A 288,358-nucleotide genomic window follows, 5' to 3' on the forward strand; every position below is an offset into this window, starting at 1 on the left:
ATGCATTCTTTAAAATTCACACTAGTATTTGTTTACCATAGCATACATTCTGGCGCTAGATTCACTTAACAGTATTATATTTCGTTCATATTATAACTCATAATGCACAAAATTTATATCATTTAAAGAAAAGAATTATCTAATCGTTGCCACATGTTCTATTCAAATACTATAATAAAGCTAGAATGATGTATAAAAGAAATTAAGCAAATAAAACAAAAAAGAAACAGTTTTTCACAGACGATTGAGTATTTCTCAATCAATTAATTCAGTTCTCACTTCGCGAGAAGGCAAAAATACATCAAAACTCAAAATATCTATATTAAAAATTACGAAGTAAATCTTAAACGCTTATTTCCTCGAAAAAATTTACAGAAAGGCTTATTCATGATTTAATTGGCAATAATAAATGAAGGCGTTATCTTTGTTGTTTCGAAGCTAAGTTTTTCTAGATTGGCAACAAATCCACTAGTCTGCTGTATCAAATGTAAACAATCAATGGCCGCCATATGAAAAGGGCTTAGCGGCACTTAAACATCCTTAAAATTGTTGATAATTCTAAAAATATTAATTAGAGATTCACGAAAGGCATAACAACCTTAACCGGAAGATAAAAACAACACAATTCAATCATTTTTAAAGCAAAAAATGTACAATTTACCAACATATAAGTGTAAAGAAACTGAGATCAATGAGCCGGGTAACAGAGTGGATATATATATAAATATATTTATATACGTTTGGAGCGGCCGATTGCAACCAAAATACGAGGTGCACATCTACAGATTATAGCAGTCCTATATACAAAATTTCAACATTCTGAGGCTACTCGTTTTTGAATTATGCGAGATACGTACGTACATACGTTCGTACAGACGCCACAAAAATTCTCTTCAGAATTAATTTTAAAACAGTTTTATAATTTTTTTGGAGGAAACGAGTCTTTTATTCTGCCAATAGTACCGATATCATGCAAAAACATCATTAAATTGCATTCGATAGCGGTCAAAATGGATATTTTCGTTGAAATATGCTGCCTGAAACTTTTCGCGATTACAATACTTAATTTTTACTTCATACAAGGAAGTAAGAAATGGGGGGGACAGTTCTGCATCTCTTGTTCTACCTGACCAACTGACGAAATTCAAATTGCGTTTTTCATGTGTCCAAAGCACGACTTAGGATATATATTAGATTTATATATAACATCATTCTAACATAGATATTGTGACAAAAAATCGGTCTTTATCTCAAGTGACATGCCAATTGTTTTCCATATTTCGAGTTCTACGACTCCGATTATGCCTAAATATCAAATTTTTTAAAATTTGTTGCGAAATTTAAGGAAAAATACAAAATTTTATCTTGGCGTATTTTTTTCAGTTTTTACGAATTATAACTTAATTGGCGAACTTCTTAATTTATAGCGACACATTTTCCTTTTTACTTCCTTGTACGAAGTAAAAAGGAAGTATTGTAATCGCGAAAAGTTTCAGGCAGCATATTTCAACGAAAATACCCATTTTGACAGCTATCAAATACAATTTAACGATGTTTTTGCGTGATATCTGTACGTAAGAACAGAATAAAACACTGTTTTACTCCAAAGAAATTATAAAACTGCTTTAAAATGAATTCTGAAGAGAATTTATCGTGGGTCTGTACGAACGTATGTACGTACGTACGTACGTATCTCGCATAACTAAAAAAACGAGTAGCCTAAGAACGTTGAAATTTTGTATATAGGACTGCTATAACATGTAGATGGCCTCGTATTTTGGTTGCAATCGGTCGCAACAAACGTATATAAATATATTTATATATATATCCGCTCTGCTACCCGGCTCAGTGATCTCAGTTTCTTTACTCTTATATGTTTGTAAACTGTACCTTTTTTACTTTAAAAATGTTTAAATTGTGTTGTTCTTATCTTCCGGTTAAGGTTTTTATGCATTTAGTAAATCTGTATGCAATATTTATAGAATTATCAACAATTTTAAAGTTGTTTATGAGCCGCTAAACCTAATAATTTTTTTGATGGTGGCCATTGCTTGTTTACACTTGAAACAGCAGAATAGTGGATTTGTTGCCAATCTAGAGAAACTTAGCTTTGAAACAATAAAGATAACGCCTTCATTTTTATTCCGAATTAAATCATGCTTAATCCTTTCTGGAATTTTGAGGAGGAAATAAGTGTTTAAGATTTACTTCGTAATATTTAATCTAGATATTTTGAGTTTTTATGTATTTTTGCCTTGTCGCGAAGTGAGAACTGAATTAATTGAAAGAGAAATACTAAATCGTCCGTGAAAAACCGTTTCTTTTTTTGTTTTGTTTGCTTAATTTCTTTTATACATCGTTCTAGCTTTATTATAGTATTTGAATAGAACATGTGGCAACGAGTAGATAATTCTTTAAATGATATAAATTTTGTGCATTCTGAGTTATAATATGAAGGAAATGTAATACTGTTAAGTGAACCTAGCGCCAGAGTATCGCTATGGTAAACAAATAGAGTGAATGTTAAAGAATGCATTTATTCTATTGTGGTTTATGCGCTGTCAGCGAAGTAGATTTAATTCAATCCAATGAGTTTAAATGAAATGCAAGAAAAATTGCTTGTATATTTAATATTCCGTACAAAGAAATCATGCGGTGTACACATCAGATTTTTTTTTATTGTTGTAGGCCTGCGGGGAAAAAAGTCATCGTTAACGCTTTCATATATTTATAACAATGTGCGTAAACCACGTTATTTCTTATTTGCTTGGTTAAATGTAACGTTTACATGGCCCTCTGGTTATAACTCTAAATTTTTGTAAGTGTTCCTAGAAATACATTTACTTTAATAAGATTTTAAAACTTTATAATTTATAATACAAAAATGTTTCCGAAAAATGTATGAAAAATATTTGAAAAGACAAATTTAAAAAATAAATCATAACAAATGTGCTGTATATTTGGATTAATAATGCATTTCGAATTCTGGAAGAAAGAATCAAGTAAGTGTGTTTAAAAAAAGGGATTAATAAATATATATCAAATTCAAGTAACACTGAAGAGGTAAAATTCTAAGAGCTATTTTTTTTAAGCTCTTAGAATTGGAAGAAAGAATCAAGTAAGTGTGTTTAAAAAAAGAGATTAATAAATATATATCAAATTCATGTAACACTGAAGAGGTAAAATTCTAAGAGCTATTTTTTTTAAAAAACTTCTGGTGCGAATTTTACAAACCTCGGCAGTTGGGTGTAATTTGAGTCGCAGAATCGAAATATGGAAAAATTTGGCATGTTATTTCAGAAGAAGTCATATTTTTTGTCAAAAAACGCTATATATAAGTCTAATACGTAGACTAAGTCTCGCTTTCGAGACATGAAAATCACAGTTTGAATTTTGTCAATCGGCCCAGTATAACAGGAGATATAGAAATCTGTATCTATATCAATCTTGCTTTTTAAACAAGAAGAAAGAAGATGAGGACTTTGGCGAACGCCGTTTCCTCCAATCCGTGAGGGTTAATATTGAAATTAACAACAAACGTTTTTACAAATTTTTATTAAACATATACAAACATCCATGCCTTCTCCGGGATTCGAACCCGGACCCTTCGGCACGGTAGTCAGCAACGCTAACCACTATACCGGTTGGGCGGCAGATACAGAAATGTCCCTTTCTTTCCTGTGTACATAAACATGTACTGCATTTCTTTTATAATTATACATTATTTAATTATAAATATTTGAAGTATATATAAATTACATCTAATTATAAATATGCGACGTACATTAATTTAACATAATTTGTATCTCAAGGCATTCACTGAGTATCACTTCAAGACGATGACGAAAAATTAATATAATTAATAAATTAGATAAAATTCACCCTTGGATATGATGTTGGTATCACAAAATCGTTTTGCAAATAGTGAGACTATATTTCACAATTTTTAGAAAAGTCCCTTACGAGTTACTGCTTATAATTTCCTTGAAACAGATAGAGCTTTTTTTATAAAATCGATTCTTGAATTTTGTCTATCGATTGGCTTGCTTCTTTACAGTTAATTTTAAATTAACTACAGTTAAACCTTTTATTCTACTAAAGGAGCGAAAAACAATAAATGTCCTTTTAAATTGCATCATGATATACAAACCAAATGAAACATGAAATAGGACTGGTGGAAACATGTGTAATTTAGTAAACATAAAATGCCAAGTTCTAGTCCGAATGACCTAGGTTACACCAGAAATTCTTCTTCAGTACCTAATAAATTTTTATTATGTTCCCAGAGATGTTAGACTGGGAACACACATTTCTGTCTGTTGATTTTACACTATAAATTGCAGTTCCCTTAACTTACACGTATTTCTAACGTGAATAACGAATAGAGGAAAAATTATCTAAATAATGCTTAAGGGGACTCATACACCTTAAAACCCATAAGATGTTCGAATAGGTGACTGTCGCAAGAATTGGGATAACTTATTTATTTTAAAAGCAATTACTACCAACTTTTTACAGCTGATTACATAATATAGCTGCTTTCTGAAATAGTAATCAGAAAGTTTGTGTTGCCACAAATATTTTTATAATTGAATCTGATTTGTGACAACATTTTTCGTCATGTTTCCAACTTGCGCGCACAGTTTAAAACATTCTGTTTCATAATTTAATTCCATATTTAATATATAGTTTTTATAACGACTGGAAACTACTGTGAACCTAAAATTCTAAAAATTTCATGTTCAATTTTTATTTTATTTTGAGTTGAGTTTATAAAATGTATTTTATTAAAAAAATGTGTAATGTTTTCGTCCATAAAATTTTTCAATAGTAAAATATTCATCAGATTGTTGGTTCATTTAGAAAATAGTGCCCATATAAAGAATTTCATCCAATTTCGAGTTTGTACCATTAGCCATTTTTAAAATATCATGCGCGCAAGGTGGAAACATGGCAAAATATTTCGTCACAAAGAGGATTAAATTACAAAAATATTTGTGGCAACACAAACTTTCTGGTTACTAGTTTCCAAAGCAGCTATATCATGAAGTCAGCTGTAAAAAGTTGGAAGTAATTGCTTTTAAAATAAATAAAATATCCCAATTCTTGCAATAGTCACATATTCGAAGATCATGAGGGGTTTAAGGTGTATGAGTCCCCTTAATAAAAAAATTTATGAACTGCAAGTACGAAAATTTTATTTATACTTGATGCATTCATGCAAAGGATTTTAAAATTAATCTTACTTTTGGAAGGAATGATAGTGACTTCCGGAGCCAGAAAAAAAAACCTGTATGTGTCTGAAACGTTAATCTTTTAGCTGCTAGATAAACGTACTACTTACTTATATGACTTAAGCATATACGGAATGATGCGATAATTCTTTGCATTCTCTCTCGTTTAAAGAAGGAATGAGAGAGTGATACAAGTTTACCTAATCCAAGTGGAGGTGAGTTATCGAATACCACATTTTAGTTTAGATCTTATTGTTTTGTTTTATTTAATCGTCATCAAAGATTTCTGTAAAATAAACACTGATATCTTATACGAAAAAAGTGATGATTGAATAACAATTTCTTAGATTATAGCACTGTCCGACAGGGATCGTGGTTGCCATGTTGAATACCGTACCAAAGGGTACGATTTCCAATACCAGAGAAGTTTGTAAATGTATAGTGTCTGTGCGAGATTGGGGCACTCAAAATATGCGGCGAGCTGAAAGTCTTCTCGAGAGCTTGTGCGTAGGGAGATAGTAGTAGGGTAACCTCCGACCCACACGCCTTGAGGATATTCCATCAAAAAATTGGGGGGTGCAATGAACAAAGACGTACTGTCACTTCTATGGTACTTATGGCTTTTGACAGGCCCAATCTTGCATTCCTTCACACGAGGAACTTCGTGCATTGGTTCTGATCATACTGTTCGTTACGTGAGACAACACAATATAGACAACAACAATATAAATTACAGCTGGAATTTAAAAAAAAACAGGAAATAAAGATTTATGTTGTTGTTGTTACTAATCCTCGAGTCCAGCTTCTTCTAGATGAGGTTGTAAGGATCCTAAGTTTTACTAACGTTTATTTTTATTTTAAAACTGTACTATCACTTCTTATTTTCTACTTCCGGCCAGATTCAAATGCTTTAACTTGTTTATGAAAATTGTCTTTTGCCAAGAGTTAGAGAGAGAAGGAGATTTAGGAAGCGAGCCGCTTGCCACTGCAGTCTTACGAGTTTTCACTCGGTTGCTGTTTGCCTTTAAGGTCAGAGGTTTAGCCCTCTTGATATTTGAAAACGTATTGTAATTTCAGCAGCTCGGCATACTACATACGTATCCTTTTAAATAAAGGCCAGTCTTAGTGCTAGGCATTTGTATACTAATTCAAAGTTCACTTTTAGTTAGTAGTTTTATATTTTTACGTTCAGACCACATGTGGTTGGTCCCTGTATCCCGAAGTACGGGAGTACCTGTAAAGTAATAGAGAATAAAGGGTTTAGTATACCCTTCCTGGTCTTCTATTCCACACAATCTGGAACAGAGCTATAGTAAGTTCTCTGTTCTTATTCAGGATACAGTATGTTCACGCAGCAAGTGAAGAGGCATACATCTCTTGACAAGGTCTACAAGTTTATTCGCCTTCAAAAAGTCATAAATAGCATAGAAGACTTAATCAGGTCGTCGTAGGGTAAACCCAGACACCTAAGAATATGTGACGGAGAAGTCTGATCATTGTTACATTTCGGACAAAGCGGGTGTGTTTTTGGACCTCTTTCGAAGACAAGGCTTCTTAAATGACCAATAAGAAAGCGGAAGAGGGCCGTCTGGGTTCATCTGTCACAGTTCATAATGAGGGATCCACCAAGGGATTCAACCCGTCACCAAGATTGTGTCAGAGGAACAAGTCAAGTCATTTTATCAGTATGTTTTCTGATAGAATACAGCTCAAGGTAAGTCAGATAATTGGAAGTAGCCAGAGCCTCCTCGGCACCCTTCTGTGCACCTTTCAGGACTTCTTTGGACCTTTCAGCACCTTTCAGGACGTCTGCCTCTCCATTTCTCCAAATGTTCACATGTGAGGGAATCCATTGAATGTGCACATCACAAGAGGACGAGACTTGTTTTAATTTAGTGAGAATTGAAGTTCCAATTTTGTAACCGACGTTACACCAGTCTCACAAATGTTGGATGGCACAGCGACTATCAGTCATAATTCTGATAACTTTAGGGTCTAAACATGACATTATATAGCTCAGTCCCTCATCGATAGCAAAGAGTTCACTTTTAAATCTGAGCTATAGTCAGGAATTCTTTTCTTTGCTGTCAAGGGTCACAAAGAAAATTATGCACCAATTTGTCTTCTACAATTTGCCCTTGAAATTATAAATAACATCCCAAATCGCACTACGCATATGTATATTGATGGTAGCAAAAATTACGATTCTCACGTTGGCAGTTGAGCAGTTGGCAGTACTTATTAGAGATCTCAATGTAATTGTCAAAATAAAGATTTCTAAAGAACATCATGTTTTAATTTTGCTTTAATTAAATAGCCCCTTCTCTAATATTTTTATATCAATCATTGCACATTCAAATGCTACGAAAGGACCATTTCCAGACTAATGCTCGGAAATGTTTTTCAATTTAGAATTAAACAAATCTAATGTTTTATTACTTTCTTGTACGAAATGCAGGAAGTATTGCAATCGAAAAAAAATTAGGGTATCATATTTCAACGAAAGGAATGGCGTTTTGATAGAGACTTTAAGGAACAAGTTAAGACTGTTAATGACCCTTCGGGTCTTGCTCCCGCGAACCACTTGAACCAGCGGGCTGCGGTGATGGTTGTAACGGAGTCTGATTTGAGTGAATTTTGGGTAGCCGCGATGTGAAAGAGAAAGAAAGACCGTGGGGCGCTTTGCTCTGCTGCGGGCTTCCTGAGCAAGAAGACTGTGTTTCTTTGCTCTAGTGGATTCATTCTTTTTTCTGTGGGATATTTAAAAGTTTTGTGCGAGATGTAAGGAACATTTTCCTGCGTGATGTATGGAGAAATGTGCGCGAGCTGCAAAGAGCACTTTTATTGAGAGCTGATTGTGATGTATAGAGAAAAATCTACCAAGAAAATTTAGCACAGATTTTCTCTCTTCACCTGAATCGCCGGTTAATCTCCAAGAGCCTTTTTCCGAAACATTCAGCATAAATGTTGCCTCACCGCTTCGATGATGCACGTGATTGTGCTAAAAACTGGTGTATATTCAGCTACCTGTTATTGAATTGAAAAAAGATCCTTTTGAATTGGACTATTGGTTCCCACCTAATGGACAGATAAAAGTTCCTTCTAAATTGGACTATTGGTTCCCATCGAATGGACAGATAAAATATCCTTCTAAATTGGACTATTGGTTCCCCCCTAATGGATAGTTAAAGCGATTCCTGGCTGTTTGAAGAATTATTAGACTGTAATTTCCACTCGTGATTCCTAATGATTTTTAGACGCTTCAGAAAGGGTTGTCACAGAAAGAAAAATGGGCTTGGCTCATTTCCATGTGGATTGGACACTAAAGATCCGGCTAATAAGGAAAAACTGTTTTCCATCTGTGAGTGGAATTTTTAAGTATATTTTCTCGCTCTCTCTCTTTCTTAGATTTCCCGAATGCAGAACAGTTAATGATGATTTATCTACCTGTATATTGTTATTACTTATATAAATTAAATATTACCGTTAGTAAAATTGAGATGTTATTTATAATTTCAAGTGAATGCCACTTTTAGGAGGATTAAATTTTGTTACACCTACTTAATTTGAAAAAAAAATAATGTTAATCTTAATTAATGTAAGCTGTAATTTGGTGTAGTATTATGTGTTATTTTGGCTTAGAAAAATATGTGGTAGGATTACTGACAGTTATCCATTATTTAATTATATAAAATAGTCAAGAATTTAATAAATGTGTGTTTAAAATTTAATTGTATTTGTGTATTTGTGTATTAAATGTTGTGTATATTTTTCTGTGGTCTGCCATGTCCTTCCATTTGTTTGAGCCGGAAGGCTTTTAAAAAACATGGAGTTTAATTGAATTTGGGATTATTGATTTTTCCTTGGCATAGGTTACTCACAACGCAAACCTAAAGTTAAATTGTACTACCACTATACGAATGTTTATAAGATGTCGAAATGATATATGAATATTATGAATTAGATTTTGAATGTGAATTATTTGATATTTTTTTTTTTTTTTTTGTTAATTTTGTCCGGCACCAAGTTCAAAGTTAAAAGTATTTAAAAAACAAAAATTTTCAGACTTAACACAGCGGCTGGTTCTGAATTTGGATGGTGATTAGAATTCGGATAGAGATTTGGATGGATTGGAGTTTTAAGATTACGAAAAATGATTCCTACAAATGAAGAATAGCGAGATACCGCTGGCTGAAAGGTGTGCACGGTATATGAAGGACAATAAACATATTTTAACAAATGAGTTTTGGAAAGACAAAGGAAGTGTTCCAGTTTCTGGATTAAGTTAGGAATAGCAAGAGAACACTGGCTAAAGGGTATGTTCAAAGAGTGAAGGCGAAAAAACGTACTACAGCGGAAATGGTATGGAATGAATAAGTAGCTAATGTAAGTGAAACACAGGAATTCAGAAAACACCAAAGAAGAAGACTAATAGAACTGTGCGATGTTCTCGGCGGGTGTTACTGTTTCCGAAGCCTAAAGAGGTGGTGACGGATACCATTGGATATCGAACTGTTAATCAACTTGTGTGAACAACCGTGTGGACAGTCGTGAACAATATTAAACAGTATTATGTACCCTGGTAAAAAAAAAAATGGGACAGTTCTGTGCCTCCCGTTCTACTGAGTCGAATGACGAAATCCAACTTGCGTTTTTCATGTCTGGAAAGCGCAACTTAGGATAAGTATTAGATTTATATGTAGCATTGTTCTAATATAGGTAGGTATTTTGACACGAAATCGAACTTTTCTGGAATGACATGCTAGTTCTTTCCATATTTCGATTTTACGACTCATTATGCCAAAGTTTTGTAAAAATCGCACGAGTAGTTTTTATAAAATTGACTTAGCTCCTCATTTTTAATTGAATTTGATATATATTTATTAATCTCTCTTTTTTTATTAAACTTATTAATTAATTAATAAGTTTAATAAAAAAATTCCTTCTTCCAGAATTTGAAATTTACTCTTAATCCAAATATATTTTGCACACATTTTTATGATTTACTTTTTTAATTATTATTTTAAAATATTTTTTGTAAATATTTTCGAAAACATTTTTGTTTTGTATGTGTGTGTTTTGTCCTTTTTGTTTGTTTTTGTACCTATAAAATCTGTAACATCATCTTAAAGTAGATTTATTTTTAGGCAGAACTGCAGAATATTTTGTTTAAAATTTTCTAATACATGCTTACATTTACATTTTAGCGTGCGTTGAAATTTGGCGTATTTAATATAAAAGATAAAAACGAAAATATTTACGCAGTTTGTTAAAATTATTTGAAAGAATGAACGATAGACCTTTTATCCTCTCGTGCATCAATGAAAAAAAATTAGAGTAAGGAGGCTACTATAAATTAAGAATTCCGCCAAGTGAATTATTCTTGGTGCAAACTGAAAAAAATGCGCCAAGATAAATGCTTGAATTTCTCCACAAATTTCCAAATTTTAATATGTATTTAGGCATAATGTGAGTCATAGAATCGAAATATGGAGAAAAAAAAATAGCATGTTATTTCAGAAAAAGTCTGATTCTGTGTCAAAATACCTATATTAGAGCAATTCTATATATAAATCTAATACATATCCTAAGTCACGCTTTCGAGACATGAAAAACACAGTTCGAATTTCGTCAATGGGCCCAGTAGAATGGGAGATATAGAACCGACCCCTTTTCCTTTTCTCCAGTGCACAAACAGTGACTGTGTTAAGGACAGGTTTTGCGTGTTCAATCTTACTCCATCGCTAAATTTCTTTTGTTTCGTGACAGTAAGAAGCGATGAAGTCGGCCAGTCGTATGTAAACTTCACCTTTTCATATTTGTTAAGAGAATATTTAAATCTAAATTTTATGTATTTTTGGTTTGGTAAATATTTATTGAGGAGTTTTAGAACAAAGCTTTTATTTCTACGTTCATTATGACTCTAACATGTTATTGGGAAACACAGGAAAATGCATTCTAAACAGAAAAAAAAATTGATAATTTTGTAGCTAGGATATTTTTTATTTAGGAATATATTTTTGGTCATGACAGATCTAGTTAATTAATTATAAACAGAAATATGTAAATCGAACCTCAGTTATTTCCTATTAATGTCATATTTGTACTAAAATCTCAAATGTTATTTAGATAGTACAATGAAATTTTCTAGTTCTATCAAAATTTGGTATGTGAGATTATTTCGATCCAAAGAAACTTCTACACAACAGCATGACACCGCTCTCGAATCTATTTGAACGATTTTTTTCGCGTGACATGTCTATGTAAGGACAGAATAAAGGAATCCGTTTAAGAAAGGAATTCCATTCTTCAGTCCGTTTAAGATCCGTTTAAGAAAAGGATTCTAAAATGGATTCAGAAGGGATTTTTTCTTCTCGTCTATACCTGCGTTCGTATTTATGTATATGGCATAACTCAAAAATTATTAACCATAGAAAGCTGAAATTTTACATATAGAACAGCTATATCATCTAGTTCTGCACCTTCTTTCTTATTGCAATCGGCGGCGTATATATATATATACCCATGCTCTTACCCGGTTCTGAGAGCTCTTTTTTTTATTCTTATAGGCCTGGATGCTAGTAGGCTGCGAATTTTTTGCTTTTAAAATGACTGAATTATGTTGTTCTTTTGTTCCGATTAAGATTTTTATGTTTTTAGTTAAACTATACGTAATAATTGTAGAATTATTGAAAATTTAGCGGTATTGTTAATTAAGTCAGTTGCTTCACCAAGTTCACTGTCTCTTTGCCCAGTGGGAACAAAGAGGTAACTTTAAATCTTTGTGTCAAGCAAAAATGCTTGGTTTTGCCTAGAAACTCGAATTTTAAATGCATTTTTTTTACTTCTTTAATTGTATTTGGTATTTTGGGGTTTTCCGTATTTTACAATTTTTAATGAAAATGTTTTGGGTATTTTTGCTTTGCCCTCGAAATGAACGAGAAATATATCTTTAATGAAATTCAAGGAAGTAAGTTTAATTGAAGTGCAGCAAAACAATTTATATAATAGGCCATGAAAGGAAATCATTTTATGTCCACCAAATTTATTCATTCTCCTTGCAAGATACATCTAAATAAATAATATTAAATGGATACATTTCCGAAAATTAAAACATTTTTCCTCCAAAATAAATAGGATGATTTCATGTAGAGTGTGACTACTAATTTTATTTACTTAATTACTGATCACAGTTAAAATTTCTTAGAAATGAAAGATATTTTAATGAGAAATTTTTTGAACTGTGTTGGACGCAGTGTTCCATATTTCATTTCAATTCAATTTCCTTAAATATTAATCAGTTACAAGCAATATGCTCCAAGATCGTATTTGCAAAATTATTAGGATATTTCAATTATAAATTTTAGGACCTCATTTTAAATTTTCTGATTATCGTGAATGTAATTCATTTTCTTCGCCTTTCGTGTATGTAAATTAAGAAATCTTAGATTATGTTAGTGAATATCTTCCAAAGTAATGTTGGTCGTTTTAATGAGTATTTATATCGCTTTGATTAAAGCAATGTTCGTAATTGGCAATCTAACCCGTGAGAAGTACTTATTAACATTAGAAAGAACGGATTGTCTCCTCTTGCTGAAAGGTCTAAAGCCCTCATTATGATGACTTGAATTGAAATTTAGAATGAACTATATTTAACATAATTTTGGAATAATGGTTTAATATTTTAAGTTCAGAATAATTTCTCGTTAACAAATATTAAAACATAAATCCTTTGGTTATAACATTTTTATGGTAATGGAAATTATTATGATGATTGTGATTTTTCATGAATATGCGTAATGAGATGTAAAAAGATACTTTGTAAGGATTATGTTAATTTTATTAACAGTTAAATTTTGAGTTAAACTTCTTTCCTGTCAAATGCTTAACTTCAACTTACTACTTCCGACCAGAACGTAGTTTTAGAATCACGTCTGAATGCAGAATGAGGAAGAGTGGTATTTAACCGCGTATTTATACTTGCTGAGTTAGAGAGAATCAGAAATTCTGATTAGCGCGCATCCGCCCTTTTGGCTACTCTCTCTCAAAGCTGTCATTATGCTCGGCCGCACTCAGGCTCTTGATAGCTTCACAGTCATCTCGTGTTTAAGGGGCCAGCTACGTTAAAACTTTAATAGCTTCCGCTATATCTCTTTAGTTTACTTCTTAGCCACTTAAGTTCAAGCCCAAGTGTCGGCTTTTATTGTACACTCAAAGACGGAGTTCTGTTAAATGTTATCTAAATAATAAAGCGTTATTTACCCTTCCATCTTGTCATACGAACTCAACCGATTATTCGCTTATCAGTTCTTAAGATTCTTCACGTTCAACAGTAACTTAGCATTTACAAAGTGGGGAACTATATAACTTTAAATAAAAGCACATACTTTTCACATTATTACTTACAATATGAGCTAAGAACATACTGGTAAACCAGTATAATGCGGACAAATATTTATAAATTGCATAAACTGGAAACGAGATATACCCAAAGTATATCATGCTGCCACGAATAGAAAAGATACATTCAACATTCCACTTTCATTCATCAAGTTCATATAAGTGATATATGCGCTTTAACTTACTACAGTCAATTCAAATCAAGTTTATCTCCTCCTTCCCTGCATTGATTTATACTACAGTTTTCATATAAATTTGATTTTTTAGTTTAAAAACTGTAGCATATAACAGTTCTACCGTTAATTAAGACACAATAACATGCCGAATAAATACTAATTCAGAGGTCAAACAACAAAATCAGCGTTATATTTACAAAATTTTCACAGGACTAGTTTCGATGGTTTTACCGAACCACCATCCTCAGCTGCAAAACAGAAAATGGATGGTGGTTCGATAAAACCATCAAAACTAGTCCTGTGAAAAGTGGTTTTGTTGTTTGACCTCTGAATTAGTTCTACCGTTATTGCATTTTCAATTAAGACACTGTATATGACAATTTACCTTAGATTCCTTTCTCCTGACAAACTTGCTGTACAGAGCTTGAGATGAATTAAATTCGCATGTTGGCATTGAATTCCTTCGAATATTTACAATTAAACATTCCACGTTAGGAAATGCGTTTCCCAGTGGCTTCTTTGTTCATACTCCAGTCATAGATTTCAGCCAAATCTAAAATATTATAGAACAAATGCACTGGTCACCTTTGAATTCTCCTTTTGATGAATAATTCACAGCCATTGCATCAAAGAATTTACATCTTATTTGAAACATTACGACTTTCAATATTTTCTGGGAATATTTTGGTATTATTTATAATAACAGCATTTAAAAGGTGTCCCTTAAACATTCAATAATGCTAGAAAGGCATCAAACTGAACTAGTGACACTGACGAATCGTCATTCTGAAGTTGCCGACGAGATTCGGTTTCAATATATTCTACTATTCTTCTTACTAGTTCATGTAAAGATAACTGTAATAGTTTGAATTCCTCATTTTTCTTTGCATATGGCGTTATTCCACAATTCTACGATAATATAATTAGAAGCTGAACAAATTTTAATGGACTATCGGTAGACACATTTTTCATGAGTTCTTTTGCAAATTTTTTTTATATTTTGAAGCAATAGTTATGAACACAGATAAACAATGCATAATTACTTATTTTCCCACTTTTAAAGGTTTGATATAAGCATCTCTGTTTATTTTTCATAATGCCAATAAAATTTTATCTTTAGACTGAATAGCTGAATAATATATTTTTCAGCTTTTCATAACTGAATAAAGCTTTCTAAAAGCGTATATATATTTTCCATAAAGTTAGGGAAAATTATGAATATTCCGGAACCTACATAAAGATGTACCTTTCAAAGATGTATCTGAAAACGTCAAATTGGAGTTTTTCTAGTGTTAATTATATTCACGTGACATGTAAATATAAATCTGTCGAATATTTCCAAAAAACTACTTAAAGCAAGCTGAAATTTTAGGCTTGTTTTTTTTTTCGGGGGGGGTATGTGGATCACATAAAAAAAATATGATTTTATATTCGTGAAACCTTCTCATTCCTAGTCTTAGAACTATTTTTCACAAAAATCTGTACTTTATTTTGAAAAGGATTTAACTCTTTAACAGCGAAGTCGCATGAAACGCCCATGCATTCGAACATCGGCAGGTCGCCGGAAAGCCTGCTTCCAGTGTCTACCTGATGCTTTCTTCCATCATATTAGTACATCTCTAATTCGTTTCAGGATTTGTTAAATGACATGCCAATCATTCTTGAAAGGTAGCTGTCCTAACAAAGAGAGCTACCATTCAAGAATGCTTTATTTGAAATAACTAAAAGTACCTCTCTTAAATGAAGGTACCTTTTCTTTCCTCTATTTAGCATCAACATTTAGCTATTGATGCCTGCAGTTGCGTCCTGTCTTAAGGGGTTGATTCTCAACGGCGGCGGTACCGCCCCCCAGGAGGCAGTGAAAGGATGCTGAGGAACGATGAACTTGTTCTAGAAGGCAGGGGCTAAGAGCATGTTCTAGGCTATACAGGGAGTTGAGTATGTTGTAGCATTCGAACTTAATTTAAAATCTCCCTCAAAATTTTATTAAATCGATTATCGGATTTTGACCAGTTGTTTCCATCAATAAAACGAAACTAAGCGACGGCTCTCCTCATTCAGTTCTAAGAACGGCAAGACGAATCCACAAACAACTCATCCTGTCAAACAAAATAAATATTTTTCGTTTTTCATGAACATCAGAGCCAAGTTTCTGAAGGCACCTTCCTGTCTCAGAGTTACTGGCAACGTCATAAAAAACGCGACGATGGTTTGATAGCGTTTTATAATATATCAAAATCAATTGTTAATTCGGGGAACGCTCATACAGTGGGCGAAGAGTTGATACAAAAACTACAATTTCTACTCCAAATCGTAGAAAGAGGGGACTTGCACCTTCATCTCTCTAAAAATATTGAACCAAACATTCAGAAACTGTCTCCGAACCATTAAGCACAGGCATCCTACTGATCATACTTGATTGTTTCATTGATATTATTCTTTTAGTGTCTTTTATTTGCTGTTCTTTTTAATTATTTAATTAAGAATAAAGAAGTTTTAAACATAAAACATCGCTTAAGCAATTTTTTCTGGCATTAGTCATTTGAGTTTTAACAAAAGGAATGTTAACAATAGTTTTGCCTCGAGGTAAATAAAAAACATTTGGTGAATGAGTCTATGAAAAACGTACTTAGGCTTTTTGTGTTTTATAATACAGGTACACACTTTTCCATACCTAAATTACAGGATTTTCACAATGGGGTGCGTTGAAACATTTTTCGCTCCTTCGGGGGGGGCGGCACCTTCGAAAATGTTGAGAATCACTGGCATATTGAGTGAAACCGCAGATAGATCCCCAAGAGAAAATTTATCGCTTCGCTTATTGGTAAGCTGTAGTACACTCATGTTCAAAATTATCTTTACATACCCAAAAATGATGATATTCAATGAAATATCGAATCAATGTGATCCATATTTGCAGGGAATGTGTGAAAACCAAGCCTAATTAGCATTATCCAATGAAAAGTAGTCAAACGGTTTGTGATATGCAAATCTAGGCGTTACGTCATCCAAGGGTGAATCAAGCGCTTTGCACAAACTGAATATTTGAGTGAATTTCTGCAACATAGCGTTTGATTTCAGTGTGTAGGGACTCAAAGCGGTTTGTTATGGCTTCGAAGTATCTTTTGGAAGAATCTGTAAAGTGGCGAATTATCGGCCGTTTAGAAGCAGGGCAGTCAATCATGGAAACAGCCACATGTCTGAATATTTCAAGACAGACAGTCTCTAAGCTATGGAAACAGTTTTAAAATTATGGAAGTGTTGTAAGGAGGCCTGGACAAGGTCGGAAACGAATGACAACTGCTTCTGAAGATCGGTATCTGGCATTAACTGCCTGTCGTAACAAAAAGGCTACTGCTCGCCAGTTAAGTTCAGAGCTTGCAGCCGTCACTGGAACTGTTGCATCACGGCATACAATATACAGAAGGCTTAATGAAAAAGGCCTTTATGCCAGAAAGCCAAGGGTATGTGTTTTACTGTCTCCACAGAAAAAGAGGGATCGCTTTAATTGGTGTAAAGAACATCAAAACTGGACTGAACATCAATGGTCCCATGTTCTCTTTACTGATGAGTCGCGGTTTAGTTTAACTGGTGATTCTAAACGTGTTTATATCTGGAGGGAGTCAGGAACACGAAATGATCCCTCGAACATTGTGGAACGTGACCGTTTCTGTAGTGGAGGTGTGATGGTATGGAGTGGAATAATGATCGATGGACGTACGCCCCTACACGTGTTCAGCAGTGGATCTGTGACAGGCCAGATATATCGGAATGAGATCTTAGATCCTTATGTAAGACTTTTCAGGGGTGCATATGGACCTGACTTTTTATTTATGGATGATAATGCCCGTCCACATCGAGCAAACCTCGTTGATGAATTCCTTGAAACTGAAGACATTAAGCGAATAACTTGGCCACCAAACTCTCCTGACCTTAACCCGATAGAGAACTTATGGGACTACCTTGGAAGAGCAATTGCACATATACATCCTCCTCATAGAGATGTAAATGCTCTGAAGACGGCATTGCTGGAAGAGTGGAGATTAATTCCCCAAACTGTGGTTAATAACGTTATTTCCAGCCTTAAAACACGTTGTGATATGTGTGTACAAGTCAGGGAGATCATATTCCATATTAAATTCGTAAGACTTAATTCTTTTTCTGAATCATTCCTTTTTTTCTTAACTCTCTTTGTCACACTTTATTACCATTTTTATTGTTTCATGCTACAATTTTATATCATATGAGGTGATCTTCAAATTTTTTCTTTTGTATTTATGTGTCATCATGTTATGTATGATTCCACAAAAATTCATTAAATTATAAGTCATAGTCTCTGAGAAATCCGTGAATTTATGCATGTAAACATAATTTTGGACATGAGTGTATTTTGTCGGGTGGGAAAGACATCTATTCCAACAAAATTCCATATGCATGGGCTTTTCAGAGGATTAAGATAACAGATTTTGGCCTTTGCCGATGCGAAAAAGTTAATATTCGATATTTTATATGAATATGTAAAGAAATATAAACCATAGTTAGCTTCTCTGAAATACAGTATAAAGTAAATTATAACTTATTTTAAATGCGAGGCACCAATATTTTCAAAACACATGTTAATAAAGAATAGAGATTACTCATCTCTAATAGGTACAGTGATTTTACAATTGGCCATGATATACCCTTAAAATTGTAAGATCTTCATTATGTATCGTAATAATAGAAAGTCAGGTTTTCCTTAAAATATATTTAAAATAATATGTATAATATAACTAAAATTTTTAATAAATAAACTTCACAAAATGGACAGCTTAAAGTAAATTTGACGTATAATAAATGCATATTTTTGTGTATCATCTTGATTTGCTTTTATTGCTATCTAAATATCGGCTATGCAAAAACGCTTCCAACAAAAAACCGTTAAAGGTGTAGTTCTTAAATTTGCGAAGTATAATTTAATTATAGCAACTCTAAGTTAAAACACATACTTTATTATACATATGTTAGTGTTCCAGCAGATTTTGAAATAACATATGCGAAATCATATTAAAATCTAAGGCTATAAATCTAAATCTGTAAAATTTAATAAAATCTAAATCTATAAAATATAATTAATGTAATTTAAGAATTTTTTGTTTTTTCTTTTCCATAATACACTACACGGATTAATAAAACTATATTTTCAGGGCATTTTTGATAACTCAGCTCTTAATTTCTTTATCTGTTTTAGAAATTCAAATTTTTATTTCTAAAATTAGACATTTCATGTAATTCGCATGTATTATATTCATCTAATTCTAAATATATAAATCTATTATTATGTTTTTACTTTGTAATATGATAATACTTTCTAAAACGTTTTTTAAATTATTTTCTAAAAATATTCTTCAGTTCCTCGAGTTAAAAATTTAATATCAAATAAATGCTTTGTGTTTAATTTGATTCAATTTCCACTAATTTTACTTCCTTTCACACGTACCTGCTAAAAGTACAACATAACATCAAATAGGAATCTTGTTACAGAAATATAAATAAAAGAGATGAGTAGAAGTTTAAAAAATATACTTTTAAAAACAGTTTTGTTAATTTATTCGCATTTTAAAACAGTACCAACATTCACTGAATAAGAAAGAATACAATAATTTTTTCCTGTTCATTCCCGATATTAGATTCAAACATGTTATCAACGTTAAAATGTCTAAAATATTTTAAACTAATTTAAACCCATCAAATATATTAACACATAACACCATTATTTCTAATATTAAGGGATCACCAGCCAATAAAAGAAAATTAAAAATATTAAAATGTATTACTTCTCTCAGAACTCTAGAAGACTGTAAGTGTCAAGTGCACAATCTTGGCATAATATATAAATAGTAGTTTAATCCTTGAAAGCTCGTATTGCTGAGTAAACTTATGAATTTATTTCACACCGTTGAAATATTTATCTGAATATTGTTTTGTGTCTAAATCTTTATTTTCCTTATTTGTGTTTTACAGAAAAGCTTTTGTCTTCTTGTAGATATACCGAATTATTTTGAACCTTTATTATTTTCATAACTCTCTTTCAATAAAAATAAAAGACAAAAGGTCTATTAACAGTAATAAAACATCTTCATTCCTAATTAAACATAATTTTTATTTTAGTCTCATAAATGAATAGCAATAATAGTAATCTTTAGCAATATATTTCTGAAATAAAATATTTTTGCAATAATATTAGTCTAACTGATCAAGGCAACTCAGTAGCTTCTTCTCCTTCTAATAATCAATAGTTTCAGTAATCAGTAGCTTCTTTTAATAATCAATATAACAATAAAAAATCATGGAATATTTCTTTAATATATCTTTCACTTCTAGATGCTTACATTTCAACGCCTATATAAAAATGAACAAATCACAGTCTCATTCTTTATATTCGAGTTTTAAGATCTAAAAATCCAAATAAACCAGATGTTTCAAACGAGTAAATCGATAAAAAGTTCCAAATAGAATTTATACACATTTTAGTGATTGGAAATGTTTATTTGTAGCTAATGTACACATGTAAAGTAAAAGAAACCAAAATCCAATTTATGCTGTTTAGAAATAATTACTCGTATGCCCAGATTTCATGTGAATTTAATAGTAATTATGGAGATTTCGAATCACAAACTGAAAGATAAATTTATTTACTTACGGCATTTTTTAATTAAAATAATTCTTACGTTTGCTATCCAATAAGAGCAAATCTAAAATTAAACATATGCTGTTTTCAATACTCCAAGTGTTTATGTCTGTACTTCCTTTGTTAAAATGAGAAATATCTATACAACTGTAATACACAAAAGCCACAAAGATATATATATGTATGTGTGTGTGCGAGTATATATATGCATATCCACGCATTTATGAGACGTTTATATTCATCCTACAGCCTACATACAAAATAAATCTAATTTTGCTTGCAACATTTATATATTTATGAGTAATTGTGGTCGTTGCAGGGAAGATGAAACCCAAATTGCTCATGAATGGCTGAGAAGACATGCTTAGATGACAACTGGTGTGACCTGATGGTCAAAACATCATTTAATTTTAACAAAAACAGTTGTTCAGAAATATAATTTTTCTTAAAACTGCTACAACGCTATGGGTGCTAACACGCCCACGATTTCCATATATAGTTTACATCTTAGACAATGAAGAAGAACGTGAAGCGAGAGACGTGGTTTACGTAGGCTACAACAAGCTAGCTTTATTATACGTGCTTGCTTCGCCTTGCCAGGTGCTGGCACTACAAGCCCATTGCACCCTCAGAACAGTTCCGAGGGTTCAGTTCCCTTCCCCGCGCCTTGGAGAACATTGACACCAATCGCCATACGGCACCACTGGTCATCCAAATGATACCTGCCATTCGCAGAGTTTGACACGCCAATAGGGGCCTTTCTGGGGCCTCTAGAACCACTAGTTTCATAAATGATTTACACCATTGTGGCCGAGACTGCCTAGGTACAGATCCCAGCCAGTAGTTTCGCAGAGTTCTCTATGTGTACCCCCTGGGGGATTACAGCAAGCTAGAAAATATGCTTACTCACGTCAGTTCTGTTTATAGTCAGAAAGTCATTGCGTTAATCCTGAGCAGGACTACAGATGTCGCAGTGCAAAGAGATAGCAGGGAAAGAGTGACGTAACTACCAGCAGAATAACATAGCACCAAAGCCTATCCTTTGTAGAGGGGATGCATTAATTAAAATTTATGAATTTAAAGATAGCTATCCGATTGATTCCAATTACGTTAATTTAGTTTCATATTTTATATTTTATGTTTCATATTTCATATATATATATATAAATTCTAAGTGCAAAAATAGACTTATTTTTGATGCAGGTTTTAGACTGAATACGGACGTCTCAGAAATACATAGAATAGCTATAAATTATATGTTGGTAAAGGCATTTAGCAATTAACTAATAATATAAACGTTAGAATCTAATAATATAAACGTTAGAATCTAATAATATAAACGTTAGAATCTAATAATATAAACGTTAGAATCTAATAATATAAACGTTAGAATCTAATAATATAAACGTTAGAAACTATTATAATTTAATACTGTTTCCAAACGCCAGATTTTTCTATTATGTTCAGCAGTTTTGTAATATCCAATATAAGGAATAATTTAATAATTTTTAGTTTAGTAGCAGCTTCAGGATTGGCTCTGAAATTGATTTTTTCTCTCGAATAGGATCTGTGGTGTAATAACAATAACATCCGATAAAAGCTTTTCCATGTTAATATTTTAACATATTTTAATATAATTAAAAATATATTCTGGGTTCCAAATTAATTCCTCTTATTGATATTGGTAGTCATATTTCCTTTACTTCTCAAATTGACTAAAAATGTATTGTGGAGCCCTTGATGAATGATAAGAACAGAAAGCCTTGATGAATGACAGTTTAAAATTAATACAGTTTATTCATTTTGCATTTCAAATACTTAGAACAGTATGTTCGTTAATTTTATAACTGGAGAATATAAAATATTTAACTGCAGTTTTTCTTGAGTAACAAACTTTTCTTTTAAAAATAAATTTTTTTTAAAACTGAAAGCAAATTTAAAACTAAAAATTTAAATGTTAATAAAGCTAAGAAATTTTATTGAACTTATTCCTATGACTCTTTTTATATGAATCGCTCCATTTTCATTCCAAGTGAAAATACAGGGGGGAAAACACTTTCCACTTCTCGTCTTCCTACGATCAAATTTTTATGACGTCAGTTATAGCTCCACCTCTAATACTTCGTCATCCAATCCCACCCAATCGCATTTCGCTGTTCCACAAGTGGTTCCAACTGCTAGAGCACGTGATGAGGAGATCCTATATAAATGGATAAGAGTTAAGCGATGAACTCTTCTTCACTTTCTTGACTCCGCTGCCAAGAATCTCCTTTCCGTTCCGGTCCTCCGTCTCACAATTTCAACCAGACTTCAACTTGGAAGGTAGGGAAAATATTTTCCATTAAATTTCTTATACCATTAAATTTCTTCTAGTATTAAAAAGACTCTTATCAATCATTAAAAGAAAAAAATGAGTCTCACATATTGCATGAAAATAACTGTGTGTAAAGTACGTAGCATTCGTAGAACACATTAAATTGCGCATTGATATAAGATAGTTATAGGGTAACGATTATTTCACAAATGTTCCTTTAGTTGGCCATTTTTAACGTTGTTTAAAGAATAGACGCAGTAGTCTGTCTAGCAGGAAAAGCACAGTAGTGGAATGGACGTTTAATGAAGACGCATAATTACTACACAAAATAACTTATGCATATATGTGCATATAATTTTAAATTATTAAAGTGTATATTGTTCGATTTATTAACATTTCGTAACATCATTATGCCTTTTAAAGAGACTTTGAAGTTTCCTGTAAAGCATGCTTTTTCTTTCATAGAGTTAGTGAGCAAAAATGCCAACTTTACAGGAAATGTTTATTATGAGTGCGCTGGTATTTCCACAGATACTTACCAAAAATCTCATTTTAAGTGCGAGCTCTTTTCTCATACATATATACTTAACACTATGTATCAATTTATGTAAAAAAATTATAAAACTATCTAAATGAAAGTAAGGTTTGTAGTGTAAATTAACTAATAATTATATGGCATCCTATAAAGAATTTGATATAGTTGTTTCCACATATCCGTAGCTATCTGATGATAATATGCTACTTCTTTTAATATTAAAATCAGTTTGATGTGTACGTCAATTTTCTAGAAATATACAAATTTAATCAATGACATGAATGTAAATTTAAGTACATTCAAGTTTAAATTGCTACCATTATAGATGATGTAAATTTCAAATGGTGTAAGAGTTAAAATATCACAAAATAAGGCTCTTGATAGCTCTAAGGTATATTCCTAGTTTTGTAAAATTTTATTCTAAGTAATTTAATACCTAAAAATCTCGAAATGTTTAATAATTTGTACTAAAAAATATTGGAGTAACGTTATTCAGTTTAATGTTGCGAAAAGGTGCTTTTTAAATATATATAATTATCAACATTTTAGGTTCTGTGAATCATTAAATCTATATTATTATCGCGAGGTTACATTTACGAAATACACTGTAAAATTTGTATTTCAGTAGATCTTTCTCTAAAATTACATTGCAATAATGTGTAAAGTATAATAATGTCTAATTGTAATAATGTGTGCATTTATTTGATATGAAATACATAATTTCACATTAATCTCTTCTTAAGAGTTTTATATGATATAAGCATTTTCTTCAGAGCAATGAATTTGTGGGAAAATCTCTAACCTCTTTTAAAAATATTCATAAAATTATTATTCTGCAATAGAATAACATTATGTCACATTTTATTATTATGTAAAATTTAACCGGTATCTTTTATTTTAAATGTAAATCCTTTATAATTATACAACTTAATTTTTACAAAAAATCACCTATAGAATTAAACTCTTTCTATGCCACTAATGTGGTTGCGGTGGCGCCACTTTTTCATTCATAGTAATTATTGTTTTAAAAAAAAAGAGACGACATATTTGTCGATACTCGAAATATTTGTCATATCAAAAGTCTTGAGAATGATGATTCCATAATACCCCTCATTACTTCACATAAAATAAACGAGAATATAGTATAATGTGCTAGCTAAAAGATTAGCAACCAGAGACTCAATGCTTTCTATGTAGAAATTTACGTCAAAATGATCTCAATTCATATGTAAAACTCTCAACATTACGTGGCTGATATTCATTAATCTCGATTCTAATGCGATTACGATTTCAGATACCGCTTAGTATGTTATTCTTCAGTTTCTGCTTAAATACGTTAAATAAATATATTTGTAATATATATTTTTCTCTGTTACCACTTTTAAAATAAATTTTTAATGTAAGTTTATTCCTACAGAGCATAAGGGCATAATGAAGATGATAAATATTCATGAAATACATGATAAGTATTAAAGACCAGAGCCATAAAATAATAGAAGTATATTAGATAAAATAATTATTATAATAATAGAAAAAAACATTTTACGAGATCTAACTTCTCGTACAGTAATGTATTCTTTATTAAAGTATTTTGGATATTAGATTTTTAAGATTATTAGTTAGAATAAAATATTTCTTTTCATAATTTATTTGTTGTACTTTTAATTACATCTATAACGAAATATTTCTGTTTAAGTACAAAAATTATTTCAATGACATAAGAGCCTCTATTACAGAACAAAGGAATCCAAGCCAGTTTCAACTAATAAACTTCTCTGAAAAATAATTAGATTTCATATTTAAAAATGACTCTTCAAGAGAATCATTTGTTCAATGAAACGTTTCATTATTTCCCTTTGCTCAAAATATATGTATTTTCAGTTTTCTTGCACTTTTTTAAGTCTGTATTTCAGTAAATGAGCACAAAAGAAAAATGCACGCATTCTTAAGGTATTTACAATCTGTCGCTCTTTTCTACTTTATAGAAATAATATGGTTAACTGTCTGAAAAATATAAAAGCTTCCGCAGATTTTACTTTTTCAATGTGAACTAACCTAATAAAGTATCCGTGAATAATTCCAAACAGACACTGTCTACTATCATCTAAAATTTAAAACCTTCTTCATATCGATTAGGTTCCTTTCATACCTCCAGTAGATAAGACCACAAGATACAACAGATCTTCTACACGAAAATCATAATTTATTTGTATTTTTAGTCTTCTAGTCTAATGTCTTCTAGTCTTTCCAATATGTTGAGCGGTCTCCACATTCAGTTTCTTTCTGTGAATTCATTTAAGCGATTCTCACATTTTTACACGAATCACTGGTTATTTTCGCACTCTATACGCCATAGTAACTGGTATTTCAATTCTTCAAATGAATCTTAATTATTAACAAAGCATTAATTGAAAGAACACTTATTTTGCCTTCAGTTATAGGAATTATCATATATCATATTATTCAACCTCAGAACTCAAAGACCGAAGACTCAAGACTCTTTGAGACCAAAGAATCAACATTTAAAGGCCGAAAATTAAATTTAAATTAAAAAATTAACTTAAAGGGCCAAATAAAATTTAAAATTATGAAGGCTGTTTCATAATTCCTGGAATTATGGAAGATCATAAAGAAAAAAGAAGTAATTACAGAATTTTAAGGGGTACAAAGATTAAAAAAATTTGGGTAATATTCACTTCTGAAAACTTTGCCCCATTTTCAGGCGTTTCTTGTATTTAAAAGAAAAAATAAAAAAAATCTGAAAGGTTTCAGATTTTAAATTGCATCCAAAGGGGCGTTTTTTAACGTTTTGTGTGTTGCCTTTATTTATTAAATACCATGTTCTTCGCACTTAAACAATAAGATTCAGTTCAACAGCAATATCGCATAATAATGAGCATATCCTTAGAATATCCGATACACAGTGTCGCGCGCTGGAGATAAAAATGTTTTTTCCCCGTAGAGTGTTGGCATTGCTCGCTTTTAAATCTTTGAGTTTTTTTTTATCAAATTTAGTTAAAGTTTTACAAAATATGAAATAGATAATAAAAAAATTCCATATTTGGTCTTCCATATGCCCTTATTTGGGTGGAAACGTACGTTATTCAAAATTAGGTGGCTTTAGGTACAGTTGTTTTATCACAATGCGTGAAACATACCTACATTTATGCAGATTCTTCATTATTTAATTCCTTTAAATCAAATCCTTTAACATGGCGATAATATTTGGTGGCAACAATTTGAAAAGTGATTCGGACAATAGTGAAGTAACGCAAAATGCCAAAACGAAAATAGTAGTCATTTAGGGTAAATTGTCCCTTTCGACTAAAAACTTTGTGTTGCTTCTGGATAATTGATTTTTATATAATAAAAGCATATTGTCACCATAAATCTAATTTAAAGATAATTAATACATCTATTATATGATATTAATTTTTAGAATTTATAAAATAAATTTCTTCTTGAAAGCATTTAATTCAAATGTAAACAAAATGGGAAGTTAAAAATGAACTCACACACACAAATGTTTCACACAAAAGCTATGAAATTTTTCATTTTTTTAATAAATGCCTAATTAAGCAATAAACAAGGAAAAAAAGTTGTTACAGCGTAGATGATGTGATAAATTTTAAGTGTACTATTTTTTTTACATTTCGTACATATTTTCATTTTGCAGAGCTAGAAATATTACATCTTTAATGCTGGTACAGTTTTATAAACTTTAATTGTAATGATTAAAACGTAAGATGATTTTTTCTTTGTTTGTGAAAGCTGCACATTCTAAATAATAAATCTGACTCCATTTTTTCCTATAAGTGTTAATAATATTATATAAGTGGATATGTCAAAATTTAGTGCATTACATTTAGAGAAAATTTTGAAAATTCTTGTTCCTGGAGTTTTCAGAATTTTGAATTTGAAACCTAATTTATGCCAGATCGCTATTGCCTAAACTTCGGTACCTGTGTAAATATTTTAAAAGTTAAGCGTAAATGCAATCCTAACATTACTTCGGTACAAGAGTATATAAATATATTGTTACGAATTTGGTATTTAAAAAGCTAATGTTAGTTCAATTATAAATTAAATGGTTTTATTTCTCGCGCAGTGCAGCGCGTGACGAATATTAAAAGAAAGCTAAGCCGGAAAATTGAAAATACAAGAGCGCGTGCATTAAAAAAATAAATATCTCTTTTTGATTTCGAGAAAGTACTGGAAAATTCTAGCGCGTGATTTTAAAATCTTATAAAAGGAGGAAAACATCTCAGTTTGTAGTAGTTGCTTAGTTTGTTGTTGTTTAGAAAACTGCCGTCGTTGATTATAGCGAACTCGTGGATTAGCGTTCTTTAGCTGTTTTGAATTACGTTCTATTGTACATTTAAGTAGTTAAAAGATAACTACTGTGAGATATTGTGATACTGCTTGATAATTTGAGAAAATTTAAGCATTTCTGTTGTGATAATAATAAATTTTTGTTCATTTTTCATCGGATTTGTGCATTCATTTCATAACGAACCCGTACGCACGCAACAATTTTTGGTGTCAGGAGTGGGGTTTGAATGCCAATAACAAGAGCGATGGAAGAACAATTCAGGCAAATGATGACTGCATTTGCTGCTTTCCAAGAAAAGATGGAAGGAGCCGTCAACTCCGTTAAGGAAGATATAAAAGCTGTACAAGAAAAGATGGAAGCTGGCCAAACATCTTTTAAAGAAGAAATTAAAGAGAAAATGGATGCTGGTCAAATATCCGTTAAGGAAGAAATGAAATTGGGCCAGGAATGCGTTAAGGAAGAGATGAAATCCCTTAAAGACGAGATGAAAGCAGGTCAGGACGAAATGAAAAGAGAAATTACCTGCGTAATAGAAAATAGATTTGAGGCTATGGAAGGCAGAATAGACGCGGTTGAAACTAAAGTTGGACAAATAGAAGAAAGAGTTTCTTCGGTAAAAGAACAAGTAGAAGAAAGAATTTCTTCTGTAAAAGAACATATAGAAGAGAGAGTTTCTGCCGTCGAACAACAAATTGATGATAGGGTTTCTGCTGCCGTCGCCAAAGAAATTGACAGCCTAAAGAAGTGCATAGCGACGGTAGGAAACAATTCTGAAGGTTTCAAATTTTTATCGATGCCTGCTCGTTCCGTTCTGAAACTATCTACATATGATGGGAAGACCTCCTGGCAGGTGTATAGGACACAATTTTCTATCGTTGCGGATGCGAATGGATGGGATTCCCAAGCTAAGGCCTGTCATCTCGCCGCTTCTCTGAGAGCAGACGCAGCGGATATCCTGCAGACGCTTCCCGAAAATCAAAGGCTAGATTTCGAAGCTCTATCCGGCGCTTTGGAGCTGCGCTTCGGCGAGAAATGTTTAAAAGACTACAGCAGGCTCCAATTAAAATCTCGTCAACAGAAGCTCACCGAAACGCTTCAGGAGCTCGCCACGGATGTTGAAAGGCTGTCACATCAAGCCTTTTCGGAGTGCCCGACAGAAACAAGGGAAATCCTGTCCCTGCAATATTTCATCGATGGCATCCGGGACCCTGAAATACAGAAAGCACTGCGAATGGCGGATGTTAAAGATCTGAAAAGCGCTTTAGTGTATGCCATGAAATTTGAGGCAGGCCAGCAAGCCACCCGTCGAGACCGCCATCCAGTCAGAGCTGCTCAAGTCCAGGAGCGAGGGGATCAAGTCACTGCTCGTCTAGACGATTTAACTAGACAACTGAAGGCCTTGAGACAGAATATTGGTGACAAGAAACCAACCGTAAAGTGCTGGAACTGCGGTGCTGAAGGACACATCCGACGAAACTGCAGAACACCCCAGGGCACGGATGCTAAGACCGCTCCTAACAAACAGCAGGGAAACTAATTAGTGGCCATCTCGCGGGGCGGAGGTTGCCAGATCATGAAAAGCCCCAGTTTAAAGCGCTTCAGATTTCTGCAGTGAGAGGCGGCAGTAATGGACTTTTCATAATAGGACATATTAATGGAGTTCCCTGCAATATGACGATAGATACAGGAGCCAACGTTACCATCATCCGAAAAGATTTGGCTCAACAACTGGGAAGCAAACTTATCTGGACGCCGCCCTGCGTTACCCTACAGACTGTGTCCGGTGAGAAGATCAACATCGATGGAAAAGTAAATGCTAACATCACGTTTGGAAGTGCCGCTTACCATCACACGGCATATGTAGCAGAGATCACTGATTCTTGCATACTCGGATTGGACTTTCTAAGGAAATACAATTTTTCCTTGGACTTTAAAAATATCGAATTGCATTCTACATCTGAGGACATAGCGTTATTTGGAGTCAATGATGAAGTTAAATCTGTCCATAAAATCATAGCACAAGACAATATCACAATACCGGCAAGAACAGAAATTTTACTTCCTGGATCCATAGCCGAAAACAGAAATTTCCGCTACGGCATCATAGAATATCCCAATAACTGTAATAGCCTAAAAGGAGTACTAGTAGCCTCAACACTCGTCGACCTATCCAGAACGGTTATCCCGGTGAGAGTCGCCAATGTAACTGAGAAGGGGAGAATTATTAAGAAAGGTGAAGTGGTTGCAGCATGTACTCCAGTAACCACTGTTGAAAGAAAGAGTAACATCCAAGAATCCGTGTCCTCAGAGAGAATTACATCGGAGTTATTGCAGAATGCGCAGTTAAACGATAAAGAGAGGAATGCTGCCGATCGCGTCATTAAAGATCTCCAAGTTGTTTTCTCCCGCTCGTCTTCTGACGTGGGTCGAACTAGTTTGACACAACATAGAATAGATACCGGCGATCATCCCCCGATCAAGCAACATCCAAGACGTCTACCGTTTGCTAAACAGGAAGAGGTGCGAACACTGTTAAAAGATATGGAAGAAAGCGATGTCATCGAGCCTTCAGTAAGTCCATGGGCATCTCCCATCGTCCTAGTCAGAAAGAAAGACGGCTCAACAAGATTTTGCGTCGACTATCGCCGGTTGAATGAGGTTACGAAGAAAGACAGTTACCCTCTTCCTAGAATTGACGACATTCTAGACACTCTTTCTGGCAGCAAGTGGTTCTCAACACTTGATTTAAAGAGTGGGTATTGGCAGGTAGAAATACAGCCTGAAGACCGAGAAAAGACGGCATTTACTACGGGACAAGGGCTTTGGCAATTCAAGGTGATGCCTTTTGGACTGTGTAATGCGCCGGCAACATTCGAACGTCTTATGGAAACTGTTTTGAAAGGCTTTTCCTACGAAGCCTGCCTCATATACCTGGACGACATCATCATCGTCGGAAAGAGTTTTGAAGAACATTTAGAAAATCTTAGGAAGGTGCTTCAGAAACTGAAAGAAGCCAATCTGAAGCTGAGTCCCGCTAAATGCAAATTGTTCCGAAAGGAAGTGACTTACCTGGGACATGTCATCTCTGCAGAAGGTGTGCGCACGGATCCTGAAAAGGTATCAGCCGTTAATACCTGGAAACGTCCCGAAAATGTCCATCAGCTGAGAAGCTTCCTAGGGCTTTGCACCTACTATAGGAAATTCGTGAAGGACTTTTCTTCCATTGCAAGACCCCTACACAAGCTGACAGAGAGCAATCAAAAGTTCTTGTGGACAAAAGAATGCGAGGATGCATTTAACAACTTAAAGGAGGCTTCAACATCTGCTCCAATCCTGACGTATCCTCAGCTTGACCGACCATTTATTCTCGACACCGACGCGAGTAATGAAAGTGTTGGTGCTGTTTTGTCCCAAGAAATAGACGGCCAAGAACGTGTAGTGGCGTACTGGAGCAAGTGCCTGTCTAAACCGGAGAGGAATTATTGTGTCACCAGGAAAGAGCTGCTCGCCATAGTCAAAGCTGTAGAACAGTTCCATCACTATCTATACGGCAGAAAATTCCTGCTCCGCACCGATCATGCATCATTGACCTGGCTTTCAAATTTCAAGAATCCTGAGGGTCAAATAGCCAGGTGGATACAGAGACTCCAAGAATATGACATCACTATCCGCCATCGTAAGGGATCATCACACGGAAACGCCGACGCCCTGTCTAGAAGACCTTGCCAAGAAAACTGTCGATATTGTTCCAGGGTGGAAGCGAAATACGAGCTGCTGACTCCGGTCGCAAGACAAATTACAACATCAACATCGGCTGATCGAGAACCGTGGAGTGATGATGAAGTCAGGAAAGACCAGCTGGAAGACCGCGACATTAAACATATAATTGATCTAATGGAGTCGTCAAACAGAAAACCTACCTGGCAGGACATTTCTATCTGTAGTCCTACAACCAAACAATATTGGGCACTCTGGGATTCACTTCACATTCGAAACGGCGTCTTATACCGGAAATTCGAATCGGATGATGGGAAGACGTTCCGATGGCAGATGATACTTCCAAGATCCCGCATTCCTGATGTCCTTAAAGAACTACATAACAGCCCTACGGGAGGTCACTTTGGAATAATGAAGACCTTACAGAGAGTTCGTGAGCGCTTTTACTGGAATAATGCAAAGGATGACGTGCAAAAGTGGTGCCGATCTCGCGATGCCTGTGCAGGTCGGAAAGGACCTAAGAGACGCAGCCGAGGCAAGCTGCAACGTTACAACGTAGGGGCGCCTTTTGAACGAATCGCCTTTGACATCCTGGGACCTCTGTCACGAACTGCTGATGGCAACAAATACATACTCGTTGTCGTTGATTACTTCACCAAGTGGCCTGAAGCTTATCCTATTGCTGATCAAGAGGCTGTCACAGTCGCTGAGGTAATGATACAGAACTGGATTTCCACGTTCGGAGTGCCTCTTCAGTTACATTCCGATCAGGGAAGGAATTTTACCTCGGTAGTAATCAAAGAACTATGCAAACTACTCGGCATTGACAAGACCCAAACGACGCCATTACATCCCCAGTCGGACGGCATGGTAGAGAGGTTCAATCGAACCGTCCTTAATAACCTCTCATTAGTGGTTTCCAGAAACCAGCAGGACTGGGACAAGAAATTATCGCTGTTTTTACTGGCTTACCGCAGTGCTGTCCACGAGACTACCGGCTATTCTCCATCACAGATGCTATTCGGTCGTGACCTTCGTCTGCCTTGTGATCTATTGTTTGGCCGCCCTCCAGATGCTCCTTCATCGTCTGAGGAATATATTCAAGATCTCCAGGCCCGGTTTGAAGTGATGCACAACTTTGCACGAGAGCGAGTGAACTTGGCGAAGGAGAAGATGAAGACCCGCTACGACACAAGAGCTACTGAACATCAGTTCCACGAAGGAGACAAGGTGTGGTTGTGGAATCCGACTCGATGGAAAGGACGTTGTCCGAAATTACAGTCACCTTGGGATGGCCTGTATACAGTTCTAAAAAGGCTGAATGACGTCATGGTTCGGATTCGTAAGTCTTCGAACTCTAAACCTAAAGTCGTTCATTACGACAGGTTAGCTCATTACTATGGCCATAGTACGTAATGTAAATAATTGTAAATAGTATCAGACCATGGTCCTTTTTGTTTATAAATGTGTATTTGATTTGATTTGTATTTAGTATTTGATTTGCATTTAGTATTTGATTTGTATTTAGTATTTGATTTGTATTTAGTATTTGATTTGTATTTAGTATTTGTTTTGTATTTAGTATTTGATAGCATTTGATTTGCTTTATGTATTGCATTTATTGTTCATGTTGTTTATTATTGTAATGTAATGCTTATTAATGCATTTATGCTACAGTTGTAAGTTTAGCTTCCTGTCCAGGGATTGTACTGCCCGGGACATGCAGTCCTTGGGAAGGGGGCAGTGTTACGAATTTGGTATTTAAAAAGCTAATGTTAGTTCAATTATAAATTAAATGGTTTTATTTCTCGCGCAGTGCAGCGCGTGACGAATATTAAAAGAAAGCTAAGCCGGAAAATTGAAAATACAAGAGCGCGTGCATTAAATAAATAAATATCTCTTTTTGATTTCGAGAAAGTACTGGAAAATTCTAGCGCGTGATTTTAAAATCTTATAAAAGGAGGAAAACATCTCAGTTTGTAGTAGTTGCTTAGTTTGTTGTTGTTTAGAAAACTGCCGTCGTTGATTATAGCGAACTCGTGGATTAGCGTTCTTTAGCTGTTTTGAATTACGTTCTATTGTACATTTAAGTAGTTAAAAGATAACTACTGTGAGATATTGTGATACTGCATGATAATTTGAGAAAATTTAAGCATTTCTGTTGTGATAATAATAAATTTTTGTTCATTTTTCATCGGATTTGTGCATTCATTTCATAACGAACCCGTACGCACGCAACAATATTTTTACCATGACAGCTTCTAAAAATTTTCATAAGTCTACAATATTTCAACGAAATGGAAAATATCTTTCTATATATCCAATTCAATTCATAATGTTTAGATTAAAAAGTCAATTATTATTATATGCTAGACTATGTATTATAGTGAGTATTCATAAAACATATCGAAATTTATCTTACAAGTACGTAACAATAACAGTATTTTACATAAAGCATTTAATTCCTTTTACGCAGTCAAAAATGATAAAGTATTAACAGTAATGCGTTATTTATCACTTCAAATACACAGCGCATTTATAAAGAGAGAAACTGAACAGAGCTTTATGGAAATGCTAGAAAACTTTGAAACTTTATTTTAAATTTCCGATCTTTTTCCTTTCAAAGTTGGCCGTATCATTGAAACAGAAAAAGAGAAATTAAAGTATCAAAGAACTAATTACGGATATCTTCTAATACATCTCCTGACACACGAAAGAAACAATTAGCTGCATTAGACAAGAGCTTAATGAAGTATCACGGGTTATTTAATTACATACCTTTGTTTCAAGTAACGATTCAGTTCAGAAAGTGTTCTGGAAAGTTTATGTCGGCTTTTGTTTCTGCACTTTGCAAATGTGAAGTTGAATTGCTCCTGAGCTTGCGTATAAGAAAAGTTTAAACGTGCGGAATAGCAGAAAAATTACCATGGAGTTCGCCATCTTAAGTCTCACTTTCGAATTACTTGATCGATGATTAGGCTAGAACATAGGAACACCAGATGGAAAGAATGTTTAATTCCTGAATGCGCTGAAAAAACGAAGATTAAGGAAAAGGTGGCCGATCGAAAATCTACCAATTCTACAAAAATCTGCCATCCAGCAACGAATTATTATTTATTACTTTATTTCAGATGCCAGATAATCGAAAGAAATACTTGAAAACGAGGCTTACCAGGAAAAAAAAATGTCTTCTAATGATCTCGAGCCCGCGACCTTCCGATTACTTCTCTGATATCATTACAAGTGCCAATATAAAGAATGCATTATTTCTTTCCAAGTTAAACGTTTCGCCTGAGGCAAGCCATATAGGAATATCCATTCCCTAAAGTCCTGCATCAGATTATAAAATTAAATTATTCCATCTTCCATATGATATGATTTAAACACCGACTATTTGTATTTCAGTTTACGATTTAATTAACATAACCGAAATTTCAATACTTTTTATCCCAAAGATGCAATTTGCGCAGAAAGGCTATTCATTTCGTTTTGGCATTTTGCGTTGTCCATTCTAAAACGATGTTTCTCTTTTCAAATTGTTGCCACCAAATATTAGAACTCTGAATTATATTTAAAGAAATTAAATACTGAAGAATGAACATTAATGTATGTACGTTTCTCGCACGATGAAACACCAACGGTACATAGATATATCAAATTTTGAATAACGTAGTCCTCCACTCAAACATGGGCACCTGGAAACCAGAATTTGGAGTTTAGAATTTCTTTTATTATCTATTTCATATTTTGTTAACCCTTAACGAATTTTTGATTAACAGACTTGGCGATTTCAACGTGAGCAACGGCAAAGAAACTGCACGAAAAGAAAACATTTTTATTATCAGCTCACAAGACCGCGTATTGAGAATTCTAAAGATATACTCTTTTTAAATATTTCGTGATATTACGGTTAAACTAAATTTTATGGCTTAAGTGCGAACAACATGGTAGTTAATAATAACACACAAAGCATTAAAGAAACGCCCCTTTGAGGGTAATAATAAAAACCTGAAGGCTTTCAGAATTCTTTTTTCCGTTTCAAACTGTAATTTTATATCAGTCTTCTGATTATTATCTCTATTTTTACTTAAGGATAATTTATATCAGAATTTACGTAAACAAAAAACATATCACAAAATGTCAATCAAATTTCTTAAATTAATTTTTTTCTTGTGAAATTTTAAAATTAACTTTATTGTCATAATACATATGCTACCCTTTTTCAAAGTTTTAGGTTTCCAGTCCGTTTCACGAATCTAAATGACACCCTTATTCTAAATGTAACGAGAGTTTTAATATATAGTTATGAACAAGGTTGCTGTTGCTCGCTTTGAAATCGCCAAGTCTGTTAATCAAAAATTCGTTAAGGGTTTACAAAATATGAAATAGATAATAAAACAAATTCTAAACTCCAAATTCTGGTTTCCAGGTGCCCATGTTTGAGTGGAGGACTACGTTATTCAAAATTTGATAGATCTAGGTACCGTTGGTGTTTCACAGTGCGAAAAACGTACACACATTAATGTTCATTCTTCAGTATTTAATTTCTTTAAATATAATTCAGGGTTCTAATATTTGGTGGCAACAATTACTACTATAATTAGTGAATTACTTTTTCATATATGTTATTTTGAATTTCTTTCTGTAATAAAGAATATACCTGCAGTTCAATTTCTCATAGATGGGTATTAAACATTTTGTCTAAGAAAAGATAGAGAAAGAATCTATTCTTTTACTTTAATGAGTGATGTGGCGTATTATGTATGCAAGAACGTGTTTCGTAAAGATCATTCAATTTAACTGTATTATTTAAAAACTGATTATATATTTTAACTGTGCTTAATTAGTGAATTACTTTTTCATATATGTTATTTTGAATTTCTTCCTGTAATAAAGAATATACCTGCAGTTCAATTTCTCATAGATGGGTATTAAACTTTTTGTCTAAGAAAAGATAGAGAAAGAATCTATTCTTTTACTTTAATGAGTGATGTGGCGTATTATGTATGCAAGAACGTGTTTCGTAAAGATCATTCAATTTAACTGTATTATTTAAAAACTGATTATATATTTTAACTGTGCTTAATTGAATTATAATGTCAAATAATTATTGTACATATTAATATTTAGCATTTAATGATATGCTTTAATAATTTTTAATTTTGAACACTGCATTTCTTCAAAATGCATCTAAAAATATTAATAAGTTCGCCTAGAGAAGTAATGGCATGTATTTGCGATGTTCGTATTTCATGATATTATTTAATTGATTTTATATTATTTAATTGTAAATTATGTGCTTTATCAGTACATATACGTACATCTGATCAACTTCTATTTATCAGACAGCATGAAATTTATATACAATTGCATATTCATTATAATTTACTACCTTTTCTCATGAATCTTGTCTGATTTTAGTTCGATAAATTTGAAATATTTTAATTGCATTTCATAAATATTGATCAAAACTTTATTTTTGTGCAGTGACACTAAACTTCATTTTTTTAGTTTCAAAAGTAGAGAAGAATGTTTCTCAAAAACGGAAATTTAGAATTTTTATAATATTTTATAAAAGGGTAAAGATTATCTTTTTTTTTTAACCGCGAGCGTTAAAGAGACGTTACACTTTATAATAATTAAGATGTAGTTTACTTTAAATATGTATTGTAGAAAATAATTCATAGAGGAAAATGTTGAGAAATGTATATGTTCTCGATTTTAAATGTTGAGTTATTTCAAAAGGGAAGTTTTGAAATATATCGAAGAGTACTCTTACTGCGAATTTTGAAAACTGCTTTCTATTTTACAGCCGTATAATTCTGATTTTCAAATGAAATTAGATATCAGGATCTTCTTGAAATTCCGCTTTCCACAAGAAAAAATTTGTTTAAAAATATATGAGAGAAAACAGCTAATTTAAAATTAGTATTTGTTTCGTAGAGTCATTATGTAGTTTTCGATGTTAAGAAGCTGAAACTTGTGTAATGTTCTCGTCAGGACTCGAACCTTGACCTCTCGAATATGCGCCGAGTGTGCTACCAATTACACCACTAAGCCATGCAGAAAGAAGAAAGAAAATGTGTTATGAATTTGAAATGATATGAGTATGTAATTTAAAGATAATGTGAAAATTAAATAATTGGCTCATTAGTTGCATTCTTAGAATAAATGTAATATTTATGTAGAAATTGCTGCATTTTAGTGTTACTTCGGTTTACTGCATTTTAGTGTTACTTCGGTTTCATTCGGATTAGCGCATCGGAAAATTGTTCATCCTAGTTTTATTCCTAATTGATCCAACGTTTAATGAGATATTTTCAATAAAAGCATTCATTACAGGCATATTTCGTAATAAAAGCAAAACATCTTCGTATTATGTCTAAAAGACGTGACGCACAATGTTAGATACTATAAATCTGGATTTACATTTAGGCGCAGGTACCAAATGAATAAAAAATTACTATATTCATAATTCCTCAACAAATTCAAATCATCAGAATTCCTTCTGAAGAAATAACGATGGATTTAATTATTTGCAATATTTACATTTCCATCGTGATTTAGAAAGCTGTCGATTTGTTAATGCTATTTTCCTCATGAAAGGGTTAAATTGAAATGCTTCTCTTAGAAAGGTTTCTAAAAGGCCATTCATTCAGAGACAAATATTTCTCGTGTATTTTCCAATAAAAGAATCCTTTTATCCCAGGATTTTCCTATATTTTGTGTTCTTAAGAATATTTCAAGCGAATATTAGAATTTATTTAGGCGTAACGTAAAAATTCAAAGGCAAAGGGGTTGCCTTTGAAATTCAGAACATTGGACTCCAATATAAACTTGGAGAGAGATCAAACGTTTTTAGAATAATTAAAAGACAGAATTGTATAAACAGTACAAGTCAAGAAAAAGTAAATTTTAATATTTTTTCCTGTCTTGAATGCGAGTAGACCATATAAAATTCATGTTTATTTTTATTTGACATGATTTGTTTCGCAAAAACTGACGAAGCCATTCGAAATTTTCAAATAGGAACTTTTATTTCAGTACCCCCAGACATTATTATATGTCCAGACATTATTATATGTCCTACATTATGATATGTCCTAGTCTTATTATCCTATTATATTTTTAATAGTATGCTGAAATACATTCACAAATTTCGCTTTTTCTAGTGGATCTACTATATCGGTGTTCAAAATTAAGGGAATTTTTCAGATTTTGTGGATTATCTCCAGAACGGTTGGACAGTAAGGAAATATCATATGGACATGTTTGATATACCATAATTCAATAACAAGATTCCGTTACATATCAGTCTACTCTTACATTTTAGCATATATAAGAAAAAATGGTGATGAGTATTTGATGAGAGAATAGTTCTGACTAGAAATAATTTTTAATTAGACTGAAAGTCCAAGTTATCTAACCAAATACAATATTTTGCTACGCGTAGAAAGGAAAATTTAGAATATTAATGGTAAATTAATATGTATTTGTTTTCAGCAGTATAAAGAACTACTATACTTAAAGCAGGCTTAAAGAGAAACTACTGTACTAGATGTAGCTATTAGAAAACGTGATAGTTGCACAGATTATAGATATATGGTAATTATTATTCGAAATCTTTAGCTTTTAAACTAGGTAATTGTTTATAATATGATAATTCTCCTGTCACTCCGTAATCTCATTTACTGATATATCCTGATACAAAACGTTATCAAATTTAGAATAAAAGTAGAGCAAAACAGAAGATTTCTTTTGAAGTACACAAGGATATGATCATACAGCAGACACGGCACACATGCGTGATCGACAGTAACGCTCATCGGTATAGAAAGGTCTGAACAGAAATTCCGGTATGAAGCAAAAAAAGAGGAGAATACTGTATGTATGGTCATGTATGGTGATGTCTGATAATAATATTACTCTCACAGCATGGTTTTATTCTAGAAGCCAGGCAATTTACGAGTCCTAGAGGCAGTCGGTACAACTATAGCAAAGAAATGCTTCTTTCAGGTTATAAGGTACTTCTCCCGCTTTCCTAACGTGCCTTCGTGGTGTAGTTTGTCTGCACGCTGGGCCGGTATTTCAGAAATCCGTGGTTCGATTTCCGGCGAAGACGTTGCATATTTTTCATCTCTCCGGCTTTTCCAAATTAGTTAATGTCTCTACAAGGTCTTTATAGGCTTGTGGAAGAGTACGTTGAATTGTGGTTGCCCATTTAAAAGACATTTAATATATTTTGAGGCATTCAAAGCTTTTTTTTTTAGGTTTTATGTGATTAAGATCTGGAGATCTAGTTAATAATCCTCACTTTACAGAAAAATTATCCTCCATATGAACACTGCGTTCACATATGAACCCTATGTCCCGTAACTTATAGCAATGGGCGAGAACACTCGTTCACATATGAACCCTATGTCCCGTAACTTATAGTAATGGGCGAGAACACTCGTTCACATATGAACCCTATGTGAGCAATTGTTGTCGCCCATTACTATAAGTTGCGGGACAGTTGCTACCTTGGAACGGCAAAAATTGGTCTCGTCTGTTTGTAAGAATATCTTTTGTCCGCATCTAGCTCAATTTTGTAGAGTCACATAAGCATGGTGTGGAAATCATCAAATTCGGGCTAACAATGGGTGCCGTTCTTTTCATAGACAAGTCACGGTTAATCCTAACCGATGATTATCACGATACCTTCCTTCTTCCGGAGAGAACCCAGAACCCCTTTACCTATCCTTCAACGTTGAGGAAAAGACCAGTACAGCTGCTAAAGATTGTTGAATGTAGGTAGGCATCACATACCTAACGGATGCTTTACGGTCGCACAGCAATTCATGTCTTCGGTAGAGCCTCTATGATATCTGGAAAGAATAGGTAAAAGATCTTAGAGCTCTATGTTCACCTTTACAGGAGAACAGTTAGCCCTGTTTCTCATGGATGATAATTTTTTATTGCTGGCAGCTCTCGTCAACGTAGAGCTAATAAAGTGGATTATTTTCTGGAAAGTAAGAAAACAAACGGATGGATTGGCCAGCCACTTCTCCAAACATTTGCCCTGTATAACATGCCCGGAACGTGGTTGAGAGTGCTAGCACACATCTCATTCTTCCTTCTAAAAGCCTCTACGACTTGAAAACAGCATTGCTCTAGGAGGGAAATGCAGGGTTTCATGCGGATGCCTCATTTCCAGTATGAAGTTTACTCTATGATATCTTTTTCACTGTTATATGGTAAAGTTATAAATATTAATCTCTATTCTTGTACTGTGAAATTTACGTGGCATTTTTCCTTTCTGCATGATATCAATCTATGACCATACCAAATTTCATAAAAATCTGCCCAGTGGTTTTAGAGAAATTCCATGAAATATGAAACTCCTTTAAATTTCGAATTTTCATTGAGATGCTCTGTAGTTAAACAAAGCCCTTCTGGCAGGACGTGTAATCGGCTATTCTATGCTGAGGTACGTAACATATGGCGCTAAAACTATTTTTTTTTATTAATTACAATAATAGAAAACAAACGTTTATGAAAGTTTACAGCTAGACCTATTACATAACACATGAATTATAATTTTTAGTTATATACCTATATTAACCAAGTATTTAAAAGCATTTTGGATTCTGAATTATTAAGAAAGCTTTTTCAGATTGTAAATAATTGTTTTAATACAAATAATCTAATCACTTCTGGCTAACCCTGTTCCTCTAAATTTCCTCACATTTGCTACCTAGAACAATGTGGATTCTACAATGATATAGAGAAAACAAACTCATCAGGATTCGAACTTCGGAATTTCCGACTGCTAGTTGAACGTGCTGCCAGTTACACCATGAAAGCACTCGCTTGGGAAGGCTAAAAATTCCTCACAACTGGAACTTAAATTATCAATGTTTTACAACTCACTTGTGTTTAACAATTGCGTGTAAAAGGGCATTCCCACTAGATGTTGGTTAACGTGAAGCAAAACCGACTGGCAGGCAGTATTTTTCACATATTTTGTAACCGTTCACATGATAGGAACAAAAGAGTTTGCTCTGGAGGATGCAAAAAAATTCACATACGTTATTCACACACGTTATTCACATACGTGCACAATATACGTGCCCAAAACGTGTATTGTGCACTTATGCGCACGTGCACAAAAACGTGCACAAAAATTCACATACGTGCAAATTTATTCACATACGTTATTCGATGAAGGATGTGATAACGAATCTGAGACCTGTAAGCGAAAAAAGATATGTATGTTAATTCTGTCAAGTTCTGTCAAGTAGCGCTTTAAAACCGTAAATAAATGTTTATTAAATTCTCTTTAAAATACTCTGAAACCGCGAGAGCGAGAGAAAAAAACAACCCATCTGTCAAGTGTTAAATTTTAGTAACGTACAACTTTCAAACATGCTTAGTGATTCATTTCGGAAAATGTACAAGATGCTGTAAACTGTATTACTGTTTTAAGCCTTTCTTCAGTGTGCTTAATTTTTGTTAGATATTAACCCGCGATCAAAGTATTGGTTGTCATACAAAATACTACATTTTTTGTGCAGTGCGAATATAGGTGCAGTATGAGGTTATGATATGGCATATTTAATTGTGATAAAACACTCGAGAGCTATCTGCCTAAGGAGAGAGTTGCCTCGTGGAGGACTTTCTGAGGGAAACTGGCTAGTATACACGTTACACATGGGGGGAAAATCGCTAAACAACCAGTCACAGTATGCAATAGCATTTTACAGTGGGATCATGATTTGACCTTGAATTTTAGTGGAATGTTGTTCAAATTTGCATCACTATTCATACAGAGCCTTTCTTCCTATTGAGGTGACTCAAACTGGCAAAGCAACACATGCCTCTTTTGTGATCTGCAGTAAACTTTGAGGGAATACTGGCTGAAAACAAATAGGTTAATACAATGCAAAACAATATGAATAAAACTGATAAAGGAATAAATGATTTCAGGTTAAAATTCCTGAAATACATATTCTTTTATTATCTCGAAATTTTATTCGGAAAATCACTCAGTTAGGATTTCCAGCGTTTTGAAAGTTACAAAAACAGTTTTGTAAACTTCATTTTTTTCCTGCTTATCCACATCGTTTCAGCTGTTAATGCTTTTGACGTTGTGTTTTGTTCTGGATGAGAAGAACATGGAAGAGAAAGGATGAAAAGATATTTCCTGTAAGGCAGTTCAAAGATAAAAAAATGGTTTTAGTGTGAATGCATGTTTCAAATTGAATAAAATATGAGAATAATAAAATAAGCACTTTTAATAACTGCCACATTAAAATACTTTTTCGCGTCAGGTCAGCTATGAAACCTGTTGTTATTAATTGGTGTTACGTGAAAAATATGTTGTTTGATTAAATATATCAGAGAACGTGTATGAGAAATCTTTAGTATATGTTCCTTTTATTGTTCTTATATCGTACCAATACACAGAAATTATCTAATTTTAGTATTTTAAATAATTTTCAGAAGAGTTTCTAATTATCAACTGAACATTAAATTATATTGTTAAAATGTTCATCATTTTTATAAGGTATTGTCTCCCTTCTTTCCGCATGTCTTCGCAGTGTAATGACAGTACACTCGGCGCATACTCAAAAGTTCTAGATTCATGTACCGGTAAGGGCATTGCTCATTTTGCATTTGCGTCTTCTGTTTCAAATTAACCTAATGACTCTACAATTGCGCCCTAATCCTCAGTTGCCTTTTAAAAGGGTAATAGTATATTAGGTATTTTCTCTCTCCTTTCTGTATGCCTTGTTGGTGTAACGGGTAGCACACTCGGCGCGTATTCGAAAGGTCCAAAGTTCGAATCCCGGTGATGCCACTGCACATTTTTCACCTTACTTGCTTCTCAAAAAACCCTAATGACTCTATATTTTAAAGCCTACCAGTGGCCGAAATGTAAAGTCGCTGAACACTGGTCGTTCGGTCTGAGGTACGAATCCCACGAAAGGGCTGGCTGCATGGGCGTTTTCGTGGTTTCGTGTGTAACGTGTATACGAGCCAGTTTCCCTTGGAAAGTCCTCCACGAAGGCAACCGTCTTCTTAGGCAGATAGCCCTCAAGGCTTTGCCATAATCACACGCACACACTATATTTTAAAACTAAAAGCAAAATAGTCTATGTCATTTGAATGTACAATTGGCGAATACCAGTTGTAAGTATAATAATTATTTTACATCATTCTAACTACTGCTATATTACTCTAAAATTCAAAAAGCCATTTTATGTATTTCAATCAATTATTAATTAATAATTCAGTTAATAAGTTAACCATAAGAGACAAAACGGGAGAATGCAAAACTTGAATATATAGAATCGTATGCACATACATATGTATGCATGTATAAACGACACATTTTATGTGTGGGGGTGCGACCTAAACAAAACATCCTTTCGAGATATTGGTATGAATGGTAAGTGTATACCATGCTTAGAATTCATTTCCTGAAAGTCTAATTCAATCCTAATGCAGATGAAGTCAAGCAGATCTTTCTTTCTTCGCTATCTTTATTTAACCAACAACAAGTCTAATCCGATACTGACTTGTATGCTTTATAAAATTGTTTCCAAACCTTTATAAAATTCTAATCTTTATAATAACCCTGCTTTATAAAATTGTTTCAAAAATTCAACAAATCGTTTTCAAATTTTTGTGAAATTTTCAGATGCCTTTAAACTTTTTTTATTTCTCCGGAAAATTTAATATTTATTTCGCCTTTTTAATAGAATCCGAAACATGCTCATATTTGTATAGAAGTCGCATATCTTAATCGAGCTTCGAGCCCCCTTTTTGAAGTATTCATGCTCGCACCACCGATGTGTTCGAAGGTACCATTTCGTTTGCACGGCCTTTCTCTTTCTGTTCGATCTCTCTCGCAGTTTCATTGGGCTGCCAAGCTTCTTTGATGCTTCTACCCCGCCGGCAGCCCGTCCCTCCTGCATTCCATTACCTAGTTTCAAGCAACGTTTACGTAATATCTGAAACCGTGGAATAATGAGCATTACTCTAAGTAGGCTGTTCTGTATATCCTACAGTCCATTTCACTGACTCGTGGGTTTCTGAGAAAGAGACCTTAACAGAGAAATGAGGCTCTACGAGAAAGTCCTTTCCGGCAAATTTGACTAACTAATTGAGAAAGGGATTTTAAGTGACTAATTTGGCACTACGCAAGATATTTTAGCTGACTCATTTGGCACTGCGAAGGTGACTGTAACCGACTGCCTTGTCACTGCCAAAGAGAAATCCAAAAGTATAACTAAAGTGTTAATTTGACAGATAAAAATAATCCAAACTCGCTATTTTTCAGAAGACAAAACAAAACAAATTATCGGAAATATAGTATTTAATAAGAATTACTTTATCCTTTACCGAATGGATATGAAATTTGTGTAAGAAATAAAATTTAGGAAAAATATATTGAGATACTAAGCTTTTTTTAGGAGACTTAGGATAATGTACTGCAAACTGCAATTGTCTTTTTAAGCTTTAAGCATAAATATTTATAAGAAAGATTACAAATCTACATCGGTAAATGCCACAATAAGAAAAGAAGTTTCATAAGCTTTTGTTTTAGAGCAAGAGTCATCAGTATTTATAAGCTCTTTATAACAAATTAGTTAACAAATGGACAATGGTTATGTATGTGCTAGAATGGAATTTTCGGTTCCGTGAATATGTGACATGCACCTTGTACACGCATATACGTAGTTATAAATATTGTCTTTCAATGAGGCTATACAATATTTTCTCCCTCCTTCCAGCATGGTTTCGTGGTGCAACGTTTAGCACACTCGGCGCGTATTCGAAAGGTCCACGTTCGAGTCCCGGCGAGGCCACTGAACATTCTTCACGTCTCCCACATCTCAATGTAAGGTATTTCTCCCACTTTCCTAGCGTCCTTCGTGGTGTAGTGGTTCTGCACACTGGGCCGGTATTCCAGAGGTCCGTGGTTCGATTCCCGGCGAAGGCGGTTGTTAATTTTTCTTCTTTTCTGCTTCCAATTAACCTAATGACTAGTTTGGGCTTAGTGGTGCCCAAACTAAAAGGGTTGTGGATGATGATTCTCCGCACCCAGGATTTGGCGACTAGGTTCCCTAAATCCCTAGATGTTTATTAAAAAGGAGAATATATAAGGTACTTCTCCCACTTTCCTAGCGTCCTTCGTGGTGTAGTGGTTCTGCACACTGGGCCGGTATTCCAGAAGTCCGTGGTTCGATTCCCGGCGAAGGCGGTTGCTAATTTTTCATCTCTCTGGCTTCCAAAAAATTCTACAGACTAATGACCCTCTTTACAAGGCTCCGCTGAGAAACAGGCAAAACCGATGAGAAAATATAAAAAAAAAAACTGTATTTAGATCCATGTTGAAGATTTTGAAGACATTTTTTAAGTAAATGCCTATATGGATGGAATATGGCCTATATGGCTTATACGGATGCACAATATGGATATAATCTGCCACAATGATAGATAAATATTTTCTTTCAACAATTCTCAAAACCAGCTGAAAACACACCAAACAATCGAAATAATACAAGCAATTAAAAGTTTTACTTAAATGTTTTAATTTAGGTTTTAAAATAAATGTAATTAGTATAATCATCAACTGCGGACATTATGAAAACTGAAGTATTTCTTACAACTTCCATTAAAAAGCGAAAATAAATCATAAAATATTGTTATTCTATAATGAAGGTAATACTAGACTTGCGATTTCAGATGTTTAATTATAAATTTCTGAAGACATTCCGAAACCAAAGCTCAAAGTGAAAATTTAATATATTTTATAAAATGTTCATTTGCCAGTGCTTGAAAATGTATCAAAATTGGCATCTACTGGAAAGATGCTTTTTCAATGAAAAATTATTGTTACATTGTATCGAATGTAATTTGCCGTTATGAAGAATTTGAATGAAGATATGATTAGTTAATATTATAAATATTAGAGACAACTTTATGTCGATTATATTTATTCATTACATTTTATATTTCCAAAAGAACGTTTAACTAAGATAAAGGTATTCTCTTGCTCCTTACCCCATGCCTTCGTGGTGTAATTGGAAGCATACTCGACACGTATTCGAGAGATCCAGGGTTCGAGTCCCAATGATGACTCTGCACATTTGTCATGTAGCCTGCTTTAAAAATCCCCTAATGGCTCCTACAAGTGGTTCGCGAGCTAAAAGATGGAATTGTTATCCTACCGGTGAAGTATCTGAGTCAACCTGTTAGATTAAATTGAATTGTGCAGTCTCCTACTACTCCTACTATTAAATTTAGTATTCCGTATCAATTAAGTTCTTACCGCTCTTGGTCGGTGTTTATAAGCACGTAAGTCCATGCCGTCTGTAAATTATAGTTCAATAAAATGTTCCTTTACATCCTTTCCCTGGTTATGTTCATTTTCAATCCTGTGCGAGAATAGGCAAGGTTTAACATTAAGGTACATCTAGCTGAATTTTATTACAGCGAAAAGAGCAGATCTTATAACTGATCCATCTCATATGACTCTTACATAACACAGATGGATTTGGCGAATGAGCCCCTGATTCCGTCGCCCTTTAAAAGGGGATGTGTATAAGATATTTTCTTCCTCCTTCCCGCATGCCTTCGTGGTGTAATCTGAAGCATGCTCGACGCGTATTCGAGAGATCCAGGGTTCGAGTCCCTGCGAGAGCTCTGCTCATTTTTCACGTATCTTGCTTCCAAAAACCCCTAATGGCTCTTGCAATTGGCGCCCGAACTAAAAGGTGGTAGAAGATAATTCGTCACCACCAGAATTTGGAGAGTGGGGCTCCTGATTCCCAGTCGCCTTTTAACCTTTTGAAGACGGGATGGCCATTATAGTGGCCATAGAGTTCTCTCTTTGAAAAGCCGGGGTTGTCCACTTTAGTGGCCATGTCTTATTGCCCCATTTTCAAGGCTGAAAAGTGGGGTGAAATGTCAAATTTGACATCCCTAGGGTTTTAACCACTTATCTCTTTCAAGGTCTTCCTTTTGCGACATAGATACCCCTTCTGAGAATCCATTAAACTACACACAAGAATCTTTGTAGCAAATAGGAGGTGATTTCTTAAAGGGGGAAAGAATTCGATTCAAGATTCCCCGTCCTTTGGCAGCTTTTACTGCTAAAAAAGCCCCGGCCTCAAAAGGTTAAAAGGGGGAGTGTATAAGGTATTTTCTCACTCCTTTCCCCATGCCTTCCTGGTGTAACTGGAAGCATGCTCGACGCGTATTCGAGAAGCCGAGGTTGCGAATTCTGGCAAAGGCACTGCATATTTCCATGCCTCCTGTTTCAAAAAAAAACCTAATGACTCTTAGAATTATAATAATCAGATGTTTTTACTTCTGACGCATTACTTATAATGGCTGGAAGACCGTATCAATTTTGCCGATGTTTCAGACATCATGAATACGAGCCTACATTAATGAATTATTATAAAGCAATTTATTATAATTTTGTTATTGCTTTTTAGTCACTCAGATACGAAACGGGAATTTGAGATAAATAATGTAAAGATGTGAAGACAAAAATACTCCTATTCTAAAATTAACTCTGTCCTAAACACAAATTTTCCCTTCTCACGATTTGGGCGGTGTTTAGTATTCTTGATCTTAGAAAATTAAATTCAGAAATATCATACGTTTATTATCATTTGTATGGGCGTGGTGTCGATAGACCTTAAAATGGTCTAGAAAGCGATTTTAGTAGAATTCTTTCTTTCTGCTGTAGCATTTATAAATATGATATTACCTCTTTCAACAGAGAAGTACATAGCGATTAATTTGTCTCTTTAAAGATAGCATTTTTTCGAAAGAAAAAGTAGTAAAAAATCGTTATGGAGGAAATAAACAAGAAACTAAACATTTTCTATAACATATTAGCTTAAAAAACTAAACGTTATCAAAAAATGTCGAAAATCTAAGAAAAATAAAGAAATATACATTTGTGAGAACGAAAGACAATGAAAAATCATTTGAAGATTTTAGCCTTATTTTATTAAGAACAGATTTTATTATTTACTAGAAAGCCTGGCGGTCATACGAAATGACCGCTATTATAGATATTATAAATTCTAATTAAAATGATTTGTGCAATGTCTGCTAATTTAAACTGAATTACCCAGAGCAGACGGCGAAGACACCCCTTTGCTTACTGCCCCACGGGGTTTACCCCTTCTACTTGCTTAATTGCTTAAAGTAGAGTGCAATGAAGGAAATCACTGTCGGTCCATTTCTCAAGAGCCACCGCTAGTTCAATCAATAAAAGTGATTTAAATAATGAAACGTTAATTCACATGTCAAAGATCTCCTTGTACACAACATTTCTTGTGTAGATCTTTCCATCATTTTTAAGCTCGCCTTACAGAGGACCATCCATTATTTTTAATTTTACATCCGTTCTTTCACAAACTCTTGAACAGTCAACATAAAGTTGACCGTCTCCAAATGCAGGCTCAGGTAAAAAAATGCCAACACGCTTAAGCGTTTGGACCTGAGGCTTATGGATGGTCATAGAAAAGGCAAGTTTTACAGGAAATTGTCTACGTCTCAACTGAAACAGCAATCCTGTGCCGTGGCAACTTTACCTGATTGGCTAGTACAGTTACGCAAGCAACCAATAAACGATCGGCGACAAACAGACACTTAAGCAGCATATATATAGGGGTGAAGTAACATCATCTCCTCCGAAACGGCTGGCTCCTGGGCCTAGCGAAGAGCACCGTTGGATTGCGCAGGTCCGTGGCACGCCATTTTGACCATCCGCGTCTTGTCGGGACTTTAATTAGCCGAGATATTAATTAAAAACTAATTTTACCCTACGTTTTTCCTACATTTTCCACTTTCTTTGTTGGATTTTTTCTATTAGAGGGATTTGGCTACGTGCCAAATTCTTTTTTCTCGAATGGGACGGCGCCGAGTTGAAATTCGAGACGCATAACCTCGGATTCCAAAAAATTCTCCTAATCCATTGATATCGTTCTCATCTTCGTACGACTTTAATCGGCCTAGATATTAATTAAAAACTGCGGAAACGTCAATTTCCACGCTCATTTTTCCGATTGGCAACAATAAACTATCGGTGACACACACTTTAGCCGCTTATATATATATAAAGATAATGAAACTCTATAAATATTCGCATTTCTTACCAGGCATCTTACCCATCTTTCTTGAAAGCGTTGTCTTGCATTTTATAATCTCAAAATATACATTCAATGATTATTTCCCTAGATTTTATTTGAAAACGTGAATATTATCTCCTAATACCCACAACTTCACTAATAAAAATCATTTTCTTTCAAGAAAATTAATAGCTAGTAAAATTCATGCTCTGGTCATAAAATTAAGTACTTCACGGATAACATGTAATGATTTTATTTTCCATACGGGAAGGAAGTAGAGGTTACCCGAAAATATAAATTAAACATTATGTAAGGTGAACATAGTGTGTAAGTGTTGCTAAATGAGTCACCAAAAATTGTTTCTGAGTGTCCAACGAGGATTAATTTCTTGTGATCGTTCTAAAAGGCATAATTTACAAGAAATTGTAAAATATGCTGTTTCACACCCTACAATGAAAGGAGGTGCACCCCACGACAAACCATCATATGAACTGTAATTGACAGTGAAAACCAAATTTTTTCAATGAAATGTTTATCAACCAATTCGTAATAAGGACACAATTAAGAATATGAATGACAAACATTTCAGGATAAAATTAAAATTTAGCATGAAATGTTCCAGCTGAAAAATAGGGATTACGTTGGAAACTGCCAGAATGGCATCAGATCTGTGTGAATATCATCTACAGACCTTCAGATATCATATCATGCAAAATCGCTTGTTTTATACACTGAAGTGATAAAAGTCATAGGATAGCAATATGCAAATATACAGATGGCAGTAGTATCGCGTAGAAAATGTATAAATGCGAAGTGCTTTGGCAGGGCTTTCATTTGTGTTCAAGTTATTCATGTAAAGAGGCTTTGACGTGATTATGGCTGCACGACGAGAATTAACAGACTTTGAACGCGGAATGGTAGTTGGAGCTAGACGCATGGGTCATTCCATTTGGGATATCGTTAGGGAATTCAACATTCCGAGATCCACAGTGTCAAGAGTGCGCCGAGAGTATCTAATTTCAGGCATAACATCCCACCATGGACAGCGCAGTGGCCGACCACCTGCACTTAACGACCGAGACCAGGGACGTCTGCGTAGAGTTGTCAATGTTCACAGACAAGCAACACTGCGTCAAAAAACCGCAGAAATCAATGTGGAACGTACGAGGGACGTGTCCGATAGGACCTTCTTCTGTCTTCCTTGGGCTATGCCGGCAGAAGACCGACTCGAGTGCCTTTACTGACAGCACGACATCGGTCTGGGCACGTGAGCATATCGGTTGGTCCCTAAAAAATGGAAAACCGTGGCTTGGTCATATGAGTCACGATTTCAGTTGGTAAGAGCTGATGGTAGGGTTCGAGTGTGGCGCAGACCCCACGAAGCCGTGGACCCAAGTTGTCAACAAGTCACTGTTCAACTGGTGGTGGTTCCTTAATGGTCTGGGCTGTTTTTACATGGCATGGACTCGGTCCTCTGGTGCAATTGAACCGATCATTGGCTGGAAATGGATACCTTCAGCTACTTGGACATCACTTACAGCCATTCATGGACTTCACGTACTTAACGATAGGATTTTTATATATATTTATTTATAAACAACGATGGGATTTTTATGGATGACAATGCGTCATGTCACCGGGCCATCGCGATTGGTTAGAAGAACATTCTGGACAATTCCAGCGAATGATCAGGTCACCTAGATCGCCCGACATGAATCCCATCGAACATTTATGGGACATCATCGAGAGGTCAGTTCGTGCCCAAAACCCTGCACCGTCAACACTTTCACAATTATGGAAGTCTATAGAGGCAGCATGGCTCAATATTCCTGCAGGGGCTTCCAACGACTTATTGAGTCCATGCCACGTCGAGTTGCTGCGTTTCGCCGGGCAAAAGGAGGACCGACAAAATATTAGGATGTATCCCATGACTTTTGTCACTTCAGTGTATGCGCCGATGGAGATGGCAATGAATTATTAGTTATCATTATAAAACATATTAGTTATCAGCCAATTAAATATTAATTATTATTAGCACGAACCTTATTCTTTATGCATTTCCTACATGTGTATTATTTTATGCATAATAAGGTTGTAGTGTTCACGCTTAGTTTTTAATCAGTTATTTTACGATAAACTACTTTCCTATCTTCCCAGTTTCCATTTTCAAGCTAGCTTGTAGCTCGCGTGATATTCAAATGAGGTATATAGGCGATAGCATTTAAAGGCGGGTTTTAGAGGTTAGAATAAGAGCGTGTCCTGCCCACTGAAGACCACTTTGCTAAGCTGAATTTCCTTGAGAGTAGTATTATGCGAGGTAGCATAATTCTCGCCATTAAGCTTGTTGCACCTTCTTTAGGTCAAAGCGAACTAAAGCAGTATTTTAATTGTGTAAACGTTAGGCTAACTCTCATTAAGTCAAATGCTTTATCTTTGGTTTACGTCATAATTGCTTAATTGCTAGCTGCATTTGTAAGCACGAGCTTTGATTTGAGTTAAATAAAGAATCCTGTACACCCTTTCTGTGTCTCTGTAACGCTTACAAGACTTAGTGATAATTCTCTTTTAAGTATTTAAGACGATTCGTATATTTTATTTTCCTAAGAACGTGAAAGGTTATTAGGTATATTATTTTACATATAGTGGCACAAAATATATCTATTGTGTACCAAAAAAAATTTATTTGGAAGTTAAAAGAGAGAAGCTTACTTTATAGAATAAATGAAATAGGGAAGTTATGTAGAAAGATGAATCAGCTCTCAAACTATCTGAACTGTTTTAGAAGGAAAAGTATCTGGATTGAAGTGAAACGTTTTGTTAAGTTATATAAAAGTGATTTATATTTTCTTAAAACTTACAGACCTTCTCAGATTCATTCAATACAAACAGCATTAATTAGACTAATATCAATTAGACATCTCATTTTTTTAAATTTATAAACTTAGTTCTTTTAAATAGAAAAATCACTGAAGAAACCAAGTTGCAGATTTTATTTAAAGATTTTTTTACGTTAAACTTGACCTTAAGTGTTATAAGAATGAAGCACACAAACTAGATTTAAACAATATTTTAGCAGATATTAGATGGATATAAAAATCTATAATGATACAGGAATGCTCTAACTTTAAACCTGCAAAATACTCTTATAACTTCACATTCATAAGATAAATATAGATTGGAAACAACTATTGTCAATCAATATTACTTAAGAAAATTAAACAATAATTTATGCAAGTTAATTTATTTTGTAAATCCCATACAGGAACGTGTAATGTAAGGATACCAATCAATTGTTAAGGAAGAATATCAATTTTTAGCTGATTTTGGAGTAACATCAGTATATAAATGCAGGATTTTCATACCGTAATATTGAAAAATAATGGTTAAAAATTCGGTTACTATTATGTTCTTAATAATTAAAATATCTGAATATATTGTGAGATTTTAGCTGCGAAAAATGAAAACTACCTTGAGGATTTTGGTTGGAAAAAATATTATACTTTTTCGCTTGTGGCTAAGTTCGAGATACATCTTCTTCGGTAATGTTCTCACTAATGCTCAGAGTAAGGAAGAGGAAACCATTCTCTATTTCTGAGACAGCGAAGTTTTATCTAAGTCTCAAAGATAAAATGTTTGAGTATCATTATTTGTGCAGGTCTTTGCTGTACATTAGCGAGAAAGAGTAATCGGTACATAGTATATCTTAGAAACAGATAGCAAAAATACTATTCGATATGTTTGGAAGAAACATATCAATTTGTAAAGCAAGAATCAATGTTAAACCTAAGGAGTTTTGAGGCATAAAATGTAGTGTTAATTTTTTACTACTCATATTGCTGTCTTATTGCCATATTGCTGTCTTAATATTTACTATCCACATTGCTGTATTATTATATTGGAATAGACTTTACTTTTTCCTCATTTTCGCGGACCGGTTTCTGCTATAAGTAAACCAAGAATGATATGTAAGTTACGATAATGAATCGCTTAATAAATATTTAAGTTATCAATAAATTAAAGAAATGCTCTACAACTTCATAATTAAAAAAATATGATGTTTACACCACATGACTTCCTTGTACGGAATATTAAATTATACGCATTTTTCTTGCATTTCCTTTAAACTTATTAGATTGAATTAAACCTACTTCGCCGACCCAGCATAAACCACAATAGAATAAATACATTCTTTAAAATTCACTTTCTTTACCATAGCGATACTCTGGCGCTAGGTTCACTTAACAGTATTATATTTCGTTCATATTATAACTCAGAATGCACAAAATTTATATCATTTAAAGAATTATCTAATCGTTGCAACATGTTCTATTCAAATACTATAATAAAGCTAAAACGATGTATAAAAGAAATTAAGCAAACAAAACAAAAAAAGAAACAGTTCTTCACAGACGATTGAGTATTTCTCATTCAATTAATTCAGTTTTTACTTCGCGACAAGGCAAAAATACATAAAAACTCAAAATATCTGTATTAAAAATTACGAAGTAAATCTTAAACGCCTCTTTTCTCGAAAACATTCCAGAAAGGATTAAGCATGATTTAAATAATAAATGAAGGCGTTATCTTTGTTGTTTCGAAGCTAAGTTTCTCTAGATTGGCAACAAATCCGCTATCCTGCTGTTTCAAATGTAAACAAGAGCAATGGCCGCCATCAAAAACATTATTAGGCTTAGCGGCACTTAAACAATTTTAAAATTGTGGATAATTCTAAAAATATTGCATACAGATTTACTGAAGGCATAAAAACCTTAAACGGAAGATAAGAAAAACACAATTCAATCATTTTTAAAGCAAAAAATGTACAATTTACAAACATATAAGAGATTTACAAACATATAAGAGTAAAGAAATTGAGATCACTGAGCCGGGTAACAGAGTGGTATATATATAAATATATTTATATACGTTTGATGCGTCCGGTTGCAACGAAAATACGAGGTGCACATCTACATGTTATAGCAGTCCTATATACAAAATTTCAACGTTCTGAGGCTACTCGTTTTTGAGTTATGCGAGATACGTACGTAAGTACGTACATGCGTTCGTACAGACGCCACGAAAAATTCTCTTCAGAATTCATTTTAAAGCAGTTTTATAATTTTTTGGAGGAAAAGAGTGTTTTATTCTGTCCTTACGTACATATATCACAGAAATACATCGTTAAATTGCATTGGAAAGGGGTCAAAATGGGATATTTTCGTTGAAATATGCTGCCTGAAGCTTTTCGAGATTACAATACTTCCTTTTTACTTCGTACAAGGAAGTAAAAACAAGAGTGTTTCAGAAATATATGAATGAAATACGAGAAAATTAAGAGTTCAATATTGCTGATTATTTAAACAGCACCACTGTTAACACAGCTTAAAGAGTTAAAAGAGAAAGAGAGAAACACCTACAAACATCCACTGTATTGTGGTAAACTTGATTTTAGTTTAATTTATATTAGTTGAGATTTGAATAGAATGGATAGCGTAAAGGTGAACAGAGAAGTTAATTTACGTTTGTGTGGTATTATTAAAAATTAAAAGTTCAGAAAAACGTTCGGGCATGTATGGTAATTTATTATTTAAGGGGACTCGGTACCTTTTGGATGATTTTTTTTTATTTAAGCACTTTCATCAACTTTTTATGAATAATATTAAGTTGTTTTATGAAGCAAAATGGTTTTAAGCTGAAAAAAAAATTTTTTGCTATTAATCTTTTTTTAATTTGAATTTTTTAAAAAAATATTCAACAATTAAAAATACTTTCTTCTCCCATAATTTTAAATATTTTTGCTTCAAATTTTTTATTGTATTCATAATAGTGTTCTTAATAACTTTACGGATCGATTTTTCAATTAATGAATTAGTTTCTGAGAAAAAAAATAAAAAGCACATTTTTATATAAAAACTTTAAAAAAAAATATGATTTCAGTAACATTTTTAATTCCAATAATTTTTCTTTTCACTATTTGTCAAATCCCATCCTTGATTCTATTTTTCTCATTTGAAATAATCAGTAAAATTATTAAATAATTTGGTCCATACTTGAACAAGTTTTAGTACTTTAAGTAAAAGTATATATTAAAAAATTGCAAACTGAGAAATCGCATTTTAAAGAATGTAAACTGTCTGGACGGTCAATAAATCCTTTCCAATTTCTTAAAAACTTTATTACTGAATTTCAATATATATATATATATATATAATAAAACTTAGTACTGCTCAGTTGATTAATATGAATATAAATTACAAGCTTTTGTTTAAAACCTTATCTGGCTAGAAATATTGCAAAAATATCATAAAATGCAAGTAGAATTTTTCTTTACCTGTTTTTTAAAACACGCTCAAAACAATTTTAATATATGAATTAATTATAATATATTTTTAAAACGCTTATAATCATTATTAATAATATTAATTTGTCGTTTTATTCATTTTTTAAAAAAGCAAAATTTGAAATTTTAACAGACATAAAACATTTTATTTAAAACCACTCAGCAGCTTATGTGATTTCTTCTCTTATTTTAGCCATTTGTTCTCGTGTATAAATTGCATTTTAAATTTATTTATGTGCATTTTAATTAATTAAAAGTTTAATGTTTGTTCCAGCGCTATTTCAATAATGCTACGGTCAGAAATTTGATCACTTGAACACTTGAAACAGCCAACTGTTTTTAAAATAAAGTCTACTACTGTATGCATTTGCATTTGCTTTAACAGAAAGTAACCATTAGCTATTCGAAAGAACTTTTAGTCTCGAAATGCAGTTTTACGTTATTTCACTTTAACGCTTTGTTTCACTTTTCGTTCAAATGTATTCCCTTTCAGCAAACTGTTTATTTTATAATCTGTCTACTGCTGTTAAACAGACGAAGCTGTTTCAAAGCAGTATATGTAAATCTTAAGAATACTATTTTTTACATTTGAATCTGATACAGTTAAATGAAAATGCAGTTGTTTTATAAAATAGCAAATTAAAAACATTAAATATTTTTATAGAATTACGTTAAATATTTTTTCCCTTTTCAGGCACAAAGAAAATATATAATGTTCCCTGTTTAACTAATTGTATACTCATAAATTATCCAATAAAATGTCTCGCTGTTCTACTCGGGCCATTTGTGCTGAAAAACCATATAAAAATTTCAAACCGCTCTTTAGGGAAAACATTAAAATATCATCTCTTTCAGCTTTTGTTAAATGATATGAAGTTTATTTATTTGTTTCAGATGATTAAGGCTCAATTCATAAAACAGCCTTCATAGAGAGATTTTAAAGAAAGTTGGTTTTGTTAATACTAGAAGTATCGAAAACACAAAAACCTAATAGAAATACTGTATGTATATATGCGATTCTTTTAAATAATTGGTATAGAATGTATTTTTATACATATGTCCCTATACATTGACCTATTTATAATTATTCTTAAAAACCAATTAAATTACAAATTTTCTTAGTAGTCCATCCAGATTACCTATATTGAAAACATTCTTGTCAAGAATTCCGTAAGAAAACAGAAACGTTCTGTCAAAGAGACTTAAAAAGAGAAGAACAGAAAATCATTAAATGGCTTTGAAAAGGCTAAATTTTCCCAATTCTGTTTGAAACTATTAGCCAGTTAAGTTTTTGTCAAGAATTGAAGTTTGGAAAACAGTTGTGTAAAACAGATTGCAAAAATAAATAAATTTTTTATCAGAAAATTAGAAAGGGAATGAAAGTCTGCAGTTTTGAGTTCAAATTCCCGAGCAGAAGTTTCATTTAATGTTCAAATACTTTGCCTACAGCATTTTCCTGTTTTCATGAAGCTAAGAAGCGGAATCTCTTACAGACTGTTGATTCGGAAAATTTGTTCTTCTTTGTTAGCTGAACAGGGATGAGATAATTAAGTTATTTAAATGAGACAATTTGACCTTTTTAATTACTTTTTTGTTTGCTCCGAAAAAATTAAATTTTCTCGAAGATACATAATAGGAGTTATAAAAAAGGTCTAAAAAAGTATGATAAAAATTTAAAATTTAAAGAAAATGAAATTTCAAAATTTTAACTTTTAAATCTGGACGATTTCACGTTAATTAATTATTATATAAATGATTTTCTTTCACAACTTAATTCTATTTACCCTTTCATTTCGGACAGAATAGTCATTTTAACTCGTACATATGCATATCTCATAAAAAAAAAAAAAAAAAAAGTCAGGATTTTATGGGATCAGGATTAGGATCAGAATTTTATGATTTTATATAAAGCCTACAACTACCCCTTATGGTCCCTCAAATATAGTTATATTTTTAGTTTTATTCATTTTTATAGAAACTTGCAGAAAATATTTCTGCAAGCAACTTAAATTCTTCATATACATCCAATTTGGCAGAGTGATCTAATAGCAACTGAAACCTGTTAGGATTTCAAAAACTGTTCGGATTCTGTCTATGTATATCGTTTCTGATGTTAACCAACCCTATTGACCCTGCTGGTGGCCTTTCACACCTTTATGTGTTAGGTCAATTTTATCGACAGAAGAAAGATTTCAAACATTACATTTGATTTATGCAATCTCTGAAGCTTTTTTTTTTTTTTATGTAATTGCAAGAATGATTTGATTCTTCTGCATATAAACAATCAGCACTCTACTTAATACTTCAGCCACGTACTATAGGGTACGAATTAATTTGGACAAATTGATTTTTTCTTAAAATGTCATACGTTGGTTGACATCTGGCGCCAGCAGTTATCTCAAACCAGTTACGGCTCTGCTCTTATATGCGCCCTAATATCACCAAATGTGGCGATATGTGTTCTGCGCTGGTTTTTGGCGCGATTGCGTGTTATATGGCAACCCTGTTGACGTTGAAAAATCTTTTGCTGGAGTAGTTTAATTGCTCGTTGGTTCGTGTCGTGCGTGTTTTGAAATGGCGTATGTTGCAGTGAGAGACGTGGTGGGAAGATTTTAGTCTCGTATTTTAGATTGTGTGCAAAGGAAATTTAGTATTAAAAGGTACGATGTTGGAGTTGTTAATGAGTCTGCTCTGTATAATGCTCTGTGTCGGGAAAGATAGGAGGAAAAGATAAAATGGTGGAAAATGATGAATCGAAGTTCGGCAAAAGGAAATATCATCGTGGCCATATTGTTGAGGGGCAGTGGGTATTTGGAGGTGTGGAGAGACGGTCTGGGAGATTTTTTTTACTGGCTGTGCATGATAGAAGTAGAGAAACGCTGATGCAGTGTATTAAAGCGTGGACTGAGCCTGTCACAACTATTTTTTTGGAAGGATGGAAATCTTACAAGGATTTAGGAAAAGAAGGTTTTGAACATTTATTTGTGAACCATAGTATGAATTTTGTGGATAGTGTGTCTGGGTGTCATATAAATAGGATAGCGATTACGTGGCGGCATGTTAAAGGCGGTATGAAATTGGTATTTCTGCTGTTCGAAAGAGCATTCATTCATGGTAAGTGCATTTTATTTTATTCTTGTTCTTATTTTGTAGAATGTTATGTTCATTGTTTTTTTAGTACGAATTTCTGTCGTTATTGTTTTTTTTAATTGTTTGAAATTTATTTTAGTTTATTTTGTTGATTAGTGCGTAGTGCTTAGATTGTGCAATTCGTAAATGCTTTTTAAAGTTTGAGACAGTTTGCGACAGCCTTAAGCATCATGCAAGTAACAGTAAAAATTTGTTCAGTATTACCCTCAGTTTTGAAGAGGAGCATCCCGGAGAAAAAGAGTTTGAGGGTCTCCTACGACTCTCCTCTACCAGCAATTTCTCAGGAGAACTTTCGGTTCGTTAAATATTTAGGGTGCCCTCACGCCGCACAGACACTATACATTTACAAACATACATGCTAACCATTACCCCGGTTGGGCGACATTATCAAAGTATATGAAGGTATATACATAAATTATCAAAAATAATCGCTTTTTAAAAATTATTTTGCACACTATAGTATTTGGTAAGGAAGTGCTTAAAGCTGATCGGGTAGTCACATTTAAAATTGGGTAGAATTTTTCAAAGTGACTATTCTTAGTGACTTAATCTACATTATCTCATAGATTTAACTAAGATTTAGCTTTTAAAATTCTCCCATTACATTAGTATTTTCTGTTCATTTGCTAGGAGATAATCAAGTTTAATATTTATAAGCTTAACAGCGATAGCGGAAGAGAGCAGTATTTAACTTTTTATGTCCATTTTTACCTTTTTTATTTATTTACAAGTTTACTTATATATATATATTATAGAGACATTAGGAATTTTTGGAAGCCGGAGAGAAGAAAAATTAGCAAACGTCTTCGCCGGGAATCGAACCACGGACCTCTGGAATACCGGCCCAGCGTGCTACCGTTACACCACGAAGGCACACTAGGGAAGTGGGAGAAATACTTTATATACTCTCCTTTTTAAAGGGTGACTAGAGTTTTAGGGGACCTAGTCGTCAAATCCTGGGTGCGGAGAATTATCATCCACAACCCTTTTAGTTCGCTCCACTTGTAGAGACATTAGGAATTTTTTGGAGACCGGAGAGATGAAAAATTATCAAACGCCTTCACCGGTAATCGAACCACGGACCTCCGGAATAACGGCCCAGCATGCTACCGTTACACCACGAACGTACGCTAGGGAAGTGGGAGAAATACCTTATAATATATATATGTGTGTGTGTGCGTGTATGTATATACTGAAAAATGTTTTAAAAATAGAGATAGTAGAATAGATCTGATCATGGCTTTAATCTTTAATCTAAAACTAACAAATACATGCAATTAAATATTTAGTAATTTTAAAACCTTTCTAGTTCTTCAGAACTTTGGTTTTCGAGTCATGCACAGGTTGAATGATTTGCGTTTAGAATATGTATTTTAATTACAAAAAATGTGTAATATTAATTCCACAATATTTGTGTTAAACACCATTATAGCGGGAAATTTTAAGCAAATTCTTAAGAAAACTCTAATGGGGAAACTACAGTGATGGAATATAATTATCACGTAACTTATATTACTAGTGAAAGAATTCTACTATATTCGCGGTAACAGGACTTATTATTAAGCCAGCGAAAGTAAAAGATCGTAAACTGAACAGTTTCTTCGAATACTTGAATTTAAAAAAACATTTGAAGAAATTCGCTGTAGCCTTATGCGTTACATATTTTTTCGAGACGGTAATTAAATTTATGCTTGAGATAATAGAAGTGTTTACTGTTTCCTGAAGACATTTACATATTTATGCTGAACATGTATGCAAGAAAACTCGCTTTCTTTCTCTTTACCATTTAATTATATCTTTTCCTTTTATTCATAAAATTGTTCAATGTCTGTAACGTACATAATGCATTTCAGAAAACATAAAATTGAAAGCTTTTGCCAGCATTATCTGTGAAAAATATTCAATGATTACAGATAATTATTTATACCTATCGGGGATTTTTCAATTTGAGAATATCTTAAGTAGTCTGAGAAATGTCCGCTTTAGTTTAGTTGAATAATTCAGTAGTCTTTATTTGTACCTGCAATGTAGTAAAACTGAAATTAGGTAGGTTATTTCAATGCAGGGAAAGCATCCAATACCTAATGGAAGTGATGCCTTTGCGAAGCACTTTCCAAGAGAAAATGGCTCACATCAAAAATACACCTTAGAAAATTACGTTAACCATTGATGCAGCTGATCAAATATTGTGTATTCGAGCACAGAGTGAACACTTTTAACGAGTCGACCGCATGTGGGATTAGTAAAGTTTAGAAGAAAATTGCTGAATTTTCATCTTTTATATCAGAAATACACCTTAGAAAATTACGTTAACCATTTATGCAGCTGATCAAATCTTGTAGATTCGAGCACAGAGTGAACACTTTTAACGAGTCGACCGCATGTGGGATTAGTAAATTTTAGAGGAAAATTGCTGAATTCTCGGCTTTTATATCAGAAATACACCGTAGAAAATTACGTTAACCATTTATGAAGCTGATCAAATCTTGTGGATTCGAGCACAGAGTGAACACATTTAACGAGTCGACCGCATGTGGGATTAGTAAATTTTAGAATAAAATTGCTGAATTCTTGGCTTTTATATCAGAAATACACCGTAGAAAATTACGTTAACCATTTATGCAGCTGATCAAATCTTGTGGATTCGAGTACAGAGTGAACACTTTTAACGACTCGACCGCATGTGAGATTAGTAAATTTTAGAAGAACATTGCTGAATTCTCGGCTTGTATATCAAATTCGTTTTGATTCGCATTCGCTAAATTACATCTTTAAGGTTAGAGCTAAATTCATTTTGTTTTTCATAGGAATAATTAACATTTTAATAAAATGTTTCTCTATGACTTTTGAGACACTTTTCATTTTCTAATCAGAAATTAATCGTGTGCGAAACATTTAATAAGAAATGCTTTTATCTTAAAAGATAAAATATTATGCTTTTATCTTAAATATGTGAATCAAAATTGTAAGATAATGTAGCAATAACCCTTAATTCCCATTCTCTATTATTTAAAATAAAAAAAAATCGTAATGCCTTTTCTGGAATGCGTCATTTTTAGATCAGTTCATCTTGTATGGCTCGCGTAACTCTAATGACGTAGCTAATTCGGAATCTGGACTCAAATTTTAAAAAAACTGAAACATTTCTAACCTAAACCAATACGTTCTCCTGGTGAACTTCCATATTAAATTGTTCACTATAGTTTCAACTTCCCCGAACCCATAATGCTACTTCGTTTTCTTTCCTTTGCCGTGCTGCTAATTACTCCATTTTCTAAAATATGATATTCTATTTAAAATTGTGGGGTGGGTACTGCTCCCATGATCAAGTCTGATTAAGAGTATGTTTCGGTAATTAGTTAGTGTCCAGCAATAAAAATTATATTTAATTCCGCCACGTGTGTGTAGAAGTCTCTCCTTCGAGTGTCATCTGTCTAACTACGCAGTAAAGTCTCTTTAAGTTATAACTCAGGAAAACTCTCTGATATTCTCCAAGTCATGTTATTACATATATATAAACCGAAACTAATAATTCGTTTCACTTTACCCATAAAAATGATTTCAGTAAAATGCAAAACATATCAAAATGCAGAAAGGAAAATAATTCTCTTTAATTATCACGTTAGACTCTACTACTAATTATAAACTTTGCTAAAAGTGTTAAATTGCTGGAAAAGTTATAATTTCTCTGTCATATTTTTTTCAACTCGTTAGAGGTGAGCGAGATCCTGTTCAGCATGTGGCTATCAGAAATTTATAGAATTTTTCTGAGGAGTTCTGTCTTACCGAGTGTGAGAATCAGACTTTACACAAACAGACCGCAATATTTTCGGATCGCTCTGCTTTCCAGAATAGGTTTCTGTCAGGAAAGCCAATGTAAATGTTTCGATGTCAGATTTCTTGTTGTTGTTGACTAATGCTCACTTGTCTGACCTGTAGTCAGCCCACCTGTAGTCAGTTCTTTGTGGCAAGGAGCGCAAGGTTACTTCTGGCGTTGGCAACAGCCCTGAGCGCCTTAGAGATGAATGTGCGACTTATCTCAATTTTGCTCTCCCCAATTTTTAATAGAGAGCACGCTGGGCGGACGGGTCCCAGAGACTCTCACTTCTCTTTCCCTACCAGCAACCTCTCTAGAGTACTTTCGGCTCGCCGGATATTTAGAATGCGTTCATGCCACACCGACACTATACATTTACAAACACCCATGCGGTCTCCGGATCCGAACCCGTTCCGTTCGAGAGGGCAATCAGCGATTAGGTTAGGCGACCTTTCTAATGCAGATATTTTTGCGAAGACAGAAATTGAAGTCGTCCTGAACAGGGAAGGTGAATATGGTATCTGTGTTCCTTAATGATCAGCTGTAGATTTACAAGTGAAACAACATGGCAGATTCCGAAGACAACCAGATCATGTTCAGCCATATTTGTAAATAAATTTGAGTAATAATTTTAAATGATTTTCCTGTTGCTTTAAATGCGGAATTTCAGGTTCAGTGAAATTACATATTTTATAAAAGAAAAACTAAAACCCCATAAAATTAATATCTAAATAAAATATTAAAGAATTAATAGTAAAAAAGCGAACCAATATAAAGCAAAGAATTCTTAGAAGATTTAATAAGCATATAAAGAAGTAGATAATTTCTTTACATTATTTAACTTCTGCGAAGAAACTTCATGCTAAAGCTCCTTAACTTTTAGAATGAGATTTAGGCCTCTTTAGATTTGAGGTTTTACGCTTGGATGATGATTTTAATATTATCGCTTAAGATTATAGGTACCTTCTAAGGAAAATATTGATCCGCATTATAATAGATGAGGACTTACACTTTGACAAACGGAACTTTGATGTGAAGAAGATTAATATACGCATCCCCTAAATTTTTAAAGATCTTACGACGATATTTACTTTAATCTAATACATTCAAGTAAGTCTAAGACTTATTTGAACATCTCGAGAATTTAATACTAGTTTTACGTATGCTTAACATGCATTTAGTTTAGTTTAGAACAGCTACTAAATGTATTTTCTCAATAGAATTAACATGATACATTTTTAGAGAGATAAGTGTTTTCTTTTCTTCTTCCTGAATAGACACTTTTGCAGCGTAAAGTAATTTTATTTTTTCTGTATAATAATAAATTACGTGTTGAAATATTTTTTTAAAATCTGAACTAATTTCATTAACATGTATCTCGGTAGTCTGCTTCTTTGTCCTTCTATCAGGTATTCCCAATTAAAATGTTCTTGTTCTATAACTACGCCAGAAAGAGTTAATAATGTTGTTCATTTTTAGTTAAGTATGTTTATTTTTACGGTTTTGAAATTTATAAATCTTGAATTAATCCAATTTCTCTATTGCTGATGCTTATGTTCTAATTTTAATAAACCTCATGTTCTATTTTTTATATTCAAATTAAGCACAAAAAATAGAAAATAGAGTACGGTTGTATGACTACACTTTTCTTTAGCAAGTCCTTTGTCAATATTATATTAAGTTCTTAAACTTTTATTTTAAAAATAAGGACTTAAATTAATTCCATTTCTGTCAGAAAGATTTCAAATCCTATATCTGTAAATAACTTGCTGTAAAATAAGAATGTTTTATTCCAGCTGTTTTAGAAATTTTGCACAAGAGATTCATCCGAAGTATATAGTCTTATTACAAAATGCATATTTGCTTTTTGGTTTTTCATAAAAAGCATTGAATGTAATGACTTAAACGGGAAGACTATATTAAAGAAAATAATTAATAAAACGCCAACAACAACGAAAAAGCATTAAAATAATAAAAAATCTGAAAGCTTTCGAATTTTACATTACGTCCAGAGGGGCGACTTTTTACCGTTTTGTGCGTTACCCTTATTTATTAAATACCATGTTCTTCGCACGTAAGCTATAAAATTCAATTCAACAGCAATATCGCAAAATAATTTTAAAGTGAACGTATCCTTAGAATTTCCGATACATAGTCTCGCATGCTGGAGATAGAAATGTTTTTTTTTTCGTTCAGTGTAAATCCATTTTAAGTGGTACCCTTTCAAAATCTCCATAAAGCTCCACCTTTATAGCATGCTCTGATTTTGCTACTCCGTTATAGCTAAGAATATTTGTTCACAATGCATGGTCTTGATAATTTTGTTCTCAGACAACGCGCACTTGCGCTAGAAGCAGACTGAATAATTCTTGTCTCCTTTTCTTTGAAGAGCATTCTCTTAAAATCTCTAAAGAATCTAGCATCACGTGTGCCCCTTTCCACAAACGTCTACAGCAGCAAGTCATTCTTGCATTACAAATGCAAGAGTATTTAGAGACTACTATTTTCATGGAAGATGTGGCAGCACCCTATATTTGCCGATATGCAAAGGAATTACTTTGTGATTTCCTATCAGGTAGTCTCGGTAGGTTTTCTGAATGCCTGGCATCCTTATTCTTCGGATTTGAACCCCTGTGACTTTTGAGGATTCCTTTACGATCGTGTCTGTGAAAGAAGCATATGGATTCTGCGGAAGTGAAAGAAAGCATAAAACGCTTTGTTACAGCCATTCAACAAACTCTTCGTTCTGCTCTTTGAAAAGGCATAACGCTCTTTCAGTATATGACTATCGCAAATGGAAGGCACTTTGAAAAAATGCTGTAAATAAGCAAATTTTATGCTTGTTCATTATGCTCCATGTCTTCACCTGGTAGTGGAAATTTGAATTATTTCTTTTCGAGGTTTTTCAAGTAACATTTTCATCATGTTCCAGTACAAAATTTGAACCAGATCGGGATCTGCGTAGGTCTGAGTAGAATAGCATCAACTGAGAGCATCCTTTCAAAATCGATTTTAAATTTTGCAGCCTATCCGAATCCAAATCTTATGAAATTTCTTTTGATGCACTATACGTTTTAACAAGCAATTAATTTTACAATTTTAATTCTGTCGAAATTAAAGCAATGTAGGAATGACGAGCTATCATGACATGTGACCATGTGTTTTGTTAGCGCATACAGCATTAAATAATTAATTGATCATAAAGCAATAGACATTACAGATCTTATAGCAGTGGATTCTGTCTGACAGTCGTAGCGCTATCAAATATCTTTCAAACTGGCAAAGAGTTGGTGATAGGACCGGAACCGCAATTCTTAGCAAACTTAGGCAGGTCTCGTCACTCTGTGGAGTACATCTTCAGCGGATTCCTTCCCATGTTGATATATGGGGGAATGAAATGGTAGATATTCTGGCGAGGGAGGCTTCTGAAGAACCTTTGCCAATCATCAATTCACTGACATATCTTGAACTGCATTCCATTAGAAGACAGGCTGACAGGCAGATTTGGCTCGTTCCCTCAACTCATCCCTGGTATCAAGCTGATTGTCCTGGAAGATCCCTTGCTATGGATTGCGAAAGATGTGTTCAGACAACACTTTCCCGATTACTCAGTGGACACTTGAGGGGACTTACTTTTGAGATTGGTGTCAAAATGCACCTAATTTGTTCTAAGTGTCACAATGCACTCGCATCACCGGCACATATCCTTGAGTGCCTGGAGTTGTCTCTTGTGGACCTTTACGGGTCTCCTAAGCTTGTTTTTGATTTTCTAAAGGTGAATAGGTGAATGCACTCGTGGACCTTGTCTAGTATATTCCTAGGCATGAGATTAGTAACAGCAACAACAACAAGCAATAGACTAAAAAAATCATAAGCCTTATACTGAGAGGAAAACAAGCAGCAGTAAATATGCAAACATAGCATAGTAACTGCTGTTCAAGCAGCAGTTCTTGAAACAACTTCTTGAAACTGCACTGAGTGAAAACCAAGCAGGTGCTAAAACATCGCAGTTTTCGTTAAGTTCAGAATTTTGTTTTACACAGACTTCATTTCAGAAGAGTGGTGAAAACGGAAGATAATTTCTCATCCGACTTTGATACTTTAGTAACATACTGGTCCACCCCAGGAGATGTCTTTTCCTGCTCTTGCCAGTTTCTTAATGAGTCCCAAACGGGCCCGGCGGAGGTGAAAAGCATCACTGATGTTTTCTCCAGGAAATAGACGGAGCAAATAGTGTGAAGCACATTGTTTCTTTTAGAGAAGATGCCTAACTGTCTATGTGTTGAAGTACTGAATGAATTCCTAGAATGAGTAGAAAATGCGAAAATGAATCTAAAATTGAGGGAAGTCATTTCGTGAGGATTTGCTTTCTGATTGGTTGGCCTGGTAACGAGGATCATAATGCAAAACATGTGCAGCGAACGGCCTGTTTTCTTAGCCTCTTGTAAAATTTCGTAGGCTAGAACATTGGCAAAATGTGCAGAGTTACTACTCATGGTCCTATTCTAAAACGTTTCATTCAGTATATTGATGAAATCTTATATTGTTTCTATTTTAAGTTCCGAGTGAAGACTTCTGTTCCTGACGAAGTAGGGAGCATTGGTAATGAAACGTAAAACCTTGTTTTGAAGAGTCTTAAATCGTTTAATTTCGTTTCCCTTCTCATCCGACTGAGGTATGCAAACAGGAATTAGGTTAATCCTGAAATGAAAACACCGGTGTTAAATAAACGAAAAACGATACTTGATTCAACAAAATACTGACAGAAAAAGTAAACTAAGTATAAATAAGGAAACCATATTTTATCGGCTAACATACGACAATAAAAGAAATGTGGGGGTAACATGGCTTTATGCTAATTTGGAATTTTACATAAAACAAACCAAAGAGGTTGTATATCTGATAGATGAAATTTGATGGTGCACCTTCTAGCATAAATCGATGATTATGAAGACAATCATTAATCTTAATCGTTATTCTCACTTAATTTTGTATTATGATACCTTGATTGAATTAAACAACAATTACTCCTTATACAGCGAACGGTAATTTACATAACTACCTAAAGTAATATTCTCGTATTTCTTTTAAACCGAGATGGAAATCGTAATATTTAACTACATAATTTCGGAAATAACAGAATATGAAACGAAACTAATATGGTTCGCTAACTTTAATTAATCGGGAATCATTCTTGAATCTATAAATTCATCAATCATGACTTGTGTAGCTGGTGTACCATGCTATTTGAGAAACCTTCTTAAATATTTTATTGAAACCATTTATCAGCAAACGAACTTATTAAATGCTAGGAAAAACAAAACTTCAAAGCAGAAAGATGCATTTCCTTCTTGTGAGTTGAAATCTTATACTTATTATCTTGAAGTAAGAAGTAACTTTACTTTTTCCTGTGAAAAATAAAAAATCTAGATTTAACTTTTAGAATTAAAATAATGCTCAGACATGTTTTAATTTTAGTTCATGCTAATAGAAAACCAAAGTAATTCCTAAAACAATTATTGTTTTATTATGCCAAGTTTTATGTTTATCAAAACAAGAAGCATTCCATAATATTATTCCATTTCTTCATGAAGTTACATTTAAAAAAAGACTTTTTCAATGATCTAAAAAAGGAAAGGTATGTGAACTACCACACATTAAGAAACAAAATAAATGCATATATTCTAAAAACTTTTCATATGAATAATTTATAAAGTATATTAAATTCTTCTATATACGAAACATTCTAAATATATTCTAAATGTTATTGGCTTTTATCAAACTATGCTTTGACAACCGAATTTGACAGCAATATTAAATTGTTGGCATCTTGAGGATTAGAATATTATGCAAAAACAAACGTTTGGCATCTCTAAAATATTTGAAAATAAAGTAGTTGTCTATGCTATTTCCTCTACTACTAAAAGGTTAGGTATTTAATTCCTAGCTTGAAAATGTCAGTTTATTCTAAAATGCGTGTCAACATGCAAAACTGGGCTAAAAAACATTATTTGTGTAATCTTAGAAATGTTCCACCCAACTGAAAAAGAAAACGATGTATATTTTAAATGAAATGAAAGTCTGAAGATTTGGATCAAAGCAAAACACTTTTGATATTTCTGAAAGGAATTTAAATTTCAAAATATTCTTTGAGGTTACAAGACATAGTTGCTAGGATATGAAATCGTAATTTTGAATGTCAGGTAAATATTAGACAACTAGATTTATAATTCTGTGACACATTTTAGTGATTCATAATAAAACCTGGAACCGATATTAAATTATATCATTCTAAAATAAAGGCAAATTTATTATTTTTTTTAATTTTTGAACATATTCCATAATACGTCCTCCTTTACTGGACATTGGCATCTAGGATTCACTCGTAAGATGTACTTGGATTTACTAACTAGTCTTGAAAACTACCTGATGCCACACCTGAATAGAAAGAGTGATAGTTGCTTCTTTCAACAAGAAAATTAATCAGCTGAATACTACAGAGATCATTTAGTCATATAATATGTCAACAAAAATTTGACATATTATATGACTAGTATATAATATGTCAAATTTTTGTTGTAAAAAATAATAAAAAGTAATATGTTGTATAAAAAGTAATATGTCAACAAAAATTTGCAAGAATGGCTTGCGAGTGTATGCCAAACGAAAATTTTTTACAGTATGTCTTAGAACAAATTCACCAATAATAATAATAATAATAATAATAATATTTGTCTAGCGTACTTGGTATATAAGACACTACACGGACTCCTCCCAACTGACAGGCCCCCATATCAGGCAAGGGAGGAGTCGCCAGTCATTTTTAGTCAGTCATGATTAGCCAGTAGAGAAACTTTAAAGTCTGCCACATCGGATTGGCGTCCCGGTGTAGTAGCACGCTTAGCGTACAGGGTAAATGTAAGCTAATAATTCTACTATCCCGGGAACCTAATCCGATGTGGCAGACTTTAAAAGTGTCTCTATAACCACTGCTACTTCCTGGGGCCCCAGGGTCACCACTCCCAGTCTGGGCTAATGAAGTTTTGTCTCAAGGTATCTCTTAGCCGGACACGTGGAGCCACCAGGCTCTTGAGTTTTTACTCCCTTGGCCTAGACTATCCCGACCCTTGGGGGGGAAGCACCAAAAGATGGCAGATTAATGCGCTGGACACTTTTATTTTCCTGATTTAATCCCTTGAAGCTTTCTTGTGAGATTTGTCCAAGCTGGTTGTTTTTGCCTCCACTCTAATATTTAAGAATTTTATAACTATATTATTGATGCGATCGTAGTACCAGTGTAAGTGTGTGGAAAGAAGGAAAGAATTGGTTTATCGCATAGTGTGTTGGTCCTCTCAGAAAACGTCAGCACACTGAGCATTCATACTATATGTAAAAGAAGATTTAATGAGTTTTCTTATATTACAGTATAATAAAATTTAGGTAGTTTAGTACACTAAATTTTAGTATCATTTGCTTAGTTTATTCATTATGAATTTTTAAGTTATTTCACAGAGTTATAAACAATTTTATATTTATAAAATTTGTAATTATATTTTTAATCCTTTGTATTTTTTTTTTCATTGGTGAAGTGAATTGGAAGTTCAGTGCTGAAATTCAAAACAACATAAATTGACATTAATCATAACATTAATTAAAACATGATTCAAAATAAACGAAAATATATAATTTTAATATTTAATTCCAATTTTTGTTCTTTAATTACCAAAACGGTTGAGCAAAACTTCTATTATTTACCAGATATACATGAAATGTAATTTGAAATCCCATACTCTTATGAATATTAAAATATGATTTAAATTGTAAAAACAAAATGTGGAAATATGGACTTTTATATCTGTATGATTCATTTTCGTTTTTTCTTTATAACTGTTGGGTTTACAACTAAAAACAAAATTTTAGAGTAAAACTTTTACAAACAAAATACTTATAACGGTTTTTCAGAAGAATTTACTTTGAAGAATTATGTGATTAAATAAATTTGCATAAAGTTTCTTAAATTTTCAACGAAAATGCTCCACATTTATGCAGGCTTGTCAAAATTCTTTTAATAATTACTACATACGTTAAAAGTGATTTCCAGAAAGTTGTAAATTTGCAATGAAATAATAGAAGTATTTTTAAACTGCATTTAACAGTGATACGAAATTAGCATTTTGAGAAATGCTTCGTAATTAACCAGTTTTGTTTCCCAAAAATGATTTTATATGAAAGATTTCAAATACTGTTATTCACATTTTATTATTCCATTTTTTTTAACTACTTAATTAAATTTTTTCATAAATACCCTATTTGTAGTTTCTAAAACGAAAATACAAAATAAATAAAATGCTTGAAAAATAAGTAAAGATTACATTTTTTCCATTCAAAATTGGGTACATAGTTTATCTTAGAAATGTTCTGACCATAGTATCATTAAAAGTGGCATTTCCGATATAATGTGGATTGCAGAATTACGAATTGCTTCTTAACGGAAATTAATAATTAGAGTGCAAATTTAGTAATGAACATATAATTAAAGTATTCGGATATGATTTTCTTGGACACTAATTTAATGCTCTAAATCTTCAAAATAATAAAGGCTAAGTGATACGTTAATGAGGTCGCACAATCGCAGTAGACTAGTGATTTCAAGTAACCCCACAACCAATAATCACAGGGACTGAAGTCAAAGAACCTGACAGGCCAAGCATGACGGGAGTGGTGGTTCAGCACGTGATCCTCGCCAAACGATGTGAGACCTTTCACACGTGTAGTGATATGGGGTGGAGCGCCATCCAGCATAAAAGTCATACTTTCCAACAGGTGTTTATCAGCCAGACTAGGGATGATGCAATTCTGTAACATATAATAGTATCTGGCACCTGTCACACTGAGAGTTTGAATAGTAGAACCACGCATTTCAGCGAAGAAAAAAGATCTGATTACGATTGATATAGTAAATCCACATTAAACCGTGACCAACACCAGGAGGCGAGGATAGAAGAGTGACACAGACATGAACGGACTGATTCCCTTTCTCACTACAGCCCATTTCATACACGGCTTCACTGACATTTTGCTCTCCAGTGATTCTTGCAGTAAATCCAGTGTAGAAAAGTGACAGTTCTGGTATAGAAACCACATTTAGCTGCCAGTTGCTCATTCTGTGTTTCCTGCAACTTAGATACTGATGTCAGAAATAAATCGTCACTGATTTGCTTCACTGTTGTTCGTTTTCGCTCTTCAAAGTTGCTTCTTAACTCTCTATAGTCAAAGCGAAATTGTTGTTTAGTAAGAGCTGTTTACATCCTGTGGTGTTTTAGTGTGACAATCTATCTTAACTATATCAATTACACGTAACCTATAAGTAATCAATCAATTATATGTGCCCAATATTTGCTGGCCTAAAATCTATATTTAGTACATTGCATTTTGAAACAGAATATCAAGAACCATAAAATGCTTTACTTACCCAAATACCTTGCATAAATACTTCAGAGAAACAACTTCTTTCATCAATCTCACATTTATTTCATCAAGGCGTCTTCTGGATTAAATATATTAACACAGCATACAAAAAATAATATCACAAAAACGGAAGAATGGCGCCGTCTATTGAAGATAGAGCACAAATTTCAAATCTTTAAACATCGTTCACCCAGTGCGCTGTAAATATTTTCACGTTAACTAAACATATTGTAGATGGAGCTTTACACATGTGCAGAAATATTTTTTTCACACACATTTTTCTGTTCATCACAAGGTATTTAGCACGAGGAGATGATTGATGATAAATGGCAGCAATTTCTTGATACGAAACACACATTAATAATTTACTTGAGGATGGTTTAAACGTTAGTACGGCATCAAGACAGATCAATTTTAAACCTAAATATATTCAGCTAATTTGTGCAATTTTTAGGCAGCTCCTTCTTTTCCATCCAAAAGAACTACGACACTCCATGACGGAGATATACAGGCACGCAGCCCTGCGTACCCGTGCGAGCGGACATCAGCCAAGAGAGAGAGAAAGAGAGAAAAAGCCGTTTGACTGATGTTTATATATGCACGTGCAGTTCTGCGATTACGATTATTGTTACGATATTGTACCTGATGAATGCGCTGCGTGGTGTGAGAAATTTCCAAAGTTATAAAATGGGGTAAACCATTAAAAGTTTTCATGTCATTGGAGATGAAATTAATTTACTATCTAATTATATAATTACCTCAAATGAGAGGTTACAGATTTCTTATCTTGCCTTTACACAGCTTGGACGTTAAAATTGCTCCATCGTCAAAAAAAGCAGCTATCAAAATGGACTTTTTAATTGTTTCAAACTTCAGGTGATTTAGAGGCAGAGAACACGTTGAAGGTATTTCCTCGAACATCCTCTTCCGGCAATAAATGCAAGCTATTTATAGGGCTGGTCGTGAAGTCAAGCAGACTTTGAACTTTAACTGCTGCAGTCAACGTGGATTCTAGGCTACAATTCCTCTGTCGCGCTAGTTGGCGATATTGGTATGCAGCTATTTATCAATTATTTCGAAATGCTGATAAATTTTTAGAACTCTTCGCCAAGGAAGGCTTCGAACACTGCGGTATACGATTGCTGGCATGGGGTGAATGGGATGGGAATCCATACCTTCAAATTAAAGCCTGAGCCAATAAGACGATTAAAATTGCAAACTTCTAATAATATTTCCTTCAATATTTCCACAGAAGACTAAGGCCATCATGATGCCGTAACCAAAGGCGAAATTCATCAGAAAAGATGTACCCGCAATGAAATGTCATACCACTGATGCGTATATTTTCATACAATTGAATATGCCATTGCAAGCCTTCATTTCTATGTTATGGTGCCACACTCTAACGTTTCCAATTAAAAACTTTTGCATTTGACAAAGATAATATAGCCTTCTCCTTACTGTAATTATTATTGAGTATTTTATAGTCCAAAAGGGACGTTAGTTCCGAATCGGGTATTAGTCTTCAAATGACAATTAGTGTCGAAACACTTAATTGCGTTATATCACTCAGATTGTTGCCACCAACTATTATCGCCTTGTACTGTATTTAAAGAAATTAAATAATGAAAAATCTGCATGAATGTATGCATGTTTATTGAATTGTGAATATCTAGATTCATCAAATTTTAAATAACGCAATCCTCCACTCGAACATGGGCACATGAAAGTGCGAATTTTGAATGTCGAATTTGTTTTTCCATCTATTTCATATTTTGAAAAATTTTAACGAATATTTTATTAACAAACTCAAAGATTTCAAACCGAGCAGTGACAACACTATACGAAAAAGAAACATTTTTTATCTCCAGAAAGCTAGACTGTCTATTGGAAATTCTGAAGATAAGCTGTTTTTAAATAATTTGTGATTTTGCTGTTGAATCGAATTTTATGTGACGTAAGCGAAAAGAACGTGATACTTAATAAATAAATTAAACACAGAAAACGTTAATAACGGAAAGACAAAAAATTTTTATTAAGCCATCTTAGTAAGAAAACTGTACATCGATTGATACAATGAACTGAGAAAAAGCTAAAGAAAACCAGAAAGATACATGCCAACACTTAATGCTGCAACGGAAATTAAAAACGTCTATTGCTATTCTGCTTTTAATTTTTTTGTAATTTTGTTGTTGAATTGTATAAAGCGTAAGTGCAAAGAAAATTATGCTTAATAGCAAAGCTAAAAAAAAAAGAAAAACAAAAAATTGGATTTAGTAGGAGATTATGGAAGCAAACAGAAAAAGGCTTTATTGAACTCATAGTATAGTTACACATGACTGTTTGTACAAGAGGAAGAACAGCAAGCAGATGTTCTTTAGTGTGAAATATGCCCTACCCTTACTGCAATGGTTGCTTCGCACCGCCTTTCCATACTCAGCATCAAATTTTCAAACAGATCTTGAGGTAAGAGTGCCCATTCCTAAATCAGCATCTGTTTCAGTTGTGGGTGCAATTACATCCGGGGCATGTAATAGCACCGCGAGGCGTCTTCCCGAAGCATAGAGCAGATGTTCTATGGGATTTAAATCAGGGGAGTAGCAAATCCATTCGAGTGATATCGTAACTTTCCAGTAGCTTCTGAACAGCAGACGTCCGGTGTGGCCGTGAATTCTCATCCATAAAAATGAAGTTTGCTTCAGTTGCACCTCGGAACAGAATCACATAGGGAAGGATCACCTCCTGACAATAGTGATCTCCGGTTACAGAACTATCGAAAACGTGAAGCTCTATCCGCCCGTTCATCATAATGCCTCCCCAGATGAGAACTTCAGGATCACCGTAACGGTCTTTTTCTGAGATGTTACTTTGATGAAACCTTGTCCCGACCTCTGTCCAAATCAACTGGCGTTGAGAATCGCTTGTGGCACTGAAACGACTCCCATCCGTAAAGAGCACACGACTCCATTGATGAGATGTCCAGTTTTTGTGCTTCTTGCACCACTCTAAACGATGGCGCCGATGCCCAACTTTCAAAGAGATGCAGAGTTCAGGACTGCGGGTGAATAGACCACCTTTGTGAAGTCGTCTGGAAACAGTAAACCGTGACACTTGTCACCCCATTGCTGTACACAGTTGCTGAGCTATGGCACTTGCTGACTGGTTTCGGGCTCTTTTCGCTTTCAGGATGATATATCTTATCCATTGCACGTGTTTTCCTGGGGCAGTCATCACCAACCTTTCTAACAGCTTTACCTATGGTTTGGAAGGTTTTTTTAAGCACTCGAAACGACACTTTCGTTGATTTCGATCTCCGTAGCTACACTGGTCACATACTCCGCTCCTCCAGATTGCCGATCATTCTTCCACGTGTGGAGTCATCCATGTGATTTCTTCGAGACATATTTCACGAAAGAACTCACTTACACTTGTAGCAAGTGTCTTTAGTTGCGTCTCCATCCTTCCTTTTATTGTAGTCTTGAGTTGAGCGCGGCGACAGTACGCGTTTTGCTTACGCTCACGTCCCCCCGGGTTCTACGTAGAGTACTCTGCGAAGTACTGGCTAGGATCAGTACCTACGCAGTCTCAGCAACGGTGGTATAATAATTACGAGCCTGGTGGTTCCCGATGATCCGTGGGGCTGGGCCTATCTCCCCTCTTCACGGGTCGGGTGGCGTAAATACCCTTAACTAAGGCATCGATAGCCAAATAGCGCCTGGGACATTGAGCGTCGTGTCACCTCTGGCCTTGGTATTCCGTGCAAGGCTTGGAGGGAGGGGTAGCCTGTGTAGTACTGGTGGGTAGCATCATTGACGACCAGTCATAGCTCCAGACGTTCAGCCCACCCCATCGTGGTCTCTGATCTCTGGGACGGTGGTCTTGGTTGACCAGTGTAGCGGTGGGCCTGCTTTGCAGGTGGAGATTTTTTGAAGCTATCGTTCCTGGTAATGTGAGCACCAGGACCTCAGTTGGAGTGTACGACCATTTCCAAGGTGGCTTTTTGCTGGGTAGCTCGCCTTGTGTCTGATATCGGGGATTGAATTAGGTAGTACCAGCCGCGTAGTGTCATTAATTTGACTAGGCACGTATAAAGTTTAGTTAGTTACGCTCATGTCGTCTGTCATGTTTTGTTCCTTACATTTGTACGCGCATGACCTTTCTACTGAATTGCGTGTTCGTTGTACTGATACAAGAGCCCCTTTTCTGAAATTTCATGGCTATCTAATTAAAATTTACATTGTTTCTTAAGTTTTTCACACCAGTGTAAACCCTTTTGTGTGATCGTTAAAATCTCAAAACCTTCAGGTAATTTTTCCCATTTTACTTTTCCAACTCAGTCCAGGTTAATTTAGTAGATTCCACTAACTTTACTTCATCATTTTTAATAATGTGTTTAAATTCCAACTTTCTAGTTCATTCTTTGCCTGCTTTGCTTTAATTTATTAATTATTAATATATTAATTACTTTATGTCAGGTTTGAGAGAGCACAATTTGTTTTGAAAGTAATATTTACATCATCTTTTCAACTTTAATAGTATATACGTTTAATAAAGACGTCAAGGTAATACTCATATCTTCTCCATTTTTATAAAAGGATTTTCCAAATAAATAGGTATTTTCTAAATTAACCATTTACAATTTAAAAGTGAAAAGTTAAATGTTCCTTCTCACCATATAAATTCAACTTTATTCTTGCATAATTCCTTTATTTCAAGTGAAATTTTATGTGCTTGGTTTTAACTTATTATCATTTTCTCATAATCATTATTTTTCCTGTCAATTTCGCCTCTGGTCATTCATCTACTAAGCACTCAATTTCAAGCGGAACAATTTGAGCAACATCTAGTACCCAAACTATCCCTATTGCTACGTTCGCCTTTATATTATCAATTAACCATTCTGAACTGGTGAAGGCTAATAAGAGAAGACAGCAGGATTGTAATCCCCAAGAGGCAAAGTCCGAGAGCTTTCAATTTCCGGGGCACATTGGCTCGTTACTCGTAAACCTGTTGGTTTGAAACACCATTGGTGTCTGAGATAGAAGAGCTTAGAATAAGATAAGCTCTGTAAAACATCACTGATTCTAATATGCATCTTGAAGGCGTGGTACTAGAAGGAGATTAAGACCCAATCACGTCCAGACGGTGATAAGTGTGAATTGGTAAACGTACGGTTTGAATCAGATTATTGTATTATAGTATAAAGCCTGGAAGATTTGAATGTTAGACTTCAGACGGGTTATTAAGTTTTACCTAGGAATATATTTGTACAGAATGGAGTTTAATTATTAATCTGACAAAACGCATCTTTTCGTTTAATCTGGGTATTGTATTATACAGTTTTAGTACATTATTATGAATATTAGATAACTTTTATATGCCGTTAAAAATGCTAGATATTAGATAAGAATAAATAAGCTATATACAGCTTTTAAAATTTTTATTTTTCTTAACATAAAACGCATCTGAAGATCTCTTAATGTTTTGACGTGTTATTTTTAAAAACATGTTTTGGGGTAGATTACATTCAGATTTCAATAACCTATCAGCGGATTCTGTAAAACGTTGTATAAAGGTTATCCATAAATTTTAAATTTTGCACACGAGGTACTATTTTGCACGCTTTAAAACATGCATATGCCTATAATAACTTTTATAAGTACCACCATGACAAAAAACCTTCAAAACTGTACTTTCGAAAAAAGTACTTTACAATCTGGGTAAAATTAAATTCTGAACATTTATGTAATAACATTTATAAATATGTATATATATGTAATGAAGTAAATTTTAGAAGTACAGATGTAGGAACACAAAGAGGCAGAAATGCAGAAAAACTGATTGCGTAGATACTTCATACTTAAAATGTAAGATTCGTAATGCCTAAGAAATGTGGCAGCCAGAGCGGTTTTAATTTCATTTTTATTTAAATTGACATTTGTGGCCACAGTTCACTTGACACTCAAATCGTGCCTATTTCAGTTACATTTTTTTAATACTACTGCGATAGGACGAGAGCACAGCGTAACTGCGTCCAAGCGGCGCAGTGGGCGAAGCTAAAAGTGACGCGTTTATCAAATACAGCAGCTCACCAAGAGGAAGGTTTTGGTTTAGGTTAGAAAAGATTCAGTTCTCAGGGCTTACGTTCCGAATGAATTAGTTCTAGCATACATTTATCTAGAAATATTATTCATTTCTTTTGGAATAAATGGTAGTAAGAGATATCGGAAATTAAATAACAATAATTTAAAAAATTTAAAATATTTATATAAATTATAAATAATCTCATTATGGCTCTTCAGGGGAAATTTATATTTTTATTAAAATATTTTTAATGATTTCCAAATCATGCTAACTTCATATTGCGTTTCGCAGAAACAGACAACTGAAACTGTATACGAAACGGCAAAGTTTTTTTCAATTAATTTATAAATAGTGTTTCGTATACAGTTTATGATATGGTATAATATTTACGGGATTTATTTATTATTTATGGGATAAGTATTTACGATATATTTGCATTAAAAAACTTTAAAAAAAATGTAAGATTCGAAAATTGAATCAACAAGCTAAAGGGGAAAAGCTTGAAACAGAATTAGATTTTTCTAAATCTGTTCTTGTTGATGGGGAGGGGCAAAATTAAAATGATTACCACGATTTCGGTGTCTAAAAAATATAACAAACTGCTTATACTTCAGCTATTTTTACCTAAATCAAAGCAGTGTCTTTCGATAACTTCATTTTATTTTATTTTATTATTTAAAAACAATTATTTTTGCATTTAAAATAAACACCATTTGCTGACCATTTTGTAACTTTCAGAAACATTGTTTTCTGTTTCTTGCCTTTGGAACGTAATGGTTTTAATTTGTTCCCTTTGAAAAAGAACAGAATTAAACAATCAAATTCAGTTTAAAAAAGTTTAGCTCTTTAGATTTTCAATTCAGTTTACAAACGCTTATGAATTTTCATTAATATTTTTTTAATTATTATAATTTACTGTATTTTGTTTTAACATTATTTTCGACATCCTTTATGATCTTTTATTTGCTTTTCTCTTGTTTATAGAAAGTAAGATAATTTAAAGTACTGTTTTAAAATTAATACACTTTAATTATTTCTACACTTTCGAGTAATTAAATACATTTTATAGAATGGCAAAATTAGATCTTAAAATATAATATACATACACTTAGGTATATTATATTTTAAGTATATATAAATAAGTGAAAATATTTATATATAAATAAGTGAAAAGTTCCTAGTTCCTAGTTCGTAAGCTAAAAAGTTGCTTAGATACTGTGGTTCCGTGAAAATATTAACATAAGTAAAATAAGGTGCAATGAAATGCATAATAAAAATAAAATAAACAATACAGACACTTCAATATTTACAAATAAAATTCAATATTAATTGTAAGCAATGTGCTAATCAAAGTAAGGCATATTTTAAGCACTAGAATCAAAGTGCGACAAAGAATTTAAGCAAAAATATAAAAACAAAGAAGCGGTAAATGATAGATTAGCCTAATTCGAATCTCATTATGGCTCTTCAGGGAAAATTATTTTTAATGATTTTCGAATCAAGCTAACTCCATATCGCGTTTCGCCGAAACAGACAATTGAAACTGTATACGAAACGACAAAGTTTTTTCAATTAATTTATAAAAAGTGTTTCGTATACAGTTTATGATATGGTATAATATTCACCGGATTTATTTATTATTTATGGGATAAGTATTTACGATATTTACATAACTCAACCTCTGTAACGGGATTTTGAGACAATAAGTCACTATTCCTCCGAAATTTGCATTTGCCGGGATAATTTAATACGAAGAATGAAAAAAATAAAATGCGAAAGCTTTCAGATTTTATATTACGCCCAAAGAAGCGTTTTTTAACGTTTTAGTGTGTTACCTTTATTTAATTCATACCATGTTCTTCGCACTTAAATCACATAAAATTCAATTCAACAAAAGTATCATAAAATATTTAAAAAGAGCGTGTCTTTAGAATTCCCGACACACATTCTCGCGCTCTGGCGATGAATTTTTTTTTTCCATTGTTGTTGTCATTGATCGCTTTGAAATCCTTTAGTTGTTAGACAGAAATTCGTTAATGTTTTACAAAATATGAAATAGGTTGTAGAAACATTAGGTGATTCTTTTCGAAGTCAGAGAGATGAAAACTTAGCAATCGCCTTCGCCGGGAATCGAACCACGGACCTCTGGAATACAGGTCCAGCGTTCAGAACCACTACACCAAAGGCACGCTAGGATAGTGAGAAAAATACCTTATATACTCCCCTTTTTAAAGGGAGACTGGGGTTTTCAGGGGACCCATTCGCCAAATCCTGGGTTAGGAGAATCATCATCCAACACCCTTTTAGTTCGGGCGCCACTGTAGTGACATTAGAATTTTTTTGAAACCAAAGAGATGAAAAATTAGTAATCGCCTTCGCCGGGATTCGAACCACGGACCTCTTCTGGAATATCGGCCCAGCGTGCAGAACCACTACACTAGGCACGTTAGGAAAGTGGTAGAAATACCTTATAAGGTAAAAAAAAAAATTCTAAATTTGGGTTTCCTGAAGTTCATATTCAAATAGAGGACTATGTTATTCAAAACTATATGTCTCTAGGTACCGTTGTTTTTTAGGAGTACAAGAAACACAGTGTCCTGCGGATTGCTCATTATTTAATTTCTTTAAATATAATGCAAAGCTCTAATATTTGATGGCAACAATTTGAAACGTGTAACGCCGTTTTATACAGGATGACGCCAAATTGCCAAAACAATATTAGTAGCCCTTATGAGCAAATTGCCTCTTTGGGCTAGTAATGAAATAATTGACTTTTGAGTGCCTTTCTTACAAGAACTAATTTTGCTTCATATCTATATTTCAATGGTAACTATTAAAATATTTTACTATTTGCGTACAGATTTTTGTAACAACTGCTATTTTTTTAATTGATAATTTAATACAACATTTTGACCACAAACATTTAAAAGAGATGTCGAGAATTTAATGTGACTCAGCAGCCAAGGAGAGCTGAATTGATGTCCATCCATGCATTAAATTGGTAGAAGTCATTTAATGGACGGATGAACATCTGGTAAACAGGATATGTTCTGTTTTCTTACAACAGCATAATTCAAACTTGCTATTTTGAATTAGGTATGTGATATTTCTTTTATTGGGGTGTGTTTAGGTTTCGATGTAAAAAATGGTAGGTTTTTGAAAATTAAAAAAAAAAAAAAGGAAAAAACCAGAAGTTAAAATTTTTAGGTTTCAAGTGCATATGAAAGGTATTTTTTTTTTTAACTTTGATTTTAATATTATATGCCATATTGCCTCTTTGAGCCTCTTTGGACTAGTAAGGTTTGGTTTAGAGATGAATTGGTTTAGAGGTGAATCATTACCTCATTGGTTTAGAGATGAATGATTTATATAATTATTTAGAGATGAGTAAAAAAGTGTGGCTAAAATCCCATAACCAATAAGATGTTTAAATTCCATAAATTAGTAGATAAAAATGGGTTTGGTTCTTTTTTTTAATTACGACAAAGCGCACTAGGGTTATCTGCCCAAGGGGAGGGATGCCTTCGTGGAGGACTTTCTAAGGGAAACTGGCTTGTATACACGCTACACGTGGGGAAAACCAACGAAAACAGCCATGCAGCCAGCCCGTTCGCGGAATTTGAAACTTTGACCGAACTACCAGTGTTCAGCAACTTTACCGCTCGGCCGCTGGTGAGCCAGATTAAAATAGGAGAATTAAATTATGAAATTCACTACGTTTTTCAAATTATCAAGCCCTTGATACAGAAGCTGCTTTTCAGTAACTTCAACTAATCCTCAATTTTAGAGATTCGGTGCCACCAAATGCACATAAACATATGTAAACATAAATACAAAATACTTTTCTTAAAATTATATCAGTTCAAAACCAGTTTTGGCCACTGATACTTATCATATTTCATTTTTAGAAGCAAGAATTTTAACGCCTTGTGATGCCACCCGGACGGTATTGTGGTTAGGGAAGCCTGACTGTGATACCGAAAGGCCGGGTTTGATTCCCGGAGAAGCCATGGATGTAAAACTGTCTGTCGCTTCATAGGAGGTAACGATGGCCACCTATTAGGTGCTTCCACAATACAATAGTCACCACTTCTGGCCTTAGGAGTATCCAATACCGTTATAGGCAAGTGCCCGCCATTGGAATTTAAAAAGAAACTCCTTGTGATAACTAAACTAAACGTTCAGATCCAATTTTAAAGTCGAAAATTCTAATGAATAGCTAAAGGCTGTAGAGACATTAGGTATTTTGGAAGCAGAAAAAAAAAATTAACAACGCTTTCGTCGGGAATCGAACCCCAAACCTTTGGAATACCTGCTCAGTGTGCAGACCACTACACCACGAAAGCACGCCAAGAAGGCGAACGAAACACCTTATAAGGTAACTAAAAATTTTTTTATTAATTTTTTTTAATATATTTCTCAATGAAAAAATTGCGAAATGATATCAGTTCCTAAATTGCGTTAAGAGTATTAAATTAATGGCTTGTTACTTTATGAAGGATACTAAAACTCATATGAAACTATACACTATTTAGTGAGATTTAATGTCAGCGAAATTTTACTTCCATTTTAAAGGTAAGAATTAGCTTCAAAAGAGTAATCTTACTACATTTATAGTGCAATTCGCAAATAGTTGATGATTAGAGAGTGAATTATCTTAAATAAACTAGTTACGTAAATTAAAAATAATGTGTAATTCCACATTTTTATTTTTAATAATTCCTAAGTCAGAATATTTTCCGAAATTGCGTATTACTCATTGTAACAAATGCTTAGAAAATGCGGTTTGAAAATCATTCATAAAGAGCATTTATAAAAAGCCTCAGTGTTCTTACCGTTTACTACGAATATCGAGAAATTGCTCAAAATTATGAATTAGATAAACTGATTGAATACAGTAATTTTCCTGTATTCAAAAGCTGTGATTTTCTTCTTTTGCCATTATTTGCGCATTCTGTAAGTTAAAATAAAGTTCATAAAAATGTTAATTTGTTTCTATAAGTATCTTTGCTTTATAAAACGTGCTTTAGTTTTTAATGGCCATATATTTTTAATGCAGACAGTTTTCATATTCTTACATATAATTGCTATCATCAACCTTTTATCTTTAAAATTTTACAATTTACGTAGGCTTCTTAAAGAAAACGTAAAAAACTAAATTCCGATTATTACGCCTACATTATAAAAATTTAAAGATATCAGCTATATTTAGGTATAATAATCAAATTGCAAATTCCCTAAATGAAATAATCGTAAGTGTACTGGAACTACTTGTGACATATAAATACAATATCAAGGGAACTTTGCTTTAGGTTTGTAAAACCCTAGCTAATTTTTAAGTCCTTGAGAGCTATAATATCGAAGAACTGTGTAGGGACTTATCTCAGAGTTCTACTCATTAAGAGTCCAAAAAGGGGTTAAATTTACCCTTTATTCCAACTCAAAATGATTTAACACATGGCCCCTTCTCGGTCTTATAATAAGTCTGCACTTGGGTGTTTAATTCAACATAGAAAATAAGAAGCTAATCTAAAAGTAACTAAAATAAACTAGCGGAGGCTGCACATAATTAACTAACAGAGATGATCCTAATTAAAAATCAGCGACGAATACTAGCACGCACGTAACAATGTGGTCGAATAGCAGAATGGCTAGACTAGCATCAATAACATGGCCGGAAGGCAGACACGTTCACCTAATGCCCTACTAGGCTCTTCTGGTGAAGCGAACTAGACTTCGGTTTAAATACTTGTTTCTACCTTATTCACATAAAACGTAATCCTAAAAACTCATTCTGGTAGGGAGACGTAGTTAGGAAAAGAGGAAGTAAAGGCTTGTTCCAAACATTGGCTTGTTCCAAAATAAAAATAACTAATAGAAAATTAAAATGAACCACTACAAGTTATATGGATTTTTAAATTTGCATAAAAGAGGCATAACGTTAAACTCTTTCGAAATTTAGTCAATTATTTTAAGTTAATCGAGTATAATAGGATCTTGTGTTAAGCCAATTCTTAAAATTAAATATTTGTAGAGAGGATTAGAGATTATTTTAGAAGAATATGTTTAGCCATTAACACTAGTCAGGTTTAATTATTTCACAAGGACTCAGCTTAAAAGAATTATTTCCACGCACGTCGTACTATTATATTTCTCATCAAATTTTAAGCTATATCTTAGCTTAAGAAAATACCTTAAGTACTTTTTCTAAATAAAATTCTTATACATTCTGTCTATACTTATGCAAAACCTCGGAAAATTCAAATAACCATATGAAATGTTTTTCTGGTCTATGAACTTGATGATGTTTTCTTTAAAAGATGTTTGTTTAAGATGTTTTCTTTAAAATACTTTATTTGCAATATGAATAATTATATACAGAATGCTCTAAAATTAAAATAACTACTTAAAAAAATAAATAAAAGTTGAAAGGTTTCAGATTTTAAATTACGTCCAAAGGGGCGTTTTTTTAACGTTTTGTGTGTTACCTTTATTTATTAAATATCATGTTCTTTGCACTTAAACCATAAAATTCAGTTCAGTAGCAATGTCGCAAAATAATTTTTAAATGAGCATATCTTTAGAATTTCCGATGCACAGTTCCGCGCCCGCTGGAGATAAAAAGGTCCTTCCCCCCCGTAGAGTGTTGCCACTCCTCGCTTTTAACTCATTGAGTCAAAAATTCGTTTAAGTTTTACAAAATATGAAATCTATAATAAAACAAATTCCAAATTTCAAATTTGGTCTTCCACATGCCCATATTTGTGGGAGGATGACGTCGTTCAAAATTCGATGGCTCTATGTACCGTTGTTTTATCACAATGCAAGAAATATACATACATTTAAGCAAATTTTTCATTATTTAATTTCTTCAAATATAATGCAGGACTCTATCATTTGGTGGCAACAGTTTGAAAAGTGAAACGGACATTTATAGTGATTCAACGCAAAATCGCAAAACGTAAACAATAGTCTTTCAGGGACAAAGCCCCTTTGGACTAATAATTTGCAACAACAATTTTAAGAACCTATGTAGCAACAATATTCTTGAAATGTTATTGAAACTTAAATAGTGTTTTCGTAAATCAAAATAATCAAATAAAAACCGCTACTACAGTTATGGAATTTAAACTATGAAAAGGAAAGTGTTAACTTCTGTAACGGTATTACGATAAAAATATTAATACTGCTAACATTGTTTAACACAGGACTTAGTTCTTCGTTGATTGCGCACTTGAGTTTTGATTGAAGTAAACTGCATCGTAATTTCGTTGCGGAAGTTTACAAATGCAATAAATGCATAGCTGTAAAATATTATAAAGGATAGTCATGCAATAAATACATAGCTGGGAAATATTATAAAGGATCCCGTGTTTCTTAAGGTACCTGAAATGATTTTGCTTTGCCCATGTTTAACATATTTGGTTACTTGATGCTTCCAGTTTCGGAAAAAAATAATAATTCGAAACGTTCCGCTTCAGATTTAAAATTTGTCAGAAATAAACGCTTCCTCTAGCAATTTTAAAGGAAACATATATATATATGCACTATTTGAAATCTTTGAGTATTTTATTTTCAGAAGAAGTGAAATCAGAATTTAAAGATAGGCAGGTATTTTATATTGCAATTGCAAAGATAAAAAAAAATGCTAGCGAAATGGGATGTTACGCATTTCATTCAACTGGAAAACTGATACGTAAAGTATTTTTCTGTCACTTTTTTTTTCAAAAACAAGACGAAAACTTTCTAAAGTTATTAGCATATTTTGAAGGAAGTTTATAGAAACAGCTATATGTTTTTCATTTCAGTCTAAGAGAATATTTTTATTTGAAAATTAATTTTGTGTACTTCCTAAATGCACTTTAATAAATATTCTTTAGAAATATCATGCTGATACTCTTGATGAAAAATTTAATAATAGTACTACTCATCTAATAATAGACTCAGTTAAATTGCAGCTTTCAGTAATCTATTTGGGAACATATAAAACAATATTTTTTGCAGAAATTTCTTATGCCTTCAGAAAAGCAAATGTGATATAATCTTTGAAAAAGTAAAAGAAAAGAAAACCATTACTTCGTCGTACATTTATTCATAATAACAATCCCCCCTTTTATATATTGTAAATAACATTAAGAATAATAAAAAATACATTATTTAATAAATTATTTTAGATGTTTATTTTTACTGTCCATAATATATTCAAGAATCTTTCGAATTTTGATTTTGTTTTATGCAAAACTAAACTTTCTATGGAGTACAGTACTATGAATATTAAATTACTTCGTATCAACTGTGCTGTTATTACAGACTTTTGAATAAATATTATGCAGTCTAGCTTTTTTCAACTCTTATGAACTTTTACTTAAAGTAAAAACCTTTGCAATTTCAGGCTTATGGGAGTCATTTGGCTTTGTCTCCAGATTTAATATAACTGCCTCTTCTGCCCCATATGAATACCTGAGGTAAATCTGTACATCTCCAGATGCTTCTTTGAAGTCACAAAGCACAGTCTTTAGCACAGTCTTTGAAGTCATAAAGTCATAAGAGTTAATCGTATGGATGGTGTAAGGCAGTGGTGGCCAACCTTTTTGGTGGCCGCTACCCAAAATTCAACCAAAACCCGTTATATTTATAGCAAAGTGTCAACACTTCAATTAAACCTTAAAATGCATTATTTAATTTTGTCCTTATTTGGGAAAACATGAAAAAGGGAATTACTCCCAGATAACATGACTTCTTTGACTAAATCCCCATTAGAAAGGGGTGTACCTTTCAAGAACAGACTAAAACACTTATTTACATTGCATAGTAGAATTGTATTGTGATTATTGATTAAATGACTGATGACTCTCTGCGTGCTGACTATGGTAAGCGTGGCATAGGTTCACCATCACTGGTGTAAGGCATTTCTGTTTGAAATTCTCCAGAGAAGTCACATGTGCTTTAATTGAATTTAATTGCTTTACGTTGTATGATTCGATAGTATATTCTCGACACATCTTCTTGACTCAATGAAATATACATGCTTACCGTGCTCAATACTTTTAACTAACGTGATAATCCCTATGTTCCTAACAGAGAACCGCCCAGACTACATAGTGGTCAATGAAGCCGGACTGCGATGCCGAAAGCCTCAGATTCGAATCTCGGAGTCTATTCTTTCATAGGATGTAACGGTGGCAGCTTATTAGGTGCCTCCCCAGTCTTTCAGGGACAAAGCCCCTTTGGACTAATAATTTGCAACAACAATTTTAAGAACCTATGTAGCAACAATATTCTTGAAATGTTATTGAAACTTAAATAGTGTTTTCGTAAATCAAAATAATCAAATAAAAACAGCTACTACAGTCATGGAATTTAAACTATGAAAAGGAAAGTGTTAACTTCCGTAACGGTATTACGATCAAAATATTAATACTGCTAACATTGTTTAACACAGGACTCAGTTCTTCATTGATTGCGCACTTGAGTTTTGATTGAAGTAAACTGCACCGTAATTTCGTTGCGGAAGTTTACAAATGCAATAAATGCATAGCTGTAAAATATTATAAAGGATAGTCATGCAATAAATGCATAGCTGGGAAATATTATAAAGGATCCCGTGTTTCTTAAGGTACCTGAAATGATTTTTCTTTGCCCATATTTAACATAGTCACCCTTTCTGGACTTAGGAGTGTCCAATGCGGTTATAGGCAAGTGCCCGCCATCGGAAAAAAAAATTCCTAAAAGAGGCAAAATTGACTGTGTGTGTTGCAGAGTAAATAGCAAAATGTCGCAGTATGGAACTTATATTAACAATTTCGCGAGATATTTCGCTGGTGATTTCTATTAAAAATTTCTAAAATAAAGAGTAGTCACCTCATACTAAGCAGTAATAGGAATAACTATCAAGTTAAATTGAAAACTAACATTTATAAAAACGGTCAGGTTTTATTAACGTAATCAACTAGTAGTAACAACAGTCACTGTAACAAATAACCCGTCTACTAGAATGTTTCCATTCTAGAAGACGGGTTATTTATTACAATAATAATATACACTCACAAACTTTCCTTCATTAAATAGTGTTTTTATGATTCAAAAAGTATCCCGTAGTATTAATATTTCTTATCAATATTGATGGACAATGAAGCAGTGTTAATGGTTTTGTTATTTTAGAAAATGGTATTATCTTACGTTTGGGAAGTCAAGCAAATCTGGTGGTACTTCAAGGTTCAAAGTTGTTGTTTTCATTTTAAAACTCCCAGTGCGTTTTTGCCGATACACTTCGGCGTTCGCAGTGCATTTTTGACTAAATTAAGGCATTAAAAGCACCATCGTAATAGAAATTAAAATTTAGTTAAAAAATCTGAAATCCTAGAATTTGTTCCCTAATCTCGAAAACTTTGATAACTGTTAAAACTCAGAAACATTTAACATTCGCAAGCTTATAATATTTTCGATAAATGACAATATCAAATTATCAAAATATACTGTTAGAATATTCTAAATGACATCTTAAGCGCCTTGGAGTGTGGCAATAAATTATTTTTCAACTGTCACCTTGGCCTTTCTCATCTTGTTCCACTATCACGAAGCGTTTTATCTTTGGAGTGATAGATGGGCCAAGACAAGTTTAACTTCTTGTGGTTTGCTATCAGCATTTAATATCCACCTAATACCAAGACGTTTGCCAATTCAGATGTACGTGGACATTGAGACATAGCTGGTGTTGACTCGTACAATCAACTCGTAGAACTTCTGTGTTAACACTAGACCAAATCTTTTCAGTATAGCTTTTCTAGATCGCGAAGACTTTACAGTTTTCTTACATTTACTTGAAATATATTTATCATCTCTTCTCTATGATCAACGAAAATCAATGCTTACAATAATGTGCTAGCGTATAACAATAAACAAAATGATTTTAAATAATTCAGCAAAAAATAAAACTAATAATAATTCATTTTTATAGATTGTAGCATCTGTAATAGTAAAAGCCAATATTCAAAACATAGTATTTCGAATCCTACGTTAACGAGACTTTAGCCGTGCTTTAAATTAAGATATGGCGCAAGATCTCGTCTAACAAATATTTGCTTTTGTGTGCTGTGAGGTGTCAAAACAAACGGACCAGATTAAGGGAAGACAGCATCATTTTCATTACAATGGAACTAGTAAAAAATTTAAATGTATCAGTAAATTTTACATACCACATTAACTAGCATATTCCCTCCCCCTTCTTTTTTTACAATTTTATTGTAATAAAATCGAGCGCGAAAACTTATATGCATAATTTTATTTCCGATGAACGAGCTACAGTAAGACGATAATAAGTGAAAAGCATTCGTGTTTAAAGTACTAGCAATTATATCAATTCATTTAAAAGAAATATGTTTTATATTAAAAACACATAAGAAAACTAACACAGCAGTATCTAATAAGATATCATTATTTCTACTTTACTACTACTTCGCTTTATATTGAATCTAGGCCGCTCTTACTGTTGTCCTGTTTCTACTCTCCTAAGGCTCAAATCATTTAATGCTACTGGAACTGATGTCTATGCCATCTGTTACAGCCTGCAAGTCGTTGCTATCGTCACTTTTGTCGTTGTCATCGTTTATTCAGTCTATTATCGTACAATAATTGCAATTATTTTCGAAACCATCGACAGCATTATATATTGCTGTTTCCTTGAAGATCTTTATTATAATTGCTTCATCAACGGACTCAATGGAGATTTCATCAATGGAATCCATGCCCATATAATCCCTGAAAAATCAATTATTAAAACAATAACCACTATGTAGAATGAATCCATTTTAAAATTTAGGAGAGCTCTCTTTCTGACGCTATGATAAACGGGAAAATTATGTGAACATTTAATAAAAATCCGAATCTTGTGCTAAAACGCTGGAGAGAGAATACGCGGAAGGGGAAATACGCAAATAAATATGGCATATCCTTTAAATAACATTAATCAACCCAAACTGGAATTGGTTTTTATTTTAAATAGCGATTCGTTAAAGATAGATCTGTCAAAGAGGCTTCAAAGTGAAATATAAATAATTAAATTTTCAGTTATTTTAATCTGCTGCTTCATATTTAAACTTATGAGAAGTGTCTCTTAATGTTATTTCTTTAAATATGTACCCGCAAAACCGAGAGTAATACCGTACTCTTGCTTATATCTTTTCAGTTAAACCATACATTGCTTTGACAACACGTATTTTCATTACTTCCTGGCAATTTGATCTTCTTTGCTTTAAGCCTGCCAAGCTTCGTCGTGGATGTTCTTTATTTGAAATATGACCATATCCAGATTTTATTTGCTACTCGTAGCAACAAGCCTCTTGGCATTAATAACGTGAGATGAAATTGTTGAGAAAATTTTAAGCCTGAATAAATTGTTGGAAACAAAGCAATTTTTCTTAGCTTCGTTCAACTCATGCATCTTGCTGTCTTTTGTTATTTCCTGCAGTGCCAATTAATTTTAATAATTTGACTTAAAGTGCATTATGTTGCGAAGAAATTTAAATTCTGGAAGAATATTTTTTAAATATTCATTTACGCAAGGCGAACAAAATACATAGAGGTCAAATACATGAGAGCATTGTTTACATTTAACAATCTCTTACTCCTAACCTTCTTTCTTTTCCGAATATAAGCTTGTTATACTTGTGTGGTAACAATTAACAATTTAAATAAGATTATTTATGTATGCAAAATAAGAATATGAACATCTTGAAGTGGCTTAGTATGCAAAAACATCCCAAATTGTAATATAACATCCATTGATGTATTATATTCTAATTGGTACATATTGTACCATTTTGAATATAACATAGTAAAAATATAATTTTCTTGAAATACGACAATCAACAAGCTTTCTTATTAAGGTTCCATATACGGAATACTTAAAATTTAAATATTGTAAACTATATCTCAGGTATATAAATTTTTAGATAAAACTTAATTAGTTTTTGCTCTTAAAAATTAAATAAAAAATATAAAATTCTGGAATTAGCACTAGAAATTTAAACTATATAATAATGTATTTCTTTCTTCGTTTAAATGTTCGTTGTAGGGCAACAGTCTCAATCGACAATGATTAATTTTTACCATCTTTTCGTAGTTTTTTACATTTACTGAAATTTTCGCCAGAGCTCTTCAAATATTTGCTGCTAAATTCCAATGAATTAATCCATTTGGCTTTTTCTATTCATGCGTGACTTACTAGCATATAGCCAATTTCTGCTGCTTGCGTGGACTGCTTTTACGTCAGTTAATAATAAATTTATTGTGTCTGCCTTAAGTAAATTTTGTCAATCTTTCTGTTGTTCCTGTTTTGTTGTGGCTTATCTTACTTGTCTGACAGTACCATCAAAACAAGGAAACGAAATTCATTGTGGCGAGGAGAGCAAGTATGCACCTGTGGTTGGCAAGAGCCTTGAGCACAAGCACCTTACAGGTGACAATACAACTTCGCTCAGTTCCACCACCAATTTTGAAGGAGAGCAGCCCGGGGGGAGGCAGTTACAAGGATCTTCCCCTATCTTCTCCTATCAACAACTTCTCGAGAAGACTTTCAACTCGACGCATATTTAGAGTGTCCCCCATACCGTACAGACACTATGCATTTACAAACACCCATGCCCTCTCCGCGATTCGAGCCCGGGCCCTCCAGTATCGCATTAGGCTTCCCTAACCACTATACCGTCTGGGGGGCTTAAAATCCTTATTAATTGTCTTTATATTGTCCTCTTCAAATTTCCCTTGAAATCTAATTCAGCAATGAATATATCCTTCTTTTAATACAGATAGAAGCTAGGCCAGAACCTCTGCAGTATCATAGTTGGTTGAAGAATTAATGTACCTAGCTAGCTGTTAATCTTCCTAACCAATTTTTCAAGAGAAGGCAGGAGGCTTTCCGTGAGTTTCCTTTTCCTCTTTTGACCTACCATTAACTTCTCGAAAAAATTTTCCGTTCAAGGTATATGTGGAATGCCCTCTTGCAGCACAAACATCCGTACCTTCTCCGGGATTCTAAACCGAGCCTATCGGTACGGCATTCAGCGTCACTCACCAGCATACCCACTGGATAATCTTATTTCTGTACATTAACACCAGTCCCTCTAACAGTACTAATTCAAAGTTACAAAAGTCAAACTTCGCCGTCCCTCCTCACCGACCGAGAGGAGCTAATCCCCCTCGGACAGCCTTCGATATCTGAGCATGTATCATCCCCACAGCCAAGGTTGCAGACAGAACAGTACCATATGGGGAACAGTACCAGGGATGCCGAGCCTGAACCACCACCAAATAAACGATGACTCCATACTGTGAAGACCGTTTATTTGCCCAAAGAATCGAAGCTGTCTGAACACAAGTCCAGCCATCCTCAGTTGTCTGGAAGAACTCCCACAAGTCTGAAAGAACTCCCACTTGTCGGCCTCCTCCTACAAGTTGGTCGGTTCCGGAAATTTCACCCAGTCGATCCCAAGGGTTGTTTGTCCGCTTCGTTAAGCCAGCCGAAGCAGAAATAGTTTCCAGCGATCGCCACGAGGAGGCTGATGCTGAACTGAGGGAGACGAGACAAGCCTCCATCCCTCGGTACTCCCCCATTGGATCAAACGCCGGGTCTCCTACCCGGTTACAAAGATTTGTCCACAGGTGCGGGCACCGTCCGCTCTTATTTCTGTACAAAAAAATCTAAGTTGATGACATTGCCATATTTGTCCTTACGCCTTTTCATAAGCAACCCCCAAAATCTGAACACTTAAGACATGTGCTACAGTGCTACATACGTAATAATCTATAGTAGTAGAATTCGAACTTTGTTGCAGAGCGACCATAAAATATTCAAACGACCCCAAAAACAGTTTCTCGACCCCACTCAAATTATAGGACATTTGTTATATACCATTGATTCAAATGCTTTAGAATCTTATCCACCTTGCGATCCTAATTAATTATTTTGTGACCTCGAATAGGTTCACGATTCATAGTTTCGAATTACCACTGGTCTACAGCGTTAGGCTTAGTAATGCGCCAAATTTACTGTGCTTAAAAGGATTAATTTGCATTTAAAATATTGTATTTATGTGTTTGTATTCTACATTTTCCTTACTTTTCAGCACTGGAGTTGCTATCAGCTTTAAAAGTCACTTTTTTTCCTTCAGTTTTGCATCTATTACTCTAAAACATTTGCCACCAAATGTTATCCAAATGTATTATTCTTTTAAATGTTAAATAATGAAGAATTTGGAAGTGTGTATGCTCTTCGCAATGTATAAAAATGGCGATACCTAGAGCTGCAGAATTTTTGAAACATAGAATCTTCCACCTGAACATGAGCAACTCAAAGCCCGAATTTTGAATTTCAAATTTATTTTTTATTTATTTAAAACATTTTCAAAATTTAAGAAATTTTTATTTAACAAACTCAACGATTTGAAAGCAAGAGTTGGCAACACTGAACAAAAATAAAGTATTTTTATTTCCAGCGTGCCAGACTGTATAAAATCGGTGAAATATAGTACATTAATCTTTCAGTTTTAATCCACAAATTCGGCTATTTGAAACCAATGTTTTGCCATTGCCCCAAGCAGAATAATTATTATCTCCACGCGCTTAGCATGTTTCCATTCAGTAAAGCGAAGGATATTTGACATTCGAATTTAACCTTTCTGTTACTGAATTGCAAACTATGTAATCGGAAAGCAATAAATTCAGTTCTTTTTCCTATTTTTTAATCTAACCGGTTTAAATAAAAGTGCACTTAAATCATGAGATATATAATTAAAAGTATTAAATATTTTTGAGAAATATTATTATATGAGATGTCTATGTAGATATATTATTTGAAATATTTATATGTCTTTTATAGAAAATTAGAAATATTAAATATGTTTATGAAATATTATTAATTTTGTTAAATACCATTACGAATAGCTAACTGGACTCATTAAAATCATTATACACTTTTCCTTCTTTATGATAATTCTTTCATTCGGCTAGTCCCTTCGGAGGTTAGTTTTCAAAAAATATTATGGTGAATATAAAAAAAAAAAAAAAAAACATTATGGCGACTCCTAATATTCTACCTGGAATTCTAAGTACATTTTGTTTTTAAGTATTTCGTGATTTTGCTTTTGAATTTTATGAGACGTAAAGCGATGCATAAAAATAAACGTTTGAAAAAACAATAAAAAAGATGTGTTAAGAGCAGTAAGTCCAAGAGCAGATTGGTAACTTCATAAAGAATTTTCTCCCTCCCTTCTGTATGCCTGCATGGTATAAAGGTTAGCACACTTGGCGTATGTTCGAGAGGTCCAGGTTTCGAGGGCACTGCTCCTTTTTCATGTTTTCTACTTCAAAAAAAAAATCCTAATGACTCAGAGGAACCAGAACTAAATGCTGGTGAATGATGATTCTTCACCCCCAAGATTTGGTAACTAGATCCCCTAACCCTCAGTCGCTCTTTAAAAGGGGAAGTGTGTAGGGTATTTTATTCTTCCGTTCTGCATGCCTTGTGATGTAACGGTTAGCGCACTCGGCCCGTATTCGAAAGGTACAAGGTTCGAGTCCCGGAGAGGGTACAGCTCATTTTTTCATGTTTCCTAATCCTAATGACTCTACAGAGGAACCAGAACTAAATGCTGGTGAATGATGATTCTTCACCACCAAGATTTGGTAACTGGATCCCCTAACTCCCAGTCGCTCTTTAAAAGGGGGATTGTGTAAGGTATTTTATCCTTCCGTTCTGCATGCCTTGTGATGTAACGGTTAGCACACTCGGCGCGTATTCGAAAGGTACAGGGTTCGAGTCCCGGAGAGGGTACAGCTCATTTTTTCATGTTTCCTAATCCTAATGACTCTACAGAGGAACCAGAACTAAATGCTGGTGAATGATGATTCTTCACCACCAAGATTTGGTAACTGGATCCCCTAACCCCCAGTCGCTCTTTAAAAGGGGGATTGTGTAAGGTATTTTATCCTTCCGTTCTGCATGCCTTGTGATGTAACGGTTAGCACACTCGGCGCGTATTCGAAAGGTACAGGGTTCGAGTCCCGGAGAGGGTACAGCTCATTTTTTTCATGTTTCCTAATCCTAATGACTCTACAGAGGAACCAGAACTAAATGCTGGTGGATGATGATTCTTCACCACGAAGATTTGGTGACTGGGTCCCCTAACCTTCAGTCGATCTTTAAAAGGGGGAGTGTGTAAGGTATTTTATCCTTCCGTTCTGCATACCTTGTGATGTAACGGTTAGCACACTCGGCGCCTATTGGAAAGGTACAGGGTTCGAGTCCCGGAGAGGGAACAGCTCATTTTTTCATGTTTCCTAATCCTAATGACTCTACAATCTTAGATGCTCAGCGACAGCAAAAACTAAAACTCTGGTTCAACGTTAAAAACTGAATTCCTTCAGATTTTCTTACGTTTTTTTTCTTTTTATTTAAAACAAAAAAAAAATGTGTAAAAATTTTTAATGTGCCTATATTAAAATACTCAACTACCATTTTTTTTCAACGGTGTTCAAAATACTTTCGTAATGAATTTCTTCCATTCTTTGAAATTTGATTCGTCGGTATTCTTAATTACGTCTAAACATTTTAATCCGGTTTTGAAAAGAAATATAACCAGAGAACCACATGAAAACTTTTAACACATTTTCGGTGACGGAATAAAAATTTATTACCCTTTTTTTGCTTTCAACATTGTTCTCAGATAATCTAATACATCATTTTTTTTATATTGCGCATATACCTATCTTTCATAATTGCTTAAAATGATAATATTTCTCCTAAATATTTCTTTAAAAGGCAATTGTTGATCATAATCTCTTATGTTCGACAAAATATATTATTTCTCCTTAAAACATTCTTTACAATAATAGCCATTAGCTTTGTCAGAAGAATTTCTGGTCGTTTGAAACGAAATCATTTCCCTTCAAGGAAATGAAACCGAAAAGCGTTCTTCCTCGTATTCTTTATTATGAATGAAATAGTATTATTCTACATAATATGGTTATTATGACCTTCTATTTTATCGATTTTTACATATCTACCTGACCATTATATGCAGTCAACAGTTTTGTTTTTAGTACCTCGGATTATATTGTATATAGATCACTGATAAAAACTAATGCCTATATTCAGGAAATTTATTACTGCAATATTCCATTGCAAATACCTATCCTTTTTGACAGTTTTATATCGTCGATCAAAATATGGCCTTTATGGATTTTCATCTATTTCTTGAAAATACCTAGTAAAATATAAAGTTATATCACATATATTAACATTTTATTATGTGATATTAATAGCACATAATATAACCGTGTAGTATTTTCTATTATTATTATTCTTAAATAAAGCTTAATTTAATTAAATTTAATTTCCATTAACACATTTTTAATCTTCCATTAACACTGGCGATTTGGTGTTCTTTCATTCTGCTTTCTGAAATGGTTATGATAAATATATTTTGCTAAAAATAGACGTCAAAAACGCCGTCTTTGTATTGTAATATACTGTTGTACACTCTTACATAAATCGAGCTTGAAATTAACAGCTGATAATCTAGCAATAACATAATTTTTATCCAACAAGCGATTGATGAAATTCCGCCGTTCAGATGACACACCTGAGACTTGCCATTCAGATGACACACCTGAAACTCTATAAATCTGCTTGCATCTTTTTCCTAATTTATGAAAAAGTTTTCTTTAATGCTTTAACAACAGTAGGGCTTTTAAATACGAAACATGTTCACAATACAGTCCAAATTGAAGCCATCCAGGAACGAAGGGCTAAGATAAAGGTCAGATGATGATCAAGGAAAGGATGCGGACGATTGAGTTATAAGGCAATACAACAATGGGAAAGGGAAAATTTTTGGACGGATGCCTCGCCTTTTTTGAACTTCTCTGTTCCTTTTAATGAAAATCTGAAAAGTATGCTTTACTTAAATTCTTTCTTGTTAAGTAATATAACTCCTAGTCACTGACATTCGTTATTACAGCGTTCGAGAGTAAAAGGCACTTTTTAACACTAGAAGCGCCAAGCTTTCTCCCTAACTAGAAGCGCCAACGGCAGTCAAATTGCCTGCTCAACGAATTAATGTATATATTCAAATGTAAATGCTTTATAATGCTTTTAAGAATATTAATTACAGTTGTTGAAGAACTTTAAAGAATAACAGATTATTTTAATAAAAATTAGAGGATATTTTATTATAAATTTCAGCCTACCCTTAATAAAACACATTTTACAGCTTTTCGCAATTTTTAAAAAGCAGAACTTTTTCAATATTGGAAGTGCATTTTTCACACACATAATATGAATATTTTTTACACACATCACTTGTTTTGTTGTTCTTACAAAGTCCAATGGGGCATTGATGTCTTTTCTTCGAGAGTCTATTGCTAGATTTGGAAATTTCCTGGGGCAATTTTGCAGTTTTTCTTCTGTTTAAATAAAGCTCTCTTAATTCGTCTGCTAATTGAAATAGGAAGTCGTGCCTTGTAATATTTTTATCACTCAATTTATGGTAGATAATGTAGGCATTCGTCCCAGCTAAATCCAGCATATAGAAAACATGCACAGGCCATCTACGTGAAGCAGCCCGAAGAGAATATTTTCGTGTCATCTTGTCAACGATATCAACTCCACATTTGGTTTTGTTGTAGAACTGTAATGTTTCTGGAAGTATTTCTTATTTTGTGAGTCTATATTTACATTTTGGATGTAAAGTACTTAATAGTAGGACATTTTTATTTCTTTTTCCCTGATAGATAGTGAGCGTAGTTTCACCATTCTTTAGCAAAACTGTTTCAAATAGCCGGGTTTTTGATTTCCTTACTTCATGCGGAATTTCTTGTCGATGTCTTCTTACTGTGCCGACAAAACTTGTGTTTTTCATTTTAAGTCTTCTAACTAATGATAAAGAGGAAGAATAATTATCCGTTGTCAAATTTCGACCTGAATTCAGATAATGGCTTAGAAGACGCATTACTACATTTTCAGGAAGACTTTCAGTTTCCCTTCTCTATGTATTTTTTCCAAGATATGGAAAACGTTGCACATATACTTCGAGTCTACATCGACTAACATCCAAAATTTGATACCGAATTTATCAGGTTTATTCGGCATGTACTGTGTAAACTACTTACACCTGGCTTTGGATTCTAAGTAGAGAGACAGTTTCTTATACCACAGCTAAACAGAAATACTTTTAAGGTTTGCTGCTGTACTTCGTACTGACTACCCAAAATGGTTACTTACTTTGAGGCTACAATCATCAAATATTTTAACAGACTGGTCAAAACTTAGATGGTCTTCGTTTAACAGCATAAACTGCTCGAGAATTGAGCCAAAATGGCTATCACAAGTATAAACGTACAAATAATAATTTAGTAATTTTCTTCTGCAAGCTAACAAAAATTTAAAATAATTAGCTAGAGTTAATCCATTTTGCCACATTAAATTCTTACTTGTAATTGTTAAGCCGGGGTATGTCTGAACAGTGTGTAAACCGAACTGTAGTAAAGTGTAGCTTGGCGTATATCCTTAAGGTGTGTGAAAATACATCTGACCAATATTTATTTTAAGGTAATGCATGAGAAATCATTACCTTAAAATAAATACTTTATTATTCAAAAGCAAATAATGCATTCATCTTCTTCAAACCTAAAGCAATAAGACCTGCTGAAACTGTATTCTAAATTATACAAAAAAAATCTTAATAAAAACTGATAAACTTATTCAGAAATTACAAAAAGCAGATACGAAAAGAAATATAAAAACTTGTTAAAGAAAAGCATCACTATATCCTTTTTTCTCCTAAAAAATATAGGTTCCTGAGGTGAACTGGATCCCAGTCAGAATTTCTTTATAATTTCTTTATAATGCTAATTGTGTTCTATAGAACATATGAGGCAATATTTTGCATAGTATATCTCAAATGCATAATACATCCCAATGGATATATCACGTCTCAAAACACTAGCTAACAATTAATAATACGGGCAAATAATGCAAAGTGAAATGCCAAATTAAAAGTAGTATATTCTGAAATACTACCTTTTAAAAAATTATAGTAATTTTATAAGATATTTTCTCTCATCTTGCCGCATGCCTTTGTGGTGTTATTGGAAGCACGTCTGTCTAGCATTTGGGAGGTTCGAACCCTGGCAAAAGCAATCTCGTTATTCATATTTATATTCTGGAAAAGAATATAATAGCATCTACGAATAAAAATTTTACTAGAGATCCTAGAATAAAGCTGAAATTGTTACGAAATAAAGCAAGAGGGTCTTTTTCTTTTCCAGAATAAATGTTTTTCATTCCAAATATGCAGATTAACAATTAATAATGTCTTTGCTGAGCTTCTTGAGTATTTGAAAATTTTGTTATTGTCCAGTATGAAATATGACTGAAAAGTGTTAAGGGGACTCATGATCTTCGAATATGTGGCTGTTGCAAGAATTGGGATATTTTATTTATTTTAAAAGCAATTATTTCCAACATTTTACAACTGACTACATAATATAGCAGCTTTGGAAACTAGTAACCAGAAAGTTTGTGTTGCCACAAATATTTTTGTAATTTAATCCTCTTTGTGACAAAATATTTCGCCATGTTTCCACCTTGCGCGCATGATATTTTAAAAATGGCTAACGGTACATACTTGAAATTGGATGGAATTCTTCATATGGGCACTATTTTCTAACTGAACCAACAATCTGATGAATATTTTAATATTGAAAAATTTTATGGACGAAAGCATTACCAATTTTGTTAATAAAATACATTTTATAAACTCAACTCAAAATAAAATAAAAATTTAACATGAAATTTTTAGAATCTTAGGTTCACAGTAGTTTCCAAATGTTATAAAAGCTATATAATAAATATGGAATTAAATTATGAAACAGAATGTTTTAAACTGTGCGCGCAAGTTGGAAACATGACGAAAAATGTTGTCACAAAGCGGATTAAATTATACAAATATTTGTGGCAACGCAAACTTTCTGATTACTATTTCAGAAAGCAGGTATATTATATAGTCAGCTGTAAAAAGTTGGTAGTAATTGCTTTTAAAATAAATAATTTATTCCAATTCTTGCAACAGTCACCTATTCGATCATCTTATGGGTTTTAAGGTGTATGAGTCCTCTTAAATATTTAAAATGAAATACTGTTAGGGCATATATTATCTAAAATATACAAGCTAAGTTTATGTTGTCTCCTATTTCTTTCGGAAACACCTGCTCATCTGGCTGATATGCTGGCATCATTAACATTTACAAAGTTTAGTTATATACCTTCATTTAGAAAAATCTTATTTTCTAAAAATGTCTCACAAAAATTGCTGTTAACATTATTAATCGCAAAATACAACCTAGAATAAATAATAACTTTGAATACAGGGCTCAATAAGAAAATAGAGAAACCTGAAAAATATCTCACTTAGTCGGCACTGCTATGTGAAACCCAAACTTTTGGTCTGGTCAAGTAAAAGATATCCCAGAAAATGGGATACTTTGCTAGCTGCTGCTTTGACAGCAACAAAAACAGAAGCGAATTTTCATAATACAAAACTTTGCGAAATGAGCGACTCTGTGTTTTTTTAGCAGACAGGACATTTGTTGTTTAAAGCCCAAGCAATTTTTGTTTAAGAATAGCTCTCAAGTGAAAAGCAAATATATGTTTTCATCACACTATATGATATAGATTTGCAGAAAAGTTAACAAAATGCACAGTTCTCAATGCATTTACAGATAATAACTAAAACTTATTCTTTTTTTTAACTCGAAAGGAAGAAATTCGAATAAAATTTATGAGAAAGGGTAAAATAGCACATCTTCTTTGAAATCTATCTTGCTATTTTTTTCTTGGAATACAAACTTTATATATTAAATGGAAAATGATAATTTGTGATCATCCTTGCCATAAATTACTATGGAGCGCATTAAGTAAAAGAAAATCTGGTTTACATATTAATAACAATACTACCTTTTAAAATTCTAATTAAGTGGAATTAGTTTTCAACATGTCAGAAACTTCACTAACCTGGCTTCTTTAGTATAACTAGAGAACACTGATTCCTCACGAGTATTTTGTAATTCTTAAACTAGAATAAAGAACAAACGTCAACTACATTTTGAATAAAGATCATTTTAGCTATACTATATCCTAAACAAGTGATTTTGTAACTACGATTCTACTGTATTTGTGTAGCGATTCTATTGTATTTATACTTTTATTTTATTTTCTTAATTTAATACTTTTATACACTTATTATTTGGCTTATAACCCAGCTGGTTTTGTAACTAATTGATATGTAAAGGTAGTGTGTGTGTGTGGTGTATTTAATTACGGCAAAGCACACTAGGGCTATCTGCCTAAGGGGAGGGATACCTTCGTGGAGGACTTTCTAAGGAAAAATGGCTCGTATACACGTAACACATGGGGAAAACGACGAAAACACCCATGCAGCCAGCCCGTTCGCGGGATTCGAACCTCGGACCGAACTACCAGTGTTCAGCGATTTTACCGCTCGGCCGCTGGTGGGCGATATGTAAAGGTAAATGAAACATATATTATTATAATACTCTTATTTTTCGTAGATTCATTATCATCGTATTCATTGTATTTCGTAGTTATTTCTCATTTTCAGTCCTTAAAGCCATGGAATTTGAGTCTACATTATGCTTGAATATTTAACAGTTTATTTAAACTAGATCAAACAAATTCAGACTAGGTGCAATAATGATTAATAACTAGATCATTTTTATTCGTAAGACAAAAAAAGATTAATTACTAATTAAATACCGTTAATCAGTTACCGGATTTTTATTTTTATTCCATTTCAAATATTAAAATGAATGCCAACTGATGAATATTTGAAGCCTTTAATTTTAAATAAAGTGTACCTGTTTTAAAGTATATTTATATATAATTAATATTTAGTTAATTTATATTTACACTGTCCTTAATTTATATTATAAACTTGTTATTATTTCTGCATTACTCCATTTATAGTGCCGTAACAATGACCTCAATATCAGTTGCATTTAGAAAGAACCGCTATGTGTCTATCATCGAAACCACTTAAGGCATCTTCCACGGAAATCTTATTTCTACCGGTAAATAGGCATCGTTTGCTTTCTGTTATAAATAAAACAATTCACTTTAAAATTAAACGGAATTTAATTGTATGATGTAGTCGATTTAATAGAAAATCTCCATCTATTTCGCAGGATACTGAAAGTAGTCATTATTCTTCTAGTAAAAAAGGATGCATGCACTTCAAGTAAAAAGTAGTAGTTGGCACAACGACAAAACCACGAACCTTCATTTCTTGCCATTTTCATTTCGTTTATATTTTAGACTGCTTCACAGTGTTTGACTCTACGCTTAAATGAAGAATGGATACTTTTTGGAGATGTGTATCTGAGAACTGATATGTAGACGCCGTTGAAAGGACGGACACCCTTGATAAAATTGCGGCACTTAGGGATGGGACCGATAATTTTGATATCCAAGATTCGAGAAGACCATTGCTGAAATGGAAAACTGGATTTATACAGAATGGAATTTTTTGGGGGTACCGTCTAATAAGAAGACAAAAAGAGTTAGTGTAAAATATAAACTTAAAAAAAAAGCTAAATATTATAAATAATGTTCATATAAATCAGGTCATGGGCATGTTAATATAAATCAGGTTGATGTAATCAGGTCATGAGTCTAATCATGGGCATTTTGCGGCTTACTTTAATCGGATATACATATACAGAATACAGATATATATTCCATATACAGAATACGGATAAATGCTTAATATGAGGTAAGCCTGGGGACACCAGGCACTTCGTCGATTAATGTACGCTTACCTGGAATGCAAAAGAGAAATATAGAAATAATTCTAAAGAATATTTTAAAATGAACTATTCAAATTTGAAAGATTTTTCAGAGACAATAGTGGAGATTATAAATATGAACAAAGATATAATTGGAATTCGGCACTGAGACTCAGATTTTGGACTTTATATGTTTTTTATTATGTTTGTCTTTTTCTAGCCACTACCATTGTTTTATCATACGGCCGGCTTGGGCCGATTTGGAGAATCGGGGCTGGGTGCTTATAATTATAATTACAATTAAAATTATTATGTAGAAGCCATTTCTCAAACCTTTTAAACCAAGACGGCACCAGAACTTTAAACATGCTTTTTTTCCGAAAGAGCAACATTAATTGGTTTGGTTTATTTAGTTAAGGCAAACCATGAGAGATCTATCTTCCTAAGGGAAGAGATGCTTTTATGGAGGATTTGATGAAGGAAACTGTCTCGTATGCACGTTTCACGTGAGGAGAAACCACGAAAATGCTCATGCAGCCAGCCCACTCGCCTAGAATAGGACCCTATTCGGGAGTAGTGTTTAGTGAATTTAACGCTCTGCCGTTGGTGGCCTTTCCAACAGTAGTGAAGAATCGTGGTACTAGCTTAAGGGGACTCATACACCTTAAACCCCTCATGATCTTCGAATATGTGACTGTTGCAAAAATTGGGATATTTTATTTATTTTAAAAGCAGTTACTTCCAACTTTTTACAGCTGACTACATAATATAGCTGCTTTGGAAACTAGTAACCAGAATGTTTGTGTTGCCACAAATATCTTTGTAATTTAATCCTCTTTGTGACAAAATATTTCGCCATGTTTCCACCTTACGCGCATGATATTTTAAAAATGGCTAATTGTACATACTTGAAATTTGATGAAATTCTTTATATGGGCACTATTTTTTAACTGAACCAACAATCTGATGAGTATTTTAATATTGAAAAATTTTATGGACGAAAAAATTACAAATTTTGTTAATAAAATACATTTTATAAACTCAACTCAAAATAAAATAAAAATTTAACATGAAATTTTTAGAATTTTAGGTTCACAGTAGTTTCCATATGTTATGAAAGCTATATATTAAATATGGAATTAAATTATGAAACAGAATGTTTTAAACTATGCGCGCAAGTTGGAAACATGACGAAAAATGTAGTCACAAAGCGGATTACATTATAAAAATATTTGTGGCAACACAAACTTTCTGATTACTATTTCAGAAAGCAGCTATATTATGTAGTCAGCTGTAAAAAGTTGGTAGTAATTGCTTCTAAAATAAATAAGTTATTCCAATTCTTGCAACTGTCTCCTGTTCGAACATCTTATGCGTTTTAAGGTGTACGAGTCCCCTTAATGCCTATGACATATATATCATAATTCTAAATTTAATTTTAATGGTTTGCTTAGAAAAAATATTTTTACTCCCTAAAGAATTGTGAGTGGTTCCTTCTCCTGCAAAATTCCTAGAATATTTTGTCAAAATCAGAGCCCAACAAAGACTGAATATTCCATAAATATCAAGTCTCCTGCTTCTGTTTGATGTATTAACACAAACTACAATAATTAACTCTAACCTATCGTTGAAATGAGTTATTTATTAAAGTTTGAGCTAGTAGAAATTTCTCGCGTCTATTATAATATCAAATTTATGTCAGATATCAAACGAGCGGTTGATATAGCAGAATGAAAGCAGTTTAATGAATATTTTAGAAGATATCTAAAATATGTCAACAGATATTACCCAATAGTTGACCAGATGAGATAATAATTTCATGTTTAACAAAGTAATGGCACTGTCAATAGAACGTCGCTTTAGTCATCTTGACTAGTAAAAGGCATTAACGAACTTTAGAGATATGAGCTTTTACGTTAAAGATGAGAAAAATAAATTACCAACATTAATGGATCTGAAAGCAGTTACAAGAATACGACTACATACGCTACCTGCTGTGCAGAACCACACATTTTAATGACCAGCTTTTGTGTAACTGTAGTTAATGAAACTTTATTTTGGTAAACATTTCAGCCTCTTTTATTATGATGCTATAGACCTGCAGTTAGCTATTACTTACTTAGATTCTGAATTTTATCGACAGGTCGTTAAGTACAGGTTCATGCTTACCATGCTTACCAGTAGCGATAGTGAACACATGTTAAGATACTCGAAAACAATGAGTTATTTTTCAGTGTGATACTGAAGTTTCTTTTCGATTTAATGCTGACAAGATAAGTATATTTTTTTACTGATAGGTTAAATTAAATGATTATCTTACTTTACTTAATTTAATAGCATTATAAGGTAGTTCCTTCCTCCTCCCAGCATGCCTTTGTGGTGTAATAGTAGCACACTCGGCTCGTACGTATTCGCCAGATACAGGTTCGAGTTCTCAGAGAGGGCACTGCTCATTTTTCATGTCTCCAGGCTAACAAAATCTGGTGTGTACACCACATGACTTCCTTGTATGGAATATTAAATTAGACGCATTTTTTTCTTGCATTTCATTTAAACATATTGGATTGAATTAAATCTACTTCGCCGACAGCGCATAAACCACAATAGAATAAATGCATTCTTTAAAATTCACTCTAGTATTTGTTTACCATAGCGACACTCTCGCGCTAGATTCACTTAACAGTATTATATTCCGTTTATATTATAACTCATAATGCACAAAATTTATATCATTTAAAGAAAATAATTATCTAATCCTTGCCACATGTTCTATTCAAATACTATAATAAAGCTAGAACTATGTATAAAAGAAATTAAGAAAATAAAACAAAAAAGAAACAGTTTTTCACAGACGATTGAGTATTTCTCAATCAATTAATTCAGTTCTCACTTCGCGAGAAGGCAAAAATACATAAAAACTCAAAATATCTATATTAAAAGTTACGAAGTAAATCTTAAACGCTTATTTCCTCGAAAAATTTACAGAAAGGCTTATTCATGATTTAATTGGCAATAATAAATGAAGGCGTTATCTTTGTTGTTGCGTAGCTAAGTTTCTCTAGATTGGCAACAAATCCACTAGTATCCTGTTTCAAATGAAACATCAATGGCCGCCATTAAAAACAGGTTTAGCGGCAATTAAACAACTTTAAAATTGCTGATAATTCTAAAAATATTGCACACAGATTTACTAAAGGCATAAAATCCTTAACCGGAAGATAAAAACAATATAATTCAATCATTTTTAAAGCAAAAAATGTACAATTTACAAACATACAAGACTAAAGAAACTGAGATCACCGAGCCGGATAACAGAGTGGATATATATATAAATATATTTATATACGTTTAGTGCGACCGATTGCAACCAAAATACGAGGTGCACATCTACATGTTATAGCAATCCTGTATACAAAATTTCAACGTTCTGAGGCTACTCGTTTTTGAGTTATGCGAGATACGTACGTATACGCACGTACGTACATACGTTCGTAGAGACGCCACGAAAAATTCTCTTCAGAATTAATTTTAAAGCAGTTTTATAATTTTTTTGTAGGAAACGAGTCTTTTATTCTGTTCTTACGTACAGATATCACGCAAAAACATCGTTAAATTGCATTCGATAGCTGTCAAAATGGATATTATCGTTGAAATATGCTGCGTGAAACTTTTCGCGATTACAATACTTCCTTTTTACTTCGTACAAGGAAGTAAAAATACCTAATGACTCTACAGCATAAGTAATTCACGCATTTATGCACTTATTAAATGTTATGGTATCAGAATTGCTTTTCTTGAATAACGTATAATCTTTGTCAAGAATAACAAGTCCCCGCGTTTATTATCGGTAGCATTCAGTTTCTGTTAAGTGTTAACTGGTCAAAGCCTTAATGAATCTCAAATGTATATAAAATTGAAAAAAAATTTAAACTTATATCCATGTGAGTTTTATACAAAACAGCTTAAGGGAAACTTAAAATAATATCTCGAAAGATACATTTTATAGGAGACTGAAAAAAATATTCCCTCTTCTTTTCAAGCAGTAAATTGTTTTTACTCAAGGATATTTACGCTTCTAAGAGAAAAGTGACCCTCTGCAAGTTTGGTTTGCAAGGCATTTACACTGAAACTAAGATCATCATGTGATTAAATACTACCTAATTATTTTACATTTCATGAGACAAATGCTTCGATTTTTTTCTAGGAACTTATTTTACGCATTTGCTTCCTAAAGACAAATCGTTTATCTATCAGAACGAGTCAACATACTTTATTCGAAACTTAAACCAAACATAAGATATTAATTTTACCGATGGTTAAAATTTAAGTTCAGTAGTTAAAATTTAAGTTCAGAGTAGATTATTTGACAGGTTCATTACCAAATTATACTGTTTACCAATATGTCATTTTTTTTCATTATTTGTAAACCAAGGTTCGATTCCCTTGAAAGGGTTAGCTGCATGAACCTTTTCGTGGTTTTCTCCATGTATAACGTATGTACGAGTCAATTTTCCATGTAGGCGTCCATCCCTTTAGGCAGGTAGCTTGGTTGTTTGTTGGTTGGTTGGTTTATTTGATTATGGCAAAGCCTTCAGAGCCATCTATCTAAGGAAAGGGACACCATCGTAGAGGACTTTCTAAGGCACGGGTTCTCAGCCGGTGGTACGAAAGAGAAAAATGTGGTACGCAAAGAAGCAAAGCATTTTTAACTATTAAATTCAAAAATTAAACCCTCAACAGTTGAGTTTTTTCTCTAACACTCGTAAATTTATGCGTTTTGAGATTTGTTCAAGAGTGGTGGTGATAGTAGTACTTTGTAGTGGTGGTACTAAAGTGGTGGTACTAAAGGTTTTCAATTTTTTTAGATGGTACGCGTTAGTCAAAAGGTTGAGAACCACTGCAAACCGGCTCGTATACACGTCACAACTGGGGAAAGCACGGAAACGCTGAACGCTAGCCAACTCGATCGCTGAATTCGAACCTCGGACCGAACTACCAGTGTTCAGTGACTTTACCGCTCGGTCGATTGTGGGTCCTTAAACAGATAGCCATAGAATGCTTTGCCATAATCAAATACACATTCATTATTTGTAAGAGTTTGGTTTGGTTTGGTTTAGTTTAGTTGATTACGGCAACGTACACTAGGGCTATCTGCCTAAGGAGAGGGATGCCTTCTTAGAGGAGTTTCTAAGGGAAACTTGTTCGTATACACTTTACACATGGAGATAGCCTCGAAAATTCCTATGCAGCCTAGTCCGTTTTCCTGTAATAGAATCCAGATCGCAGTTACCAGTGTTCACCGATTTTACGGCTCTGTCCCAGTTGGCATTTTATTTGTAAGAGAATTTAGGAATTACAAATATTATTTTGTAGGAAATTGTCTTAAAGGTAAATCTGAAGGAAAGTTTCATAGACAGTTTAAGGTACAAAGCATTGTATTTTACTACTATTTGCACAAATATAATTTAAAATAAAAAATAAGTAAATATAAATATTTACAAACACATAAATGCATCTTTCTCACATAACATTGTCTAACATGATCGATCAAAGTTTTATAAAGAGAATCATTATCTGCATTTTACACAACAGAGGTATGAATATTAGATCTGCATTGCACAATTTTTATATTTAGTTTTTTTCATCATGTGCAGCATTTTTATTAGACAAAAAATGAATTTTGAATATCACTACCTATTTAATTGTTTCAAACTTAAGTATAATAATGTTAAAATTTACAGAAAAGGAAACAAAGCTTTTTCTTTCCATCTCCATCTTAAGATATTTTTTTTAAATCCATGTAAAATATACTTCATTATAAAGATATTTAATTTAAACTTAGCTTTGACCGAACAAAAGTAATGCCTTGGAAAACGACACAAATGTTAGAGAAGAACGGAACAAACCTCATGAGGCAAAACCTGAAATTTGATTCATTCAAGACGCTTTCTTATTTGAATAAAATAGACTTTGGAAGAAACTTCTTAATTTTTAAATTTCGGTCAACAAAATATTTTCTTCGCCGCATTATTAAATAAAATGATTGTCTCTCAACCTTATCCGTCTATGTCGACGAAGAAAAAGATTATGATTCTCGAATTCTTTCTTGTGGTAATAAATTTGACGTTTTCGTTTTTTACTGTGTTTAAATACCTTGAAAAGCCATAAATTTAAATTTTCGCTCATTTTATTTCCTCTGTTACTTCGTGAAGTTTTCTTTGAATATTGTACTACTGATGTTTATTTTAAATATAAATTCAAGCAGATATTATGCAAGAAATATTTTTGAAGTTTCTGTAACAAAACATGTTTATCATCAGTGCATTTTTTTCTTTAAAACAATTAACATTCGTGCGACTCAAATATCGTTCTTTTTCACACCACAAATGTTGTCATGTTTCGAATTTTGTTTTAGTCTGTAGCTTACTTCTCAACACAGCAAACATTTCTTATTGATCGTAAATATTTCTTATTCTGAAATATGTTCGGATGGAGTTTCTTACCTAATGATCCTATCTAATATATTTATATTATATTGTATTTCTCCCGCCTTCTTAGCATGCCTTCGTGGTGTGGTGGTCAGCACACTCGACGCGTATTCGAGAAGACCGTGGTTTGAGTCCCAGCGAGAGCATTGCTCAGTTTTCGCGACTCCTGCTTCAGAATAAACTTAATATCTCTACAGTGGCGTCCGAACTAACGAAGGTGGTGAATGATGATTCTCCACCACCACGACTGGGTCCCCTAATTCCCAGTCGCCCTTTAACCCTCTAACCTCCTATATACGGCCTAGACTATTTTTTCGTTATCTGTAAGAACGTATATATACGTGCATATTAAAATATGTCAAAGAAATTAAGGCAATATATCAAAATTACACAAATCCAGGTATGAAATACCAGCAGGGGTTTTACATTAAAATCAAAAATATAATTTGTTCTCATAGTAGTTTTGGGAAATTTGTGCTTTCTTAGCGAAATCCCTGGCCGCTCAGAGGGTTTTAAAAAAGGAAGTATGTAGGTATTTCTCTTACCTTCGTGGTGTAGTGATCAGCACGCTCTGCGCGTATTCGAGAGGTACGTGGTTGGAATCCCGGCCTGGGTATCTCTCATTTTTCATTATTCCTGCTTCAAAACAAATCTAATGTCTCTACAATGTGTAGCAATAATATACTGCCTAAGGTACTGCAAGATACAACTGATGTTTATTTTGAATATAAATGCAAATGATAAATAGTCGTCATCAGAAAAATTTTAAATGTTAGTGAAATGCTCTTCAAGATACTCTATCAAAAAGTAACTTTTTTTTTAAATTTCGAAAACTCTTAATATTTTTACGTAGTATCACTAAGTAATGTTTCACATGTATTATATATAGCACGTTTCAAAATTTTATTTTCCCGTACTAAAATAATAATAATGCTAAAATAACATTATATTGAATGTAAATGTTTTAAAAAATGAAATATCTTTGCCAGTTTATTGTGCACTTCATACCTTTCGCTATTTTCTCAATTTAAAATATCTTCAAACGATACATTTTAATATTTCTTCAGCTTGTCTGCTTAATTGCAAAAGCTTGATCAGGAGTGCTTCGTCTGTTTAAGCGAAGAACAAAATCGTGACGTGTTAAACTGAGAAACGTTTAATTAAAAATTGGGTTAACTAGATTAAATCTAGTTTGGTAAGTTTTCTCCAGTTTTTTTTTTTTTTTTTTTTTTCAACATAAGCGAAAAAAGTATTCTCTTGAAATGCATGCTAAAGGGTGGGGGAATATTACATTCTTTCATACAAAATAAATATTACTTGCTGCTTTTGCATGTTTATTTAGTCATAAGAATGATTAATATGTTTTTTTAAGTATCTGCCTATGTTCGAAACATTTTTTGAACAGAAAGTGTGATCTATAATTATAAAAATAAGAAAATGTTAGAAGACGTTTCGTGAACTTTTATAGGGAATTACGTAGAAGTATTTAGGAAAGTTTTATACTTAAGATAGACATTCCATATCTATTTTGAATTTTTTGTCATTTTATATATGTTTTAATTTCTTTGATATTATATACTACTATGAAAATTGTTTTTCCAAGAACTAAAAATTTTACGTAATTTTCAAAATTTAGCTAAATTTTTCACATTTCACGAAAAAACAATGGCTTATTCTAAATACGTTTATTATTTCTCATCGGAATGCTCAAAAAGCAATAAATGTATATTACTTATCTTGTTCAAAATGTATTTAACCTTTCGAGCGTTACGGGTTTGGCCCGGAAATTTCAAAGTTCCCCAAAATGTCATGAATAAGCGTTTTATTGTTGATTATAATTCCCTTTCACTTTGTACATGAACTGCAATTCTTCCAATATACATACAACTCGAAATTGGATTTATCATTATCGTGCAGAAATTTTCAGGTGTAACAAATGGGAAAGTTATTATTCGATACAGAATTTTACATCCATGACACTCAGAGGGCTGTTAGCCGTTTGATTGATTAACAATGTATTGCTGTTTTACAGCAAGATGGAAAACGAAATGTCCTCAAATGAGATATTTGCGAAGTGTATAGCAAATCGTTATTACCAACAGGATATTTTCAGGTAGTTACAACTATCTTATTTTTTATGCTATTAAATCCTCTTTCCTTTTCATTTTCGTAAAATTTATCATGGTCACTTTTCCTGGCTCTTTGATTTCTTTTTTTTTAACCCTTTCGCCGTCCTCTCCTATCCGCGAAAATTCCCTCTCAGCGACCGTCTGTTTTTCGTAGCGTGTAATGTTTGTTGTCTTCTCTGTACATCGTAACTTTCCATACATGACTTTCGTAGTGGATGAATGTCAATGAATATTAAGTAAAATTATAAGGAACTAAAGCATGATGGAAAAGTAATAATATTTCTGCTTTTTTCTAACAGCAGGATAATTTGATAACATCTGATCCAGGCGGTCCACTTCTCCCATTTTGTTGTTGTAATCTTTTACAATTATTGGTTTTTTACAGTTTTTTTCCGTGTTCCAACATCAGTCATCGAATTATTGTGGACTGTACTTACCAAACGTATATCCTTCTTGCCTTTCCAATTCACAGCTTCATTTTTTTTCTCTTTTTCTGCTGAGTAGACGTTGAAGCCATCTCTCACTGTCTTGTATCTTATGCAAAATGGCGCGAATATTCATAAAACACGGGGCAAATTCAATTAGAAATAGAATGCCTGATTAGTGCTACCCTCTGGGAGGTATTAGAACAAACAAATATAAAAACTCAAACAAGTAAGCATTTAGAAAGCGTTTTAAACGTTTAAAAGTTTTAAAATGTAGAAGAACGCTTGAAGCGCCTTGACCGCCTTGCGGAAGTTTCACTTAAACGCGCTAGATGCGTTACGGACGACGAAGAGGTTAATGTATCCTTTTCACTTTTCCTGTTCAAGCTTGACGTTTGTTTCCCTTGCTCTCCTTGAAACTTCTCTACATTTATAGGTTTCCCACGATAGAGTGCTTTGATATTTTCTTCTTGATTGATGCATATTTCTCTTTGTTTTTTTTTTTTTTTTTTTTTTTTTTTTTTTTTCAATTTATCCTTTTCGCTTTTTATGGACATTTCCTGGTCAAGCTTGACTTTTATTTTTCCTTTTGTTTGTTAAAATTGCTGTACATTTATAGGTTCCTATGATAGAGGGCTTTGATATTTTCTTCCTAATTGATGCATATTTGCTCTTCGATTTCTTTTTTGAATTTATCCTTTTCAGTTTTCCTGATCAAGCTTGATTTTTGTTTTTCCTTCAGCTCCTTGAAACTCCTCTACTTTTATAGGTTTCCTTCGATGGAGTGTTTGATAGTTTCTTCTTGATTGATGCATATATACTCTTTGCTTTTTTTTAAATTTATTCTGTTCACTTTTCTTGGAGTTTTTCTGATCACGCTTGATTTTTGTTCCTTGAAACTCCTCTGCGTTTATAGGTTTTCCATGATGGTGTGCTTTGATATTTTTTTCGTAATTGATGCATATTTTTCTCTTAGATTTTTCATCGTGTGCTTGATTAAGATATTAACTAGTAGTTTTTAAGTATTTACATTAAATTCTCAGTCCAGCTCTATTGACTTTTGAAATCAGGAAAATGACGACATAACCTAGATTGTGCATGCTTTTGTGTATAAAAATTAGACGGTAGTGAAAAATGAAAAACAAGACTATTATACCAATTTTTTTAAACCAATATAAATTTGTTTGTGAGAACGTAACCCAATATTATTCCTTTTTCAGAAAAAAGCAAAGTTTTGCATTAAAATTTTTAAACTCTGTAATAAAATATCGTTGTATCATTTTGATAAAAATAATTTGATAAAATAATAAGCATTATTTTGATGACTGCTTTTAGATATGAATAATAAATGTCTCATAATAATGACTGCATTTAAATATAAATAATACAAGTCTAATAATAATGACTTCATTTAAATATAAATAATAAAAGTCTAATAATAATGACTGCATTTAAATATAAATAATAAAAGTCTCCTAATAATGACTGCATTTAAATATAAATAATAAAAGTCTCATAATAATGACTGCATTTAAATATAAATAATAAAAGTCTCATAATAATGACTGCATTTAAATATAATAATAAAAGTCTCATAATAATGGCTGCATTTAAATATAAATAATACAAGTCTTTATCTCTAAAGTCTATTCCCAACTTTGAGATAAATAATCTATCTCCAAAACTAGTGGCGGATAAAATGATTTTAATAAATATAGTATATGGATCAAATTTTACGCTCTACATTCGTTTACCAAGAAAGAATGCAAAGTCCTTGAATTATATTAAATCTGAACACTGTTCATAAACTTAGAATTCGTAAATGGATATATTTTGCCTAGGATTAAATCACTACTTCTAATTATATCCTTTGATGTCATCGGAACCGTCGTATGTGCCGTATCATATTTTTGTTTCTTTTAGCTACTGATTAAAGCTGAACTGAGAATCGTCTTTAATGGAAAGTTTTATGAATATTATCTTAGATAGTTAAAGCAATATTTATTTTGATAACTAGGAGTGATAAAAGCTTGCTGCAGAATTATCATAAATATCTTTGTTTAAACTTTTGGAGGGTCTAACAAATATTTATCTTGTTAATCCATTTTAAGAATATTTCATCTCGGTTAAGAATTGTGCTTTACTAAGAACTGAATTTATTTCCATAACGTATTTAAATATTCATTAAAACATCATATCCCATTTTCAGAACTAAAACTAACATTTCCTTGTAACTTTACTCTGCTGTCATCTAGGTTTGAAGACGTTAATCCATGAGAGTGAATTTACTTGATATTTTTACAACTTTCCTTAATTTTCAATAAGAGCTACAAACTTTGAAGCTCTCCTGTCTTAATTAGTATTAGTAACTACATTGTATTGCCAAATCCCGACTTCTTGCCTGCGAATACTCATGAAGCAAAGTGCCTGACGGTTAATTTGATCAGAATTATCTGATATTACTGCTGATTTTTGACGAAAATTATTCAAACGTTCTTTCTTGTCTTAAAATAAAAATACATTTATAACTTCTCGTAGTCTTAGCTAGCATAAACTACCTGGACGTTAGCAGACTGTGTAAGGAATTATACTCAAGTACGACAAAGTCCACAGAAAGGGTATAAAGAATTCTTTAATATCTCAAAATATTATTCACAGATGGCACCGACTCGTGCATATTCACAGATGGCACTGACTCGTGCTTTTTCACAGATGGCACGGAACCGTGCTTATTAACAGATGGTACCGACTCCTGCTTTTTCACAGATGGCATCGACTCCTGCTTATTCACAGATGGCACCGATTCGTGCTTTTTCACAGATGGCACCGACTTGTGCTTATTCACAGATGGCACCGACTCGTGCTTATTCACAGATGGCACGGACTCGTGCTTATTCACAGATGGCATCGACTCGTGCTTTTGGCTCAGCTCAAAATGTAAGAAGTAACTCAAACTGAATATAATTAAGTTAGTCTAACGGTTTCTAAAAGCTTCCTTAATAAGCAGACAGGCTCTGACACTTAAAAGTCGGCGTAAACAAGCTTAATGGCTAGCATCGCTCAAAGCCACAGAAATCTAATAGCTAGTAAATCAAAGAACCTTCCAAAACCTTCACTTAAATACTAACATCTTTCTTCCGCATTTAAATACACGCGCGCTAAGTTACATTCTATCAAGAAAACGTGGATTAAAAGCGAGAGTAATAGGAAAGGTTTCTTCAAAATAAAATTAACTATTATGTACCTTAAATAAATCTCCACATACTTTTAGCGCCATGTTGCATACATATTAAGGAGAAGCCGTTTTTGCATAAACAACACACATCACGAATAACTAACCCTAAACTCGAATCTTTATTTTACCAAAATGTCATTTCTAATCTGATCTGTAATTGCATTTTTATTCTTTTAATTTTTTTCATTATTTTTATAATAATAATATTTATAGAAAAAAACAAAGTATTTGGCTGCTCCTATCTCATACAGTTATTCTTCGAAGTTGAATCTAAAATAAATCTGTCTACACCAATAAATTTGCTTATAAACTCTTCTAGAGCTCCTTTCTCCTACTTGCCAAAATGTATGCACATTGAAGGCTCCTTCCATTTACCTGTAGCTTTCACTGCTGTCAGTGCCTTTTTCTTTATCCAAGTTGACATTTTTATTTTCAGGGCTCCCATGCGTGGACGTGTTCGACTTATCCATATAGAGTCTCAAATTTAGGAGTCAAATTAAATCACTCTTTTATCGTCTATGCGACAATAAAATACAATAATATTATATATATATATCTCAAAGTTTTCTTTAGACGTTTATTATGAAGATTTGTTCAAAATAGAATTTACAACAGCAGCAAAAGAATTTATATCATGCATGTAAATTTTAGTTCGTAATGGTGTACAATTTTTAAATATAATGGTGTACAATAAAAAGAAATTATAGTGAAGAACAAAATGGAATTAAATTAGGGAGCTAGGGGCTAGTTGTAACTCGAGTTAAGTAGTTAGCAGCCAGGTTTTTTTAATTTCTTATCAGAATTCTGTAAACTTTTACGTAAGCACATTCACTGCCCAACCGAAACGGGTGGTGATAGGTATTGGCAAGCTAATGGAAGAAAAACAAAACATTTCGTAAATTTGATTTAATTTATGTTAATTTTATTTTATAGAAAAGGTTTTATGTATTTGTTTGGTCTCTATAATTTTCTTTTATAGAAAAGGTTTTATTTATCTTTTTATTTGGTCTCTATATTAAGCTTTAAAATATTGCTTTAATTTTTTACTGATCCTAATTATTTTTTACAAATCAACAGAAATGCCCGAACCATACGATAGGACAAGATGTCACAAAATCGCCGGGTATGTTGTAACATGTCCCTATATCTTGATATACATAGTTTTAAATGTTAACATTCACATTACGTTATTCTATACAGGTTTCTTTCGCAAAGTATAAAAATAGATTTTTTTTCATCTTCAAACATCAGACCTCTCCTAAACGCTTCATCTCGGAAACAGTTTAATGGATGTTGACGCATAATAAATGTGGCGCTCTGAAACAACTGAAAGAGGAAAAAGGAAAGATATGCGAAAGGGAAATGCTAAGAAAACATTCAAGAAGAAACTAAAGAGGGGATAATTGGGCATGATAATTGGGGAAAGAAGAGGATTTTGACCTCAGATGCAGAAAAATGGTCGCGCGTAACTTGCAGAGATAACTATAGCGATTGTGGTGAAGAGGAATAGTTGCAATAAATAATTTGTAAGATGTGGGCGCACATTTAATGTGCGGGATGAGAGGAAACAATCCACAATTTGTGTTAATTGGAGTTTTGAATGAAAAATGTGTTGATTGGTTAAATAACTTTATCTTTGTGTTACTTTAAACCACTCAATATCATAAATATTTGTGCCCAAATTGTTACAACTATCCCCTATCTGGTCTACATGTGATCGCTATTGAATGTTACAAATCTTAACTAAATTTAGCTCAGGTGAGGATTATTATATCTACTAATGCAAAGTCAACTGAAACTCGCGACTCATACTAACAAAAATCAAGACTTACCTGAGTATCTACGACAACTTGCTTTGGAGGGCATTGGCCAAATCCCAGTAACAGCTATTCAGATATATACTGATAGCAGTAAATGTGATCACAATTATTCTGGTAATGAAATCTTCGGTACTAAATGCTATTACATCTGTAACATCAACCGCAAATATCTAGATCCTTCGTAGTGCTAACCAGCACATATGTAACTGGAATAAAGCTGACGACAAAACAACTATTTCAGTACTTAATACTCTTAAACAGCTTTCTCAACAGCGCGAAATCTTTCAATGGATACCTTCTCACATTGAAGTTTTGGCAATGCAGTTGCAGACCTTTTGGCCAAGTACGGAAGCTCTGACTTGTCGATTTCAAATCACTATTTTGACCTTCTCTGAGATCTACTCCAAGATAGAAATCTTAAATCAGCAGCTATAAAAAATCCCTTCGATTCACTCTTGGTATAATAGACAGGCTCCAGGTGGTACCCTTGCCGTCAAGGCTGATTCAGTCCACCAGCAGCTTGCAAGTGGACACATCAGGTATCTCTCGTTTGAATAGGAGCAAGTGCAGACCTGTCCCGATCACATTTTAAATTGTGCAGTAAATAAAACAATTTTCAATCTCGGTGTGTAATTATAAATTTTTATCAGACGGATGAGAGACATATTTGGGGAACGTTCCATTTGGCAAAACCACCAGTTACAATAATTTACTTCATTTTCTTGTTCTTCTTTAACTCGTATATTTATTCGTATTATAATCAACATTCAGCTAACATGAAACAACTATTATTATCATTTGTTAAAATACCTATATAAAATTTCGTAACTGAAACAGTCGGCAAAAGTAACTCATTGCGAAAACCGCATAACAAATAAAAAATATGTTAAAAAAAGGAAAAGATATCGAAGAAAATTATATTAAATAAATCTAAAAGGACCAGATTTGAAAGTTACACCAAAGGATTTGTTAGGATTTTTATTATTTTATATTTTCACTGTGCTCGCAGCTTACCAGTCTCCTCTTTGACTATTCTTGTCTTTTTAACTTTATTATTAATCTTGCCTTTATTCACACTTACGACACATAAAATTCAACAGCAACTATAAAAAATAATTAAAATAGCATAACTTTGTAACTCGGAGTAGTCTTAAGTGTTGCCATATATTTTTTTATATCGGCTGCATTATTTCTTTAATACTTAGCAATAGTATTTGTTCGCAACATCCTTTAATTTCATTTGGGATACAAATTTTTATATTCTCTCTATGTTATTATTTAAGCCGCCTAGACGGTATAGTGGTTAGAAGAGCCTACTGCGGTACCGAAGAACCCGGATTTTAATCCCAAGAGAGTCATGATTATAACTGTTCATTCTTTCATAAGAGGGAAAGGTGGCCGCCTATTAGGCGCCTCCTCAATAAAATGGCCACCATTTCAGTCCTAAAAGTGGCCAATGCTGAATACGAAAGTGCATGCCATTAGATAAAAAATAAATATTAATTTACGAACAATGCATGGTGATAACATCATGTGGCAGCATCTTTTTATTTGAAAAGAGGTATGCATAAAAATGTGAGGATTGAGACTAATAACACCTGTGATACTAAACAATAACTTCCTGGATGATTATAACTGAATTTAGTCCATATGAAATTGATAGCTATCGTTTAGTTAGGAAAGGAAATTTAAATACCTTTTAAATAATAAGCAAATTATAAACTGTAAATAAAGACGTGTGTACATGTATATAAAAGTTAACTTACTTCGCTGCCGATGGTTTCAAAAATTTAAATAATTCGTGTATACATAAATATAGAACGAGAAGAAGAAATAAAGAATAGCAAACTCCATTCTTCGTTTTCCGCTTTCTAAAAACGCAGTAACCACACTAGATATCTATTATATATATAATTATATATTATACATTATATATTATATATGGGTGTCACAAGAAATATTAATATATATGTGATATATATTATATATGCATGATATACATATATACATATATGGTATATATAATAGATAAATATATGATATATATAAGCACAATATATATAGCAGTATTACTATGAACTGTATATATAAGTTTATATATGAACTCTTTTATATGTATGTATATAAACGGTTATGTATATCTGTGTATATATGAACTGTTTTATATGTATGGTGTATATAAACTGTTATGTATAGCTGTGTATATATGAACTGCTTTATATGTATGGTGTATATAAACTGTTATGTATAGCTGTGTATATATGAACTGCTTTATATGTATGGTGTATATAAACTGTTATGTATAGCTGTGTATATTACACAATGCATATATAAGCATGATTTATATATATATAAACCACTATATACATAAACTATGAACCATACTGTATATATAAAAGTAGAATAACTACACTGTTTCTGAATGCAGTTATAACTTAAGTTTTAGAAGATGGGTGTGAAGTTTTAAGACATTTTCAAAAATATTTTGTGTTCCTTAATAATTAAATAAAACTATAAGTCTTTAAATCTAATTCTATTGCACATACAATGTGATATTTGGTTTATCAGCATTTTTTGAATCACTGACAGTTTGAAATGCAAATTAATTAAAAATATAAATATGTAAAATAAAATAAAGAAATTCTTCTGAATTACTATTATGTTACTTACCAAGTTATTCTGTTTTACTAACCATCACAATTTTTCATTCATTTTCAACTATTATTATACAATGAACAATTTCCTAAAATTTAGGTCCAACTACGAGTTTTTTAGATCTCTTTAAAGGCATAAAAACTGCCCAAAACTGAAAGAAAGAAGAGGAAAAAAATACGTGAAAAGAGTATCCCTAGAGCAACAATGTATTTTGCAAGTCTGAAGAAGAAAGTATCGAGATTCGATAAAACAGGACAAAACGATTGAAGAATTTTGCGAAATATCTGCTTGATAATCAAAGGAAATCTTCGATACGTATATCTCTCTTCAACAGGCAAAAACCACAGATTTCGTTGTATTATTGCAAACAATCTGTAGAAAAGCCTTTAAAATGGAAAGTGATTTCCGATTGATTACAGTTTTAAAAAGACCTGAAATAATGGATACTTCTGCACATAAAAATAAAAAATAATCATAGTTCTAGAATCGAAAATAGACACTAAGATATATTTTCTGATTCAACATATAATAATATTTATTTATGGTTTGATGTAAAAATTTTAATTAGTAAAAATTTTATAAAAACTCGAAGAAATGTTGTAATCTTGGGATGTGATGTTTCAGTCTAGTTTTAATAAAGGAAATTTTCTAAACAATATTACCATATCCAAATTCATACTTTTTCCGTAATAATTCTTTTTCTACTTCCCGTGGGTTCAGAATAAATATATTTAAGAGTATTATAGTTCTGAGATACCGTAACTAAATGGTGTCATATTATTTAGATGTTATAACGACTTCACAAGTTTAATAACAAAATTTTTGAAAGCATTTTTAGTAAATAAATACATTAAATATTGAAACAAAGTAATATTAAATATCCTAAATGCTTTTATACATGATGAAAAGAAAATAAATTTGTGATTATTAAAAAACAAAGCTAAAATATAGATATTATGTTTACCTGCATGAGATAACTCCATGCGATATTTAAAAACTCTGAAGCTAATATAATATACCAAAAAATAAAATCTGAAAGGTTTCAGATTTCAACGGTCACCCAAAAGGTTTTGTTAAGGTTTTTTTATGCAGTCGCTGAGATTTCAGTCTATCAGTCTGCTCCTGCACTCACGCTTATTAAGCCAATTTATTTTTGTCTTTTTAGCTTTATTATTAAGGATAGTTTTCATCGCACTTACACCATATACATACAGTGTATGGTGTAAGTACAATTCAACAGCTCGTACAATTCAACAGCTAAATGAGAAAGTTTTAAAAGAAGCATATTTGCATATGTTTAGAAGGAATCTACCGGTCTACTGGTCTGCGTTTCAGTTACTCCTGATATCCCCCCTTTTTTTGTCTTTTTAGCTTTATTATTCACTTCCTTTTCACTTACTCCAAGTTCAATTCAACAGAAAAATTATGATAATTTTAATAGCAGCATAGTGGTGTACGTTAAGCATTCCCGTTAAAGTGTTAACTGTCAACATACATGTTTTCTTTTTATTATGATCAGTCTTTTCTGAGTTAATCATATCAATATCCAGTTTTCTTAGTAAGATGCCTTAAACTTATTATTTATTATTAAAGTTTTGCGTGTTAATTTTATTCAATAAGTATAACGTTCTTCAAACTTAAGTCAGATAAATTTCAAATTCAGCTTCAAAATATTTAAAAACAACATATCTTTAGAATTTTTCATCGGGCGCCTGAGATAAAAGTTTTTTATTCTTTAAACTGTTGCCATTCCATTAATATTGTTTAAACACAATATTATAGTAGTTAACATGACAAACTGTTAAAATCATTTTATGGGAAAGATTTAGATGCAGAATTGGTCATTGTACCCTTTGTCTAGAAAAGAATTTCACTGGAATGCAATATTATTTTGAAGTTTATTGGACAACAGTCTACGACTAACACAGATGATACTGATATTTACTATCTAATTTTTATTTATACGATTATATAATTTTTAGATTATATACTTTATTAAGTAATTACTACTCCTCATTGAGTAAAATTAGTAATTTTAGGCATGATCTAAAATGAACTAAGTTAAAAGAATCCAATGTTTTTTAAAATCTGGATTACGATCGAAATTGTGCGGTACGAGTGTGCAATTATTTATCGTCCTGTATTATTTTTTAAGAAACTAAATTATAAAGAAACTGCATGCATTATGTATGTTCCTTGCACTGTGAAACTTTGATGATACCTAGGGTCAACAAATTCTGAATAAAGTAGTCCTCCACCCTAACATATGCACCTAGAAGCCCGAATTTTAAATTTCTTATTTTGTAAAACTTTAATGAATTTTTAACCAATTCAACGATTTGAAAGCGAGCAGTGACAGAGTGTATCGATTAAAACATTGTTATCTGCAATGCCTGAGACTATATATCGAAAATTCTAAAGATGTGCTGTTTTTAAATATATTCAGATTTTGTTATTCAGCCGAATTTTACCTTTATGCTACTAAGTGGAAAGAACATATTTAATAGATAAATTTAACAGAGAGAACATTAATATTAAAACGACAAACAAAAGGTTTTGCAAGCCATCTTGAAAGCTTGAAATAAAATAGAAAAATGTATACCTACACTTAACGCTGCATCGATAATTCTTAATATGTGCTTCTTGTAAAATTTTGTAATTTTGATGACGTATTGTATATGGTCTATGAAAATAATGGCTAAGAATAAAGCTAAAAAGACAAAAAGAAATTCCAGGAGAGAATGCAACAGCAGACTGGTAGACTGCAAGCTCAACGACAGCATGTTAAAACCTTAAGAAACCCTTTTAGGCGACAGTTAAAATTTGAGCCCTTTCAGACACATCTTTTTTATTAATTTCTTGAGAATATTTAAAATATTTGATGTTCCATAATGTTGCTTATAATTTTTGATTTACGAACTTAGCACTAAATTGCACCTGTAAAAAGAATAGATAAATGTATACTGAAATTTCCAAAATAAGATTTGACTTTCTCTATGTACTGAACTTTTCTAACCCAAACGTTTGTGAGATCAAAATTTTATATCAAGAGAGATACGAACTTCTACTGGTATCAGTATAATGATTCATAGTAATGGCGGCAATTTTACGTATTGCATCGGCAATAATTCAAGCTTGACCCAAGCAGTCAGGCTGTATTTATTCTACTGAAGTTTCTACCACCAAAGTTTACACAGTATACTGTTTATACTACAAGTAAGTAATGTAGCAGGCAAGATGTTTTGCCACACATATGAATCTCTTCTACTGTTTACGTAGTTCAATATATTTTATAACAAAATAATTCAGAGACTAATGCATATCAAAGTGGTATTTTTTTATTATAGACAACATTTAATTTCTGTATAGTTGAATTAAAAATCACTACTTTGAATTTTATGGTTAGAAAATTCATATTTTAATAATCCTTTAACCCATCGTAATCATTTTTCCTAAGTAATAATAAATGATTGTGCAGAAGTTTAATTAAATTTCTCATTTAACAAAAGCTCATGAAACGTTTGAGATGTGTAAAATAACCTTCAATTAAGGAAAATTGCTTCTATTTAACAGTATTTTCGGTTCAGTAATTTAATTGGGAATTTAAAACTTCTTTAAGTGACAGTTTAATTCTGCGATATCTGTTGCTTTAACATTGAATAGTTTCTGATAAAAATTGTAAAGAATATTAAAATATACACCTTTCGAAACCTCGTGGTAATATGAAACTGTGAATGCATTTTGAGAATAAAATTCGAAAAGAACTCCAATTTTCCAGACGATAAGTTTCATTTCTTAAACGAAGTAAATTTTCACGAACCTTTTGCTTCTCTCGAAGTCGAATATAAAATAAAATATCTTTTATCGACATAAATACTTACACAAGAGGTGAACAGAGTTTTTTGAATATCTCATGACTGTCCTCTAATAGTTTTCCATTAAAAACTGTGCTAACGCTGCTAATTAACTGCTAACGCAGATGGTCTATTAGTCTCGAAACAGCATTTTGCGTTGTATAACTCTAAAAGACCGAACCACTTTTCAAAATGTTGCCACCAAATATTATTGCCCTCTATTATATTTAAAGAAAATAAATAATGAAAATTCCGCATTAATGTATGCATGTTTTTCGCATAGTGAAAAAATAACTGCGCAAAATTCTGTTCTACTGGGCCGATTGACAAAATTTAACTTGCGTTTTTGATGTCCCAAAAGCGCGACTTAGGATATGTATTAGATTTATATATAGCATTGTTCTAATATAGGTATTTTGACAGAAAATCGGACTTTTTCTGAAATGACATGCCAATATTTTTCCATGTTTCAATTCTTCAACTCAAATTATACCAAACTTCCAAGTTTTGTAAAACTCGCACAAGTAGCTTATCAACAATTCAACTCGTCCTTGTTAATTGAATTTGCTACGTATGTATTAATATCTGTTTTTCATTAAACCTATTTGATTCCTTCTTCCAGAAATCGGAATTTTGGCTTAATCAAATATAATTCGCATTTTTTTTTTAAATTTATTTTTAAAATTTGTATTTTTAAATATTTTAAATTTTTTTTTCTAAATGTTTTTTTGATATCCTCTATAAAATTTTTAACATCATCTTAAAGAAGATGTATTTCCAGATACACCTCCAAAAAATTAGAGTTTTTTATTCAAAATGTTCTAAGATATACATATATTTACATATTGGTGAGTTTTGAAATTTCGCGTGTTGAATATAAGCGACAAGAACGAGAATATTGTTTACACACTTCGTTAACATTATTTGAAAGAATGAACGACGTACTTTTTTTCCTCTCGTGCATCAAAAAATATCTGAAAGGTTTCAGATTTTAAATTATGTCCAAAGGGGCGTTTTATTTACCGTTTTGTGTGTTACCTATATTTATTAAATATCATACACTTAACCATAAAATTCAGTTCATTAGCAATGTAGCAAAGTAATTTTAAAATGAGCCTATCTTTAGAATTTGTGTTGCCATTGCTCGCTTTTAAATCGTTGAGTTTCTTACTTCGTTAAAGTTTTACAAAATATGAAATTGATAACAAAACAAATTCCAAATTCCAAATTTGGTCTTCCACATTCCCATATTCGTAGGAGGTTTACGTCATTTAAATTTCGGAATTAAATAACGGAAAATCTGCAATAAATGAAATACATTTATTGCAGATTTTCCGTTATTTAATTTCTTCAAATATAATGCAAGACTCTAACATTTGGTGGCAACAGTTTGAAAAGTGAAACGGACATTTATAGTGATTCAACGCAAAATCGCAAAACTTAAACAATAGTTCATCGGGGACAAAGGCTCTTTGGACTAAAAAAGGAAAAGGAAGAAAAAAGAAAACGAAATGAAAAAAAAAAAAAAAAAAAAAAGGGAGAGTAGGTTAATATAAATTAAGAACCCCGCCAAGTAACTTATTCTTGGCGGAAACTGAAACAAATTCGCTAAGATAAATTTTTGAAATTTTCCTTCAATTTCGTACCAAATTTTACAAAATTAATTATCATACATAAGTTCAGCCGTAGAATAGAAATATAGAAAAAAATTTATATATTATTTCAGACAAAGTCCGATTTTGTGTCAAAATACCTACAGTAGAACAACGCTATACCTATATTATAATGACCATGCGGTCCTTTTGTGACGAGGAGGGTCGAGTCGTTCCTGCACTCTAACTTATCACGAACAACTCTCGTGTGATTTTTACAGAACTTGCCAGTTCGAAACATGGAAAACAATTAGCATGTCATTTCAGAAAAATGATTTTGTGTCAAAATACCTTTTGTGTGAACAAAAATCAACGTAATAATTGTAAATTTTTCAGGACTAATTTCGATGGTCCTGTACTTCAACCGTGGAAACTAGTTTCGCAACATTTACAAATATTACGCTGATTCTTGTTGTTTGACTTCTTCAATAATCGTATAAAGATGTTCTCCAGGGATTTTTAATGAGTATATAGAGGTTATTTTAAGTTACCTAAGAGTTTTATTAGTTTTTAATTTCTCGTTTCCCAGCTATTGTTCCTTACTTGAATACATTTTTAGTACTGCGTGACATGTCAATGAGTCAGAAAGGGTATTTAAAGGAAGGTTTCGCTTACTTCAGCATAAAAGCTTAGGAGTCTTAAGTGGCACATCTTGACCGTCAGGCTACTACATTGTTTAAAACTAACCGCATTCGGCTGTATTGAATGTAACGGCCCATCTGTGTTCTTAGTTTGAGATAATAAAGGGTAAGTTTAAGCCTTCTCTGGACTTTTGTTTTACATACTTGGTCTCAGCGATAAGTCGCTACATAATTCAACAAGGTTTCTGCGAAAATAAGCAGAGAAAAAAGTTAGAAGCATTACAAGTAAAATTCTTTTACATTCCCCAAAATTAATTATAATTCAACTGAGTAAACAAGGAACAAAGAACCATCTAACTGGAAAGAAATCTGCACAAAGAACCATCTAATCGGAACTATCCGGCGTTTGTCTTCCTAGAAACGCTGACGACATACTTATGTGAAGAAATCTCTTTGCAAGACAATGAACAAATTCTGGATCTTACTGCCAAAATTCTAACTGCGAAAGCCCAAACCGCATTTCCTAAGATTATTGTGTTTGCAAGTCTACATTTTTATTGCCAACACGAATTTTTGACTATCTGATTGTGACTAAAACAAAGTCTAAAACCAAGCGGTGGCTAAATCTATTCTTTTGTGAAAATTCTGGTGATCAAAAGGTGTCCTCCGATGTAGAAACGAGAATGCTTTAGCAGCAGATTTCATAATTCTGTTAGCCTTGAAAAACAGCTTAAACAAAAGAAAAGTCCAATGTACTCCTGCCTGAAACAGAAATTCAAGAACCAGTAAAACTGAAGTGAAATTTATTTTTGGATAAAAAAAAATCTGATGTGTACACCACATCAGATTTTCTTGTACGGAATATTAAATTATACGCATTCTTTCTTATATTTCATTTAAACTTATTAGATTGAATTAAATCTACTTCGTCGATAGCGCATAAACCACAATAGAATAAATGCACTCTATAAAGTTCACTATATTTGTTTACCATAGCGACACTCTGGTGCTAGGTTCACTTAACAGCGTTATATTTCGTTCATATTATAACTCAGAATGCACAAAATTTATATCATTTGAAGAATTATCTAATCGTTGCCACATGTTCTATTCAAATACTATAATAAATCTAGAAGAAAGTATAAAAGAAATTAAAGCAAACAAAGCAAAAAGGAAACAGTTTTTCACAGACGATTCAGCATTTCTCATTCCATTAATTCAGTTCTCACTTCGCGGCAAAACAAAAATACATAAAAACTCAAAATATCTATATTAAAAATTACGAAGTAAATCTTAAACACTTATTTTTTCGAAAATATTCCAGAATGGATTAAGCATAATTTAATTTGCAATAATAAATGAAGGCGTTATCTTTCTTGTTGCACAGCTTAGTCGCTCTAGATTGGCAATAAATCTATTATTCTCTTGTTTCAAAGGTAAACAAACATGTTCGCCATGTTATTTAAAAAGTAGGCTTAACCGCACTTAAACAGCTTTTAAATTGTTGATAACTCTACAAATATTGGTCGCAGATTTCCTAAAGGCATTAAAACTTTAACCGGAAGATAAGAACAACATAATTCAATCATTTTTAAAGCAAAATATGTGCAATTTAAAAGCATATAAGAGTAAAGAAACTGAGATTACTCAGCCGGGTAACAGAGAGGATATATAAATAAATATATTTATATACGTTTGGTGCGACCGATTGCAGCCAAAATACGAGGTGCACATCTACATCTATACTCCAACATACAAAATTTCAACGTTTTGAGCCTACTCGTTTTTAAGTTATGCGAGATACGTACATATGTACGTACAGACAGCACGAAAAATTCACTTCAGAATTAATTTTAAGGCAGTTTTATAATTTTTTGGAGGAAAAGAGTTTTTTATTCTGTCCTTACATACAGATGTCATGCAAAAAACATCGTTAAATTGCATTTGATAGCGATCAAAATGGATATTTTCGTTGAAATATGTTGCCTGAAACTTTTCGCGATTACAATACTTCCTTTTTACTTCGTACAAGGAAGTATAAAGAAAACTTATCAATACTTTTGGTATTGAAACCCAGCTTGGAAAAATAATATCGTGTATGTCTACTATAATGCTTCCCTTTCTTAAATGTAAAGCCAGATGTACAAATATTAGGGAATTGTTTAACGACAGGGTTTTTTCAGGAAAAAAGTAGATTTTACCTTTCAGAAAAAGGAAACAATTTTATATAAGAACAAAGAAAATGAGCATTGCAGTTTAATTAACATTTCTTTTAAAATACCTTTTCCGAAAATGCAATAAAATTTGAAGATTTATCTAATTAGGCTAGTTAAAGGTCTATCTACTTTATGTCAAAAATGCAATAAATATTAAAGAGTTACCTACTTTTACATTATCAATGCCTAATAATAATAACTTAATAATTAATAATTAATAGCTTAATAGTTGTCATTTGTAAAGCATTATCTATTAGCATTTAAAACTTTTGCAGTCAATAACAAACAAAGGAAGCTTTACCAAAGATCCTCGATAATTATGCCTTCTCAAGAAAAACTGAAGAGTTGAAACACTAGACTATTAAGCTTAAAAATATCTAACATATCAGCATAGACTAAATTAATTTAACTAAATAACTGAATAACTACTTTCAACTTTCACTTAGAAAATATTTAAATACATTAAATTAAAACTTGAATTAAGTTAAAATCAGATTAAAAACAAATCTACTATAAAATTAGCCTAATTAATAGCCTAGTTAACTATCACATAGATTATAAGTTAACATTTAACATGAATTTTCCGTAATAAGCTCAAAATTTGAATTTTCTTAAACCTCCAGTAACTTATATAAGCTAAATGATGTAGAGTTATTAGTTGCTCTTTTTTTATTTTTTTTTATTAAAGAAACCGAAGATTGAGCAATGCTCTGGCCAGGGCTGGGACCTGGACCTCACAAATACGCACCGAGTGTGCTAACTATTACACGACGAAGGCATGCAGAAAGGAGGGAGAAAATGCCTTATATACTCCCTCTTTTAAAGGACTACTGGGGATTAGCGGACTCATTCAACAAATCATTGTTAAGAATCATCATCCACAACCTTTTTTAGTTCCGGAACCACTGTAGAGTTATTCACTTTTTTAATAAAGTAACTGAAGAATGAGCAATGCCCTCGTCAAGACTCGAACCTAGACCTCTCGAATCCGCGCCGAGTGTGCTAAACGTTACACCACGAAGGCATGCAGTGAAAGAGGTGTTAAGAATTTCTGAGATTCACGTTCTTGTGTTCAACAGTTCATGAATGGTTCAAAATCCGATATATCACATGAATGAAAATATGCAGAAAGTGAAATCTGTTCCGGTAAAGTGATAATAAATGCAATGTTAAAGCAAGTCGAAAAATTTTAACGGGACTCATACACCTTAAAACCCATAAGATCTTCGAATAGGTGACTGTTGCAAGAATTGGGATAACTTATTTATTTTAAAAGATATTACTTCCAACACTTTACAGCTAACTACATACTATAGCTGCTTTCTGAAATAGTAATCAGAAAGTTTGTGTTGCCACAACTATTTTTATAATTTAATCCGCTTTGTGACAACATTTTTCGTCATATTTCCAACTTGCGCGCACAGTTTAAAACATTCTGTTGCATAATTTAAAACCATATTTAATATATAGCTTTTGTAACATTTGGAAACTACTGTGAACTTAAAATTCTATGAATTTCGTGTTAAATTTTTATTTTATTTGGAGTTGAGTATTTTATTAAAAAAATCTGTAATGTTTTCGTGCATAATTTTTTAATACTAAAATATTCACCAAATGTTTGGTTCAGTTAAAAAATAGTGCCCATATAAAGAATTCCATGAAATTTCAAGTACGTACCATTAGCCCATTTTTAAAATATCATGCGCGCAATGTGGAAACGTGACGAAATATTTTGTCACAAAGCGGAATAAATTACAAAAATATTTGTGGCAACACAAACTATCTGGTTGCTAGTTTCTAAAGCAGCTATATTATGTAGTCAGCTGCTAAACGTTGGAAGTAATTGATTTTAAAATAAATAAAAAATCCCAATTCTTGCAACAGTCACATATTCGAAGATCATAGGGGGTTTAAGGTGTATGAGCCCCCTTAACATAAGTTTTTGCATACGGCATAACGCAAAAATATATCTTTCATATCAGGCTTAATGTGAGATTGCCTATTCTGGCACTGACTATAGAGTAGAAGCAGCAAATTTTTTAATATTTCTCCAAAGCGTTCTCAGATAAACAGCTGGAGGGTTTTTATATCTCTTTATCAATGCAAAACTATTCGTATTCCAAACATTTTTTTAAAAAATATGTGCCGTTCTTTATTACACTTTTTAGTACAGTTCTGTTTTTAAAGAGCCGAACTTCGATATTTTACCAGGAAGTTTAGAACCAATAATCGATTTTTTAATGAAAAACATTCTTCATGTTTTGCAGTCGCATCCAAATCCATTCCCCATTTCGTTTCAGGCAAATATTGCGTGTCTAGACATAATAAGTTTGATTCGAAGTTTGGATTTACACGCATTTTATTTTATTTTAATGAATAGCATTTTCTGAGACAGTTCAATCACCTAAGTTTTGAAAACATAATTTTTTTCATCAAACATGTCAAGTAATACTTTTATTGAACTTTATTGACCTCATTAAATTTATTTCCCTCAGAATATTTTATTTTTGCTAATCATAATGTACTTTCGTCAAGTAATACTTTTTGAATGATCATAATTCATTAAAAAGAAATTTCTGTAGAATGATAGCCATTTTCTGTTTTTGCTGTCATTTTCGTCTTTTTTAATGGAAACTAAAGAAAATACTGTCATTTAAATACCCATGCTTTATTTCCTTAATACAAAGCAAATCCTTATCATTTACGTTTATAGAAAAGAATATCTGTAAACAAAGAAATTAAGAGTTTTTAACTATTAATGAGTATATAAATTAAAATTAATCCACTGTGTAAAAACATTAAAAGTATCATAATGAAATTAAGAAAAAGTCTGTAATCAACTATTTATAACAATATAAGCAGAAGCAAAATTGTGTAAGCCAGTCAATTATACTGTAGGAATCATTTTAATTTTGGATACTATTCCGTTTTGAGGACCGTAAAAAATCGCCAAACAATTGTTCATGACAGTGCTCCCAAAAATAATTGCGCAACCCTAACGCAAGAAAGGAAGCATAATAGGAAATAACTATCTAAAGATTATTGTTTTAATTTATATGAAAAGTTAATTTCATATAATACATTTTTTATAATTATAATTTATATAAAAAATCTGATGTGTATATCACATGAGTTCCTTGTACGGAATATTAAATTATACTCATTTTTTCTTGCATATTATTTAAATTTATTAGATTGAAATAAATCTACTCCGTCGATAGCGCATAAACCACAATAGAATAAACACACTCTAAAATTCACTATAATTGTTTACTATAGCAACACTCTGGCGCTAGGTTTACTTAACAGCCTTATATTTCGTTCATATTATAACTCAGAATGTACAAAATCGTCACAAAAATTTAAAATTTATCTAATTGTTGACACATGTGCTATTCAAATACTATATAATAAATCTAGAACGACGTATAAAAGAAATTAAGCAAACAAAACAAAAAAGAAATAAAAAATTTAAAAATTATCTAATTCTTGCCACATGTTCTATTCAAATACTATATAATAAATCTAGAACGATGCATAAAAGAAATTAAGCAAACAAAACAAAAAAAAATACTAAACTAAAAAATTAAAAAATTATCTAATTGTTGCCACATGTTCTATTCAAATACTATATAATAAATCTAGAACGATGTATAAAAGAAATTAAGCAAACAAAACAAAAAATAATTTTTCACAGACGATTTAGTATTTCTCATTCAATAAATTGAGTTCTCACTTCGCGGCAAGGCAAAAATACATAAAAACTCAAAATATCAATATTAAAAATTACGAAGTAAATCCTAAACACTTATTTCCTCGAAAACATTCCAGAAAGGATTAAGCATGATTTAATTCGCAATAATAACTGAAGGCGTTATATTTTTTGTTGCAAAGCTCAGTCTCTCTAGATTGGCAACAAATCTACTATTCTACTGTTTCAAATGTAAACAAACATGTTCGCGAAAAGGAGATTTTAGTATCGCGTTTAATTTAAATGAAGTAGAATCAGTATTTGATGGGAAGATAAGTCACTTCCGTACAAGAGCTCAGAAGTTCTCAGAAGAACGCGTTCTGTCTTTGGGCTACGTTATTGCTTTAAGCCTATTTTACTACGTCTGGTCGTAGTTTTACGTGGCTTTAGTATTCCCCGGTGAGGTTTAATTATGGGCCAACTTGGTTAACTATTTTTGCATAGCTTCGACTAAAGTTAAGTTAGTTAGAATTGGTTTAGTTCCTTATTTTCTATCTTAAGTTAAAGCCGAAGTGGAGACTTTCCTGTAAATCCGAGAAGTTCTGTCTATAGTATTTCTTTAAGTGAATAAAAGGGTATTTTAACTCTTCTTTGGACTTATATTTTATAGTTGAAAGAAGACCAGTGAATAGTCGCTAGACACTTCATTAACGTTCTAGTAGCCAAGGACACATAAATTAACTAAACTTTGTAATACATTTAACAGGACTTTTTATTAGAAAGCAAGTTTTAGTAAATATATTTGATATATTATGAAAATGACTAATTATTTGCTGAATTACCTGTGGAATGAAATTATAAAAGGCTTATTTCCATTATTTTCACAACATATACTTCAATATAAGGAAATGTCACACACACACACATATATATATATAGAAGGGGGTAAATATACAACGACAGTAATATCAGAGCAATGCCACGTAATTCATCGTGGGAAGGAGTGCGGGATTCAACCTATCGTTAGCAAGAGCCGTGAGCTCTATACAGGTGACAGTACTACTTTCTCAGATCCGTCCCAATTTTGAATGAGAGCATCCCGAGGGGGACGATTCCGAGGATATCTCACTCCTCTTCCCCTACCTCTCGAGAGCAACCTCTCGAGAGAACTTTCGGCTCGCCTTATATTTAGAGTACCCCCATGCCAGACTCTATTCATTTACAAACAGTCATGCCTTCTATATTTCGAAGGGAATGTTGGTTTCTAAGGAATTCGAATCCAGGCTCTTCGGTACGGCAGTCAGCTTTGCTAACCACTATCCCAATTGGACGGCGATCATTAGTCGTTTTCTACTAAGTATATACTTCGAAGGCAATCATAACTAAGGAAAATTTCTTTTGAGGGGTGTTGGAAGCCAAAAACTTTCAAAAAATTGTGATTTAAGATTTTTGCATTTCCAAATTCTTTACGCTTTTATCTTTCTAAAAATAACATACTTTAATGTCTCATGAAAATAGAACTGTCAAAAATCTAGTTCCAGTTTACCATCGAATATTTTAAAAAATGATTATTTTTACTCAAAAATCCCTTTTTTCTCCAATTGTATGTTTTTCATATTCGATATACCTTTTCTCAGGAACTACTGCTCACAGGTATGTGCATTTTTATAGCTTATATTATGTATCTAATGATAACTAAAATGAGCTTATTGTGATAAACTTGTAGAGACATTAAGATTTTTTTGGAAGCCTTAGAGATGAAAAATTAGCAATCGCCTTCGCCGGGAATCGAACCACAGACCTCCGGAATACCGTTGCAGCGTGCAGAAGCACTACGCCACGAAGGCACGCTAGGAATTGGGGCTAGGAATCTCCCAGTTAACTTATAAGTGGGAGAAATACCTTATAAACTAAGAACAAAGAATTTACATTTTTTTTTTCAGTGTGTGTGTATGTGTGTGAAAAAGGGATAAATTTACCTATGCCAAACACAATATTCTTTAAATTACTGAAACATATAATAAAATAAAATTCTATAAACTCAAAATGTTCCAACAGCTCATTTCAGCATAATAAGAAAAGTATACTTTAATTACACAAAAAAATTTTAAATGTGTATCTGCAGAAGGTTTTGTGGAAAGATACATCGAAAATGGCCAATTTAATATAGTCGGCAGAAGGGGGGTCTGACTCCCCTTAAAGCACTTTTAAAATCATTTAAAGCACTTTTAAAATCATTAAAGCACTTTTAACATCATTCAAAGCACTTTTAAAATTATTAAAGCACTTTTAAAATCATTTAAAGCACTTTAAAATCATTAAAGCACTTTTAAAATCATTTAAAGTACTTTTAATATCATTAAAGCACTTTTAAAACCATTTAAAGTACTTTTAATATCATTAAAGCACTTTTAAAATCATTTAAAGCACTTTTAAAATCATTTAAAACACTTTTAAAATCATTTAAAGCACTTTTAAAATCATTTATTTAAAATCATTTCTTTTAAAATAATTTGATAATTTAAAATAACTTGGCACTGCCTTTCAGTAGTAAATTTATATATATATATATATATATATATATTAAAAACTACATTAGTTATTTCGACAACGTAACAGGAACATTAGGAGGAAGGAATCAATTCCCAAACTCCAAACTTATTCTATGCTTGCACGTGAAAATATCCCAAAGAAACAACACCGCGGCATACGATTGAATTCTGTCAGATTCTGCAATACGCCTAGGAGAAAATGATGGGATACAGGAATCATTTGAGTGTTAATCTTTGGACGTGCAGAGGTGGACTGAAACGTGTGTGGAATAAGACCGGTCATCTTATTGGCTGTGATTTGTGGTCTTCGTGTCAATAGAGGGGATTTTTGCAAAAATATTTGGTGAATCTCATTTATGTTTAAATATACTCTTTTGGAGAGGAAATGATTTCTCATACCATGCAAATTTGCCAAGATTTTAGTATCTTAAAAAATCATTTCAGATTCTTTTTTATAAATATCTCTGGTACCATGCCAAACCCAGATCTGCCGTTTTTGCTATTTCGACTGGTATGCGTTTTATATTATTTTAAAATGTTTTCTACAAAGTAAATTAAGTAAAATCCTCATTCATACAGTAAAAATATAAGATTATTATCTAATAATAATTGGACTTTCTTCAAAGCAAACGCATGCCAAAATTTCGAAGGCCTACATCTCAAAATATTATTCTTTCAAATTTATGTTTTAGGCTTAGTTATTAAGTAACTTATTGAAACGTATCTGAAATAGTTTCTCATGAAACTAATGCTGATTACTACATTTGTTTAAGAAATGATAGAAGGGTAGGGAATTATTGTAAAAACAAGGACTTTTATCATTGTTTTACAATAATTAATAAACTAAAACTGTTCAGTTTCTATTAAATACTTAGGGAAACTTTTATTTAGCCACTCCTTATGAAACATTTTACTAAATCTGTTCCCTGGTCATTAGAAATTTTTTTTAATATTTATGTACTCAGTGAACAGCAAGAACACGTATAGAAGGCTTCTTCATTAATTTAAACAGAAAAAAGCAAGGAGAAGAAAAAAAAAACCTTTTTCTCGTATGGTGAGTTGCAAGATCAATTTCTTGAGTTTTTGTGACAATTCATGTCCCACTCGTATCAATACTGCTCCCAGTAGTGAATCTGTCTTCAGAATCTATTCTGAATATTCAATTTCCTAAATAAATGCTATAATGTATTTGCCCCCTACTTACCGCATGTCTTCGTGGTGTAACTGTAGCACACTCGGCGCGTATTCGAGAGGTCCAGATTCGAGTCCTGTTGTGGGCATAGCTCATTTCTCATGCCTCTTGCTTCAAAAAATCTTAATACATATACAGAGGTGCCTGAACTAAACACCAGTGGTGGATGATGATTCTTTAACACCAGCATTTGGCGACTGGGTTTTCTAATCCCCAGTCGCTCTTTAAAAGGAAAGTATTAAGGTATTTTCTCCATCCATTCTGCAAGCCTTCGTGGTGTAACGGTAGCACACTCGGCTCGTATTCGAGAGGTTCAGATGCGAGACCCGGCTAGGGCATTGCTCATTTCTCATGACTCATGCTTTAAAAACTCCTAATAAATCTACAATGTTATAAAAGAAATATGTTTAGTTTCTTATAGAGAATGATTTTTTAAATTCTAAAGTAGGCTTAAAGTTTACAGAACCACTAACCAGTACTGAATTCAATCATAATTGCAAAACCTTCCATTTTCATTAATACTAGGTATTCCGTTCACGTATTCTGAAGAAGGAAAGTATATAAAGAGACGAAAAAGGAGCATTACCTAAAATTAGCTCAGATAAATTAACAATAATTTATTCCTGATTAAATTTTCTCAGAAAGATAAGTTCTGGTTTATCACCCCATCGTGAAGTCTTTCTATAATTTTGCAATGCATTACTTTGACTAAACTGAAGTTTCAAAGAAAGCACAATCTGCATCCTGCTAATGTTGTCTTTTCCCCTCCAGCTGTTTATTACAGTACTTAAATTCTCTTCCTTTATTCCTATTGTAAGTACATATTTATTAATGCAACTGAATTAACCACAAAACTCGCAAATCGATTTTTCTCAAAGCCAAGCGCATACCAAAAATTTAAAAGAGATTTCCTCGAATTTCCAGATTCCCGATTTTATTTCATTACATATACTTGATATACAATGAAATGAAATAAAATGAAATAATAAATCTTGATATACAAAAAAATAAATATATCTTCAAGTATATCTATATATATCATCTTCAAGTATATCTATATATATACTTGATGATGATGTTAGAAATTGATGCCAGGAAAAAAGAAGAAAGCGTGACTTACGGAAGTGTATGGAAAAATTTGGTGCATAAAAGATGTTAATAGACGTAGAGTCTCATTAACATTTCTTTTTATTCTCTTTGACAAACAATTTTAAGCCAGCACAGATTAAGTGGTGCACTAATCATTATTGGCTAAAGCTTTCAACTTATTGCTTACATCAATAGAATTGCATACGAATCATATGACAGAGGTTAGACTGAAAATGGCGCATATTAAGGATTTATTGTAAAAAGTCACTATTTTAGAACAGAAAGGGGAAAAGTCAAATTACAATCGAGAGTTAAGGGACTACTGCAAATTAAAGTTAGAATTCTGCGTTACCTGTTTCTTACCTTATATGTATATACATGTGTGTAAGATATAACAAAATACGATAGCTGCTTTAAAAATAATTGGCGATTTCAAATTCTAGATTTGGTGCTCTCCCTCTAAATTCATCTATTTTCCTAAACTCGAGATTTTTCTAAGTTATGCAACGCTAATCGAAAAGGCCAACTAAAACTAATATCAACTAACCATAGCTAGCCCCTTGAATCGCACGTACTCTGGTAGAAATATCTCTGGCGAGCTAATTACGTCATTACTCTGCTAGCTTTGTTAAAATCTCTCCGCTTCGCTTCTGCAAAATGCATACGTCATTCTTTAAAAAAAAAAAAAAAAAAAAAAAAAAAAAAAAAAAAAGCACGCTGCGCACAAAACAATTAGACAGTTCTATATCTCCCGTTCTACTGGTTCGATTGGCAAAATTCAAATTGCGTTTTTCATGTCTCAAAAGCACGAATTAGCATATATATCAGATTTATATATATCACTATTCTAAAATAGGTATTTTGACACAAAATCGGACTTTTTCTGAAAGAACATACCAATTCTTTTACGTATTTTGATTCTACGACTCAAATTATGCCTAAATATTAAATTTTGTAAAATTTGGTGCGAAATTTACTGAGAAATTCAGAAATTTATAATATCGCTTCTTTTTTTTTCAGATTGCGCCAACAATAGTTCACTTGGCGAACTTGTTAATATATGGCAACCTATTTTCCTTTTCCTTTTTACATTGTTCGTGAGAGAAAAAAAAATTACAACGTTCTTTATTTCAAATAATGTTTTTTATTAAACTTCAGGGCTTTGTCCCTGAAGGACTAGTGTTTTCGTTTTGCGATTTTGCGTTAAATCACTGTAAATGTCCGTTTCACTTTTCGAACTGTTGCCACCAAATGTTAGAGTCCTGCATTGTATTTCAAGAAATTAAATAACGAAAATTCTGCAAGAACGTATGTATATACGAATTGTGACAAACAACGGTACATAGAGCTATCGAATTTTGAATGACGTAATCCAACTGCGAATATGGGCTTGTGGAAGGCCAAATTTGAAATTTGGAATTTGTTTTATATTCGATTTCATATTTTGTAAAATTTTAACGAATTTTTAGTAACAGTCTCAACGATTTGAATGCGAGCAATGACAACGATCTACTGGGGGGAACCATTTTATCCCCTGCACGCGGAACCGCGAGCCAATTTCCCTTAGAAAGTCCTCCACGTAATCATCTCCTCCCTTAGCAGATAGCCCTCGAGGCTTTACCGTAATCACTTAAACCAAACCAAACTTATCAACAATTCTTTGATCGCTGCAAATTATCTCGTTTTGTATTCGTATGCTACAAAATTTGAATGGCGCTAATTTCACGTAACTGATTTTTTCCTCCTTAAATTGTTTTAAATATAAGTTTGAAAATGAACCGGAGGAATATCGAAGTTAATTTGTTCATTTTAATCATTCTACTCTTTCTTGTTTAATTAAACTCTGTTTAAATTCTATGTTACGTACATATGTGACATTTGGCATCATAAGACATCTTTAGCATGTTTACAAATGCAGTTGGAAGAGTAGTTAAATTGGAATAAGGTATCGTAAACATTTCCTTAAAAGAAGAAGAAAAAAAACATTTAAATAAATAAATAAATAAATGTTTAAAATATAGTTGGGAAAGTCTTCGCTGATTTGCTTAATCACTCTGCTCCTTTCTGTTTAACTAGCGTGTTGTTCTACGTCCCAGTATGGTGTATATATATTACGACGGCTTTGGTTCTATTAAATACGATACTTCTGAAATCGATCTGTATTTTAGATCCTTATGGCTAGTTTTGTATCTCCAGAGTATGGCTGTTAAGACATAAAAGGAAGTAAATATTGGGTGTGAGAAATATCATGGCTTTGCATTTATTTGAGCAATAAATATTACGACCAATAAATACAAGCGACCTCTCGCAATATCAGGTATTGCTGGCCAATAAAAATGTCATGGTGAAGTAATAAATTGACATTAAAGTGTCCTTTCTGAATAAATTTAGCACGAGGCTATGTTTTAGAATCGTTCACTATTTTATTTCTAACCTCTATCAATTAATGTTTTGCGAAATCTAATATTAATATTTATTTAAAATTAATTATGGAATAAATTATACTCATCAGTGTACATTAGCATTAATACCGCTAATATATAAAGATATCTTACGCAGTCTTCCCCTATTTCGTGGCGCAAATACAAGTTTCCTTGCAAGTTTTGTAAATTTTTAAGCGAAAACAAGACAACAAAAGAACAAAGTGAAAAAGACAACAAAGTTATCCTTCATTTATTTTTACTGAATTTTTCTAAGCATTGTATACCGATTTACCTCTTTTCTATCTTTCCAAAGCCTGGACTTTTCAACGATTCCTGTTTGCGAAAGGAATCAAATATTGCGTACAGTGAATTTTGATCACATTACCGCAGAATGTTTATTTGTATACAGGCTGTCTGCAAAGAAAATTTCAATTAGTAAATTGCATTGATTTCTGTTATTAATCATTTTTCAAAAAGATCAGTTGTATACCAAATTGATCCTGAAATTGGTTCAATTATATGACTTATTCAATTACATGATCGTTATTTCAACATCATATGTTAAAACCAAAACTGTTATAAACCTTCTCAAAGTATTTAGAGGAAATAACATACGCCTTACTAATTTATGACAATTAGCGAAATCTAAGACTATATGCATTGCCTTCACACTGGAGATTCAACCTTCATTTTAAGTCTTTCCAAAAACGTTTGAGTAAGAATCGCGTGTTATATAAACTCGAATGTTATTTAAATACAATTTTAACTGAGGGGTGAGAATAGAGCAAATCAAAATATTATTTTCAAACTAATTTGCTGGATGAGCTTTTAATAAACCTATCCAGTAAAATGCAGGTTAGCCAATAACGTCTCCCTCCTTTCCGCATGCCCTCGTGGTGTAACTGGAAGCACACTTGACGCGTATTCGAAAGGTTCAGGATTCAAGGCGGGGTGAGGGCAATGCACATTTTTCACGTTTCTTGTTTTAAAGAAACCTAATGACTTCGCAAGTGGCGCCTGAGCTAAAAAAAAAGGTGGTGAATCGTGGTTCGTCGAAACCGGGATATGGCGATTGGGTTCCCTCATCCATAGTTTCCCTTTATAATAGGCGAAGTATGTATATTATTTTCTCCCTTCTTTCCGTATGTCTTCGTTCTGTAGTTGAAAGCATGCTCTATGGGTAATCGAGAGGTCCAGGGTTCGAAAACCGGCGAAGACACTGCAAAGTTTTCACTTCTCCTGCTTCATAAAACCTAATGACTCTACAAGCTCTGTTATTCATCCAGTTATATAAAGGATGGAAATGTTTTAATAAAAATCATCGGTTGCAGCAAATTGTTTAAGCGAAAATTACCGAGTGACCTAATAAATAAAATCCTCAATGAAATACACATCAGATTATTAAGAAAATTAATTTGATTTTTACTGCCGATTTTCTATGACATGCTTACTTCTCAAATTTTTGTTTCAGTTTCTAAGGACTATGTTAATTTCATTAACAGTTAAATTTTAAGTTAAAGTTCCTTCCCTGTCAAATTCTTAACTTCAACTTACTTCTTCCGGGCAGAACGTAGTTTTCGAATCATTCTGAATACTTAATGAGGAGGAGCGGTATTTAAACCGCGAAGTCTATCAGGACTTGTGTTCCTCTTTACTTGCCTTGGAAACATGAACTGTCCTGACTCGGAACAGGGAGCTTACTCAAGCTATGTTCAATAAATTGTGAAGTAGACAATACACACAGGAAGGGTATACGAAACCCTTTATTTTTCTATCTTTACAGAGATTTCCGGAACTTCGGAATACAGAGACCAACCACTTGTGGTCTGAACGTAAGAATATAAAACTACTAACTAAAACTCTAAAACTAACTTTGGATTAATATACAAGTGCCTAACTTTAAGATTGGCCGTTATTTAACAAAATCCGTATGTAGTACAGAGAGCTGCTAAAACTACAATACGTTTGAAATTATCAAGAGGATAAACCTCTGGCCTTGAAGGCAACCAGCAACCGAGTAAAACTACTATGGCAAGCGGCCTGTTCTAATAACTCCTTCCTCTCTCTTGCTTGGCAAAAAGCCACAACTTAAGTACTTGGCGTTAACAAGACAAATTTGCATAAATAAGTTAAAGCTTTTAATTCTGGCCGGAAGTAGAAAATAAGAAGTGATGGTAAAGATTTAAAATAAAATAAACGTTAGTAAAACTTAAGATCCTTACAAGTCTACTTGCAGAGTTAGAGAGAATCCAGTAAAATACAGGTTATTTCTGATTTGCTTGCGACTGCCTTTTGGTCACTCTCTCTCTCTCAAAGATGTTATTACGCTCGGCCGTACTCAGGCCCTTGATAAGCTTCGTAGTAAAAATAGAGTTAAGGGGACAACTCGATTAGAATCTTTATAGCTTCGGCTATATTTCTTTAGTTAATCTTAGTTTTAGTTTAATTTTTAGTCTCTTAAGTTCAAGCCCAAGTGTCGGCTTTGATTGTACTCTGCAAAACGGAGTTTTGTTAACTCTTATTGGAATAATAAAGGGTTAGTTACCCTTCCATCTTGTTGTCTCTCGTTACATAAACTTAAACGATTATTCGCTAACGAGTTCTTAAGATTCGTCACTTTCTACAGTAACTGAGAAATACACTAGTGAGAATCTTACAACTTCCTTCTATGAACAACGGAAGTACTTTCCTCTATTTGTAGGATTTGTAGGTTATTTGATATTATAAATTATTTATTTCTCGAATTAACTCTATTTTAGAACCTTAATGATAGTTCAATGTAAGTGAAAAGTTAATTTTCTTCCATAGCTAAGCGTTTCAAGGGAAGCGTCAAAATACCGCTCAGTATTATGAAGTGTAACTGACTGTAATTTACAGCAATGCTTGTTTGCAAATATACTATCACTACATTTTGACATTAAACTGACATTAAACTACATTACTACATTAAACTGACGTTCGCTTTTCACGTCATCAGTTTATTAATCTGTAACATAAATACAGTCTTGAAATTCCGCTTATACAGTTTATCATTTAACATGTCTATATTGTATAAATTATTCCAAATATTCCAGAATTCCGTACATTGCTAGCGAATACTCTAATAGTTTAATTATTCTCTATATATAATGCTTTTGTGGAATAAGTGAGTTGTTGGAAAATATCTGAATAATATTACTTGTAATTCGCATGAAATAACAAATTATTCATACACAGCTGTTACAGTTAAAATTTGTCAAATGCTTTATGAACTCGTAAACCCTTTGCAATATTCTATGCATATTTCCTAAATACTGTAGTTAAACTACGTAATACTGAAAGTTTGCATTTTATTAAAAAATATAATTATTTTTTCTTACTTTTCATTATTTAAAATGAATTATATAAATATAGTGCATTTATTTAATTAAATATTAAAATACAAATTTTGAATTTATTTCAGTACGCTAAGAGGAAGAAGAGTTACTAGACAAAAATCTCTCGTAAAGGAAATATGACATTTTCACAAATCAAAAGTGTTATATATTCTCAAGTCAAAAATGGCGTTTAATCGGCATTTGGTACTGCGTTGATAACTTCTATTAAATTCGAATGTTAAGAACTTCCTTAAAGAACGATCTCCAATAATGGCAATAAAAACTAAACAAATACTGGAAACAATCTGTAGGCTTCTTTTATGTTAATTAACCAGTTACTTTTTGATTTAAAACTTTACTGTTACTTTTTCTTTCGATTTTCACTCCAGAATGCAAATTACTTCGGTTGTATTTAAGACGATATTTTTAGATTGAAAGACAGAGAGTGTTTTCCTCTTGAGGACACGTTAATAGGTTACTAGATTAAAAAAGATCTATAGTCTCTGGCCTTGCATTTATAGTAGCCGATATTGAATCTTCGCTCCAGTTAGAATATGAGCCAACTTCGTGTTAAATTGATTTATGTAGCCTTTGGTTACTAGTTTACTTGAATATAAATTTTATATTAAAAAGTACTGTTACCTTAAGTTATCTCGACACAAGTGGTTGGCTAATTTGTAAATGCTAGATGTGCTTTCATTTCTCCTTAATTTTAAATAAAAGTCTTTCACACCTTTCTAAGTTTGAGTTGTTATTTTAGACTTATCGGTAATTCGCTGCCAGTTTAAAGAGTTTGGTTATATCTCGTTGCTTATAGTTTGGTTACAAATCATGGTGCCTAAGAAGATAACTAAACTGCGTAAATCTTTGTCATTCTTTAACCGCTAAACAACTACAGCTGTTTAATTTATTTCGAAGTTTTTAAGTATTCTTCTTGTCTCAAAGCATTTTAAAAGTAATGCTAAGCAAAATGAAATACACAAAGGAAAACCTTTAAATACGTTTCTCTCTCATTGATGGCATTTTAATTTAATTTGGATTTAAATACGTTTCACAAAATGTGACCTGTTTTCCCCATTATACAAAACTGATTTCAATGTTGCGATGGGCCCACCAGCGGCCGAGTGGTAAAGTCGCTGAACACTGGTAGTTCGGTTCGAATACCGCGAACGGGCTGGCTGCATGGGCGTTTTCGTGGATTCCCCCATGTGTAACGTGTATACAAGCCAGTTTCCCTTAGAAAGTCCTCCACGAAGGCATTCCTTCCCTTAGGCTGATAGCTCTCGTGTGCTTTGCCGTAATTAAATAAACCAAACCAACCAATGTTTTTACCAAGATCATTTTAATTTGAAACACAACAGTATGTGTATGCAAAATTATCTGTCTTTTAAAATATTACAGTTTTAAAATATTATACAATGCACACCAGTATTTAAATAATTTATTCGAAGAATATATTTCCAGATTCCTGAAGCCCTCCGATAAATGATAAAAATTATTCTATGTCTTCTTAATATGGAATTACGCCATCATAATTTAGAAGATAGCAGTAAGCCTTAGATAACCGTAGTTAGAACCTTAATTTAAGAGGCGTGTGTAGTACTTAAAACCACGGTGTATTAAGAACCAAGCTCATCTTTCAGACTTAAACTACTATATAATTTAATCTATTAATAATAGGGTAATATTCTTTCCGAGGTATGTGTTAGAAATTGAGGAGGGGGCATTTTTTACTGCCTCAAAACTATATACGATTTCTTTCTTTGAACCAACAGCTCAATTGCTGTGATATAATACTGGATTATTTTCATAACTGCAGTGATAATCATTCATGTGATAAACAGGTACTCTCAGTATTCAAGATTTTATAGATAGATAGATAAACTGATAATTTATTCCTGTAAAGTACTCGAAAGCATTCATAAAAAGGCATGTTTTCAATATTACTTCATTAAAAGGGATGCTTCATTCTTTCATTATTACTAAGATTATTTACTAAGCTCTATGCATTCAGCAACTTAATCGCCTAAAATATAACCAGATACAATCTACAGGTGTTTTGTAATACCATCTTCTTTAGGATCTTTTAGGTGAGAGCGACTCATGTTGTCATTTAAAGTCACTACATTGTTACTAATAACTACATTGTTACTAATGTTGTCATTTAAAGTTGTCATGTACACACTCGAATGGTGAATATCTCGAAAACCATGATTTATCGATGGATGAATTATGGTATACTTGTGATCTGTGTTTTTATAAACAAACAACTTTAAAGACTGTTTCTGACCCTGATCTTGTTGATTTAAAACAAAAGAGACAAGCTAGTCTTATAACATATGACGATATTTTACTATTGTTCCATCAAACTTAGGTTTACAGTAGATGAAAAAAATGCTTTCTGTAGGCCTAGAAAATTTCAACCAGCCACTGAAAAACAAAAGAATGAAACATGGATCTTTCTTCTAATAATAATGAGAAAGAACATTTCAAATTGGAAACTTCATCTATGTTTGAGAATTCCAATGTTAAACACCGCTACTTGGAGATTAAAAGTGTAAGGCTACGTCATTTGTTAAACTAAATTTATGAACATATCAGAATAATATATACTTTTAGTCATTAAATAATATACACTAATGTTTAGAAGTACTTATTAATTGTGGCATTAGTTGTGTTTGTCGTTATTATTATATTACTGTGACATTAGTTGTGTCTGCCTCTGTGAGAGATTTTATATATGTGTCAATAGAAATATAGGCTACATGTGTCAAAAGAATACGCGGTATGTCAATATCTGAGTTAGATTAGGCCCACTAGTAGCGGAGCGGTAAAGGCGCTGAACACTGTTAGTTCTGTCCGGGGGGTGATCCCCGCGAAGGAGCTAGGTCCTAAGGACGTCTTCGTGGTTTTTCATCATGTGTAATGTTTATACAAGCCAGTGTCTTTTAGAAAGTCCTCCCCGAAGGCATCATGGTTTCCCTCTGCTTACGTAGGTAGACCTCGAGTGCTCTATCATAACCAAATGAGCCTGATGTTAGATTACAGTATTTGATCAGAAGACCTAAGATTTTTCCTGATGATACTAAATACGTTTCGTCTAACATGTTTATGAAGCTAACATGATATTCATATTTAAAAGTTTCAATGGATTTTCAGTATCTCAAGACTGAAGAGTACTGAGATTTTATGTTTGTTTATATACGCCTTTGCACACTGGGGCAATGTTAACTATTTCCTTACTTCAATGTACCACAGAAATTCGGAAATCTTATAATTATGTGAAATACATACTACGTGTTTTAAAATGAAATAAATACATGAAATTAACTGGTTTGCTTTTGTTTATTGGGCTACAGCAAAGCCTCAATAGCTATCTTCCTACGAGGAGGAATGCCTTTGTGGAAGACTTTCTAGGGAAAAGTGACTCGCGTCCATGTTACACATGGGGAAAAAACACGAAAACGCCCATACAGCTAGCCCGTTCGTGGGATTCGAAACTTGAAACGAACTATCAGCATTCAGCGATTTTACCGCTCGGCCGCTGGTGGTGCTAAAATTTACTGAATCTGAAAGATATTTCTGGAAATAAATTTTGTTCTCTGCTTTAATAATTCTTTTCTGTGCATATATACATTTGCATACATTTCGTTTTCCAGTATTGGGGTATGTAACCCATTTAATAAACCTATCTTTTTATACTCGCAAAGTTCCAGAAAGTGTAATACAATGCAAAAATAAATACTGAAGTAGTAATACTTGTTAGCATTATCTGTATATTTTAAAAATGTATTAATTCCCCTTTTATTAACCTGGTATGAAAGAAGACTAAATTAAATAAACTCTTAGCTTCTAAACTTAATACATGATCACAGATGACAATAAGCAGTTTTTGAATATGCATAGCTGAGTTAACATACACATCCCCTATACGCTATCATTTAAAATAAAAATTTGCGACAGTCCTTTATTACAGATATAGTACGCAATAGCAAACTTCAAATCTTCTCCCCATTAAATGGATCATATGTTAAGTACATGCGTTTATCATTCTAAAACTGGAGTACTTCAGAATGAATTTAAAACTTCTATTCAACGAGTCACGTTTGCAATGGATAGGACTGCTTTATAAAGAAAAACATTTTATGTTGCATATTTTAATGAAAAAGCTATGCCTCAACACTCTATAGTCACTTGTTCACATTTTGAAGACACACTTTTTCTTTTTGTTAGCTTTATGCGCTTCGAATAAAATTATGTATTTAAATATGCTGATATTGATATGAGCGCTGCAACAGTCTTTTTAATCGTCTTTGAAGTATGCAAACGCTTAGTATGGTTAAGAATAACAAAAAAGCATTGGATTTTAAGAAGAGAAGAAAATTTATTATTAAATTAAGCTGTAATCATACGAATTCAACTTTATACTAACTCTTCGCCATTTTAAAATTGTAAAGATCTGTCATGAAAAATCAGCTGTAAAATTCATTTTTATCAAGCATCATTACTAATGACAGTTTCTGAATAACAATGTTGTTGTTTGTTTGTTTGTTTATGTTGCATTCTTTTTTATCTTATAAGGTATTTCTCCCACTTTCCAAGCGTCCTTCGTGGTGTAACGGTACCACGCTGGGCCGGTATTCCAGAGGTCCGTGGTTTGATTCCCGGCGAAGGCGGTTGTATATGTTTCATCTTTTCTGCTTCCAATTAACCTAATGTCTCTACAGTGGCGCCCGAACTAAAAAAGGGTTCTGGATGATGATTCTCCGCATCCAGGATTTGGCGACTAGGTCCCCTAAAACCCTAGTCGCCCTTTAAAAAGGGGCGTATATAAAGTATTTCTCCCACTTCCCTAGCGTGCCTTCGTGGTGTAACGGTAGCACGCTGGGCCGGTATTCCAGAGATCCGGGATTCGATTCCCGGCGAAGGCGGTTGCATATTTTTCCTCTTTTCTGCTTCCAAAAATTATCTAATGTCTCTACAGTGACGCCCGAACTAAAAGGGTCGTGGATGATGATTCTCCACACCCAGGATTTGGCGACTAGGTTCCCTAAAACCCTAGTCGCCCTACAGTCTTATGTACGCTGATATATACAGAGTGATCTAAAAAGCAATGAAAGGTTAAAAACTGGTATTTCATGAATTTTCTTCTTCATGACAACGTAATTAGCTTAAATACTTCTAAAACAATTGTTTTATTAAGAAATTTCCGGTAGCACTAACGCATTAGTCAGATAACCCTAATGTGCTTTGCCGTAATCAACGACTCTTCAGTCCTATCCAGACAGCCAAATTTCCCAAAACCAACTTCCAAATATACTCATCATAATAGACGATTTTTTTTCTTTTTACGACGAGATGATCTCAAAGCCTGAGTATCCATAGTACTTATAAACAAGAGCCTGCAAATATCCGTGCAGTAAATAATGCATTTTATATGAAATCATAGTAGCATTCATAACGTGGAGATTTCCTTACCGTTAGAAGCTCAAATTATAATACATACAAAATTATAATACAGAATTTATGTTCATATGGATCAGTTATTCGGAGTAATCTCACATTACCTCTGAAATGTAAATACATATGAAAGATATTTCAAACTTGTCTTAGCTGCAGAATTTATGTTCATATAAATCAGTTATTTGGAATAAGCTTATGTTACCTCTGAAATATATAAACAGGTTTATTTTCGTATTTCCTGAAAGCTATTTCAAACTTTTCTGAGATACGTAATTTATGTTCATATAATTCAGTTATTTGGAATAATCTTATGTTACCTTTGAAATGTAAATACAAGTTTATTTTTGTATTTTCTGAAAGATATTTCATACTTTTCTGAGCTACAGGGTTTATGTTCATATGAATCAGAGTTATTCGGAATAATCTTATGTTACCTCTGGAATGGAAATCCAGTTTTATCTTCGTTTTAGAGTCATTAGGCTTTCTTGAAGCAGATGAAGTAAAAAATGTGCAATACCTTCGTCGGGACTCGAACCAGGACCTCTCGAATACGCGCCTAGTGTGTTAAACATTACACCACAAAGGCATGCAGAAAGGAGAGAGAAAATATTTTTCCTTTTAAGGGGCGACTGGGGTTAGGGGACGCAATCACCAAATCCACGTGGTGAAGAATCATAGTCCACCACCTTTTAGTTCGGGCGCCACTGTCATTGTAGGTTATTTTGATGCTAGAGACGTGAAAAATGAGCTATGCCCTCTCCTGGACTCGAAACTGGAGCTCTCAAATACGTGCCGAGTGTGCTAACAGTTACACCACATAGGCATGCTGAATGGATGGAGAAAATACCTGATATCGTATTTTCTGAGAGCTATGTAGTTCAAACTTTTCTGGTATTGCTTCTTTCAAATATGTGTGTATTTTATATAAAACTTTTACAAAAGCCAGCACATTATCATGCTTAGCAAAGTTATAAAAAAATACCTAATTTGTCTTTCAGCGTAAGACATTTAGAAGACCTTTTTCTGCAAATGTAATGGAAGGACGAAAAACGTAGTAATAAGCAACTTAATACTAATAACATTCAGCCTCTTATTCCCCAGTACTGTAATTAAAAAAAGCTATAAAAACTGTTTCGCAATTAAGTACATAAAAATCTTATTTTATATTAGTCCTTGGAATATTCAATCCCATAACATTAATACTTTGATTCTAAGTACTCTTTTTCCTTAATAAAAAGTAAATTTTTTCATTCATATTATAGTAGTAATATAACATTTTTTTGTATATTAACCCGTGAAATTTGAAGTATTCTATATTCTAAGATATAAGCAGCACTTTAATTATCTTATTATCGATTTAATTATCTTATGTTTCTTTTCATTCCCAGATGGAAGTCTACTGCGATATATAACTTACCCAAAAATTGAATTAAGCGTTGCTCAATATATTTTTAATACCTACAGACTAAAGCTTTTTAACTTAGTATTCTGTTGGCCGAAGTCCAACCATATTTGTAATTCTATTACGAGTTAGACTTCCTTTCTGTTAATTACGCAGAAAATCAAACTATTTGGTTCGGTTTTAGTTCCTTGAAATTTCGAGGAATAGGTCTCCCTAATAACATTTTTTCACCTTCACAAAAAATGTCTTCGAAGAAATGACAGGAAAGAATAAAGAAAGATTAATGTACTTATATGATAATCTGATTTTCCCGAAATACATTAGTCTGGCTGAGAACTAGAAACGTTAAGTACAGTACTTCAAAGTTAACTTTATTATCTGGAATTGAGACAGATGCTGTTTCAGTTTTATTCGTTGTATAAATTTTAAGCTTCTCGTGGGAATTCTATCGACTCACAGAATCCCATTATGTGAATATATGTAATGCAAGACGAATTTTTCCGCATATCGCTTTGTATTTCAGAATGAAGAAGATGATAATTGCAGAAGAAAATCATGTTTTACGTCCGTATTTGATCATACTGTTAGTCCAAAGCGGCAATTTGCGCAGAGGGACTATTAATTTCGTTTTGTCATTTTGCGTTGATTCACTATAAACGTTCATTCTTTTTAAATTCTTGCCACCAAATGTTAGAACCCTGTATTATATTTAAAGAATTAAATTGTAGAGACATTAGGTTTTTTTTTGAAGCAGGAGATGTGAAAGATGAGCAACGATTTCGCCGAGAATCGAACCACAGACATCTGGAATACGCGCCCAGCGTGCCGACCACTACACTACGAAGGCATGCATAGAAGGTGGGAGAAATACCTTATATACTCCCCCTTTTAAAGGGCGACTGGGGTTTAGGGGAACCAATCGCCAAAATGATATGCTCACTTAAAAATTATTTTGCGATATTGCTGTTGAACTGAATTTTATGGTTTAAGTGCGAAGAACGTGATATTTAATAAATAAAAGGTAGCACACCAAACGTTAAAAACATTTTTTGGGCGTAATATAAAATCTTAAAACTTTCAGATTTTTTTTTCCTTTTTTAACTTGTTTAATTATGTAGGGGAGAAATGCACTACTTTTAACCTTATACTTGCATGATTAATAATTCAGCTTTCCTTTTTACTAAATCACATAGCATTCAAGCTCTACACTGATACGCGTGGTTTGCAGTGGTATGTCACGAAAGATAGTTTGTAATAGGAAATGGATTTTGTTTCATCCATCTGTCATTATGGTTTCACCACTGAATTTTTTAATCACCATATTCCATCATTTTCTAAAACTCTATTACTTATTTACACTCTTATGATATTCGTATTTTTCTAGCAACTAGAAAAACTAGTCAAGCAACATTTTACATTTCTTTGCATCGTATTGCATTATTAGACTGCATTAAAGTTCACTCTTCGTTTTCTTCAATATCTTAATTTTAAATCTACGTTATTTATATTAATATGTGTCGTTGTCGTTTTTGTGCCATATCTCACTTGTCTGACAGTGACATCAGGCATTAAAATAAGCCCATGAAATTCATCTTGGCAAGGAGTGCAAGATTTTGCCTGTCGTTGGCAAAAGCCTTGAGTACTATAAGGGTAGATTGCATTCTCTTTCTTATAACTTCTAAAAACATTCCTGTTTTTTAAATCAGTCTTTGTAAGCGTTAATATTGTCTTTCCATTTCATGAACCTTGAAATAACCTTATAAGGTATTTCTCCCACTTTCCTAGCATGCCTTCGTGGTGTAGTGGTTCTGCACGCTGGGCCTGTATTCCAGAGGTCCGTGGTTCGATTCCCGTCGAAGGCGGTTGCTAATTTTTCAATTCTCCTACTTCCAAAAAACCTAATGTCTCTACAATGGCGCTCGAACTAAAAGGATGTTAGATTGAGGTTTCTCCACACCAAGGATTTGGCGATTGGGTACCCTAAAATCCCCAGTCGCCCTTCAAAAAGGGAAGTATACAAGGTACTTCTCCCGCTTTCCTAGCTTGTCTTCGTGGTGTAGTAGTTCTGCGCGCTGGGCCGGTATAACAGAGGTCCGTGGTTCAATTTCCGGCGACGGCGGTTGCTAATTTTTCATCTCTCCGGCTTTTCCAATTTACCTAATGTCTCTACAACCTCACTACTTAACTGACTCACTTTTAGTATAAAATGTTTAAAGTTTTTTAAACGTGTAAAATATGTAAAAATGAGTGCCAACTGATTAAATCGAAAAACCTATTTCTTTAATCGAGTTTTTTTTTTTTTTTGTTTTTTTTGTTTTGTTTTGTTTTGTTTATACTATTTTATTGGGAAAAGGCGAAGAAAACAGTTAAGTTCGCCATCATTAAATCAGAATTAAGCTTTACAGCAGTAAGAAAGACTAAATAGAATAATTTTTCAAAGCAATACAAGTCTGCTCAAATTAGAAAATTCTAAATGCTTCCAGACTATTCAGTATTAACACATGTTTTCGCATGTTGATTACATAAAGTAAAGTGATATCTTGCGAAATGATCAAATTTATATCTTGATATCAGCTGGTAATAAACTCCTTTTTAAATTTACGGTATTCACTATTTCTCTAATTATACGTAGCACATAAGAGGTTTTTTAATTATCTCACAAATAAAAGTTTTATGACTATAGATAGAAGAATTTGAAACGTTTCCTGAGTATAGGAAGAAGAAATGTGAATATGTTTTGACAGCTATCGAGGATCAGTATATGCTCTGTGCAAGTAGACTTAAATAATTAAGCGTTTTCAAGGCACATCATGATTTAAAGGACACCAGTTTAAAATGCTTTTTTATTCCATTTAAAAACCATTTGCAAGATTGTCATTCTTCAGCTAACCAATTGTATATATTTCGCTTACTATTTCTGTTTTAGTAAGGTCTAGAAAAATATAAAATATTTGTTTTACTAACTGTTATATCATGGTGTAAAACATGATGTTTTATACCATGATATAACAGTTAGTACATGATATAACAGTTAGTTATCATAGTATGAAACATGATGTTTTATACCATGATCTAACAGATATTTTCCATGTTTTATACCGGTGATTTTCAGAACAGATATTTTGAAAACTACTGTTGTAAGATGGGTCGTTTCGGATGGATTCATAAATGTGTCCTTTATATTGTAACAATAATTCATTAACAAGTTTAAGTTACACAAGGACGTCACATTTAATTTAAAAAATATTACAGAGCAAGTGTCTGATACAATCTAACACATCACTTATTTTTACTGAAGTCTTTCTCTGGCTACTCACCAGATCGCACCCTCGTTGCTAGAGTTAGTCTAACATAGTTTATATTGATTGGTTACACTGTTTATTTTCAGAAGTTTTCATCAAATGATTTAATTCGTCCTAACTTATTTTCCTGGATATGAGCAGTCAGTCATTAAGAATAAATCAAATAATGAATACTGCAATTTAAAATACTCTCGACAGCCTGATATTGGGCCATATATTTATAGGCATTGGCGAGACTATTATGGACGGAAGCGGTGACCACTTTAATACTGTGGCACATAGTAGGTGAACCACAGTTGCCTCCTATGATGGGGCGGACAATTTATTTCCATGCCTCCCCCGGGATTCGAACCTAGGAACTTCCGTACGGCAGGCAGAATCCATCTGGGCGACATAATTTAAAATACTGTACTGAAAATTATTGTACAGTCTTTTCAAAATCAAAACATTACGGCAAATTTAATTGATTTAAAAATTATTTATCAATATCAATATTTACATTTTATTTTGATATTTATTTTTAACCGCAAATCAGTTTTGAAAAATTTATGTTTTATGAAACCTGTTTAGTTCACTTATCTCATGATAATTGGTTTTCAAAGATTATCTAAGCATATCAAAACAACATTTCTGGTAATGAAATGGATTGGATTACTTAATTATGGCAAAGCACACGAGGGCTATTTGCCTAAAGGGAGGAATGCCTTTGTGGAGGACTTCGGTGAAACTGGCACGTATACACGTTACACACGGCGAGAAACACGAAAACGCCCATGCAGCCAGCCCGTTCGCGTGATTTGAACCTCGGCATGAACTACCAGTGTTCAGCGTCTTTACCGCTCGGCCGTTGGTGGGCCGGTAATGAAATGAAAATGCAAATTGAGCTACAGTGTTGTATTTAGGCATGGCATATTGATAAGCATTTTGAATTACTCGATTTAGTAAATCTTACTATCCTATGACTTTTGCATTCAAGCAGCTTTCTTTACAGAAACTTTCCTTTGCTTGCGAAAAATACTTTTAATTTAATTCATGGGCTTATGTAATTTTATCATTAGATTTTGAAGGGTCTTTCATCTGACTAAACGATCAACAGCGTCTTTATTTACTTTTCATTACCTAGCAGATTTCAGAATAAAATTGTACATCAAAAGCAGCTTAAAATAAGCAGAAACTATTCAAAAATTATTCAATATTTACATTTAAGGGTTACCTAAGTAAATAAAAATTTAATCTGAATTAAGCTATGATTAAATTTACTGTAAATAGAAAATAAACGTAAGCAAAATCAGAAAATAAATAGTCTTAAATACTTTCTTCAAATATGTTGAAACTGCAGTTTAATTTGCTTAGCAGACTGCCTTTGTATACAGAAAAAATGAAACCGTAAGAAGGTTTTGAGAAGAAATTAAAAAGCACGCAAAATAAATACAAAATGCAATTAAATGTTTGATGGTTTCTTTCATCACCACATCTTCGACTTTAAGATTTAATCCACTGCCCTTTTTTTATTTCTTTCAAAATTACGTTTGCATTTTAAGAAGTTTTAAAAGCTTAAAAATATATTTTAATATCACTCGCTGCTTGAAAACATATAATTATTTACTTTTTATTATTTTAACAAATTTCATTGACTTAAATATTTCTTTTTTATCTTAATATCTTAAAAAGTATTTATTTTCAATCACTATTTAAAGTTTTATCATTGTTTATCTTTCATTTTTTTTTATATTTTTATAAAAAATAAACAGCTATTTGTAGATTTTGATGTTGTTTAAAATATTTCAGTACTTTTTTCCACTTTCCCACTTAACATTAAAATAAATATCACTTATATTTTAAACTATAATTCAGAGCTTCAAGACTTTGTTTAATTAATTCAACTCGAATCCGCTTAATTTAACAGCTAAAGAAGGAAAGTAATGCTAGTTACGTATGTAGAATCAACAATCGCTGGCCGTAAATGCTTGTAAATTTTTATTTCAAATCAACACGCTAAATGAATAAATAGGAATTAATTTCTTCATTTTCAGAACATAGAATGGAACGAAAAAAATGGTCCCCTTTCATGGGGGAAAAAAGGACTTAATATCGTGCCTATCGAGTAAAGATGCATTTGGTTTTCCTTATGTCTTTTACATTTAAAGTCAAGAGTATCTTTCATATTCCTGTTTCACGTATAGTCTTCTATCCTTATGCCAAGTTTGTTTTCCACATTTAACAACCTACTGCACAAAATACGCAGTATACTTTATTTCTCTTCATCTCATGTTACGCTTCCTGTGAGTTTCCTAAAACAATTGCTTCTGTAGATGAATGTAAGTCTTCGTATTATTCTTCGGTATCATATTTCCGTAAGAGGATTCGATACAGAAAGCCACAGAGAGTAACATGAAAGCGGAAGGCAAAATAAATCAACCATGTCAAAATAAGCAGGAGCTTTAGAGCAGACATTTTTCTGTTATTTCAAAATATATTCAGGATGTCATCGTAACATTCACTAAACTGTGAAACAAGCTGATTTCATTCTTTGTCATTTCTGATTAGCCGCTCGCTGTTTCTGACATTCGCTATCGAAGCAGAAGCATTTTCTTTTAGGTATTGAAATAGATCTGTGTAATGCATGGGAAATACGTATGTTTGTTTATTCAGCAATGTATGCAAAGTTTGACAAACATAATTGCGAAAATCTTGTTATGATGTTCACCCTTTCTAAGCTCTGAAATGATGAATATGTCTTTTAAACATTTGAACTAACCAAAATAGATTTCGTAACATGCTGAAGTCAAAGCAAATTCACAAGTTAAATACATAAATATGTTTTTTGGTAGATCCCTTTAGTGACATAAGTAAAATTTATATTGTGGGATTCACGGATATGATCGATTTCTTCGTAACAGTTTCATAACACATGTCTAACAGATTAAAATAGTCATCTAAATAAATGGAAAAAATCTGACTTGGACACCACGTGACTTCCGTCTACAGCCTATTAAATTATACACATTTTTTGCTGCATTTCATTTAAATGTATTTTCTCGAATTTATTTAAGATATATTTCTCAATCAGTTAATTTAGTTCTCACTTCGCCGCAAGGCAAAAAATTTACATAAAATCTCAAAACACCTTCATTAAAAATCGTAAAATACAGAGAATAATATAAAACACCAAATATAGTTAAAAAACAGTTAGAGTAACTTTTTTTAAAAATAAAATTAGAGTTTCTTTGCAAAAACAAGCAGTTCGGCCACAGAGTTATTTTTTCACAAAACTGAAGTGGTTTTGTGGGGTTTACTTTTGCTCCCACTCGGCAAAAAGAGATTAAATTTGGTTCACAAACAGACTTAATTCACTATTCTACTCGAGATTTTCAAATTTAAACAAATGGCAGCTTAGGCTTAGTAGCACTTAACAACTTTTAAATTGTTAATAATTCTACAACTATTGCATGCACATTAACTAAAGGCATAAAACCTTAACTGGAACATACGAACGACGTAATTCAACCACTTTTAAAGCCAAAAACTCAAAATTTACCAGCATGTATATGCAAATAATTATTTATATACTTTTGATGCGGCCGACTGCAAACAAAAAGGGAGGTGCACAATTACATGTTATAGCAGCCCCATACACAAAATTTCAACGTTTTGAGGTTACTCGTTTCTGAGTCATGAGAAATATATACCGAGGTACGTATGTACAGACGTCACGGAAAACATAATCTCTTCTGAATCTATTTTAAATCCATGTTACAATCCTTTTTGCGAAAAAGAGTCCCTTATTCTGTCCGTACGTACAGATGTCACGCAAAAACATCACTTAGAGGGATTCAAAAGCAGTCAAAATGAATATTTTCTTTGAAATATGATACCCGAAATTTTTCGCGGCTGCAGTAGTTCCTTTACTTCGTTACAAGGAAGTAAACATTTGTAGGAGGAAATTCAGATTATTTAAATTTAACGAATGTATCCAATTTCATTTCATTAATATTCTAACATTTATTAAAATTATTGCTTTAATTGAATTAACTTTACAATAACTGAAAATAAATTTTAAACGTATAAATTATTGATATATGTACTTCTATGTATAACATCAAAATTTGGTACTGCATCTGAAATAAATGAGGATAGTTATTACATTTTTTTATTATTGACGTATAGTTACAGTGAGAACTGACTGTGGTCATCAATTTCTTCCCTAAGTAATCATAACATCTAAGTTTCTCATAACTTATCTAGTACTTTTAAAAAAAGGCAAGCTCTAGAAGAAGCAGACATTGTGCTCTTCTTTTTCAAGCAGCAAACGTGTTCTGCTACTTTGCTTTTTGATGAAAATGGTTCCCGTTCTCTGCTTTCGAAATCCATAAAGTTTTCGTACAAAAACATTATAATATATGTTTTAGGCCCACCAGCGGCCTAAACACCAGCGGCTGCACACTGGTAGTACGGCCCAGGTTCGAATCCCGCAAAGGGGCTGGCCGCATGGGCGTTTTCGTGGTTTTCCCCAAGTGTAACGTATTGTTGCGTTATCTTCTTTCCTCACGTTAGCACGGGGTTCGTAGATTTGGAGTGAATAACGACGACACTACTTGATGAAGTATCGAAACACACTTTATTGGCCGGTATTAATCAGGACAGCCTCCAATAACACTTTTTACAGTCGTCGAAGATCTACTATAAACACGCTGGAACAATCAGCGACACAGCTTTCACACTGTCAGGCAATAACGGTGAAGACAGCTTCCTGCAAAGCCCCAGAGTACAGCTCCCGACTCTGCTTGGTCGTTCTCGGAACTCCACGTAATCTTGAGAGTCTCCACGCTACAACTCGCGATGCACTCGACGACACACTAACACAGCTCAAGACTCTTCGGTTCAGTCGTTCCCGGAGCTCAGCACGCTCTCTCGACGATGCACTAACCGCGATACACTAACAGACTCCTTCGGGGCACTCGCTGCCCGGCTGTCAACTCGATCGACTTCACACGGACTGACTCGCTAGACGAGACACACACTCTAACTGACTGCGGACCAGCAGGGTTTATATAGCTTTCGGCTTGCGTTCGGGAACATTCTGGGCTAAACCGGTAAGAATTCGTTCCAGATGGTTCTCCAACGGTCCATGGTATATCGCCGATTTTGTCGCCAAATGGGCGATTTCTCGCCAAATGCGGCAATTCTGCCCTCCTTTGCCATTTTGTGGCAACCCTAAAATTGAATTGCGGTGAAGCCATCTTACAGCGGCTGTACATTTCGTAACAGTATATATGAGCCAGGTTTCCTTAGAAAGTCCTCCACCAGGCATCCCTCCCTTTAGGCAGATAGCCCTCGAGGCTCTCATAAAACCAAAAACCTGCCTAAGTTTTAATTTTGTCCACTCATGAATTTTAAATTAACGTGTTTTTCTTCATATATTTGCATAATACGTCTTCTCAAAATGGTAGTTCATACTGTAATTAGTATAGAAGTCTTGCATGAAGATTACCAATATTACCAAATCACGCCCAATTTACTATTTGAAAATATTTTGAAAAACTGCTATATTTCTAACACTTCTTAAATTGACAAATAAACCTGAACTTATCCTGTGCACGTTTTACTGCAGTGCTAAAGGAAAGATAAACCATAACGGTTTTAATAAAATGCAAACTCATTCTTTTCAATATAATATTTTATTTATTAATGCAGTTTTATTATTGGATTGTGCGTGTATTGAATTATTATTCAGTGCTGTAAAACAGCTTAAGATAAAATTCATCACTTGTAATAATGTCTCAGATTGTGAGGTTTAATTTTAAAGTATAAAATTTACGAAATCCATTTCCTCAGGAACACATGAATAACATTATACAGAAACGGATATTCAGAAATTGCCTTATATTTAGGAAACTGATGGTAGCACAGTGCTTTATAAAATGAAGCTGAGATAGACGAAATCATTGTTTTACGTGTGTATTTTCTTAGCAAGATAATACGACATTTAAAGTTTAGATTTGTTATTTTTTAAAGAAATTTTGTACAAGATTTTGATTACACGCAGCTAAATTTGAATACACGCAGCTGGTTTTTTTAGTTGCTTATCTCTTCAGCAACATATGCTCTACAGCTAAATGATTAATTTAGTTTCTGAGCAAGCTACATAACGACATTTAAATTTTTAGTTTTTTTTTTTTCCTTAACAAAATGTGTACACGGTTTTAATTACACGCAGCTGATTTTTTTTAGTTGTTTATCTCTTCATCAACATATGTTCTACAGCTGAATGAGTAATTTAGTTTCTGAGCAAGCTACATACGACATTTAAATTTTAATTTTTTTTCCTTAAAAAAATATATACAAGATTTTTAATTACACGCAGCTGATTTTTTTAGTTGTTTATCTCTTCAGAACATATGTTCTACAGCTAAATAATTAATTTAGTTTCTGAGCAAGCTACATAACGACATTTAAATTTTTAAATTTGTTTAGTTTTTTTTTTTCTTAACAATATATGTACACAATTTTTACTACACGCAGCTGATTTTTTTAGTTGTTTATCTCTTCATCAACATATATTCTACAGCTGAATGAGTAATTTAGTTTCTGAGCAAGCTACATATGCGAAATTTAAATTTTATTTTTTTTCCTTAAACAAAGTATGTACAAGATTTTTAATTACACGCAGCTGATTCTTTTAGTTGTTTATCTCTTCAGAACATATGTTCTTCAGCTAAATGATTAATTTAATTTCTGAGCAAGCTTCATAACGACATTTAAATTTTTAGTTTTGTTCAATTCTTTTTTTCCTTAGCAAAATATGTACAAGAATTGTATTATACGCAGCTGATATTTTTAGTTGTTTATCTCATCAGCAACTTATGTTCTATAGCTAAATCATTAATTTAGTTTACCTATTTCGTCATGAACATATACTGGACACAGATAAAAGAAATGCTGTCTAGAACTTAGCAATAAAGGATTTTTTTTTAATTTTCGTAATTAAGAAAATCGGAATTTTGATTCCTTTACAGTTACCGAGTTTATTTCTTAAATCGAGGCTAGATAAGGTATAAGAGTAATTTAGCTGGAAAACGTATTGGTAAGGAAATATAATTCTCAAATAATATCTTCTTTCGAAGTATCTTGCCCTTGTGCAAAATTTTGTTATCTGGGCAGGAATTTTATTGTCAATTCTTGACAGCTGCTTACGAAAATAACTCCATTCACGAGTTACAACGACACGAAACTAGATGTCTTTATCAACCGTTAATTGTATCTTACTCAAACACCTACCTGCTCTTGAAAAGAAATAGATTTCTAACACGCAGCCTTTCATGACGAAAGAAATTCTCTCACTAAAGCTCAAATTGGAACGTCAAGAGCAGCACCTCCTCTCATCCTGAATAGGAAGCTATTACAAGCATAGGCTAAATGTTGCACAATATGTTCGTCTATAGATAATATTTAGGTCGGACGGTACGGGAAGCCACAATATCTCGAGAACACCATCTTTTGTGGAGGAAATGTAGTTATTATCCCCCATACTTTATGACAAAGCTTAGGGAAGCAACTTCGCAGCGCTACTTTCTTTATAGAAAGTACATAAAAGGAAGTATTATGGAAATATTGCGAGGGAGCAAAGTGCATTTCGTCAAACTTTCGGAAAATATCCGTGGTTGACACGACTGAAATTATTAAAAGTTGTAACACTGATGTCTTCATAAGCTGGTAAAATAGTCAACAAAAACGTGCGATTGTGGTTTAATTTATACGTAAGTAGGACTTAAAAAGTACAAATGATTATGTTGAAGAAATTTCTTGAGTTTGTAGAGAGCTTAGGTATTTTTTGGAAGCAGGCAAACTAAAAAATATGCAGCGCCTTCGCCGGGAATCGAACCGCGGACCTCTCAATTATGCGTCAAGCGTGCAAACCACTACACAACAAAGGCTCGCTAATAATGCGTGAGAAATACCTTACATATCCCCCCTTTTAAAGGGCGACTGGGGTTTTTTAGGAGACCCAATCTCCAAATCCTGGGTGAGAACAATTATCATTCAACACCCTTTTAGTTCGGGCGCCACTGTAGAGACAGGTATTTTTTGGAAGCAGGAAAGATGAAAAATATGCAACGTCTTCACGGGAATCGAACCGCGGACCTCTCAATTACGCGCTGAGCGTGCAGACCACTACTCCACGAAGGCTCGCTAAGAAGGCGAGATAAATACCTTCTTGCGAGATAAAAAAGATTAAAATTAAGATAAAAAAATCTTCTTAAGATAAAAAAATTTTAAACTATAAAGTTTTTGTTTAAAATTTAAATCATAGAAATCTGAAACGTATTTACAATGGCATTCTGTTGCCAAATGTTTGCATGTATATTGTACCCTGATTCTCACACAGACGTTTGCCGTGTGAATAAAAGTCACACATTTAACATTTGTGAGACATGTAAAACAAAACTTTTTTTCAGTTTAAAAAAGCTTGGTATCGTGTACATAATTTAATTGTTATGAACTCTTGAAGCGTGTCATAAATTGTGACTAACGATATATTTCCTCATCATGTACGTATGAATGATTAATTCATTTATGAAACGAAGACATTAAATTCATATGATTCATATGAGCAAGATGCTTGAAATTGTGACGTGAACCACAATGATGAAAAACTTTAATTTAATATTTCGTAATATATTTTATTGGGTACATTTCATTTAGATATTGCTAACAAGCCAAATAATCTTATTTACACTCATGTCCATAAATTAAGTATAATGCAAAATCAGGTAAAGGAAGAGTTAGAAGCAAAACAAATTTGACTTATTTGTAAAGCTTATTTATTAAACAAAAGGTAAAGAGCAAAAAAAGATGCTATATGTTTGATATTATTAAAACAATTAGCGGTTTTTTCTCCCTCGAGCAAATTACAAAAAAAATCTATTTACAAAAAACCAATATTATATGGTTGGTATGATTGTTAATACATTGTATGTCTCCCAGACGATGCAATACAGTCCGTACAACGCCTAGGCATGCTGTGTATCAAATTATCGATCTGATCTTGGAGGATATTATACCACTCAAAAAGCAATGCTCTCCGAAGTTCCGGTAGACATGTAAGAGAAGGTTGACGGGCTGCAACTCGTCGGCCAAGCATGTCCCACACGTGCTCTACTGGATTCAAGTCCGGTGAGAATAATGGCCAATCCATACGGGTGATATCCTCCGATTGAAGGCATTCGCTTACGATGTTTGCACTGTGAGGACGGGCGTTGTCATCCATAAACACAAATTGTGCGCCCTCGTGCCCCGAAACAAACGTACATGTTGTTCCAGAATGACGTCCCGATAGATTTGGCTTGTCATGGTTCCAATTTGAACATGCAGGTCAGTTCTGGAACCCGGAATAATTCCACCCCAAGCGAGCACTTCTGCACCACCGTAACGGTGTCGTTCAATGATGTTTTCTTGGTGGTTCAATGATGTTTTCTTGGTGGTTTTTACTCTCCATATGAAAGTCCGGCGAGAATAAGACTGCAAGCTAAACCTAGACTCGTCGGAAAACATCACACAAGCCCACAGTTGCGTGGTCCATAATGCATGCTCTCTACTCTTTAGTGAGACTAACCGCAGGCGACAGTGAGTTGCAGTAAGTGGTACGCGTCTAACAGGTCTACGAGCATATAGACCAATCTGCCCTAAGCGTCTGTACACGGTCTGCCTTGAAATTGTCTATCAGAGCCAAGCCCACAAATTTCAACGTGACAATGAGTGTAGGATTGCCTCTGTCACCGACAAGAGCATTGGGCACCAATCAAGTGACAGTACGACTTTGCTTAGTTCCGCCCTCCCCTGCAATTTTGAAGGATAACCCCGGGTTGACGGGTCTGAATGTCTCCCTCTCTTTCTCTATCCTCAAACTCTCGGCAGGACTTTCGTCTCCCCACATATTTAGAGTGCCCCTTGCAGCACAGACACTATACGCAGTTACAAACTTCTGGTCCTACTCCGGAATTAGAAGCCGGGACCTCCGGTATGGCAGTCATCTTCGCTATCCCAATTGAACAGGAATTCTGGAAATAAAATCAATAAATAAGTTCAGTAAACTGTGAATTATCTTCATAAACTTAAGTACTAAACACTCAACTTAACTCCACACAGACGACTAGACAAAAACGTTCCACTTAAAAATAACACAAGTCGTCTACAAATGTGGACAGAGTTCTAAATTTTACCTAGCTCTCAGTTTCGTTTTTCAAAGTTAAATTTTTATTATATAACTTACTGCAGGCAAGGGTACTTCTGAGGAATTCTGAAATCGGCAAGGGTTCAGTCTAGATGCACAGAAACGATAATTCTCAAACTCCACTTATATGAATCATTCTTTTGTTGATTTCTCATGAAGTGTAATTAAGAAACAAAAAAAGCAGAGACTTGAAATTTTAAGCTCTTTTTTATTTATTATCTTTTTTTAGGAATCTCAGTGTTAGTTAAGTTAATATCATTCACTGTGATACTCTAAGATTGCTCAAATAATCAGCACAGTCGTATTTGCTAAATCAAATAACAACCTTTAACACATTAAATGGGTAAAATGTTTCAGTAATGTATATTTTTATTTTTATCTCTTATTTATTTACTTCCTTAAACGTTGATTTAGTTTTTTTAAATACTATTAGGTGCCATTCTTAATTGTGTGATAAGGTTTGACTCCTTAAATTATAAATTAATAGGAAAATGCTTGAATTATTTAACTTACGATTTATCTAAGTAAAGTGGTTTTCTCATATCTAACATAAATATGACCTAGTTTCCGTTAGATTGCTCTCCACGATTGAGAGCCCTTGCATTTCCATAATAAAATAATCAAATACTCTCAGGCAAAAATGTTCTGTGTTATCAGTCAGCTAATATAAGCATGGCAACAAGAAGAACAAACGTAATAAGTGACCTTGTTTTCTACTATTTATACGTTTTTACTTTTTCAGATAGCATAAATATTTAATCTTCTAAATGTATTACTAATACTACTTTCGAAAGATTATGATACTACATGTCCTTCCTTTTTTCATCTACAAAGATTTCACCTCTTTCATTGGACTCAGAATAATCTTTTGAAATGTTAATAATTGTTTTTGGCTTTGGTTTTAAATATGCCCCCACGCATGTAAAAAATAATTTGAATTGCATGGAATGATTTTTGCTTAAAATAATTCTGTATGTCTTATACTTTATTTCAGCTACTTGTTATTTCTGTAAATATTGACATGATAGTCCAGTTTTTTTAGATAACTTATACATTCTGATCTACATATTTTACGCATATGATCTCGTATAGTTAGAACATGGTATTTTCGTCCATGTCTTTGCTCAGCTTACTGGAATTGGCTTTGAAATGGACATTCTTTGGAATAATTCCGACAGATAAACCTTACAAGTTTTGCGTATTAGGAAAAAATATCATGTATTTATATGCTGAATGAAACAGTTTTGTGCATTGAAAAGTAAATCTATCAAATGCATTATCTTGGAAAAGCAATGTTTACACTTTGCTTAAGTGTATTGCGATAACAATCTTCAAGTTTTCGATATTTTCACTTCATAAAAATGACGATATTATTCAGGAAATCTGGCTCATGCATAAAATCATCAATGTCATAAGATCAGTATTTTTAGTTTTAGAAAAATATTAATGTTGCCCAGCAAACATAAACTTCCGCTGCTTTTCCGTATTTCTGTTCTTTCATCTAATAGCCTTTCAAAACAGCTATTCAACTTTCTCCGGCGTTTTAAATAAAGATGGACTTATCTGATGCTTTGTGATAAACAATTTATGGGCATACTCCAGAAACGTGATCTGTTCATGAATGTTAATGATATTGAAAAATAAGCCTGATCAAAATTCCTCAGATAGGATTTCACATGCAATTTTCAGATGGAAAGTTTGTAATCCTATTCATTTTACATCAGAGTCAGAATATGAAATTTTTAACCTGTTAACAGAATTTTTAGAAGCAAATCTTTTTTCTATAATACTAGCACTATTTAGAAGACTATCAAAATTTTCTCGATGTAACTTGTATATCTAGCTTTACATATCTAAAATTCCTTTTCATTAGGCGCAAAATTCTCAAACATTTTGAAAGTATCTTTCATAATACAATGCGCTGAGTCTTTTTACTTCCTTGTACGAAGTAAGAAGGAAGTATTGTAATCACGAAAAGTTTCAGGCAGTATATTTCAACGAAAACATCCATTTTGACCGCTATCGAATCTAATTTAACAATGTTTTTGCGTGATATCTGTACGTAAGGACAGAATAAAAGACTCGTTTCCTCCAAAACTGCTTTAAAATGAATTCTGAAGAGAAATTTTCGTGGCGTCAGTACGAACATATGTACGAACGTGCGTACGTACGTACGTATCTCGCATAACTCAAAAACGAGTAACCTCAGAACGTTGAAATTTTGTATATAGGAATGCTATAACATGTAGATGTGCACCTCGTATATTGGTTGCAATCGGCCGAATCAAACGTATATAAATATATTTATATATATATCCACTCTGTTACCCGGCTCAGTGATCTCAGGTTCTTTACTCTTATATGTTTATAAATTGTATATTTCTTGCTTTAAAAATGATTGAATTATGTTGTTTTGATCTTCCAGTTAAAATTTTTATGTCTTTAGTAAATCTGTAAGCAATAATTTTGGAATTATCAACAATTTTAAAGTTGTTTAAGTGCCGCTAAGCCTTTTTTATGGCGGCCATTGATTGTTTACATTTGAAACAGCAGACTAGTGGATTTGTTGCCAATCTAGAGAAATTTAGCTTCTCAACAACAAAGATAACGCCTTCATTTATTATTGCCAATTAAATCATGCTTAAACGTTTCTGGAATTTTTTCGAGGAAATAAGTGTTTAAGATTTACTTCCTAATTTTTAATATAGATATTTTGAATTTTTATGTATTTTTGCTTTCTCGCGAAGTGAGAACTGAATTAATTGAATGAGAAATATTCAATCGTCTGTGAAGAACTGTTACTTTTTTGTTTTATCTGCTTAATTTCTTTTATACATCATTCTAGCTTTATTATAGTATTTGAATAGAACGTGTGGCAACGATTAGATAATTCTAGTCTTTAAATGGTATAAAGTTTATGCATTATGAGTTATATTATGAACGAAATATAATACTGTTAAGTGAATCTAGCGCCAGAGTGTCGCTATGGTAAACAAATACTAGAGTGAATTTTAAAGAATGCATTTATTCTATTGTGGTTAAAGCGCTGTTTAAATGAATAAGTTTAAATGAAATGCAAGAAAAAATGCGTATAATTTGCGTACAAGGAATTCATGTGGTGTACACATCAGATTTTTTTTTTATAAAAAGATAACTTTTATTGAAATTTTAATACGCCCGATAATTTTATACTCTTGCAGTCGTTAGAAGATTCTAATGTCAGAAAATCGTAAAATATGTTGTTACGCATTTTGCATTTAGTTAGATATTTTTAGTATAAATATAATTAAAATTGTTACGTTTCCCCGTGCAATGCAGCGCAAGATAAATTTTAAGATAAAGCTACGCCGGAAAAGTAACAATTTAGGAGCACGAAGAAGCAGAAAATGCTAGAAATATCTCGCGCAGACGATCGAAAGCTATAAAGAGTCAGAGAGAGAACATCTCAGCTCAGTTGTTTAGTTCGCTGCTGTTGTTATTTTTGCGAGATCCGATTAGCTTTCCCTTTGCATTGCGTTTTATTTGAACGTTTTCAGTAGTTTCAAATATAACTACTAATTATACTGTTTGATATTTTGCACACCTGTACGAATATCTTTGAGGAAAATTACAGCGTTCTGTTATATTTCTTTTGATGAGAATAAATTTTCTTAATCTTTTATCGGACTTGTGCATTAAATCTATTACGATTTGTTTAGTTTATTAGATTACGGCAAAGCACTCGAGGGCTATCTGCCTTAAGGGAGGGAGGTGCTACTTTGGTAGACGGTTGCACGGATTTTTAGCGATTTACGTTGGCCGAATTGTTGGCACGTTTTTTTACAAACGTCAGCCATCTTGAAAAACGCTGTTTTTACGCATAGTAAAGTATTCGAAACTTAAAAAATAAATAAATAAATATCGTTAAAAGTAATGGATTAATTTTTTGTTGAAAATGTCGTTCTTTAAGATGGCAGGCAAGTGTAAATAAATACATTTACTATGAGTATAAAATACTAAAGTAAGGTTATTATTACTTTCATATAGCAAAGAAGAGAATAAAAACACCGCTATAAAAACATTGGGCCAACGTTTAATTAGATTAAAATATTACTGAAATTGAATATCGAATTAAAAACCATCATACCAACATTTAAAAGAATTAGAATATTATTAAGTTCAAATACTTTAAAATACGTTATATAGAATATAATTAACATTAAAACATATGGACAATAATTATCTCAGCAATTTCTGAAAATAGTGTATTAATTTTTTTAACAAAAATTGAAGTATACAATTATAAAAGAAAAGAAAAATATGTACTTACATTTTTTTGAGTGTTTAACCTGTTGTTTACTGATAAGTATCACAATAAAAAATCAGAATTATAATTTAGATAACATCTTTGAAGACATCTTTGAAGGAATTCGAAGATATAAATTAAATTTTAAAACGGCGCGGAAATGCACAAATTGTCAGTAACCAATCAGGGAACTGATTACAGCTCGTTAATGCACAAATATTCTATAACCAATCAGAGAGCTTATTACATCACGGCTAGAATTAAAATTATTTAAAAATTCATACATAATAAAATCATTTTTAAAAAAATGCAAAATTAAATTGTATTTTAATATTTAAGAGCCATAAATAATGTTTAAAAGATTAGATTAAATTTATACATATTAAAATGAATTACTTTTAAAGTAAGGTGACGTCATTGGTTACATCATCCACATCATAAAATTTCATAAAATATGATAAACAATGAAATTTTTATTTCAAATAAAAATGCAAAATTAAATTGATTTTTAATATTTAAAAGCCATAAATAATATTTTAAACATGGAATTTATGCACAATAAAACGCATTATTTTTTAAATAAAATGACAACAAAGTATCGGTTACCATAAATAACTTATCCAGCAATGGGTTTACCATAAGTTGTATTACTCGCCAAAGGAAAATCGCCAAAAAATCGCCAAAATCCGTGCAACCGTCTACCAAAGTAGCACCGGGAGGGATGCCTTCGTGGAGGACTTTTTAAGGGAAACTGGCTCGTATACACATTACACATGGGGAAAACAACGAAAACACCCATGTAGCCAGCCCGTTCGCGGGATTCGAATCTCGGACCGAACTACAAGTGTTCAGCGACGTTACCGCTCGGCGGCTGGTGGGCTCCAATTTATTACGAACCCGTATGCACGCAACAATATACACCTTTAGTAATTATAAATTACTTAATATAATTGCTCATTAAAATTAAATTTGGAATTCTTCTCCTAAAAATAACATGTATTTATTTAAACCGGTACCTTAAAAATTTTAATTCAGCTAAATATATCCAATACTTGTTAGCTGATATTAGTCAGACCTTTGATCTTTTGATAAGTGAATGCCTCTTATGTTCCAATGTTTTAATCTTTTCCAATCAAAAATGCTTAAAATTTTCAGAACTGTAGATTAAATTTTATGTTAAGTGAATTGCATAAGGAGAGTTGCGCTCTGTGCAAAATACTGATTGGTGCTCTTGGCTGTTGTATTACTGGGCTCAATTTTAAATGCATGGTCTATTGTAAGCGTACAGTATCTGTGCATGATGGGGTCATTCAAAAGACTATGTGAACCCACAGTATTCTTGAGTGATTTAACAGTAGGATGAAAGAAGTAAGACACCCTCGGAAGTTCCTCGAGATCCATCAAAATTGCAGCTAAGATGGGTACAGCTTTACAGTTGCTTATATGGGCTGTTGCCAACGGCAAACAAACACTTGTGCTCTTGTTCTCTTTGCCACAATAAAATTCGTGGATTTATTCTGATGAAGTTAGACAAGTGGGATAAGCCACAATAATATGAAGGTAATGAATATATTTAATAATAAAAATATCATGTTAAAATGTTTCCGTCCTATTAATAGCAGTATAAGAGAATAGACTTTTATTAACTTTTCTGCATAGATAGAGGACAAAATCTGTTTCTCCCAAACATCTGAGCTCCCGTATATACAAATATTCTTTGGAATCATGTAAAATAGTTCTTATTTAGATATTTGGTATTACACTAGTCATGTAGTTCTGGAATGTGAACGTAGAATTAATTCCTGTATATGTTACATCAATGAACACTTTAATAGAAGATTAAAATAAGTTATCTTTGTTAATCAGAAGTAATGTAGGCATTAATTAATAAAATTTGTTTCCTCGAACGAAATGAAGCTGTCTTTAACTTGATAATACCTCATGCAGAATAAATAAGAAAAAAAAACATATCTGAAAGCTTTCAGATTTTACATTACGCCTAAAGTGGTGTTTTTTTAACGTTTTGTGTGTTACCTTTAATTGCTAAATATCATGTTCTTCGCACTTAAACCATAAAATTCAATTCAATAGCAATATCACTAAATAACTTTAAAATGAGAATATCTTTAGCTTTCGTACTGGAGATAAAAATAGTTTTTTTTTTTTTTTATACAGTGTGGCCATTGCTGGCTTTGAAATCGTTGAGTTTATTAATCAAAAATTCATTAAAGTTTTACAAAATCAAAAATTTCAAATAAGGGCTTCCAGATTCCCATATTCGGTGGAGGATTACGTTATTCAAAACTGGATGGCTCTAGTACTGTTGTTTTATCACAATGCGAGAAACAAACATATATTTATGCAGGTTCTTCATTATTTAATTTCTTTAAATTAAATACAGGGAGATAATATTTGGTGGCAACACAATGAAACGTGAATTGGACATTTCAAGTTTTCGAGTCAAAATGTAAATTAATAGATTTTTCGGGCTAACGCCTTTTGGATTAACAATTAAGTACACTCATATATATATAACTTTGGGTGTATAAATATGATCCCGTCCGTTTTCAAGCAAATAAAATATCTAAAATGTATTATTTTAAACTTTGGAGACTACTCTTTACAAACTGCATTCGATGAAGGCCCGGCCACCTTAAATTTTCAGCAGCAAGCGGCACAATTTTACTGCAGTTTTGTTTGTAATAAAACAGTGACATATGACTTCTGGAATGCTGTTTTTTTGGTACAAAACTCGACTTTTTTAATGATGTAAAAGTAATTTTTATTTACACATTAAACAGAATCCACGTATCAGTTGTTATCAATACTTTCAAATATAAATTTACTCAGATTCTGTTCCCCAACTGAACTGCGATGTAGCTGAGATTTTGCAAACATGTCACACTGCGAACTGCAGCATCACGTCCACGTCACATAACGTCATTGTGAAACAAGAGGTACGTCTTAAGGGGACTCATTCACCTTAAAACCCATAAGATGTTCGAATAGGTGACTGTTGCAAGAATTGGGATAACTTATTTATTTTAAAAGCAATTACTACCAACTTTTTACAGCTGTATACAGAATGTAGCTGCTTTCTCAAATAGTAATCAGAAAGTTTGTGTTGCCACAAATATTTTTATAATTTAATTCGCTTTGTGACAACATTTTTCGTCATGTTTCCACCTTGCGCGCACACTTTAAAATATTCTGTTGCATAATTTAATTCCATATTTAATATATAGCTTTTATAACATTTGGAAATTACTGTGAACCTAAAATTCTAAAAATTTATTGTTAAATTTTTATTTTATTTGGAGTTGAGTTTATAAAATGTATTTTATTAAAAAAATTTGTAATGCTTTCGTCCACAAAATTTTACAATATTAAAATATTCATCAGATTGTTGGTTCGGTTAGAAAATAGTGCCCATATAAAGAATTCCATCAAATTTCAAGTATGTACCATTAGCCATTTTAAAAATATCGTGCGCGCAAGGTGGAAACATGGCGAAATATTTTGTCACAAAGAGGATTAAATTACAAAACTTTCTGGTTACTAGTTTCCAAAGCAGCTATATTATGTAGTCAGCTGTAAAAAGTTGGAAGTAATTGCTTTTAAAATAAATAAAATATCCCATTTCTTGCAACAGTCACATATTCGAAGATCATGAGGGGTTTAAGGTGTATGAGTCCCCTTAATGTCCACTTTGTCTAATGTCACATAAAGGTGCTTATGTGCCGTCACACTGCGACATTATGTTATTTACATGCTGCACATTAATGTAAAGCCACATTGTGAAATTGATGTGGCGTTTAATTTCGGCTGTCGCGTTTGTGTGAAGTTACACTGTAATACCTTTTGTAAAGTCACACTGCGACGTTGTTGTAAGATCGTTGTCACACTACGATATTGTATATTCACTACGGTATTCCAGCACTCGAGTCTGTGTACTGGAAATTCTAATGATATGCTTATTTAAAATTATTTTGCGATATTGTTGTTGAATTTAATTTTATGGTTTAAATGCGAAGAACATGCTATTTAATAAATAAAGGTGGCACATAAATCGTAAAATTAACGCCTCTTTGGGGTAATGTAAAATCTAAAAGCTTTCAGATTTTATTTATTAATTTTTGTACATTACTACCCGTAAATGGCAATGAGAGCATATACTCAAAAAAGATATAAACTAGTACTTCTTCAAAATTGAAGAAGTTGCTTTTTAGTTTCCTGTGCAGAATGGTACATCGAACTTTTTTATAAAAATTAAACTGAAGGCGTAATCCATGTAAATCTCTTATTTATAATAGATAGACTGAATAACATTTAAACCAATCGAAACTCCCAGGATAGTTCTATTTCTAATGCAGAACTATTGAACAAGAAGACATTTTCACTACGTTACCATTTTATCACCTTAGCAAATATGGTATGCCTGGATGTAACAAACAAATACTATTACTCATAATTACTCAGAATAAATAAGAAAGAAAGATATTTATAAAGAAATAAAGCATTCTAAAAATACCCGTACAACATAAATTCATTTCCTGGATTTCCAAATTTCAAACAACTGTTTATTCAGCTATGATCGGTCATCGTAAATATGACGCAAAACACTAATTATAAAAAAATAAAATTTAAATTATTTTCATCAAATTATCGACTTAAAATTTAAAACAAAATACTCTAATATTAGCAACAAAAGATATAAGTTTAGGAATTTGAATGTCCTCCCTCATTCAATAAAGTTTCCTTTTATTTACGTGTATATATTATTACAAATGTAACTGAAGAAACGAAAATATTTCATTGGCACTCATACAAAAGAATTCTTTACGTATTTGATTTTAATTTTAGTATAAGAAACTATATATTAAGATATTTTTCCCTGTGGATTTGCTTCGTAAATCGTTTCAAGTTTCATCTGTATGTTAGTTTAAACGTTATTGTTTTCCAATAATGTGCGGTGTAATCTTCAGCACACATTTATGTAATATGTTCAGAGGGAAATATTTCGCAAAAGTATAACATAATAACGACAAATAGTAAAATTAGATAAGTACATTATTTTATTCTGTTGTTTCATAAATCAAGCATCGTTTTCTGGATGAACGAAAATGATGTTAATAATTTTTAATTAATTTTCTTTACCCACAGTAGCTCTAAAAATAAAATTATCTGGAAAAGCGTAGTTATAAAATTGCAGCAATTAAGATTTCGAAGAAAGCAATATATATTGGAAATAGTATTGAACTGATAATGCTAAATGTGCTTCATTTCCGAAAGTAATTATATCGAATGAAGTAAATAAAGATTTATTCTATTTCAGAATCCCATCTTTTGAATACCAGACCAATAAAAATATGGTTCTAAAATTTTCATTTCATTCTGCAACAAAATGACGCAAATTCGATTAGGATTTAAAAATAAAATTTCAGGACTTATCGCCAGCAAAAATAAAGCAATGTTTTATTGCTTATCAGGTGGAAAACAGCAGTTTTTTAAAACTGACTATGTAATGGAAAGCTGGTGTCATTTTACGACAGGAAGGGTCCACGCAACTTATCAGTGATGTTCTTGATTACAACAATTTGACAGAAATATGCGTTATCGACGAGGTAAATGATGTCAAATTTCAATATATACAAATATCTGTGTTCATTTTTAAGCGAATGGATTTCGTTACTGATTACTAAGACCTCTAAGAAGAATACGTTAAATATATAATATTAGAAAATCTCATAAAATTCTAACATTTTTATGCTAATGAAATTTCAAAAAGTGATTTTTACTGTTATTAAAAGTTTGTGTGTGTTAAAAGTGATTGAATGTGTTAAATTTTAGGCGCGTTTTATGAATGCTCAAAACTAAACTCAGCTGAGTTTCGGTTATTAAATTGTTAACGTTCAATTATGTGAAAGTTTTTATATTTTGTCTTTAAATAAAATATTAATTTATGTTATCATGAGAATATAGCTGATAACCAATAATTGTGTAATGCTTTATTGTTGTAAATGTAAATTAATATTTCAGCTATTTAATTGCAGAATAATTGTAAATACTGATGCAAACAACAATTAGTGTACAACAAATAAAGCAAATATTTTTAAACAACACTGAAAAATGGGAATTTTTTTGCCATTTCCACGAACAAAGTTAAATATTTTTTCAAGTACTGAAAAATGCAGTTGTCAAATGATAGTTAAAAATGTCTACAGTAATTAAAAAAAATATCCAAAATCCATGCAAAATACCTATTAATCTTATCAAAACTCTTTAAAGGTTATAAGGCATTTTCTCACTTTTTTCCGCATGCCCTCATGTTGTAACGGTAGCACACTCGGCACGTATTTGAGAGGTCCAGGTTTGAGTGCCGGCGAGGGCGTTGCACATTTTTTTACATTTCCTGCTTCAAATTAACATAATTTCTGTACAGTGGCGCCCGAACTAAACAAAAGGGTATGCATAATGATTCTTTACCACCAGGGTTTGGGGAATGGATCCAGTAATCCCCAGTCGCCCTTTAAAAGGGAGAATATGTAAGGTACTTTCTCTTTCTTTCCATTGTGTAACGGTAGCGCACTCAGCGCGTATTCGAGAGGTCCAGGTTGGAGTCCCGGCCGAGGGCATTGCTCATTTTTAATGCACTCCTGCTTCAAAATAATCAAAAGACTCACTCAACTTGGGACCGAAGTCACCCGAAATATGGATGTCTACAGCTAATTAAAATTCCATTTGGTAGCTGCCTTTCCGAAACGAGCAGTTCCATAAAATGGGAAAGCCCCGGGCGGTGCAGGGGTTGGTGGAAATAGTGAGAATAGAATGTCACCCGCAGCACTGTATATGATTTATGCTCTTGTTCGAGCTCTTTGCGATGTTACGCCATTTTGGGTCACTCTGGCTCCAGATTAATTGGAAGATATCTTATTTCAAGTATTATTTTAAAAATGGAGGTATGTTTATTTTACTTGACCTTGGAGTTTAATTGGAAGCCATAAACAAATAATTTTTGACAGAAGAACCGTATATTAGCATAATGTTTCACAAATATTTGTACTGTTAAACTATGCTTATATTCTGAGCGATTAGGCGAAAAGTTAATTCTCAGAATTCTCTTGTTAGTATATTATTACAAGGTAATTAATTAAGTTTCAAATTAATGGTAACAAGAATATAGAAGTCGCAAATTCAGTGATAATAGATCATATATTTCCATTACCAGTCTACAAAATATTCAGTTTGTACAGTACATCTGCAATTTTCGGAATAGCCTACCAACGGCTAAGCCGTAAAATCCCTGAATATTGGTAGTTTGACTCGGGATTCGGATCCCTTCGAACTGCAGGGGCATTTTCATGGTTATTCCCATGTGTAATGTATGTACAAGGCATTTACCCTTAGAAAGTTCTCTACAGAGGTATGTTTCTACTTAGTAAATAGCCCTCGAATGCTTTGTCATAAACAAATAATCCAAATCCGTTACATATTAACATAGCATATTAGTGTAACGATACCTGGATCAGTTATTTTCGTTCAGATTTTCTTCCTGCCTTACAAAATTTTAAGTATGTATGATATTTCGACAAAGAATAGAGATAATATATTGCTATATTATCTAAACCTTGTCAATCAAAATCTTTGGTGAAATAACAGCCTTACATATTTTTAATAATGATCATTCGTGAATGATCTAGCTTGCTGCCAAAGGATGAAAAATCAAATCCAGTCTACGAGTTGTGGGTTTTCGAAGCTGTAAAGTAAATCTGAACAACATATATAAAATTATATTTATGTACAATATTTTCATCTGCTACATATATGATTGCTCTAAAACACTACCTTTTTCTCTAAAACATCCTCCTAAAAATTAAGATGGCGCCACTAGCTTATTTTCTGTCCAGGCTTTCTTATCTTATCTGATCATTGTATCCTATCTCGTTCATTTGCACTTTTGCAGCTGACGATGGTGGTTCGGTAAAACCATCGAAACTAGTCAATTAAAAAAAAAAAATCACTGTGAAAATTTGAAACTATAGCGCTGATTTTTGTTGTTTGACTTCTGAATTAGTATTTGTTCGGCATGCTATTGTGTCTTAATTATGACTATTGCTAAGTTTTTCAATGAAACTCCTCTGAATAATGCAGAGTCACGTGATTAAGGTGGAGTGGTATTTAACTGCTGCTGAAGAAGGAGAGGAATCATATTATATGAGGAAAATATGTTATGTTAAAGCGCAAAGCTGGCATAAATTTGATTGAGCCAGATAAACTACTAATTTCAGTGGTCTTCTGGCAATAAGATATCAGTCAGTCAGTAAGGAATAATTCTTGCACTTACTTTTGCGAATGATTGAAAAGGATGCTTATCTAAGTGATTTGACAGAGGATAGATTGTAATGGCCTGAGTACTTGTAACGAGTATTGCACGACCGGTAGGCTTTTCACAATCTGCCGTTGTTAGCATTATCAGATTTCATAATCTGTCGTTTTTAGCATTTGTTCAGCGAATAAATGACGCTGAAACCATCTGTAGACGCCAAGGCGTTGGCTGCTCACACGCCATCAAAGAAAAAAGATGTCGGAGACTGTGACTGTCCCTCTTGTATAGCAAGTAGGCGCCAGACAGTCGCTCAGCTGACAGCCTAATGCAATGCATTTCCAGCTGCAAGTGTTTCGGAACAAACAGTTTAGCGGACACATCTGTTGACTAAGCGTCATCGTCAGCTACAGTGCTCCCTAGAATACTGAGATTGGACCATGGATAAATGGAAGACAGTTGCCTGGTCGGATGAGCCTGCTCTCATTTGTCACGTTGATGGTCGTGTCATAGTACACCGTATTCCAGACGAACAGTTGCTGTCACCCTGGACAGCAGGTCATACACAGGCTGCGAGTGGTGGTATTAGGATTTGAGGGACGTTTTTATGGGCGGCTCTGTGATTCTTAGTTGCGGTAGAACAGAACATGAATGTTGCTGACTATCTGAACATAATAATAGCGGATCAGTGTACCCTTACAGTGCGTCTGTCTTCCTAACTGGAAATGGAACTTTATGGCAGGAAAATGCTCCACGCCACAATGTTCGAATAGTGTTGTAGTGGTTCGAGGAGAATAATGATAAATTCCAATTAATGTCCTGCCCACCTAACTCTCTGCATCTTAACCCGGTACAGCACATTTGGGATGTCATGGAGCGGAATTAATTTGAGATGTCATGGAGCGGAATTAACTTGGAATGTCATGAAGCGGAATAAATTTGGGATGTCATGGAACAGAATTAATTTGGGATATCATAGAGCGGAAGTTGTGATTTCAAACCCTACCGTGTCGGAATATCTCGACTTTGCGTTATTACTGCTTAGACATTTGGTTTAACCTGTCTCCAGTCACCTACCACGAACTTGTGCCATCCATACCAAGGAGACTTGCAGCTGTTTTGAAGGCCAAAGTTCGTGCAACGCTTTATTGAGTAGGTGATCACAATGTTTCGGCTCTTCAGTGTACATTTCCACGCAAATAATTTTTTAATACATTTGAAATTTACTCTTAAACTAAAAAAATTAATCATAACTCAGTTAATTAAGTTGAAATAAATAAAGCAAATTTTAAGCAATTACGTTTGATACATTACTCATTATTTTCTGAAGTAAAGAATAACATATTTTAATTAAAAACTAGTGATTCTCAATTAATGAATCCTTAAAACGCATCTCATTCTTCTACGCGAAATTCTCTAAGTCGTCTAAATAAAGTTTCCATTCTTTAGAAAACGTAACATCTTTAGAAAAGTACCTAAGAATTTTAATGTGAATGTCCGCAAGACTACTCATTATACATTTGACTACAATCAAATGAAAATTAAGTAGCAAAAATTTAATATAATTTTCCATTATAATGTTGAAAATGGAGAATTTAGCTAAAACCAATTAAAATGTCAAAGACTGTCTTACTTTGACTAATTCTAATTCCCTCAAGAATGTACATGATAAATGCATTACGCTAATGCTCTTGACTTTCACTACAAGTGAAACCGAAATTCGCTGGAGGGCTTTTTGTAATCAAGAGTTTTACATATTTGTAATAACACATTTATCGTCATTTAATCGAAGGTTTAATATCTTCAAAGGATTTCTTTATTTTAATGAGGACTCGAACTTTTACTTATTTTTTTTTTTTTTTTTTTTTTTTTTTTTTTTTTTTTTTTGCATATAAGTAATTACTAAATTTAGGAAAACAAGATTCTTTTAATTTTCATGGCAGAAGAAAAAGAAGAGGAAGCTTAAGAACGTAAAATGTAAGATAAATTTTAGTTATTTACATTCGATTTACCTCGCATTATCCATTTTCTTCAACATCCCATCTTTCTTGTGTTTGTAATAAATCCCTCGTTGCTTCTACACAAGATGAATCAATTACTGAAATGAAGGAAAAATTACAATAATAGGTGCAAGATTTCTACGTAATAGACAAAATTAATAAAATGTGTTCTCATGCTTGAAATTAGAAAGAAAACTTGTACTCCTTCTTGATAATAAAATCTTGCTTGGTGCTTTCATTACGTTAGTTTTCATATCATTCTAATTAATTTTGTTCAGCGTTTACTATGCAGAATTACTGCAGGATCAGATTGTGGTTGTAATCGTTTTAGAGTATATAGAAGATAACACTATATTTCACCGAAAGTTATCATTACAGGATTAATTATTCAAATGCAGTTTAAATTTATTTCTTAAATTATGGATACCTAATTTAATTAACACTTTCCCGCCGGCGCGGGCCACCAGTGGCCCGCACTAGTCTGTCTCATTTAAGGCGGCGCGTACCACCGGTGGCCAGCACTAGTCTGTCACATCGGGCGGTGCATACCATCGGTGGCTCGCAATTGTCTGTCTCATCGGGCGGTGCGTACCACCGGTGGTCGCACTAGTCTGTATATCGGGCGGTGCGTGCCACCGATGGTACGCATTCAATTGTGTTATTAGACGCAGAAAATTAAAATAATGAAAAATTAACGTTTATTTATTATAAAAGCATTTTAATAACAGTTATAATTAATAACTATTAGCAAACTACAACTCGTATACAGGTCTGAAAAGGTAATAATCGCCCGCCGCCAGATGAAACTCGGCAAAATTTCAAGCGCCTTCTTGTGGCGAAGAACATAAAAATTGGCCCCTGCGTGAACGTTTTAATTTAGTTGTTTCTCTTGCTGTTTTCTTGTCCGTCAAGAATGGTTGCCGGAGCCTCTAGGAGGTTGGACTTCTACGTCTACTCCAATTTTGAGGGAGAGCACTCCCTAGCGGACGGTCCGAGTGTCTCCCACCCCTCTACCCTACCACCAAACCACACGAGAGGACTTCCAGCTCGCCATGCGTTTAGAGTGCGCCCATACCGCAAAGACACTAAGCATTTCCAAACATCCATGCCTCCTTCGGGATTCGAACCGGGCCCTCCTGTACCACAGTTGAATTAGTTTAGTAACGATTTGAATTAAATGAATGTTACTTTTAAATGCAAATAATATGATATAACAGTGCAAGCATGTTTAAGCTATTATTATTAATCAATGAGAGTATTCAGCGTGATGGCCGCAGCTAGCAAAAAATAACTGGGACCACTTAACGCACCATTCTCAGCAGTCGTATTTAACTCTCTAACCGGCAAGTCCGTATATATACGGCCTAGAATATTTTTTCTGATATCTGTAAGAACGTATTTATATTCTTACGTATATATATATTATAAGAACATATATATACGTGTAAGAACGTATATATACGTTATATAAGTGCATATTAAAACATGCCAAAGAAATTAAGGCAATATATCAAAAGTGCACAAATCCGGGTATGAAATACCAGCAGTATATTTACATTAAAATAAAAAAAATATGTTCTCATAGTATATTTTGGAAATTTGTGCTTTCTTAGCGAAAACCCTGGCCTCTCAGAGGGCTGATCTGCTGAAATATATACTGTATGTATTTTAGAATGCTGCCATTTGAAAATTAAACATTGATAACGAAAAATTTTATCACAATACATTAGTTTGCGACATTATTTCATAGAAAAAATTATCATAGATTCACAAATTTGTGTCTATTAAACTTCGTAAACTGATTGACCGCCCTATCCTTAAAGAAGAGCATTTTTTATCCCAGCATTTGTGTTGCTTCTACACTGAGCAAATACAGGTAAAATTTAACATGCTTTCCATAGTAGTTTTGTATGTTATGGTAAGCATAAAAGTGAATGGAATCAGTGGTTCACCAGTTCGTTTTCCAGAATAATGTGACTTTCATTAATGTTATAAGGTATTTCTCCCCACTTTCCCAGCGTGCCTTCGTGGTGTAGTGATTCTGCAGACTGGGCTGGTATTCCAGAGGTCCTTGGTTCGATTCCCCGCGAAGGCATTGCTACTTTTTCTTCCTGCCTGCTTCCAAAATATACCTAATGTCTCTACAAGTGGCGCCCGAACTAAAAGGGTGTTGGATGAGGTTTCTCCACACCCAGAATTTGGCGATTGAGTCTCCTGAAAACCCCAATATCCCTTTAAAAAGGGTAGTATATAAGGTATTTCTCCCACTTTCCTAGAGTGCCTTCGTGGTGTAGTGGTTCTGCACACTGGGCCGGTATTCCAGAGGTCCGTGGTTCAATTCCCGGGGAAGGCGTTGCTACTTGTTCTTCTTGCCTGCTTCCAAAATATACCTATGTCTCTACAATGTAGCCTAAACCATACACGTGAGGTTACTTACTTTAGTATCAAAGATAATCCTTGAAAAAAAGGGAACAATTTTCGTTTCGCCTGACACATTAGATCCATGTTTCCCAAATTCAACGGCCGTGAAAGCATCTCTTATTACCTCAGTGTACTGCATCCGTCAATGGGCTTGCTAATCTCTGCATTTCAGCTCTTGATAAATTTGCAAAGATAAATTTGCAAGAGTCGTATTGCTATATTTCGCGCAGTATTATTCAGAATGTTGTCTGCGCTAATTTTAACTATAAAATGTGGAAAGAGCTCTTGCTGAAGCTTTGAAATTTTCTGTCTTAACTAAAAGATGCCTTTCGCATGCTTCTCTAAATGACAAATAATCGCCTGCAGTCATTTTCTAAGCAATTATGGTGTCAATCTGTTCAAACTGAAGAATATTATTGGCTTTGTTTCCTTATGGTCATATAAAAATATTTCAGATGTAAGCGTCAAGTGAATGTGTGAATTACAACATTTTTATCGCTTAAATTGTCATATTTGACAAGCTAAACAAATCACTTCCATTTTATTTTTAAGATCGTTGTCATATATCTCTTAATATACAATGATAGTTATCAATAGGGATTTCACAATACGATAATTTTTCAGTGGGAAATCCCTATTGCCAAGCGATAAATTGTGAACCTCTGATTTTAGTAGTATTAGTAGTTTGTAGTAGTAATAGTAGGCGTAGGAGAAGTAGTTGTTATTGTTGTCGTTGGTAGCAGTATTACTTCATTTCATCTTCGCATATGAAATTTATAAATATAGAATTCAGGATCTAGTTTAACATTACCATGGATATACCTGCATAAAGGAATAAATAGATTAATCTTAGGCACCCTTCATTTTAAAATAAGAATACAGATCTGACGTAAGGAAATATTAAGATACGGAAACCAAGCTTTTGAATATTTAAGCGCTAAGGAAAGAAAAGCAATACAACAATTTTCTCACCGAACATTCTTCAAGCTTATAATATGTTTATACATTAAACATAAATATGTAAATTGAAAATTGAAATTTAAAATAATTATTATATCCAAATTTTAAAAAAAAATGAAAGGTTTCAGATTTTAAAGTCCGCCCAAAAGGACTAGTTCAGGTTTTTACACTCTCCCTGAGCACGCAGTCTACCAGTCAGCTGTTACCTTTACTCTACTAACCCCCTTTCTTTTTGTCTTTTTAACTTTATTAGTAAGCATCATTTTCATCGCTCTTACGCCATATGCAATTCAACAACAACGGAACGGAATTTTAAAACATGTAGCAATAACCTATGTAATAATAATAACAATAACTATATTATAGCGAATACTAAATAATATTTTAAACGTATGGGGAATATACATTTGGAATTCCTCATGCAGCGCTAAGTGTTGGCATATATTCTCTGTTTTTTCAGTCTTTTCTCAGTTCGTCATATCAACTTTCAAGTATTCTTACTAAGATATCTTTACAATTTTTTTTTGCCTCTTTATTAGTAACATTTCGTGTGTTTACTTTATTTATTAAATATCACATTCTTGGCTCTTACGACACATAAAATTCGATTCAAGAGCAAAATCACAAAATATTTAAAAAACTGCATATCTTTGAAATTTCCGATAGACAGTCTCGCACGCGGGAGATAAAAATATTTTATCCCGCACAGTTTTACCACTGCTCGCTTTGAAATCGTTGAGTTTGTTAATCAAAAATTCGTTAAAGTTTAACAAAATATGAAATAGATAATGAAAGCAATTCAAAATTCGGTCTTTCAGGGCCCCAGGTTCGGATGGAGGACTAGTTACCCAAATTTTGATGGCTCTAGGTACCGCCCTTTTCATTCATGCAGAGTCGTCATTGTTTAATTTCTTAAATATAATACAGGGCGATAATATTATTTGATGTCAACAAGTTTCGAAACTAATATCCCATTCGGGCTTTTCCGTTTTCGGCTAAAAGTAGCCTTAGAAGGACTTTGCTTTCATCCAGTCCAACTCAAGAAAGAGAGATACAGTCAAAAGTCTTTAATCCGGACTCGTCGGGACTTCGGCGATTCCGTATTATCGGTTTTTCCGGATTATAGATCCTCAGTTAAAATCTGGTAAGATGGCATTCAGAAATTATAAAATTAAAAATAAGAAACCGTTATTTATGAAATAAAGAGCAATTATGATCTAAACGGGCATCAAAATTTACAAAAGAAAGCTTCATATTTATTTTTTTACTTTATTAAACATTTCTTTCAACGCGCGCATGCATAAAGCATACATTACGCATACTCCAAATTAGAAAATTGCAACCAGAAAACTATTTTATGTGTATTCGTGATATTTATAATGACGAGGAATTTGATTAAAATCATCTCAAAGACGGAGTACATTGAGATGAAATACTGCATTTAGTAAGGAATTAGAAGCCGAATAAAATAAAGCCCTGAAGATAAGGATAGTGCTGACAGATCAACTTCCAGTTCATTGCGCGCCGCGAAGTTCCCCTCCCCCCCCAGAGCAGCGTGAAATTGATAAACAGATTTCGGAATGGTTAGAGAAACAAAGGATATGCCTTTATCTATTTTTTGCAGCAATTCCACTTTTTGTTTGATGGTCATCGAAACATGCTTTCGCTTTGTAGATCTTTTGGCAGCTCCAGAATCGGAAATTCTTTTTGACATAATCGAAAGTTCAAGCTTACTTTTATAAAATTGCTGTAACAGTCTGCAAAAAATAATAAGCGGATTCAGTTAGAAGATTAAGGAACAACACATGCAGCTTTGAGATCCAGATTACAGATCATTACGGATTACGGACGTCCGGATTAAAGACTTTTGACTGTATTAATTTTATATAACAAAATCCTCGAAACTGTGCATTTCGAGAAAGTTTGATATCTGTTTCATGGAGGGCTTTAACTATGCATTCGACGAAGCCTATCGGATTCCTTCAAATGCAAGGCATTTTTATTTGTGTAACGTAATAAATTATCAAATTAAAAAGTGTTAAGTGTTTTAAATTATTTATTTAGCCAACTCCCAATTTTGATGCTGAGATTATTAGGGCTGAAGTGTTATTCATTTGGCGTTGCCTGTAAATTAAGTAAATCAATAGTTTATTCGTATTTGTCTTCACTTTTACTTCACAGCCTTAATATCCATCTAGTTCGAGTGGAAATAACATGTGAAAAGTCTAATGACATAATGAGATAATCACCAAAAATGCGTAATGACATAATGTAAACAATGTTAAAATTTTACAGGCGTTACTTATTTATTGTATAAAAATATGTTTTACAGATTTAATTTCTACGCTTGCTACACCTTCCTCAAAAGCAATTCAAAAATGTTGTTCTACTTGAAACTTGGCTCGCTTTTGATGGTCACGATGGTTGTCATATCTGTAAGTGTGACGACATCAAAAAGTATTGGGCAGCAAGAGAAAGTGCTCTACCCATCTGAATTTGACGTAAGTATAATTGAATATATTTTGTTATTATTACACGATATTATATAAAAAATTTCTTAAAACTCAAAGATACAAGAAAATCTTAGTTCAAGATAGGAAAACAGAAATGCAGAGAAAACTAAATTTTGAACATACCTATGGTTTCAGTAAAGAGGAGCCCATGTATCTTTGTGAAACGTTTTTATTCTCTGCTTTAATAATTGTCTCTGTATTGACAATGTTAAAGAGAAAAAGCAAAAAAAAAAAAAAAATTAATTAATTAAGCACTCATAACAAATCTTAGTTTAACCTCAGAAACTCGACTCAAAACTCAAAATGGTGCTTGTTTAATCCACCTGAAAATAAATTTTATGTTTTTTCCCAGTTCTACCCCCCCTAGAGCTAAACTGTACTCCAAAATGCAACCAAATTCTTCCTAAATTTCTCCTCAGCATAAGTATGCTTTCTTTATGAATCAATAAAAACAGCCTTAAATTTATATTTCTAATTCTAATACTCAGTCATAATAGCGTAGGAGATTACCTAAAAGGATTAGCTGATAACCATATTCAAACCGTATAAAAAAGTAAATGTTTAAAAATAAATACTATTGCATTTTTATATAAAATATCAGATCGAATCAGATTATGTTATCAAATTTCATTATAATATTAGGTTGGGGAATGATGTTAGGACTTCTTTCTTTAGTACAATTCATAACTCAAAATGACTTCATTGTTGAATAATGCCTTATGGACCATAGTGTGTCTAGTGAAATACACTCACGTTTGTGAAAATTGCAACACCAAGAAGGAATCGTCATAATTGAATGCAATTTAATACACAGTTGAGTGGTAGTGGTACAAATAAATGATTAAATGTTCAAAGCAAACAAACAAGAACAAGAGATCAGAATCAGTATTTTGTGTGGCCACCACGCGCCGCAATAAGTGCTGCTACACGACGTGGCATGGAGTCAAACAAAGTTTGAATGTCTGACTGAGGAAGAGCATTCCATATCGTTTGTACGCGTACCCAAAGTTCGTCTGCAGACGCAACAGGACGAGGATCACGAGCAAGACGCCGACCAATGACATCCCACACATGTTCAATTGGCGACATATCCGGGGAACACGCAGGCCAAGGAAGAAGCTGTACCTGCTGCGCTGCAAAGAAGGATTTAACAATCCGAGCAGTATGAGGGCGGGCATTGTCCTGTTGAAATACAGCGCCTGGCAAGCTTTGAAGGAAGGGAACAGCTTCGGGCTGTAGAACTTCACGGATATACCGGTTGCTGTTCAGATTGCCCACAATTCGTAGCAATTGAGATCGTCTATGATATGCTATGGCGCCCCAGACCATAACTCCGGGTGTTCGTCCACTGTGGCGTTCGATAATGCACTCCGGAAGGTGGCGTTCACCGGCATAGCGTCTGACACGAATGCGGCCATCATGGTACTACAAATTAAAGCGGGATTCGTCAGAAAACATGACTTGCTGCCAATTAGCACGCCAGTCTCTATGCTGATTGGCCCATTGTAGCCGCAGGCGGCGATGGTCGTGCGTTAGGGGGATCCTGTATAAAGGAGTCCGTGCGCGCAGTCCACACTGCAGCAGACGTCTACGAATTGATGAAGCACACAATGAAACACCTGTAGCTATTGACCACAGTGCTGCCAATTGTCTAGAGGAAGCTGTACGGTCCGTCCGCGCCATGCGGACCAGGTGTCTATCGTCGCGAGCTGACGTCACATTTCGGGGTCCACTCCCGGATTTCCGAGTTGTCCGACACTCGTCCGTCCACTGCTTCCAAACGTGCATCACTGTGCTGCTGTTACGCTGCACACGAGAGGCTACTGCACGATACAACAATCCAGCTTCACGAAGGCCGATGATTCTCCCTCGTTCAAACTCTGTAAGTTGTTCAAATCTCGCTCTCTTTCGTCGACGAGGCATAAGTACAGATTGAGTTAACGTTTACCACTAGCAGATAACCACCGATAACCATACACGCCTCGCTACAGCCGTCTATTTATTCGGATCCATTAGCCGTTCAGAGGGCGCTGCTCAGCATACGCATGCGCTACGGATTTGCAATTCTAATCATTTGCATATCATGCGCTACTTTGCATTTCCTGAAAATTTCAGCTCACTCGCGTAAGTCCTTCATGGTGTTGCAATTTTCACAAACGTGAGTGTACTAACATACGAAATTTAATAACTTAGCTAATACACATGAAGCTTTGTCAAGGAGAGTAAGAAGTTTAGAAGAACTAGTATGTACTTTTCAAATTCTTCCGTTCTTTGCGTAAATGCTTTCAGTATGAAAATAAAAACCTGGCAGCTTTTTAAAAAATACTTAATCCTGATATTGAATTACACAAGACGTTTCCTTCTGAAAATAATAAGAAAAACTGAAAACAAATTCAAATATACTTTAACTCTTATTCGATTCACAAACACTTTATGTTTTACTTTATCTGAAGCAAAATATTTTATTCTCTTTAAGATAGGTTCCTAATAAATCCACTACATCCGCACCAAAACCAAAATGTGGAATCCTCTGTTGAATTATTACTAATGGAATCATTCAGTAATCTGTTAAAAAGGTAAAAAATAATATATAGTGGTAAAACGTCAGACGTTTGTTTTTACCAGAGAGTGTCAATTTTATTCTACGTTTCTGTTACATTTTTAAAAATTTGCAAGGATTAAGTAAGCTTAATCACCCAGATTTATAACTTTCAATAATGGAATCATGTAAATAGTTTCACAATGACAGGCCTCTAGGTTGATATGTAGAAAAACAATAAGATAATTGCTTACATTTTGAGTAACAACATTAACTTAAGAGTATAAAAAATAACTTAAGAGTAAAGATGCACTCAAGTTACCTATTAGATATAAACAATACCTTGCATCCCAAGCAAAATACAGCGTTCATTTTTTTTCTAAAAACTTTTATCGATATTTATCCTTAAACTAAACAAAATTTCAGATTATAATTGGTGTGTCCAGACCAAATATAATCTGAAATTTTGTTTAGATTTTTGTTAAGTTAAATTTTGTTTAGTATAATTCTTAGGTGTGTCCAGACCGGACGCACTGTGCAGCATTAACCCTTTGCGGCACAGTGCGTCCGGTTTGGACACACCTAAGAATTTCCTTCTGTCCACACTGAAAAATTGAATGAAAACGGATTTATAAGTTACTCTGAACTTTCTTTATTTATAGTAGATGGCAGCTTAACACAACCCAGTCCATATATTTTAGCCATGTTTAGTTTTTTAAGACCCTCATTTTTCAAACAAATCTTCCAGATTTTTTTAGGGTATAAAAGGAATTGTTTGAAACGAAATTTCCATGTTATTTTTTTGGCTGTGTGCTAATCTCCTTATTCCATATTATTTTTAAATTTTTACCTTGGAATCTTGCCTAAAATCAAACTGCGGACCCTAGGTGTGCCCAGAAGGGGCACACCGATAATCTAGGACAACTGAGAGTCTATATTCTTTGTTTCTCCGCATCTCTTCGGTCAGTTCATTGACAAGAATGCCCGTTTCAGCGCTTTTTTCGAAGCTATTCAATCAATGTGCCACTTTGGGCACACCCACAGAATTAAAACGATAAGTGCTATCTTCACAAAATTTTACTTGTGTACTCCTCTAGGCCTAATTAGACTGCCTACCTTTTTTTTTTTTTTTTTTTTTTTTTTTTTAAATCAAAATTCGAACTTTAAAAGGTAGCGTGCCGGAAAGGGTTAAAGCTTGTTGACATCTTAACATTTTTAATTATGTTTCTAATATACTGATTTCGCATCTTGTGATGTTAAAATCACTTAGTTATTGCACTCCAGTCGAAAATTTTGACATTGTAACTGTCAAAGTGTTTCTAAATTTTTCCTGATCTAGCGGAGCTTCCACAGAAGAACTAAATCAAATCATCAGCTTAGAAGTTACATGTAATTATACTTAGTATGAGATTTATAAAGTGAGAAATCTTCAGCGATATGGCATAGTACTACCTCTTAATAACATTTACATTTTATATGAATGAAACAGAAAAGTTACGGTCTAATTATTATGTCATTTCTAAAAAGCATTGAAAACTTCGATCATATGCTAAAGATTTAATTAACTTCCCTATGTTTTACAACTCTTAAAATTTCGCTGTATGTCAAGTCAGTAATAAATTATTCAATAGTAACTGAAGGAAAATAATTGGTGCTTAAAAAATGATTGCAATCTGCTTTGTTAGGTTTACTACAGATGCCTCAGTAATTACATATGGGAATTACACATACACGCGCATATATACATGTGTGTATATATATATACATACTTATAAGTGTATGCTTACTTTTAATTCATTTATCTAAATTACACATATAGATATATATACACACACTAACCTAGAGATAATTAAAACACAAAGCAAGATGGAACAAAGTTATATCCAGAATATAATTTTTTATAGTAGTCTTTAAAATAACGCAAAAATGAGGAACTAATTGATTACGAAATATTTGAGATTACTGTACAGAAGTTTGGAGATTAAGTGAAAAATGTTGTTGTATGTATGATGATATATAATATTTTCATATATATAATAACATGGAATGTGAATATAATTTAAAGGTAGTTTACACAGTTAAACAATTTTATGAATTTTAAATCATATATAATTGAATTCAATTTGAAAAACTGTTCCATATTGTTAGAAAATGTTTTGAGTAACATACCAATTGATTGATTAGTGATTGGTTTCATTTGTTAATTTCTTCTTATGGCTAATATGTTTTCTCTTTCAGTCTTCGCAATGATATCATACTTTTGCTGTAGTTTCATTTACGGTTAACTCAACCATTTGTTCTCAAATCATTTCCTCTAAAACTACACTCTCATGTACACTTTTCTGTTTTCTGCACTCTGTAGTCAGTTCCTTCTAATTTTTAATAAATTTTAAGCCCGCTTTTTTCCAAATCTATTCTTGATGTCTTCTTGATCCATATTCCTTAGAATCCTGTTTCGCATATCTTTCTTCCTGTTTCACATTTTCATAGAATTTTCCACTTTCTTCCAGTTAATAAAGTTCAAAATAGTAGAACTGCGCTAAAATTAAATCACTGCACTTAATGTTTAAGACGAGTGAGTAAATAAAATCATCTTTTCTTGATCAGAGACAAATTTAAAGAGCAGAAATGTTGAGTGTGAATTTCTCAAAATTTGTTATAAGAATGTAAAGTAATTGTGACGAGTTCTACAAGTCATAAAATTATGTGGGTTATAAAAATTATCAAAAAATCATGCATTTATAGCATTTAGAGATAATGTTTAGCATAACTGTTTAGCTTACACTAAAGTATTTAATAATTATATTTTTATTCGATATTGGTATCTTCTGTTCATGAATTACTCATTTAGTTTAAATAAATAAAATTCAGATATGCATCTTACAACATATAAAATTGAATAAATATATTTGTACTCTGAAATACCACATTTAAACTTCATTTAAATTATTCATACAGAGAGTTTGTATTATCGCTCATTTTTCGCACTGATTAAATTAAAATTCAAAGTTAATTACATAAAATTAATATTTACAGCACTATTAATTTAACTTTTAGTAATTCTATGTTTGTAAAATTCAATAAATTAGTTCTTCACATGAAACATTAGCTTCGATAGAGCAAAAATACAAAAGATTCAAATATATAGTTATTTGTATTGTCTATCAGAGAAACTTCTGTATTTTTTGTAAAATGTAAAAGAATATCTGCGCAATATAATAAGGCATAATACATGCAAGCGCATGAATTAATAAATTTAAAAATAGTTTTTATAATCTTTTTTTTTTTCAAATCTAGCCCTACAAACTGTGATGTTATACGTTACATTATCATTACAGTAACGTTATATTATCGTTACTTTAAGATTGCATTTTACTATGATGTTATACATTCATTATTTTAATAATGCTAAGAACAAAATTATTGTTACATCTTTCATTCTAAAAACTTAATCACACAGTCACACATTCTTCTCTTAGTATTTTCCGTATCTATTTTAATAGTGAGATCTTCAGATATCTGTTGCAAAGGAAAAATTAGTGTACATATTTTAGTAAATATTACAGTTATTATACATATTATTAAGTACGCAGACAAAATGGTAATACGTAACACTTTCAGATCGAGAATAAGCCAGGAATACTTCAGCGAGTGCAGAGCAGCAACCAGAAAGTAAGTTCATGTAAATTTTTTATCCAATAAATATATAAACAAACAGAATAAGAATTGTATGCCCAACGATACACAAACCTGAGTACATTTTGAAGGCAATTTTGATTTGGGAAAACAATTTTCATATTTTATTTTATGAATTTTTTAATGTCATTTCATTTAGTAGTGGTCTGATTTTTTGTATTATTGCAGTGCAAGATATGTATATGTATCTTCTGCATTGATTGTCTTGATGTATTCTGCATTGTCAATATGATAAGCAGCAACTTCTATATAATATTTATTACAGATAATTATTGAGAAATGTTCTCTATCTTTTTCCATTATAATTAATACTTTCGAAATCATTTTCAAGACATTCTAAAGGAGGATTAATACTATTATTTTTCATTAGAATGTCTTGAAAATGATTTCAAAAGTATTCTTAGGCCTACAGGGAGAATTCAAAAGTATAATAGATTTTTATTTTGTGCACAAAAAGGATTTAAAATTAATTATCAATCTTCATACGAGTAACAAAATTCATATTCAAGACATGCTAAAGCCATTTCATCCTCTGATGAATATCTATTAGTTTTTCTCTTTCACTTCTCCCAAATCTAAAAACCATTTTTTCTTCTTATGTGTTTCTGCTAAACAGGAGGCCATCTTGGATTTGTTTGCTGGCTTTAATTTGCCAGCGAACTTGTGTGCACTGACATCTCAAGTTGTAAGGTCTATTATATCAAGCGTAAAATAATCTGTTCTCTTATTTTGCATTTTTAAGGTGATATTAAGACTACTTTTCAAATCTCTTACTTTATAAATGTATGTTGCAGTGATATTTTTTGCTATTTTAGTAATGTTAATGAATAACATGTAGCTGTGATTATTTTTGCAAATGTTAATATTGTGTATATTTCAGATATAGTTTCTCTTTTATATATCACATGGCAAAACTACAAATGGTAAATAAATAGACTGTACCAGTATATAATTTAGTTTTAAATATAATTTCATGCATCTTAACTAAGAAGTTTGAATAATATATCTGTATGCAAGTAATGATTTAAAATATTAATATAAAAAACGCTGGAAAATAAATTTCGCTTCAACGTGCCTAGTATTACACATTAGCTGGAGTAATCCATAACTTCTTATGTACATGCTTATGAAAGAACCTATATTAAATTATAATCCCTTTAAATATATACTTGCGATATGATTAAAGTTAGAGATAATTTTCAAATTTTTACTTGATAGCAGAAGGGTACTTTTATAAAATAGTTACGGTTTACTATAAACATCTTTTCCTTTTTTTCATTCAAATAGAAAGCATAAAATTAAAGTAATTTTGAAACATATTATAAATATATATACCACATATTTATTATATGTTTATATATTTTCATCTTGGTAGTTAAAATCCTTTGTTTACACATATATACCTAATTATTAAATTTTGCATGCTTTTCAGCCTGCTATCTAGTTAATTTTAAACAAATATTCAATTTAAAATAGTTTCGAGAATAATTTACACAGATGCTGCAACGTCAGTTAAATAAAATACGATCTTTTAAGATTATTCCTCTTCTTCAACACGTTAAAAACTGTTTAATTTTGCATGTCTTTCAGTTTCATTGAAGAACTATCAAGAGATAAAATAATCTAATAGTGAAGTAACAATAAAGAGGCCGCCCAACAGGGATAGTGATTAGTATCTCTGGCTGCCGTACCAAAGGGCGCTGCTCGAATCCCAGGGAAGACATGAATGTTTGTAAATTTATAGTATCTGTGCAGCATAAGAGCATTTTAAATATGCGGCGAATCAAAAGTTGTCTCGAGAGGTTGATGTTAAGGAAAGAGATGTGTAAAACCATCGGATCCGTTCCTCCGGAGCGATCTTCTTCAAAATTCGGGGGGGGAACTGAAAGAAGAAGTACTGTTGCTTGTATGATGCTCAAAGCTCTTGCCAACGAAAAACGCAATTTTTTACTGCTTGTCACAATGAATTTTGTGAGCTCTTTATGTTATTGTCAGACAAGGGTTATAAGTCACAACAAAAGCTTCTGAAAAATCATATGGAAGATTTAGAATGCGCATAAAACGCACAGATTTCTTAAAGATGACATTAAATTCTTGCTGTTTAATTTGCAAGCAAAAGCGTCATGTACTTGGTTGTCTTGCATATTTGCGCCATATATATAAATAACAACCACCAATCTCGAAAGGACTTTGTGACCAGCCTGATCATTTTAAAGTGCCTTGCTCCTGTCTACCAGCGCTGATTCCTGATTCGCCAATTCCTGATCGAGGCTTCTCCACATCCAGGATTTGGACTTTCTTCTAAGACTTTCTCCACCAGAGAGCGACACATCTGATTGCTAACTATTTTTCTTCTTTTTTCTCCATCTCACTGCGCCCTCTATGGGATTCATTCAGGTACTTTTCAGCACCATGCCCATTGTGGACTTCCTTCAGGTTTACAGGGAAGTACTGCAAATGCAGTAGAACCCCTGTATAAATACCTCTGCATCAAAGTATCAAAGAGAGGACTTTTGGGTCATCGCATATTTAGAGTTCCCCCATGGCGAATAGGCACTACACTTTTACAAACATCCATGCCTTCTCCGGGATCCAAATCCGTAACCTTCGGTTTGGCAGTCCAGAGTCGCTAACTAATCCCGGTTGGACGTCATAGAGAGTCTCTGTTATATAATTAACTACGCTAACAACAGCAAACTCCGGAATTTATTACAGTGATTGTTAAATTCTTAAGTTAATATAAAAGTTTCAAGTTTTTTTTGGCTGCCGCCCAGTCGGTACAGTGGTCAGGGAAGCTGGCTGCGATGCCGAAGGGCCTAGGTTCGAATGCTGGAGAAGGCATGGTTGCAACTGTACGTCCCTTCATAGGAAAGGCGATGGTGTCCCACCTATTAGGAGCCTCCATAATAAAGAGACCACCACATCCGGCCTTGTATAGATTGTAGCTTGTAATTAATTTGTAATTTGTTTGTTTGTTTACATTTGAATTGTTCACAATCTGCCATTGAAAAAAAAAGACTTTTTTGGCTTTGTTGATAAGATGCCAAAATATTTATCAACCGAAAAATAAGCGTGGTCAATACAAACAGATTTTGATTTTATTCTCGACGTAAGTATTTAATAGCGTTTCTCATGCAGACTTTCCCACGTTGAATTAAAAAATTCGAAACCAATAGCATCCTCAGTCATTTTTCAATATTAATTTAATGCATTCATGAAACGATACAAGAGATTACTCAACTGAGTTGAATATTGAGTAGGATAACTTCACTGTGTAATTTCTAATTTTCATTTCGACTGCATTTATGAGATGATTCTAGCAAATCAAAAATGAGTTACCCATTCAATTTAGTCCATCTTTTAACTTACTGTTTAGTTTGCAAGCAAATTTGCTGTTTAGTTTGCAAGCAAATTTGCTGTTTAGTTTTCAAGCAAATTTGCTGTTTAGTTTGCAAGCAAGTTTTCTGTTTAGTTTGCAGTCAAATTTACTGAGCCAATTTCTCGGATAACATAGGAATAGAATATAAATACTCATATACACGATTCCAGTTTTAAACTTGCTGTAATGATGTCAAGTAAAATTATATTTATTAGTTGCCATTGTTTTGTATTGGAAAGAGAGGAACATAGCACTCATATAATAATCTGCAAGAAAAAGTATACTGGCAACCACTTAAAATGTTTTATAAACGAAAACCATGTTTCTTTGAATTACCAAAAACCCGTTCATTGAACTGTGTGCTTTGTTTGTAATAAATTGCTCATTGTTCACACCATTATAATATATAAGTTTAAATACAAAATTAAATAAAAAATTATAATCCTAATACGTTCCTACGTGAATAATCCTTTTTATTATGTAATTCCTTTAATGTATGAATATTCTTTTCTTATATGCTAAATTTAGCTTCCTATACATATGTACTAACTTTTTTTATATTCGAAATGTGTACAAAGTGCATCCATTTAATATATTCATTGGAGAAAATGCTACTTAATGGAAGCATGTTGTATTCAAAAAACATGTATGGATATTCTTGACCTTTTTCCACTGATCATTTGATCTGTACACTCATTTTACAATTTTTCCTAATTAGTCAAGCATCTTGTCACACTACTTACCTGCAATCATAACTTTAGTGGATATGTTCGGTTGCGATCCTAAAAATTATGCAAATAAAATGTACAAAATTGTTCATTTTACTCTCGTCACGGATTTAACAAAAGTTGCATTTTATTGTTGTCACTGATTTAATTATAGTTGCTTAAAATACTGTACCTGAATACGTCGCTTCCATTTACTTATTTTCTATCCATGCCCACCTCACCCCAACTAGTCGACCACTCTGCCTTTCCGTTGAGAGATCATCTTCGCCGTCTTCTCCACTCAGCTCTTTTCGCATGGTTTAGTTTCTTCCAGAAATGGACGAGATTAAGTTTCCTTTCTATTCCCATTTCTTCTTATTATATGCAACAATAACGCAGGGCGTTTAACCGTAAACGTTTACTTCAAGCACGAGTTCCTTTTTTATTCTTGGTATTTTAATGAAACATTTTTCCTTCTGGCCTTTGATTAATTTCGTCAACTATCACTTTTGGTATAGGAATGGAATGTGTTATCTTGAACATTATCATTTTTGTGATAGTTATCTAAGCCTAAATTTAAAATGCCCGCTTTTATATTGAAACTGAAACAGGACTTTTAGAATATTATCAGGTCCTTTTTCGTGATAATTATAGTTCATTAACATAACATAATTATGGGCTTCCTCTTTCCGTCAATTTAATGGCACTAAAAGGTCCCCCAACTCGTCGAGTCAGGCATAGGAGTTCAATCTCTGCCCTTGACCTTGGAGACAGAGACACATCGCTTTTACGACACCGATCGTTGTCTATGGTTTGCTGCCTGCCAGTGCCTCGGGCTGCCAGTCGCAGAGGGACATTACCCAGTCTCCCGGGACGTCACTCCGGGCTACTACAGCCCTCAGCTCTAGGACCTGCCAGATCCACGGGCCGACCAATAAGTGATCATTCTGCGGCCACCAGAACCACAAAGTTCGTAATTTATATATCCCTGTAACCGAGACTGCCTAGATACAGATCCTAGCCTGTGCCTGTAACTTTGCAGAGTTCTCTACGTCGACCCCCCGTAATTTAATTAAATATGCCCAAAAAGGAATTTAATGTTAAATAATAATAAAAGTTTTTTTTTTCTTTGCGTAAATCGCGTCATTTCTTAAAGGAGAAGCATTACGCTACTATGCAACATTGAGTGAGATGGGTGAGACTAATTAATACCTTAATCTTATATATTTCTACTTTTACAGTTGCCCTGATAGCAAGCAAATTGCTCACATTTGCCGTATCTTTGTTTCTTATTCTGCTACAGACAAAGAGATATAAATTAACTTCCTAGATATAAGTTAACTTTTTTTCATATCAAAATACTATTGTTTTATTCGGCTGTAAATTTTAGCTGAAGCCAGGAGAAAGGGATAATTTAATATAAAAATCAGAAATAAATTTTAAAAAATATAATAACATTAATACTTTTCATCCTTTTTCACTTATCCAGTTTCAAAAATAATATATATTGAAAGCAAATTCTTCATATTTGCATTCATAATATTTTGCTTTAAAAAGAACGCCAAATTATTTCATTAAAATTTCAGAGAATAATTAACTGAAATTTATTAATAATTTCCTATATGTATTTGTTATATCTATGAGGTTTATTAGGACTTGCTCGAAAATACTCACGTTTCGTTGTCGGCAAGAAATATGTTCTGGGTTGCATTTATTAATTAAATTTTTAAGCTGTGCAACAAAAGGTAAATACCACATCAGCTATTAAGAAACAAAAATATATTTTTAATAATGGAAATACTAAAAACGAGATCTGATCTAAGGAAACAAAAGTACATTCTAGCTTAGATTGGAAATACTATTTGTATTCTTTATATTGATTAGTTGCTGGAAGATGATGGATCAATGGACACTGCTCTTCTGAATTACTTATTCGCCCGCCAGATGTTCAACCGCATTCGCAACAACGTCGACGTCACCGACTTGCAGAGGAAACGTTCTTACTGGAAGCAATGTGCGTTCAACGCTGTTTCCTGCTTTGGGAAGAAGTAGAACAATTCGCCAACTCTCCATGTGCAATAAAGAAAGCATGTCAAGAATATCATCATACTATTACAGTTATGATTGTAATTCATTGTATATTCGCCAGTAAATAGAATAGAAATGTCTATGTCTGCTTTTAATTTTTAAATTATGGACACCTTATAAATGGTATTTATTTCTATTCAAAGACAGAATTTTGGGAAAGAGTCGCTGGTTGCTGTGTTTAAAATTTTTGCATTTAAGCATTAATATTATCCTCATGATTTGCTTATGTTTAATAATAAGTTCATTATTTTGAAGCTTACTGGAGTTTTTATACATTATTTATTTTCAGCAAATTAAATTAAATAGCAAATTTTTCATGTATTTGAAATAAAACTCCTACACTTTCAATACTTATTCAATGGATGTGAAATGAAATTAATATATTTATGAATATTTTCATATAGTACTTACTTATCGCTACCGCTTTTGTTAATATTTTATAGAAGCATCCTCTTCATGTATTGTAAAATGGTAATTAATTGATTTATTTCGCATTGAAAATGTGAAGTTAATATTATTAATTATTAATTAGCAATTAAATATTAAATATTAATTTATTTTGTTAATTAATTGATTAATAACCAAACAAGTGATTAAGTAAATAACTACTTAATTAATTATTAATTAATTTGTCGATTAATCGATTAATAATTAAATTATTGATTAATTAAATAAGTACTTAAATAATTTATCATTAATTACTGTGTCTTCTTTTTTACATTATCTCAGAAATCTTAACCAAAAGTTTTCTTAAAAATCTCATTTTTTCCCATCATGAGTTTTATTTGCATTTATTACGTAAAAGAATTATTTACTGTGTTTATTGAAATAGCGATTTGCATTTTTGGCTGTTATGAAAAGATTTCAGTTATTTTAAATTGTATTGCTTGTGTACCTAAGGTATATCTTTTATATTCCTGATATTATTATGTCAAATTTTGGAAGTATTAATTTGCGTAATTTTTGGCAACAACATGTTGATTCGTTCTTCTAGATTAAATCATTTAAGTAAGAATGTCATGCATCACACCAAATTATGATTACTTAAAATATCATTTTATTTAAGTAACTAAAAATTAACTGTTATTACTTATTATATTACTTTGAGGTACACTGTATGAAGAAAATTTTTAATGCAATACAATTTTTGCAAAATATAGATGCTTATGAATTTTAAAATGTATTAAATGGATAAATTTAATTTATTTTTTACAGTATATTTTAAGACAAATAGCCTGTATTTTTGTAATATTTTTTTAATCAAGAATAAAATTTTCATTTTCAAATAGAACGAAAAAAGAGTATTTTTAATAATTTAAAATAAAATACTTTTGAATAGATAAAAGAAATTTAAAATAAGAAATAAACCATTATCTTTTCCACTTACTACTACCAATAAATTTACCACTTACTATAGTATAAATCATACTCATTCGGATAAGAGAGTTTTATTTCAGAAACATCAATACAAAAATATAAATTGGCTTATGCTAATAAGTATTTAATTTATTTCTTCACATAGAACTCATATAAATAACTGTTACATTTTGCTGCTATGAAAGTTAGAAATATTGTCTCTGTGTATAGAATTCCATAAAAATGTTTAATATGTGTTTATATGTTATCTATAAAATGAACTCTAAAATAACTTACAATACAGTGCTTCCCATGTTCAAATTGTTCTATAAATCACAAATTTTGTTATTCATCTTCCTGTATATTTGTTTCGTAAATAAATAAGTTATTGCAAATAAGAGTTTAATATTATCCTTTCTAAGTTTTTTTTTCTAAAGTAATAACAGTTAACGTACACCACAAAAGAAATTGAAAAATAATTTTTTCACGTTACTTATAAACATTTTAGGTCTATAAGGATCACACGCAAGAAGAATACTTTTTACATCGTCATCCCCGCTACCGCATCTGCACAAAGCATTTGAAACAAGTCAAGATCACTTTAAATAGCTCTCAAAAGTGCCATGTCAAGTCAGAAACTGAGTTACTTTAAAATCTGTTAAAAATTCATCAAATTTGACTTTATAAAAATCGGAGGAGAAATCTTTTGGTCATTGTGCTTTTGCTGAGGCCTGATATTTTCCATTTCAAATAAAAACAGCATCATTTACATAAAAGCGCCTCCAGTGAGAAACCGGAACACGGAGATTCAAGTCAATGTTATTTAAATCTCCATCTATTTATCTATTCATCTTTTCAGATTTCTCTGTGAATTGTTAACCGGTCTTTAACTTCAAGCTAATAATGCTGAAAAACAATAAAATAAAAGTCAAACTAAATTAAAACTCATTTTTAACTGACGCCGCTCTAACGCAATTCTACCAACGAACAATATAATTATGGTTGAATTTCTAAGTAAAAGGGATTCACATTCATTCTCCGCACAGTTTCGACAAGTACATTCCTTGAGCCTGTGTTCTTTGTATGTGGGATTATGGGATTATATTGTAATTAAGTAAATTAGAACAACACATATTTTAAGGAATTTTTTTAATTTTTTCCATTTTTTATACGTTTTCTCCAACAGATTATTTTTGTGAAGTTTAAATAACAGTTTAAATTTTCGTATATGTAATAACATAGGAGGTATACTAATTTGTCCTGTCAGTGTATAGTAACATGTATAATAATTCCCACGTAATATGTATAGTAATGAAAAAAGCAAAACTCTAAGTATTTAATTCAACACATAATGCTATTTTGTTTCTATTTATAATTCTGCTTAGTTTTCCTCTTAAAGATTTCTAAAAACACTATATTTATTTCCCAACGAAAAAAAACGCTTATACTTACCCATCCCATATCCCTTCTAACAAAGCACAATTTATAAAGTTTTACAAAAGCTAAGTTTCGATTTGCTGGGGATTTAAAAATATATATATAAAAACGGAAGAGAATTTTAAACGTCAAAGGTGAGAAAACTGCACCACATAAAAAGCCCTTTTAACTGACAAAACAAATGTAGTCCCAGAACACTTTAAATGGAAATAGCTCGCGAAAGTCTAAATTTGTTTGCTTAACTCCTTAAAGAGTTCAAAAATTGTAGAATGCAGAACGTCAAGTCAAAGTTTCCCAAGGAAAGGCATTGCAAAAATGTGTTTCTTATTAAATTTATGGCACTTTTATATTATGCAAATCTAATCATTCAAAACTCTTTAAACATTAAATGAGACATGAAAAGAATTTATGTAGGATTTCAGATAAAATTGCTGTGTTTAATATTTAAAGGAAAAGCATCTGTAAAAGGTGCTGAAAAAATAATTATTATTTACGTAAACTTGCAAACAAAAGAGTGGCTTACAGTGTTGATTGAATGTTTCATAAACAATGATAATATATATCCGTGTTCTGTCAAGAGGAGGTTTCTTGATGGCAGATTAAATCACCTGTTCTGGCTTCCGAGCGGTAAAATTGCTAAACACTGACAGTTCCGCCTTGGGTTCAATTCCAGGCGAATGGGCTAGTTCATGGGCATTTTCGTGTTTTTCTCCATACGTAACGTGCTCAATACTCATTTTGCCTTAAACATTCCTCCACGAAGTCATCCTCCCCTTAGGAAGATAGCCCTAGTGGGTTTTATGATAAAAAACTAAGCCCTAAACCAGTAAATAGCTGTTCTTTAGCTTTATTTCCAATCTCAGTGGTCTGAGTGAGATTCTTTGAATTATGGCATAGCACGCGAGAGCTATTTGCGTAGCGGGAGGGATCATGGATTTAAGAACTGAATGAATAAAAATTAAACAAATGAAAATTTGGTTAAAACACCATTTTGAATTTTAATAAAATGAGAGCATTCCTATCATAGGTCAAGCGTACATTTTTACTTACTTTTATTACTAACATGTTTTCTTCAATATTAATTCCTAAAGCTAAAAATTATTATAACTAATTTATTAAATATATATTTTGTTAATTTGGAATGTAACATGTCTGACAGCTCTTTGCACCATATATTCTTCGGATCATTAGGTGATGTTTGAATTAAAAACTGAAACATAATTTTCAATCTGATTATGATCCTCGTAGTATTTGCAGAATTAAAAATTAAAGATAGTTCTTCCAATAAAGTGTTCTAATGTAAGTGACGAACTTTTATTAGAAAAGGTGAAACGAAAATGTATGTGGGGCATGGACGCACTCATCTAACCAATATTAATTAATATTTAGCAATGTTTAACAACGTTTTTACTCGAAACACTGTATACAGTAAAGTTTTTGATTAATTTAATGAGTTGACATATTTTGCTAACTTTACTTCTCATTGTTGTACAAAGTTTATAAAATAATTCATCCAACTTCATCTAATCTTATTTTATTGTTTAATTTTATTTAGTCTTATCGAAGTCTCAGAATGTATATACATCTTTTGAAGTTGAATACATTCTCTACTTCTAATTCCCCTATTCTCATTCCCATGCAATTCTCGTCGAAACGAGTTTCACGCGTTCACTTATTCGATTCCCTAGGGTTTGGTTTGATAAACAATGACAAAGCACACTCCTAGTGCGCTTTGATATCTGCTTAAGGGTATGGATACTTCGTGGTGGACTTTCTAAGGGTAACTAGCTCTTATATACATTATAAATAAGGAAAACCACGAAAACGCGCATGCAGATAGCCCGTTCGCCGGGATTCGAACTCAAGTCAGAACTACCTGTGTTTAGTCATTTAACCGCTCGACCGCTGGTGAATCGGCGGCTTATTAACAACGTGAGGGGTAATTACGTGAATTTATAGTGGAGGGCAATTTTGGGTTAATTAAAAACTATGCACTTTCAAAAAGCTTTTTCCATTTATTTGCATACATGCAAAATAACATTCGATGAGGAAACTATGCCTCTATTTTGCTTTTTCACGATTAATGAATGAAGTCGCTGAACACTGGTACTTCGGTTCGAGGTTCGAATCTGGCGAACGGGCTGGCTGCATGGGCGTTTTCGTGGTTTTCCCCATGTGTAACGTGTATACGAGCCAGTTTCACTTAGAAAGTCCTCCACGAAGGCATCCCTCCTCTTAGGCAGATAGCCTTAGTGTGCTTTGCCATAATTAAAGACACCACACACCACGATTAATGAATGGAGGTTGATACATCTGTTAGCACGAAAAGCATCGGTATCAGTTATACCTTAAGAAGTCTTCAGGAAAATTTGTGGCTTTAGATTGAGCTGGTTCTAATAATATTGACTTCCCCAGAAAAATATAAATTAAATGTAAATTCTCTGAAACTTCTAATTTTTGAACTTTAAGATTTACCATAATGCATATTCTTTGAACTGCCATAATTCATAAAAAATTATTTAATAAGGATTGTGCCTTGGATACTCCCTGCAGTATTCCAATACGAAGACTGCAGTACTAGATTACAGACTGCAGTATTCCAATACGAAGGAGATAAAAAATATTCTTAACTTTCACGCACCAGTTTGTTGCATTTGGCAAAGCGTAAGAAATTTAATTTTTCTTTCAAATTTAATATGCCTGTAATTAAGCAAGACTAATCAGTTTAAAATACCAGTAATTGAGTAAACTAATCAACTTAAAAAGGAAACATTACTTTACCATTCCATGGCGACATGCTGGAAAAACAAATCTCTGCAAGATTCAAATTCCGCAAAATAAAGCCCTCGCGGAAATGGCCCATGCTTCTTGGTTTGTAAAGATACCGATTATATAAAAAATTAAATATCTAAACCATCAAAAAATAAATTTCTCAAATTGGTTACAAATTCTCCACAATTAATGATATCATATGAACACTGCAATTTCATTTCCAAATTACAAACTACGACCATAAAATAGCACGCGTACTTAGCTAATAATTATTTTGCAACAATTATAATCATTTTAAGGAGATATTTTGCCGTCTTACACAAAAAGTAAACTTCATCAGTTTTTGAAAAACATCCTACTGCTTATTGTTACACCTGATTCGCGCTATCTGCAACGGAATACAGAAACACTTTCAGAAAATCCAAAATACTATATCATCTTATATTGTATAAACCAATAAAATCAGCTCTTTATCTCTTTTTATCAATTACCAGCTGGAACCTTGTAATTAAGATACCTAGATTTATTTAAAGTACTATGCAATTATTTTCTTTTTTATAGCAACACTTTCAGGCGGCTGGCCACTTCAGCTTTTAGTTATTTGAAAAGTGAAACGGGCAACAAATGTTATCCGATGCAAAGGTGAGATTCTAGAATAATTGCCATTCAGGGCTAAAAAAAGTATGACAACACTTAACACTGCATCAAAAATTCTAAATTTAAGTAGTTTTAAGAAATGTTATGTTTTTTAATTTTGAATTTTATGCGGTGTAAGGGAAGGAAAAGTGATTTTAAAAACAAAGTTAAAAAAACAACAAACGTTGTGTCAGTAATAAATGAATGCAATAGCAGATGGATAAACTGTACTCTCGAGAGCTCAAAAATCTTAACAAACTTTCTGGTGCAACATTAAAATTTCAATTCTCTTTCAGATTGTTTTTATTTTACTTGCATAAAAAATATCAATTTTAATTAGTTTAACACAAATTTAATTAAGTAATTTACTATTATGTAAAACGCCTCACGTCAGCATTCGTTTTCAAAAGCTTCCTTTAAATAATCATAATTTCACCTGCTATAAAATACCATTTTGCGCATGTTATCAAATAAAATATTAAGAACCAAGATTTAAATAACATCATATTCATTATATTCAGTATTATGTTATCTCCAAAGTAAATAAACACATATTTTCAATGCAAAAATGACCACATCTAGAGAATTCAGACTCATAAGAAAGCAGAAAGAATGCGAATGAAAAGGAGAATATAAATTACTTCATTATAAAAACAACGCATACATTGAAGCTTAAACCCCTAGTTTTTTATGCATCCCTTCTTTTTGAACATGGAATAGCAGAGCAATATATCATTGCACCATATTAACTTTTAAAAGTGTCGAGGAAATTGTTGACAGTATCATTTACTCCTACAGCATCCTAATGTTAAGAAGGAAAGCAAAAGAGAGCGGATTAAAGAGGACTGTGCGTGGAAAGTTAACACGTTTTCGACCTGAGATTGAAGGCAAGATGTCCACTCCATCTACTGCTCAAATCCGTGGGAAGGGATGACTTCATGGAGGATGTTTTGAGAGACACTAACATGTATATAAAGAAACCAGCATAAAAACCCGCCCGTTCGTCGAGAGTTGAATCCAGATTGAAGTGTTTAGCAATTTTACCGAAGAATGGTGGAAAACTCAGCAACGGGAAAACAAAGAAAATGCTTCAATTTTATAACTAATTATCACTTTCCCCACCTCAAGCGTTCTTGGTATAATTGCATCACAACCGCTTCAGAAAAAATATACTCAAATTTTCCCTTTTCCTTCAGCCAAAATTATTCAGAAACATCTTTCCGTGACGAATCAGATTTTCCGCAGGGGTTTCATATTCACAAACATCTTTCAGTTCTAGTTAATGGTCATAGTTCCAATCCGTCTTTACTTCAGCTTTTAAAGAAATTATTTCATAGCTGTTTACATTTTTCGTCAATAGATGTCACCAGTAGCCTGACGTTCATCCTCTCATTCTTATCGTCTACGTACAGACTTCTCTTTTACCATTTGTACTTCTGCTACTGGAAAAACGTTCTTGTATTCAAACCTTCGAAACTGGTTCTGCAAATTTATGAACATTATGATGTTGATTCCGTTGCGATATGCCTATAAGAGATATTTCAGATGTTATTTCAATTCAAACGTATTAAGTATTATATGCTTCCTCTTAGAAGATTTATTGGTATTAAAATGCATAATTACAGTAATTGAAATTTTTTAAGACCAGTTAGAATTCTGAATCAGATGTCCCTACAGATCTCATACATTTACCCTATTTCTAACCAAAATCTTTTCTAAGCAGGATCCCTGAATTACATTTCAATAGCGTTTTGTTAACAACCAAAATCAAGAAACATATTATTTTGTTACATTCCTTTTCACATTACGGTTTTATCATTCGTTTCTGTCACTCTCGTTTGCAAGAGAATCACTTTCAAGCAATAGTATTTTCAGTGCTAAGAATGTCTAAAAATCTATATGCTAAAGCTATACAGCTTATCGTACCGATTTTAAGCATCAAGGTATCCTGATTCCGTCAACGCAAAGAAAGTTTTAGTAGTGGGATTTATAATCGTCGCACGATTCTCTTATAATGAGAAATCAAAAGTAAGAAGGGTGGGAAAAAGTTTTAAAATCAACTCAACGTACTATCACGTTTCATGTCTTCGAGGTGTACATAATAAATTCCACTTCTTTATCACAATCATTTTCATAAAATGAAACTTCATTAACACAAAGCAATAAGTTAAACTTCGAAACGGGCAACTGGATTCCTTGAAAATATGAAGACAGATACTGGTATTGCATATATTTCCATGTATGTCCTCTGACCTTTCCCCTATGCAACTATTGCCTATCCTACTACTATTGTTGGCCTCTAGAAAGTAGTGGAAGAGGAATGGAAATGAATAGCCATGGAAATTTTATGGAAATCACGATGCCAATTTACAGTCCAGAAAAAGAGCTATGAGAACTAATATTTACTCTTTACATTTTAGACATTAATTAAACAGCTCCAAAATCATTCTAGAGTGTGGAAACACCCTTTGTATGTATATATCTATCTATACATATTTATATTTAGTATATATATATAGTTACACTTCGAAACGTACAATTGGATTCCTCGAAATATATATATATATAATATTGTGACATATATTATATGTCACACTATTTCTTGTGGTTCATTATCGCTTTTCCGAAGGTTAATGCAAAATTAATTCAGATTTCTGCTGCACTTTTATAGTGACGCCTGTTCGTTCACCATGACAAATTATACTAAATACTTCCACTCCATTTTGCCGAAGCCAAATACTGTTGCCAGTAACCTGTCCAGCTGCATATTCAAAATCACCAATGTAGAAAACCCAGTACAAGGTTGTTTCTTCTAAAACTAAGAGAGAGAAATAAATGCACTTTTGAAACTTTAAATGCAGCCCTTAGTACAATGATTTAACTAGCTGCTCTTTAAAAACAGTTATAAATGATAAACATAGTTAATCTAAAAAGGCAAAATTGCATTTAAAAATACACTGTTAATTTTATATGTATATTAAATATCAGATACATATTGCGATAATTAGACATTGTTATAAATAAATAATATGAATATTGATCAGAAAAATATTGTGAATAATCTATGATAAATAGTATGTATTTTTATCACAGCAAACTTTTCTCCCACTGGTATTGGATGTTTGAATTCATAACAACATTTATCTTATTACCAACAATACGTTTCAAAACTGCATTTGGATTTTGAAGTGTGAGTCAGAAATCAAGACAATATTTATCAATAATTATACAAAAATATTAGATATCAATGATTATACACAAATATTCACACATGAATTATTTTTTGTTTAAAATGAACGAATATTTCACACAATTTTTCATTGAAATTTTGATCGATCTACTCACTCCGCCCTTCAGATTTGTTTTTCCAGCGCTTTTTCACACAAGCACCCTCATGAAAAACAATGGATTAATCTATAAAAACGTTAGATTGTTCTCTGGAACGTTAAGTTAAATAAATGGCAAAAAACGTATACACTGCAATTATAGATCCAGATTTTTGTGCATGATAAGAATATACTTTTGTAAGCTGTAAATGTGTTGTTTAAAATTACATGTAAGAAAGGTAGTTAAAATGGTTTAAGTTGCATCAAATATAAATACATGAAAAGTTATGAATTAATATGAGCTTCTATAAGTGAAATCTACTGGATCATAAAAAATAGATGTAACTCCTGTATTGTTTGCTTTGATATTCAGAAGTGCATGTTTCAAAGAGTGAGACAAAATTTTGTTTGCTTTTATTTTTTAAACAAAATGGATGTCATATTATCACATACTAGTAAAAACATCTGATGTGGACAACAGATGACTTCCTTTTACATATTAAAGTACACATATTTTACATATTTATTAAATTGCATACATTTTTGGTTGCACTTAAAACGTATTTCCTCGAATTATTCTAACTTAACGTTACCTCGAGGCAAGTTGAAATTCATTTATAAATTGTCAAATTTTGAAATTAAATAGAATTTCGGTCAATTTTTGTCGTACAAAAGTCAAATTTTATTTTTTCATAACATAAAAATTTTCCAAAACATAAAAGCATAAAACTTTCCCAAATATAAATACAGGAACCGAGAGATCTCATTAAAATTAAATTTCATTATTTGTTGAAAAAAAAATTTTTTTTAATTTGACATTGCCAAAACATAAATATTTTCATCATTTAAAATTCATTATTCCAATATAAAATATCTTCATTCATGTATATGACATTCATGTATATACATATATCCCTCCATGAACAAACCGAAGAATTTTTGCAAATTGCCCTTGCACGTGCATTTCTGTTAAAAACAATTTATGCCATTTTGAGACGAGTCGCACGGAATATAACAGTAAGTTCTTCTTCAGCTTATAGTAGATTTTATTTTAACTTGCTTTAAATCTGCAGCGCCAAAAAAGACAAAGATTTCATTTTTTAACACAAGTAAATTTTTTAAATTAAATTAGATACGACTTCAAATTTACGAGACAGCCGTTTTACAATTGCAAGTCTGGGTACCCGTTAATATTTCATAACTTAGTACATGAAGTTCGAAATTTGTGTACAGTTCTACTAATGTGTTTTAAATTTGCTATATAATTTTAATTTGTATGATTTAATTTTATTTTGCTTTTACTTTAATAAAGTGTTTTATTTTTACTGTAATTTTAATTCATAGAGGGAGAATAATATGTCGGGGAAGCTCTTCAACAATGTAACACTAACTGATAAAAATATTTTTTTAATTGAAATTAATTTACAAATGTTTAGAATTTTACTGTGTCGAGAGGAACGAAACGTGTTAATCAACATTCATTAATGAACACGGATTAATGATTTAAATACATAACCCTTCACAAGTTCTGTTCGAAAAATTAAATAAGGTGAAGAATTAAATAAGGCGTAGTCATTAACATAATCCTTAATGTTAATGATTACGCCACCGTTTTAACAAGTTTTAACTTCCGTTACAAAAGGTTTACATAATGATCTTTGACTACTCTAAATTTTCACTTCTGCTTTTAAGACATCTTAAATATTCCACATCCTCTACCTTTTTCCTTAGATAGGATAGTCAAAATTTCTCTTTATTTCAGCTCAGTCATATATATACTATATATATATACGTTTGGTACTGCGGATTTTTCTTTGAAAACATACAGACTCCCCGTGAATTACATATGTACAACACGGGGCTTACAGAAGTAAGTTAACTAAAACAGCAAAAGTTACACGCATAAATAAAACGAACAAAAACAGAGAACAGCAGTCTGGACTTCAAGAAAACAGATACGTTCACTGGCCAAGTCATTCCGAACATTTTCAAATCGTTCTGTAAGCATAATCTAGGGCCATCAAACGTAGGGCATGAGAAAATCAAATGTTCCACATCCTGAGGCACTCTTTTTGATTGTTTGATCTTAGATTAAAATTGAACAGGTAACTTGCAAATTTACCGTGACCAGATAAAAACTGAGACACTTTAAAATTTATAGAGAGTGAAGACTCGGAGGGCCGTCTATGGTAAATAGAAGGAAAGAAATGTTTGGTGACCTCAGAATTACAAGATGAAATATATTCCTCATTCCACATAGCTAAAACCTTCTTATAATGAAAGGACTTCCAATAGCTGTTTGGAATGCTAATGTTGATATCAATCGGTAAATTTAAGGCATCTTTAGCTAAGAAATCAGCTCTTTCTTTTCCATAGAAACGATGATGAGCACGCACATAAGCAAAGCGGATATCAGTTCCTCTATTTCTAAGTGAACTATTACTAGGGTTTCGGTAACTAATTTGGCGCAGCTGCTCAAAAGTTGAAGAGACGACAGAGAATCAGAACAAATAATGTACTTTGAGGGTGTTGACCATTATTTTTGATCCATTTGACGGCAAGATAAATGCATGAAACAGAAAAGGGAAGTGCACAATTAGATGCTATACCAGTTCCATATACAAAATTTTTAAAGTTCTATAGCTACATGCTTTTGCGATATGCGAGATATATACGTACATATTATGTACATGCATACGTACGTACAGACATCACTAAAATTCCTTTCTAAGTCATTTTAGCTCCATTTTGCAATCTGTTTTTGAAAAAAGGAGCCCTTTATTCTGTCTGTACGCAAAGACGTCACCCACCAAAAAACGTCATCCTAATGGATTCGAGAACGGTCAAAATGATATATCTGTTGAAATATGATACCCGAAAACATTCGCAGTTGCAATACTTTCTTTACTTCGTACAAGGAAGTAAAACGGAATCTGCTTTTTATACGTTCTCCATGTGCATCTCTAATAAGTCAATCTTCAACAAATTGTTAGTCCAATGCACGCTCTAACAGTTCAGCTGTTAGAGTCGAACTACTTATATAGAGAAACGGTAGGTACTTTCTTTAATTATTCTTAATTAAATGAGATATATTTCTTTTTTATACATTCTTTATTATACTTTTGCAGTAAAATATTCCTTTACATAGATTCCAAGAAACAGACGCGCGTGTCTGTCCATTTTCCATTCATGACAGATACCCCCCGAATTTCAAAATGAAGTTTTTACTCCATTTCTGCACTCAAAAAATTTTATTTTATAAAGCTAAAACTCCTTATATAAGTACGTGAAAATTTTAAAACACCCAAATCTTATAAGCGAACATGCGAAGTGAGCTCATAAGCGCAATATCGAGGTTACTGAATATGTTCAAGCGCCCAAAATACTTCTCAATGTATTCTTGTGAAGCGAAAACGTGTGAATGAAAAGATAAGATAAAATGTAATATTCATGCTGGTGGTGGTTTATTGGTATATTTACAATTTTGAAAGTAAGTACAACTTAATTTCATATCCTAGGAATATTTTTGAGTGACACCTTAACATTTTATATACAAATCCTATTTAATTTTTTTCCTTCTATATATGCTGTAAAATTTATGAAAGCGTTACCGTGTGTGATGGTGAAACTAAAAAATAAGTGACAATAAACTCAAGCAAATAAAACCTAAAAATATTATTACTATTATTTATGTGTAACTTATGTGTAACAGAAACTTTCAGGTTTACTAAAGAAACAATGGAATGAACTTAATTTTAAATCACTATATTGTGTTTTACCTTAAATAAATCTTTTTAGTTTTTATACGAAAATACCTGGAAGATGTCTGAATTGTAATTTTAGAAACATGTACAGTAGTTTAATATTAATTTTATTAGAAAATGTCCTAAATCTGATTATAGGAACATGCGCAGAAGCTTTACTCAGTAGTAATAATGGCGCCAACCTTGACTAACAAATCGCTTTAAGTACAACAACAATACAAATAAATAAAATAAAATAAAAAATTCTGAAAGCTTTCAGATTTTATATTACGCCCAAAAGGGCGTTTTTAACGTTTTGTCGTTATTTAATAAATATCATCATCGTTTGTAACGTTATTTAATAAATATCATGTTCATAAAATAAACATAAAATTCAACAGCAATATTGTGAAATATTTCGAAACAGCTTATCTTTAGAATTTCCGATATACTGTCTCGCGCGCTGGAGATAAATATGTTTTTTTCTGTAAAGCGCTGCTTTTGCTCACTATGAAATCTTTGAGTTTATTAATAAAAAATTCCTTGAAGTTTTACAAAATTTTAAATAGATAATGAAGCAAATTCGAAATTCAAAATTCAGGCTTCCAAGTGCTCCATGTTCGGTTGGAGGACTACGTTATTCAAAATTTAATGGCTCTAGGTAATGTTGTTTCATCACAGTGCGAGAAACATTCATGCATGCAGATTATTCATTATTTAGTTCCTTTAAATATAACACATGGTGGTAGTATTTGGTGGTAAAATTCTGAAAATTCACTGACGCAAAATACCGTTTAGAAATTAATAGCCCTGCTGAGCTAACGCCCTTTGGGCTATAAGTAAGAGAATGAAGTGACATGCACAGAATGTAAACGTGTTACAATGCATTTTTGTCTAAATGAGGATGTACCTATGTATTGTTAAAAGCATCATTTTTTACCTTTCCTAAAGTCATACCTGACATGATCCTGCACAGTGGATAGGAAATGGAAACCATTTTGATATCTGCAAGACAACCAAAGGGACTCATATTGAAATTCACATATTTTATAGTAAAAAAATTTAAATATTTATATTTTCTTTTCTGTACAAATTAATATACGAGTATTTTAGATAAGGCTTTTTAAAATCAGGTCTACCTTTTTTTAAGAACCTCTGTTACAAAATATCACGGAATTATTTGTTACCGTTTCACAAACCATTTTCAAATGTCATCACACATTTTGAATTCTGAATTTAAAATCTTTTACACTCATTAATTATTAAAACTCTAATCCTACTTTAAACAAATTTTACCAAGCAGAAAGGTATCAGATAATGTCAATGGAAAGGCTCAGAAGTATGATTAATAGACTGAGGCTGAATACAAATACACTACCCGACATTGAAAATGTAACACGAAGAAGGAGTGTCTCGAAAATTATGCAAATTTAATGGTAGACGCGCGTTATCGAGTCATAACAATCATGTGAAATGCGCAGATCTACAACTCACGTTGAAGAAGATACTAAGGGAAAGGTCCTGAAGAATGTTTAATTTTCGGGCCGTAGTTTCTGCAAGGGAAATCATTGTAGAAAATTGTTCTTATCGCAGAGCAAAGAATGCCAGGCCGTCGTCAACGAAGGCAGTTCCAGCAGACAGACGATTTTATCAGGGGCATGGTTACAAATGAGAGGAATACGACCCAATCCACCTGGCATTAGGGGCATGGTAATACATTGTAATACACTGGGGGTACACTCAGACCCTCCTGGCCACGAAGTGGCCTCATGGTCGAAACAAAGAATGACCCCAAAAGTGACCCCCAGCATCAGATAAAAAATAAATAATACATAATACAAAATATAAACACGATACAAATAATACTCAAATATAAAATAAAAAATGGAAAAACATATAACAAGCACTCACGAACAAACAAACAAAAATTAACACAAAGGACAACATCAGATCAGAATTCCAATTACACCTCGATTTGCATTAATAAATTTAAGGACATCTTCTGCAAAAGATATAAAAGCCTTAATATTAAAATTATAATTATATAAAGCATCAATTTTGCATCAAGCGAAAGACACCGACCTCAGCATTGTAAATCATTACACGACTTCTAACCTTAGATTTAATGAGCGAAAGAGAAAGTGCTCTAACAAACATTCTATGCATTAGAACAGACTGAAAACTATGGGACATTACTTGCTTTTACTCTGACTATGAAGCTAAATTATCTGTGCCATTATTCGCAATTTAATCTACAGGAACATATCTGATTAATCACCTGACTCAAATACAGATATAGTTATGTATACAGACAGTTCTCATACAGAAGCTGGAACTAGATGTGGGATATGCATATGTTATTGTAACAACAACAACTTTCAATGGCGAAGAAGACTGCAATATGAATGATATCTCCATAATATCCAAGCAGAATTGGTTTCACTAAAGAAAGCTATCAACTTATCACACCGTTTCTCCCATCCTGTGCAAATCCGTTGCGACTCACAATCACGTTTAACAGCTATAAAGGTTATAATTGCAGGAACTCAATAGTCTTTGAAATTCACAAACTGACTCTTAATCTTTTCCCTGAATCAAAACCAAATCTTTATTGGATACCCTCTCACACTAGAACTGAGGTAAATAAGTGTGCTGAAACAAGCTGCAACAGAAACGGCTCTTTCTTCTCACTCACTTCTGATACCAGGCTCATACCTGAAAAAAATTACCTTGCAAAATCTTATGAAGCAGTAGCAAAACCGTTGGAGCACATCAAACAATAGGTAGACGAAGCTTTCAAACTACTTTCTTAACAGGTTATGGACCTTTTCTTGTATATTTACACAGATTTGAACTTTCAGAAACAGACATTTGCCATTGTGGGCAAACAGCCATCCAGACTATTAGGCCTTCTCGTGTACTTTAACTAGCCCTTTTCATCTACGCAAACCTTTAGCCCGATACTGGAACCAATGGATCTTGCATATAATGAAGTATTAAATTGCGCATAAAAAACTAGTGAACATTTTGCACTTCTGTAACACAACCAATGTTCACATTTCAATGCTTGCTTATAATTATTTTAAGTTATTCACAAAACCCATTTATATAAATTTCTAGCTTGTGAAGCCACTTCTCGGACTCCCCAAGGTTTTCTAATGAGCGTCGATTGGCATTCCCTTTCACTTGCTGTTTTAGCTAATCCTTTGATTTACTCTTTCTTCTCTTTATTTAATTTATTACATTTGTGTTAGATTTAACAATATTAGATATGCTCATCTACAGCTGGTTTCTTTAATAGAAATTAATAATTATGACTTCAACTTAGTATAGTTAGTATCAAAATATTATTTGATCTTCTTATACAGATAAATTCAATGCCTGTAAAATTAGTTTTACTGCAGACATAGTGTATCAGCAGGGAAACTCATTCAATATCTTCTACTGATATTGTGAACATTGGAAAACTTTTATTGAATTTGTTCGGAAATTGAACTTATATGCTTGTATACTTTAATATACTTGAGTTTGGGTTTTTAATCAGTACAATAATGTATTAATATATTGTTATGTAAGTATTATTTCATGTGCACTCCACTTTGAGATATGCACATTTTTTGAAACAATGCTATATTCTTGACTTTTCGTTATTAAAACCGGTAGAAGAGTAAAAATATTACATTCTTCTAGAAAATCTCTGTTGTGTTACTATGTCAGTTGTATTACTGATATTTTGGTAAAACATGATGTCTTAAACTTTTAGTTGAAATTATGTATTTTGATTGTTAAGGCACTTTGAATGTTACTTTGATTGATATTTTGACTGCTATGGTATATGTGTGTTATTATTATTCTTAAAAATATCTTATGCTTTACAATGTCTATTGTATTACTGAAATTTAGATTAATTGACCATCGTTTTTTTACGAACTACGTCATTTACAAATTTTAGCTTTTAATAGAATTAATGTAGTACGATTGTTATGGTGTATATATGCTATCACTTAGAAAATTTGTACCCTACTTGGAAATCCATTTTACCATGCCATATATAACTAATAACATTTAGTTGATCTTCTTATAATTTGTATTCACTAAGAGCTCAAAATTCACACTCAAAATTTGTATTCACTAAGAGCTTACGATTATTACAATAATGAACATTATGAGCAAGTGATAGATCGTTTTCCCATCGAGTACTAAGAACAGAACAATGATGGACAATGATAAACAATATATTTGTTAAACATTAATTAGCAATATGATTTCATAAACAAGTGATAGATTATTTGCCATCGAGCACCAACTACAGGACGATGATTGCCAATTTAAATAATATATTTGCTAATAATTAGTTGGAAATATGATTTCTTACAATACCGAAAATCATATGCAAGTGATTGACTTTTTTCTATCGAGTACTAAGTATAGGACAATGATGGACAATGGTATATAAAATATTTGCTAATAAATTAATTACATCTGCATTTGATAGACTGCATTTCATATATTCAATGATGAAACTATAAGGTATTTCTCCCACTTCCCTAGCGGGCCTTCGTGGTGTAGTGGTTCTGCACGTTGGGGCGGTATTCCAGAGGTCCGTGGTTCGATTCCCGGCGAAGGAGGTTGCATATTTTTCAGCTTTTCTGCTTCCAATTAACCTAATGACTCTACAAGTGGCGCCCGAACTAAAAGGGTTGTGGATGATGATTCTCCGCACCCAGGATTTGGCGACTAGGTCCCTTAAAACTCTAGTCGCCCTTTAAAATGGGGAGTATATTTCTTCCACTTCCCTAGCGTGCCTTCGTGGTGTAGTGGTTCTTCACGTTGGACGGTATACCAGAGGTCCGTCGTTCGATTCCCGGCGAAGGTGGATGCATATTTTTCATCTTTTCTGCTTCCAATTAACCTAATTACTCTACAAACCAATTAAAATATCTACTCTCTCTGTAACATATACCGAATAATTAAAAGCAAGAGTTTTTTTGATTGAAAGTTTCTTTTTTTATAGCTATGTATGTAGAGATATTTCGCAAAGATATTTATGTACTTATAATTTGTGACTTTATAAAATTTTTGAATAACGAACAATAAATGCCGCGGGCTCAACTTGGCAGTGGCGGTAGCTGGTAGTAGATCCCTTCCACTGTGTAGGCATTATTCCGTTGTGTTATACCTTAGATCGGAAGCCTGCACAGTGGTGCCACACCTACTGCTCCGACGACGTTCTCGCTCTATATTATGCATATTATTTCGAAATAAAGATCACTTATTGTTCGCTGCTGTCTCTGTTTGTGACAGCAAGTCTCTGCGCTGTTTCATAAATCATTCATCTTGGTGTTGCATTTTAAATATCGGGTAGTGTACATTATAATGAGTGTTTACCTTTTTCATTCTTTTCGTACACAGAAACAATATATATGACTCTAGCAATACTTTTGTTGTTGAAATCAAAATTTTAGTCTACATTTTCTTATCAACTAAAGATACATTTTTACTCTTAGTTAAATTTTAAATTCGTATACATAAATGTGAATATGCACAGAAGAAAGAAATGACTTAACAGTCAAAATTATACCACTTTGCGTTACAGTTTGACAAAGTAGCATCTGTTTTGAGAGCCTAGCATATTTTGATAAATTTTTCAGTACCTCAATAATTTTGATATCCTTCCTTATTATTAGAACTTTCCGAATAAAATCATTTCACCGTTGCCATCGCTTTTATTTCGAAAGTGGCCCGAGAGGACGAATCTGAGTGCAAGTAAAGAAAAAGGACTCTACATGAACTGAAGTAAGAAAATGAAATGCCCTAGGGAAGATGAGAAAGACAGCCTATCTGAAACGGTCGAAAACATTTCTGATGAAATTTATACCTTATTCCGGTTTTCGTTGCGTTATTTCTTCTACATAGTGTAGCTATTTCTAATTTTAAGACATTTTGTATTAATGGCTTTATGTGACTTATGAAACCAACAATTTTAAGTTTTGTTCTTACATATCTATAGGCAATTTTTTGTTAATTGTTTTGTGCAATTCTTTCAACTGGATAATGGAATCTGAGTCAGAAGCACACCCGTTTATGGTTTCAGAAAATTACGATCTTTTACTTCGCTTGTGTTAGGGAATTTATTGCTCTGATGAAATAGAGAAAATTTATAAATTATTTTTTACAGTTCTTTCAATTGGATACAGTGACTGATTTTATTTTTTATTCAGAAACAATGCTAATTTAAGATTTCACTAAATTACATTTATTTATTACATTCATTTACACTCATGTCCATAAATTAAGGATAATGCAAAATCAGGCAAAGAAAGAGTTAGAAGCAAAACAAATTTGACTTATTTGTAAAGCTTATTTATTAAACAAAGGGTAAAGAGCAAAAACAGATGCTATATTTTTGATATTATTAAAAAAATTAGCGATTTTTTCTCCCTGGAGCAAATTAGAAAAAAACCTATTTACATAAAACCAATATTACATGGTTGGTATGATTGTTAATACATTCTATGTCTCCCAGACGATGCAATACAGTCCATACAACGCTTAGGTATGCTGAGTATCAAATTATTCATCTGATCTTGGGGAATATTACACCACTCAAAAAGCAATACTCTCCGAAGTTCCAATAGACATGTAGGAGGAGGTTGACGGGCTGCAACTTGTCGGCCAAGCATGTCCCACACGTGCTCTACTGGATTCAAGTCCGGTGAGAATGCTGGCCAGTCCATACGGGTGATATCCTCCGATTGAAGGCATTAGCTTACGATGTTTGCACGGTGAGGACGGGTGTTGTCATCCATAAACACAAATTGTGCGCCCATGGCGCCCCGAAACAAACGTACATGTTGTTCCAGAATGACGTCCCGATTGATTTGGCTTGTTATGGTTCCAATTTGAACATGCAGGTCAGTTCTGGAACCCAGAATAATTCCACCCGAAACGAGCATTCCTGCACCACCGTAACGGTGTCGTTCAATGATGTTTTCTTGGTGGAAACGGGTACCTGGAGCTCTCCATATGAAAATCCGGCGAGAATCAGACAGCAAGCTAAACCTGGACTCGTCGGAAAACATCACACAAGCCCACTGTTGCGGAGTCCACAATGCATGCTCTGTACCCCAGGCTAACTGCAAGCGACAGTGAGTTGCAGTAAGTGGAACGCATCTGACAGGTCTACCAGCATATAGACCAATCTGCCTTAAGCGTCTGTACACGGTCTGCCTTGAAATTGTCGTACCAGTGGCTGAGGAGAGCTGACGAGACAGGTCTAAGGCTGTGCTCCGCCTGTTTCTTTTGGCAGTAACTTCCAAATACCGGTCCTCATTCGGCGTTGTATCTCTGGGGCGACCTGTGCTGTAACGTCTACTCACAATACCATCATCTTGGAATCGTTGTCAAAGCCTGGAGATGACACTCTGGGCAATTCCAAGTTCATCTGATACTTCCAGTTGGGTACGTCCACATTCCAGACGGCCGATAATTCTACCAGGTATAAAATCATCCAAATGCGTCCTTTGTGGCATAACTATTCGGTTATTGCACTGAAATGCTTATAAAGCGCCTGCGAACAATTTTACTTCTTTGCCTGTATTCCTTATATATCGCTCTCTTACACTCTCGTCATTGTGACGTACCATCGGTGTCATCTGGTTACTTCCTGAAATTTGCATATAATTCTTGAAGACGTGTGTAGTGATTTTACAGGTGATATATTTATTTTAGAGTTCGATTTCCGAATGACTCCAAATTATCCTTAATTTATGGACATGAGTGTATTTAGATTACATTAGGAAATTTATTTCTGTAATGAAGTAGAAAATTTTTATAAAGTTATAAAATATATATAAAAACATATAATTTTATAAATTTAGTTTTATAAAGCTTGTACTGTTCTTTCCATCCAATGCAGCTATTCATCGATTTTTGTTTCAGAAACAATAGTAATTATAGTCGCACTAAATGATATTTTTACTTCGCTTCCGTTAGAAAATTTATTTCTGTAATGAAATAGAAAAGTTTTATAAATTGTTTTACACAGTTCTTTCAATTCGATATAAGGTATTTCTCCAGCCTTCTTAGCATGCCTTCGTGGTGTAGTGATCAGCACGCTCGACCCGTAATCGCGAAGTCCGTGGTTCGGGTCCCGGTGAGAGTATTGCTCATTTTTCCCATCTCCTGCTTCCAAATAAACTAATATCTCTACAGTAGCTCCCAAACTAAAAACGCTGGTGGATGATCATGCTCCACCACCAGTATTTGGTGACTGGGTCGCCTAATCCCCAGTCGCCCTTTAAAAGGGGAAATATATAAGGTATTTTTTCTTAGCATGCCTTCATGTGGCAGCACGCTCGACGCGTAATTGAGAGGTGTCCGTGGCTCGAGCCTCGGTGAGGGCATTGCTTATTTTCACACCTCCTGCTTCCAAATAACTTAGTATCGCTACATCGATACAGCTATTGATCGATTTATTCATTCAGAAACAATAGTAACCTATGGTTAACCTTAATTACGTTCTTTTATTTCGCTTGCGTTCGGAAATTTATTTCTGTAATGAAACAGAAATTTTGATAAATTATTTTGCAGAGTTCTTCCTATTGGATACAGTAATTGATTAAATTTTTGAATAAGAAATAATAGTAATTTATGATTGCAGTAAATTTCGTTCTTTTACATCGCTTCCGTTAGTAAATTTATTTCTCGAATGAATTAAAATTTTTTTATAAATTGTTTTGTACAGTTCTTTCATTTGGATTCAGCTAATAATCAAATTTTTGATTCAGAAAAAACACTAGTTTATGGTTGAACACTAGTTTATGGTCGATTTTTTACTTCGAATGCGTTAGGAAATTAATTTTTATAAGGAACAAAATTAAATATTTTCCATAATAGCTACATTAATGAAACTGCAGGACTTTATATTACTTACGAATCCAAAACGATTGTCTAAATAGCATGTTAAGTCTCAGCATAAATTAGACCGACCGCCAGCCGAGTGGTATGGAGTCGCTGAACACTAGTAGTTCAATTCGGGGTGTTCAAATCTCAGCGAAAGGGCTGGCTGAGTGGGCATTTCCGTGGTTTTTTCCATTTGTAACGCGTATACGAGTTTTTTATAGAAAGTTTTCCATAAAGGTATCTCTCCTCTTAGGCAGATAGCCTTTGAGTTCTTTGCCATAACCAAATAAACTAAACCTAACCTTAACATAAATTCGTATGCTTGGATCCAACATTGTTATTCACAATATCTTAATTAGCTAACCTAAAATGATACAATGAATGCGTTAATATTTATTTTTGTGTCATAGTATAATGTCGAATTTCTGTTAATTTCAAATGAAAAAGTCAGTTATAGCATGTTTCTATCAAGACTGCAACACCAAATGAAAGTTATATGCATTATGCATTGAAAGATAGACCAATAAATAAGCAGCAGTACATTGTGAGGAATAATAAAGCGAATACTAAACGGGATGTGGACAAGAATACGGTCTATATCACAACAATGCAAAATAAGCTATACTTAACTTGACGGACTTCAGCTATCTAACTGTTAATGTTAATGGCACAAGAACGGATCATTGCATACCAGCTCAACTAAGAAGTTAAATGGAGAATTGCTCAAGGCTTAATTAATGGTTTATTAATTGATTTTAGTAAGGCACGCGAGGTTATCTTCTTAAGTGATGAAAGCTTTTGAAGCTTTGATGAAAGCTTAAAGTAAATTGATTCGTGTTTAAGTTACCTGTATAATAATCCCCTAAATACATGCAGCCACATTTGTCACGAAAGATCAGTATCCCAGTGCTTTAACCTTTCGGGTACTTGTGAGTCATGCCCAGATTAAATATATAAATATCAATGTTTTGTCAAAGAAGGATCATTAATTCCAAGAAGATGGAGAATAAACATGACGTAAGGGAAAACCCGTTATTAGATCTATATCACTATATACTTTATTATTAAATTATTTTTCCAGTGAAAACTCCCGCAGTGTATATATATAACAATTCTTTGTTTCTCGAAGTTCCGACTGTGATCATTTGAGAAAAATTTAAACGGTTTATGAATATTAAAAGTTTGCACACATTTTTAAATTAAATTTGCATTCAACATTGCACATGTCTTTTTCGTATTTTTATTTCTTGCTCTTGTATTTATTTACTTCTCGATTTCGACTTGTTTCTTCCCTTTAGAATACGTAACATATACTGAAGCGTTTTTTTTTACGTGGACAAAGCAAGTTCGTCCATTTGAAACATTTGCTCTGTTTCGTGGATTCGACAACACTTATTACTCAAATTATGATAAAAGTTGTAACTAACAGTGGAACATTTAAGACAAAAGCATTATGGTAATTCTTATAGTAGCCATGGAGTGAAAGGATAAAGAATAAAGTTTTAAAGCATAAACAAAAGAAATATTGTTGAAAAACATTCTTGTGATATAAACATCACCACTTGATATTAGAGGAACAAGAGAAAGTTTGTCACTATTCCCAACGAATAATAAACACTGGAAGTGGAGGTTGGTAAGCAAGACATTTCAACAAACATTTGAAACGATATTTTTTTCTCATTGAAAACCAGTTAAATCATCTTTGATCCCAAGATAAAATGATTTAAAACAATTTGTCAATGACTGTGGGAGATAAATCTTCAGTAAACAGCAACAGATTTCAAATAATTGAGGTTATGAGCGGGACAGATTCTCAAAAATAAATTCCGACAGCAGGAAAAGGAGAGCAGGATATCGAGACTAGGATTTGAGAACATAAAATTAAAGGAATAACCCTAGCTGTTCGGATCGCAATTGAAAGATTCGGCGCACATTTTTCATGTTTCTTGCTTCGACAAAACCTAACGGCTTAACAATGGCTCTAACTAAAATCTACTGGACGATAATTCGTCACCACGAAATTTTGAAATTTTGACGATTTAATCCTCCCCTCCCAGTATTTAAGAGAAGGCAAATATAAAGCATTTCCTCTTCCATATGCAAAGGAAATGTAAAGCTTCTTGGTGTAACTGAAAGCATATCTGGTATACCCAGGAGGTTCAAGGTTTAATCCCACGATGGTCATCGCATAGTGTTCAAATTCCCTGGGCTGGATCAGCAGAATTCAAAATTGATAAAATCTTGGTTGTAAGGATCCTAAGATTTACTAACGTTTATTTTATTTTAAAACTGTACTATCACTTCTTATTTTCTACTTCCGGCCAGAATTAAATGCTTTAACTTGTTTATGCAAATTGTCTTGCTAACGCCCAAGTACTTAAGTTGTGGCTTTTTGCCAAGAGAGAGAGAAGGAGTTTTAGGAAGCAAGCCGCTTGCCACTGTAGTTTTACGAGTTTTTACTCGGTTGCTGGTTGCCTTTAAGGCCAGAGGTTTAGCCCTCTTGATAGTTCCAAACGTATCGTAGTTTAAGCAGCTCGGCGTACTACATACGTACCTTTTTTTTAAATAAAGGCCAGTCTTAGTGCTAGGCATTTGTATACTAATTCAAAGTTAGTTTTCTTTAGTTAGAGTTTTAGTTAGTAGTTTTTATATTCTTACGTTCAGACCACAAGTGGTTGGTCTTTGTTTTCCCAAGTTCGGAAGATCCTGTAAAAGATTGAAAATAAAGGGTTTCGTATACCCTTCCTGCTTGTGCTGTCTACTTCACACTTTCTTGAACATAGCTTGAGTAAGCTCCCTGTTCCTATTCAAGATCATAAGATCATTTATGTTTCCAAAGCAAATCAAGAGAAACACAAGTCCTGACATGGTTACGTTCTTCTTATTAACGCCATACTGTACCAATGTATAATCAATGTACAGAATGCAGAGCATAAAAGGCAGTTTTTGAAACAATTTGACCTCAAAACGGTGTGCATAAAATGCCAGTAAGTACTAAATTTAAGGGATCACCCTTATCTAGTCTTTCAGCTTGGCTAGTAATTATTTTGGGAACGATGTAGATACAACCCAGAGAGAAATTAATTCGTGAATTTTAGTATGGATAAAATCTCGAAATTTGATTTCAAGACATTTCAACGTATCCTCAACTGGAATATTAGCAAATAGTAATTTAGCATCAAAAGAAACCATAACTGAGCCTGAAGAGAAACGTTTATCAGTTTATTGAGGACTTCAAAAGAAATTTTTACCGCGTAAATATCAGTAGAATGCAGTACAGAAAATCTAGAAACCAAATATTTGGCTAAATGGCTAAATGATATGGTTCTGTTCTTAAGTTAGAAACAATGCGGCGAATATTCGAATTAATCTGGAATGAATTTGATTTTATCTCTATTGTTTATAATAAACCATTTTCAGTATTGTGTCACTCTGCTAAACAAAATAAGGCCTCTCTTTTATTCAATGCTGTGCTTTCAAAACGTTTTCTTCAGAACGTTTGCTAACTTGTGATGAGAATTACTTGAAACCGCTTACTATTTGGCAAAAAAATGTTCTCCTAAAATTACTGATCAAGCCTTTAAAAACGTTTCATTTTCCCATCAGGAAAAGTATTAGCACAGTAAAAATTTTGAATAACGTAATCCTCCACTCGAACATGGGCACCCAGAAGCCAGAATTTTGAATTTGTTTTATTATCTATTTCATATTTTGTAAAGCTTTAACGAATTTTTAATTAACAAACGCAACGATTTCAACGCGGACAATGGCAACACTGAATAGGAAAAACACTTTTACCCTTCAGCGCTTGAGACTGTGTGTCGGAAATTCTAAAGATATGCGTTTTTAAATATTTTGTGATATTTGCTGTTGAATTGAATTTTATGTGATTTATGTGTGGAAGAATATGATATTTAATAAGTAAAGGTAGTGCACAAAATGTTACAAAAATGCTCCTTTGGACGTAATATAAAATCTGAAAGCTTTCAGATTTTATTTTGTTCCTTTTTTGGGGGGGGTGTAATGTTCTATTCTTTTCACTGAAAGATATAAGTTCTTTCTTGACGCAATGTCGTATTTCATGTTGTGTGTCACTATTAAATTTCCGTATGATTACATTTATTAATTATTAAAATATTTACAACATTTTTTATGAAGCAATTTTAATTGTTCCGTTACTCTAAGCAGCATCTTGTTAATTTTTGCTCTGTTATAAGCAACTTACATAACAAATACCAATCTAATTGCCCCATTCCGTTATATCTTTATACCGTCTTCAACAAATGGTATTTAAATTAGAGCAATCATTGACTATACTAGTAATAAAGTCCTTTCCCTGGTACCTCTCTTTTGTGTTTCTTTCAAGAATTGCAATAAACGTAATGGCGAGAGAGAAGTGCGTAATTAAATGAAATAAAAGCAAATGATGTCATCTTTGAAGTAGTAGCTTTGCAGTGCAAAGACAAGCATGACTAATTGCAAAGACGAAGGCTTACGTGTAGTGACAAGGCATGGTTCTTATGTTTTGTTTTTGGTAAATCTTTGTTAGAAAGTTTGTGAGCTGTCAGTAACAAACTGAGAAAAATTAAAAAGTTTAGAAGTAGCTGTAATTACTCAACTTGTTGTGCTCCTTATACTTTTTGAAATTGTTAATTAAATTGCTTTTCTTTAACATTACATGAATTCAGAATTTGACAAAATTCCTTCTGCAGCTCTGCAGAGAATATAAATAAAGTAATCAAAAAACGGTTTGCCATAAAACTTCCCTTATTTGCAGTTTCATTTTCTAAAAATACATTATCAATGTTATAAAAGCAGCAAACAAATATCATTTATTTACTTAAAACTAAAATTTTAACATTTATTCTCGCCATAGCATCATAGCCACAAAGTCTCTGGAATTAGGATTTCGTTCCAATCAAATGACATATATTGCTAAGAACGTTGAAGATTAGTGTATTTCTATAGCGTAATATTAGCTCGAAACAAGGGAGATTTAGAGTTTCAAAATATTATTCTGTGGCATATTTTTAACATAGGAGAACATATGTGATTCATTCTTTTTCAAGCAGTCATAATGCTTTGCAATATGGTACGTCTACATTGACGTCTCTACTGCAACGAATATAGTACGTCAATATAGTGTAAGATAAAGAACATGTAATGTAAGTTCCTACTTTTAATCAAGAATGACCCTTTTATTATTCCTTTTAATTTAGGTACTTCCCCTCTCTGTCCTAAAAACAGTAACTATTTATAACATATCAATCTAAACTGCGTCATTTCAAAATTAATCCTCATCATGCCACTTTACGTGATGCGCAATGCAGATATAATTCATTCAACAAAGATTACTATTTCTATTAAGTAACTGGTATTTTTCTTACACTTTTACAAATCTTAGCTTGAATAATCACTGTCTTCGCTTGCTTTACTCCATGCTAACATTTTATGGCTAATATCTGTCTATCACCCATAGAGTAAGGTGTAAGCTTCCAAACATTGTGAGTTACATATTGCACTCATGATCATGCGGGAATAAGGATATGTGTCTCAAGAATTAGTTTTCTAGCAATAAAATTATGTGAATCTACGGCTGTGTCTGTCTGCAGTTTTCATCGTTAAGTCTACACAGTAAACCTCTCCAAAACATTACAACTACGACCAAACCAGCAAATCGTTGCCAAACTTAACATGCTGGTCTGTCATATCATGACAAACAAGATTTATATAGGAACTTGTATTCGGCGACCCCTGCAGGACAATGCCCGCAGGCTTATGGGAAAGGGGGAAGCGTGATAATTTTAGGCTAGGACGTTGCGGGAGATCTATAACCTCAAGTCTTAACGTGAAAACTTACTTTCCTTTCTTTTCACCACCGACGGAACAGCTGGCCCACTGGGTTAGGTGCTTTTCAGCCTGGTGGATCCCGTCCATGGAATTAAAAATAAATACATGAATAAACATAAATAAAGAGCTGTGTCCTCCGAGGATTGGCCACGAAATGAGGAACATTGAAATTAGGACCAGAACATGGAAAGAAGGTGTATTGTGGGGATTGCTGAGGCTAAGCGGAACACTTTTCACTATTATCGTACATGTTAGGCATACAGTTATATTAAGGATGTGCTATAATAATCAGGTACAGATGTAAAGATGATCAAATACATTACAAATTGTGGAATGCATTAAACGAGTTCTGGATTAATCATAATATTAATTATAACTAAAAACAGCAAAAACAAAAAACAACAAAAAGACACCAAACATTACGTAAATTAATATATGTACGGAGCGGGCTGCTGACGGCACGGTGTCCAAGGAAAGAAGTCACTCCAGGCTGTCAGCAACGCTTTTAGCAATGATAGTGCAGTCTCTAATGCGGTTGAGCGCATATTTATTCTTAATTGTGTTCTTGAACCATGCCGGCTTATTGATTGCAGTTGGTCTTTTTAAATGTGAATTCCCTGTGTGCGAGCAGGCAGACAGATAGTGATCTCGGTCACCAGTTCTGCGACAAATACATTGGTCACTGTCTCTTACGCGAAATATGTGAAGATAGAAAATATATGAGCCATGTCCTGTCAGATACTGTGTGAGGTGCGAAGAGCTGCTATTTAAATTGTGGTTAACGTTTGGTTGGAAATCATACAATCTTCTGCCTGTGGTGCTTTTCTCCCAGTATTTTTGCCACTGCTTCATTAGTTCACATTTGAGAGTAGTTTTCAGATATGAGTGCGGAAGGGCATACCAATGCTACTCACGTGGGGTTCCTTGGCTGCACCTTTCGCAATCATATCCGCTGCTTCATTTCCTTTAATCCCCGTATGGGCTGGAACCCATTGTAGCTGGGGCCTCAAACTTGCAGGAATCGAAATTAATAGTTTTTGTATGTCTCTGACGATGGGATGTCTACTGCGGCCGCCCTGGATGGCCTGCAAGCTTGACATTGAGTATGTGTAAATTATTTTATACCTGCCATTGTTAGCACTAAAGTTCAGAGCTGCCTTTAGGGCTGTAAGTTCTGCCTGAAACACCGAGTTACTGGGATGAAGCTTCTCAGCCCAGGAATGGATTATGTGGTCACCCTACATTGCACACCAGGCACTGCCAGTCCCGAGTTCTCCTTTGGAGCCATCAGCATATACGGCTAAGGATTGTAATGCACTTCGAGAATTACAGTTTGCTTCTATATCGAAGTCTGTAGGGTGGCAAGAAAAGTGGGCTATGTGATTCTCGTAGTCCGAGGATACATAAGTCTTACTCCAAATAGTAACGTCTTGTTTTAGTCTGATCACTCACCACAACACTCTCGCTCTGTACTATCAAGTGAAGGGGCGGAAGCTTAGCCAATACATTTAATGCAGCTGTAGGAGAGGTACGGGATACTCTGCAGATGCGGAGAAGAAATGGTCTTTGCGCGGAGTTCAATGCATGTTGCATGTCAATTGTGACATTGAGGCCCCCGGGAAAACCTACTGCACTTTTTTAGAAAGAGTACTTCTGTTATGGACAAAAAGTCACGGCACCAAAAATGTTATGGTGTTTTTTTTTTTTTTTTTTTTTTTTTTTTTTTTTTTTAATTTTTAAATGTTTACTTTCTCATTTTCCTAAGTTACCAAAAGGGTACCCTACTAATTACCATAACACCAGAATACTCTTACCAAGAAAAATACTAGTAACAAATAAGTTGTAAAAATTTTGCGTTGTGTTTATTCCGGATTAACCCTTAAAATTCATTTGAGTAAAGACTGGTAAAAATCATGAACACACAAAATAAATTTAACCATTGAATGATCTAGAAAAACTTATTTATTTAACTATTAATGCAAATTATAAATATATCCATTAGTTGAAAAAAAATCAAAATATATCCAACAAAATTAGAACTATTGTTTTACACATCCAACATTTCTGAGTAATTATTTTGTTAACATCCTTGTAATTACTATTAAATTTAATATTGCAAATCTGGTAAAACATACCAAAATAAACTATAAATTTAAGAACACTACCCTCCCCGGGGAGAAAATAATAAAAAAAAATATAAATTTAACAAATTACACTTTCCACTTCACACAGAATTCATCAATTCAACAAAAAAATATTGCTTAATATTGCACTCAATACCATCATTTAAATACTATTATTGCACATAATAATTTTTATTATTTAATTTTTTTTCTTTGATTAATTAGATATGGTTTAACCGGATAAAGATAAGTAATGACACATCTACCCTTCTACAAACAAGTTCGTCCTGAGAGAAGCGAGAATGCTCTAATACAAGCACTATTACAAATCATCCTCACTAATGAGCAATTCAAAAAAAAATTCAATTAAATAATTTCCTGAAGAACTTAATTTTCTTAATCATTAAGTTAAGTTACAATAATTTTAATAAGGTTATAAATCTTTATTCAATTTAATGTTTTTACTTAATTGATACACCAAAGAAAAATGATTTCTATGGAGTTAGGATAAAGTTATCAACTACAAAAAATTTAAGGTTCAACAAATTAAATTAATTCAATCATTTTAACTGCAGAAATCTATAATATTTAACTAACCAAGAATTAACCAAAAAAAAGAAAAGAACTTATCTGTTCGCTGAGCAGAGGGAAAACAAACAACAACAAAAAATCCATCGAAGCTCATGAGGAATGCTGGCAGCCTGTTGAATGGGAAAAAAATGTTCGTCGAGTTGTATGGAGTCATTACGGTAGCCTAGAAGTTCTAGTAGATTTTAGGATGAACAAATGAGGTTCCAATACGGTAAGATAAGTGAAATACAGTTCTGGATTTGGAGATACTAGAAGATTATGATGAACAAATGAGGATCTAAACAGGCCAAATAATTGAATACAGTCCCGGATATGGAGATACGAGGAAATTAACAGGAACTAACTTTCAAACCAATTCCCTGACATCTTCAGAGGGAAATGAGGAATCAAATTCTAACAGGTTCCAAAAGCAACGGTTGTAAATTAACGCTCTGTTTCAGAGTATAGCGACGAATCATATAGGTGAGCTGGGAGCACGCATCATTTTTCTAGAAATTTACTTCTGTATATTTTTCTTGAGATACTCAAACACACAACAAAAAAACTGATGAAAGAATTTCGATTTTTTTTTTGCGAAAACATAGATGCCCATACCTACGGCCCGCGCTCAGAGCGCTTAGCCAAGAGGCCCGTAGGTCTATCGGGGCGAAGCTCCATTTTCTTCGTAGGAGTCAACTGTCGCCTCCGGCAGATGGAATTCAAAGGGCAAAAGAAGCGTCAAAAAGTGTAAAAAAAGTGACCTCGTCCCAAAAAACAACCCGTTAAAAGAGAGAGAGCCGAACTGCCAAGTTGGCGCAATCCATTAATCGCCGAAAGTTAAAATAGATGCAACAACAGCATACCCTCATGTTATCAAACTCGCCAAAACCACTACTTTGAAACCTCAACGGAAAATCTAAGTCGCCAAACCCTCGCCAAACAAACACCACCTGTGACAGGGGTAAATTAGGAATTTCAACAACCCTGCAAGGGTCCCAACGAAAGAACACTGAAAACTCGCAAAAAGTGATTTTTCAACCGGAAGGAAGGCATTTCATCCCCCTTTAACTAAATCACAAGCGAAACGAAGAAAAATCTACTAATTAAAGCTCATAACTGAAATGCAATTAAAGTTAGAGAAACAAAAGTTATGCCAAATTAAAGAGCTAATTTTTCTGCAACTAATGATATTAAATACTAAGAAATCAAATTAATTTTTGACATGAAAAACTGAGTTTATTACGTGGAAAAAATACTTATCCATTGTTTGCGTGTACAAAATTGAAGACGCAGTTCGCGTAAACTCGGAAAGCCAAAATATATTACACTAGAATTAATAGGCCCAAAAAGAATATAACCAAACTTGTGTAGCTCAAATTTTGAATAATTACAAATTAAAATTTTGATTTTTATGAATCACTTAAATTAAATTCGCTACACAACATCCCTCCGATGATCGGGAAAAAAAATTTTTTGGCCCACAGACAATGGAAAAGTTTTACATACGTTACTAAATACGAAGAGAAAAAAAAAGAGTACATAATGCTACCACATGTTAATCACAAAGAAGGATACATATACCTATTTATAATTAATCCTACCATAAGTCATGGTTAGGAAATATAAATCCTACCAAAACAATGGTTAGCAAATCAAAATCCTATCATAATTGTATGGTTAGCAAATCCAATCCTACCATAATTGTATGGTTAGCAAATCCAATCCTACCATAATTGTATGGTTAGCAAATCCAATCCTACCATAATTGTATGGTTAGCAAAGATCCCTTAGTGAACCGAGTAAGAGGGTCAAGAAGTGTCCCTGGCACACAACAAGCATACATCAAAACAAAATAAAAATGTTGTCAAACAACACGTGACACGACCTAAAATAAAATGTGAAAAGTAAAATGTAAAATCACGAAACCCCCCAAAGGCAAATCAAGTGAAAAGTGTGTAAAACAAAATATATGTAAATAAACAAACACCACTGAGTATACGAGTGTTTAAAGCAAAACAATTCAAGAGCTACTGGCGCTTGACACAAAATGTAAACAAACTAGTTCTTGCAATCACCCATTGAAGTGACAATATCAACTCAAAAGTACGCTTAAGGAAAAGGTGTACCGTATAAATCCTAAGTTTCCCTAACACACATAATTTCACTTCCCTAAGAACTGACACCCCACCAATACGAGAGGGCAAACGAGTAAACACCACGACTGTACAGCGCAGACTAAACTACTAATAAATCCTTGGCATAAGAAAACTAAAACGAGTTGCACTAAGAAGAACAGAAGACAATCGCCACGAAGTGCTGGCTGGAAAACTATCTTAGTCAAAAATTCTAACCGAAACAAATCCCGACTACCATGGCTAAGGGATTTCAAGAGAGAGAAAAAAAATTTTGAACTTAAGAAAAGGAGAAAAGCGGGGACCAGCCCAGCAAAACCTCGAAAATAAAAAAACAAACCCGGGCTATTGAGACTAGAAAGTTCCCAGCCAAGACAACTTGATCACAACCTCACATGCCAAAACATGTAAAATCCAAATGCAACACTCGACCAATGATAAGCCAAGAAGACTACACAACTATACTAATTGATTATAAAATTTAGCTACAAGAATACAATTACCAGAAACAAATAATAATTTAACCAAAATTGCATACAAAACACACTATTTTTCAAAATATTTCATTTCACTTTTTCGACACAAAACCATGTGTATCTCTAGGCCTTAGATGGTAAGGTGAATCGTGTGACGAGTTCTTTACATTATCTGTCAAAATTGAGTCATCCTTTTGAAGTGTGGGAAAAATAATTCTCTCTGGTACCTTCGTGATCAGGATTTGTAATTGAAGAGATTTTACAGTTAACTTTAGTCACTTTCTCAATAACCCTGAAAGGTCCCTGATTCAATTCAGAAAGTTTTCTAGCCATACCTGGCTGAACTACTGGAGTGTATAAATACACCAAATCTCCCACTTTTATGTCCTTATCATGAGAATTCTTTCCACGTAAATTTTCTTGCTTATCAGCAGGCTCTGTTAAATTCTGATTGACTAATTTAAAAGCATCTTGTAATCTCAAAACCAAATCTTTAGAATAATTGTTTGTGTCATCATAACTTCTAAAATTGGTTTGCAATAATAAATCAATTGGTAAGCACAAATACCTGCCATATAAAATAAAAGCTGGACATTCCTGAAGTGCACTATGACGACCAGTTCTGTGGGCCAATAAGGCAAAAGGCAGATGTCTATCCCAATCCTCCTGAGTTTGAGAAACTAAGTGGCTAAGTGAATTAATTGAGGTGGCATTTAATCTTTCTACTACACCATCAGACTGTGGATGATAACTCGTAGTAGTATGTTTAGTAATCCCCAATTTCTTATAAACTTCCATTATAGCTTGAGAAATAAAATTAGTACCTTTATCTGTAACAATGTGCTGAGGTATACCATAAGTTGAAATAAATTGTTCTAATTTCTCAATTATGGATATGGATGTAGTGTCCTGCAAAGGATAAGCTTCAGGCCATCGTGAAAAATAGTCAGTTACGACCAAAATATATCTGTTGCCTGCCGTAGTAACTGGAAGGGGACCCACTATATCCATCGCAATTCGCTCAATGGGATGGGTAGCCATAGGCATTCTCATAAGGGGGCCCTTATAAGCAGGTCTATGACCCCTCCTCTGGATACAGGAGTGACAGGACTTAATGTAATTGTGCACCTGTTTATGCATACCCTTCCAGAAAAAAGACCTTTGGACCCTATGAAGTGTTCTGTGATAGCCTGAGTGTGCAGCAGTAGGAGAATCATGATGCTCCTGCAAAATTCTTAATACTAGTGTTTTAGGAACAACTAGTCTATGTTGTTTCTGCCAACGTGACTTGGGTTTCCTGTATTTGCAATACAAAACATCTTCCTTTACAAAAAATATCTGAGAATTAGGAGTAGGAGACTTATTATTCTTAAGATCATTTACAATCTGTTGGCAAGAAGGATCAGAAGCTTGTTCTTTTTTGAATAATTCCAACAATTCAGGAGTAATGGAAGTTTGAATTAACTGTGTAACATTTACTGCTCTAGATAAATAGTCTGCTGTTAAATTTAATTTACCTGGTTTGTGAACAATCTTATAATCAAACTGGGATAAACCCATAATCCAACGTGCAATTCTAGAAGTGGGATCTTTAAGTTTTAAAACATGAGATAATGAAGCTTGATCAGAATATACTGTAAATGGTTTACCAAGAAGATATTGTCTAAAATGTGCTGTGGCCCAAACAACTGCCAAAATTTCCCTCTCTACAGTACTATAACGTGTTTCAGGACCTTTTAATTTTCTACTAGCATAACAAATTGGATGTTGGAAACCGTTAGAATCTTCTTGACACAAGACAGCACCCAGTGCATAATTAGAAGCATCTGTACACAAGGAAAAAGGTTTAAGAAAATTAGGTAAAGCCAAAATGGATTCATTCAGAAGTTCAGCTTTTAGAATAATTTTAGAAGTTAGCTTTTAGAATAAAAAAGCATGCTGAGCTTCATGTGACCAATAAAATGGAACTTTATCTTTAGTGAGCTGAGTTAAAGGAAGTGCCTTTTGGGCAAAATTTGGAATGAACCTTCTGTAAAAGCCAATAAGGCCTAAAAATCGCCTAACTTCTTTTCTATTTTTAGGTGCAATAAAACTCTGAATGGTCTTTAAATTTTTATCATCAGGCTGTATAATAATACCCTTGGTAAATTTATATCCCAAATACGTAATTTGTTCTTTCCGAAAATGACATTTAGAAGGTTTAAGTTTTAAATTATGCTGTTTTAGTCTATCAAAAACTAACTTCAATTTTTCCAAATGTTCATCAAAAGTTTTAGAAGCAATGACAATATCATCAATGTAAATCCCTATTTTTAATGGTGAAAGATTGGCCAAAACTATAGACATCAACCTTTGAAAGGAACTAGTAGCATTTCGCATGCCAAAAGGTGTTCGTAACCACTCATAGTGCCCAGAAAAAGTCGAGAAACCACTTTTGAAGGTGTCATCAGGAGGAATTTTCGTCTGGAAAAACCCTGAAGTTAAATCAAGTGTGGAAAAATAATTCGAATCTCCTAACTGTTCTATCAATTCAATCATGGAAGGCAGAGGAAAACTGTCTTCTATCGTTTTCTCATTCAACTTGCGAAAGTCAGTGACTAAACGGTAGGTGTTATCCGCTTTCTTAACAAATAAAACAGGAGCACTGTAAGGGCTGTCACTTTCTTGAATGATGTTGGCTTCAAGCAGCTCTGCCACCTGTCTATCTAATTCATCCCTGAGATGGTAAGGTACTTTGTAAGGCTTTTGCCTAACAGGAATATTATCACGCAAGTTGATGTTGTGTAAGATGGTGTCACACCCTATTAACTCAGTGACCTGTTAACTCAGTGACATGAAAGATGTTACTATACTGATTGAGAAGGTGTGATAAATGTTGTTGTTGCTGCTCAGGTAAATGTGTAAGATCAAATTCACCACCCCAAGACTCGAAATCCTCACCTGTTTCTATGGTGGTATTGTTTACAAGTTCAGAGTTATGTGTGATGACATTCACAGGTTGGGCACTGGCCAATTTCATTCCTTTATTGAGATGTAGTGTATTCGGTGAAAAATTTGCAATTTTGACATAAAATTCGTTAGATGAAGAAGTCTGATTAACTGACCTGGCTATGGAAAATTGACTTTGAGCATGTTCTATTAAAGGTTCAATTAAGACAGTATCAGTAGTGAAATTTTCAGAACGAGCAGTGAGCTTAATGATATTTTCAGAGAAAGGTGGTAATTTATGTTTGGTTACAGAGTAACAAAATGACTGAGAAACTGAAGTTGAGAAAACATTACTATTCATAGCACTAGGCTGACTTAGATTCCATTTAAGAATTACATTTGATCCTAAGAGTTGAGAAGTGGAGAAATCCAAATGCATATTGTGGTCTGCAAGAAATTTAGTTCCTAATAAAGCACCATACTGAGATGAAAGAGGTGTGTCAGCAATTAAAAATTCTGTTTCAAAATATTGTTGTTGAAATTCTATTGTTAAATTCATTTTCTTATTTATTCTTACTTTTTCTGCAGCAATACCGTTTAAATATATGTTACATGAATCCAATGAGAGTTTATTTCCAAAACATTGAATGTATTTAGCTTCTATGATGTTTACAGTTGCCCCCGAATCCAATAAAAACTTTACTTTATTCCCCAAAATAGATCTCTCAACAATAGGCAAAGACGCCTCACTAGTGGATACTGTAAAAACCGATGGCACCTCCAAAAGGGTTTTAGGAGGCGAAACGGAGACTGGTTTCTCCCCACCCTGAATTAGTTTAAATTAAAACTTGGTGCTTGGGGATTCAAAGCATTTGTAGCCACACTTGTGGTATTTGGAGCACCCGAAACAGCTGGTGTGGTGTTATTAGAATGTCTCCTGGCTGTTTGGTTATTTCGAAATCTCCGTTGACTCTGTCTAGAGTGCTGATTAGGCACAATATTCGCATAGCAGTCCCTGCTAACATGCCCTATTCTGCTGCATCTGTAACAACGAGGCTGTATGGGTCTTGAGCGAGTACCTTGTGATATTAAACTCTGCACCTGTGTTTGGAGAGAGCCCATCATTTTTGTAAGCTAAGCTATATTTTCCTGCTGCATCTTAATAGCTGTAGTGAGCTCTGAGTTGGTTACTGATGGTGGTGTAACTGATTTCTCGACTGCTGGCTTAGCAGCATTCACTGCTCTAACCTCAGCTGTTGCAAAATCACTACTAGCATGGCTCTTAGCCCACATGTCTTCCTCAATAATTGCATGTTGTTTAGCAGATGCAAAAGTTTTGTGATTCTGTGGCAGCAACAAGCGTCGCAAATGCAACTGCAATCCTTCGATAAACACTGACAGAAGTAAATCCTGCCTCTGTGCTTCTGCTGCAGGGTCACTGCTTCTTTCCACTGGTACAGTTTTGTACGAAAGAGCCTCTATACGTGCTGCAAATTGTCGCACTGACTCGTGTTGTTTCTGAAAAGCCTGAATAAGAGCACGGATGTTAGAGTGCAAATTGTGCACTGAACTGAACCTCTCTTTCAACGCTTTCACAACATAGTCAAGACTGGCTTCTTTCTTTAACCTAGGATTATTCCTAATTAATTCTGCAGCCTCACCTGTCACCTTGACTCTGATCACTGTTAACTTGTCTTCATCTGACCAACACACATAAGTGACAATGAGATCAATCCTATCTAAGAAGTCATTCAGACTAATTCCCTTGTCTGCACCTGAGAACAGAGGAACAGAATCCAGAGGATCAGAACCAAAAACTGATAGAGCCATTACTTCTTGACTCTCCTCCCAGTCTATTGCACTATTACTAGCCGCTCTGGCTGCTCGTTTTGACACTTTCTTTGGCATTTTAAACTGCGATCAGCAATTGCCAGCACATAAAGTAGGGATGTTTCCCAATGTGTGATTAACACGCGTGCTTTTTAACCTTATGTTGCAAACATACAGTTGCAAAAGTGTGAAACAGTAATCCTCAAAATCAATATGTAAAAATGCAATACAAAATTTTGCACAAAAAGAAAATACTTAACTAAACAGGTACTGCGTGAAAATGTTTGTGTTGCATACAATAGTTTTAAAGTCCAAATGTGTATCAGTAGTACATATCTGGTATGCAACCTCAAACAATAAGTATAAAATAAGCACAGTAATACGACCACTGTATAGGCCTGTCACTGTAACTAACTAACGAGTAGGGTTTCAGTAAAAAGCCTAGACATGTGGAAGAAAACTTTCACATAAATATGCAATAGTACACATGACAATCACCAGTCTCAAGTCAAAATTAAGTTCCACTATAAGAGCAAGCCAAAAGTGATGCAAAAATAAACAGCACAACAAAAATTGTTAAGTGCTAAGTTTTGGTTCGAAGGTTCACGGCACCAATAATGTTATGGTCAAAAAGTCACGGCACCAAAAATGTTATGGTGTTTTTTTTTTTTTTTTTTTTTTTTTTGAATTTTTAAATTTTTACCTTCTAATTTTCCTAAGTTACCAAAAGGGGTACCCTACTAATTTACCATAACACCAGAATACTCTTACCAAGAAAAATACTAGTAACAAATAAGTTGTAAAAATTTTGCGTTGTGTTTATTCCGGATTAACCCTTAAAATTCATTTGAGTAAAGACTGGTAAAAATCATGAACACACAAAATAAATTTAACCATTGAATGATCTAGAAAAACTTATTTATTTAACTATTAATGCAAATTATAAATATATCCATTAGTTGAAAAAAAAATCAAAATATATCCAACAAAATTAGAACTATTGTTTTACACATCCAACATTTCTGAGTAATTATTTTGTTAACATCCTTGTAATTACTATTAAATTTAATATTGCAAATCTGGTAAAACATACCAAAATAAACTATAAATTTAAGAACACTACCCTCCCCGGGGAGAAAATAATAAAAAAAAAATATAAATTTAACAAATTACACTTTCCACTTCACACAGAATTCATCAATTCAACAAAAAAATATTGCTTAATATTGCACTCAATACCATCATTTAAATACTATTATTGCACATAATAATTTTTATTATTTAATTTTTTTTTCTTTGATTAATTAGATATGGTTTAACCGGATAAAGATAAGTAATGACACATCTACCCTTCTACAAACAAGTTCGTCCTGAGAGAAGCGAGAATGCTCTAATACAAGCACTATTACAAATCATCCTCACTAATGAGCAATTCAAAAAAAAATTCAATTAAATAATTTCCTGAAGAACTTAATTTTCTTAATCATTAAGTTAAGTTACAATAATTTTAATAAGGTTATAAATCTTTATTCAATTTAATGTTTTTACTTAATTGATACACCAAAGAAAAATGATTTCTATGGAGTTAGGATAAAGTTATCAACTACAAAAAATTTAAGGTTCAACAAATTAAATTAATTCAATCATTTTAACTGCAGAAATCTATAATATTTAACTAACCAAGAATTAACCAAAAAAAAGAAAAGAACTTATCTGTTCGCTGAGCAGAGGGAAAACAAACAACAACAAAAAATCCATCGAAGCTCATGAGGAATGCTGGCAGCCTGTTGAATGGGAAAAAAATGTTCGTCGAGTTGTATGGAGTCATTACGGTAGCCTAGAAGTTCTAGTAGATTTTAGGATGAACAAATGAGGTTCCAATACGGTAAGATAAGTGAAATACAGTTCTGGATTTGGAGATACTAGAAGATTATGATGAACAAATGAGGATCTAAACAGGCCAAATAATTGAATACAGTCCCGGATATGGAGATACGAGGAAATTAACAGGAACTAACTTTCAAACCAATTCCCTGACATCTTCAGAGGGAAATGAGGAATCAAATTCTAACAGGTTCCAAAAGCAACGGTTGTAAATTAACGCTCTGTTTCAGAGTATAGCGACGAATCATATAGGTGAGCTGGGGGCACGCATCATTTTTCTAGAAATTTACTTCTGTATATTTTTCTTGAGATACTCAAACACACAACAAAAAAACTGATGAAAGAATTTCGATTTTTTTTTTGCGAAAACATAGATGCCCATACCTACGGCCCGCGCTCAGAGCGCTTAGCCAAGAGGCCCGTAGGTCTATCGGGGCGAAGCTCCATTTGCTTCGTAGGAGTCAACTGTCGCCTCCGGCAGATGGAATTCAAAGGGCAAACGAAGCGTCAAAAAGTGTAAAAAGTGACCACGTCCCACAAAACAACCCGTTAAAAGGGAGAGCGCCGGACTGCCAAGTTGGCGCAACCCATTAATCGCCGAAAGTTAAAATAGATGCAACAACAGCATACCCTCATGTTATCAAACTCGCCAAAACCACTACTTTGAAACCTCAACGGAAAATCTAAGTCGCCAAACCCTCGCCAAACAAACACCACCTGTGACAGGGGTAAATTAGGAATTTCAACAACCCTGCAAGGGTCCCAACGAAAGAACACTGAAAACTCGCAAAAAGTGATTTTTCAACCGGAAGGAAGGCATTTCATCCCCCTTTAACTAAATCACAAGCGAAACGAAGAAAAATCTACTAATTAAAGCTCATAACTGAAATGCAATTAAAGTTAGAGAAACAAAAGTTATGCCAAATTAAAGAGCTAATTTTTCTGCAACTAATGATATTAAATACTAAGAAATCAAATTAATTTTTGACATGAAAAACTGAGTTTATTACGTAGAAAAAAATACTTATTCATTGTTTGCGTGTACAAGATTGAAGACGCAGCTCGCGTAAACTCGGAAAGCCAAAATATATTACACTAGAATTAATAGGCCCAAAAAGAATATAACCAAACTTGTGTAGCTCAAATTTTGAATAATTACAAATTAAAATTTTGATTTTTATGAATCACTTAAATTAAATTCGCTACACAACATCCCTTTTGAATAATTACAAATTAAAATTTTGATTTTTATGAATCACTTAAATTAAATTCGCTACACAACATTTCCGGATTTGATGGTTGACGGTCCAGCAGCTACACACTGACTGTCTAGCCTACACGATGAAGCGCCTGCACATTTTAGCAGCACGAGAATACCTCGATAGGACATATACCAATCGCTGGATTAGCAAAGGTGGACCAGTTTCATAGTCACCGCGATCCCCTGACAAGATTACGCTGGATTTCTAGGGATACATAATATCCATGGTGTATGAGAAAACCGTAATATCGGGCATGGATCTCGTCGCTAGGATCGTGGAAGTTAGGCTCGTGGCCGTGACACACTTTCCCATTTTGAAAGGGTTTGTCAATCCATGTGTCGACGTTGGGAAGTATGCATTGTAGCGATTGGAGGGAATTTTGAACATCATCTGTGATTTTACCATGTTCTTTAATAAAGTTATATTAAAACTTTTTTCGACATCCGTTCTTTCTTCCTCTCTACGCCTGCGAATATTGCCCTCTAGCGGTCGCCTTTTGCATTTTGGGATACAAGTTCCTACGTAAATCTCGCTTGCCATGGTATGACAGATCGGCATGTTAAATTTGGCAACGAACTTTTGAGACACCCTATATCTTCGTTGCCAAATAAATAAATACAGTCAAAAGTCGTTAATCCGGACTCGTCGGGACTTCGGCGATTCCGGATTATCGATTTTTCCGGATTATAGATCATCAGTTTAAATCTCGTAAGATGGCATGCAGAAATTCTAAAATTAAAAATATGAAACCGTAATTTATGAAATAAAGAACAATTATGATCTAAAGGGTATCAAAATTTGCAAAAAGAAAAAGCTTAATATTTATTTGTTTACTTTATTAAACATTTCTTTCAATGTAAGTTGTTTAAGTTTTGCTTCGTTTCATGTGATAATACTTTCTCTTTAATTCTATTAAACAGACATAATTTCTTGTTCAGTTACAAAGTTCCGCCGTTCAAGTCCTATAATTGCTGTGTCAAGAACACCGACTAATTTGTCAATCGAAATTTTTTTGTTTTCAATAACCTCTGTCACTTTTCTTCGCTATCGGAAGCGAATTATAATGACGAGGAACTTGTTTTAAATCATATCAAAGACGAAGCTTATCGAGATGAAATACTACATTTGGTAAGGAATTATAGGCCAAATAAAATAAAAACATCTGCGCTGAAGATAAGGATAGTGCTGACAAATCAACTTCCAATTCATTACGCGCCCAAGCCGAGCAGCGTGAAATTGATAAACAGATTTCGGATTTCAAAACATACTTTCGCTTTAGATCCTTTACATATTAACAAATATATATCGGAAAATCTATTTGATATAATCGAAAGTTTAAGCTTACTTTTATAAAATTGCTCTTACAGTCTGCAAAAAATAATAAGCCGGATGCAATTCGAAAATTAAGGAACAACGCAATCATCAACATTAACTGAAATAGATAATTATTTAGCTTATATATCCATTATACATAAAATGCGCACGCGAAAACGTATTCTGCACTTGCGCACACTCATATGTGCAGTCGTAAAAGGTCTTACGCGCACGCGTGAACGCCTCTGCGCATGTGTCAACGCGGCGCATGCGCAGAAAGTTTTTAGTTTTTATGTCCGGATTATAGATCATTCCGAATTATGGGTGTCCGAATTAACGACTTTTGACTGTACAGAAACATATACATATAGAAACATACATATAAATATTTAGAAGCATTTAGCTAACTGAGACTATGGCAAATCAGTCTAAAAAGAGGGATGTTTTTTCGGAGGACTTACTAAGGAAAACTGGCTCGTACCTACGTTAAACATGGTGTGATAAGGTCGCATGTCGCATACAGGTTCTTTGTCTAGGATGAATGATTTCAGAATGCAATGGTAGTTTTTTTCAGATCAGATGAGAAGTCCGGTAGAAATGAGGGGGTTCAGCGCAGGTATCGACACAATGAGATATAAAAGGTTTTTTTCCTAAGAAGAGAGAGGAATTTTTCTGCTGGAGCTATGGGCATATTGGCCCGCTAGAACTATCACTCCTCGTGTATAATGTTAATAGCGATAGCTCATTAACAAATTTCTGAAATTACGGGACTAAATGTATCCAAGTCCCCCACTGTCAGGAATCGCTACTGTTATTTTTTTAATTAAAATTCATGTTATTGTTAGAATTTGAGTTAGAAGTTCATTTTGCCCTGTATCACAACCGAGGATTTTTGTAGCGGTTTCGGCCACTACACTACAATGGTAAAAGCCACGAAAACTCTCATGGAGCCAGCCCGTTTTCCTGGAATCGAACCTAGGTCAAACTATCAGTGTCCAGTAATTTTACAGCCCGATCGTTGATGCGCCTTTTTCTTTTTGGATTTGAGAAAAATTATTACTACACCTAAGCCGAATTTTTCATTCGAAGTAATTTTGCTGTTGTAAAAATATGAGGCAATTATATAAACTAGCATCTTACTTCAAACAGTGAAGAAAATTTGAATCTGAAAAATAATGTGTCCAGCTGGTTAGCCTTCAACTCAAATTAAACTGATCTACTGTTTAACTATGCGTAGCGGCTTTAGCACGAAATCTTTATATTTGCCTCTTTCTTGATACAGTAGCAGAATACTTCTGATAATGGATAATATTAGGAATTAAGTGGCCATAATATCTGCGCAATTCCCTCCCTCTTAAAGTATTCGTCCATACGATCTTATTTGAGATTTGGCATCTTTTACTTACCAGTAGAAGAGTAGAGTATTAATCATCTACTAACAGATTTCCTAAGATATTGGCAACAATTTCTTCAATACCTAAGATATTCTTTACGTAACATTTCTAATCACCAAAAATTTTTGAATTATAATTATATAATTATAGTTATAGCGTTTATAACAACACAAGTTGGATGACCAATCCCCGAGTAGCGAAAACCTTGAAACATTACCAATTCGCTTCGATTTCCTTTCTTTATGGTTGAATTGACAGCATGAGTATTTTATGCTTCTCTCTGCATATAGAGTATAAATATATAGTACAAATACTGGTCTCTTTATCATGCACATATAGTATAAATACTGGCTGTTTCATCATAGAAATTTCTTTCATAAATATATTTATTTCCAAAAGAAAAGAACCTTAGTATAATTTTCTATAATCAAATAATGGCAGTCCTATCCATTCATACTATGTAAAGCGACTGACCATCTGTGACAGAGCGGTGAAGTCGCTGAACACTGGTAGTTCCGATTTGGGTTCGTTTCCAGGCGAATGGGCTAGTTACATAGACGTTTTCGTGGCTTTCCCCATGTGTTATGTGTATAAGAGCCAACTTCCCTTAGAAAGTTGTCCACGAAAGCATCCCTCTCTTAAGCAGATAGCCCTAGTGTTCTTTTCTCTAATGAACAACACCAAACCAAACCATACTATATCAGGAAAGCATTAGAGTAAAAAAGAAAATGAAAATGATTAAATAAGCTGTAAAACAAACAATGAGTAAATTTGGGTTAGGTAAATTTCTCATATTATATTTTTTAACTCTGTCTTTACTTTCACTGACTTAAAAATAGTGTTTCAACTGGGAGAAACAGAGTCATGCAACTCCACGAGTCACATTTTCTAAAATACTTTTAATTAAGTGAACGGTTTGTTAAGATTAAATTAATTCTAATAGTTATTTTAGTTTGGTTTATTTGGTTTATAGCGATTATGGCAAAGCCCACTAGGGTTATCTGCCTAAGGGGAGGGATGCCTTCGTGGAGGACTTTGTAAAGGAAAATTACTCGTATACACGTTACACATGGGAAAACCACGAAAGCCAGCCCGTTCGCGGGATTCGAAACTCGGACTAAACTACCAGCGTTCAGCGACGTTACCGCTCGGCCGCTGGTGGGCAATAGTTATTTTAGAAATTTATAACTGTGCAGTATCTATATACATATATCCTTCATTTAGGCAAAGAATTAGTTCTTGATTTCTTTTTAATTCTGACACCAGGTCTACCTTTCTTTTCTCTTAGGTTTATTACTTACGATTCTACATCTTATTCATTTCGGATTTCGTTCTGTTATATACTTAAATCAGTTTTTGATGTTACCGGATCTCTCGGGGTTGCATCCCAAAAGTACACGATAATAACGTAACATAATATATCGAAAAAACCTCAAATGGTAAAGAATAGATGCTTATTGGGAACACAAGCATATAAGAGCAAAAGTAGAAGAATAAAATCATAATTTTACGAGGAGAAAAAGCTTCGAAATCAGTATCCAAAGTAGAAACAGATTAACTGGCAAACGAAATCGGAAAACTATCCAATTATGTATTTTATGTATATATGAATAAAGCAAAACGTTTTAACCAACTTGGAATAGGATTTCAGTTCTTCAACGTTAAAATCTGATTTCAGCTTCGTTTTGTTACTCTATTTTCCTCCCTTGTGTCCTCGTTTTCTATTGCAGTTTGCTCTGTTTCAAAATTGTTACTATGACTTACTGAATGCATATATTTTACCACTATTTTGTTTTCTTGGATAGCTTCGTGTTTTCAGACAAACATTTATTTTCTTACATTGTTCAATCATTTTGCACAGACAAAGTATTAAATATTTTCGACATATAAATGAATTCTCTTGATCATTTCTAAATTTAGATTAGTTACTCTAGAGCAGCGTTTCTGAACCTTTTGACTAACGTTTACCATCTAAAAAATCTGATGTGTACACCACATGACTTCCTTGTACGAAATATTAAATTACACACATTTTTTCTTGCATTTCGTTTAAACTTATTAGATTGAATTAAATCTACTTCGCCGACAGCGCATAAACCACAATAGAATAAATGCATTCATTAAATTTCACTCTATTTGTTTACCATAGCGACACAATGGCGCTAGGTTCACTTAACAGTATTATATTTCGTTCATATTATAACTCAGAATGCACAAAATTCATATCATTTAAAGAATTAGCTAATCGTTGCCACATGTTCTATTCAAATACTATAATAAAGATAGAACGATGTATAAAAGAAATTAGAAATCTTAAACACTTATTTCCTCGAAAAAATTCCAGAAAGGATTAAGCGTCATTTAATTGGCAATAATAAATGAAGGCGTTATCTTTGTTGTTGCGAAGTTTCTCTAGATTGGCAACAAATCCACTACTCCGCTGTTTCAAATGTAAACAAGCAATGGCCGCAATCAAAAATATTATTAGGCTTAACGTCACTTAAACAACTTTAAAATTGTTGATAATTCTAAAAATATTGCGTTCAGATTTACTAAAGGCAGGAAAACCTTAACCGGAAGATAAGAACAACATAATTCAATCATTTTTAAAGCAAAAAATGCACAATTTACAAACATATAAGGGTAAAGAAACTGAGATCACCGTTCTGGGTAACAGAGTGGATATATATATAAATATATTTATATACGTTTGGTGCGGCCGATTGCAACCAAAATACGAGGTGCACATGTCCATGTTATAGCAGTCCTATGCACAAATTTTCAACGTTCTGAGGCTACTCGTTTTTGAGTTATAGGAGATACGTACGTACGTACATACGTTCGTACAGACGTCACGAAAATTTCTCTTCAGAATTCATTTTAAAGCAATTTTATAATTTTTTTGGAAGAAAAGAATCTTTTATTCTGTTCCTACGTAGAGATAACACGCAAAAGCATCGTTAAATTGCTTTTGAAAGCGGTAAAAATGGATATTTTCGTTGAAATATGCTGCCTGAAACTTTTCGCGATTACAATACTTCCTTTTTACTTCGTACAAAAGTACAAAAGTACAAGGAAGTAAAAATGAAAAACCTTTGTACCATCACTTCATTTTACAATCATTATTTTTCAGTTTGTCAATAGAAATATTTAAAAAATGTATTTGCCATTTGCGCAACCTATTGCTTACTTGTATTAAATGTGCACGCATAAAAATATTAGATTAAAACTTGGTTATTACTTTAATTATCAAAATTTAAGTTAGGGTACTTTCACTATAAATTTAGTGCGAAATTTGGGCCTGTTTAAGAGAGATCAATTTCTTTGTCTGGTATTGTGTTTCACTTAGTTTAAACCGCAAGTTAGGATCTACTTTTAATCTTGCTTTGTATTTATGTTTCAAATATAACATGGAAGAAAAGTTTTGTTCACATAAATAGGTTGTGCAAAACAACAAAGTGCAAGAAGGTAATAAAAATTTAATAGATTTTTTTAAATGCCTTTTAATTCTTTTTCTCGGTTCAGCCAAAAGTTAACGAGTGTGCTATTTTTGAAATCTTCACTTAAGAGTTCGATCACAGGAAAATTCTATCAATTGTTCTTTTTATTCACGAAATTTTTGAATTTAATAGCTAAAAATATTTTTTCTCTGCGTACTACCAATTTTTCTCTTGCATACCCCCGGCTGAGAATCGCTGTTGTTGAGGCTTTAAAGTGCAGTGCTCTGTTTGTAGAGACATTAGGTATTTTTTGGAAGCAGGCAAGATGAAAAATGAGCAACACCTTCGCCGGGAATCGAACCGCGGACCTCTGGAATACCGGCCCAGTGTGCAGACCCACTACACCACGAAGGCACGCCAGGAAGGCGGAAGAAATACCTTATACACTCCCCCCTTTAAAGGGTGACTGGGGTTTTTAGGGGACCCAATTACCAAATCCTGGGTGAGGAGAATCATCATCCAACCCCCTTTTAGTTCGGGCGCCACTGTAGAGACATTAGGTATTTTTTGGAAGCAGGCAAGATGAAAAATTACAACACCTTCGCCGAGAATCGAACCGCGGACCTCTGGAATACAGGCCCAGTTTGCAGAACCACTACACCACGAAGGCACGCCAGGAAGGCGGGAGAAATACCTTATATGTTTAACCAGAATTTTCGAATAAACTGCAAAGTAAATACATGAGCTTTCTTACAATCATAGAGATTGATAATTTGATTCAAAGTATGGAGGGAAGATCTCAAGCTAGTATTCATGTGAAGGATAGTCATTTTTCATAAGTATTCTGTGACACCTTAGCTTTCGTGTCTTCAGTAAATTTTTGCCTTTCTTAAGGCTTTGACTTTCCATGACTGGTTAAACTGTATATTTTTAATTTATTATTAATCATGCAAAATAATTTTATCATCTTCGAATCACTCTTAAGCATTATTATTTTAATTTATCAGTTGCTTATAATTTCAGCCCTTACCATAACTTCTCCTTTCCGTTCTCTCACCAGAAAAATTAAATGAGTTAGTATTTAAGCTGAGGTTTTTGATTTATAAGCCAAAACTTGTCTTCGAGACCAAGTTACTTAGCTTTACCAGCTCTAGTATGATTCTAATTAGTCTGGTTTGCATTATAGCAGGCCGTCATTTCAATTTTTACGTCGGTGGGCAGATCTGAGCCAATTTAGACTTAGTTTGAATTGTGTAATCTCCAATTACTAGATTTCCTTTTAAATTTTGAATTTGACTGTTACTTTAGCTTCGTTGCCACAAGTAGCGGCTAATCCTGTGACCATGAGAAGTGCGTTTATATACTAACTAGAAAGCCCAGCGGTCATACCAAATGATCGCTGTTCTAGATATTATAAATTGATGATTATAACTTGATTACAAACAGATGATTGCTAATGCAAGCAAATGTTCACGTTCCCCCTGACACGCTCAATTTGCGTTCAGCTGAAAATTCAGGTTGAAATACAATGTCGGAATAAAATCGGGCAAAATTTTAAACTATTTACGCGAAAGGATATTTGCCATAGGAGGTAAACTTACCTGATGAGATGTACTAGCACAACTCGTTAGTTGGTTTCGTCTCCTTTAATTTCTCAACGTTTGCCAGTTTCTAGTTAATTCATATGTAAATATAGTTCAATGCAACAATTGTATGAATTAAAAATATTTAAATGTTCTTAAATACCATGATAATTTAATTAAAACAATGATAACTGCATGTATAGGATCACTGTATATGGGCTATTTGTATGCCGTGGCAACTTTACCCCATTGGCTAGTACAATTACGCAAGCAACCAATAGACTATCGGCGACAAACAGACACTTAAGCCGCATATAATAAAGTACGCAAGCAACCATTAAACTATCGGCGACAAACAGACACTTAAGCCGCATATAATAAAAATTTCTGTTAAATAATAAGGTTTGTTTAAAACTTTTTTACGACTCTGTAGTTCATTTAGACACAGCGATAATTCACTCAGCATCTGTTAGGAGTTCGATGCTAGTTTTCTAGCGAATATACTCAAACTAATTGATAAGACTTTCACAAAAGAGTTTGATTTACAAAAGTGTTCAGATTGTAGATAAGTACTGCAAAATGGGATAAATTATTGAATTATCTGTAGGTGTACTGAGTTTTTTTCCTTACATGCTATTTCTGTTAACAGTTATGATCTGAAATCTATTTATTCCATAATTTTTACAGGGCAGTATATATGAACTCAGTATGCATCAATATGATCCGTTTTCTTAAACATTTCTGATTTGTAACATTGTAGGGTTTACTTTATTTTTCTAATAGTTATTTTTACTTTGGAACAAGCCTTTCCTGTGAATTCTCATTTCCCACCTACTTTTCCGTGCCAGAATCAGTTTTCAAGGTTACGATTTATGTAAATAGTGAGGTAGAAACATGAAGTCTGGGTCATTTCAATAGTAAAGCATGTTCTACATTTCGGCCACGCTATTACTAATAGCTTCGGCTGGTTAATTGAAGTTAGTATTAGTTTCATATTTTGTATCTTGAGTTAAAGCCCAAATGGAGGCTTATTGTAAGCCCCAGAAGGAGACCATCTGTCCATTTATTTTGAGCTGGAATAAGGTGTTATTTAACCCTTCTTTGGACTTGTTACATACAAGAACTCAGCGAACAGTCGCTACTCAGCTCTTTAGTATTCTAGTTTTCAAAGAACTCTAATCTAACTAGGATATTACAACATAAAACAGTTTATTCCTACAAAATCATTCATTCGATCTATTTCATTATTAGCCCAAAAGGGCTATTACTCTCGAAACTCGATTTTTACGTTGTTGCCATTCGAAAAATCTTAATATATTATTCTTTCATATTTAATCTGTCTGTTATTAATTAGCAAACAGAGCTATTTAAGATCAATAGATGCAGTTCTTAATATTATTAAGTTTTTACTTTTAACTCTGATCAGTTTAAATGAAAATGCATTTAATTCATGACATATCTATTTAGAAGCGTTAAATACTTTTATATAATTACATTGCATATGTTTTTGTCTTTGTAAATATACAAAAGATGTATAACGTTCCCATGTTAGTCCAAACACATATTAATTTTATATAATATAACATATTTCATTATTCCACTTAGGCCATTTTTATCGATTACTCTACTGATAAACCATATTAAATTATAAAAGAACCCTCTCGGACTATCGTTAAAAACTGAAGACTTTAATTTTTTTTAGTTTATACATAAGATTTTAATAATTTTCTGTGCTGAATTATTCATTCTTCATCCTTATTTGTAAAAATAATGTAGAGTTCAATGATTAGAACTCTACATCATTTTTACAAAAAGAAGGATTTGCCATTTTAGTCTTTGCAGTTTTAAGAATTACCCTTACATTTGAAAAAAAGGTTAAAAGTCATTTCTTACACTTTAAGAAAGCGGACTAGAAAAATGAGTTATTTTAGGTTAAGATATATCAGCATAAAATTTTTAATTTAACGTAAAGAATAATCATTAATGCGCATTTAATAGGTACTTAAGAAACATGTTTCATAAAAAATGTAGACATAATTAGCTCCTTTTAATACTCATGAAATAATTGTGACTTGAAACGCGTTCTTAGTACGTCATTCATCGAAAAAACGAAACAAGGAATGGGGAAAAAACAGAGCTATTACGTTTATATATAAATACTTCAAAAGTAGATTAATTTTGTTCTTATTAAAATGCTTAAAGGCTTAAATATTATTTTACCAATTTTTTATCAGTTACTTTTTTCTTTTTAATGTTGAAATTCACAATCTAACATTAAAAGGAATCATTAATTCATTAAAATTAAAAAACAAGAATTCCACAAAAACGATTTATTTGCAATTTTCAAATTTAAAAGAATGTCGTCTGAAACTTTTTTAATCTTCTTATCCCGCTCATCTTCTTAAAGTTACGTATAATTGTGAAATGCTTTTGCTAATTAAACTTTGTTTCTGAAAAGATGAAAACAGCACGTGACATTTGGAAATGCTTAATTTTTTCCTGAAGTATAAAAATAAAGCTATATTTCTTAAAAAATTGCTTAACAGAAGTGAGATTTTAAATTTATTACAAAGGTTTCGACATGACCGCTATCGTTAAAAAACGTTAAATAAGCCACTGGATTTAAAGCGAGAAATAATAGATATAAGAAAATAAGATATTTTAAGAAAGAAACTTTAACATTATTTTAATTATGGAGGTCTGTAGCATAATCTTGACAAATGGGCAGTTTTTTTTTTTTTTTTCGTTTGACTTTAAAATATAGCGAAAGAAAATTAAGAAGAAAAAAAAATTTAGCCTGGTATTTAAAATGTATAAAAAATTTAAGAAAGGAGATGCGAATTTATTCTAAGTCAGCAAAAACAAGCAGACGTTTAAGAAGGGTAAGATCTAAAATAAAAGCTACATACGCGTTTGAGATAAATACATGTGTTGAAAGTAAATTGCATTTGCATTCCTAAAAAACATTTAGCCGAGTCGTTGATGGCAGCCACATCAAGTTTTACGTTACATTAAAAAGAAGTTCCAGGACTAAAATTAATATTTAATGTCAAAATCAATAGCTGGAGTTTAATGAATATAAAGCTCTACATCGAAAATCACCAAGGTATGCATCAATTCTTGAAATAAAACTCATAAAATAAAATAAAATAAAAAATCTGAAAGGTTTCAGATTTTAAATTACGCTCAAAAGGACTTTTTTTTTATTTTATTTATTTTTGTTTGTTACCTTTATTTATTAAATATCATGTTCTTCGCACTTCAACCATAAATGTCAGTTCAATAGCAATGTCGCAAAATAATTTTAAAATGAGCCTATCTTTAGAATTTTCGATACACAGTTCCGCACGCTGGAGACAAAAAAGTTTTTTTTTTTTTTTTTTTTTTTTTTTTTTTTTTTTTTTTTTTTCCCGTAGATTGTTGCCATTGCTCGCTTTCAAATCGTTGAGTTTGTTACTCAAAAATTCGTTAAAGTTTTACAATATATGAAATCAATAATAAAACAAATTCCAAATTTCAAATTTGGTCTTCCACATGCCCATATTCGCAATAGGATTACGTTATTAAAAATTGGATGGCTCTAGGTACCGTTGTTTTATCACGATGCGAGAAATATACATACATTTATGCAGATTTTTCATTATTTAATTTCTTCAAATATAATGCAGGAATCTAACATTTGGTGGCAACAGTTTGAAAAATTAAAGGGACATTTTAAAGTGATTCTACGCAAAATCACAAAACGAAAACAATAGTCCGTCAGGGACAAAGCCCGTTTGGACTAATAATAATATTTCATCATTAAAAATAAAATTATTTGGTAATAATTTTAATATTTTGGGAATTAATTGCATCTTCCCGTGTGCGTGCAGTTGTGTAAGGGTTTAGTAATCCCAAAGGCTCAAATACCGGTGAGGCACAGCTGATTTCCTCCATTTATCGGCTAAAAGTAGTCTCTACAGGATTTCCAAATTAACAAATGTAGTGGATAATAACTTGTCACCACTTGGATTTGGTAGACTCAATCACCTGCCACTTCACAGTCCTTCTTTAAGTGGGAAAGAATGTAGGGAACAATAGCATTGATTTTCCCCGTTTTCTGAGTCTGAAAAGCAATAGTCCCTACAAATGCAGATTAAGTTTCCTGATTCTCTTGCAAACAATAATTCGAATCACGAATTGTAATCGCTGAGTGTTTTCAATTAAAATCAAGCTGGAAATTTTAACAGATATTAATTTAGTAACAAATCTCATCGTAACTGAAATTTTTTTTGTAATATGGTGCATTTATACACTACAAGACACTGATTTGCTCAATACGTTGATAAATGAATTAATAATATCCTCAATTGAATACATATCTTCCTTGGCTATGTCGACACGTATACAAACTAATGTCACATTATGCCCAATCAAATTAAACACTTTTGCAAACATAAATGAAAGTATCTTTAAAAACTTATTGTGTTTCAAGGTCATACGTTGCTATCCAATCACATTGAAGCACACGATATTTGTCTTCATTTTCGATATTCTCAGTTTTTTGTTACAAAAATTTTCACCTCTTTCCTTGACACTTTCAATATGTAGATAGGAGAAAGGGAAAACATGTTTTACTGATGGCAAAAAACAAATTCTAATTAAGAAAATTATATTAAATATATTAATTTATGTTCATGTTGTGTTGGGTTCTATTTAATTTAACTAATAGTTATATTGTTTTGTGAGCCTTTCCTGATTTTACTTATTCCCCTCGTATTTCCTCGATAGGATGTAAATGAGTTAGGCTGAACAAGAGTATTTAAACTGGAGCGAAAAAGTGAGACAGAGCATGATTTCGCTATTGTGAGCGCACGCTGTTAGTTTCTATCAGCTGTTAACCTTAATACTGGCTGAATATTCTTGCCGTCAAGTTATTATCCTGTAGGTTCTGAGTCAGACTGTTAGTTTAAACTGAATTGTGTAATCTCGCACTACTCTTTATCTTTAAATTTAGTGTAACATTATCTTTTAAGTTCTCACCGTGAGTGTTCGGTGTTTTTGTAAGCATGTAAGTCCATGACATCTGTTAAATCGATCAATAAAAGGGTCTTTTGCACCTACCCTGGTTTTATCCATCTTCAAGCCTCTGTGAGAATTCGCAAGGATCACACTTTGGTAGATCTAGTCATATTTTACGATAGCTAGGAAAACTAGACCTTACAGTGTAAACTATAATTTTCAAAGTAAAATTGCTCTGAATTTTTAACTGTTAAAGAAATTTAACATCACTCTTAATAGAACTAAACATTTGATATGAGAGGAAATTCAGATTCATCCAATTCTGAAAGCAAAAACAGATAGATCTGAAAATCCTCTTGATGTAAACGAATTTGTACAAAATCTCAAAAGAAAAACGGCAAAATGAAGTGTAGAAGGTATAGTTTTAAACGCAACTGTTCATACGGTAATTGCCAGTTCTGATTTATAACATAAACGAAGAAGAAAAACTTCATTAAGGACACTTGTTTAAACATATCATTTTTTATGTTTATTTAAAATACTAAAAAGTTAAAAAAATGGTATGCTAGATAACGTAACATGTTATAAATATCTCGTGTTTAAAATAGGATTAGGATGTATATTCTACTTAATTTAAGAATTAAGGATAAAACTCGAAGAATAAAATTTGTTAGTCACTTGACAACTGCTAATCCAGAATATGACTGATTAGAAAATAAATGTTTATATTTGCCTACCGAGGTAAAAGTAATTCGCACCTAGTGAGTGACTCAAAATGTATTTAAATGTAACATATTGTTGCTAAATGCCGAGCTGAGGTGAGACAGCTTTCCTGCAAAGCGGGGTTAGGGTTGCGAGAAAGTGGCAGAGAAAGGCAAAGTTGTCATATTTGGCGAGACAAAATTGGCCATAGACGGAACGAGAACATTCTAGAACGCATCCTTAAAGGTGTTTTCGGGAATATTCTCGAAGGTAGGTTAAAGCTATATATAGCCTGCCTGTACGCGGATAAAGTAGTAGTTGTGTCTTGAGTTCAGAGATTACTTTGTGAGCGATCAATCGAGTCGGGAGCTGTACTTCAGTGCTTTGCCGTGAAGCTGCCTTCAGCGTTATACCCTGAAAACTGTGTTGGTGATTATTTCAACATGTTTAACGTAATTTTTCGACTATTGTAAACGTGTCTTTGGAAATGTTTTGTGTAATACTGGCGAACGAATTTTGTTTTGATTCTTCATCCAAGTGTTATCATCAATTACTCCAAATCCATGTACCCGCTGAAAGCAACAATATTATATTTCTTGTCGTCATTGGTCATATTTTATATAACACAGATCAGCACGCGGTGCCCGTTAAAGAGGAATACTAATAAATAACCCACGTTAGCTAATAGCGCACTCATAATACTATTTTCTTAATGCAAACCATTAACGTGACAGAACCATTTGAAAAGCCACAAAACTTTATTTCTGCGTAGTAAAACGCATACGTGTCTGAAAAAATGCTGTTTAATTTTATAGCATTTTAATCTTCTCAGAAGATGAAAAGAGAAACATAATTAAAATATTACATGTGCCTCACATTATAAATTATTTTACATGAGTGAAGTGAAGCTGCATTAAAAAGGCAATCTGTAAACGTTAAACGCAATGGTAAGCAAATAGAGTAATAAAATATACGTTTCGAACTTGCTCTTCTGAAGGGGGATAAAAATTACTATTAAAATTACTCCATAAATGAAATCGCATATAACATCATTTTCAGCTTCAGCTTCGTTATAAGAATAATAGTAGTAAATAAAAGAATCCATTTCGCTTTATTAAATTAGATTTTTTTTTTATTTTGACAAAACGACTTAATAAATTCATTAAATATTTGGAAATTTATTAGCTCATTTAATTTGTATTTCTTGCCTTATGATATTTAAGTTTTTTAAAGTTGTAATGTATCAGATTCCAAACATTTCAGTTACACTTACTGATTTTGAAAAATAATTCATAAATAAAAAATTCCATTTGTTTTTATGACTGAGTATGAATTAAGAAAGATGCTAGTATTATTGATTTAAAGAAGAGCTGTATTCCAGTTACATAAATCAATTTGATTCGCAAATTCTAGCTAGTTTTTCAAACTTAAAAAGAGTAGACGATGTATTATGATTAATTATTAAATTACTTTAGTCCACTTAAGAATTTAGTTATGTATGTTAAGAAAAGTGTTCTATCAGGGCCATATCACATGGTGATTAACTAATGATAATTAACTGACACAAAGTTGGCTCAAGCTCTAATTTTTGATAACGTATAGGTATTTTTAACTGCAATGTTGTTTAGGAATGGATGACATTTAAACATTCTATCAATTAAAATGTATTGTCGAGAAGTATGGGACCAGAGAAGAAAGATATAGTGGTCGCAGATTCTATTCCCCAGTTTTATCTCCGTGAAAATCTCAAGAGAGCTTAAACAGATAGCACCTATGTGCTTTATTGTAATTAATAAATCAATTCAATACAATATTATATCTCTTCACATGACAACGATTGCCAGTGATATTATTGAATGGTATATCTATTTTTGTGTATGAGAAATACAGTGGTTATTTTAAGCAAACATTTTTTAATTGTTAATTATTTTATTTGGTAAAAGAAGAAAAATTGGTATGGTTACAAAAATGTAAGTATCGACTTGCTGTTTTTTAAGGAAATAAATATAATTCGAAAAATCTGAAAGGTTTCAGATTTTAAATTACGCTCAAAAGGACTTTTTTTTTTATTTTATTTATTTTTGTTTGTTACCTTTATTTATTAAATATCATGTTCTTCGCACTTCAACCATAAATGTCAGTTCAATAGCAATGTCGCAAAATAATTTTAAAATGAGCCTATCTTTAGAATTTTCGATACACAGTTCCGCACGCTGGAGACAAAAAAGTTTTTTTTTTTTTTTTTTTTTTTTTTTTTTTTTCCGTAGATTGTTGCCATTGCTCGCTTTCAAATCGTTGAGTTTGTTACTCAAAAATTCGTTAAAGTTTTACAATATATGAAATCAATAATAAAACAAATTCCAAATTTCAAATTTGGTCTTCCACATGCCCATATTCGCAATAGGATTACGTTGTTAAAAATTGGATGGCTCTAGGTACCGTTGTTTTATCACAATGCGAAAAATATACATACATTTAATGCAGATTTTTCATTATTTAATTTCTTCAAACATAATGCAGGACTCTAACATTGGGTGGCAACAGTTGGAAAAGTGAAATGGACATTTATAGTGATTCAACCCCAAATCGCAAAACGAAAACAATAGTCCTTTAGGGACAAAGCGCCTTTGGACTAATAAGAAAACGAATTTGTTTGGAGGTTTTTAAGGTGAATCTAGCATGCTTTGCTAATTATATAAACAAGTAGAAGAAGCGAACGAAATGTATGCAGAAAACAAATATTGCGGTCACCGATATTGCGTGCATATCGGTTCGTAATAGATTGAATGCGCACAGGTTTGATGATAGGTTAATAAAAATTTATTTTATCAAAAATAAACACTTTAAAGTTCTGGAATTTTCCCGAGAAATACTCGTATATGTGTATATGTTCCTATAGGTTTGATGATAGGTTAATAAAAATTTATTTTATCAAAAATAAACACTTCAAAGTTCTGGAATTTTCCCGAGAAATACTCGTATATGTGTATATGTTATATACTCGTATATGTTCTCGAGAAATACTCGTATAGGTGTCACAGTACCACACTATACAATCAGTAGTTAAGCTTCAAACTACTAAAAACGTTAAACACAAAAACAATGCAAAGCTCACCTAACTCGGATATATCTCATTTCACGCAGAACTAACATGTCGCACAACAAATAACTAAGCAGTTGAGAGCACATGCTCTCACTTCGGCCTTAAATAGTTTTCAGCCGGCCGCCGAGATATTTCTAGTACTTTCTGCTTCTCGAAATTACCGGAAAACTATACAAGGGTTGAATACGGCTACAGCTAGCATAATGGTCAATTACTTTTATTCAATTTCAATGTATATTACGGTGATACAGTGACCGAACCAAAATGTCGCAGAATGGTCGCCAAATGTGGCGCCAATAAGTTACCAAAACCGTTATCAGCTTGGCGATATCTCGCCAAATTATTGAGGTACCCATTTGCTCGATGTTAAATAAACTTGTCCTGTATTCTTACTTTTCCTGCACAGCTTCTCTTTAGAATATTTTTCATATTGCAAAAGAAAAGCAACAATTTTACTTATAATTCTACCAAAGTTACCTACCTAAGTACAAAATCCGTAACAGTATATATGAGTTATAACTAATGCAAAAGAATTAAATAAAGATTAGTTCTGTGGGTAATTTTCTTTGGCACTTCAGACCTCAGGTTAACGTTTATTATAAAAAATGCATAAAATAAAACACAGAATTTTACTTTATTTACTACATTTTTTCTGAAACGTCAACGAGTTACAATGTACTTACTCTGAGAGCACGGGTTTTCTTTTGCAAGAGCCTGACGGATATTCTCTAATAGTGAGCATATATACTGCCGTATATATACGGCCTAGAATATTTGTGATACCTGTAAGAACGTATATATACGTGCATATTGAAATATGTCAAAGAAATTAAGGAAATATATCAAAAGAAAACAAATCCGAGTATGAAATACCAGGAGAGTTTTTACATTAAAATCAAAAAACATTATCTGTTTTCATAGTAGTTTTGGGAAACTTGTGCTTTCTTAGTGAAACCCTGGTCGCTCAGAGGGTTAACGACTGTCTTCAGAACGATTGAAAACAACTGTTAGAATTGGATATCTACTCATTGGCGTGGTAGATAACGTTGTGGCATTGTAACATAAAATAGCGTGAAAATGAAACTATTAAGCCAAAAATTATTGTAATGCCAAAGCTCACCTGTGAATGATTAGAAATTTAAGCAATAATTAATAAATTTCTTCAATAGTCGGTTGGTTTTCTCTACGCAATACATGAATATGAGTCAAATTGCGTTAAAAATACTTGTTTAAAATTAGTTGGATAATGATTAGCATACGTTGTCATAATAAACTTAACAGACAATTAAAAATCAGCTCAATCTTTACAAACACTCAAAATAGATTTCAAATAAACTAACAAAACATTCAAAACAAAATACAAAACAACTTACAAACATTCAAAATAATTTACAACCATTAGCAAGATAGACATTTACTCAATGTTTTAAATATATTTTCCCTTGTATACTGTACTACCTTATATACTTGTATACTATACTACCTTGTATACTTGTATACTATATGCTGTATGCTTGTATACTGTACTACCTTATATACTTGTATACTGTACTACCTTATATACTTGTATACTATACTACCTTGTACACTTGTATACTATATGCTGTATGCTTGTATACTGTACTACCTTATATACTTGTATACTATACTACCTTGTATACTTGTATACTATATGCTGTATGCTTGTATACTATACTACCCTGTATACTTGTATACTATATGTTAAATATACTTGCCTAAAACAAATTTCAAACAAAATTAACAAAACATTCAAACTCAAAATAATAATTTAAAATTTTAAAAATATGAGTTTTCAGATTTTAAATTACGTCCAAACGTTAACGTTTTGTGTGTTAATATTTATTTACTAAATATCATAATTCTTTGCACTTAAACCATAAAATTCAGTTCAATAGCAATGTCGCAAAATAATTTTAGAATGAGCATATCTTTAGAATTTCCGATACACAATTCTGCGCCCCCTGGAGATGAAAAGGTTTTTTTTTCCCCAGCCGTAGAGTGTTGTCATTGCTCGCTTTTAAATCGTTGACTTTGTTGCTCAAAAATTTGTTAAAGTTTTACAAAATATGAAATTGATAATAAAACAAATTACAAATTTCAAGTTTGGTCTTTCACATGACCATATTCGTAGGAGGATTACGTCATTCAAAATTCGATGGCTGTATGTACCGTTGTTTTATCACAATGCGAGAAATATACATACACGTATGCAGTTTATTCATTATTTAATTCCTTCAAATATAATACAGGATTCTAACATTTGGTGGCAACAGTTTCAAAAGTGAAACGGACATTTATAGTGAACCAAAGCGAAATCGTAAAACGAAAACAACAGTCCTTCATGAACAAAGTCCCTTTGGACTAACAATTCCGAAACAAATTACAAACATTCAAAATAATTTACAAACATTATCGAGATATCCATTTCCTCATTATTATATATACTTCGAGTAAATGGATATTTCGCTAATTTGGCGAGATATCCCTAAGCTGTTACCTGCTTTGGCGACTATATTTGTCGAAAAATTTGGCAAGTAATTGCTAAAAGTCGCCAAACGTGGTGATGTTCGGGTTTGGTCCTTGTATAACTGCAATAGGTATTGTAAATAAATAACTGTAATTGATGTTCTGTGTAACTATAACCATATTGCGCCCTCATATGTCTTCCTGTAATTTCGAAAAACAGAAAGCACTAGAAATAGCCCGACGGTCAGCTGAAAAATATGTAACACCGGAGGCAGCATCTACTGTCAGTTGTTAGTTCAATGTGAGTTCAGAGTATTGAGATATCTCCGGATTAGCTTCGCTCTTTAGATGCCCTTTGCATTTAACGTTTCGGGCCTTTGCATTTAATGTTTACTAGTTTGAAGTGTAACAACTGATTGTACTTTATGATACTTTGAACACCTGCACAAGAATTTCTGAGGAAAGTTCCAGAAATCTGCAGAATTTCTTTTCATAAAATAAATTTTATGAACCTATCATAGGACCTGTGTGCATTAAATCTATTACCAATCCGTACGCAAGCAACATTTACACTAGTCCTAAATAGGCAGTCTAGTAGCATGGTTAACCATTACGTATTTCCTAACATATACGAAGGAAGAAAGATCTTTAAACTTTACATCAAAGTATGACGTATGGACTATAATTTCTTTCTTGTATAGTATCTTCCTCTTATGAAGTTCATTCACATTAAAGCGTCCTTACAAACATATTTTTTTAAGATTTATTCTTTGAAAAGGAAATTGTTGCTTTGGAATCCTGCCAATACTTCTTTCCAGAAAATAAATGAAATTATTTTTAATTGGTTATGCACCAAGATTATCATTTTTTCTCCTATATAAAGCCCTTTTAAAATTGCAGGTTCGTTCTATAAGTGATGCCATCTCTTTTTTGCAACAATACGGTTCCGACGCTCTTCTCAGAGGTCACAAATCACATCTTTTCCATTAAAGTATCAAACGACCAATAAAAAGGCTATAAATACTATGTCACGAATGCATGAGATTCCTTTCGCTTAAACGTCTAACTTTCGAATGGTTAGAGTTCAAGATTTCATGTTTTATGTCTGGTATAATCTCTCAGTTCTCAATAAAATAAGCTCATTCAGAGAACAGACAAAATCAGTTGCTATTTATTAAAAGTTAATGTCTGTAGTTTTAAACATAAACTGATGATCTGCTATAAGGTATTTCTTCGGCCTTCTTAGGATGCCATCGTGGGGTAGTGGTCACCACAATGGGCTCGTATTCGAGAGGTCCGAGATTCGAGTCCCGGCGAAGGCGTTGCTCATTTTTCATGACTCCTAATGCTCTACGGTGGCACCCGAATTAAAAAAAGGTGGTGGATGATAATTCTCCGACACCAGGAATTGGCGATTGGACCCCCTAATTCCCAGTCGCCCTTTAAAAGAGGAAGTATATAAGGTATTTCTCCAGCCTTCTTAGCATGACTTCGTGGTGTAGTGGTCAGCACACTCGGCGCGTATTCGAGAGGTCCGAGGTTCGAGTCCCGGCGAATGCGCTGCTCATTTTTCATGACTCCTGCTTCAACGTAGCTGCTAGTTAATTAATATTTGTTTCAGATCTGTTCAACTTTCAAGGTATAGCAGATATTCAAGTATTTCTTCTGACAGAGTATTGCGCTCTCTGATCACGGATTATCAAATGATGATTTAGATCAGTATTAATTTATTAGCTTTACATCAGTAAGGCAAAGTCTTTATTCCCATCTCAATTATTTTGCTTGTATTTGTAGAATACGAAAATAAACTTAAATTCTGGGGAACTGAATGATATACCTGAAGATAACATAGGATAGCACATAAGCAAAATTAAACAGCACTTAGTCACTTAAGATGGCTAATGTGTTGCTTCCCATCATAACGTGTTGTTCAGTTTATTTTGATTGTTTTCTCTATGCATATTTTTAATGACGCTTAATATAATTTTCATTAATTAAAAGAAAAAAAGGAACAGAAACTCCTTGAAGAAGTCAAAATTTAAAATCAAAAGTCCATCTTCCAAATAACATTCGGGATAGCTTATTACTATTCGATTTGAGTAAAGATATTATCCAAATAAATCTCATTTATGAACAACGGATTCATGGTATCCAATAATCGTAATAAATACTTTCAGGCTACCAGAGTATCTGGCTTAGTTTCTTATTCCTGAACTCTTAAACTCCTAACGCATCTCCTAACGATATCGCTCTTGTGCTTTCTTTAAATTAGAAAGCCCAGACCTACACAGCACCTGTATTCTTCAGCTACAGTGCACTTGAAGGAAGGGGCGCCTATAGCTGGCTGCGTCGATGGCCGTCTTAAACGGTTAAACGCCCCAAACCCTACAGGCCATCCAAGAAGGCATAACCTCCCTGGTCAACTCAAGAGGGGGGGGGGATTTTTTTTGTTTCACAAAGTCTGGGTATATGTAACACAATCACAGTGGTAGACGGCTCCGCATCCACCGAAAAAGTTTAGAACATAGTCCAACATCGACTGTTCCCCAGTATTGACAAAGGGAACCAAGCCCCCAAGCGCAACCTTCGATATCAGACAATGTAACGTCTCCACAACCAAGGGACAGACAAGACAGTACCATGTGGTCCTTGCCGAGCCTGAACTTACCACCGAATAAACGATGGTTCTTGTCACTGTGAAGACTGTTAATTTTTTCCCAGCAATGAGTCTGTCTACATATTGAACGCGCGTATTGCTCCTAGTCGACCTACGAGGAGAGAATTCTACAGCTGCAGTCATAGTTCAACATCGACTGTTCCCCAGTATTGATAAAAGTGAGCCAAACCCCCAAGGGCAACCTTCGATATCAGACAATGTAATGTCTCCACAACCAAGGGACAGACAAGACTGTACCATGTGGTCCTTACCGAGCATGAACTTACCACCGAATAAACGATGGTTCTTGTCACTGTGAACACTGTTAATTTTTTCGCAGCAATCGAATCTGTCTACATATTGAACGCCCGAATTGCTTCTAGTCGACCCCTGGGGAGGGAATTCTCCAGCTGCAGTAATTAGCCAAGTGACCAAGTGGCCAGTCAGCTGCCAGGTATAGGTACAGGTAGAATTAGGCGGGACACTGAAGTTTCACCATTGGCCGTAGAGGTTAAAACGTCTCACTAGCAGTGCAGTTCCGCCCCAATTTTGAGAAAGAAAACAGCGTGGTGGGTTGGTCTTAAGGCCTCCTAACCCTCTTCTCTTGCCATTAACCTCTCGAAAGGACTATTGGCTGTCCGTTTATTTTGAGTGTCCCCATGCTGCACATACGATTACAAGCATCTGCTTTCTCCAAGATTTGAGCTGGTGTCTTTCTGCATAGCGTAGATGGGAATCAGCGTAGTTAACAACTAGACCAGCTGAGTGGCTCCATTCAGTAGCCACACGATAGTAGTTCATCTCTCCTTGTGGGGAGCTTCTGTTTGCTTATCCCCGCGTTAAGAGGACACAACATTTGTTAGAGATGGAAACATTTCTTAGTACGAAAACATTCCATTAAGACACATAGCACTTGAAAGCTTTGCTGTAATAAATAATCTAATTTAAACTATTGATTTGTTTTAATTTCAGGATTTTAAATGCCACCGACTATGCATTAGGAAGGCAGACATTTATTACACGAATTTTGGTAATCAAAGATCACGAGTGGGTAACTACCATCATATCAAAATTATTAAAAAGGTAAATATTTAAAGAAAATCGAATTAGTAACGTGTCGGAGAGAGTGAATATTGTCGAAAAAAGTGTCCATCTTTCATTGGTTTCTCAAAAAGACATTTATTGTCTTCATTTCCTCCTATGTCATATATTTATCTTTTTATTTAGTTCCATTATAAAAAAACTATTCAATTTACAAATTTCCAAACCTTTTACCAAACTATATTCAAATTCCATAAAAAACTGAATAAATCTTTTTATTTATTTTCGCTGTATTGTTTGTTATCTAAATTCAGCACTTAATACAGCAAGAGAGGAAACCATTTTTTTTTTTTTTTTTTTTTTTTTCTGCAACTTCATAGAAACTGCTTGAGGGAAAAACATATTTATTTTCCACTGGTTTTGTTTTAATTTTATTCATATCAAATGCAGAGTTCCAATTCGTGCATTCATCCTTAAACCTTATTTAGATAATAAATATTTTTAATTAATTATTCTTTTGCGACACTCATTTCTTATAACATTTTTTTCAAAGTACAATAGCCTGAATAATTACTTCTATTGAAATTAATATTCATTGCAGAAGGAATAGATAACACATAAGACACATAATAAGGACAGAGTAAAAAAAATCGAGATGTACATTAGAGTAACAGATATAAATTTAAAAGAAAAACTTGTTATTAAAGAAGTAATTATCCCAATATAAAATACTTTAATTATGAAGCTATTTATAGTCTATACCTTAGCCTTTTTTGTTTGCTGTATATAGAAAATACATCCATCTAATACCCATGCGAAGTTAGGTAATATTTAAAATTTCTTTGATTTTTATAGGAAACTGTTCAGTTCAAGGAAATCAGACGCAAAGTCTTTCTTCTTCAAAACAGACCCACCAGCGGTAGAGTGGGTAAAATCGCTGAACACTGTTATTTTGGTCCATTGTCCGAATCCCGCGAAAGAGCTGGCTGCATGGGAGTTTTCGTGGTTTTTCCCATATGTAACGTGTATACCAGCCAGTTTCCTTTAAAAAATCCTCCACGAAAGCACACCTTCCTTTAGGCCTATAGTCCTCGAATGCTTTGCCATAATCAAATAAACTAAAACAAAACCAAATCTTCTTCCAAACTTATGAAAAACAAAACTGTTCTGTAAAAGGTATTCTGGTTGGTGTAAAATTTGTGTTCTCTGTGAAGCTGCAGTGCTGAAGGGCATAAAGTTCAACGCTATGTAGTCGCGTGGTGTAAGAAAAGAAAGTTGTGAAGACTGTGCTCTTCCCGATATGTCTATCCGAGGTGTGTACCGAACCCAGTTATTGACGTGGCCAATACACGTGATTCTCGCCAGCGTGGTGCGGCAGAGAATCGTAACATGGAATAGAGCTGTAGAAGACTAGAATAAGAATAAGAATCTATCAGAGTGTGTCAGATAGTGTTTATATGAAGAATGACAGAGAATTGTTGCAGTCAAATTCCTGACAACATCCCAGTCAAGTTAATCATCTGTTACCGATCTTCATCATCATATGTTTTTTCACATAGATAATAGGTTGATTTATCCTGCTCATCTATTTTGTTAGCACAAAGAAATCATCCAATAAGGTTTGTATTTCACTTAACAGCAAGTATGCTTGGATTTAGTCGGGAACCAAGTTTCACACTATGCTGAAAATCTTCACATCATCCAAAATTAAAATTCAACACTGCCAAAGAGGTTGAGATTTCTGGGAAAATCATCTCTTAACTAAGCTTAATTTTAAAATGTAATTATTAGATTCTCTTGAAGTGCAAGAGGTTCTTCCTAATTTCCGTATAGAAGCTTCTAGTAATAATATTCTATTATATAATTAAATTTAAGAAACTACATTTATATCTAATAAACAACTCAGATTTCTCTATTTAAGACAGCTTTCTCGAAACCTTTCATAAGTAATTCTTTAATTAGCAGTCTGTCCTCTTTCCTAATTAACTAGTCAACACTCTCTGTATTTCTTCACTTTGATCTTAGCCAAAATCCCAAGATTTAACACTTTCAGAAAATGAAGCTTTTAAGATATTATGTTTATTAACTCATTACCTTATATCATTTTCATGAACCTCACAAATGGGCGAGTGATTAAAACTGCTATATACTGGAAGTTCGACCCTGATCCAAAGATGGTCAGAAGCTGTCTACATGTTTAATTTCCGTGGTTTTCCTCATATGTAAGGACATAAGTATAAGTCAGGCTCCTTTGGAAAGGCCTCTGCAAACCCTTCCCGCAGGCAGATGGCAACTTTCTGTATCCAAATAACTTAACCTGAGTTTATTATTTTTATCTCTGCTATCACTTCCTTATCTTGCTATCTTTCCTGTCACTTCAAGTCTTCGGGGTATAGCAGTCAGCGTCGCTAACGACTATCCCGGTTGGGCGGCATTTGCAATTGTTAATTAATTTATAACTATTGATACCAGTTTTTAATAAATAAGTATATACAAGGTGTCCTGTCCCGTAAATTTTGCCACAAAATTCTGAGAGAGGTAAGGCACATCATAAGGATTAAGAATTACATAGGAAACCTATGCCCGGAAATGGCAGGGAAAAGTGGTAGGAGAGGTAGAAGAGGGGAAAGGAAACAATAGAGAGTGATTAATTTGAAACATTTATTGGACATGGATGCAAATGGTGTAAGACAGCTTGAATGATACAACAGATGCTCGAATTTCATACCAGCAGACGCCAAACATGCCTGACACCGACGGACCATTGATCGCCGGATGTTCAAACACACCGGGAGGTTCTTTGACTGTAGCAGTTGTGCAGGCGAGTCTTGCCACGAAATCCATTTCAGACACAACAAGCTCGTGGTGCGCGACTCTTTTGATGGCGCTCCACAAAAAGAAATCAAGGCTCAACAAATCCGCTAAGCGTGAGGGCCAGGGAACCGGTCCATCACTCCCAATCCATCGATGCGGAAATGATCTGTTCAAATGGCTACGAACATTCAGACCAAAGTAAGCAGGCGCTCCATCATGTTGGAACCACATGCTCACAAGCTCTCGTTCGTATAGCATTCCATGCTCTTCGTATGGTGCTTATCGCTCGAATGAGGCACGCCTCACTTTCCATTAGCCCTCTGCTGTAGAATATCCCCTGGCGGTGTACAATGACGTTTCCTGGCAGGGGTTCCTATTGCAATTCTTAATCCTTATAATGTGCCCTACTTTCCCCAGAAGTTTGTTGAAACATTTACGGAACACTCTGTATATATATATATATATATTGTAACTATTGTGCCAATTTTTAATATACATAATTATTGTCCCATTACTACATTACTGACTTTTGCAATTAACTGCAGAGAAGTGGCAGAAGATCGTAGCTTTAACAGTAGCCAAAATTTTGGTAAGGCTGCATTTAGTTTAAAGGCCAATAAAAGCAGTTACGTGAATCCAGTGCTGTATGTTTCATCTAAAGTTGTTATATATAGCGATACATTTTATCGTCGAAAATATGAATTCAGGTTAGCATCTAAACTCGACAATCAGTTAACAAAGATAACAATAACAAAAGAACCAGTCGGAGTTCTAGAAGAAATTGTGCGGGTAACAGAGGCACATGGTATCAGTTTGTAACGCAGTGCATTGGATATTAACACAACAAGTGCACCATCCATGATCACGGAAACAAAGCTGACGGCAAGTCCTGTGAAGTAACCCTACTGTGAATTTCAAATATAAAATGCTGCTGTTTTTTTTTTTTCCCTTCCTGCTTAAGGATCTAAGCATTAACGCCTGAAAAAAAAAACATATGAAATGCATCTTTAAATAACGTTCTCGAACCAGACTTTTTACATTCGTAACATATATTCTTTAAATTGCCCTAATTACCAGTCTATAAAGTATTATCAATTATGTGACCGGAATAAATTTCTAATATTTATTCCTTAATTATTATTATGTATTACTAAAAGGAAAAATAACATTCTGCTAAAATTAATGTAGAAAGATACGAAAAGTTATACTGAGTTATTTTTGAATTAAATTATGGGCCTTAACTTATAAGCTGCTTAAATTTTGCATAAGCAACTTGAAAAATGTGCTTTTCCTTTCTCTCTCTTATAACGAGAAAATTGTATTTGGTATTTATATATTCCTCATAATAATCCAATAATCTGTTTCCAGCTTGTTTGGCATAATTTTTAAAATCAAATATTTCGAAAGCTATTCCATTCCACGCAAACGATTGGTTACAAAGTTCTAAAGATCATGAAAATATTCTAAATTTTAAAATCAAATGTGCTTCCTTTAGGGAATTTGTTGCAAGACACTGAAAGGAATTTCGAGAAATCAAATTGCGTTTGCTGTTCTGATAAATGAATAATTCAAGATTTACTTCCTTTCTTTAAAAATATTGTGCAAATCTAAATAAATAAAATATTCAAACAAAACAAATTCTACATATTTTCTTGAAGAAATGCTTCAGTAAAATTGGATGTTGATGTTTTAATTTTTGTAATAAACATAAATAATTATTTTAGTGAAGCAATATTTAACATGAGCTGAGAAATAAGAAAAATGTTAAAAGAAATAGAAAAAAATAATTCATAAAATATTTCACCATGTTAATTTCCATGAAAACGTATGTACATAAATGAAATAAAACTTCTTCGTGCGACACAAATGAATTATATATAAACTGCATAATAAAATCTTGAGGCAGCACAAATAATTATTTTAGAGAAGCAATATTTAACATGAGCTGAGAAATAAGAAAAATGTTAAAAGAAATAGAAAAAAATAATTCAGAAAATATTTCACCATGTTAATTTCCATGAAAACGTATGTACATAAATGAAATAAAACTTCTTCGTGCGACACAAATGAATTATATATAAACTGCATTATAAGATATCGAGGATAGCATACAGAAATGACAAATTACAGCTCACTAAATTTGTTGAATATGTATTTTTAGAACAGGGTGTACTTGTACAATGAAAATAGACACATAATGCAAATATAAAGCAGTATGTCGAGGATTAACAACAAAAGAGCTTACTTTTCTTTTAGGAGAACCTTGATTTAAAAAAAACTCCTTCTAAAAATATATAGTATAGTATTCACAATTCTGTCTTGGCTATAAAAAGGATTAAAGCATTTCATAGCAAATTTGTTCAATTTTTCTTCTTATGGCAAAGTATCAGTTTGTTCAAAAGGTAATTCAGGACTGAGACAACACCAAATGGAAGAAAAGTATTGTAGCACCACATTTAATTTTTCATGTTGTAGAGATTATTTTAAATTTCTAGCATTTATTTTAATATTTAAACATGCTTTATTGTATATTCTCATTTCCAACCTGCTATTCCCTACCAGAATACGTTTTTAGTATCGCTTTGCAGGTAAATGAGGTAGAAAGAGAATTTAAAGGAAGGTTTCGCTTACTTCAACAGAACAGCTCTGGAGTGCCCCTTAGTGGCACGTGTTTGCTGTCAGGCTTTGTTGTTTAAAGCTAACTGCGCCCGATCGTACTGTACATACTTGCTGATATTCGCCGGATAATTTGAGTGCCAACTATGTTAGATAACTATGTACAGCTTCGGTTAAGTTCAGTTTAGTTTAGCATTGGATTAGTTTCCTATTTTCTTACCTTCAGAAAAAGGTTTCTCACCTCGAGAAAGAGGAATTCTGTGTTCTTAGTTTGAGATAATAAAGGGTAAAGGGACTTCTCTGGACTTTTCATTTACGCAGTTAGGCTTAGAGATAAGTCGCTACTATTCATCAAGGTTTCTACTAATTTAAGCATAGATAAATTAGTTAGAAACATTACAATTACCTATGATTTTCCTATGATTTTCTTTGAAACCTGTTAATCTTTCAGGTAACATTTTAATTTCCTTTTATGCAAAATTCGTTTACATTTGCACAAAATTATTCATTAATTCCATTTTCAACTTCCTATTTACTTTTAAGTTGTAGTAATTAAAATCCCTTACATAACAATTGTTGTAAAGTACTATTACTCTTCTGTATTTCATGTTTAGAAACACTTTAAGTAGATTTATTTTTGATATGTAACTTTATTTGCTTGCACTGCTTACAAATATATCGAAACTCGTAAGCAGAATATTATTTAAAAATGTCTGTTATAAATATTTACCTCAAATCAGCCTCAGAAATTCACTAAACATTTCACTGTTGCTATGAAATTTAGAAATTTCTGACAAATATTAACTGCTACACATCTTTTTAAAAATTGCACCAACTGCTTTGGAAACACGTGTCTGAGTGGAAATTTTTAAATTTAAATTACTGTCACGGAATGAAGTAAAAAAAGTGTTTAAAAGAAAACTTAGCTTTTCTAAAGTCTTGTTTGTCAAAACGCTTTTAATGAAGAAGTAGTATTACTTTAAAACCAGTCTCCTGAATAATATTTCTCATTAAAATTTCGGTCGTGTGTGGGAGCAAGAGAGATGGGACGAAACTCTCTTTAATAATTTAAATATGAATAGTGTCGCTATAGTGAGGAAGATGTAATGCTAGACAAAGTTTCACATTTTTATTTAACTTCTATTAATGAAACTCTTTCAACGTTCATATCTATAATATTCAGTAACATGTCATCATTATCTTAATAGCTAAAAACTGTATAATCACAATTCTATTTTAAAGGTAAAATACAAATTCATGTTTTCTTCGAGCACTGTTCAAATTTTTATTCTGTGAAGTCTCTTAGTAACAATCAGTTACAGAATAACATAGTTACAGAATTATTAATTTATAATCCGTTTGTGAAAAAACAGTCCTTTATCCTATCCTTAGGTACGGACATCATACAAAAAAATCGTTAAATTGCATTCGATAGGGGTCAAAATGGATATTTTCGATAAAATGTGATACCCGTTATTTTTCGCCATTATAGTACTTCTTTTATTTCCCACAAGGAAGTAAAAAAAGCATGAAAGCTGCAAAATTTCTTCTCTACATATAATAAAATAAAGAGTTTGTCTGTGTGTGTGTCTTTCGTTCGCGCTGCGCGTAAGCTAATAGACCCACAGCTACGAAATTTGGTACATAGGTGCATCTAGACAACAGCCAGTGCACCTCGAAGCAATTTTTTCGAAATTCGAATTGAATTTTTTTTTTTTTAAATTTTATGTTTTGTGACGACATCGCGTCATTTTGAGACATAATGGGCTATAGGAAAGCGAGATTTTACTCTACGCAGTCCATTTTCACATCGTCATGAAACGTAGGCACTTAGCTATGTTACGAACTTAAAATAAATTTTGTGTTTCAATCAATCGATTAATTACGAATTTATTTAACAAAGAGAGCTTAACACCTTTTCAACGGGATTTTTTCTAAAAAAGTTTATTTTTAAAAATGTACAGTTTATTTTTCTTTGATTTTTGGACACGATAAACTTTCATCCTTGCGACTGCTTTTACAAAAAGAATTTTGGAAAATTGATAATATTTTGTATTTTTAAAAAAAATTTTAATTGACGCTTCCGAGTACACTTCTCACATCTCACATCTTTAAAAATGTGATTTTGGCAACAATTTTCCTGTCTTACTGTTTTTGATAGATTTTTGATTAAATCGCATCATTTTGAATAGTTTCATTCTTTTAGAAACATGGGTTTGGCAACAATGTTTCATCATATTTCTTATGTCACTGTTTTTAAGAGACTGGCATATTTCGTTGTCATGTATAGATATATAATACATTTTTATTAATTTTTTGTTTTGATAAAGTTGTTCTGCAGAGTAAAATTCTGAGCGGAATTTTATGTTTTTTGAGTTGCTTTCATGTTATTTTTTGCTTATTTCACTGTTTGTAAGATACTGAAAAGTTTTGCATGATTTTTTTTTTCTTCAACGGAAAGTTAGTTCATTTTCTATTAGGATAATTAATATTTGCATTAAGGAATATAGATTTCATCGTAATTTTTTTCTCTTGAAAATATAGGATAAAATATCATTAATTATACTTTGCTTTTCAGAATTTTTTGTTTTTTGTATTCTTTTATGTTATTTATTGCTCATTTCACTGTTTTTAAGATATTGAAAAGTTTTGAGTGATTTTTTTCAGGAAACAAAATTCTTAACATCCTTTATACCATTTGAGTTCTTAAGATTTTGCAAAGGGAAGTTGGTTAATTTATTTATTAGGATAATTAATATTTGTATTAAAGGATATTGCTTATTTCATTGTAATTTTTTTATACGTAATTACTTGTTTTATGAAGTTTTTCTGCAGAGTACAATTCTACGCAGTTTTTAAATTTAATGTTTGGTGTTTCCTTCAGCCGTTTTTCCGGTACATTTAAAAGCTAGATGAAGGCTGGCAGCGAAGCTGCTAGTAGCTTATAAAATAAGGAAGAATTGATGTTACGAACTAAAGTATTTTAAAATTGTGATAATGAAAGGAAAACCTCTTGTTTTCTCTTATTACTTTAAAGTTCTATGAAATCTCAGCTTTAAGGAACTCAACTTAGATTTGAAACAAGCACATTTTACAAATTCTTCCTGAATTTAACTTTATTTCTTCATGGTTTTAATAAGACGCTGCAAATTATAATCACAATACAAACCAGTTTACGGTAAGTGTGAGTCATCTCCCTTTTCGTTGCAATCGGCTGCACCAAACGTATATATTTATATTTTCACTCTGTACTTGGCTTGGTAAACTTAGGTTTTTATTCTTGTACGTTGGTAAATTCTGCATTTTTTGCTTTAAAAAGGATTGAATTATGCTGTCCTTGTATTTCGGTTACGGTTTGTATTGCCTTTACTTATAGCCTTTGCAATAGTTGTAAGATTATCAACAATTTAAAAGTTATTTAAGTGTTACTAAGTCTAAGGAAGCCGCTATTTGTTTACATTTGAAACTCTTAGTAGAATAGCGAATTAAGTTACAAGTAATTTCTGCACCAAATTCAAAGTTTTTTACCGAATGGGAGCAAACGTAAACTCTCAGTTTTGAGCACCGAAAAATATGCCTTCATGCCCGCTGGCAGAATTGCTTGTTTTTATATAGAAACTCTAATTTTAATTGTAAAAAACTGCTTTTTTAACCTCGTTTAACTGTTTTTGTTTTGTGTTTTTCTGCATTTTACACTTTTTAATGAAGATGCTTTGAGTTATGTATTTTTGCTTTGCCGGGAAGTGAGAACTGAATTAATTGAATGAGAAATACATCTCTAATGAAATTCCAGGAAATCAGTTTAAATGAAATACAGCCAAACATGAGCGTAATTTAATAGGCTATACAAGGAAGTCACGTGATGTCCACATCAGATTTTTTTTCTTTTTAAAAATGGTTTCTTCATCAACCACCTTACGCTTTTCACTCTACTATATAGTATGATTGTACAACATAATCATAATACAAATAACTGCACATAAATAACTTTAAAATAACAAATAATATAAGAATATGAACAAAAATTTTTAAAAAATGGTTTATCAGATTTATGGGTTTGATTATTATTTTTTTAGTTTTAGAAATATAAACAAATTTATAAAAAAATTACAGGTTCTAATTCTGCAAAATGATTTATTAAATTTATGTTTTTGTATTATTACTTTTTTTTAGTTTTAGAAATTTAAACAAGTTTAGAGAAAAAATCTCAGGTTCTAATTCTGCAAAAGTTTGATGTTAATCAACGTCATGGCTACGCTTGAAATATTTTTGCCGTTTTTTGAATATTTGGCATAAAATTGCTTAATTTGACTTTTAAATCATCTCATTCAAAAGTTTCAGCTTTTTTTTTTTTTTTTCCATTCCAGTTTTGCGTTCTTCGTAATTTTTGTTGTGGTTTTTTACGTTCTAACCTTTTTCTATTTATATATATATGTGATGTACCAGCTTTTGTCCGGAATAAATAGAATTACTAATAACTTTTTGTACCGGCTTGCTAGCACACTTTTGTATGAAGTTTATTGCATCGTTATATTTAAGAAAAAGCCCCCGATATTCCTTTGCGAGTCCTTTTATAGCCTCTGGAAAGGCGGAGCTTCCAAGAAATGACGTCAGCCTCGTCAGCCAATCCAGTTCGCTTTAAATATTTCCAGAACATTCTAAAACTGTAAGTGTAGAAAAGGCGGGAAAAACAACTTGACTACAGGGCTGTGGATTTAATTCCACGTACTTTCAAGTAAGAGAACGTCGCCATTAAAAATGAAAAGAACATACAGTTAGAATTTTAAGTGTATTCTTGACTATGGAATTTTATTATTACAAATATATATATATATATTCTAAATGCATAAAAATATATATTTAAATCTAAATTGATTTTTTATGTTTTTATACACAGCTGCCGATATTTTTGGAAGTTTCAGAGGCAAGTAGTGAAAGCCTCTTCAGAGATATTTCTCTGTATATCTGTAACTCATTTTAGATTTTTAAAATATATTTCAATAACATCTCTTCCGGCGACATTTTTGCATTATGAAACAAAATGAAAATTGCAAGGCGACACGTTACGCTAATGTGAAAGATGTGAAAGAGAATGGGGCAGTAATTGTACAAATATTCCTCATGAATACAGCACTTATTTTCCAAATGCTCACAAATCAGACAGCCAGATTGTTTGGTGCAAACGCTTCAATACCTCAACATAAAGGTTGCAGTTCGTAATTTGCTCTTGAGAGAGTAAATCTTGGTCCTCTTGTGTCTTATGAATTCTATCAGTATTACTTTTGTTTCAATGGATGCCATTTTCTTTAAAGCTAATGATCATGGCATTACTAGTCCGTCATATTCTTAGCATTTTCATATTCTGCAATAATACTGAACACGAATGGGGTTTACTTGCAGCCTTATTCCAGCAGATGGATGATATCTGTTCCTTTCGAATCCCTTCTGCTTTTTTGCAATGAAACTGGGTAAAAGACATTCCTGTTTGCTTCCAGTACATTTCACAGCATGCGAACATTAACCCTTAATGAACTTCTCGATTTCATTCGCTAACTTCTTCTTCATTTTCAGAGGTATCTATTGTCGAAAGTCGTCCTGTTCATGGACATATTTTGGTAACACCTAACCTTCGAAAACCTCATGGGCCACTCAAAAACACGCGCTTTTGTTAATGCATAGTTTGCTGCATTATACTAAATGTGCTTCTAGGTATTCGTTTCGCTAGCCTACTGAAAAACTCCTTGCTGCAACTCAATGTCCATTACATTTTTGAAAGAACTTATTAAATGCATCATTATGATGTGTAGCAACTTGTTATATGCAGTCTTGCCACTAAATAGACTTACGTGTAACTACATCTAAAGCCAAGTATATTCACAACAGTTTAATGCAGTCGTCGGCAATGTTCAAACCCTGGATCATTTGACCATCTCATTTACCGACATTATTTCACAGCGGGAACCACGTAGGAAGACGGAATTGCACGTGCGAGAAAGGGGACGTTCCCTCCCAATTTGGATGGATAACACCTTGGAAACCGATCCTAGGCTCACCCACTCTCTTCTTCTAACAGCAAACCTATCAAAAGAACTTTTGGCTCGATAATATTTCAAGTGCCCCGATGTTGTAAACACACTATTAATTTACAAGCATCCATGCTTTCACCGAGAATCGTACTCATGTCTAAGACTATTGCATTCGGCTCCTCTTTCATCATGTTAGCAGGATGGTTCTTCTCAGACAAGTCAGAAAAAACTCGCTTGTTTGTATATTTAAGTGTTTCTCAATAGAATAAATTGAAAACATCTCTACTTAAGCAACTCTGAATTTGCTTTATTATAATACCATTAATTAAAGATATTGATTTTAACTTAACTGTTTCGTGTATTAAAATACAAAACTAAAGTGTGCCACTCAAAACATTCAAATGTTCTAGAAATGTACAAATATGTTAAGTAAAAATTTATTAAAGTGGCCACAATAATTTCAACTAACACGATGCAAAATTCTCGAGATGCAATTTTCTGGAATTTGGTTTCAAAACAAAGAGGTAAATAACGTTTTTTTCGTTGCTTTTATTCCGATCAAAACTGTCAAATATTTGAAACGCAAAATAATAAGGAAATTTTTATTTCGCCACGTTAGCTGCCAAATCAATGAATTTATAAGACTGCTTACGTTAAATACGGATTCCTCTTTCTGTCATCTTGTCAAGAAATTTATTGTTTAGCTCACAATACTTTTGTTGCAGCTTGGTTAAAATAATTGTGCTATTTTAATTTTGTCTTCAGTAACTGAAGTATTATTCATGTATTATTTATTAAACTGGTGCTCCAATTAAACACAAATTTTATGATATTTTTTCATAGCTTGTCATTAACGAAACTTTGCTCTTAACAATGGAGAGCACTTATATTATCGTTTAATTGAAGCTGCTAAGGACTTGTAATATCATAGTTATATAGCTTTATTTTTCATTATAAACGGCCTATGGTTCTACTATTGTTGAATACTCTTTACTAACTGTTTATTTAGTTTTATGTATTTAAATGGATAATTACCGGCCTATAATGCAGAATATCTTTGCTCCTTGAAAAAATGCAGAATCTTATATCTCTTGTAATCCAGAGCTTTTCGACAAAAGTAACTTTAGTCTAATATTAAATGTTGTCTAAATTTTGATTACTTATTTGTTTCACATTCTGTGCTGAACGAGATGAGCTAATTCAGTAGAGTTAATAACGAAATGTTAAAACTGATTATATATATATATATATATATATATATATATCCTGAATTTTAAACGTGGAAACATTGTTTTTCTGAAGCTTTATTGTTTCATTGAAGTAGACAATATCCGACAGATATATGAGAAATACAGGGTGTTTAATATTGACTGGGACAAAAAGAAGCATACTCGTGACAGCTGTAATTACTTTGTTTTGATAAATCAAATTTGTAGTAAAATTATGCTTTCTATAGATGTTCTGTGTATGCCCTTCTAGTTGACACGGTAAATATTTATGTTATATTGCAGTTCCTACCACACTCGTGATAGAACATGCTTTGTGAATTATTCGATCACTTCGAGGACGACATTTTATTAATTTTTTCAAGCTCTTCGGTATTCGCTGGGCTTATGTTCTTACATAAGTAGCCTGTGTCTTAAAACTGCTTTTAACCAAACTGCGTGTAAAAATATCTTTTAACGATGATAAACGTGGATTTTTGGCGTATTTCAAAACGCAGTAATCTGGTGCACCAGCCTGATTAGCAGTGCCTCTAGTGGCGACTTCGTAACTATAAGATTTTTCGCTACTGCCATGCGGATTTTATGTAACTGTAGTTTCAGAATTAATTTGTTTTGGCTTAATAAATAACAGAATTTGTTATTATGCTATTCTTTTTGTCCCATCAATATAAAACACCCTGTTTTTACAAGAGGTTTACTATTAGTTGACAGGAAACATTACAGTTAAAATTCACAACAAAACCAACGAATAATTTTGGGCATCGCAAAGAAGTTACTTTTCAGTAAAAACGGGAGTTGCTTAGTGGATAACTATAATTTTAGAAGAAATAACTAAGCAAAGCGATAACGGAATTAATGCTAAAGATCCCTCAATATACTATATTTCAGAAAGTTTACGTCAGATCAATGGCCGAGTAGCTAAAGTCGTGAAATACTGGTAATTCTTCTGTAATGCAAATATGTATCATCATTTTCTTAGGCAATACTCGACGAAAGAATCAATCCCAACAGGCTGACACTTTTGGGAGCTTTCCCATAATCTTAGACCCTTCAAAAAATGTATACATAGTCAAATTAAATTTTCTTTATGAAAAGCACATTTAAGCTATATAAAATCAAACACATATGCATTTCGTGCAAGGGCATCTAATCTTAAACCTTTACATTATAAGATGCATTTCAAATTTTTGTTCATACAACAGAAATTTTGACTTTATTCATAGAAATAATGAAATTTCCATAAAAGAAATCGATTCGTATGAAAGTATGAAGCAAAAAAAGAAAACCCTCAAGAGAAAATGCAAGGATTGAGCTAACTTCCAGAAACTAAACCACAAAAAAAATTTTTTTATAAACTTACAGTTTTACAATTCAGATATTAAATTATTTTCTATTTATCTGGATTCAATGGCCCATACTAATACAAATACATGAGTTGAAAGAAGCCATCTATCAAGTTCAGATTCGACAGGGTAACGTACACCATCTGCCCGAGAAGTTCCGAGACAAATTATTTTCCTAGCATATGATCATAATTGGGATAATTCTAGCAATACAGTGTCCAGTTTTATCAGATGTCAAGGATCGGTTGTTCAAGAGCATTCAGCGAATATGTCCGGAATGATAGGGATTTCTTCTTGCTGCGGCTCACCAGCGGCTGAGCGTTAAAAGTCGATGAACACTGGTAGTTTCGGTCCAAGGTTCGAGTCCTGCGAAGCGCTGGCCGCATGGGCGTTTTCGCGATTTTCCCCATGTGTAACATTTATACGAACCAGTTTGCCTTAAAAGGTCCTCTACAAAATCATCCCACCTCTTAGGCAGGTACCCCTCGAATATTTTGCGATAATCAAATAAACCAAATCAAACCAATCTTCTTGCTGCACGAGGATACGCTCGTTCATTGTGCTCGATCTCTGGTGCAGTTTCAAAAACAAATACGTGTGCCAGTTCTCAATATTCCTCTATATTCACCTGATTTGACACTGAGTGAATTTTTTAAATTCTCGAAAATCAAGCTTCACATGATTGGTCAACGATGTGACGGCGTAACTGACATTCAAGCGACAGTGATACTAAAATTGAATAGCATCCTAAACAAGGACTTTTCTGACAGTTTCATATGGTTGTATGAACGTTCTGTGAGTTGTACACAAAGGGGAAAGGCTGTACAGAACCCCTAAGGAACTAAAACTTTTATTTTATATTTCCTCTAATTTTCTTTAATTTAGTCCCTGATATCTTCGGACAGACGGTGAATATGGTTTAGTTCATTTGCACTGGCAAAAATAAAACGTCAGTCATGACGTCATTGTAAATTTGAAAGCAGTTCGTAATAAAAAAGCTGAGCGACATATCGTTTGTTCGATTACCGCAAAACACACTAAGGCGGCTTACATAAGAATAGGAATTCCTTCAACATTTAAAGGAATCTGAATCGTATTTATGGTCCACATGAGGAAACCACTAAATCACACCAATGCGGCCAGGACTTTCAACAACATTCTAAAATGGGAGAAAAGCAATCTTTTGTTAAAAGAGTTGATCAATGCGTTATTTTTAGGTCCCGCATGCAGAAGATGTCCTAACATATCTTTATATTTCTCTGCAGTCCTTTTCTGATTTATCTGAAGCCTTGTTTAAACGAAGACACGCCAAACTGTCATTGAATATCCATTGAAATAATATCTTGATTTCATGGTTTCTTCTGCTCTCAAGATTACCAAAGTAATGAAACCAACCATCTGGCATCTCCATTTTAATCTTGTTCTGGGAACTAATGCAGTTTGTACCCATTTATTGACCTATTTCGAAAGGTCATGATACTAATGCATGCGAGTAAAATTATGTGCTGTAATGAGAGATTCAGCTTCGTCGCAACTTCGTGGAATATTTGAGCTTTTTTTGTCACGAAGTGGAAGCTAAACATTTGTCTTTCAGCACGGCAAATTCAAATCCTATTATATACTCTGGTACAATGATATGCTTTTGATTTCTTCCATTGTGTTGTATCATTAACATTAAGAAGCATCAAAGAGCTAAGCTTTTCTTTCCTGGTATTTATTACCATTGTTATTTAAAGAATGGCACGCTGTAGGTCTTATCCATCCTACAGTAATATTCTAATAAATTTTCCAAAAGTTTTAAAGAATTTTTCATATGCACATAATTTTCCCCACCGCAGTGTAAAGATATTTGCTTAAACGTAACATCTGCAGAAGCGCCTGCTTTAAAATATAGTCTTACAATGAATGCAATGCTGTTCAGAATTCAATTTAGAGTACTCGTGCAAAGAAAACGTTTCGTTTGAATAAATATAAGGCATTATTTAATCAATTTTTCTATTTAGGGAAAGAAAGAAATATTATGAATATTTTAAAAACCGATTTACATTTTTTTGAATTTTTAAAAATTTTTATAAATAATTATTCTTTGTGTAAGTTCTAAAATTCTCAGCGTAGTTCAGGATTCCCTTGCAAACCTGCTTGTGTGCATAAAAATATAAGACGCACGTATATGTTAATAACATATAAAACTAAACATTTTCTAAATTTTATTAATCAATCACACGAATGCCCATTGAGAGATTTATTTCGAAGTTTGCATGTTGATAGGGAGTACACTGCATTAAGACATAAGGTCATCTCATACCTAATTCCAAATTTCAAATCTGCCATCGAAGGATGTCCCAAAATCGTAACAGGCATTATTACTGTAAGAGCTCCTGAATTAGTAATAGTAGCTAATGGCTCCCAGGTTTCGCTTTTCGCATTCATATCACCGCATTTCTCTAAGAGATTAGCACAAGCCGACCGATTTCTACACCGTTGAGTTTGGCTTCGAATTCTGCATAAAATATGATAGTTTGTGATAGTGGTGTTTTTATTGCATAGGTGACCTTAAAATTTCTTGAGCAGAAACTGCTCTCAGGAGGTCATACTACGTTCTAATCGTCAATTTCGATGAAACATTTCAAAAACTATTATTACTTTAGTTCGAAGCTTATATGTTTAGCTTTCTAAACCTACTTTTGCTTTCTCTCTTTAGTAATTAGAAGCAGAATTTAGTAATTAGAAGCAGATGCTTTTGCTCTACCAACGTGCACTGGAAGTAGCTGTTTTAAAGACCGGAAGCTGATTATTGAAAGAGATTTAAGATTATTTTAAACATCTTTAAACATAATTTTTGAATTGAATACTTTTGTTCATGTTCAATAGGTAATTTTGAGACTTATTAAATTTAAGGTAATTTGAGACTTATTAAATATCATTAAGTTCTTGGGAACGAGATTTGTTTCGAAATTTCAGATTCACCTTTGGCAACAATTTCTTTTCATTCTGTTTGCATTGTCATTGTATTAAACATATTTTTCAAAAAGAGTGATTTTTTCAACATTAGCATATATGAAATTTTCCAAAAATATTCTATATAATACTTCGAATTAAATTCAGAAAACTTAGGTTTATGCACATATTTAAAAATGTTTCAGACAATGTCATAAATGAAACTAGAAATATTTCTCAAAATAAAGCCAGTGCATGCACTCGAATAGATTTTGTCACTTTAGTCCTTTTAATTCATTATGTCTTAATAAATGCAAGTGGAAATATAAAAGTATAAAATATTTATCAATATTGTTGTGGGAACATTTCTTGTAATCCTGAAATTTTAATATATTTTTGACCAAAATGCAGGAAAAAAGTAAAAATTATATTTTGATAATAAGTTTATCACCTCTCTATTACCTCTATCATTATCATTTTATCATCATTTATCATATTATTATCATTTTATCTCTATCATTATTATCTCTGTCATTTTATCATCTCTATTCTCTATCATTATTACTGTCATTTTATCATCTCTATTCTCTATCATTATTATCTCTGTCATTTTAGATAGCATTATGCTAAATAATAACAATTATCGATTGATGTGTTCTGTTATTCCAAATCTGAGTGTCGAACGTAGTCGAATACCTTTGTCTAAATTTCGTGACCTGATTATGCATTTCACTAATTTTTTGTCACAAATCTACCATGATGAGGAAATCTGCCTTGTTCAGGGAAGAACTGTGCTTGTAAAACACTAATGTCCTTAAATTATGAGTAAATCATAAAAGGCACATTTTACAGTGCAAACTTGCTGTCAGTGACGAAGGTCTGCAGACGGTTGTATTGATTTTTACACCAATTATGACCGTTTGTTCGGAGATAAAACAAATGTGGGGATCTACATAATTTTTGAACCAGTATGAAAGTTAAAGAAAGAGTTTGGGAATTAATATAAATGTTAAACTGTAAACTTCAATTCTCCGTTTCTTTGCCCACTTGAGTAACAAAAAGAAAAACGTGTGGGATGATTAAGAATTTAAGGTATACTTGCAGGACCACAGTTAAAACAAATGAATCTGGAGTTAGCCTCATAGCAAAGTCTGAGTGTCCCAGACCTGTTTTTGGAAAGCAAATCAGGTATTAAAAAACAGCAATAGCTAATAATTTAACCACTTTCAAGATATGTTGATAAAGACAGAAGTATGACAGATATTACTTTCTGGAAAAGGATGCCGTTCACCAAAAAGCAAAAAATATTTTAAAAATTACGAGTAAATGTTCTAATATCATTGTCTACAGATTAAATCTCAAAACATTAGTTACGAGTACAGCAGGCGATGATATACCTTTTTGTTTTGAAAATTTCAGTTATCACCAAAATTGGTCGAAAAAAGAAACATATGCAGTTAAGACATCCCAGTCTTACGCAGCATGAACTAAAATATTCTCAAGTTAATGCCTTCAAATTCGAGGGAAAATCTTTAGAACTGAACCAAATTTGTAAGAAATTGGAAGAAACAGAAAAAGTTTTGTAGAAAGGACGAATTTAAAAGGAGTGTCAAACGAAAGGTATTAGCAAATTATTAAATTGTGTACATTTGTAAAATGTATATTTATATAGTAAATAATAATAATAATAGCTAAAAGTAGCACAGAAGACAGTAGTTAACTAATATTAGTACGTCTAATAATAGACAGTTTTTAATCATAAATGATCTTTGTTTTTCCCTTCAGAAATTTTATATGCCATGTCTTGGTCTTCAATCTCTGAAACTAACAAAAAAGAGGCATACGCGAGTAAATGTGTTATTATCAAGAGACTAATTTTTATCTTACGTAAGGAGTTATAGCCTAGCAGTGAAGTCGGTGAACACTGGTAGTTTGGTTCGAGTCCAGACGAACGGGCTGGCTGCATTGGCTTTTTTGTTTTTTTTCTCATGTGTATCATGTATACGAACCAGTTTCCCGTAGGCATCTCTCCTCTTAGGCTAAACACAATTGACAACCCATCAACAATGAGTTTACAAAATGAGAAGCAACTTGCTTTGTTGAAAATTACAATTTACAAAAAGAAATCCTCTTCAAACTCCACACTTACTTGTTTTTTCTATCAACTAAGCATTTCAGGTAATGTACTAATTAATTCTGCAAGTAGCAATAATATGGCCCTTCAACAAATATAATTGGTGTTAAGCTACCCCAGGGCATGATTCAATAGCGAATGCTGTTACAGTTCCTCTTACAGCTTCACTGCCATTCAAAAACATTTATCACCCCCTCTTGAGAGTATAATATAACGAAGTACTATTGCAAAAAGCCAGTTTAAATTTGAGACCAATTTCAAAGTTCATTATTATGTTGATCATTAACTCCCAGGCATCGATACAATATTTACTTCGGTATAATAGCTTCGAAGCTCTGAATACGTTAGAATGGAGAAGTACCGGATTCAGTGTTTCGCTGAATCAATATTTTCGTATGTTCTAGGTAATCACATAGCACACGTGTGGTAAAGGCCTGGCCAGTGTTACTCAATTTAGAGCAGCATATGACCGTATAGCGTAATCTTTCACCGAGCACCTAAAAGCATACGAATATATAACTTAAAGAGTAATGACCACAAATTTCTTAAAACAGTGTTTACAATCTTAAGAAATCAATAAAATTTGGCAAAGCACACGACGGCTATCTGCCTAAAGGGAGAGATGCTTTCGTGGAAGATTTTCTAAGGGAAACTAGCTGGTATTCATGCTTAAAATAAGGCAAACCACGAAGCCAACCATGTAGCCAGCCTGTTTGCCTGGGATAAAGTCCCAGTAGCCCGCGTCTTCCCCACTCAGCCACCAGCAGTGAGGACTTATGCCCTCAGTGCCAGTCATGTGTTGCTGTCAAGGACAAGTACTTATTGTATTATTTACTATACACTTATTGTAAATAATTTTACGAATTTTTTGGCAGGTATCAGACGATTTTGTTTCTTCTTTGACAATGACCAAACTTTTTTTTACTGTGTCATTATGTATTTATTAACCACTTCACTGTTTCCCCTGGACAGCCTGGTAGATTTGAAAATTGTCGTTAGGAATTAGAAACGTCACACACTCTTCGGGGTTAAATGTGGCCATGATCGTTACCCCCAAGAGACACTCGTCAATTCGTATTTTACTACCTCAGAACGCAGGGAAAATGCAAAGAGGTGATTGATGGCTTAAATGTCACGAACCTGCATCAAGCTTTGCTTGATACAGTTTGTGCGATCTTGTGCTCTTTGTGCGGCCTTGATACAGCACAAATTTAAGATGACTTACAAAAACAGAAAACAGGAATGCACTTCCTGCCCTCTTAAGCTGATATTGCTGCGGAACTATATTTCATTTATAAGCATGCTTTTAGGAGAACGTCTCTGTTAATTTTTAGATAATAACAAAAAGAAACACAAAAGAAATTTTTCTTTCGGGTAACGAGACGTAAATAAGGTCTTGACAGCTGGTGAAAGGAGGAAAAGACTACATCGAAGGCCAGGTTTGGGTACAAAATGTTTATTTTCGGAGGGGGGTACACATATTTGAGTTTCGTAGGACAATGAAGTGGTTAAAAGCAAAATTGTATACTGTATTGTACATATGCAATTCTAAAATTTTTGCTTTTACATTGTACTAAAGTATTTTCAACTTCAATCAGTCATATAAAATCAATACAATATGTACTTAATCTTTAATTTATGAGCTTGGATAAAGATTTCGTAACACTAACATATTTTACAATATAAATTTTACTTTCATTCAGCAAACAGAAAAACGTTCCTTGTATAATATTAGAAATTAAATTCTATTCTTTTATGTGCTCTAATTTTTTTTAATTCTGAAGTCATTCTGAATAAACATTATTCTGTGTTTACATTTTTCACACCAGTGTGAAGGAGTACCTCCTTTTGCATGTACTTTATAAACACCATTTTTTTTAATTCATTAAAGTTTTGTAAGCAATTAGAACTTGACGCATTTTCTTTGCTATGAGGTAAAGAAAAGCGAGAAAACTGTGCAATATATGATAAATGTAACACGCAAAACCCAAGATAAATTTTTTTAAAAATATATGAGTGTTTTAGCAGTAAAGAAGACAGAGTAAAGGAAATGTTTTTATTCAAAAAAAAAATTGCAACTCGACAAGTATTGTTAAGAGAAATAAAAATTGTCAACCAAGCAAGATTATCTTGAATAAAAATGGTATGGAAAGCATTTCTACTTTTTTAAATACCATCTACCTTTTGTATACTGTGGACGAATATTTTCATAAGTTTCTTTTCATACCTTTCACTGAATAGAGGGAACTTAAATTTGCAAAACCTGCTTTTCTAAAATATATGAAGAGAAAACTATATTTTTTACTTAAACCCATACTAGCTTCTTTTCAAATTTGGAGTAAAGCATAAAGCCAATGTAGTTTATAGCTGCTAAAACCACGTGAATAAAAGAAATAGTAAAATACTGAATTTACAATTGCTTAAAGCATTGCATGTTATATTGCATGGTGATACTTCGTTCAGAAATCTTCGCGGTAGTGGCAAATACGAATATTTATTAGTCCAAAATGTCGTTAGCCCGAAAAGACTATTGGTTTTGAAACGGGATTTTACGTCGTCCGCTATAAACAGCCAATCACTTTTCAAATTGTTGCCACCAAATGCTATCACCCTGTATTATCTTTAAAGAAATTAAATAATGAAGTAGCTCCATATATGTATGTATGTTTCTCGCATTGTGAAAATACGAAAGCCTTAAAATTTTAAATAACGTTATCCTCCGCCTGAACATGCGCTCATGGAAGCCCGAATTTTGAATTTCGTATTCTATATTTCATATTTTGTAAACGTTTAATGAATTTTTGATTAATAAACTCAACGATTCAAATGTTAAGTGAAATTAAGAATAATAAGCTATGAATTTTTGCTATGTCTTATAAATTCAGAACCCTACAGTAATAAAATTAAGAACGCTTTATGCATTTTCTGTGCATGTGTGTGGCTGGTAACATGATATGCTAAAACTATGATCAAAAGCATGCGGCTGGTAAAATTCTCAGCTTCTTCATTATCATAGCTAACCTCTAGAAATATAAGGTATAAATATACCTAGGTAGACAATGGGAGTGTGCTATCACTGCGTTTATTCTTCCTACGGAGAATTTTTTTCCTACGGAGAAAATTATTTTCCCTACGGAGAAAATGCAAGAAGTAATACACATAGTGGCAATCTTCAGATCGAAGTGCACAAAAATCTATAGTCTTTTAAATGTCTGATATTCTGGCCAGACTGCAAATATTGGTTAGTTTTCCCATCTCCTCAACTCCTGCCTCTAGGGAATATATCCAATAAATTTTGAATGGAAAACCTCTGAGAAGAAATAAAAGAGCCAGCCGAATTAAAAGAGAATCCAAATGCAGGAATGATTTGTTACTATCGAATTTAGGGTTTCTATTGGGTTATAAAAGTCACATCCGCGTAATCAGTATTAAAGAAAATAAGACAGTTTTGATGAGTAATTTCAGACGTCTTTTAATATGTAAGATAAAAAAATAAATGAGATGAATTTTGCGACTTGAAATTCAACAATCAAATCTTTATTTAAAAACTACGTATTTCTTCTCTCCATAATTAAAGTTAGGATTTTTATCTGCATATTTTTTACCTTCCATATTCAAGGAGGAAAAAGCTTTTTTGCGGAAAAGGCATTAAAGCATTAGGAAATGAAAATTAATATAATTTGGAAATATAAATCATGAAACTTTTAATCAAAGTAATTTTTAAATAATCGCAATATACATATTTTAAGTATAACATTTTTAAACTAAATTCAATTTTTACAGTACTATTAATATTTCAACCTTTTAAGTCTATTTTAAAACGTTCCGTGGACTTTCCTTTTCTAAACTCTTTCAGCGGGTCGACAGGATATGAAATTCATTGAGGTGTTCCCGTACAGGTTCGAAAATTGTGGAAATATTGCAGAAAAGTTTGCTCACGCAAATGCGTTGTAAATGCATAAAGAAAAATTTGGCCAGATTAAAAATATTCCTTTTATTACTAGTTGATAAACATCTTTCAATGACACAGTTAAATTTTTATATGTAATTCTGAAAACAGTAGGAGCAGAAAGGTAGTTAGAAAGAGAAGCAAGCAAGAAGCGTATTCTTACGTATTCCAAGATGGAGCCCTAGTTAAGAAAAAGTGGCTTTCAAAAGTTTCTATATTGGTTTTAAAGTGCCAATTTTCAAATTACTTGCATCATCAATATTATATAAAGAATGGAAAGGGGAAATATCCAAATTAAATTAGAAAGTTAAGGGACAATTTCAAATTAAAGTTAGGATTTTTATTTATATATTTTTCCTTTAAAATAATTTTTAATCTTAAAGAAAAAATTATTTTTATTTCGAAATTTTATATTTAACAATGTCACATAAACAGTACTCGGGCAAATTTGCTTATTCTGGTATTTTGGATTTTTCATGTATGGCTATCTGTTTCTTTCTGTCTGTCTTATCTATTTTTTTCTATCTGTCTTATTTATTTATTTCTATTTGTCTTATTTATTTATTTCTATCTGTCTAACTTACTGCTATCTTTATCTATCCTGATGACTTGTGTAGCTTTTAACATTCTTCTTTTATAAGTTTCTGGTTTAATTAATTTTCCTCTCGTTCAAAACGTTTTTGACTTTAAATCTTTTTTTATATATGGTGTAACAAATTTTGACTCATGTCAGAGCAAGTTATGTCTCGTTTAATGAATTCAAATGTTAGATTTTATCTTTACTAGAACTTTTTATTTTGTATTGCTTTATGTTCATTTAGTTAATTTATACATTTAAACTTAACTTTCTTGTATTAATTTTTTTCCTCATCCAGATGTTATGCAGAAACGAGACTACTGAAACTTTTTTCGGCTGCTCCTTATGTTAACTATTAATTAATTTTATCTAACCACTTATTTTATGTTCAGAATCTATACTGTCATTTTTGCCCTTCCGTTTTCCCGCCAGAATGCAAATTTTAGTCCGCAAATACTCAAATGAGGTAAAAAGGGATTGTATTTAAAAGGAAATTTTAGATTGTTTAATTAGAGCGTTTTCCATCAGCTGAAGGCTACATTACTAGTTGAAACTGTAGGATAGCAGTCTGCCTTCGGGGTAGGATTATTCTTGTTAACAGCTCTTGTCACGCCGGTATATGTTTGAGCAACTGGTCTTTTTTTTTTTTTTTTTTTTTTTTTTTTTTTTTTTTGTATTTTATGCCTAATTTACGATTTAATTTTAATTTAATATTCCTTATTTTTCAGTTACGCCATAAAGGATGACTGGTCTTATAGGCACAAGAAGTACTTTCTGTTCAGTTAATTAAAGTTCTTAATAAAAAGGTCTTTTACACCCTTCTTATGCTTTATGTTTAATTACTGGACATAGCGGTAAGTCTTTGGCTCTATTTCAGAGTTTGGTCTTATTGTATGATTCTCAAAAGAATGAAACTCTGTCACAAAAATTAGAGATTTCTTTCACTATTTCTTAATTTGTGTGAATTTTGCTTTCTTATATTAATTTACTTTTTTTTCAGTTTTGATTTAATTACCTTTGTATTAAAAATATACATATATTCAATTTACAGTTAGTAAGTTTACCACTATGTGAAGATACTATTACCTCTTTACTATACATATGTGTGAATGTGTGATCGTTTGCTCCAAGGTTGTTAGAAATATGTACTTAATTTATGCTACCAAATAACAGCAAACTCCACACAGTTATCAATCTGTTGGGTAGAAAATTGTGGTGCGGAATGCGAAAGAATCACATACGAACATTTTTATGCTACAAAATTTTAATATTACTCCTAATGAATATTGGGTACTTACGTATTATCGCAACCAGGCCAAAATTCGCATAAATTGCCAAATTTGGCGACCCTACTTACGCAACCCTACGTGTTATACGTAGTTTTGTAAAAAGAGCATGTGGAGATTCACAAAATTTTCTTGCATTTTCGTGCAAATTTTTGTAATTTATGAGAAAATAGCAGTGTACATGGATAAAGTCAAGAGTGTGCGCAATGCCATTTTTGTGCAATTCTGGGATGTTTTTTTAAGTAAAAATAAGTCGTATGTACATGGTTATGGCGAATACGGTTTTCAATCAGTGCTAAAAGCAATAGCCAAAAGATTTCCGCCAAAAAAATAATTCTGCAACTTATTCAAATTCGAAACCGGAAGGGTTTAATTGCTATTTTATATTTTAAAACAAAATAATATAAAAAAAATGTATTAAAAATTATCTGTAATTAATAAATGTACATTTTCTTTCTATTCATAATTTTTTACTCAAACTTACAAATCGCGCCAACCTGGTTGCGATAATACGTAAGTACCGAATATTGTGACAATTAAGTACAAATACAACCACAATCAATTTGTCCAAGGCTCGTTTAACATGCACAATTTATAATTCTTTTACCGTACTCTCATGGGCAGAAAACATAATCCTAAGTAAACTCATAATCTACTGAATTATTCATTTTTTATATTTTCCAAAGTAGCACAATGGCATATTAAGGTCAAAATAAACGCACAACTACAACTTATCCTAATCTCGGGAATAAACTTCCAAATAAATATTCTCACTTTAAATATAAAATCCAAAGTACCACATGGTATATTTAATTGACAACAAAAAATAACTGAGTTTTACTTAATCATCACTTACATGTTAGATAGTGGTGAAGAATACATACATGAGCAGAGTATGGGAATTCGGAAGCTAAAGCAAACTTACGCAATGCTGAAGGATAGCTTCCTTTTCTGGAAATTAATTTAAGAAAACCGTCCTTAACTTAAGCACTTAACGTAGTTCGATATTCATCGCAAAGAGCCGTTTATTTTATCTTTCTAAATAACAGTTCCGAACCAGTGGAGTAGCGAGCATAACTGGCGCCTGGGGCAAAATACCTTTTTGACGCCTCCTTTCCCGAAAAACAAACAGTGATATGATGAAAATCTTGTTTGGAGACCATTTGGCGCCCCTCTGCGAGCGGCGCCCGGGGCATCATACACCCCCTTGCTCCCCCTCGCTACGCCACTGTTCCGAACAATCTGCCTCGGAAAAGAGGATCACATTGCTAGGAAAATTACACATCATCAGTCACTATCAAAAGCTATTTTTCTGAACGGCTAAATCAGGAATCTAAACATTGGAGCCCTTTTTTACTTCCCTCTCTCATTAAAGAACTGTCTGTAAGTAAAGACAGTGTTACGTTGGTCATCACTTTGGGAATCATAAATTCGCTCTACACTATATAAATTCGATCACAATAGGCCGATACATCTTCCGCAGGTTTCCCATCCATCTCGCACATGTTGAGAATCATCCCAGTCCAACTCTGGATTCGGTCTTTCAGTCCAACGCACCTTTCTATCAGTTAACATCTGCAATTATTTCTTTATTTTTTTTCTTCATGTTACTAAACTCTGAGGTGAATATCTGTTAAAATTGGTCTTTCCTGCTTCTCGTTTACATTATACTACTCCTTACCATCTTTTTTTCTCTCATCAAAATAAAAAGGAATGCCTTAAAAGAAAGAAAAACTCTTTTTGATGAAATCATATATTTTTTTTCTTTTCCTTCTTCATTTTTGCTAACTCTTCATCCAACTCAAAAAAGTTCTAAACCAATCCAAAGAGAACAAAAGCCCTGTTTTCCATTCAAAACTCTCCTGTTAATCGTAGCCCTAATTATTAATTAAGCGGCACCTTCTGACACAACCATGCCTCACTCTAACATAATTGGTACATCGCAATCTATTACAGCCTTTTCTGAGCCAATTATAACAGCTTACCAATTAAAAATATGCGCCGTACCCATTTTCTACAGCGTTGCAAGCTAGACGACTAGAATAAGGTGTTTTCCTCTTGTCGTTCGCCGTGGTAAATTCTCTGAGAAACGTCTGTTATGAAAATAATGTATTTTCTGCTTTCTGTTTCCACCGTAGTTCAAGTAACAATTAAACAGTAAGTGACCCCAATGGTCCAAGTCAAGCATTTTTTTTTTTTTTTTTTTTCAAATCCGCCGCATCCATTTACCAGCTCCAACGAAAGGATTTCCGACAATTTCACAAGTTTTTTCAAAACGCACGTCCGTTACTGGTCTCCGTGGGTCGCTTCTTTTTAAAGAAAAAGAAGCATTCTCTCTTTGTCTGCAACAGATATAGGACTGGATTATTCAATTATGGCAAAGCACACAAGAGCTATCTGCCTAAAGGAAGGGATGCCTTCGTGGAAGACTTTCTAAGGGAAACTGGCTCGTATACACGTTACACATGGGGAAAACCACGAAACCGCCCATGCAGGCAGCCCGTTCTCGGGATTCGAACCTCGGACCGAACTACCAGTGTTCAGCGTCTTTACTGCTCGGCCGCTGGTGGGCCTCTGCCACAGATATAGAAGCTAAAAGGATCCTTTATTAACACCTACCGCACAAACCTATTTCCTGTCAAGTTTCAAGACGATTAGAAATAACCTTGAAGCTAGAGACTGTACTTAACAATCATCTTCATTTCATACACTCGAACTATGTGTACACGGCAAGTCATCCATTATATTTTAAACACACTTCATATGATAGCTTTATATTATTAATTTACACAAAACTGTGTAAATCAAAAACATATTGGAAACTTAACATAAAATCGGGTTAAAAATACGATTTCTTAAAAGGTCATCTGAAGCTAATCTAGTAGGAATTTCATTACATTATTGAGTATTCCTTCACAAACCTGACTTTCGTACAACTGAAATTTTATTTAAAAATAACGCATACGGGCAGCTTTATTCTCCAAAGGAATCGTTTCTTAGCTTTTCATATTACGACCCGAAAAGCAGAATGTATTTCTGAGTTTACCGTTCTTTACATTTAAAATAAATATTGATTGGTAAACATATTTCGAGCTATGAAACCGTGATCTTCACAGATGTATCGTACTCGCAGCTGTTATTGCGTCATTGTTGTTTATTTATAAAGAAGAAATAGTTTCATACAACTCTTCTGTATGAATATTTATTAGATGAAAATACGTTTTAATCCAGTAATATGGAAAAGTTTCAAATGTATGCATTACTGTAGATCTTTAGTTAACAGATTATTAAAATGCCATAAGTGCATTAAGCGAAGATGGTTGAACAAAATACTATGCCAGAGTGGATACATGTTTAATAAATGGTGAAACTTTAGGTGCGCTGCATTTTTAAACCTAAACTTCAAAATTATTGAGAAAATATTATATAGAAAAATCTTTATTCGAACATTTATACTGAATTTATTATGTATACCTATAGAATATTCTCATTCATCCGTTTTACTCCAAATATTTAATCTTATTTTGAATTTATAGTGAATTATTGGCCTCTAAAGAAATTTTGATAATGTTTCTGCTGTATAAATTTTTTCTC

At 33.0% G+C, this 288,358-nt stretch overlaps 1 protein-coding gene across 2 annotated transcripts; it reads left to right on the forward strand.

Moving 5' to 3' along the window:
* The first annotated feature begins 22,664 nt into the window (after nt 1-22,664).
* On the forward strand, nt 22,665-197,660 carry LOC118199508 (prohormone-1-like). Of its 2 annotated transcripts, XM_085813854.1 has the most exons (4): nt 22,665-22,802; nt 183,317-183,485; nt 189,658-189,708; nt 195,703-197,660. In XM_085813854.1, exons 2-4 carry the CDS (start codon nt 183,363-183,365, stop codon nt 195,868-195,870), a joined length of 342 nt encoding a protein of 113 aa, XP_085669980.1. In that variant the 5' UTR covers nt 22,665-22,802; nt 183,317-183,362; the 3' UTR covers nt 195,871-197,660. The 2 variants fall into 2 exon arrangements, with proteins under 2 accessions (XP_085669980.1, XP_085669985.1); XM_085813859.1 differs by lacking the exon at nt 189,658-189,708.
* Nucleotides 197,661-288,358: the final 90,698 nt, after the last annotated feature.

Source organism: Stegodyphus dumicola, chromosome 1, assembly GCF_044657685.1.
Source record: "Stegodyphus dumicola isolate Sdum_Otavi_A_Nest chromosome 1, ASM4465768v1".
NCBI classification, from domain to species: domain Eukaryota; kingdom Metazoa; phylum Arthropoda; class Arachnida; order Araneae; family Eresidae; genus Stegodyphus; species Stegodyphus dumicola.

Excerpts from the sequence above, each read along its gene's own strand:
- LOC118199508 (XM_085813854.1), top strand. The coding sequence starts at position 183,363 with ATGTTGTTCTACTTGAAACTTGGCTCGCTTTTGATGGTCACGATGGTT. Across the intron at positions 183,486-189,657 it reads TCTACCCATCTGAATTTGAC|ATCGAGAATAAGCCAGGAAT; the intron begins GTAAGTATAATT and ends TAACACTTTCAG. Across the intron at positions 189,709-195,702 it reads TGCAGAGCAGCAACCAGAAA|TTGCTGGAAGATGATGGATC; the intron begins GTAAGTTCATGT and ends TATATTGATTAG.